Source organism: Ovis canadensis, chromosome 7, assembly GCF_042477335.2.
Source record: "Ovis canadensis isolate MfBH-ARS-UI-01 breed Bighorn chromosome 7, ARS-UI_OviCan_v2, whole genome shotgun sequence".
Taxonomy (NCBI): domain Eukaryota; kingdom Metazoa; phylum Chordata; class Mammalia; order Artiodactyla; family Bovidae; genus Ovis; species Ovis canadensis.
Window position 1 is genome coordinate 112,835,644 of NC_091251.1, and position 268,665 is coordinate 113,104,308.

The 268,665-nt window shown below is 48.2% G+C and overlaps 1 protein-coding gene and 1 long non-coding RNA gene across 10 annotated transcripts; both read right to left on the reverse strand.

Moving 5' to 3' along the window:
- Positions 1-2,303: 2,303 nt before the first annotated feature.
- On the reverse strand, positions 2,304-192,176 carry RPS6KA5 (ribosomal protein S6 kinase A5). Of its 9 annotated transcripts, none has more exons than XM_069597272.1 (18): positions 191,736-192,004; positions 166,014-166,121; positions 131,795-131,866; positions 109,838-110,056; positions 83,523-83,638; positions 80,702-80,809; positions 49,407-49,490; positions 46,677-46,780; positions 30,146-30,296; positions 24,293-24,454; positions 22,188-22,313; positions 21,668-21,801; positions 20,928-21,021; positions 17,344-17,514; positions 13,760-13,951; positions 8,490-8,649; positions 6,625-6,766; positions 2,304-4,147 (listed from the first exon to the last, which is right to left on the reverse strand). In XM_069597272.1, the coding sequence occupies exons 4-18, from the start codon at positions 109,992-109,994 to the stop codon at positions 4,069-4,071; spliced, it is 1,980 nt and encodes a 659-aa protein (XP_069453373.1). In that variant the 5' UTR covers positions 109,995-110,056; positions 131,795-131,866; positions 166,014-166,121; positions 191,736-192,004; the 3' UTR covers positions 2,304-4,068. The 9 variants fall into 9 exon arrangements, with proteins under 9 accessions (XP_069453373.1, XP_069453370.1, XP_069453371.1 ...); XM_069597269.1 differs by having other exon boundaries at positions 6,603-6,766; XM_069597270.1 differs by lacking the exon at positions 191,736-192,004 and adding an exon at positions 191,300-191,614 and having other exon boundaries at positions 6,603-6,766.
- Positions 192,177-223,623: 31,447 nt separating this feature from the next.
- Positions 223,624-229,169, reverse strand: LOC138443969 (uncharacterized). Its single transcript, XR_011258389.1, has 2 exons — positions 228,310-229,169; positions 223,624-227,456 (listed from the first exon to the last, which is right to left on the reverse strand). It is a non-coding gene; the product is annotated as an uncharacterized lncRNA (long non-coding RNA).
- Positions 229,170-268,665: the final 39,496 nt, after the last annotated feature.

The window sequence follows — 268,665 nt, forward strand, 5'->3', positions numbered from 1 at the left end:
TCTGCACCAACGTGAAGCCGAGACAGACGGGAGCCACTTTACCTCTGGTCTAATAGTAGGTGAATGTAAAATACAGATACCTGCTTAATTCACAAATTCATGAACTAAAAAGGGGACAACTGCCTTGGGGAATGAAAGCATTAATCGCCCAATTACATAACAGGGAGCTGGGCACACAAAGAGAGGGGCTCAGGAGAAACATCTTGAAAGCTCAAAGGCAAGAAATGAGACGAAGCAAATGTTCTTAAGATGAAAAATGCTGCCTCCTTGAAAATACACTTTTCCCCCATATAAAAAAAAATTTAAATAACTACCTTTTAGGAAAACATTCTAAGAAATATCACAATTTGGAGTTCCTTAACATGACAGCAAATAAAACCTTTGTGCCGCTGAAGCAGCTACTTTCTTTGGATATACCTTACTTAAAAACTTCCCTGCATCTGTTATTTTATGACCACTTTTACTTTCTTTGAGTTTGACAATAACTTGAATTTAAATTCTGAATTTTATTAAAGCCTGCCACATAACATTTTCATGCCAGATAAAGGTATTAAATAAAGGTTGACTCTTGCATGGTGTAAATAAATTAAAGGCCAGAAATTGGGATGTTCTAGTGGAAGATATTTGAGGGTCCGAAACTCAACAGTTTTAAAGATATTTCACTGTGTTACAGTAAATCACCTATAATTATACTGCTGTGGTGTAAGCAGCGTATCTGAATCTAACTTACTTACTTAGATCTTAATATTAAAAGCATGATGGCACAATCACCAAATCGTGTTCTTATTACTGATCATTAGGAGAACACACAAAGTAATCAGGTGGTCTCACACACTTGTAAGGTCGACAATGTAGAAATCTTCACCATTTTGGTACCCCGTTCTTCACATATATGACAATAACAGGTATTTGGAATGAGGGTAAGGTAAGTAAGTAGACAAACTGTATACTTGTATAAAGTATTTGAGAACATACTTTAAAAAACTGAGATACAAAAGGAATTCTCTTGTTAAAAAAAAGTCACAGCTACCCTAGTGTTTTTTTTCTTTTAATAACTTGCCTTATACAAAGCCATTCACACAGTTATTTACGTTCTCAGCATACCACAGATATTTAAGAAATCAGCAGTAGTACAAAAAAATAAACAGAAGGTGGTCTCTTATGGGTAAGTGAATCTGCAATTCCGAGAGAGACCAGAATATTGAAATTAACTCTGGAGACTTGATTTTCTGTTCCAGTGGTTCAGTGGCTTATTATTCTATAAAGGGTTGGAAGAACTAATGAATTTTAAAGCAGCTGATTTACCTCACTCAGCACCGGATCCGGCGCAACAGTTAGACCAGCTTTCCAGCGTGTCTTTCCTCTGCTGCTCCTGCTGTGTCACTCCTGCCTCTCAGCCGCGGGCAGCTACAGATCCAGGAACCAGAGGCGTCGTGACACAAACCCGACGGCGTGGCCAAGGGAGGAGGGAGGGGAGCGGCGATTCGGCCCTGTCCCCAAAACTATTACACAGAGGGCTTAACGCTCATGCTTGTCTGCCTTAAACCTACTTCTATTCTTCTCCAAAGGGGAGTCTTTTCTTTTAACATTTTCGTATGAAGTATATTTTAGGTTTTTTGATGCGACTACATCAGAGTTTCATGAATTTTACAGCGTCATTCACAGACACCGATGACCTGCAGCGTGAGGGGGGGCGCGCCCTGTGGGCCCTGCTCCGAGCGCTCCACAAGGCCGCTCAAGGTTATGAAGGAAAGCCCAGCAGCTGATAAACCGGCTTTCTCTTTCCTTCCTCGTGTGCTGCCCACCATTTTACCGTTTCATTTTGTCAAGTCCTGCAGAAGTGGCAAAGGTAATAAACGTAGGTGGAACCCACGAATTTCCAAAACTCACACTGCACCACTGATGCCGTCAATCACGAGGGTGTGCCGACTACCCTTCTGGATCATCCTTCCTTTGCAACAAAGCCTCCGCAGTTTACACTTTATTCATCTTTTCTCCTAGAATGCACAGTTTTAAAAATGTATGGCGCTAACTCACACATTTCTAGATATAGTCGATCTTACTATAGATATAAATGGACATTTTCTTGGTTATTTTAACTCTGTGCCTGATGGAATCACAGTCCGTGAATTAGCCTGAGTTTGGTGATAATGCACCTCAGATTTACCACCATTACCGAGAAGGACCAAAAGCTAGAAGCACACAATTTTCACTGACTTGAGAATTATGCAGCCATTTGGGCCACTGAAAAGTATAAAAGTTATCTCCGATAATCACTGTGAACAAAAATGCGGACAGGATAATACATTTTGAAAATAGTTTAATATTTGCCATTTTTGTTGCCTGTGCTATTAATATATACATGGTTCAGTAATAAATATGCTGCTGTTACGCAGAGTGCAATATCTTTAGTATTCATAACTGGCTGAAATTAATGCTGCTGTTATCTCAGGAAAGGAATAAATAAATACCATGCCCAATTCCAAACTAATGCTGGTAACAAAACTGGTAACATAAACATACTGGGCACTACCTTTTTAAACATGATTCCTGTAAACATAGCAAAAAATCACTTTTCTCAGTCCTGACATTTTGTGTGATGGCTTAAAAAAAATACAACACACAAATCCTGCCACCTCTTCTTTTGCATAGGGAGTGAATTAACCATATTCCAAAATGCAGCGATCATTCAGTGAAATGTCTTCAGCACACAGCGCTTGCTCTCGGTTAGGAACTCAGAACTTTCGAGCTATACAAGTGCTCTGCATAAGTTTATAAAATATGCTTTCTGGTTTTAAAATTAAACAAAAAAACTTCCAAACAAGTCATAGAAATGATTCTAAAATATTATGTACATAGTATCTGGCTACAGGAGGAAAAGCCTCACCGCAGCGCAGCACAGTGTGCCCACGAGCACCGTGTCTAATGGGGCTTCCGTCCAGGGTTCCTCACAGCAGCGCCTCAGTGGCCAGTGCTTACGCCATGCAACACAGCCCCTTCCACGCCGCATCCTAAGCAGAAGGGGGATGTGAGGGCAAATTTAAAGTGGGTGATGCGGAAAAAAGAGGGCAAGGATACCGCACATATGCTCTAAAGAGTGCACTTTATAAACAGCTTGCTTTATTCATGCTTTTAATAAAGTGCAATATTACTTAAAACAGAGACATGTACCTTAATATTCCGCAGTAACCATGAAAACAAACTGCGAGGAAAGAGCAGTGCAAAACTAAACCATACGTAGCTTGGCATGCAGCTCAGAGGCCCCTGACACGCAGCGTGGGGCCTTCGTATGCCTTTTAGTTTCATTTTTAGAAAAAGATTAGTAACAGTAGGTTATCATCATAGGTAACCATAAGACAAAAACAATAAGTTAAAATCCTCTCTCAAGAAATAAGTATACACCACACATAAAATTCTTGACAGAATCTTTTGGAAAACAGTTAGACCTTTTCTTTTTTTTTGCTGATAAATCACTGTTCAAAGGGTGCATCTCTCTTAAAAACCCACAATACCCACAAGGTGAAGCAACAGCTATCATCACAGTCCTAGGGACTCTTGCTGGCGGACCTCTGACGACCCTGTGACTTACTGTCAGCGGCTCAAACCTCACCGGCCCCCACTCAGACAGACAGACACCTGTGCCCTCAGGAACAGTCGTGCGGGCGTCATCCAGGTCACCAACCGCATCCCGCGTGCTCTGCTCACAGTCCCATTCTCTGCCCGGTGCTTCTGGATGAGGATAACCAGTTGGGTTTTCCTGGAAAAATCCCCTGCGGGGCAGATGCCAACGGGATCAGCGGGATGCAGCTTCTCAGACACAGCCTGGCCTCCAGGCAGGCCGAGGGCGCTGAAGGCACAGCGGAGCCGGCTCGGTTCCCAGGCCCCCGGGCTCTCAGTCCGAGAACTGGAAGAGGCTCTCGGGGGCGAGGCTCTCGGGGGCGCCGCCCTCGGCGGGGTTGCCGGGCTGCAGCGCCCCCGTGGGCGTGCTCTTGCCGTGGGAGTGGGAAGACGAGGAGCGCGAGCTCTCGCTGGAGCTGCTGCGCGTCTCCGTGCTGGTGCTGGTCTTCTTCATCCTCCGCCTCTTTGCCAGAGGGGCCTTATCCACGTTCTGAAGGCAGAACCCCTCTCTCTTGTATTTGTTGAAGGCCTAGGGGAGAACAGCAAGATCAAACCAGTCCGTCCTGAAGGAAATCAACCCTCAACACTCACTGGAGGGACGGATGCTGATGCTTTGGCCACCTGATGCGGAGGGCTGACTCCCTGGAAAAGACCCTGACGCTGGGAAAGACTGAAGGCGGGAGGAGAAGGGGGCGACAGAGGATGAGACGGCTGGAGGGCATCACCAACTCAGTGGACCTGCTGCTGCTGCTGCTGCTAAGTCGCATCAGTCATGTCCGACTCTGTGCGACCCCACAGACGGCAGCCCACCAGGCTCCCCCGTCCCTGGGATTCTCCGGGCAAGAACCCTGGAGTGGGTTGCCATTTCCTTCTCCACGATAGACATGAGTTTGAGCTAACTCTGGAAGGCAGTGGAGGACAGGGAGGCCTGGCAGGGTGCAGTTTACACAGTCACAGAGAGGTGGACACGACCGGGAGACTGGATAAGAAGGGAAGGAAAAATACGGGGGAACCGCCCCCAAAGCGACAGGACTGCAGTCTCCCTCGCAGCTACGGCCGGCAGACAGTGCGAGGCTGGCACCCGCAGCTCCAGCTCGTCCTGGGGGCGTGAGAGCGAAGGTCGCTCCGCTGTGTGTGGCTCTTTGCGGCCCCATGGACGACACGGCCCACGGACTTCTCCAGGCCAGAATCCTGGAGGGAGTGGCCTTTCCCTTCTCCAGGGGATCTTCCCAACCCAGAGGTGGAATCCAGGTCTCCGGGGTTGTGGGCGGACTCGTTACTGAGCACGAGGTGAGCCACAAGGGAAGCCTAGGAACATGGTCCTCCGACCACCGCCTCTGAGACGCCAGGAGGGCACAGAAGTCGCCGGGGGAGGGTCTCTGAGGCCCTCTTGAAACCCGCCAGCAAGGCTGTGCAGGAGTCCCAATTCTAGTCAATCTTTTGAAGAGGGGGCGCTCCCTCTCAATTACAGGAACCACCGACTGACTGGAAATTCCTGGAGAATGTCAGCAATCTCACCCCCTTCCCCCCATAAACCTCACTCATCCTGAGCTTTAAGCCCCAGCACAGAGCCCCTGACCTCCACACCCACGTCAGTGCAGTCTGGGTGCGTGCTGGACACAATAATACGCAGAGATGAGCTCCACAGACCTCAGCCTGGCTTCCTCCTCGCAGCAGCCCGTCTCTGCTTTTCTCAGATTCGGGCGTAGGCACTGCTGAGGTGCCAACCCTGCCTCACACGCCACTGAGAAGGCCTGGAGCATCTGCAAACGCCTGCAGTCAGCCTCCTCACGCCGCACCAGACCCCAGTCCGTTAGCTTCTTCAACCCACTTCTGCAGCCGAGAGATGCTGCCCTGTCTCCTCCCTCAGCTCACCCTCTCAGAAGCGACGGCGCTTCTCTCCGACTCCCCTGCTCCTCGCACAGCTCCCTTAATGGACTCGCGTCTGTCCGCCACGAGTGCGCCAGAATCTACACTTATTACTGTGGAGCCTCAGCCTTTCAAGTTTACAACAGTTACTCAATACTAATCAGCCTACTTCTTATCCCTTAGGTTCTAGAACAATAAAGTCATGCACGAAATGAACGCTGAAGGGGCGGACTTTTGCAGGTGCCTTAGTTTCTAATGCTGATTCATAGTTTCCACGGACAGTGACTCAGCTTATTTGAGAGAAAAAGCGCTAGTGCAGACTTACGGTAGCCAAGAGGGAAGGAGGCAGGGGTAGGGACGGACTGGAGTTTTGGTTTATCAGCCGCAAACTACTATACATACAGAATTCAATAAACAACAAGCTCCTACTGTACAGCTCAGGAAACTAGATTCAATATCCTGTGATAGACCATAATAGAAAAGGATGTGCGAACATACGTAGAGTACGTATTTATACGTAAGTATAACTGAATCAGTCTGCCGTACAGCAGAAATTAACATCGTAAAATCAACTAACCTTCAACAAAATAACATTTTTGGAAAAGCTCTAGTAATATGCATAGTACTTTCCCTAGCAACTGAAAAACTTCAACTACCCAAGTATCAGACTGCTGCCTCAACTCAAATGTCAGACAGATGTTGCGTGGATTTGTGGTGGCTCCGGTCCCTATGCCCTTTCTGTTTAGGAATGTGTTTATGTCATGAAAGTGAAAGTGAAGTCGCTCAGTCATGTCCGACGCTTTGCGACCCTGTGGACTCTAGCCCGCCAGGCTCCTCCGTCCGTGGGATTCTCCAGGCAAGAATACTGGAGTGGGTTGCCATTTCCTTCTCCAGGGGATCTTCCCAACCCAGGGATCGAACCCAGGTCTCCTGCACTGCAGGCCGACGCTTTATCCTCTGAGCCCCCAGGGAAGCCCCGTGTGTCGTGAAGGGAGCACATCTGAAATCAAAAGAGCTCGTTTAAAGCCTGTCTGCCTGAGCGTGAGCCTCTGCGGTTACAGAGCAACGACATCCAGCCCCTCAGACCGCCCAGGAGCGCAGAGCCAGAGCCTCACGTGGAAGGTGGCTTTCACACACGTGTGCACCGCAGCTCCTGAAGAGCCCAGAATGTCCGGAGTCATCAGAGGATTCGAGGACAGCTGACTGCCATCTTGAAGCCATTCACTGTATCTCAAGTCAGGCATTTTAAGCCTTTTGTTTGGATCGACTGTGAGAAGTCCTGTGGGAATAAATAAGATATTTTTATTTCATGAGCTGTCATTTCAAACATAGTTTAAAATCAACCTCAGAGATTCTCAATTATGTTCACAAGACATGATGGTTTCGATACGGCGTCAACCTCCTACAAGGATAATTACCTCCATTCCCATCTACACTGAGATTCCCTGGTGAGTGCTGGCTGCTCACAATAAAGCCCACAGCAGCCTGTTTCCAGGAGGCTGCGGGCTCGTGGGGCTTTCCAGTCTGGGGAAAACCACCACTTGAAACAAGAACTCCCACCATGGGCCAGGAAAGCCCCCTCCAAACGGAGAGCGCCGAGATCTACTGGACGCACAAACATATTCCGCTGGTCAGGGAGCGTGCAGATGAACCCCGGGAGGAGCTGTGCGCGAGGCCTTACCCCGGCTGAGGACACGTGCACAGAAGGCTCCGGGCAGGGCTCCCCCCTGGGGGGTGGGCACCCTGGGGGCTTCCAGGAGATGGGTCCTGGGGGATGAGCAGGGCTCGACGACACAGTGAGCCCCAGGATTAGGGCGAGCTCGAGTAAAGGTGAGCAGAACCTAAAAGCGCAGCACATCTGAAGAGTGCAGGCGCCCCACGGCGCCGTCCCGCCTGATGGTCAACCCTGAGCACTCACTGGAAGGGCGATGGGAAATGCAGGCACCCCACAGCGCCGTCCAGCCTGATGGAACCAACCCCGGGTGCTCACTGCGAGGACTGACGCTGAGCCTGAAGCTCCAGTACTCTGGCCACCTGGTGGGAAATGCAGGTATCCCACAGCACCCGTCCATCCTAAAGGAGATCAACCCCGAGTGTTCACTGGAAGGGCTGATGCTGAAGCTGAAGCTCCAGTACTCTGGCCACCTGATGCGAAGAGCCGACTCACTGGAAAAGACCCTGATGCTGGGAAAGATTGAAGGCAGGAGGAGAAGGGGACGACAGAGGACGAGATGGTTGGATGGCATCCCCGACTCAATGGACACGGGTTTGGACAAACTCTGGGAGATGGTGATGGACAGGGAGGCCTGGCGTGCTGCGGTCCCCGGGGTCTCGGAGAGCGGGACACGACAGAGCAGCAGCAGCAGCTACTGGAGCGAGGGCGCCAGGAAACAGAGGAAGGCAGAGCCAGGCCGTGAAGGCTCCACTTGGGGGGTCTGACCTACAGCTCACTGGCCTTCCCTCAAGAGCCACCAACAGAGAAGAGGCATGAGTGCATTTGGATATTAGGAAGGTCACTGAGCCGACGGACGACAGACACATAAAGCCAGGGCAAGTAGGTAAGTTGAAAGCATGTTGTGGATTTTAGGAGAGAGCTATGACCAGACCTCAGATGAGAGCCATGAGGATGGGGAGAGGGTGGCTGGCGGTGAGGCTGAACCCCGTGAGGCTGAACCCCAGCACCCAGGGCCTGGCTGCGGGAGGCGAGGAAGGTGGTGGGGGTCCAGGGTCTTGGCCATGGAAACAAGCGGGAGAGAGGAGCACGCACGTGCCTGGGGGAAAGGAGAGGAAAGAGAAAGCGGTTCTCTTTGAAGGTGTGATTGTGAACGTGGATGAGATTGCCGACAGAGGGTATCCAGACACGAAGCTGAAGCTGAACAGAGGAGCCGGAACCCTTAAACACACAGGGATTCTTGAATAATTCACAAACAAATATATGTGTCACAGGTATGGCTCCACTTCAATCGCTACACATCACATAAAATTTTTCATTAGATTCTTACCTTGGATCAAGTCTTTAGCCTCTTGGGATACGTTCTTCCAGGCTTCTCCTTCGAAGGAGAAGTCTCCCTTTTTAATTTTCTTCACGATCTCCACTGCACTGGTGCACGTCAGGCTTTTATCGTGAGACTGGAACGGGACTTGCCCTGACAGCATCGTGTACTATCGAGAGAAAAGAGCAAAACGGACTGTCTGCCAAAGTCGCCATCAAAGCCGCTCTGGTGATTTCATCACTAACTTCATCAGCGTGATTTCCCAAAGACTACAATTATCATCACTAAGTTTAAATGATTACATGACTTCGATCACCGAAACAACCAATCCACCTCAGACTTGTATATAAAAAGAAATGGCTTATTATGATATCAAGATTTCAAACCATTTTTATAGCTGTATTCAGGATAGGAATAAAAAAGAGATAATCTAATCATTTCAAAAGGTGACATTACCAGGGGAATGTGCATATCCCAGAGGAACTGCAGGCCCTGGCTAAAATAGCCCAGGAGGGGCCAGGGACACAGAACAGAAGGGATCCTGAAGACGCAGAACTAGGGTGGGCTGGTGGGGCATGAGGCCTGACGGGGACATTACTGCCACGGCAACACTCATCTGAAACTCAAGACTGAACATCCGGGCAAGGATGCCTGGGGCCAGTGAGAGCAGCCGGCTGAAATGCTTCCCGCTGCTCTGCGTGCGTCTCCGGGCACAGCTCCTCTGGTGCAGCAGGCATTCCTGTCGGCTGCATCCCTGAGACGGAAACTGCCGGGTCATCTGGTCTGTGTGTTCATAGATACTGCCAAACAGTTTTTGAAAATCTGCTCCCCTTCTTAATCTTACCCCACTTCCTAACACATACATTTATGACTAAATGTAAAAAAGTATCCTTTATATTAGAGTTTTCTTGCTTTGCTGTGTAATAATTCATCAAGCTGTTGGGTGGAAAGATGAATTCACCATCTTTGGAAATATTTAAAGGAGAGCGGTGATGGGGACTTTATGGAAAGATCCCTTTTCTGGAAGAGTTAGAATTAGACAACTTCAGGCTCCTCTCAACTCCAAGATCTTAGAATTTAGTTGATTTTATCCAGGAATCAACTTCTGTTAAGAATAATTCTGTGTCTGCAAACTGTTGGCAAAGGTTGTGATAAGTATCTATACACATAAAGATTGTGTGTGTGTGTGTGTGTGTGTCTGTGTGTGGAATTGGGGAGAAAGCAAAAGCAAATGGGGCGACATGCTAAATGTTCACTGTGTCATTCTCCCAAATTTTCTCTAGGTCTGAAATTTTCAAAATAAAATTTTGAGAAGAAAGTGAAAAAATAAGAAATCCTGAATAAAGTGAAAAAATATGAAACCTCGAATAAAACATTTGGGAGAAATATGTTTTAACTGTTATTATATTCCATCCCATGGGTATGCTATATATACCTGTGGAATAGCATTTAATCCTATGCTACATTTTCTAAACACTGTCTGTTAAGCTCTGAATTACTGCGTGCCTTAAAAATTCATGTACTGAGAAGTCACACCACCCCAGCATGGCTGACTTGAGGACAGGACCTTTGTGGAGGTAAAGGTGATGGGGACATGGGGGCTTCACCCATGAGGGTGTCCTCACAGAGACGCCAGGGAGCTACCTGCTCTCTCTCTGAGCTCGCGCGAGGAGAGGCCACGTGAGGTCGCCATGAACAGGCGGCTGTCTGCAACCACAGGGGAGAGCCCTCACCAGATACCAACCGGCTGGCACCCTGGCACTGGGCCTCCCGGCCTCCAGAACTGTGAGATACATTTCTGTTGTCCAAGTCGCCCAGTCTACGGGACTTCGTCACAGTGATCCTGAGCGGACTGATCACCGTGTAAGCTCTGTTTTAATTGGAGTCCCGAATGTTTCCAGTGAACTGCTCACCCATGGGGTATACTGAGTTGTAATCAAAGCCACGTGTGTGACGTGATGCATCTTTCTCAAGTGTCTGCTTACCCAGTGACGATGACGTGAATTATCTTCACATTAAAGTGTCCCTATTCGTGTTCATCACAGGCAACATGTCAAAGGGGCACAGATTTCTAAGGAAAACAACTCCAAATAAATTTTGTGCCTACTATGGGATAGCTCAAATCTAGATCCTCTGGAGAGAAGCACTCATTTATATGGAAAAGTTTACAAGGCATTCTTTTTTTTCCTGGACAGTTTAACGCAGGGGCTAACTTAGCTTTTCATAAGTAAGTACTGAGTGGCCAAAAACTTCGTTAGGGTTTTCCATGAGCTGTAACGGAAAAGCTCAAATGAAATTTCTGGCCAACCCAGTATTTCACTTTGTGTCTCTAAAAGGCAAGGGTTTTTAAAATCCCACAACCACAGCCTATGATTGCACTTAAAAACCATTAGCAGTAATGCCTTTGTATCATCCAATATCCGGTCAATAATCAAATTTCCCCAACTGTATTATGAAGTGAAAGGAAGTCGCTCAGTCGTGTCCGACTCTTTTCGACCCCATGGACTATAGCCTACCAGGCTTCTCCACGCATGGGATTTTCCAGGCAAGAATACTGGAGTGCGTTGCTATACACACTGTTTATAACCACGTTTGTATGACAGAGTTTGAATTTAACAAACAGAATTAAAATTAGGATTTGTTTGAACTGAAGTACAATGAATTCAAGAAACGCAAATATCGTTTCTTAAGCGTCTTTTAATCTCTGAGGCCCCAGCCTCGTTTTTCTTGCAGCTTTGCTGAAGTAACTTCGTTGTTTGTCCTGTAGAATTCCCGCAGTGTGGACATTCTGATTATACACTGGTGGTATCGTTTAATCTGTTGTTTCCTGCTCCTGTTTAAGAGTTGACAATTACATCTAGAGAGAAGCCTGGCTTCTCTCCATGCCATTATACAAGGTTATTTCCATAGACAAGGCATTTGGAGGCTCTAAAATACCTGTCTGCATGTCTAAGAATGCCTTTTAAAACCTTAAAAAGCATGATAATTACATTTGGCCTGTATTTAAGTAAAGGCTCTTTACAAGGGGGTAATCTTGTATTATCTCTAAAAAAGAAAGGCTCTTTTTTATTTAGATGAATTTTTTAGGAGAGTGCTACTGTAATCAGTTTAAGTTGAACAAAACTCAAATCTACAGAAGTTAGCTGTTTCTTATTCAAAAATCATACTCATAAATATGTAATTTGATTTTCAAATTATAAATGATGACTTAAAACTGCTGAAATAAAAACCTTTAGCTTAAAAATAAAAGAACCATCCTGCAAGGACAAGTGGCTGCCACTGGGGGAAAACAAACTGCCACCAAAATAAACCCCAGATGGAGCGCACGGGCATCAAAAGAGAATAGAGCCCCAGCGGAAGGTCTAAGAGAGCATGTCACGATCGTGGGCTGGGGGCGGAGTGCCAAGCTGACAACAAAGCCAGAAAGCCAGAAAGGGAAAGGCTGACATATCTCGAGTTAAGTTCCTTTAGTCGCGTCCGCCTCTGTGACCAATGGGTGGTAGGTAGCCTGCCAGGCTCCTCTGTCCGAGGGAGTCTCCAGGCAAGAACACTGGGGTGGGCTGCCCTGCCCTCTTCCAGGGGACCTTCCCACCCAGGGACTGAACCCGCGTCTCTTATGTCTCCTGTATTGGCAGGGGGGTTCTTTACCACGAGTGCCACCTGGGAAGCCCAACATACTTGAATTTTGCTTTTAGACGGGTTTAATAGATATGTTTTTTGATTTTTATGTTGTAACATAAAATTTTTTTAATTTCTCCATTAAAACATAAAAATAAAAAGTTTATTTATTTAAATCTCTCTAAAAACAAAATTAAAACCTCATCTAACTGTGAACAAAGTTTTCAAAAAAATGACAAACCAGAAAAAAACATTTCCAATGTTAATGTCTGACAAAGGATTAAAATCCTTAACAGAGCTGTGAGTTTCAATATGAAAGGTTTCCCACGGGAAAGCAGGTAAAGCTCATAAACAGCAATTCATAAAAGAGAAGATTGAAATGTTCAAATACACGAAAGGATGCACACACTGGATACTCGTCAAGGAAAATGCACTCGAATCATGAGAACCACAGGAACTAATTTAGACTGAAATCGATAGCATCCAATGTATTCACATACAGCTGATGAGAACATGATCTGGAAAGCTTCTAGAAGGAAATACAGGCATGTATGTAAAAATAAGGACGTATATACCCTTCTCCTAGGAGTCTAGTCTAAGGAAATAGTGAGATCAACGCAAGTACATATATCAAAAATATTCATTTGTGTAGCTTATAATTAGTGAGAGGCTAGGAAATGCTAACTGCTCATTAGTAAAGAAATGTTAAACTCTGGAGACTCAAACTACGTATCACATAATCTCATCTGTTTAAAAAACCTGAATATAGATACAAACACATAGGAAACCGTGTAGAAAGATACACAGTATACATAATATGCGGGCGGGGTGGGCGGAGGGGAAGAGCTTAGGCAACACCATCTCTGTATCAGGGGACCACGAGCGATTCCACCTTGTTCCCTGTATCTTTCTCTGTTGTCTGAAAACTTCCCCCTATGATTATGCATTACAAACTGTATGCAGAAAAAATACAAGCTATTTTGAGAAAAAAAAAAACATGCTGAGATTTTTCTAGCTCATGTTCTGTTTCTGATCCTGGCTGCCAAGGAGATTTTGTGAAAAGCATGCTTACCATGATTACTATAAGTTACTATAAATATCTTAAATTTTATTTATTAATTTGTTAATTTATCCTAAGTGATATTCCTCAATTGCTTTCTAGGTTGAAAATCTCAGAGAATGAATATGCTTTCAACTATTTTTTCATTAATGAGTCACTCTGCTGGTTTCATGTTATATCCAATATGCACAGCTTATGAAGAGGCTATTGCTTCTTTAAAAATACGTATATATAACTGTAATTCACATAAAACACAGTTGCCTTAAATATTACTAATAAACCAAAATAAAAATTCCTACATTTTCTCCACTATAAACTTTAAGAAAGGGAAATAGTCTTCGGTCGGGCCTTTTACCATTTGCACAGAAAAGAAACCGATTTGCCATTTTTTTCATGAATTTGAGAAAAGCCTGGAGGGCGGGATGGGGGTGTGGGAGGGAGGGTGGCGTGTGTGCTCATGTAGCTGGTCCACCTCACTGTATGGTGGGAACTAGCGTGACGCTGCAGAGCAGTTATACTCCAGCGAAAAAAGACAGCAAACAGAGAGATGCAGAGGACAGAGAGCTGCCTGGGTTGGACGGCGTGGCTGATACGAACTCACCAAAATGACACCCAAGCTCCAGAGGTCGCAGGACTCATCATAGCCGCTGTGATTCAAGAGCTCTGGGGCAGCGTAGTGAAGAGTGAAACAGGGCGTCTTCAGAGGCTGATTATCAGGGGGCTTCAAGCGTGCAAACCCGAAATCAATGACTTTAATTTCCAAATTGTCATTTTCATCAGTGAACAGTAAATTCTGCAAGATACAAAGTTTCTCATTAAAACGTCAGGGGCCTTGGAGAGGCATTTTGCAACGTTATCTACCAACATTTACACTGGACTCAGACACAGAGGTCTGACGCGGAGGCTGCAAGCGGGACCCCAGCATCCGCTGTTCTCTGCTCCAGCTTTCGGGACCACCTCGAGCTGACAAGGGCGCCAGGGACACTCCCGATGGGGCCGCCCGCCTTCTTCGTCTTTCACTGCGTCTGTCTTCTAGGTCTCCCACCAGCCCCCCTTCCAGCCCGGCTCCCAGGCCTCTAGCCCTACTTCAGAGACGCCGCCAAACTGAAGGTGGAGGCGACTGCGTTTCCTTCTAGCGTGTGCTGCTCTTTGCTGACATTTATCAGCTCTGCACCATTAGTCCAACGTCCTCACCCACATTAGACCACCATCCCACGAGGCCAACACTTGCGTCTATCTTACTCATGGCTTTCTCGTGTAGCAGGTGGTTTGGTAAATATTCGTCTGTTGAATGAAGTCGAATGAAATAGTTATATAATATCTAGCAAAACAGTTAACAGTATTTAGTAAAACCTATTAAAGAATGCATGGTGGAGCCATGCATTTCAGAAATATTTTTTCCAAAACAGTTAATACTTGAACATTTTTTGATGCTTATGGAGATTATCCCTCTATCACCCAGAAAATATTATTTTGGATCATTTTCCAAGCCTTCTCAATCGTAAGGTTTTACTGATTATTTGTTGTGTTTTTTATCTGCACCATGCAGCCTGCAACATCTTAGTTCCTCAACAGGGATCGAACCCGTGCGCCTGCACTGGGAGGCCCCCTCTTAGGCACTGGGCTGCCGGAGTAGTCCCTGATTACTCTCGTATTTATCACTTGTTTAAACAATCCAACTGTACTGGTGTGCAAATCATCATTTTCATTAATACATCAAACTAGTACCCATGGTGAATGAAGCTGATTATAGTGTCTTTAGCCATCCTAACAAAATCTAGTATGCCTTTTTGATCATTAAATTATTCCCCCAGCTCTAGAACATCATTTGCTCTTTAATATTATTCAAAGTGAAAGAAAATATATCATAGAAGGCTTCACTGATATAAAGAAGAAAAATCTTCTAGGCCCCCTCTCAAAAGTTAAAAATGAATGAATTTTTTCAGCTAAAAAAAAATTAGCTGAAAGGGTTTCTTAAATTTTCTATCATACTAAATGCTTAATCCTGAATTTCTGATGGAATTTAAATGTGAGTGTAATTCAACGGAAGGCCTCGCCACTGCTGTAGTCATGCTGGAGTTCAGGCAGGAGAACTGGGAGAGGGCCTGGAAGACAGCCCTGGGCTCCCCTGTGGCAGGAGGCGCTGGGCTGCGGCACAGCCGGCCTGTCCCCACTGAGCCTGTAAGTCTCTGGAAAGGACTTCAGTGTCTCCTATACCAGGACCGCCTAAGGACTGCCTTGTTCCCAGATCTTGAAATGGAGGAGGTGTGGCATTCCCCTCTTCACTCCTCTCCCAATTCTCAAAGTGGAGCTGGGCGCACATGGTCAGGAGTGGCAGGAAGTCACCACTCAAACCACTTACATCCTTGTCTCAAGCTGTGCCAGGAACTAATTCGATATTCTCAATCTTTCAAGAACATGGGCATCAGCTTGAAAAATACAAAGCAGCCTACTAAAGAATGTCAGCCAGCTTCTAAATTTATTTGATTCTCACCACCTAGAAATTATCTTGCCTGTGTAGAATATGAATACCACATAAATATCTATCAAAAGAGACATAAACAGATCTTAAAATGCTGTCAGGGTGAAAGGGATTAAACTTTTAGCTTGAAAATAATAGAATCAGCCACTTAAAAGTCAAAGCAAAAGCCACCCACAATGGCAGTGCCAGGGCGCATCCCTGTCTCCAGAACACGCGGGCTTAGGACTGGCACAGTAGCAGGATGTCCCACATAATGAGACAGTTCTTTTCAAATGCCTACTTGAATCAGAATCTTTTTAACAGATAAGAACAAAGCTATGTGAGTGTTTTTTTAACCAGTAAACTCGGAACGCAAATTTAAATTCTGTTGGAGAGGACAGTTGCATCGTTTGAGACCCATGAAGGGACAGATGGCCAGTTATCAAAGAATAAAACATGTGAAAATGAATTCTAGACAGTCATGGAACAGATCTTTTCAATTAAAAAAATTACATGCTTGTTCCTTGTCTATCAAAAAAAGCATTTAAGTGGTATGTGCTCACATTTAAAAATAGACAGCTACTCTCCAATGTGCGGAGCACCATACTTTCAGCGGGCGTTGTGTGGGAGAGTGAGAACTGTGATGCGGGAAGCAGAGGGGCAGCTACCAGGGCTGCCAGCTCATGAAACACAATTCGCTTTTGATTAATCACGAGTAATGGGAATAACAATGACAGAAAGTACACAGAAGTTTAACCCCTTTAGGAATTAGTCAGTTATATCCAAAGACAGAGAATCCCATTTTCAAAACATCCTCTTCCTACCAGTAACCTAAGGTACTTAACCAAAAGGCATAAATGGTGCTTTTTGAGAGATTTTTTTTTGTAGTCTAACACAAAAATAAACACTAAATTTTATTTTAAATATACTTGAAAATGCGTTACAATCACATAGCAATTAAAACTGAAATTCTATTTTAGAAAGTAAATATATGTAATTCTGCCTATGGTAAAGGATGATCCATTGTTATCCTTTTATAAAGTCCTGGGTTTTAAAATTTGCATTATTATTTTGATGATTTTCTAAAAGGGAAGAATTTTCATATTTCTGATACTAAAAAGGGATAATTCTAGAGCTAGACCATTCTTAACCTTTTGAAAGAAAAAAATATATGAAAAGCTGCTACTTCTGCACTGCTACACAGCTCTATAAATACTGCAGCACATGAGCAGAGAAAAGCACACGTGAAGATCACGTAACTAATTAAACCAAGACAATGCTTTAAATATTCCAAACAGGATTATATATGTGCCTATTCATGACCTAATCAATTTGATTATGAAAGTGAAAGATAAGCTTTCAAAATACACCATTAAAAAAAATCCCTCTAAAATGGTATACATATAGGAGGGATATTATTTTCTGCTACAAAAATTTCCATTGCTATTTTTAGTCCACAACTGTTGCATAAAGTATTTCTTCCATAAAAGGCTCTCACACTTACAAATATAACCTCGAGATGATCAGCTGGCAAAAAAAGAAAAGACAGATTTATTTTAGACTGAAATAGACAAGGAAAAAAATCCAAGAAACATGGTATTTGCAAGTATCTATTTAAAAAAAAAGCCCTGAAAATAAAAAACCAACCCCCCCTCAAAAAAAAGCCCACACGTGTCTAGAGGACATTTAATAATGATGCTAGACTGCGACAAATGATTTTATACCTCAGGTTTCAGATCTCTGTGGACCACTCCGACGTCATGCATGTGGCTTACAGCTGAAACCAGCTTCCGCATGATGTAGCTGGCTTCTGTCTCACTGAAATGTTTCTTTCTCTTAATGCGTTCAAACAGCTCTCCCCCGTTCAGAAGTTCCATCACGAGAAATGTGTGAAGCTAGAAAAGACAGAACAACGACGTGGAGGGCCTTATTGAAGAAGAGGAGAGGCTGATCAGCGCATAAAACATTTACTGACTATGGACTGTAACCGATAAATTTAAATAGTCCCTTGACAGAATAATCAGCGGTGATCCTTGCATTTTAGAGGAAAGAGCTGAAGGATAATGTGTCTTTTTTAGAGTTCTATTTCGGTAATGGAAAGTTTCAAGCACTGCAGTGAAATCCTACGTCTCCTTTCCTTGATGAATTCTTTCAGCTGAATTGCATTCCAACCCTCTATCGAGCTTACATATGTTTCTTTTTAAAGTGTGACCTCGTACTGACAATTATGTGAAACTGGCTGCTTTAAATAAGATAGACGATTACTGATGGCACATGCTGCCCAGAGGCCTGACACACACATTTAACGGCAAATTTACCTTCTGAAAAAAGGCATCATTGGATGATGTCACTCTAAATCTTCTCTTAGGGCTCAACAGATTAGTTTCAGGTTCTTGTTAATTCCCACGGTAAACACCCATAACTCACTATGGGCTTTTTAAAGACAAATTGCTTTTGATCCCAAAGGCATTATCTTAATTAAACAGTATCAAAAGTTACATACTTATTATATTTTGCACACATTTCCATCAAGAAAATAACATAGAAGCTATTGAAAAACAAAGGAATTATATCCGCTCTCCAATGAACACAAATGGTTTAAAAAAGTTATCAATAATCAGAGTCAAATACTATGCCTTATCACACCCATGTCACTCAACAAACAGAAAGTAGGCTTCCCTTTGAATTAGCAAAGTCTAGAAAAACTGCCTCATAAAACAGATGGTTATAAATATATTATCCTGCACACAATGGGCATATTCTAGAAGGTGAATAACCCTTTTTAAAAAAAGAGAATTGCTCCCAGGCTACTAGAGACATGCTAACTTGAATTTCTACATCAGCCAAATTAGGTCAAAGCTAAATGCTGCAAGTGTGTGCCAGCAAGCTTCCAACAGACGAGAGGCAGTAGCTAGAGTGATACAAGAGACAGGCTTCAGTCGAGCCTGCATCCGGACGCCACTTCTGCGACTTACTTACGACCCAGTGGATGTTACTTTACCCCCATGAACTTCAGCATCCTTACCAATAAAAATGTAGACAATGGTGAAAAACGTGTCTATGGCAGCCTGAATGACGGCCTTCGAAGATGTCTACATCCTAACCCCCAGAACCTAAAGACGCTACCTTGCATGATGAAGGGATTTCTCAGATGTGACTAAGGATCTTGAGATGGAAAGCAGACTGTGGGACGTGGCCTGAGGCGGGCAACCGTGTCACCATCACGGGGAAGCAGCAGCCCAAGAACGGCCCCGCGCCCGAGAGCACCGCGCACCTACGCCGGCGCGCAGAGCACGCCACGCGGCGGCGTGCCGGCCGAGCCGGGCGTCCGCCCGGGTGCGGAGGCCTCTCTCGCGGCAGCACGCGGGCCCAGCTGCTCTGAGCAGCGGGATCTTAGCGCCCCACCCAGAGACCGAACCACTGGAAGGTGGGGTCCCAACCACTGCACGCCAGCAGAGTTCCCCATGAGACGGTGTCTATTCTAGTAACTCTTGAATATAACAGCAGCAGACGATCAAGTTCATTTGCCGCATGAATACAATACTAGGGCTGTAATTCCCGGGATGTGACGGTGGCCTGAAGGTCAGGGACCCAGTCTTGCGGGGGGTTGGGGGGGAGTAGCAGCCCGGAGCACAGCTGCAACCACGGAGGGGCGTGTCAAGGTCATCCACCAAGCCCTCTCCGGACGTGCGAATCGTCTCCAACAGGAAGCCGTCCGGTCTCCTCCTCGGCACTCCTAGGGCACAGGGACTCACCTCCTGCATTACGGCTGAGTACCCCAACGAGGGGAGGCTGCGAAGGAGCCGGGGAGACCAGTTCCCCCACTCCTTGATTCAGAGGGCTTCCTTTTCTGACCAGAAGCACCAGGCAGCAAGCAGACACTGTCATTTTTTGGGTGCTCACTCACGCGACAGGAAAACCAGTCAGTGCGCCGCCTCCCCTGAGGCAGGGGACACAGCAATCAAACGCTCGCTCTGAAGCTGGACTGTGTCGGCGCAGCTCCCAGAAATACCACTCAGAGATGGGGAAACCCGATTACCTACCTTCTGTGAGTTTTGCTTTTCCCGCTTCAGAGTCACAGTAAGGACTGAACGAGACGATGCGTGCAGAATGAGAGCTACGATGCCTGGGCCAGGCACGGCACATGGTAACAGGCAGCAGCTATCGCGGTGACGCTGCTCCTCCGCCACCGGGCTCTCTGCCGTGGGTCCTGCGGGCCCTCGGCGCTCCGGGGAGTTCAGTGTGGCAGAGGGCTGGGCCACGGCTTCCCGCCGGCGTGCATGTCCGAGCAGCTCATTGGAGGGAGCCCGGAACCAGAGACCGGCGGGATTTTCACTGACTTGCTATGTGACTTTGGCTGGATAAATCTCATGAGTCTTTTTTTCCCCCACTGTGGGAAAACCCTCCTGATCCTTCCGAACCTCAATTTCTTCACTGGCAAAGTCGGGGCCAACCACACCCAGGGCTGGTTTTGGCTCTGCTGCCTGGCATGCCGTCCTGCGTGCAACTGGGCCACCCTGCCCAGTCCCGGAGGAGAGACGACTGTATTGAAGCGATGTTTGCAGAGGAGGAGGGGGCATGGACCTGGCACAGCAGCGTCCCTCCCGTGTCCAAAGAGACAGCCCTGAGTGAGGGTCCTGACGGAAAGCGGCACTGGCAAGGGGAGAGCGGTGGGGAGCGTGAGCCCCTCGAATGAGAAGAGGGATGGGGGCATCCTTGCTCTTCTGTTCCTGTCTGCTCTTTACCTTGCACTAACGAGGCTTCCCCGCGGGCTCAGTGTCAAGAACCGCCTGCCAATGCAGGAGACCCGGGTTTGATCCCGGTGTCAGGAAGATCCCCTGAGAAGAGCATGGCCACCCACTCCAGTATTCGTGCCTGGGAAATTCCATGGACAGAGAGGCTACAGTCCACGGGGTCACGAAAGAGTCAGACACAACTTGGCAACTAAACAAAAACAACAACAACGAGGCTTCAGGCTCAGCTCCACTCTCAGACTCACAGCATCAGGCTGAAGGCGAGTATAACTGAGCTGAGAGGCCGCAGGGACGAGCTGGGGGGCGGCAACCGGACCACAGGGAGCGCAGGGGGCGGGGCTTGCCCTTGTCCACGCCCTGCACGGCCACGACCGAGAGAAGCGGAGGCGGCGCTGACTGCGGGGTGTGAGAGTGTGCAGAGGGGTCTTCACCTCTCGAGCGGCTGCGCCGCGGCCCACATCCCTGGCTCTGCGCCAGAAGCACTGAGAAAGCGGCGAAAAGGCGGCGCTGCCTGCAAATTCCGGCGCAGAGCACACACAGAAAAAGCGGGCTACCTGGTCATGGAAAACCTCGTGCAGTCTCACGATATTGGGGTGTCCTTCGCAGAGTCGCAGCGCCGTCACCTCTTTCTGAGTGCTGGCTTCCATCCTGAAAGATGAAGCGGTCAGTGTCCACACTCCTCTTCCCCAGGCTGTTGGGAGTACAGCCCCAGCCCTAATTGTGTTTTTACTTACAGCATATTCAGAATGTGAGTGTCAAAGTGTCAGAAGGAGGCTTTCATGAAAGCAGTGAGTCATACACCCACCAGAACACGTGAAGCATTATTCTTGAGAAAAACGATTATTTCCGAGTCAGGAAAGTGCTTAATCATATGAAGAAATGGATGCCCTATGTGCCTGACAATTTGGTCATAAGAATAAACCATCATGGAGGTAACAGTCACCAAAACGACTAGTTCTCAAAGCTACTTGTGGATTGGTAAATAGTAATAATTTCAGAAAAAATATTTCAAATATAACACGTAATAGGAATGGCAACAGCTGCTGAACTCACTAAGCAAGTCTGTTTAAATAACACCGCCACAAGAAAGTCTTCTAATAACCTCAAAAGCATATCACACTATGATTTATGTCTAAAGTGGATTACTGTCTCAGAGCTAGAAGTATAATGGATCAACTGATGAGCTGAACAGCTAAAACCGTGGTTAAAAACCTTACAACATACTGTTACTTTCCTCTTCAATAAAGATCTGAGAGAATCCACCGACTGGACCAGCGTATGGGAAAGGGCGCACCTTCTGCTGATTATTTTGACTGCGAACGCCTGGTTGCTTTTCCTGTGTACACACTTCCGACAGATTGAGAAACTCCCTTCTCCCAGTGGTGTGTCCTTCAGATCTAGGTCGTAGTGTTGGTAGAATGGAGAGTCCTGAGGGGAAACCAACACCATTTGACTTAAGAAAATGTCAGGCATACACAGGGACAGACAGAACTGCTGAGTCACAGGACGTTATGCATGTGATAAGCAGGGCTGGACGACACTCATAATCTTTAAAACCATCATTAGCTCGTGTCTAGCATCTCTATCACTTATTAAACGCACCATTTTCTACTAAACTGTAAACAGGAGCTCCCTGCTCCTTCAATTGGACGTTGGTAATTTTCTGGGGCAAACATCGGCTATTTCCATTTATTCACTTTTTAAAATTAGGTTTGAGTCAAATGGAAAGTCCAGTCCAGAGTCACGGGACTTGAGAACAGCGCCGAGCGCTGGCATTTAAACCGCGAGCGCTCCCGCGACCACCGCGCCTGTACCTTCAGCATCGCGCTCCTCGCGACGTGCGTCGCCCCGGGGCGGTCCACCCCCACGTGGAACTGGAGCGGGCCCACGACGGCCGCGTTAGGCTTGAAGAGGATGGAAGGGGCGACGAAGGAATAGCCCTTAAAAAGGAAAGGAAGCAGAGGAAGCAGTCGTTTCTCTCCTTTGACTCGTCGCTTTCAGGGCCAAGGCCGTGGGTTCCACCACTGGCTGAGGAACCAAGGCCCCACACGCCATGGGGCAGGGCCAGTGGAAAAGGTTCGGATTTTTGTTAAGACAAACCTAGTTTTACTTTATTTGCAATCCAAAACACAAGGTCATTTCAAATCAAGAGAATAATGCTTTTCAGAAGGCGATAATGCCATCTTCTGGCAGAACTCAACCGATTTAAAATGAAAGGCAGAAAAACACTTCCCTATAGCTATCATTCTTTTGCACTGCTGATAAAAATTTGCTTCTAAACACAACCAACTTCTCAAAAAAGGTACAGTTAAGGAACTAAATGTGACTGAAATGCTACTGGTTTTCAAACCAGCAAAACAGCAAGTTTCACCCCAGTCAGCTTCTCAGTCAGCAGCTGGCGCCCCTACCCATGGGATTCTCCAGACAGGGATACTGGGGTGGGCTGCCATTCCTTCCCGAGGGGACCCTCCTGACCCAGGGATCGAACCCTCATCTCCTGTGTCTCCTGGACTGCAGGCGGGTTCTTTACCTGCTGAGCCACCGGTGAAATCGAAAAGCAATAAAATCAAACGGCAGAATGATGTGCCGAACCAAAAGTGGCTCAGATCCTCCATGCCTCACACTGGGGTTCTGTCCTGATAAACTCGCCACACACTGAAATCAGTACAAGTACAAGAAAACGCATCTGACCCCCTGACCCACCAAGCGCCACAGCTTAGGCTGGGCTACTTTAGCCGTGCTCAGAACACTCGAGGAGCCCAGTTGGGTAAAATCATCGAACACAGAGTCTGCTTTGCAGTAAGTGCTGCCTGATCATGTCAGCTACTGACTGCTGCGCTGAGTGTGAAACACAAGGCTGTGTGTCCAGAGCAACTGCACTGGCCGCTGCTGCTCACAGGGCCACACTTGCTGCTCACAGGGCGCCGTGTCACTGGCCACACTCGCTGCTCACAGGGCACCGTGTCACTGGACGCTGGCTGCACTGGCTGGTCTCTGCAGGACCACATGGCTGCCTGGGAACCAGGGCTCACCACAGCCCCCAGCACTGAGAACAGATCCCACTGCGCACCCACATTCCAGAAAAGAGCAAACTTCAAAGTGTGCTCTGCATCAAATGTGGGTCACTTTTGTACCACCATGAAGTCAAAAAATCCTCAGTTGAACCGCTGTAAACTGGGGACCATCTGTATAATGATGGATGATAATCTGTTCAAACGAGAACCCTCAAGAAACATTCCTTCCACCTGCTATGCGCCCAGCCAAGGGCAAGCCTGTGTCCAGAGACAGGTAAACCTTACTACTGGGGTGCTTCTGGGGGTCAGAGAAATGAAGCTACAGTGCATTTAATAGTAGGAATATTTTATCTTAAGTCTGAGTAAAGATGCTTTCCTGAGTATAAAATCCTTTCTAAATCTTTTTCAAGAGTTGGGAAACAGTTCAGATTATTCACTGAAGATAAAAAAATCAGACAACACTGTTCACACAATATTAAGAATACTTTGTTTGAACAGAGGTAAAGTACTGCATTTTCTACAAAAGAGCCTGAACAGAAATAAAACTTCAGGTGTTAAGTCTAATAGTTATTTACATAAAAAATAAACACACAGAAGATTTCCTCAGTGGTCCAATTAAGACTCCAGTGCAGGGGGTGTGGGAACTAAGATCCCACGTGCTGTGCAGCACAGCCAAAAATAATTAGACATATAAAGAGAGCTCTTAAAAGACGACACACATAGATGACGTCTACTATTTAACAAACCACAAGCTTCAGTTACCAATCTGCCATATCTCTGCATTTAATCGTTTTACAGAAATCAGAGTCCTGTTTTTCAAGGCCAAAAAGATTTCATATGAGAACATCAATCTTTTCTTTGAAAGCACCTGTGGCCAAGCAGCACGGTGCGCCCTTCGCCATTACCTGGAACAGCCTCTCGGAGCTCTGGGGCAGAGCTGCAGGAGAGTAGGTGGGGTCCATTTCTGTGAATTCTTCTGCAAAGTTACTCACATCTAATTCATCTCGGATGACTGGCTTAAAAGGTGCGGGCACTTTCTTGGCAGCTAAATCATCCCAGTTTATTTTCTAAAACAGAAAGAAAATTGGTACAAAGTAGAAATCAACAAAATTGAAATACATTTTTGAAAAATAACAAAGGTAGGTAATTTTCATGGAGCAAGAGACAGTAAAGCACATATTTCCAACCAACAATTAAAAACAATTTCTTCTTTACAAACGGGAGCATGTTTTTTAGGGGGGGGGCAGTTTCATACATGCGATCAGTTTGTGGAAATTTTTATATTATCGTCATAAAACATTTGGATGTCTCAAGGCTGACTGATTCAGTTATGGTGCTGACTGGACTGACTGTTTTTTGACTGCAGTTTACAACTCCAGCTGACGCCTGGACTGGAAGGTGAGCCGGCTTTCCATCCCACTGCCATGGGGTCTCGTCCTGGCCACTAGGGGCACCAGGACACCCCAGTTCACCCTGGGGACAGCAAGAGTTATTGTCATGTGCCTGGAGAAAGGCGCTTAAGCCAGACCAAAACAAAACCAAACCTAGCCTGCAATAAACGGCTTTAAAATAGATGTGACTATTAACTCTAAAGGAACAGCCCTATTTTCAAGAGGCAGTGTTAACTAGCTTTCCTCCTGGCCATTTAGACAGATCAGAAAAGAAACCCTAATCCACGCATTGGTTCATGTCTGTAAGTCTGATTGATGTGACCCTTCTTTTCTCATTCAACTGTATTCACAGGTTTCAACAGGGCCTCTTCTCCCCCGCAGGGCGTAATCCAGGCCTCCTTCCCACCATGTCAGTCACCAGCTGTCTGATAAACTGCTCTCTTACATGATCCAAACCCCACCCTCTGCTCTTCTTTGTTGCTGTTCTCCTGTCTCCAGTCTCTGATAAACTTGCTGAACTGAATCCCACAGTGTATATATATATAGTCTCAATGGATTTGTATTACAGATATATAATATATAATACTTACTGAACTGAATCCCACAGTATATATATATATAGTATATATATAGTATCAATGGGTTTATATTACAAATATATAATATATAATACTGAACTGAATCCCACAGTATATATATATATAGTATATATCTATATATGTATAGTATCAATGGATTTGTATTACAGATATATAATATATAATACTTACTGAACTGAATCCCACAGTGTGTATATATATATATAGTATCAATGGATTTGTATTACAGATATATAATATATAAAACTTACTAAACTGAATCCCACAGTGTATATATATATATATATATATAGTATCAATGGATTTGTATTACAGATATATAATATATAAAACTTACTAAACTGAATCCCACAGTGTATATATATATATATATATATATAGTATCAATGGATTTGTATTACAGATATATAATATATATAACTTACTAAACTGAATCCCACAGTGTATATATATATATATATATAGTATCAATGGATTTGTATTACAGATATATAATATATAATACTTATTGAGCTGAATCCCACAGTATATCTATATATATATAGTATCAATGGATTTGTATTACAAATATATAATATATAATACTTACTGAACGGAATCCCACAGTGTATATATATAGTATATATATAGTCTCAATGGATTTGTATTACAGATATATAATATATAATACTTGCTGAACTGAATCCCACAGTGTCTCAATGGATTTGTATTACAGATATATAATATATAATACTTGCTGAACTGAATCCCACAGTGTATATATATAGTAATAATATAGTATCAATGGATCTGTATTACAGATATATAATATATAATACTTACTGAACTGAATCCCACAGTGTATATATATATAGTCTCAATGGATTTGTATTACAGATATATAATATATAATACTTACTGAACTGAATCCCACAGTGTATATATATATATATATATATATATATATATATATAGTATATATATAGTATCAATGGGTTTATATTACAAATATATAATACTGAACTGAATCCCACAGTATATATATATAGTATATATCTATATATGTATAGTATCAATGGATTTGTATTACAGATATATAATATATAAAACTTACTGAACTGAATCCCACAGTGTATATATATATATAGTATCAATGGATTTGTATTACAGATATATAATATATAATACTTATTGAGCTGAATCCCACAGTATATATATATATATAGTATCAATGGATTTGTATTACAAATATATAATATATAATACTTACTGAACTGAATCCCACAGTATATATATATATAGTCTCAATGGATTTGTATTACAGATATATAATATATAATACTTGCTGAACTGAATCCCACAGTGTCTCAATGGATCTGTATTACAGATATATAATATATAATACTTACTGAACTGAATCCCACAGTGTGTATATATATATATAGTATCAATGGATTTGTATTACAGATATATAATATATAATACTTATTGAGCTGAATCCCACAGTATATATATATATAGTCTCAATGGATTTGTATTACAGATATATAATATATAATACTTATTGAGCTGAATCCCACAGTATATATATATATATAGTATCGATGGATTTGTACTACAGACATATAATATGAGTGGATTTCTCCTAGAATCTAAGACGTCATCCTTGACAGTAAGATACGCCCTTACTTTACACACCATTAAGACAGAAAAGGCATGACCAACTAGAATAGCAAAATCCTGCCCGCTGTAAGCTGCATGCTGATCTCGGGGACCGTGAAACATGGAACTTGCTCTTCGTGATGACATTCAGGAAGTAAAGCCAACGTGAAATGTTTTTAGTGTGCCCTCTTGTGGAGGCGATGGAGGCGCAGTCACTAAATTACAGATCCTCAAACTCCCCAGCTGGAAGGGGTTTTAAAGGTCATTCAGCTCATCCTCTTCATTTGATCCAGACGGAAGCTGGAGCCTGGGAAGCAGAAGGACCCTCTCACCGAGACATCCGCTGGCGGAAGGGCCGCCTCTTGGCTTGCAGCTCGTGCTCCCCCCTCCCTGCGGCTGCAGTGCTCTCCACTACGAGCACATGGTCTGCGCTTGGCTACTGCACGTGGGTTAAGAGGAGCTTCTAAGTAAAGGGGTAACTTAAAGACATCTGTTCTTAGCAGGACAACATTTACTATGTAGAAAGTTGAATGCTATTACAGTCCTCTCCACCTCCACTCCATTTGGGCCTTTGCAAGTAGAATTTTGGTCTTTCCTGAAGTGTCCCTTGGAGAAGGCAACGGCACCCCACTCCAGTGCCCTTGCCTGGAAACTCCCATGGACAGAAGAGCCTGGCAGGCTGCAGCCCATGGGGTTGCTAAGGGTCAGACACGACTGAGCGACTTCACTTCCCCTTTTCACTTTCATGCATTGGAGAAGGAAATGGCAACCCACTCCAGTGTTCTTGCCTGGAGAATCCCAGGGACGGGGGAGCCTGGTGGGCTGTCTGTGGGGTCACACAGAGTTGGACACGACTGAAGCGACTCAGCAGCAGCAGCAGCAGTGTCCCTGTCATTCACAAAGTCAAGGCAATTAAATAACCTAAAACCACTGCTCTAAGCTATAGGAAATCGCTCGGATGTGAAAGCTAAACTGCAATACTCGTGAGTGCAGGGAACTGTGGGGAGAAGGTTCCAGGAAAATACGACTCGGGCTATTTCGCTTGAGCTGCTCAGTGGCTCAGTCGTGCCTGACTCCTCACGACCCCAGGTACCGCAGCACACAAGGCTTCCCTGTCCTTCACTGTCTCCTGGAGTTTGCTCAAATTCAGGTCCATTGAGTTGGTGATGCCATCCAAATGGCAATCTTTCCCAGCACCAGGGTTTTTTCCAATGAGTCAGTTCTTGGCATCAGGTGGCCAAAGTATAGGAGCTTCAATATCAGTCCTTCCAATGAATATTCAGAGTTGATCTCCTTTAGGATGGACTGGCTGGATCCCCTTGCAGTCCAAGGGACTCCCAAAAGTCTTCTCCAACACCGCAGTTCACAAGCATCAGTTCTTTGGCGCTCAGCTTTCTTTATAGTCCAGCTCTCACATCCATACATGACCACTGGAAAAACCATAGCTTTGACTAGATAGACCTTTGCTGGCAAAGTGATGTCTCTGCTTTTTAATATGCTGTCTAGGTTGGTCATAGCTTTTCTTCCAAGGAGCAAACGTCTTTTAATTTCCTGGCTGCAGTCACCATCTGCAGTGATTCCGGAGCCCAGGAAAATACTGTTTCCATTGTTTCCCCATCTATCTGCCAGGCAGTGATGGGACCGGATGCCATGATCTTATTTTTTTTAATGGTGAATTTTAAGCCAGTTTTTTCACTCTCCTCTTTCACCTTCATCTTTAGTTCCTCTTTGCTTTCTGTCATAAGGTGGTATCATCTGCATTTCAGAGGTTATTGATATCTCTCCCGGCAATCTTGATTCCAGCTTGAGCTTTACCCAGCCAAGCATTTCACCTGATGTACTCTGCATAGAAGTTAAACAAGCAGGGTGACAATACACAGTCTTGACGTACTCCTTTCCAAAGTTTGAACAGGTCCATTGTTCTATGTCTGGTTCTATCTGTGCCTCTTGACCTGCATACAGGTTTCTCAGAAGGCAGGTCAGGTGGTCTGGTATCTCCATCTCTTTAAGAATTTTCCACAGTTTGTTGTTAATTTTTGAGCCAAATTTCTGAACAAGGTATCTGAAATAGTTTGTTCAAATGTTAACCTTTTAATCTAAGAAATGTACATACTAAGAATTTTATTCTAAATGTATTTCTCACTATGCTACTGAACCTCTAAAAGTATAGTAATACTTTCTAAAATGGCTAAAACTGAAATAAATGTGTCCTTTTTCCACATATAAGATTCTTATTTTCAATTACTATGTTTTTCTCTATTAAGCATGAAAGCTTACTCTACAGTGGTTTGTTTTGGTATATTTTCATTCATTTTCGTGATAATGTGAAAGCTCAGTTTGCAAAATAAAACTCTGATGGTCCCTCTAGATATAAATATTTAGGTCATGTTTCTTGATAGTATTAAATTATTTAAAAGTCATACACTCAGAGTTTTAGAAATCAAGGTCATTATATTTCAGATTGACTATTTAGATTGAAATAACTAGCCAACTCAGTCTATTTTTTCCCAGTCATCGAAAACTATGGTTTGCTTTTTTTGACTACGCTGAGCAAGCTAGGGTGAGCAGACATGCTGGGGCTCTGCGGAGGGGCTCATCAGGCTTTTGCAGAATAAGAAGAGCACTGTCTCAAGTCCAGTGAGAATCACTGAGTAATTCTCACACATCACAGATGGTCAGCTGAGAAGGAGGCCGATCTTGAATGGCCCCAGGTCTCTCCTGGGAGAGGAGAGAGGAGACGACTGTCTAAGAGGCATAGCACAGTGGCAGTGGCGGCTCGTGAACCAAGGCTGAAAAGTTCGGTGCAAGTCTCCTCAGTCTAGATGCCTCCATTTCCAGATCACAAGTGGACACCAATACTTAGAAACGCTAATCAATTAACACGTAGGAAACCAACTGTTATTAGGATCCTCCCCATTCTCACTCCATTTAAAGAGAAAAAAAGACTACAGCGGTCCTTACCAGTAGAATCCTAATCCTTCTTAAAGGGCTCTGTCATCTTAAACAGGGATGACACACGGAAGCAGAGAGAAAACGACCCTGAAATGCCCGCGGCCACGCGTCTCACCAAGAAGGCCCAGGGCCCTGGAAACGGCGGCACGGAAGCCACCCGCTCAGCGTGCTTCACCTGGAAGAAGGGGTGCTCTCTGATCTCATCTGCGTCGCGCGGACCCCAGCCCAGTCTCTTCTTGGGATCTTTCATCAGGAGACGCTGGATCAGGTCTTTGGCCACAGCACTCATTTCCTGGGGATATGGAGGCTCGCTCTTTAATATTCTCCTGTAGGCAGATAAAACTTGCTGTTAAAACAAACAGAGGGTGAGGTTACAGTGACCATGTTCTTTGCAGAAAGAATTATGGTGCGACGCACTCTGAAATTTAACTATATGTGAAAAATGGAGACGAGAATATTTAAATTGAGATCCCATGAAATCAAATTTCTGAAACTTAAAGAAGCAGAAACAAAAAGTACTGGATTATTTTCCAGTATGTCAATCCTAATGGGAAGTGTTAGTTGCTCAGCTGTGTCCAACTCTTTGGGACGCCATGGACTGTAGCCCACCAGGCTCCTCGGTCCATGGAATCTCCAGGCAAGAATATGTTGAGTGGGTAGCCAATCCGTTCTCCAGGGGATCTTCCTGACTCAGGGATTGAATCTGGGTCTCCTGCAATGTAGGCAGATTCTTTACCGTCTGAGCCACAAAGTAAGTCCATAATGGGAAACTACTATTCAAATATTTAATTAGGGGGAAAATAAAAAAGGCTTGGAATTGGGTTAGCTCTCCTATCTATGGACTAGAGTCTATGATGAAAGCTTTCACAATGGAAACAACTTTAATAAATTTCAGAGCAGAGAAAATTGGCACTCAGGTTTGCAAGGACGAGTGAAACCCCAACCACCCCGTCTCGCTTCCCCTGCCCCGTGTGCCAGTGAACAGAAGGTGCCAGCGGGATGCGGAGGGCAGGGGCCCCAGACAGGGAGCAGAGCCACCTGGAGGAGGCTCAGCCTCAGTGTCTGAAAAGGGGCATCAGAGCTGGGGGCTCTTCACGGACGAGAGCATCCTCCTCATGATCGGCGACGATGAAACAGACCAGGGAGCCCCGGAAGGCACGTGGTGCTGCAGGACAGAGTGGGCTCTGCTCGTCACTGACAGTACGGCCAAGTGAATAAATTAACATGATCATATTTTAAATTCTTCTAAGGTCACAGAAGAAACCAATCCAATCCTAATGTACCTCTGTCCCTCTTAAGAGCCGGAGCAACAGTTAAATGAGAAAAATATAATGGGAGGGGTTGATGGAAATTAGGAAGCTTAACACAGTACATGTGGAGATAAACACTTTCTCAATTATTTGGGCTGGAAAAAGATCCCCTGTTGTGCATCGGAATAGTAACACTGTTTTGGAACAAAAAGATAATTAAGAGACAGCTACAGTGCAATACAAGCAAGAATTCTGGAGCCCGTCTGGGTCAGGTTCAAGCACTGGCTGTGTGACCTTGGAACAGTTCATCAGTGTCCTCATACCAGAGCTTCCACAACTGTTTTCTCAACAGCAGGACCTGCCTAAAACGGGCATCACTGCCGACACAAGTGCGCACCTAGCGCGTGGTGTTTGGCGCAGCCCCGGCAGACGCCAGACAGACGCGAGCTCCTCCCTGCCCCCTCCCTCACCTAAGGAACCCCGAGAAACGGGCAGCCTGCAGCTCGGGGAGTGACGGTGAGACGGTCACTTCCAACTAAGCATTCCAACAGCGCTGTTCATTTCAAAGCTCACTCTTCATCTAACATTCCATCCTGGGACCCTAGAATATTGCTGAAAGAACAAGCGAAAAACAAGCAGAGCGCAGCAGAGGGATTCCCCGGGGGCCCAGTGGTTAAGGGTGCTCCTAACACAGGGGTGCAGGCTTGATCTCTGGTCAGGGAAGTAAGATCCCACACAGTGCGGAGCAATGACTCAGCCTGCAGGCCGCAACCGAGACCCGACACAGCCACACAAATACAATTTAAGAAGCACAGCAACACCCCCTCTTCTCATGGCCCCTGCCCGTCAGGGCTGCAGCATGAGAGAGGGTCCCCTCGAAGGACATACGGCGTGGGCAGCCTGTCCCTCAGGGAAGGCAAGCCTAGCCTGCCCGCGTCTCCACCCTCCTTCTGCAGCCACAAGCTTCTCGTGTGGAAGGACGAGGCTCCGGACTCCCTGCTGAGGAGTGAACCAGGTGCAGCAGGAAGCGCCTTGCGGACTCCTCCGGAGGGTCCTGACTCCTGAGTCACCCACGTTCACTGGAAGTCTGCTCCATGCCAGGTGCTGGGGGAAGGAATGGTCGGTCTTGCTGACCATGCTGGGTTCACAGGGAAAGAGGGCTGGCGAGAGGGGAGTGAGCCCTGACGACAGGCACGGCCCCACCGAGATGCCCAGCCTGTGAGGAGCAGCAGGAGGCGCGTGCACACTTCAGGGCAGCGGTCTGGACACACAAACAGCATGGTGTGCAACCGAGACGGGTGGGCCGGGGGCCACATGCAGGGAAGGGGCAGCTAGATGGGGTGAGAAGGGCATCAGATAGGGAGGAAACGAGTGGAGATCTGCAGGAATCCCTGCCGAAGGCAGAGCTGATGGGCAACAGGCAGAACTCACAGCCATCCTTCCCCAGTGAGGGCAGCAGGTCGGCAACCTGCCGGGTGAGGAGCGGGCCCGGGGGCCTCCCTGGAGGCGGTGGAGGACCACTCCTGCGGGAAGCGCAGTGGGACGGGCTTCTCAGCGAGGCGGGGACGCTGTGAGGGCCTGGAGACGGCCAGAAATGGGGGTGGGCAGGGAAGGAGACGGCAGGCTCAACCCTCCGCCTGTGGCAGGGTGACCTCGGACTTGCCTTCCTCTAACACAGCTTCCCTGGAGTGCTCAGGTCAAGACGGACGTGAAGCATCAGGTGTGTGGTTGCTGTGAAGTTACCCCCGAGACCCGATCTGCACCCACCTCACTGGTGAAGGCACACCGGTCCTGGGGCGTCTCAACTGGTTGACAGCCCAGGACTGTTTCCTCTTGCTCCGAAATGAACCTTAGAGCACTCTGCAAAACCAGAACCGGCTCTGAACCAACAAAGCGCGTCAGACACTCCAGGTGTAGTGTCCTATCATTTCATCCAGGCAACAATCCCATCAAAAGGTTCTTAATATCTTTGTTTCTCAAATGAGGAAAGAAAAGATATACCTATGATTAAAATTTCAACCAGATATTTTAGAGTCTGGATAATACTAATATTCATTTGCAACAATAAGTGATAACACAGCTAAGAAAAATTTGAAAACTAGTGCGAGAATTTGCCTAACTACATGTGAAAATGTATTACGGAACTGTGAAAATGAAACGGTGGTAGACTAAATCAACAGCCGTATTGAGTGAACAGAAGATGCCACTGGGAAAACAGGCATAAACAAAAAGGCACATTGTTTTTCTTTCTTATTTGTTTTTAAAAAACGACCAGCCAACACAGGAAAGGCGGGCATGACGTGGCACGCGCCCCAGGGAGCCAGCTTTCTGGGAGGGAGATGAACAAGGCCAGGGCCTTGCCTTGTAAACTCCAGTGGATCAAGAAATTACATGTAAACACCAAATGAAGTAACATAAAAATCTATTATATAGAAATGAATATAAAATTTGTTCCAATTATGGATGTTTAAGTTTCTAAAAACCCCTATGGTACAAAAGATCCATAACCAATCAGCCAAAGAATTAACGGAGTAAAGGGTGAGGACATCAAGATTAAAATTAAACCTGTGATGGAGGAGGAGGCGGGCAGATATGTAGTAAGCAAGGATGTAAAATATTCATGGTAGAATCAGGGCAGTATGTGGGTGTCCACCGTAGCAAGTATCTGAAACTTCCCGTAATAAAGCGTGACGGAAGCAGTAAAACCAGGGAGCTTGCGCATGTCGTGTCTACTAAACCGTGACAGCCGAGAGCTAGCCCAATTACAAGTTTTCAGTGGCCTGCAGGACAGTGGTTTGTGCTCACCTCCATCGTCCCCATCGCCTCAACCCCCCATCCCCCCATCCCCCCATCGCCCCCATCGCATCACCCCAATTCCCCCATCTCCCCTATCGCATCGCCCCCATCAGCCCCAAAGCCCCAATCCCCTCATCGGCCCCATCGCATTGCCCTCATCGCCCCCATCAGCCCCAATCCCCCCATCTCCCCTATCGCATCGCCCCCAAAGCCCCAATCCCCCATCTCCCCCATCACATCACCCCCATGGCCCCAATCCCCCCATCACCCCCATCGCCCCCATCAGCCCAATTCCCCCATCTCCCCATCGCCCCAATCCCCCCATCTCCATCGGCCCCATCGCCCCAATCCCATCTCCCCATTGCCCCCATCAGCCCCATCACCCCAATCCCCCCATCACCCCCATCGGCCCCATCGCACTGCCCCCATCAGCCCCATGGCCCCCATCACCCCATCGCCCACGTCCATAAGACTGCTGCTTTTCCCACACTCTAACTTTCCCTTTATCTTTCTTCATGGAATTTGCAGACCATCACGTCTATCTATCAGTTATCTCTCCCAAATAACATGTGCATTCAGCGGGAGTAGCGGTGTCTCTCTCCAAAAAGCAGTCTTCCTCACTCCTTCATTCTGTGGCGCCAAGAGCGCTGCTCTGGCCCAAAGCAAGTCCTGCACAAACGTTCACTGCAGCAACAGACGCCTAACTGTTCTCCACTTACTAAACCAGGAGCTTTCTTCCTCAGTCTCAATCAGTGCGCGTGTGCACAGTCAAGTCCAACTCTGTGCGACCCCATGGGCTGCAGCCCGCCAGCCTCCTCTGTCCACGGGATTTCCCAGGCAAGAACACTGGAGTGGGCTGCCATCTCCTCCTCCAGGGTAATCTTCCCAAACCAGGATCAAGCCTGGTTCTTTGCCACTCGAGCCAGGCTTGCAGATAACCTCCTAACTGCTTCTGCAGAAGGCAGGAGACCGCTTGATTATTTCTGTTTGCTGTCTATAAGTTCACAGTCTTCCCCATGTCATTGCTGACTTTCACTTTCTGGTTCCCCAGTGGTCCCAAAATGACAGAATCACTTACGTGCCTACCTGAGTTAGAAAGACATCGCTACACTCCACTCACTCTAAACTGCTGTTCAACATGAGCGGAACAGTAAAGCGTCTACTCAGTGGAATGACACATAGCCAGTACAAGATCGCGCTCACGAAGAGTCTGTCATTCGAGAATGCTCAGAAACCTACACAAACACTGCGAAACGGGAGGTCGTATTTCCCGCGCGAGCAGAGCATCACTCAGGTGGAGGAGGTGGACAGGAGGCGCTTCAGCCGTGCTGTCTCTGGGCGTTCTCATCACTGTTTCTCCTCAGGCATGCTGTGCGCTGCGGTGGACACTCCTTTTAGGTTAGGAGTAATAAAACGACCTTCATTTACAAGGTCACGGGCTTGCAGACAGCCGTCCACAGGCTCGTGAGGACTCCACGGGGCCTCCAGGCTCTGGCTTGTCCCCTCACCCACACTCCAGGCCACCCTGCAGTTCGATCAGGGCATCCCTGATGCTCCCAAACCCCCAGGCCCTGTGCCCCCTGGATTCCCACAGCACTCCTCTTCCACTCGGCCCCCAGTCAACACCGTCTCCCATTATCAACCGTCATCTAATTATTCCATATTTCCCAAATAACACGTAAGTTTTCTCGGGGCAAGAACTATGTCCTTCTATTTCTTTTCCTCTCAGGAGTGAAAAATCACTCACTGAACACTCCAGAGATGAATGAAATCAATCCTACTGCTGTCTACAGGCCAGCCCTTCCCAATCCTTCACCAGAAACAAGCATCTGCCTCACCAGGAAAGAGCACAGCCTCGGGGAACCAAGCGCCACCCTGGAGAGAGCATAACGCCGCTTCCGGTCTCTCACCTGCCTGTAGACAGCACGTGCTGCGACCGACCTTTCAGGGCTGCAAGGACCCAAGGACATGGCGCAGGTGACGGGGCACGGGGCTGGCCTCGGGGGCCCTCAGCCCACGACTCCAAAGGAGCACGCCTTCTCAGGGCCACGGAGCCGGCTGCCCCGGGGGGACCGTCCCACACCACCACTTGCTTCTGCCTGTTACGGAGTTCTTTCTTGACCCTCCTACCCTGTATCTCCAGAGGCCACGTCTGCTGGATAATTAAGAATAACGCATGCAGGACTTCCCTGGGGCTCTCAATGCAGGGGCCCAGGTTCCGCCCCTGGTTAGGGAACTAGACTGCACATGCCGCACCTAAGGGTTCACATGTCACAACTGAAAAGAAAAAAAAGACCCCACCCGCTGCAATCACAGGCCCCGTATTCCACGATGAAGACTGAAGGCCCCGTGGGCAGCAGCCAAGACTCGGTGCAGCCAAATAAACAAATGCTAAAAAAAAAGAAAAGAAAAAAGAAAAAGAAGAACAAGATGAGATTCTTTGGCTGGTGCCCTTGCCCGGGCTCCAACACTCATTGGAAGGACAAATTTTTACCTAAACCAGGGATCTTCAAACTTTTTTGTGAAAGGCACATGGCGGAGAGACGCCCAAGATCCCAACAATCGCTCTTCTTCATGTATCCACAGCCTCGTGGCAGGCTGGACCTGGCAGCTTTGTTACAACCACAAATGTATAGCAAAGATGGGAGATGGTGCACTCAGCATCAGGCAACAGAACACCCCGCCTTCCCAGCAGACTCTCCGCTGCCTGCTTTGATGAAGAAGCTGCCGGGCTGCAGGGGCCCCCACCACAAGGACTGAGGCTCACAGTCCTACAACCCAGAGGAACCGAATCTGGGAACCACCACCTGTGCCTGGAAGCAGACCCTTCCCCAGGTGAGCCCTGAGACACTGAGAGCCCAGCCAACACTCCGACTGCAGCCTGCGAGTGACCCTGACGTGCAGGACTCAGCTAAGCTGTGCCCAGATTCCTGATCCACAGAAACCCTGAGGTTATAAATGTTTGCTGTCTTAAGCCACTGGTTTTGAGGTCATTTGCATGAACGTGAAAAGTGAAAGTGAAGTCACTCAGTCATGTCTGACCCTCAGCAACCCCATGGACTGCAGCCTACAGGCTCCTCTGTCCACGGGATTTTCCAGGCAAGCGTACTGGAGTGGGGTGCCGAGTAATAACAAGGCCAGACAGCGCATCCTTCCAGCTCTGGAAGCTGCAGGGCTTCCGGGGCAGCTCCTCAGTGCTGCTCCAGCACAGAGGCAGCCAGACAGGACACGCAAGTGGACACCCGAGCCGCGCTCCAATAAAGCTTTCCTGATGGACACCAAACTCAGACTTCACACCATTTTCACATGGCACAAAGTATTGTTCACCTTTTCATTTTTTCTTAGCTCACAGGCCACACAAAAGCAGGGAGCTGAATGGATTTGACTTGCAGGCTGTAGTTTGCCAACCCCTGACTTAAACAACACAACTAGAGTCTGTTTAAACCATGATTTTGATAACCCTTAGACCTGAATTTATATGAAAATATGCTTGTAACAGCACAATGAAACATGAATAAAATACACTTTACTGGCGGATAATAAAAAACACATGAACATCTCCCGGCGTATAGTTTGTAAATGTCCAAGTCAGAGAGAGTGAGACAGAAACAACGCTGCCGGAGACGACAGAAGAGCTGCCGAGAGAACTCCACGGCCTGGTGCCCAGGTGAGAGGAGGCCTAACTATCCTGACCTACGCAGCTCCAGGCAAGGGAGCTTGCAGGGCAGGCAGAAAAACTGCCAGGAGACGGTGGCTGAGGGCACCCGTGGGGCAGCAATGCACGCCCGGGTGAGGCGGCGCCACACAGAGGCAGTGAAAGCGGCGGGAAACACACGTGTCAGAAAAGCATGTGCTACATGCGTGAAGCAGAAAGAAGAGCAGATGCACAGGAAAGCCAGAGCAGGCACCCAGATCTGGGCGCTGGAAGCTTAACTTTTACTCAAACGGTACCGAGGGGTGAAGCAGCTAGAAATGATTCACATGAACAGTTAAGAGAACAAGACCCACCCTACATAAAACTAGCGTCCGAGGCCTCACGCAAGGTCTGGAAGAAACTATAGAATTACTTTGTTCTTTAGTGCACGTGGCCCAGGACTAGGATTTACGTGCAGAGGTTGCTGCTGCTGCTGAGTCGCTTCAGTCGTGTCCGACTCTGTGCGACCCCATAGACAGCAGCCCACCAGGCTCCCCTGTCCCTGGGATTCTCCAGGCAAGAACACTGGAGTGGGTTGCCATTTCCTTCTCCAATGCATGAAAGTGAAAAGTGAAAGTGAAGTCGCTCAGTCGTGTCCGACTCTTAGCAACCCCATGGACTGCAGCCCACCAGGCTCCTCCATCCACGGGATTTTCCAGGTAAGAGTATTGGAGTGGGGTGCCACTGCCTTCTCCAACGTGCAGAGGTTAGAGGAAGCTAATTTCAACTTCTCTTTAAGGAGGGAAAAATTCTACCTGCTAAAGTTAAAAAATGGAAGGGGATTCCTTGAAAATACCTTATACAACAGTGTTATCTGTTCACTGATGGCTCAGACAGAAAAGAGATGACCATCTGGGTAAGTGGTGAAGGGATTCCTATACCAGGGAGAAAGCGCTCACCTCATTCTAAATCCTTATCATAGTTTGCAATCTGATAACGAGAAAAACACATCTGTCTTGACTTTAGGCTACCTGTAGATAACAACAGGCAAACAGATAATTTGGATAATACATTATTTTGAAGCATCTCAAATAAAAACTGAAGGAAGCATGCAGAGATGGGGGAGGAGTGCAGTGAGTAAGGGACGGAGGGGCTCAACGGCCAGAAAAAGCGCTGGCAGCCGAGACATCTGGAGGCGAGGCAGCGACGCGCTCACCTGCATGGCGCACATTTTGTGAAGAACGGGCCACTCATGAAAGAGTTTACTCCAGGAGAGACGGTCAGGATGGCTCTCTTGGGAGGAAAAAGTAATGTACGGTGATTCAGCTATTACACTCTTTGTAAAGGTGTAGTAATGAAACAAAACCAAAACCCCATGGATCACAGGTTAGCACCAAGCTTTGAATAAAATTGTTAATAACAAGACAAAGTGAATAATTAATGGATTAAAGGGAAGGAATCCTATTTAAATTCTTGAGAAATCTACTCTAGTTTTAATATTTTAGATAATCTGATTCAGACTCTTTCTCTTGCTACAATCAGAATGCCAACTAACTGATCTAACGGCAATAAAAACAATTTAAATTTGAGCATCATCTGGTTCGGAACACTCCTGCCATAGAGACCAGCAACACGCTGTCTCTTTAGAGGCAGAGCTGTGGTGGGAACGAACCCCGTGAGGGAAGACTGACTGTGCGCGCGGAAGCAAAGAGGGAAGACTGACTGTGCGCGCGGAAGCAAAGAGGGAAGACTGACTGTGCGCGCGGAAGCAAAGAGGGAAGACTGACTGTGCGCGCGGAAGCAAAGTGGGCGCCAGTCGGAGGGGCCGCTAGCAGACGCTGTCAGGTTAGCTGCACCCTTTTGTGCACCACCACGACGGGTGTGGCCTTGCACGGGACCTAAATTATCAAGACTGTGGTCAAGGTTTCCTATACTTCGGAGGCATTCTCAAACTGTCCAAAAACACATTTAAAATAAGCAAAGTCATGTTGAGAATTTTAATAATAGGCACGATTTAAATTTGATTTTAACAAATATTTCTCATCACTTAGTTCTGATATTAAATAAGCCAGAATAGTGAAAAATTATTTCTTAATCTATCCTGTAAAAGGCACATTCTAAAAAATTTAGCGGTTTTGCTGAAGTAAAATTGAGGTATAACAAACTCAGCATGTAAAGTGCACAATCTGATAACTGCAGTCACACACACACACGCACACTCACACACACGTGCGCACACACATGCACGCGCACACACGCACGCACGCATGCACACACGCGTGCACACACACGCGCGCACACACACACACGCGCGCGCGCGCACACACACACACAGCTGTGAGCCCACCCGCACTGTCCAGGGCACGGCCGCCCCCATCACCTCCGAGGCTCCTGTGTCCCTGATGCCACTCCCACCCTCCCCCATCCAGCCCCTCCGTCAATTCCCGCACTGGAGCCAGTTTACACGCCCACAGCCTCTTGAGTAGAGGGGAGCGTGGGTCCCCGTGGAGGGACCCTGAGAGCTGACTGTGCGTCTTCCTCCCAGCCCTCCCGCAGAGTAACCGCTCCCGGGGAAAGGGGAACGTCGGACCTTCCCGGGCCTCTGGCCTCTGGCCCTGAACCGACATGAATTCCCGGAGACCCATTGGCCAGAGAGGGGCTTTCAGTTCAGTTCAGTTCAGTCACTCAGTCGTGTCCGACTCTTTGCGACCCCGTGAATCACAGCACGCCAGGCCTCCCTGTCCATCACCAACTCCCGGAGTTCACTCAGACTCATGTCCATCGAGTCCGTGATGCCATCCAGCCATCTCATCCTCTGTCGTCCCCTTCTCCTCCTGCCCCCAATCCCTCCCAGCATCAGAGTCTTTCCCAGTGAGTCAACTCTTCGCATGAGGTGCCCAAAGGACTGGAGCTTCAGCTTTAGCATCATTCCTTCCAGAGAAATCCCAGGGCTGATCTCCTTCAGAATGGGCCAGTTCTAGCGCAGGTCCATCTCCACAGTGGATGCAGCCATCCCTGACCTCATCCTGGGATTCCCGCCCCAAGGTCGGACGCGTAGCTGGGACAGACACTGGGCAGCTGGCGGGAGCCCGCACTGGCGCCCCGATCCGAGTGAGGGCGGCTCCTGCAGGAAGGGCCAAGCGGAGGCCATCAGAACCGCCTCCACCCGGGGAAACGGCGAATCAGAAAGCGGCGAGTCAGAAAGCGGCGCGGGACCTCTGGGGCTGCTGAGGCTCGCGCTGCCAGCGAGGACTAGACGCCCGCCTGGCCCGAGCAGAAGACAGCGGATCGTTATAGATTTAGCCAGCTGGGAGCTCTGGGTGCAGCTGCTGGACCAGATGTGGTTTCATTGCTTGAGTAAATAAATACAAGCTCTGGTTTTTCTCCACCCTGTCCATCAGTCCCTCCAAAAGGCACTCCTCTCGGCTGGGAAAGCCAGCCATGTACCCTCACCGTCCTGCCTCCAGGCTTAGCCGTTCTCCAGCCCTATGTCGTAATTCAGTCCACAAAGCTCTCGATTGCCTTTCTTCTTCACAGACAAGCACGCTGGCCCGCTGCATCGGTGGCTTTAGGCTGACTGGGCCTGGTGAGCAAGAAGTAGCGACGTCTTGAGACTTACTGGTGAGCCCGTGAGTGACACAGGGTGGGGATGGATCTGCCTCAAATCCAGGGGCCTCCTCCGCCCTGGTGGGTTTTTAGGAGTCCAGCGGTGCAGGGCACCTCGAGACAGCTTTGCCAAGGTGAAGGGGGTGATGGTGCAGCTGGCCTCTCCCACCACCAAAACAAGGGGCATGATGCCCGGCAGGCCTCAGGATGTGGGAAGCGGCATATTCATCGCTGGGTGTGTTACTCCGGACAGTTTACCAAGCGACTTGAAGAGCTGCTGTTGAGTGGAGTCCAGAAGAAGAGCAGGTCCAGGCCACTGTGAAGCTGCTCTTTCACTTGGATCCTCTGCTTCAGCAGGTCCAGGCACGCTGGAAGTGGCAGATAGGTGCTGTTTGGAGCCTTTGCCAGCCCTGAGTGGTGAACTAGAGCACTAAGGATTTTGCAGCAAATCCCTGCCATCTTCTGAGGATAACCACTCCCCTTTTGAGAAAGAGCTCTTGGTCCACTACTTGGCCTGAACATTTAACTCTGGGCCCCCAAGCTGCACGCCACCCGAGATGCCCACTTATCTGGTCCATCAAGCTGTGGAGTTGGGAGTGCACAGCAATACTCCACCATCAAGTGGAAACAGCAAACACGAGGCTGGACTGCACAGGCGCTGAAGAAGCCACGCGCCGCGTCGAGAAGCGGCCTGAATGCTCACGGCCCCCTTCCCGGCTCTGCCGCCCTCTCTCCACCAGTCTGCATCTATGGATGGCCACACTGGGAGACCCTGCCGTGGCTGAGAGGGGCAGAAGACTCAGGCTTGGCTCACAAACAGCTCTGCACGACATGCAAGGTGAGAGCAAACCCTCCCAGTGGGCCGAACGCCGAGCAGTGCACCTAGTCACTCACTGCACCTGCAAGGACAAACGGCCAGACGTGTACTTTCTATTCATTAATGGGTTGTGGCCAGCAATTTGGCTGGTCAGGGACTTGGAAGGAGTATGAATGGGAAGTTGGTGACAAGGAAATCTACCTGACAAACGTGTGTGGGGGAAAGCTTTGTTGACAGACCTCTCTGGGCAAAAATGGGAGGTATTTGTGTACTATGTGAGTGGTCACTGCAGGGTGACCTGAGCAGTGCAGGATTTTACCAGTCAAATGCATATGCTGGCCTCTCTCCAGCAAACCCCGTCGTCAGCCAGTGGACTCATGGGCACAGGGACCACGGAGGCGAGGCTGGAGCTGAGGTCTGGACTCAGCAGCAGGATCCCCACTCCCCAAGGCTCATCGGGCTTCAGGCCGCTGCCTGGAGACCAACACTGCGCACCTTGCCTGGGCCAGCGCCCAGGGTCAGCAGCCAGCTTCCAGGGGAAGGCTGATTACACCGGATTGTTGTCATCATAAAAGGGACAGATTTTCACTCTAACTAGAGCAGGCACTACGGATGTGGACTTCTCCTACGAGCAATATTTCTGCCAAAACTGTGACCCACAGGCTCAGACAGTTCCCTGTGCACTATCATGGTGTCTGGAGAGCTCTGTTTATGATCAAGGAACTCACTTCACAGCAAAAAAAAGTACAGCAATAGGCCATGCTCATGGAGCTCACTGGTCTCAACCATGCTCCGCAGCCTTCTGAGGCAGCTGGCTTGGTGTCGTGGCGGAGTGACCATTTGAAGACTCAGTTACCGTGCAAGCTAGGGTGGCAAGCGTCTCCAGAGGCGGAAACCCCAGAATCGCCATCCAGCACGTGGTGCCGTTTCTCTCATAGCCAGGATTCATGGGTCCAGAAATCAAGCAGCAGATGTGGGAGTGGGGCCACTTACCTTAGCCACAGTGATTCACTAGCAGAATGTCTGCTTTCTGTTCCCAGGCCTTTATGGTCTGCTGGCCTAAAGGTCTTAGTTCCAGGGGAAGTAATGCTTCCTCCAAGAGATTTAGCAGTGACTCCACTGAACTGGAAATTAAGATGGCCACCGAGCCGCTTCCTCACGCCTCTGAAGCAGAGGCGGCGGGGGCTGTGCCAGCGGCTGGGATGAACGGCCCTTGCTACCACGGGCTGCTGGGCCACTACTCCACACGGGAGGCCAGGAAGGGCACGCCCGGACACAGGAGGCACATCAGGGCCGCTGTTGCTGTCGCCATGCCCTGTGACGGTCCACTGAAAACAACCGCAGCTCAGCGCAGCCAGGACTACTAACGGCCCAGACTCTCTGGGAATGAAGGCTGCGGTCATCCCACAATCTGAGGAACTTGCTGAACGCACAGGGAATGCAAAGTGGGTGGTGGGAGACGGCAGTTACAGATACCAGCTATGACCCCAGGTTACACAGACTCTACAGACCGGTGACAGAGACCCCGTCTCTATGTAACCAGCTACAGAAATGGGGGCTTTACTGACAGGAGTGTTTCTTCGCTGTTTTGTTACGACTATGTGTGTGTATAAATAGGTGTTTGTTTTTCCCCCGCCTTATTCCTTCATATATACAATAAGATCCGCTGACTTTGCACCACAGTATTTAAGTATTTTAAGTTTATACTCTAGTATTTAAGTTATGGGATTTCAAAGGGAAGAGCGAGCATCACCGTACCGCTCAAGGACTTGCGTTCTCTTCTGGGGAAGGGTAGCTGGTTGGCAGTAGAGCCATATTATGTTAGGTGGAATTACAATCTTGTTATTATCTTTATTTGGAGATCAAATATAGTTTAAGAAGATGCAAATGGCGGTCAAGGTGATGGGGACGGGCTTGTGATGCTTAACTCGAAGTGTCACGTGACTGGGCCACTGGTTGAGAGTGAACATTATTTCTGGGTGTGTCTGAGAAAGTATGTCTGGATGAGGCTGGTATTCGAATCTCCTTCCCAATATGGCGGCCCAGCCACTTACACAGGCGCCTGAACAAAAAGGAACGCGGAGAAGAGGGTCTGGGCCTTCCGGCGTGCCTGCTCGACCTGGGACACTGGTTTCCTGCGATTCGCGCCCCTGGCTCCTCTCGCTCGCAGGCCGTCGGGCTTGGACACACTGGTTTCCTGCGATTCACGCCCCTGGCTCCTCTCGCTCGAAGGCCGTCGGGCTTGGACTAGACTTGCTGCAGCTCTCACAGGCCTCCAGCTTTCAGAGGGAGGTAACGGGCCTCTCGGCTGACATAGCCGGGTGAGCTAACTCCGTATTTATGTGTGTGTGTATCCCGCTGGTACTCTTTCCCTGGAGGCCCTAATACGGTCAGTCGCTTTTTTGTTGAGTCATTCCAGGGAGCGTACAGAGCTACCTCACTGAGGCTGGAGGTGCGTTTCCCAGAAGACTGACGATGTTGGTCACTTTTAATGATGTTGGTCACTAACGATGTGCTCTTCTGCTACTCATGTATCTTCTTTGGTGAACTGTTCAAATCTTTCGCCCTTTTTAAAAAAAATGGAGGGTTTTTTCCCTTGAGTTTTGAGAGTTCTTTATGTATCTTGGATACCAGCTCTTTATCAACAGACATAATGTGTAATCCTATCACAGTCTGTGGTTTGTCTTTCCAGCCTCTTGAAAGTTTCATTGGAAGAGCAGAAGCTCTTAATTTTGATAAAATCGAATTTATCAATGTTTGCTTTTACAGATCGCACATTTTGTGCCTTTGCCTAACCCAAGGCCACAAAAATTTTTCTTTCAGAAGGTTTTATAATTTTTGGATTTTTAGGCCTGTGATGCATTTAAAATTTTCCTATAGCAAACAGTATTTAGCAGAGTTCATTTTTTCCCCATACAATAGCCAATGGTTCCAGCATCATTTGTTGAAAACCTATCTTTTCTTCACCAAACTGACACTGAACTTCATAAAAGAAAAAGTCAGTTGCCTAAATTTGTGTGGTTCTATTTCTGGACTCTCTATTCTACTTCATCAGTGACTTGTCTACCTTGATATAAACACGACAGTGTCTTAGTAGCTGTAGCTTATAAGTCTTCAAATCAAATTTGGTCTACTCTTTCAAAGGTGATTGGGCTCTGCCAGGCCTATGCATTTAGACCCAAGTTGTCAATTTCAACTAAAAACAAAAAAGCTTGTTGGGATTCTAATTGTGCTGACTCTGTTACATCAATTTGGAGAGAAATAACATCTTAGGTAAGTAGATTGAGTAGTTTCCTCATACAAGTCCTTATTAGTGCTTAACCAGCTAATACTTGAAGGATTCCCCCCACAGAGCTCCAGACTTCTCCTGCAGCCTCCTCCTCTCCAGCTCTGCTCTGCAGACCCCAGCCTCGCCGGCCTTGCTGAGTCGTCGTTTCCATCACAGCTCCACGGCATTTCCCCCCAGAAATGCAGCCTGCATCCTCTCTTGAGGCCTAAGCTCGGCAGTCAAAGGGGCTCACCTCATTTATTTCCCGTCTCTCAGCGTTCACTGGGCTTCACTGCTGGATGTTCAAACTCTTCAATACAGTTGTTTCATATATTTTTGCCCATTTAAAACACTGTTTCAGGAAGGGAAGTAAACCTGGTCCCTGTTATTCCATCTTGGTAATCGGCGGAAGTCTCAATGGTTAATGTCAAATCTGTTCTCAAAGTTACAAAATTCAAGTAAAAACTGGACAAAAACAGAACGAGTAATCAGTACACTGCTTCATCACGCTTCGCTCATTTGGTCATCAGCTCACTGCATTCCGAAAACATTCACTGGACTCTGCGTGGTGAGCCCTCCAAGCGCACCATGGTGAGGACCAAAGCCAGAGTCGCCCGGCTCTCGGAGCTCACAGCCCAGGGGGAGAGACACACTCGTCAGATAACACAAGCAAAGACGCAGCGCTGCCCTGTGCTGACTGCTCCGCAGGAAAGGAACAGAATAAGGCCACGAGAGCCTACACGACGGTGATCTCAGGGTATCTGTTTCTCTTGGGCTTATACCCATGATCTGAAAAATAACTCCTGTTTCTTTGAGGTCACAAAGAACTTACATGATGCATACACTGGGAAAAAGCACCCAGCAAGTAAACACAGGCTGTGTTCCCGGGTAGCTCAGCGGGTAAAGCATCTGCCTGCAACGTGGGAGACCCGGCTTCCATCCCCTGGAGTAGGAAATGGCAACCCACTCCAGTCCTCTTGCCTGGAGAATACCATGGACGGAGGAGCCTGGTAGGCTACAGTCCATGGGGTCCCAAAGAGTTGGACCCGACTAAGTGACTTCACTTTCTTTTTTTTCTTAAGACAATATGGTAAATGCTTTGGAGCACACAAAGTTACAACAGTATGAAAAGTAAGGTCTAACTGAGCATCTGAAGCATAAAGAGATATAAAGGCTATAAAGCTGCATCCTATGGAAATATAACTGGCAGTTTACTGTTTACCCCATTTTTGTCTACGCCATTAAAAAAATTATTTTTTGTATCAGCCAGATTGCAGAAATTTGATCAGGTCCTTTGAGAAAACAACACATTTATTTTATTTTGTCAGGTCTTACCTCGATATCTCAGCTTGGGAGTTCTTCTCGCCATCAACAGTGAACGGAGATGCTCCAGTTAGTAATTCATACATTAGAACACCTAAACTCCACCAGTCAACTGCCTATAAAATAAAAGACATTTCATTTTCTTGAATATTAACTAATTATCTTATAAAAGATGAAAAAACAAAATAAAGCTATATAGTGACTCAGTTTTATACACACACCCACGCACCCCCCCCCATGTACACACACCCCACACATGCATGTACACACACGTACACACACACCTGTACACACCCCACACACATGTACACCCCACATGTACACACACCCACACACACATGTACACACACCCCCACACATGTACACACACCCCACACACGTACACCCACACCCACACCCACACACATGTACACACACCCCAAACATGTACACACATGTACACACCCCACACACATGTACACACACCCCACACACATGTACACACACCCCACACACATGTACACACACCCCACACATGCATGTACACACACGTACACACACATGTACACACCCCACACACATGTACACCCCCCACATGTACACACACCCCCACACACATGTACACACACCACACACACATGTACACTCCCCCCACACACACACACCCACTCTCTTCAGTCTCCTTTCCCATCGCGACCTACCGCGGGTACTGAACGCAGCTCCCCGCGCTGTGCACAAGGACCTGCTTTTATCCAGTCCAGGCGTGACAGTTTGCATCTGCTAACCCCAAACTCCTAATCTGCCCTCTTTGTCTCCCTCAAAAATTTTCTTAAAAGTGAAGTTTTAAAATTTTAACTAAGCAAAACTGACTTACGACAATAAGGCAAAAAAGTATTAATCAGCATTTTTGTTGATTATTCAGTTCTGATAAATATGAAATTTTTTAAAGCCAAAGAATGAAAATGAAAAATAACCCATCAAAAGGAGTTACTTTTACATAACCACCTAAATCAGTTCCTCTTGTGGGACACATCACGTAAATCTGACAGTCTCTAGTTTGTGGGAGGAATGAAAAGGCTGAAAATACTATAAAATGCGGTCTACTTTAGAAAACAGTTTATAAAACCAGTTAACTGAGAGCATAGCAAATTATATAGTTAATTTGCATATAGCAATTTATATATATGTTTACTAAATTCAAAGAATCTTGATATACTGAAAATTAGTTCTTTGACAGTTAGGTGAATCAAGTTCAATAACTGCTGAATACATGAGCTGACGCCAGTGAGAAATTAACTGAAGCTAAAATTTTAAACCCTCTGCTCCCAAATTTCAGGGCCAAGGTTTCAGAGAGATGACATAAAGTTGGTGAGCCCAGAGTTATGTTAAAGAAAATATGTAACAATAACATCTAAACCAAATCTCAGTTGTTTATTCTTTAGACAAGCAGTTTTACTGCCATCTGAGTCAGGATCCACAGAACGCTGGCTACGAACTGCGCTCACAAACTATGCAGATCCGTCACCAGATTCCCAGTCGTGGCCTAAAGCCAACACCACACAAACCTGAAGAACCCCTAAGGGCTCTTAAATACATTAGCAAGGTGGCCCCTGATTCTCCACCCTTAAGACATTCCCACTGTATATGTGAGATTTTGAAAGGGGATGTGGGAGATGGGGAGACGAGGAGTGAAAAGGGCCGAGTTCTTTATTTTCAGAATGTTACTAATAAAGCAAAAGTGTTAAGAAGGAACTGAACAAATCTAACAAATCTGTACCCTTTAATCCAAGACTTTGTGCTTATTCGTGTCCAACTCTTTGTGACCCTCTGGACTGCAGCCTGCCAGGCTCCTCTGCCCATGAGACTTTTCAGGCAAAATGCTGGAGTGCGTTGCCATTATAGGAAGAAAAAATATCTGACCTAGATTTTAAAACTACTCAGAATGCCTCATGTACACTTTTCACTCTGCACATTCAAAGGGAAGCGAGGAAAGTAAAAAAAAACAAGCTTTTTCTTAGAGGGCTTAGGAAAACAAACTTAGACCATCCTGAATGCAGAGTTGCATGACTCCAGCGGGAACAGGATGAGCTGTTTGGGCGTCCATGACCCCTCTGTACTGCACTGTGGCTCAGCTGTGTCCTAAAAGGCCAGATCACATGAAACCAAAGTGCTTTTTGTTTTATTCAGGGTTACAACTGATGCTCAAGATATGACATGATGGAAATAACAGAAAAATTATTATTTCAAGAATCAGTTGATTTTGTGGTTTCCCTTAACAAGAGTATTACTCTCTACAACAAAAAAATAATCCTCATCAACAAAACTTGGAAAAAAAAGGGAAATCTAGAATGTCTTAAGCTTTCTGTTATCTTTTTCTTCCAAAATATTAGATATCATAATATGCTTGTGTATGCAAAGGAAAGGGGAAAAAAAAGGAAACACCAGAAGAGCCTAAATTACTAAGTAGGATTCTTTGTATGTGTGTGTGTAGCAGAGTTTTCCTGAAGTATAAAAAGGACAGAGAAAGCCTCTGACACAGAGATCCGAAGGGAGAGCGCCCCACTCACTGGCCTTATCAGGGCCTTATGTACTTGTTATTTTAAGACTACATTGTGGGCTTGGATCTGGGAAGACCTTCTTATTGCTAGTCCTAACCTTGCCAGTTGAAGACGTCTGCTGTGGGAGTAGGTCTAGTGAGAGTCTAAGCAGGGTTCTTATGCATTTTATGGAGGTGCATCAGGGAGTGTCAGAAACAGAACCCACCTTGTCATGTCCTGAGTCTCCCCCTCTGACAATATCTGGCGCCATGTATTCAATGGTTCCACAAAAGGAATATGCTCTTTCAGCCTTAAAACAATCAAACAAACAAAGAGAGATTGTATTTTAAGCTGGCATGAAAATTGACAAAAAGAGTTAACACCACATGGCAATGTCAAGATATACCACAGTAGAAAGCGGTGGCAGAATCTACCTGGAAGACTCGTCTCATCGGGACAAACCAGTGTCTACACATCTGTATGCTGGGCTGGCCAAAAAGCTCGTTCAGGTTTTTGGGTTACTCTCTTACGGAAAAATCCAAACAAATGTTTTGGCCACCCCAGAGGTACGGGGCCAACGGGTAAACCTTTTAAACCCTGAAACCCTGCAATCATTCATTAATCCATCCATCCGTGAAGCCATGCATCCCCTCTTCTTCTCTGTACATGTATATACTCCAATCACTGATTTTTTACAACTGTCCCTGTAAGAAGACAAAAACCCTAGAAGGGGCACTGTATGGACGTAGCTATACGCTCAGACGCTGTCGTGTCTGACTCTTTGTGACTGCGTGGACTACAGCCCACCAGGCTCCTCTGTCCATGGGATTCTCCAGGCAAGAGTACTGGAGAGGTTTGCCATTTCCTCCTCCAGGGGATCTTCCCGACCCAGGGATTGAACCCATGTCTCTTACGTCTCCTACATTGGAAGGCTGATTCTTCACCACTAACACCAAACTTTTAGTGTGAAGGATTTTATTTCCAGATCAGCAACACTGGAAAACCACTGGGAACCTTAAGGGAAAAGGCAGATTGAATGCTAAGAAGGGAAAACGGGACCCGATGACGGAAAAGGGTGTGAAGACGCTTTCTGGCCTCATCATCACGCTCCAGTCTGGCACTGCCACCGGTGGGCTCAGTGCTGATGAGCAGAGATGTCCTAAAAGAATGCTGTCTCTTAAAGGCAGTTATTTCTCTTTTGTACTACTTCGAAAAGGGCTAATTTAATATATCAACTTGAAAATATACTTTAAAAAATTAAGTAATTTAAAAAAATGACCAATTGCATCATATCACAGCATAATAAAGAAGAATATCTGAATTTTTATGCAGATATATTAAATAGGGGAAAATAATTCTTCTTTAATAATATACATTCATTTGGCTACATCTGAAATTTTAAAGGCAGTTCAGTTCAGTCACTCAGTTGTGTCAGATTCTTTACCACCCCATGGGCTGCAGCCCACCAGGCCCCACCGTCCATGGGATCTTCCAGGCAACAGTACTCGAGTGGATTGCCATTGCCTTCTCCGCAGGCCTCCCTGTCCATCACCAACTCCTGGAGTTTACTCAAACTCATGTCCATTGAGTCGGTGATGCCATCCAACCATCTCATCCTCTGTCGTCCCCTTCTCCTGTCCTCACTCTTTCCCAGCAGCAGGGTCTTTTCTAATGAGTCAGTTCTTTGCATCAGATGGCCAAAGTACTGGGAGCTTCAGCTTCAACATCAGTCCTTCCAATGAATATTCAGGACTGATTTCCTTTAGGATGGACTGGTTGGATCTCCTTGCAGTCCAAGGGACTCTCAAGAGTCTTCTCCAATACCTCTGTTCAGAAGCATCAATTCTTCGGTGCTCAGCTTTCTTTACAGTCCAACTTTCACATCCATACATGACTACTGGAAAAACCATAGCTTTGACTAGATGGACCTTTGTTGGCAAAGGAATGTCTCTGCTTTTTAATATGCTGTCTAGGTTGGTCATAACTTTTCTTCCAAGGAGCAAGAATCTTTTAATTTCATGGCTGCAGTCACCATTTGCAGTGATTTTGTAGCCCCCCAAAATAAAGTCAGCCACTGCTTCCAATGTTTCCCCATCTATTTGCCATGAAGTGATGGGACCGGATGCCATGATCTTCGTTTTCTGAATGTTGAGCTTTAAGCCAACTTTTTCACTCTCCTCTTTCAGTTTCATCAAGAGGCTCTTTAGTTCTTCACTTTCTGCCATAATGATATCTGAGGTGATTGATATTTCTCCCGGCAATCTTGATTCCAGCTTGTGCTTCCTCCAGCCCAGCGTTTCTCAGGATGTGCTCTGCATGTAAGTTAAATAAGCAGGGTGGCAGTATACAGCCTTGACATATTCCTTCCCCGATTTGGAGCCAGTCTGATGTTCCATGTCCAGCTCTAACTGCTGCTACCTGCGTTACACGTGGGTGTCATTAAAATACATTACACAACTATTTTAGAGAAAGTCTTCCAATTTACACTCTATTTTTCTACCACCAGCAAGGGTCCGTTAAAAATTCTTCCTACTTACCAATTTTAAATGTAAAGAACACGACCCCAGCAACGTCAGGGAAATGGCTCTGGTTGTTTAGTTGCTGAGTCGTGTCCAGCTCTTTGCGAGCCCAGGGACTGCAGCCCACCAGGTGCTCCGTCCATGGGACTTCCCAGGCAAGAGTACTGGAGTGGGCTGCCGTTTCCTTCTCCAGGGGATTTTCCTGACCCAGGGACTGAACCTGTGCCTCCTGCATCGCAGGTGGGCTGTTTACTACTGAGCCATCTGGGAAGCTCCAACACAGAAGTGACAGAAATTCCCGATTTTATTGGCTGAACAACTAAGCTCAGAGATAATGACTGTAATGAATTTATTTAGACCGTGATAACAAATATATTGAAACTACTTGGTTATGATACATATAGGTCAATAATTTTATATAAATAAAAATAATTGTGTAATTTTATATGGTTTATGACTCATTTCTTTTTATGTAATACATATACTGAAAGATTACTATTCCCCAAGAAACTAAAAGAAATAATTCAGTTATACTTAGATGTGGAGAAAATTTTCTTGTTATCTGGCAGAATAAAATCTCACTGAACAGCTAATATAAACCAGACATCAAATGTCATTATCTCTCTGCTTCATCACTTTAGTACCAAATACTAATTTCGTAACAAAATACTAGAAAGATTAAAGCTAAACAAAACTGATTTCATATAAATTTGAGTATAGAAAGTGATAAAATAATTGGAAACAGTTTGTTAGATATGCTTAGACTGAAGAAAGTGTGCATTAGGAGGCATTCATCTCTTCACTGATTAAAAAACAAATACTACAAAATTACTTTTTAAAAAAACCCCAACTTCATAAAAATAAATACATCGCGTTTCTATTGATAGTTTTCGTTGTTCAGTCGCTCAGTCACGTCTGACTCTTTGCAACTCCACGGACTGCAGCACGCCAGACCTCCCTGTCCCTCACTATCTCCTGGAGTCTGCCCAAGTTCACCTCCACTGCACTGGTGACGCCATCCATCCATCTCATCCTCTGTCACCCCCTTCTCCCCCTGCCTTCAGCCTTTCCCAGCATCAGGGTCTTTTCCGATGAGTCAGCTCTTTGCATCAGCTGGTCAGAGTATTGGAGTTTCAGCTTCAGCATCTGCTCTTCCAATGAAAATTCAGGGTGGATTTCCTTTCGGATTGACCAGCTTGATCTCCTTGCTGTCCAAGAGACTGTGAAGAGCCTTCTCCAGCACCACAGTCCAGAAGCATCAACGCTTTGGCACTCAGTCTTCTTTATGGTCCAGCTCTCATGTCTGCATGTGACTACTGGGAAACCACAGCTTTGGCTGATGGACCTTTGTCAGCAAAGTGGCATCTCTCTCCTTACTGTGCTGTCTCAGTTGGTCATAGCTTTCCTCCCAAGAAGCAAGCATCCTCTAATTTCACGACTGCAGTCACCATCTGCAGGGATTCTGGAGCCCAAGAAGGGAAAATCTATCACCACTCCCACTTTCTCCGCCTCTATTTGCCGTGAAGTAATGGGACCGGGTGCTATGATCTCAGGGTTCTGAATGCTGAGTTTTGTCAGCCTGCTCCCTCTCCTCTTTCACCCTCACCAAGAGGCTCTTCAGTTCCTTTTTGCTTCTGTCCATTAGAGTGGCGTCCTTCGTATTGCTGAGGTTGCTGATATTTATACAATATAAATATACATTTATACACCAACATAGTATTAAATAAGCAATATATTATTTATCATGCAATAGCCCTTTTGGGAATATTAAGCAAAAATCGTTACATAGCTGACAAAAATAAACAAGTAAAAATTGCTAAGTCAGAGTATTTATCATTTAATCTCATCTCGTTTTGCAAATTCCAGTAAACTGTCTTATTAATTACGTTTTAAATTGAAGTTAGTCGATCCGCAGTGTTTCAGGTGCACAGCAAAGCACGTACATTCAAATATATATGGGTTTCTCTGGTGGCTCCCTGGTAAAGCGCCCGAGTGCCAACGCAGGCAATGTGGGTTCAGTCCCTGGGTTGGGAAGATCCCCTGGAGAAGGAAACGGCAACCCACTCCAGTATTCTCGCCTGGGAAATCCCATGGACAGAAGAGCCTGTGAGGTACAGGCCATGGGGTTGCAGAAGTCGGTCACAGCTTAGGGACTAGACGATGACAGCCGTGTTACAAGCCGTTCTGGAGCTGCGTATATCTTTAGTGTGCAACAATGTTCACATCTTACAACTTAAAAGTCACAGGAACCCGCACTCTTCTGCAAATGCTAGCTATTCATCGGCTTCACGTGAAATGAGTGTCACGCATGTGGATCTTACGATCGCTGTGGGAAAGCCCTGAGAGCCAGCGCCACTTCCCTGTCTGTTTTCTTCTTTATCTGACAACGAGAACTGTGCCATAATGTAGCTCAGTTCTCCAGGGTCTTGACATACAGGAACTTCAGAACCACAAAAACCCTCAAAGGTATTTCTTCTATGTTCTTCATTAGATTTCTGAGCTCTTTCAAAATTCACTTTAGCTATTTTTGAGGGAGTGGGGGATGTAGGTAGTGTCTATACTAATAAATAATTGACATAATTATTTATTTTATAAAAATTCTAAGAGACAGAAAAATTAAGCTCAAGTAATGAGAACTTCCAGTCCCTGAGGAATAACAGTAAACAAAGATAAAACATTTCTTAAGTGTCTCTGTTACTTTGAAACATTGCCATTTATAGCCCTTGCAATTCTGCATCTGTTTTCTCTTTCTCTGTTCCAAATGGAAGTCTTACTCCCTCCAGGTTCAAGCTTCTAATGTGTCAGTCTGAATTTCCTAAGACTATCTTTCATCGTTTAAAAAAAAAAAAAGCCCCAATTTTACTTTTGAATTTGTCTTTATCTACCTAGGAAGGTGCTTATTATCCAGAGTGTATGCTGAATGCCTTTCAAATTACTATGCCCAGAAATTAAACTGATGAAATGTGACAGGGGAATGTTTCTGGTAGGGGCAAAAAGATTTCAAGGTAATACGTTGTGCACTATTTTATAAAAAGGCTAGGATAGTATAGCTAAACTGTATTAAGATTACTGTTTATTCACTTAGAAATTAACATTTTTCTCAAGGAGACAGGCAATCAGCCTGTAAGTTCACGCTACTTTATAAGCAACATCAGTATGAAAGTTACTGCAGGGTTCAGACTGTGCAGGAGAGTTCACCCGATGTGAGAATGCCAAGCAGTGTGCACCACCCTGGCACATATCACGGAGCAGTGTCTAAGCAACAGCTGATCAAGGAGGCTTCATTGTGCCTGAGAGAAGGACCAGATCACACTGGGCAAAGGCCTGGTTTCCTTCTCAGGGACTCAACTGTCAGATTCTCAGGTGCTTCTCAGTAAACACTAGACGAAATCCTGCCTAGTTTTTATTTGCCAATGTTTTATCTTGATCTTACCTGCTTATAACAGATAAATTCATGAGTTAAATATACAGTTACCAGAGAAAACCTTATTCCCCCATGCTCTTTTTTCCCATCTGAATTTCGATACATCTCCTCACAAGGAGTCTATGTAGAAATGTTATACTTTTAAGAAGAAACATGGCATTGCTAATCCTCCAAGTCTCTGCTCACAAGACAGACAGGTCAAGCCCTGGTGCCAGCCACGGAGCGGGTGCCGAGGGCCAAGGGCAGCGCAGGAGGTGGGTGCAGCAGCAAAGAGAGGGACGGGCAGCGTTCCAGACCCCCACAGTCAGAAGCCTGAACTTCAGCACTTTCGCTCGGACAAAAGAGGAGGCCGTCGGCTCAGATGAGATGGACTGCAACTGCCACTCCTGTGTAAACCTTGGAATTTAAGAAAGCTGAAACCTCAGTGAAAGCAAAGTCTAGAAAAAATAAATTCATCCAGCAGCATAGGTTTGTTTCTGTCTGAGCCCTAGGTTTAAAAACAAACAAATAAGTGTTCTTCTGCTGAAATCCCGAGGCTTGTGCTTCTTATAGATTTGGGACCTATACTTATTCTTTCCCGCTAGAACGGGAAATAGATGCAAGGGATTAGATGTGATAGACAGAGTGCCTGAAGAACTATGGACAGAGGTGGATGACATTGTACAGGAGGCAGGAATCAAGACCATCCCCAAGACAAAGAAATGCAAGAAGACAAAAGGGCTGTCTGGGGAGGCCTTACAAACACCTGTGAAGAGAAGAGAAGCAAAAAGCAAAGGAGAAAGGGAAAGATATACCCATCTGAATGCCGAGTTCCAACTAGCAAGGAGAGATAAGAAAGCCTTCCTCTGTGACCAGTGCAAAGAAACAGAGGAAAACAACAGAATGGGAAAGCCTAGAGATCTCTTCAAGACAATCAGAGATACCAAGGGAACATTTCATGCAAAGATGGGCTCGATAAAGGACAGAAATGGTCTGGACCTAACAGAAGCAGAAGATATTAAGAAGAGGTGGCAAGAACACACAGAAGAACTGTACAAAAAAGAGCTTCATGACCCAGATAACCACGACGGTGTGATCACTCACCTAGAGCCAGACATCCTGGAACGTGAAGTCAAGTGGGCCTTGGAAAGCGTCTCTATGAACAAAGCTAGTGGAGGTGATGGAATTCCAGTGGAGCTGTTTCAACTCAGCAGTGGCCACAGGACTGGAAAAGGTCAGTTTTCATTCCAATCCCAAAAAAGGCAATGCCAAAGAATGCTCAAACTCATATACAACTGCACTCATCTCACACGCTACTAAAGTAATGCTCAAAATTCTCCAAGCCAGGCTTCAACAGTACATGAACTGAGAACTTCCAGATGTTCAAGATGGATTTAGAAATGCAGAAGAGCCAGAGATCAAATTGCCAACATCCACTGGATCCCTGAAAAAGCAAGAGAGTTCCAAAAAAAGACATCTACTTCTGCTTTATTGATTATGCCAAAGCCTTTGACTGTGTGGACCACAACAAACTGTGGCAAATTCTTAAAGAGATGAGAATACCAGACCACCTGACCTGCCTCCTGAGGAATCTGTATGCAGGTCAGGAAGCAACAGTTAGAACTGGACATGGAACAACAGACTGGCTCCAAATTGGGAAAGGAGTACGTCAAGGCTGTATATTGTCACCCTGCTTATTTAACTTCTATGCAGAGTACATCCTGAGAAAAGCTGGACTGGAAGAAGCACAAGCTGGAATCAAGATTGCCGGGAGAAACAGAAAAAACCTCAGATATGCAGGTGACACCACCCTTATGGCAGAAAGCGAAGAAGAACTAAAGAGCCTCTTGATGAAAGTGAAAGAGGAGAGTGAAAAAGTTGGCTTAAAGCTCAGCATTAAGAAAACTAAGATAATGGCATCTGGTCCCATCACTCTATGGGAAATAGATGGGGAAACAACGGAAATGGTGAGAGACTTTATTTGGGCTCCAAAATCACTGCAGATGGTGACTGCAGCCATAAAATTTCCTTGGAAGGAAAGCTATGACCAACCTAGACAGCATATTAAAAAACAGACATTATTTCGCCAACAAAGGTCTGTCTAGTCAAGGCTATGGTTTTTCCAGTGGTCATGTGAGAGTTGGACCATAAAGAAAGCTGAGTGCAGAAAGATTGATGCTTTTGACCTGTGGTGTTGGAGAAGACTCTTGAGAGTCCCTTGGACTGCAAGGAGATCCAACCAGTGCATCCTAAAGGAAATCAGTGCTGAATGTTCATTGGAAGGACTGATGCTGAAGCTGAACCTCCAATACTTTGGCCACCTGATGTGAAGAGCTGACTCATTAGAAAAGACCCTGATGCTGGGAAAGATTGAAGGTGGGAGGAGAAGGGGACGACAGAGGATGAGATGACTGGATGGCATCACTGACTCAATGGACATAAGTTTGAGTAAACTCTGGGAGTTGGCGATGGACAGGGAGGCCTGGTGGGCTGCAGTCCATGGGGTCGTGAAGAGTCAGATGCGACTGAGCGACTGAACTGAACTGAGGGCAAGAAAGTGCGCAATCTGGCCCCAGGTGGCGATGCTCTAGAAAACACGACCGAGCCAGAGGAGTCCCCACAACTTGGCTGCCTCGGGATTCACACAAATAAAGCCCTGGAATGTCTCAAAGCTACAAATCAGTGAACTGCTACACTGCGTAAATAAAACAGGAGGATTACTCGAAACACTAGAATGGCCATCTAGAAAACAGCAGTGATGCTGTGAAAGGTGAGCGGCATAAGGGGAGGAAAATATCCACAAAACAGCACAGACGCGCAGGGACAGCTAGCAACGTGTGGAGAGCTGATGCAGTGGGTCGCCCAGTTGAAAAATACAGTAAAAACAGATTAAACAGAGTAGACAGAATGAAAGAGAACTGTAGGTACAGACATGTTAGAGAAAATCGTCCTGAATATTGCAAGAGCCCCAAGCAGACTGAATAAGAACAGATGCCCGGGCGGCAAGTGCGTGGGCGGCAGTGTGCGAGGGTCTGCCTTATAACAATAACCATAGTTCACCAAGCTAGGCTTTTGTTTTTTCGGTATGTATTTTATTTTACAATAAAAAGATACCCAAAACAGAAACCATCCAGCTAAATTACCACTCAATATGCAGGGCAAAATAAAACCATTTTGATTGAACCAACTTAGCAGCAGCAGCAAGACAAAGACAGAGTTCACTATTTAGTCATCCTTGTTAAAAAGACATTTAAGGGTGGGCTTCAGAACTAAACGGAACTCACAAGAAGAGTACAATGTAAAAAGCAACAGTGAGTAGAAACAATGAGTAAATAATTGAGAAAATCTACACAAGTTTTGAGTTTATAAAATGAAAATAATAATTACACAAATAATAATTATTAACACAGGGAGATAATCAGCATGGGGAAATACAACACAGGAGAGACTATAAAGTAGTAGCAACAACGCTGCTGCTGAGTCACGTCAGGCGTGTCCGACTCTGTGCGACCCCAGAGATGGCAGCCCACCAGGCTCCCCCGTCCCTGGGATTCTCCAGGCAAGAACACTGGAGTGGGTTGCCATTTCCTTCTCCAGTGCATGAAAGTGAAAAGTGAAAGTGAAGTCGCTCAGTCGTGTCTGACTCTTAGCGACCCCATGGACTGCAGCCCACGAGGCTCCTCCGTCCCTGGGATTTCCCAGGCAAGAGCACTGGAGTGGGTGCCCCTGCCTTCGCCAGTGAGTAACAGTGAGTGAAACCGTCTGGACAGCTGGGGCCACAGCGTTCCAGCACTCCGGTGATGGTCGTGACCACACAGACACAACAGCCGCTTCAGGCTCCGTGCGGCCGGCGCACAGGCACGCTTGCTTTCGCTGTGCCTGCTTTACTGTATCTCAGAGACACTGGGCTTCTTACAGGCTGAAGCCTGTGCTACCCCAGACAAGCCAGGCGGTTGGCCTCGTTTTTCTAACAGCAATTGGCTCACTTCCCGTCTCTGGGTCACAGTTTGTTAATTCTTGCAATATTTCCAACTTTTTCATTATTGTTACATTTCATATGGTAGACTGTGATCAGTGATCTTTGATGATGTTACTCTTGTAATTGTTTTGGGGTGCCAAGAATTGGGCCCATATAAAACAGCAAACTTAATCAATAAATGTTATATGCAACCTGCCACCAACTGGCTGTTCCCCCAACTCTCATCTTTATCTCAGACCCCTCGTTCCCTGAGACACAACAATATTGAAATTAGGCGAATTAGTAATTGTGCAGTGTCCTCTAAGGGTTCAAGTGAAAGGAAACGTCTTGAGGCTCTCATTTTAAATGAAAAGCTAGAAATAATTAAGCTCAGCAAAGAAGGCATGTCAAAGGCCTAGAAGGTCAAAACACAGGCCTCTTGCATGAAATAGTTAGCCAAGTTGTGAATGCAAAGGAAACTAAGAGTGCTGCTCCAGGGAACACACAAATGATAAGAAAGCGAGATCGTCTTACTGATGATATAGAGAAAGTTTCAGCGGTCCGGATAAATCAGACCAGCTTCACACAACACTCTCTAAAGCCAAAGTCTAATCCACAGCCAACCCCTAACTCTTCAATTCTATGATGCCCTGAGAGAGGCAAGGAAGCTGCAAAAGAGAAGTGGAGCTAGCAACGGCTGGCTCAGGAGGTTTAAGGAAACAAGCTGTCGCAGCAAGTGTTGATACAAAAGCTGCAGCAGGTTATCCAGAAGATCTAGCTTACATAATAATGCAGGTGTCTACAAAACCAAGAAATCTCCAGTGTGGACAGAACAGCCTTCTGTTGGGAAGAAGACGTGACTAAACTGCTGCACTTTTATATTTTAACACATGATGAGTTGTTTCTTAATAGACAAGCAAAGAAAGTGGTTTCTTGAAATCTACTCCTGGAGAAGATCTGCGAATATTGTTGTAATAACAATAAAAGATTTAGAATGTTACATCAGTTCAGTTCAGTCGCTCAGTCATGTCCGACTCTTTGCGACCCCATGAACCAAGGCACGCCAGGCCTCCCTGTCCATCACTAACTCCTGGAGTCCACCCAAACCCATGTCCATTTAGTCAGTGATGCCATCCAACCATCTTATCCTCTGTCGTCCCCTTCTCCTCCTGCCCTCAGTCTTGCCCAGCGTCAGGGTCTTTTCCAATGAGTCAGTTCTTCCTATCAGATGGCCAAAGTATTGGAGTTTCAGCTTCACCATCAGTCCTTCCAATGAACACCCAGGACTAATCTCCTTCAGGATGGACTGGTTGGGTCTCCTTGCAGGATTTGAGAGGTTTTCAGTTTTGAAAGTAGTTTTATTCTGGGTAAAATACTACTGAACAGCATTGCATGTTACAGAGAAATCATTTGTGAAATGCAAGGTCAATTGCTGCAACAAACTTCACTGCTCTCTTATTAAGACACACAGGAAGCCCAACTCCAGCAAACAGCACGCTGATCAGTGAGTAGCCGTCAACACTGAGGCAAGATCCTCTACCAGCTATGAGACTACAGTTCACTGGGGGCTTAGGCAGCGGTTGGCGTTTTTAACAATAAAGTATTTTTAAATAAAGATATGTACCTTTTTTAGGCATAATGGTATTTGTAGCACCCTTGCCAGACTGCAGTGAAATGTAGATATAACCTTTATGTGCGCTAGGAAACCGAAACGCTCATGTGGCTGACGTTGTGGTGGTCTGCAATGAACCCAAGGTATCTCCAAGGTACTCTGGCATAGTTAAAAATTTCTGGGTAATAACCCCTCAAAGAATAGATATAAAATATATATAACTCTTAGACCACTGGAAAAATGAAGAAATCTAAATCATTTAAATAGAAGACAGGGAAGAAGGGAAAAAAGTAAAGAGGAAATTATGATAGAAATACACAGCAAGAAAAGAGAAATAGAACTGTATCAGCACTTACAACTACAGATTTAAGTCACCACTTTAAAGACAGAAACTCTCCGGATCAAAAACAAAATCCAGTTACATATTATTTACAAAAGACACATACGGAACACAATGGCAAAGAGATACTGAAAGAAAAGAGATGGCAAAAGATACATCAGACCGACACTGACCAACAGAAAGCCAGAGTGTCCTTATCCATAGCAGCAGAATTAGCTTTAAGGCTAAAAAATCATTAAAATCAGGCAGAGTCACTGTAAAACGATGGGCTTCCCTGGGGGCGCTGGTGGTGAAGAGCACGCCTACCAGTGCTGGAGACAGAAGAGACGCCGGCTTGACCCCTGGGTCAGGGAGCTCCCCTGGAGGAGGGCACGGCAGCCCACTCCAGGACTCTTAACTGGAGAATCCCATGGACAGAGGAGCCTGGCGGGCTACAGTCCACGGGGTCACAGAGAGTCAGACACAACTGAAGTGACTTAGCACACACTTAGCATTCTACATAATAATAAAAGGAATATTTCTCTAGGAAATAACACTAATCCAAGACTAATATACTCTACTCAAAAAATTCTGAAGTGACTTAAATTACACAAAACGAAAATGGTGAGAGCTCCAAGAGGAAATGGACAGATTCACAATCACAGTGGGCACTGTAACATATCTCTTTTATAGCTGACCGACCAAGCAGCAAGATAACTGGTGAAGCCACGGAAGATAAGCACGACATTCATGAGAACAAATAAAACCTGACATCTAACGCTTGAGAGAATGACCACACAGTCTTTACAGGTATCTGAGGCAAATTCACAGAAATTAAGCGAATAATAGGTAACAAAGCAAATCTCAAAAACCACAGAAATAAAGCCATATATGTTTTCTTGTCCTAACAGAAAGCAATAAAACTAAAAATCATTTACAAAAAGAAAACTCAAAAATTCTATACACATGAAAACTTAAGAACCCATTTCTAAAAAATTCATGGCCCAAGGAAAAAAGCACAATGAATAGTAAAAATGCTATCTATTGTAACTTAGGAGAAACATCTAAAGCTGTTCTTCAAAATTGTTTTACTTCTCTAAAATGGGGAAGGAAATAGCCACTCAAGTCCAAGAAACCCAGAGAGTCCCAAACAGGATAAACCCAAGGCGAAACACCCCAAGACACATATCAATCAAATTAATGAAGATCAAACACAAAGTACAAATATTAAAAGCAGCAAGGGAAAACCAACAAATAACACACAAGGCGATTCCCGTAAGGATAACAGCTGATCTTTAACAGAAACTCTTCAGGCCAGAAGGGAATGGCAGGACATACTTAAAGTGATCAAAGAGAAAAACCTACAACCCAGATTACCGTACCCAGCAAGGATCTCATTCAAATATGAAGGAGAAATCAAAAGCTTTACAGACAAGCGAAAGCTGAGAGAATTCAGCACCAGCAAGCCAGCTCTGCAACAAATACTAGACGGTCTTCTCTAGACAGGAAACAAAGAAAAGGTGCAGAAGCTCAAACTCAAAGCAACAAAGTAAGTGGCAACGGGATACTTATCAATAATTACCTTAAATGTGAATGGGTTGAATGCCCCAACCAAAAGACAAAGACTGGTTGAATGGATACAACCTCAAACCAAGGGGCACATACAGACTGAATATGAAGGGCTGGAAGAAGACATTCCATGCAAATCGGGACCAAAAGAAAGCAGGAGTAGCAATACTCACATCAGATAAAATAGACTTTAAGATAAAGGCAGTGAAAAGAGAAAAAGCAGCTCACTACATAATGATCAAAGGGTGAGTCCAAGAAGAAGATATAATAATCATAAATATATATACACATGACCTGCCTCTTCAGAAACCTATATGCAGGTCAGGAAGCAACAGTTAGAACTGGACATGGAACAACAGACTGGTTCCAAATAGGAAAAGGAGTACGTCAAGACTGTATATTGTCACCCTGCTTATTTAACTTATATGCAGAGCACATCATGAGAAACGCTGGGCTGGAAGAAGCACCAAGCTGGAATCACGACTGCTGGGAGAAATATCAATAACCTCAGATATAGAGGTGATGCAGATGACACCACCCTTATGGCAGAAAGTGAAGAGGAAGTAAAAGGCCTCTTGATGAAAGTGAAAGGAGAGAGTGAAAAAGTTGGCTTAAAGCTCAACATTCAGAAAACTAAGATCATGGCATCTGGTCCTGTCACTTCATGTCAGATAGATGGGGAAACAGTGGAAACAGTGTCAGACTTTATTTTGGGGGGCTCCAAAATCACTGCAGATGGTGACTGCAGCCATGAAATTAAAAGATGCTTACTCCTTGGAAGGAAAGCTATGACCAACCTAGATAGCATATTGAAAAGCAGAGATATTACTTTGCCAACAAAGGTCCATCTAGTCAAGGCTATGGTTTTTCCAGTGGTCATGTATGGATGTGAGAGTTGGGCCATAAAGAAAGCTGAGCACCGAAGAATTGATGCTTTTGAACTGTGGTGTTGGAGAAGACTCTTGAGAGTCCCTTGGACTGCAAGGAGATCCAACCAGTCCATTCTAAAGGAGATCAGCCCTGGGATTTCTTTGGAAGGAATGATGCTAAAGCTGAAACTCCAGTACTTTGGCCACCTCATGTGAAGAGTTGACTCATTGGAAAAGACTCTGATGCTGGGAGGGATTGGGGGCTGGAGGAGAAGGGGATGCCAGAGGATGAGATGGCTGGATGGCATCACAGACTCGATGGACGTGAGTCTGAGTGAACTCCGGGAGTTGGTGATGGACAGGGAGGCCTGGCGTGCTGCAGTTCATGGGGTCGCAGAGAGTCGGACACGACTGAGCAACTGGACTGGACTGAACGTAGGAGCACTGCAGTGTGTAAGACAGATGCTAACAAGCACAAGGGGGGATTACCAGCAACACAGCAAGAGCGGGAGACGTGGACACCCCACTCCCACCTATGGACAGATCAACTGAGCAGAAAGTTAGCAAGGAAACACAGACCTTAAAGGAGACAATGGACTAGTTAGACCTAATTGATATCTATAGGACATTTCACCCCTAAAGGAAGAATTTCACCTTTTTCTCAAGTGCACATGGAACCTGCTTCAGGACAGATCACATCCCGGGCCATAAATCTAGCCTTGGTAATTAAAAAAAACTGAAATCATCCCAAGCATCTTTTCTGATCACAATGCGCTAAGATTAGATGTCAACTACAAGTGTCTGCCTCCAGGGCAGGAGACCCGGGTTCGATCCCTGGGTCGGGAAGATCCCCTGGAAAAGGAAATGGCAACCCACTCCAGTATTCTTGCCTGGAGAATCCCATGGACTGAGGAGCCTGGTGGGCTGCAGTCCACAGGGTCACAAAGAGTCGGACACGACTGAGTGACTTTACTTACAGTAAAAAAACTATTAAAAATAAAAACATATGGAGGCTAAACAACACGCTTCTGAATAACCAACATCACAGAAGAAATCAAAATACGCATAGAAATGAATGAAAATGAAACCACAACAACCCAAAACCTCTGGGATTCAGTAAAAGCAGTGCTAAGGGGAAGATTCACAGCAATACACGCTTACCTCAAGAAACAAGAGAAAAGTCAAATAAATAACCTAACTCTACACCTAAAGCAACTTGAAAAGGAAGAAATGAAGAACCCCAGGGTTAGTAGAAGGAAAGAAATCTTAAAAATTAGGGCAGAAATAAATGAAAAAGTAACAAAGGACACCATAGCAAAAATCAACAAAGCCAAAAGCTGGTTCTTTGCAAAGATAAATAAAACAGACAAACCATTAGCCAGACTCATCAAGAAAAAAATTGAGAAGAGTCAAATCAACAAAACTAGAAATGAAAATGGAGAGATCACAACAGACAACACAGAAATACAAAGGCCCATAAGAGACTACTATCAGCAGCTATATGACAATAAAATGGACAACTTGGAAGAAATGGGCAAATTCTTAGAAAAGCACAACTTTCCAAAACTGAACCAGGAAGAAACCAAAAATCTTAACAAACCAATCACAAGCATGGAAATTAAAACTATAATAATAAATCTTCCAGCAAACAAAAGCCCAGGACCAGACGACTTCACAGCTGGATTCTACCAAAAATTTAAAGGAGAGCTAACACCTATCCTATTCAAACTCTTCTGGAAAATTGCAGAGGAAGGTAAACTTCCAAACTTATTCTATGAGGCCACAATCACCCTAATACCAAAACTGGACAAAGATGCCACAAAAAAAGAAAACTACAGGCCAATATCACCGATGACCACAGAGGCAAAAATCCTTAAGAAAATTCTAGCAATCAGAATCCAACAACATATTAAAAAGATTATACATCATGACCAGGTGGGCTTTATGCCAGGGATGCAAGGATTCTTCAATATCCACAAATCAATCAATGTGATACATCCCATTAACAAATTGAAAGATAAAAATCATATGGTTATCTCAACAGATGTAGAGAAAGCCTTTGACAAAATTCAATATCCATTTATGATAAAAACCTTCCTGAAAGCAGGAATAGAAGGAACACACCTCAACAAAATAAAAGCCATATAAGATAAACCCACAGCAAACATCCTCAATGTTGAAAAGTCGAAAGCATTTCCCCTAAAGTCAGGAACAAGACAAGGGTGTCCACTCTCACCGCTACTATTCAACATAGTTTTGGAAGTTTTGGCCACAGCAATCAGAGCAGAAAAAGAAATAAAAGGAATCCAAATTGGAAAAGAAGAAGTAAAACTCTCACTGTTTGCAGATGACATGATCCTCTACACAGAAAACCCTAAAGACTCCACCAGAAAATTACTAGAGCTCATCAATGAATATAGTAAAGTTGTAGAATATAAAATCAACACACAGAAATCCCTTGCATTCCTATACACTAACAATTAGAAAACAGAAACTAAGGAAACAGTTCCATTCATCATTGCAATGAAAAGAATAAAATACTTAGGAATAAATCTACCTGAAAAAACAAAAGACCTATATATAGAAAACTAAAACACTGATGAAAGAAATCAAAGAGGACACTAATAGATGGAGAAATATACCATGTTCATGGATCGGAAGAATCAATATAGTGAAAATGAGTATACTACCCAAAGCAATTTACAAATTCAATGCAATCCCTATCAAGCTACCAGCCATATTTTTCACAGAACTAGAACAAATAATTTCAAGATTTGTATGGAAATACAAAAAACCTCGAATTGCCAAAGCAATCTTGAGAAATAAGAATGGAACTGGAGGAATCAACTTGCCTGACTTCAGGCTCTACTACAAAGCCACAGTCATCAAAACAGTATGGTACTGGCACAGAGACAGACATATAGATCAATGGAACAAAATAGAAAGCCCAGAGATAAATCCACACACGTATGGACACCTTATCTTTGACAAAGGAGGCAAGAATATACAATGAAGTAAAGACAATCTCTTTAACAAGTGATGATGGGAAAACTGGTCAACCACTTGTAAAAGAATGAAACTAGATCACTTTCTAACACCGCACACAAAAATAAACTCAAAATGGATTAAAGATCTAAATGTAAGACCAGAAACTATAAAACTCCTAGAGGAGAACATAGGCAAAACACTCTCCGACATACATCACAGCAGGATCCTCTAACACCCACCTCCCAGAATTCTGGAAATAAAAGCAAAAATAAACAAATGGGACCTAATTAAACTTAAAAGCTTTTGCACAACGAAGGAAACTCTAAGCAAGGTGAAAAGCCAGCCTTCAGAATGGGAGAAAATAATAGCAAACGAAGCAACTGATAAAGAATTAATCTCAAAAATATTCAAGCAGCTCCTACAGCTCAATTCCAGAAAAATAAACGACCGAGTCAAAAAAAATGGGCCAAAGAACTAAACAGACATTTCTCCAAAGAAAACATACAGATAGCTAAGAAACACATGAAAAGGTGCTCAACATCACTGATTATCAGAGAAATGCAAATCAAAACTGCAATGATGTACCATCTCACGCCGGTCAGAACGGCTGCTATCAAAAAGTCTACAAACAATAAATGCTAGAGAGGGTATGGAGAAAAGGGAACCCTCTTACACTGTTGGTAGGAATGCAAACTAGTACTGCCACTATGGAGAACAGTGTGGAGAATCCTTAAGAAACTGGAAATAGAACTGCCATATGACCCAGCAATCCCACTGCTGGGCATACACACCGAGGAAACCAGAATTGAAAGAGACACTTATACCCCAATGTTCATCACAGCACTGTTTATAATAGCCAGGACATGGAAACAACCTAGATATCCATCAGCAGATGAATGGATAAGAAAGCTGTGGTACATATACACAATGGAATATTACTCAGCCATTAAAAAGAATGCATTTGGATCAGTTCTAATGAGGTAGATGAAACTGGAGCCTATTATACAGAGTGAAATAAATCAGAAAGAACAACACCAATACAGTATACTAACGCATATATATAGAATTTAGAAAGATGGTAATGATGACCCTGTATGCGAGACAGCAATATAGACACAAATGTAAAGAACAGACTTTTGGACTCTGAGGGAGAGGGCGAGGGTGGGATGATTTGAGAGGGCAGTGTTGAAACATGTATGTTATCATATGTGAAACAGATCGCCAGTCCAGGTTCGATGCATGAGACAGGGTGCTTAGGGCTGGTGCACTGGGATGACCCTAGGAGGTGGGATGGGGAGGGAGGTGGGAGGGGGGTTCAGGATGGAGAACACATATATACCCATGGCTGATTCATGCAATGTATGGCAAAAACCACTACAATATTGTAAAGCAGTCAGCCTCCAAATAAACTGAATAAATTAATTTTTGAAAATAGAAAATCTACTACATGTATAAATTTATCACAAAATTAGAAAATATTATTGAAAGAAAAATAATGAAATAAATGGGAAAAGATGAATATTTATGCAAATTCATATTGGAAGATTTGATATCCAAAGATCACAGTTTTCTCCAAATTAATTTATAAGTTTAATTCACATGGAGGAACAGAAGACTAAGAATGCAGAAGACAGTGGTGAGGGAGGAGGGAAGTTAGGAATAAGAAACAGAAACACAGGATAAGCGTAAAGAGAAGAAAGATCTCACCTGCCCAGGTTAAAGATGAACCATAAAGCTATGGTCCTTCAGATTTTTTGGTTTTGACTCAGGCAGAGGCAAGCAGACAAAAACAATTTTAATTAGCCTAGAAATAGACTCACAGGCATGCCCAGGAATTTGGCATATGACAAAACCTGCATTTCCAATCAGCAGGAAAGGGATTAACTATTAAATGAATAGTTTAGTCAACTGGGTTATCTATATAAAAAGAGATAAAAATAAGGTCCCTACCTCAAAAATACATAAAAATTAATTCCTAATAAATTAAACATTTCAATTTGAAGAAAACAAAAGATAATATCTTAGTGCATTGAGACAGGAATAGGTTTCCTTTTGAAAGATTCAAAGAAATCATCAGCCTAATTTATTTTTATTTTTATTTTTTAATATTTCATTTTATTTTTTATTATTTATTTGTTTTTAATTTTTTAATTTTAAAATCTTTAATTCTTACATGCATTCCCAAACATGAACCCCCCTCCTACCTCCCTCCCCATAGCATCTCTCTGGGTCATCCCCATGCACCAGCCCCAAGCATGCTGTATCCTGCGTCAGACATAGACTGGCAATTCGATTCTTACATGATAGTATACATGTTAGAATGCCATTCTCCCAAATCATCCCACTCTCTCCCTCTCCCTCTGAGTCCAAAAGTCCGTTATACACATCTGTGTCTTTTTTGCTGTCTTGCATACAGGGTCGTCATAGCCATCTTTCTAAATTCCATATATATGTGTTAGTATACTGTACTGGTGTTTTTCTTTCTGGCTTACTTCACTCTGTATAATCGGCTCCAGTTTCATCCATCTCATCAGAACTGATTCAAATGAATTCTTTTTAATGGCTGAGTAATATTCCATTGTGTATATGTACCACAGCTTGCTTATCCATTCATCTGCTGATGGACATCTAGGTTGTTTCCATGTCCTGGCTATTATAAACAGTGCTGCGATGAACAATGGGGTACATGTGTCTCTTTCAATTCTGGTTTCCTCGGTGTGTATGCCCAGCAGTGGGATTGCTGGGTCATAAGGTAGTTCTATTTGCAATTTTTTAAGGAATCTCCACACTGTTCTCCATAGTGGCTGTACTAGTTTGCATTCCCATCAACAGTGTAGGAGGGTTCCCTTTTCTCCACACCCTCTCCAGCATTTATTGCTTGCAGATTTTTGGATTGCAGCCATTCTGACTGGCTTGAAATGGTACCTCATTGTGGTTTTGATTTGCATTTCTCTGATAATGAGTGATGTTGAGCATCTTTTCATGTGTTTGTTAGCCATCTGTATGTCTTCTTTGGAGAAATGTCTATTTAGTTCTTTGGCCCATTTTTTGATTGGGTCGTTTATTTTTCTGGAATTGAGCTGCATAAGTTGCTTGTATATTTTTGAGATTAGTTGTGTGTCAGTTGCTTCATTTGCTATTATTTTCTTCCATTCAGAAAGCTGTATTTTCACCTTGCTTATATTTTCCTTTGTTGTGCAGAAGCTTTTAATTTTAATTAGATCCCATCTGTTTATTTTTGCTTTTATTTCCAGAATTCTGGGAGGTGGGTGTTAGAGGATCCTGCTGTGATGTATGTCGGAGAGTGTTTTGCCTATGTTCTCCTCTAGGAGTTTTATAGTTTCTGGTCTTACATTTAGATCTTTAATCCATTTTGAGTTTATTTTTGTGTGCGGTGTTAGAAAGTGATCTAGTTTCATTCTTTTACAAGTGGTTGACCAGTTTTCCCATCATCACTTGTTAAAGAGATTGTCTTTACTCCATTGTATATTCTTGCCTCCTTTGTCAAAGATAAGGTGTCCATACGTGTGTGGATTTATCTCTGGGCTTTCTATTTTGTTCCATTGATCTATATGTCTGTCTCTGTGCCAGTACCATACTGTTTTGATGACTGTGGCTTTGTAGTAGAGCCTGAAGTCAGGCAAGTTGATTCCTCCAGTTCCATTCTTATTTCTCAAGATTGCTTTGGCAATTCGAGGTTTTTTGTATTTCCATACAAATCTTGAAATTATTTGTTCTAGTTCTGTGAAAAATATGGCTGGTAGCTTGATAGGGATTGCATTGAATTTGTAAATTGCTTTGGGTAGTATACTCATTTTCACTATATTGATTCTTCCGATCCATGAACATGGTATATTTCTCCATCTATTAGTGTCCTCTTTGATTTCTTTCATCAGTGTTTTATAGTTTTCTATATATAAGTCTTTAGTTTCTTTAGGTAGATATATTCCTAAGTATTTTATTCTTTTCGTTGCAATGGTGAATGGAATTGTTTCCTTAATTTCTTTTTCTACTTTCTCATTATTAGTGTATAGGAATGCAAGGGATTTCTGTGTGTTGATTTTATATCCTGCAACTTTACTATATTCATTGATGAGCTCTAGTAATTTTCTGGTGGAGTCTTTAGGGTTTTCTGTGTAGAGGATCATGTCATCTGCAAACAGTGAGAGTTTTACTTCTTCTTTTCCAATTTGGATTCCTTTTATTTCTTTTTCTGCTCTGACTGCTGTGGCCAAAACTTCCAGAACTATGTTGAATAGTAGCGGTGAGAGTGGACACCCTTGTCTTGTTCCTGACTTTAGGGGACATGCTTTCAATTTTTCACCATTGAGGATAATGTTTGCCATCAGCCTAATTTAAACCCAAAGGAACTAGGAAGCGAACAAACTGAACCGAAAGTGAGCAGGAGGAGAAGACAACGACAGAGATGGAAGCGGAAACAAGCGGAGAGCAGCAAGGAACCAACAAGGCTTTTCTAGAGCTCGTTCAGTCCAGTCCAGTTGCGCCGTCGTGTCCGCAGCAAGGAGCCAACAGGCTTTTCTAGAGCTCGCTCAGTCCAGTCGCGCCGTCGTGTCCGACTCTTTGCGACCCCATGAATCGCAGCACGCCAGGCCTCCCTGTCCATCACCATCTCCCGGAGCTCACTCAGACTCGCATCCATCGAGTCCGTGATGCCGTCCAGCCATCTCATCCTCGGTTGTCCCCTTCTCCTCCTGCCCCCAATCCCCCCCAGCATCAGAGACTTTTCCAATGAGTCAACTCTTCGCATGAGGTGGCCAAGGTACTGGAGTTTCAGCTTCAGCATCATTCCTTCCAAAGAAATCCCAGGGCTGATCTCCTTCAGAATGGACTGGTTAGAGTTAGTTTTCTGAAAATACCAATAAACTGACAAACTCTCAGATTAAGAAAAAATGAGAGAAGATTCAGCTAAAGTCAGAAATTAAAGAGAAGGCCTTATAAGAAACTAAACCATACACCCACAAATCGACTAATTTTGGAATGGATAAATTTCTAAACATACGCTCTACCAGTACTGAATTATGAAGAAACAGAAAAGTTGAACAGACCCATAATCAGTAAGGACACTGAATCAAAAATCTCCCAACAAAGAAAAGCACAGCCACCCACAAGATGGCTTAACTGGGTAATTCTTTAAAAACATCTGGAAGAGTACTGGGATCATTCCTTCTCACACTTTCCCTAAAAAAACTGAAAAGAGCACTTTCAAACTAATTTTATGAGTTAAGCATTACCCGGAAACCAAAGCCAGCGAAAGATACTACCAACAAAGAGAAAATTATAGTCCAATATTTCTGATGGAAACTAATATAAACTCAACAAAATGCTAGCAAACTGAATTCAACAGCACATAAAAAGGATTATACACCACTATCAAGAAAGATCTCAGAACACAAGAATGGTTCAAGATTCAAAAATCAATCCATGTAATGCACTACATCAGCAGAAAGACAAAACCATGTGACCATCTCAACTGATACAGAAAAAGTATTTGACAAAGTTCAATAACCTTTCATAATTAAAGAAAAAAAACCACTAACAACATGCTAGGAACAGAAGGAAACCACCTCAATATAACAAAGCCACGTAAGAAGAGCCCACAGCAAACATCACACTCAACCGTGAAAACCCGAAGGCTTTCCTCCCAGAGCAGAAACGAGGCAAGGCAGCTTCCCCTCAGCACTCCTGTCCAGCGGAGCACCGGAGGCTGACCCAGAGCAGCCAGGCGGGAAAAGGAAATACAAGACATCCGAATTGGAAAGGAAGGAGTGGGACTGTGTCCGCTTCCGGGTAACATGAGCTTGTACGGAAAAAGCCCTAAAGACTACACACACGAAGCCCCGTCAGAATAAAGCCCTACAGACTGCGCACACGAAGCCCCATCAGAATAAAGCCCTACAGACTGCACACACAAAGCCCCGTCAGGATAAAGCCCTAAAGACTGCACACACGAAGCCCCGTCAGGATAAAGCCCTAAAGACTGCACACACGAAGCCCCGTCAGGATAAAGCCCTAAAGACTGTACACACGAAGCCCCATCAGAATAAAGCCCTACAGACTGCACACACAAAGCCCCATTAGAATAAGAGAGGCCAGCAATGTTACAGCACAAAGAACCACACGCAGGGTCAGGCGTGTCTCTGCTCTAACAGTGAGGTTTTCCAAAAGGAAATGGGGGGACCTCGTTATAATGAGCATCCAAAATAATAAAATACTTAGAAATTAACGTGACCAAGGGGTCAGAAGACTTGGACCATTGAAATTACAAAATATTATGAAAGAAATGTAAAAAGACACAAATACATGGAAAGGCACTTCATGCTGGCAGAACCTGGAAGACAATAATGTCAAAATATCCACAGTACCCAGATCTACAGAGTCAACATAACCCCATCAAAATCCCGATAACATTCTTGCAGAAATAGAAAAAAAATCTTAAAATTCATATGGAATCTCAAAGGACCCTTAAAAGCCAAAACAATCTTGAAAGAGAAGGAACAAACTTGGAGGTCTCATACTTCTTGATTTCAAAACACATTACAAAACTACAGCAATCAAAGCATTTTTGACTTAAATATTTAAGACAAACATACAGACCAATGAACAGAAGAGAGAGCCCAAAAACAAATCTTTAGGCACATGGTCAAATGATCTTTGCAAGGATGCCTATGGGAAAAGGACATTCTCCTCAACAAATGATGCTGGGCAAACTGGGTGTTCATAAACACAGAAAAAGGAAGTTGGATCCTCCCTCAACCCAGATTCACAAACTAACTCAAAATGAATTTAAGATCAAAATGTAAAACCTCAAAGTATAAAGCTCCTAGAAGAAACCAGAGGCAAGGCCTCATGATGCTGGATGTGGCAGTGACTTCCTGGATGTGACATCAAAAGCATAGCAGCAAAGGCAGAAACAGACAAACGGGCTGGCATTAAAACAGAAGACCTCCCTGCATCAAAGGAACCAGGCAAAGGGAAAACGACAACCTACAGAATAGGAGAAAAAATTGAATCATGTATCTGACAGGGTGCTAATATCCAGAATATACAGAGAACTCTGACAACAACAAAAAAGTAAATAAATCTGACTAAAAACCAGGCAAAGGACTTCAACATTCATTCATTCAGTGACGATACACAAACAGCTGACACATGCAAAGACGCCACTAATTATTACAGAAGTGCAAATCACACATACAACGAGATCTCTCTTCATATTCATGAGGAAGTCCAGGATCAAAACGCAGAAATAACAAGCACAGGTGAGAACGTGGAGGAGCTGGAGCCCTTGTGCCCTGCGGGTGGGAATGCAGAGTGGGGCAGCTACAACGGAGAACAGTGTGCAGGCTCCTCAAAGGCTGGAAACAGAGCCTTCACGAGAGCCAGCGCCCACGCCCGGGTCCACGCCCGGCTCCACACCAGCACCCCACACTCGGCTCCACGCCTGACGCCACGCCCCATGCCACGCCTGGGTCCACGCCCAGCTCCACGCCCGGCACACAGGCAGAGAACTGAGAGCAGCACCGCAGAGAGACATCTGCACACGCCGCGCACCGCAGAGCTGCCCACAACAGCCCGTGAGTGGAAGCAACGCGCGGCGTCAGAGGATGGATAGACAGCAAAATACGGTTCATACAGAGAATGACGTTATTCAGTCTCAACGTGGAAGGAAATCCTGTCACACGTCACAGCATGGATGAACACTGAAGACATTACCCTAACTGAAGTTAGCTAGTCACAAAAGATACATGCATGATCCCACTTTTACTAGGCATCTAAACCAGTCAAACTCACAGAGACAGAGACACAAGTGGTGGTGGCTGTTGGGGGTTAGGAGGAGGGGAAAACGGGGAGCTGTTCAACGGGTGAGAATTCAGTTCTGTAAGCTGAAAAAGTTCTAGGGATCTGTTGCATAAAATGTGAACAGTCAACACACTGACCTGTACACTTAAAAGTGGTTAAGATGGCAACTAAAAAAATTTTTTTAATTGGAGGATAATTGCTTTACAGAATTCTGCGGTGTTCTGTCAGACCTCAGCAAGAATCAGCCACAGGCACACCCACGTCCCCTCCCTCCCGGACCCCCTCCCGTCTCCTCCGCCCCAGCCTGCAGCCTGAGCTCCCCGAGTCGCACAGCATGCTCCCATTCTATCTGTTTCACACACGGTCCTGTACGTTTCCACGTTACTCTCTCCTTTCTCCCATGTCCGCAGGTCTGTTCTCTGTGTCTGCTTCTCCCTTGCTACCCTCAAAATAAATTCATCAGTACCATTTTTTAGACTCCATATATACGTGTCAGTATACGATATTTATATTTCTCTTTCTGTAAGATGGTAATTTTTATGTTATGTGTTCAGTTCAGGTGCTCAGTCGTGTCCGACTCTTTGCGACCCCATGAATCGCAGCACGCCAGGCCTCCCTGTTCATCACCAACTCCTGGAGTTCACTCAGACTCACGTCCATCAAGTCCGTGATGCCATCCAGCCATCTCATCCTCTGTCAGCCCCTTCTCCTCCTGCCCCCAATCCCTCCCAGCATCAGAGTCTTTTCCAATGAGTCAACTCTTCTCATGAGATGGCCAAAGTACTGGAGTTTCAGCTTTAGCATCATTCCTTCCAAAGAACACCCAGGGCTGATCTCCTTGCAGTCCAAGGGACTCTCAAGAGTCTCCTCCAACACCACAGTTCAAAAGCATCAATTCTTCGGCACTCAGCCTTCTTCACAGTCCAACTCTCACATCCATACATGACCACAGGAAAAACCATAGCCTTGACTAGACGGACCTTAGTCAGCAAAGTAATGTCTCTGCTTTTGAATATGCTATCTAGGTTGGTCATAACTTTTCTTCCAAGGAGTAAGCGTCTTTTAATTTAATGGCTGCAGTCACCATCTGCAGTGATTTTGGAGCCCCCAGAAATAAAGTCTGACACTGTTTCCACTGTTTCCCCATCTATTTCCCATGAAGTGATGGGACTGGATGCCATAATGTTCGTTTTCTGAATGTTGAGCTTTAAGCCAACTTTTTCACTTTCATCAAGAGGCTTTTTAGTTCCTCTTCACTTTCTGCCATAAGGGTGGTATCATCTACATATCTGAGGCTATTGATATTTCTCCTGGCAATCTTGATTGCAGCTTGTGCTTCTTCCAGTCCAGCGTTTCTCATGATGCACTCTGCACATAAGTTAAATAAGCAGGGTAGCAATATACAGCCTTGACGTACTCCTTTCCTGTCTTCAATGTTAAAAACCATACATTCATTGCAGACTGACCCATAGTGGAATCTGGGAAAGGCTTGCTGAACTGCCTCCGTAAAATCCTGTGATGAGCATAGATTAGCGTGCAGCTATTTAGAAATGTCTTTTTTTTTCTTTTCAGAATTTCAAATTCTGTGTTGACAAAACATATCAGTAAAAGAACCAAATTTGTAAACTGTTCATTATCATATAAAATATTACTAAGGCTTCTAAAATAAACCAATTTTATCCACTATACAATTTAGTTAGCAAGCTGCAATCTAGAAATTATATGACGTAGTGATGAATACCTCTAAAATTGAGGCTCACGAGAGCAGAAATTTGTTATGTTCACTACTGTACTTCTAGTACTCTTGCCTGGAAAATCCCATGGACAGAGGAGCCTGGTGGGCTGCCGTCTATGGGGTCGCACAGAGTTGGACACGACTGAAGCGACTCAGCAGCAGCAGTATTTCTAGAGTCCAGCACAATACCTGGCACACAGTAGTACTCACCAAATATTTGTTGAATAGTAAATTAATAAACACACAAGGATTTCCCCAGCAGTCCAGCGTTTAAGACTTGGTGCTACCACTGCAGAGGGCGTGAGTTCAATCCCTGGTCGAGGAACTAAGAGGCCCCGCGCCACACGGTGCAGCCAGCAACGAACAGAAGCTTCAAACATGTGGGAGGGAGGTTCCAGAGGGAGGGACGTGAGGATTCCTACGGCTGACTCATGCTGATGTATGGCAGAAACCAACACAATTTTGTAAAGCAATTGTCTTCCAATCAAAATAAATAAAAAAATAAAAAAGACTTGTCAAACAAACAAAGTAAAATCCTGAAAATTAAACAGAAAAGTGCATTTCCTAGGTTCAGTGAAAGCAGAATCTGTAAAACACGAAGCTGATAAACCGAGAGAAGTGGGTTAGGGTGGGGGAATGGTGACTCAGGCTTAGAGAAGCTGAGCTTCTGCAACCTAGGAGAGAGTCGGGGAGACGCACCAGCGCAGGCCATGCGTACTGAGGAAGCACGGCGGGGAGCGCGAGCCGCAGCAGCCAGGCTGGGGGGCGATCTCCAGCTCCACGCTGCAAGGCAGTCAAGTCAGCGGAGGACTTGACAATACCCCGAGTGGAAGTCAGCACCGGCCGTGGCAGGAACAGGCCCAGTCAGCTGGTGGGAGGTGCGAGTCTCACTGGAGTAGGTTAGGGAGTGAGTGACAGGCAGGCATGTGTACAAATACTTACAAAGGAGGACACACGACCAGAGCTGAAAGGGAACATGGGACTCTGAGACTGCTCGCTGTTTCGCACTCCGTCCATCCACTCACTCACCTCTCCCTTCTAAAAACCTTAAGGCAAGAGAGACTAGGCTAAAATGGTGACAGGAACCGTCCAAGCGGAAGAAGAAAAAGGTAGAAAAGGAGAGGGGTCAGCCAGAGACAAAGATGCGTAACCTCTCTCTGCAAGCTGGCGACCACGGAGGAAACCCTTCAAAGCAAAGCTTACGCTGAAAACCACGGAGGCCGCAGAGCAACACACGCAGCAGCTCCTTCCAAGGAAGACGGCACTCTGACACGTCAGGCTGGCACACGAGGCCAAAGAGGAATGCTAGCTAACCGAAACAGAAGTCGCTGGGTGGGAGTCCTGTCGAGGTGCAAGAGGCCAGGCAGGGAAACCTGATGAGCAGATGCAGGCGGAATCAGGAGAACAGGCTCATCAGATCGAGTTTTAGTAGGCTCATTCGATTGAGGTTTAGGGGACTCAGAAAAAGAAGCTTCCTCCTTGAGCCCTGAGAATTAAACCCAAAGCCTAGCAGAGCGGTATCGTCCTCTTCAGCTTAGAGCAAGAGTAGGCTGGCCGTCTGAGGGGAAGGAGAGAGGGAACTGTCAGGTGTAGCCGCACACGCCACTGAGACGTGACTGCACAAGACGCGGCTAGGCTGCATTGGGTGGACAACCAGAGAATCCATGAACCGCTTCTCCACTCCAGCCTGAATCATTCCATTTTTGGACCTAAACAAAAGGTTCAAACACTGGCATCCAGTAAGAATTCCCTTCATTCCCTTGAGGAGTAGCTGCTGACATGTCCAGCAAAAAACATAGCCTCCCCTGTGAAAAGTGACACAGCTGATTCAGTCACTCAGCAGCTCTGACTCATTTGTATTAAAGCCCAGTACCTCTGATCATGCTTGATTTTTATTTATTTTTGCTTTGGTTTCTAACAAAAAGAGCCAAAGTCTGTCTCTGCCATCTGCCAAACGACTAGAAACCCAGAAGCGCACGTCCAGAAACACAGGGTTCCTCAGCGATCCTCTCATTGTCCTATCACCAGGACCTAGCCTGAAGACTGGCAGGCAGAAGGCTCTCAACAGACAGCCGGAGAGAGTGAGTGACTATGTGGACGGTTCCACGGACAGAGGAAAGAGTGATCACCAGGTCTCTCTGTGGGGGGAGAGGCAGGTCCTCCATCTTCACACGCCAGGACCCTCTGGTGCTCTACGGAAGTCACCAGAGCCCTTCTCAGAGTGTTTCTGAAAATACGGCAGGACAGAGCACACTAAGACAAACACGGAGACCAAAACAAAGGACAAAGCGCGACGCCGCCCCGAACGCGCTTCAGTGGCCGAGGCTGCGGTCGAGCCTCAGGTGTCACTCGGGAGGTCTGGCCGGACCACCTCACGGGCAGAGCCCCAGGCGCCAGCACCTGCAGACTGCTGTTCTCAGAGAGGAGTCCTGCCCACTCTTGTCTCCCAGTGCGGGGGCAGCAGAGGCCTCGGCAGTCCCACGGTGAGGGTCCGTCCTCCAGCTGCCTCCTGGCGTCGCCGGTGTCCTCGCCCTCCCCTGCGGCCCTCGCCCGGAGTCCAGTCTGCCTGCTTAGCCTTCGCAGCTCTCCACGAGCGACCGGAGAGCAAGGCTTCCTGCGCAGCAGTGCAGACATGGGGTCTGGCAGGGGAGGCATCTGTGTCTTACATAGACTTTCAAGAGATCCTCTTGTGTCCTGCACGCCTGGGATGAGGACTAATCCTTGAGCCTTTCTGGGGGTGAGAGGTGCAGACCAGCCTGCTTTGGGCCTTCTCCTTGTTGCTGGCTTAGGACTCAGATGCTTCAGGGGTGGAAGGTGACGGCGACTAGTGTTTCTGCCGTCCACTTCCCAGAATCTGCTTGCTGTTTCCCTCCCACCACCTCCCACATTTTTTTCTTCTTCTACGAAAGAGGGTTTATTGGGAATCCACAAAGAACTGCAATTTGGGACCCATACCTATTGTGAGCCACAAGAAAATCCTCAGGCAAAGTGTAGAACAGACCGTGTTCATTGAGGGAAAAGGCAGTTTTGAGGGCTACGGCGAACCCAGTGTCCATAGCTTTTCACTGGCTGGATCATGAGCCTTTCACTGGCTGAGTTCTTACTAAGAAAACAGACACATCTCCTCCTTCCTCTCAGTCTTTGAAACTCCCCCTTCTGGCCTCCTACCAGGACTTGACTGAGGTTCTTGGTTGGTTTGTTTGTTTTTTCCTGGAGATTTCCCCCTTTTGAGTTGGACCTTTCCCTGAAAGCACCGCTGGTCGTCAGGTTTTCATCTCGGGGATCCTCTCCCCCTTCTGCGTGCACGCCTATTTCACTCCTTTTCTTCTCCTTGTAGGGGAGCCTGGTGGCTGCCGTCTATGGGGTCGCACAGAGTCGGACATGACTGAAGCGACTTAGCAGCAGCAGCAGCAGCAGGTTTAGTGAGGAAACAACCATGAACGTATTTCACCTGTCACATTTTTTAAGTTGCTACTAAATTTTTAAACAAAGAAGAAAAGTTTGAAAAACCAAACTTTGAAGTAAATTCCTCAAAAGTTCATCTCATCTGCTTTATAACTATGATTTTCCTATCAAAGATAACTCATATATTGTTATATCCTCAGGCTCATGAAGGTGGAGACCATTTCCCCTAATCTGTCACTGTATTACCCAATACCTAGCACAATAGAGGAGGTCAAGAAAAATTTATTCACAAGTGACTGAATGAGATAGATATGATTAAAAAAAACTGGGAGCCTTTGTTTTCATACTTGTAGTACTTATCTAGCTCACCTAAGACTGTTTTGGAAATATTCTAATAAGTGAACAATCAGAAATGGATACACCTAATCTAGAATCCAAGATGTGTTTCACAACAACAAAGTCCTTTACTACAAAAATTTTACTGTAATTGTGTATATTATAACAAGGTTTCGCATTCCAGTTTACTTAGCTCTCTTGAAAGACTAGTAGTATAAAACATACTTTTAATTTATAATTGCTACTTAAGTATTATTTAATCACAACTAAAAATGTATAATTTTAAATGTTATTAAATAAATCTGTGATAATAAGTTTTAATCAATACTGAAAATGCAGTCCTCCATATTTAAAATCTGTATATCAGTTATTACATTTTAATTTGTACGAGCAAAAAACCACAAGTTTATTAAAAACTTAGGTCTAATAAGTAGATCCTTGCTATTTTTGTCAAATGAGCTCAAAGGGCCATAACGACATGCCCCACTTTGTACGTGTAGCGTAAACTGCGTGTGCTCTGCTCTGCAGCCCTTTGGTTTTGGCCACACTGGGGGCACGCGCGTCTCAGCTCCCCACGCAGGGACAGAGCTGCACCCCAGCACTGGAAGCAGGGGTCTTCATGCCTGGGCCACCCGGGAAGCCCCCGTTCTGTGAGTTTCATTGGCTACTGTCTAAGCTATGATTCTCCTGAAAGGCCCAAAGCGTTATTTAAAAATTCCAGTCATATTTTACGGAGAAAGTTAAGTGTATAACTTGGTCTTGTAATTCTGATGCGTCCATGGAAGGGTCACTTCTAACAGGGTGCTTTCATGGTGGTTTCAGACTAAAACCCTTACAGTCATTCATGTCAGAATGTCCCTCTGGGCAAACTTGTACAAAAGTCCACAATTTGTCTAGTACCATCCCATTAAATGCTCCTTCTACAGCTAATTTTCATCACCGCTTACACTCTGCTTTACTAACTTCAGATTAAAATACGATACTCACTTCGTCAGCCACAAACTCCTTACTCAGACCAAAATCTGTCAGCATCACATGGCCATCAGAATCAAGCAGAATATTCTCAAGCTTAATGTCACGGTATATAATCCCCAACTGTAAAAACAAACAAAGATGCATTTTAAAATAACAATTTCCAAAAAGTAAATTAGGAAAGTCTTTATTATGAACCTTGAAAACAAACCAAAAATGGCATTCCCCTGCTCAGGGTGCTGTGCCTGCTTATCTGCTGGGCTCCTGGGGCCTCTGGAACCACGCTCCCCGTAAGGAGGGGCCCTTCTCTCGGACTAGCTTCTCTGGGGTCTGCTCTGACGACTGCTCCTTCCTGGGCTACTCTTCGTGATGGAGCTCACCCTCCCTTCAGAGGATCTTCAGGGGCTTTCTTGGCCAGTTCATGTTCATCCTTTCTTAACGGCTTCACGAAGGCCTTCCTGGCTAACCAGCTCCTGCACTGGCCTTTTTTACTTTCCCATAGAGCACCTATAATCACATTGTACTTTTCTACCTATCCCTCCGTTTTGTTTTGTATGTAAGTTTTATTGTAAAACATCTTAATTATATGACATAAATAAATCTGCCCAAGTTAGACAAGCAGTGCTTGACAAATATGAACTCCCCGTTTCCTGTCCTGTCAGCCTGGACTGAATGTTTTAAAACTTTTTATACTGAGCATTAGCAAACTTAAGACTGTGTGCTTTCATCAACACCAAGTATACAAAAAAGAAGACTCTTGATGCTTTCTTAAAATTGAAAGATTATACAAGGAAACACACTAGGCATTTTCTTTCAAGATCCCTTCCCCCCATACTGGGAAGCGTGACGGCCGTGAGCGCACTGTCTGCTGAAGGGACATCTGGCTTGCAGCCCACAAGCGCCCAGCAACCGGGATGGCTTTTTTTCCAAACAGCCTCTTTGGAAAAGATTTTAGGAATAAGTCATTTAGCACCTGCTTTACCACATCAGTTCCAAGAAAACTCCCCGTTTTTGTCCCTCCTGAGAAATTCAAAATGAGCACACCAAAATTAACATTTCTGGCTTTGTGCTCTATTTCCTTGTATTTCTCTTTTTCAAGGTGAGATTAAGAGAAACTGAACGAAGATCCAATCTGTACACACTTTTCACATCAATCACGTTTACATCTGGCATCCTCGTATTCACTACCTCTCTGCTTCTGATTACCCTGTTTTAACAATAGTGAAAGTTGACGGATTTTCCCTTTAATAAACAGAATTAACAGTTTTCATACAAATTAAAAACTGAATTTACTAGCTTATCTGTTGGAGCTTTGCATTTTGTGTTTACGCTTCTATTTATGGTGATTTCCACCATCATTTTTATGTTATAAAAATTACATCTGATTCCTCTAAGCATAAAACAAAACTTTTCAGCCTATTCCTAGGCCCAATCTGATGCATGTACTATATGTATACATATATATATAATAACATGTGTGTGTGTGTACATATCCCACAAAAGTAACTAAAGGCATAAAGCTCACCTCCACACCATGGATTCTATCAGAAGGAACACGGATGCCCCTTCCCACACTTCAGCTGAGCACTTCAGCTCCCACCCGAGGCTCCCCTTGCTTTAAGGCCCTGCAGCCCTGCGCGCCCCAGAGCCACTTTCATGCTCCTTCCTGCTCATCGCCCTTCCCTTCACTCCCCTCAGGCCTCCTGTTCCGACCCTGTCCCTGCCTCCCTGCCCGGTTATGCTTCTGCCTGACCCAGACTCACCCATCTCTCCATCCTTTCCTTCCCGTATCTTCTCATCTTTCCTCACAGCCTCTCCCATCCATTGCTTCCATCCTGCAATCCCAATCTCCCTGCCCCTTTAAAAGTTTCATCTTTTCCCCTCATTTCTCTCCATTCTTTTTTGTGCTGCATAATCAGCTCTTTCATCTCTTTTTATCTGTAATCTAGTTTAGAACATGAGCATATAACAAAGAAAAACAGTGACTTTATGATGTACTCATATCATCCAAATGTAGTGATTCAGGTCATGCTCCTTGTGGTCTCACACAATTATGATAAAAAGTGTTCTAGTACTTTCTATTTCTTAGGCAACACACAAACCTAATCCACATAATGACTGTTTGCTTCTACAATAATGTGTCCTCATTAAAAAAAAGTTTTTAGTCAAAATATCTTGGATCAAGATTAACAGTATCTGAAATAATTTTTTAAAGTTTAAGCTGATTTTACAGAATTCAAACTCACATACATACACGAATACCACTTAAAGTTTTTAGTAACTGAGCTTATGTCAATGAAGGTCATGGAGTGGGAGGGATGGAGGGGAGCAAGAGAGGACCTTGGGGCAAAACAAACGGAAAATTGGGCCATAGCCGGCAGTGGGATAGCTGGGTCTGTAGGTAAGTGCTTCTTTCAACTGTCTCAAGCTAACAGGGAAACGTACCCTGAAGAAATACGGGCAGAGTCTGCAGCGCAGTAAGCCACAATTAAGGAAGCACATATTAAGACTTGTGGTCTAATCTTGAAGGTTACTTTAAGAACAATTTTTTAAAAATTCTAATGATACTGGGTAATAAGCATTAGGATTTTTCGTGAACAAAACCAAAAAAAAAGTGCTCAGGTTCTGCCTTTTTAATCTGCATCCCAGGAACTACAGAAGGAAAGACAGCCGTTTAAAGAGGGAAGGGTGAGACTGAACCCGCTTGCGGTCTGCAGAGTGCGCCTCCACCATCTCCCCGGGGACGATGCCGTGCCAGCACATCAGCGCTCCTCATCCCACCATCACCTCAGTCACCAGATTTTTCAAGGCAAATCCCGGAAGTGGAGCATCTTACCTTGTGGAGGTGTCCGAGGGCAAGCACGATCTCTCCAGCATAGATCTGCACCTCGCGCTCTGTGAAGCGCTCTCTCTGAGAAAGATGAGTAAAAAGCTCTCCACCATTTATATAATCTAAAAACGAAATATAGTTTTTCTGTCTTTGACTTGTATTCATAAACTAAAGGAAGTATTTCCTTTTAATCACTTTGGATTACCCATAAGGCACTAATTTTAACATATTATTTTGGCAGAATTCTTAGTATATAGTTTCATATAGAAAATATTACTAAATTTATATAAATACAGTTTTATAAGTTAATGACTACCCTAAAATGCAATCAAATGAATTAGCATAGAATATTGTTATTAAAACTATTATGTGAAATCTGCATATATTTAAATAATTTTCCCCAATGCAGCATATCAGAAACCTGTGCCATTACCGTGCAATCCTAACTTTCTGTAGAGTACCAAATCACCAACCACTACAGCAACTAAAGTACGATGAACGGAGTAAGACAAACAGAAATCCCAGCCATGGCTTTGTCGTAATGGCCAGTCACTTTTTTTTTAGCAGATTCCCTGTTTTTCAGAATTGTCTGGAAAGTCCTTCCAAAACTGTGTATTAAGTAGCAGGTAGCCTTATTGTGCCATGTAACTCAAGAGTAAAAGCAGGAGTACACAGCTGAATCAAAACCTGAAATGAAAAGATGCCCGTTTCCCTTTCAATTTGCCCTTTTTATCCCACGAGGAATAATGAAATAAGAGACAGAAAAGCTACAGTGAAAAGTAAACAAGGAGCGGAATAATAGCAAGCCACAGCAGAGTTCATGATCGGTCTAAGGCGCCATTTGCTGACACAGCGCTAACAGTCTGATCAAAAACTAACCACCACCCTGGACAGCATCTGTGTGCGAGAAACAACGTACACTCGGAAAATAGCTGCAGGCGTGGGCTACAAATGCCGAAAGGACAGGGCTGAGAAAAGCACACATCCCAGGGATAGTCGTCTGTCAAGTTTACCACAATCTGATCAAAGACCAAAGGAAAATCTTCACAAACTCACAAATTTTTATCTTGCCCATTTAACTTTAAATTCCAAACAGCAGATTCCACAGAATGAAAGGGCTCTAAAAGCTACTTGCGTTGCAACGTATTTTACAAAGCACAAGACAGCAAAAAGCACCGCCCTTCTAAGACTTCTGTATTTTGCCAGATACTTCCGATTGCTGCACTTAATTATATCCTAACACAAACTAATTATTAAAAAGGTGTAAAGGAACATAGCATTCCTGCAAACTAACAATGAATATTTTCTGCCTCTAAGTAGTTACTTAAATTGTCACGGCCCAGAAGTAGGTGTTCATAGGTTAGCTGACTGAATGACGAACTCCTACGCATCCGTGAATGTCCTACTCAATTCTCTCTTCAATCACCTCTCAAGCAGAGGGGATTAGTTACTTATTAAGACTTACACAACATCAATTATCTTGCTGCACTGAAAATATCTGCATACTTTCTTTCTCTGCTACGTTCTGAGCCTTTTAAAGTCATGATCAATGTATTCATCTTAAAAAATCCAACAAGTGCTTCCATGCAGTATGCACTCAACAGATGCTTAGTGCTGTATTAACTGAACACAAATCCTTTCTACTGGAATAAATACTGGAGTCTGAAAACATCACTCTGAAACTCAAAGGCAAGTGGGTTGTGGGGGAAAAAAATATCCAGTGTACTCCTGTCTTTGAGGCAACTTGATACAATCCAAAGAACTCAGGCTTTATAATCAAGAGACCTGAACCAGGTCACAGAGTCAGACACAACCGAGTGACTAACACACAGACCACGGCTCCACTGTGTCCTGACCTAAGCAGAGGAAGCCTCTCTCAGTGCCAGTTCTTAACAAAACGGGAATCAGAACTACTACAGGTTACTGTTGCTCAGAGCACAAAAAAAGTGTTTTCCTTTCATTTACTGGGGAGACTAAGAAGAACTAACTACAGACCTAAGAAGACAACCCTGAAACAACACTGAGTAGCTTTCCTACTTGTAGAGCAGGCCAGGGGCCCAGGGAGCAGGCTTGCGTCCATAACACATGAAGGCTTCATCTGCAGGCCCAGGGCTGCACACTGCAGAAAGTGAACCACCAGCTCTACCCGGCGGTCCAGACTTCAGCACCGGGAAGGCAGGTAGAGAGGCAGCCAACGGGCAACACAGCAGCAGCTACGACGTCTGGACCCTCGCTACGGAACAGACGCCCTCATCCACAGCAGGGATGCGAGGGACGCGAGGTTACCAACAACAAACAGCAGCAGCTATGCCGTCTGGACCCTCGCTATGGAACAGACGCCCTCATCTACGGCAGGGACGTAAGGTTAGCGGGAGTCTCTGTAAGGTAAGCGTCCGGTACCCTCGGTCGTTATAACCCTAGTAGGTCTGTTTGGTGGGTCGCAGTGTGTCATTGTGGTTTTAATTTGCATTTTCTTGAATGACAACATTATTTAGTATCTTTCCCTGGCTTACTGGATATTTCTATACCTTTTTTTTTTCCTATACCTTCTTTTGTGAAACATCTATTAAGGGTTTTTTTCCTTGCCCCTTTTGGTTTTTTCTATTTTGACTGAAGTATAATTCACATACTGTGAAATCCACCAGTTTGAAGTGTAAGATTCAGTGGTTTTTCACATATGAAGACTGGTGCAACCATCACTATAGATTCAAATTTAAAATATTTTTACACACTCCCTCCCAGAAACCCCAATTTATCTGTTTTTCTTTAGCTGCTTTTGCTTTCGATGTCACATTTAAGAAATCACTGCCAAAACCAATGTCAAAAAATGTACCCCTATGTTTTCCTCTAAGAGACTTACAGGCTCAGCCTCACTTTTCGCCTCTGGCCCTTTCTGAGTCACGCTTTGAGGCGCTGTGAGTTAGGGTAGGTCTGTCTGGTGTGTCGTCGCGTGTCATCATGGTCTTGCAATTTCCTGAATAAAACATGATTCAGCATCTCTCCAGGGCTTGCTGCAAACGTACTTCACATGTTTGCATGTGGTTATCCAGCTGTCCCAGTACCGTTAGTTTAAGACTATTCTTTCCTCACTGGCATCCTTGCCAAAAAACTGACTGACCACACGTGTGAGGGTCTAGACTCTCAGTCCTCTCATGTCTATGTCTCTCTTTATTCCAGTGCTGATTGACCGCACATGTGAGGGTCTATTTCTAGACTCTCAGTCCTCTCCTGTCTCTCTTTGTTCCGGTGCCACACTTTCTTGATGCTGTAGCTTTGCAGCAGGTTTTAAAAGTGTTCGTCTTGCTACTTAACTCTTCCTTTCCAAAACTGTTTTAGCTGTTCTAAGGTTCCTTGATTTTACCATATAAAATTTAGAATGACTGTCAATTTTCATAAGAAAATAAGCTGGGATTTTGAGAGAGGTTTGTTAAAACTACAGATCAATTTGGGGAGTACTGCCATCTTAAGGCAATGGTAGCCCACTCCAGTACTCTTGCCTGGAAAATCCCATGGACAGAAGAGCCTGGTAGGCTGCAGTCCATGGGGTCGCAAAGAGTTGGACACGACTGAGCAACTGAACAACAACACGCCTCTGAACCTACTGTGTATACACTACAGGCAGTACGCGGTTGAGTCTTTCCCCTCCTCTGACAATCTCTCGTCTTTGACTGCACCTACTAACCCATTCACACTGAGTGTCATCACTGGCACAGCTGGACTTGCTGTTGCTCATTCACTCAGTCGTGTCCGACTCTTTGCAGCTCCGTGGACTGCAGCATGTCAGGCTTCGCTGCCCTTCACCAACTCCGAGAGTTTACCCAAACTCACGTCCATTGAATCGGTGATGCCATCCAACCATCTCATCCTCTGTCATCCCCTTCTCCTCCTTCCTTCAATCTTGCCACCATCAGGGTCTTTTCTAATGAGTTGGCTCTTCGAATCAAGAGGCCAAAGTACTGGAGCTTCACCTTCATCAATTCTTCCAATGAATATTCAGGATTGATTAACTTTAGGACTGACTGGTTGGATCTCCTTGCAGTCCAAGGGACTCTCAAGAGTCTTCTCCAATATCACAGTTCAAACGCATCAATTCTTTGACACTCAGCCTTCTTTATGGTCCAGCTCTCACATCCATGCGTCACTACTGGAAAAGCCAGTATGAGCCACGAGGCCTTCCCTTGTGGGTCAGCTGGTCAAGAATCCCACCGTGATTTGGGAGACCTGGGTTCAATCCCTGGGTTGGGAAGATCCCCTGGAGAAGGGAATGGCTACCCACTCCAGTATTCTGGCCTGGAGAAGTCCATGGACTATATAGCAAAGAGTTGGACATGACTGAGCGACTTTCATTTCACTTTCACTGGAAGAACCATAGTTCTGCCTATACTGACCTTTGCTGGCAAAGTAATGTCTCTGCTTCTTAACACGCTCTCTAGGTTTGTCATAGCTTTTCTTCCAAGGATCAAGCTTCTTTTAATCTCATGGCCACAGTCACCACCTGCAGTGACTTTGAAGCCCAAGAGAATAAAGTCTCTCACCACTGTCACTGGTTCCCCATCCATCTGCCATGAAATGATGGGACCGGATGTCAGGACCTTAGTTTTTGGAATGCTGAGTTTTAAGGCCAGCTTTTTCACTCTCCTCTTTCACTGTCACCAAGAGGCTTAGTTCCTCTTTGCTTTCTGCCGTAAGGGTGTTGTCACCTGCATTTCTGAGGTTACTGGTATCTCTCCTGGCAATCGTGATTTCAGCTTCTACTTTATCCAGCCCAGCATTTCGCATGATGTACTCTGAATGTAATTTAAAAAAACAGGGTGACAACATACAGCCTTGACGTACTCCTTTCCTGATTTGGAACCAGTCTGTTGTTCCATATCCAGTTCTAACTGTTGCTTCTTGACCTGCATACAGGTTTCTCAGGAAGCAGGTAAGGTGGCCTGGTATTTCCCATCTCTTGAAGGATTTTTCCAATTTGTTGCAATTCACACAGTCAAAGGCATTAGAGTAGTCAATGAAGCAGAAATAAATGTTTTTCTGGAATTCTCTTGCTTTTTCAATGATCCAGTGGATGCTGGCAATTTGATCTCTGGTTCCTCTGCCTTTTCTGAATCCAGCTTGAACATCTGGAAGTTCTCGGTTCATGTACTGTTGAAGTCTAGTTTGGAGAATTTTGAGCATTACTTTGCTAGCCTATGAGATGAGCGCAATTGTGTGATAGTTTGAGCATTCTTTGGCACTGCCTTTCTTTGGGATTGGATGAAAGCTGACCTTTTCCAGCCCTGTGGCCGCTGCTGAGTTTCCCGGATTTACTGGCACATCGAATGCAGCACTTTAAGTGCATCATCTTTCAGGATTTGAAACAGCTCAGCTGCAATTCCATCACCTCCATTAAGCTGTGTTCGGAGTGATGCTTCCTAAGGCCCACCTGACTTCGCACTCCAGGATGTCTGGCTCTGGGTGAGTGATCACACCCTCATGGGCCATTCAGGTCTTTTCTGTATTGTTCTTCTCACGTCTGCTATCTCACTTTTTTATTTTCTATATATTTTATATCTTTGTTCCTTTATTCCTCGTTACTTCTTTTTCATTAAGTAAACATTTTAAAAAGTTATTTTCTCAGTGGTTACTCTATGGCTTACCATATATTATCACAAACAGTGTGAGATTCATACCGACTTAATTCCAGTGATATACACAAAGATTACTCCCAGACAGGCCTACTCTCTCTTCCTCCTGTTTGAGACATTATTGTTATATATAGCACAACTATATGTGTTACAATCTCAATAATACATTATAATTATAACCAGATATAGTTTTATGCTTTTCAAAGAGGCTGAAAGGAAAGAGAGTAAGTGCATATCCACAGTCTGCCACTTCAGCTTCCCCGTGTATCATTTTTCAGCTCTCTTTACTTTTTCTATGGCTTTCTCTTGGCACTGGACAGCACAGAGGCTCTGGTCATTTTAAGGATCTCGTCTTTCACTCTGAATGACAGAAGCAGCCTCGAAAGACTCTGAGCACAGCAGCGGTATGCCAAGGCTTCCGTTTTGACAGATCAGTGAGTGGCTCTTCGTTGAGAACAGTAAGAGTGGAAGCAGAGAGGCCCGCCTGCAGTAAACAAGGAGAGGTGGCGGGGCCTGCGAGGAGGGCGGCAGCAGTGGGGGCCAGGGCCCAGCCCGCCCAGAGCACAGGGAAGGCGGGGACGGAGCCTCAGCTGCGTGCGCAAGCCTGCGGCAAGGGCAGATGTGAATGCGGCGATTCGGAGTTCACTTCCGGCAAGGAGGACACACAGGTGTCTAACCAATGGAGAAAGCTCAGTAAATGGTGCTTATCATCATCCCCATCTTGAATCACACATTGTCAGACTGTGAAAAGGGACCAGAGAGCCCTTCTGAAATCCTTTCAGGAAGGTGGTGGCTTAGTCACCCCATCGTCAGACTCTTGTAACCCCATGGAGTGTATGTAGCCTGTCAGCCTCCTCTGTCCAATAGCATTCTCCAGGCAAGAGTACTGGAGTGGGCTGCCGAAGAGAAAGGTAAATTTCAGATCATCAAGAGGCGGCTCCTCGTAAATTCCCTGAAATTATGCGCAGTTTTTCAAGCATCTGTGAGCATCTGTGCCTCCTGCTGAGAAGGGAGGGGCCACCTGTTCTCTTAGATTCTACAGGGAGTTGCCAGCCAGAACAGTTCTCAGAACATCACTCTTAAGACAGCATTCTAAACCTGAATGGAAACACACCAATCAAGTTTATTTATAAACAAACCAAAACGTGGACTGCCGGCACAAGGGACACATCTGAGAGGAGCGTCCTCCAGCTCGCCAGCAGCAAACAAGCACCGCATCATCGCAGCGCAGACGCCCAGCACCACTGTTTCTGAGCATTCAGACCGCTTATCCCTGACTTCTAGCCTAGCTTGGCATTAGCTGTCCTGGAGCTTCTTGTATTTGGAATTGGACTGATGAGGTTCAGAGCTTACAAAAGTGAAATGGAGCACGGGTCTTCGTTGTCAACAAGATTTCTGACTTCTGAGGGTGTGCTGGACCTGCACTCTGATGTCTTTACACCTCTGCGTTTACCCAGAGAGCCAGCAACTCTGGAGAGGGGAACGCTGACGCTTGCTCTTGAGACTAAAAACAGCTTAGCCAGGCAGTGAGACAACATATAAAACAAACTTTAGAAAAGACTACAAGGATTATTATTAAATTGAATTGAATTATAAAGTTTTTATTCTCTTAGAACAATGGAATCAGGAATGCAGGCAGATTCTGGGAGAGTCAGCAGTGGTGGGAATACAGTCAGAGATATCATGAAAACCCAAATTGTTACTGACATCTGAGAGGAAGATTCTTCTCAGCTTTATAACTCAAGGAGCCCCCCATTCCTCTCCTCCACTCCCACCCCTTGCCAACTGGGCATAAATTACATTCCTCCATTAAAAAAAAAAAAAAGTACTGAAAAGCTCAGATGGAATAAAGCACCTGAGTAGAAACTGTCTACTATCAGAGTTGTTTAAGGCCGACTCTGCCTGGGGGGCCTTGGTCCATGCCAACTTATCTACCATGAATAACTTTCCTTTCAAACATTATACATGCATTAGAATTCTAGAAATTAGATTTCTCAAGTGTCCGCCAATTTCTTCCACAACGAACTGCAAGCATGACGGCTGGTTTTTGTTTAAGCCGATGCTGACAGTTTTTATCCTCTTTATGGGAACAAACAGCACGAGAATGCTCAGTTTCTACTGATACTCCTGAGGCTGTCTGCCTCTGTGGACAAACAGTGAAAATGGACCAAGCGGTGCTGGCTCCGTCTACACCGCTGGCCACTGCTGTCTGTGCGGAAGCAGCACCTGAGTAGCCCCGGCTCATCACGGTGAGCGGGGAAGGGCTCCCGGCAGATAAGAGCTAAAGTGACGTAAAACAGAGTTCTGGCTGACTCCCTTTAAGATCTGTATCTTAACACAGCTCACTGCTTTTAAGACTAGACAACGACCTAGTAACAGCTAGAGACACTGGGCACTTTCAATGTGCCTGTTTTATTTAGATACGATAACAAATCTGATACTCAAAAACAATGCTATGAAGCTGGTGCTATTAAATACTAGTATAACTCCCAGAGAAAGTAAATTAATCTCTAGAAAACAGTGAAATCAGAGAGGTTAAAAAAAATTACCCACAGCTGCATAATCTTTTAAGTGAAAGAATAAGGATTATGAACATAGTCAGTCTAACTCTAAAAACAGGAATTTTTTAAGTTTTATTTCTTTTTTAATTGAAGGATAGTTGCCTCGCAGAATTTTGCGGCTTCCTGTCACCCCGCAGCGCGACTCAGCCATCGGTTCGCCTGCGCCGCCTCCCTTCTGCGCCCCCTCCCGCCCCTCTGGGTTGGTGCAGGGCCCCTGTTTGAGTTCCCTGGGCCGTGCAGCACGCCCCGTTGACTATCTGCTTTGCACGCGGTCACGCACGTTCCCGTGTTACTCTCCACGCGTCTCGCCCTCTCCTCCCCTCTCTCCGTGTCCGTAAGTCTATTCTCTACATCTAAAAACAGGAATTTTTTTTACAATGCTACATAGAGCTGCCCTTTTCCCTCCTGGAATTCCCAACTGGTATTGCTAATCACTGTCAGAAAAACAGTCTTAAATCACCTATTCTGTCCTTCAGATATCTAAAAGCTTTGGGGTCCCATAATTCTATATATTTTGGTCATAAAATTTCTCCATTTTACATGTTTTCATGGTTAAATTCTGGAGGGCTCATGAGAATGTCACAGTACTCAAAAGGAGACATTCCTAGGAGCCTGTAGTAAGGCTGCTTTTCAATGGCCACAGTAAACAATGACTTTCAACTTTTTTTGAGAATGTGCCAAGCTAAGATTATCACTGACATACTTCTGACACAGAACTTGCTGCTGCTGCTGCTAAGTCGCTTCAGTCGTGTCCAACTCTGTGCGACCCCATAGACGGCAGCCCACTAGGCTCCCCCGTCCCTGGGATCCTCCAGGCAAGAACACTGGAGTGGGGTGCCATTTCCTTCTCCAATGCATGAAAGTGAAAAGGGAAAGTGAAGTAACTCAGTCGTGTCCGACTCTTAGCGACCCCATGGACTGCAGCCCTCCAGGCTCCTCTGTCCGTGGGATTTTCCAGGCAAGAGTACTGGAGTGGGGTGCCATTGCCTTCTCCGGACACAGAACTTAAGAAAGTCCATTTCTATCTTGTAGGACCGGACCCCGGAGAAGGAAAGGCAACCCACTCCAGTACTCCTGCCTGGAAAATCCCATGGATGGAGGAGCCTGGCAGGCTGAAGTCCATGGGGTCGCTAAGAGTTGGACACAATTGAGCGACTTTTTTCACTTTTATGCATTGGAGAAGGAAATGGCAACCCACTCCAGTGATCTTGCCTGGAGGATCCCAGGGACGGGGGAGCCTGGTGGGCTGCCGTTTCTGGGGTCGCACAGAGTCGGACACGACTGACGTGACTCAGCAGCAGCAGCGGCAGGACTGGACCCAGGCCTGTTTTCTCCAAAAAAGTCCTCGGCCTTCCTGCCTGCAGTTACCATCTCAACTCATTTGCCAGTTAAAGCAGATGGATCTGAATTTGGCAACAAAGAGCTACACTCTAGGTTCTTGCCAGAGGGTAGAACCTCCAACTGTGTGCAGCCCAAATCTCACCATCTGTTCAACTGTGAGAAATAATACGCACAGGACAGTGAAGGGAACCCACACACCCTTCCCGTTATACTGCAGTGACTTGAGACAAAGGGCAAACTTTGCAGCAAACAAAGGTATAAACTGGGATAACACTGTTTTGGAAACAGTCTCTAATCTTGCTCCGCAGGCTTACATCATAAGGGAGAGTGGCAGGAAACTTGGAATTGCATTCTTGGTCAAGGAAGGCTGGTAAAGACTGTCCATTATATCTGGGCCTCGTTTATAACGCTTTTCCTAGACCATAATGCCTTCCCTGTGGGTTTCATTTTTTTAATATTTTGATACAATTTCAAACTTACAAAAAATGCTTGCAAGAACAGCAAGAGGAACCCCTATACATCCATTTTGCAAATTCACCCATCGCTGACGTTTCGCGCATTTGCGCTAGTATTCTCTGAGTGCTTCCATGCGTGCACACAATGTCCCTGAACCAACTGAGAATAAGCTGGACATGTCAAGCTCCTAAGTCCTTCAATGTGCAAATACTTAAAAAAAAAAAAAAAAAGAACACTGCTTCATACAGCCACAGGACAATTATCAATATCAGAAACTTAATGATAAAAACACTGTTATCTAATCTATACTCTCTATTCAAAATTTGTCACTTGCCCCACTAATGCTCTTTCTAACTACTCTTCCTCAGCCCAGGATCTGGCTTCAGATCACATGTACATTAGATATCAGAGCGCTTTAGTCTCCAACCCTAAGTCAAAACATAAGCGCCTTTTAATTTTAATAATAGCTGTCAATTGTTACAGGTATTTTCCTCAGAAAGGTTATTTATATTCCCCACCAACACTGAATGGATGCCTCAGAAAACAAAGTTCTCCTCAACTCTTTTGTTAAAACTGACATTTATTTAAAAAAGAAAATTTAAACACTATTTTATTATTACTTTTGGCTGCGTGGCATGTGGGATCTTAGTTCCCTGACCGAGGCTCGAGCCCAAGTCCCCTGCGCTGGAAGCGTGGCGTCCTAACCACTGGACCATGAGGGAAGCCCCTCACCAACTCCTGATATTACCGTCATTTTTAATTTCTACCAATGTGACAGGCACACTCCAAGATACAAAAGTCCTGAAGGCGCAGAAGAAAGGAGAGGGGAAGGAAACCTGGGCGTCGGCAGCAGGCAGCCCAATCCCTGTCGGCGTCAGCAAACGGGGCTGGCGGCAGGGGCTGCAGGGCTGGGAGGGGCGAGAGGCGAGGAAACTCACAGGAGAGGCACTCGACCCCAGCGGACCCCCGACTCCAGCACGAAGTTCATGCCAGGCCCCGCTGACACATTTTGGAGACACATGAGGAAAGCTTAGAAAGCTGGTACTGGGAAAAAATCTGCAGAGTAATAAAAGCAACTTCCACGTCAGGCGAGGAGGAAGATTAACTCAGCAAGCGACGCAGGTGTGCCAGACCAGGCAGACCTCAGGCCAGTGAGGAACGCACCCACCACCCAAAGGCAGCGCCGGCAAACGGGCAGGAAAGACTCAGGGAAAGGCAGAGTCAATGAGACCCGGAGAACAGACTCAGGGAGTGTGAGAAAAGAGAGGAATGGAGGATTGCGGTCAAGGAAGACACCGGACTCTGAGGTCTCAGCAGGGGCTGGTTTGAGTGATACGGCCCAATGTATGGTTAGGCTTCTAGTGGTTAAGAATCCACCTTGCATCGCAAGGGACACTGGTTCAACCCCTGGTCCGGAAAGATCCCACATGCCGTGGGGCAACTGAGCCCGTGAGCCGCAACTCAAGAGTAGCCCCCACTTGTTGCAACTGGAGAAAGCGTGCGCAAAAGACCAGCACAGCCAAAAGCTAGCATGTTTGCTAGAAAGAGCTCTGGCATGGTGTGGAACTGGCTATCAACATGGTTACTAAAACTGGAGAGGATGGAAGGAAACTGGAGGAAAGAACAGCTAACCCTGATGGCTAATCGCTGGGAAAGGCAGGTGCACATCCAGGCACCAGTTAGCTTCTAAATGGCACCTGACCATCATCACTTTGTTGAGTATTAAGGACTAGAACGGGGCAGTGGGTGGTCTTCTGTGAAAGGGCCTGCTGGAGAAGTACCATCCTCCAAGGACAGGAGGCTTGATTTTAGATAAGTAAGGCACACTTAGTTAAGATTTAGGGAGCTTGTGCACACGGGATTATTCATAGAGCACAATGGAGGGGTCAGCAGAGGAAGATGAGGGGGAGAATGAGGCTGAAGTAGGGGAAGAATAATTCTAAAATCCTAAAGATATTAAAAAAAACCCCAAACCGCCAAAGCCCCTACAATAGTAGACTCATGCAAACTTAAGCTTTACAGAGAGCACAGTCCACACACACAGTCACACCCCTCTAACCAGGTGCCTCACTCTTCATTCCAGAAGCCAATTTCAGTGCGTCCTGACAGAATCCAACGCCGCACCTAGTACCGATGAGACAGGCCAAAGTCCCAGGCAATGTTCCCGCTGCCACGCACAGGGTCGGACACCAGCAAGCGTCAAGCACTCATTAATACTGGCTGCGTGAACTGAGTAAACGTGCGATGCTCTGCTTACCGGCTGCTGTAGCCACACAGGAGAACGAGGGTGGATTTTTCATCTTGAGTTTATTAACAGGAACAGTAGAAAGAAAGAAAGAGTTACATATTGTAATAGCTAAAAACTGCAATTTAGATGGACCAGTGGACAGGACCACTGTCCTGGAAAGGAAAATGGAACCGACAGTAACTTTACAGGGCTTCCCTGGTGGCTCAAGGACAAAGAATCCACCTGCCAACACAGCAGATACCAGAGACTCAGAGGAGGAGATGGCAACCCACTCCAGCATTCCTGCCTGGGAAATACCACGGACAGAGGAGTCTGGCGGGCTTACAGTCCATCGGGTCCCAAAAGAGATACGTGACTTAGCAACTAAACAACAACAATCATATGGTAAAAACACCTTTCCTGATGAATCTCTCTTTAAATTCTGATCTCTTCCCTCCTGGAAATGTTCAGAAAAAGTCTCAAAATACATTCTGTTCGTAACAGAAGAAAAGAAGGGGACCATCAACAGCATGTCTTCGTGACAATAATTATAAATAAACCAGTGAGTAAGTATGATATGTTCTCTGGAGCAGTGAGGCACATTTCAACAAGGTGACTTTTATAAAACATTTACCAACTTAAAATCATACTGAGATTTACTTACAGCCCATACAATGGAATACCTTATATGATGCCTGTACAGACTACTGGTTCCTTGATTAAACTACAGGGAACTTCCTATATGGAAATGATTATATTTCAATTCATTTGTAGTTGCTAAGTGATGATCTTTATATGCAGAATGGCTCATACTCTGTATCTATAAAATATGAATACAAATAATTCCATCATATATAAGACTGTCATGGGGATTAAATGAGCTATTGAAACTTGGGCCAAACATACAGTGAGCATTTTTTTAAAAATGACTATTAACTACTGTTACTATTTACAGACATAAGTTACAATTTATAGAACTAAAAAACAATGACATATTTAATTATAATAATTTCAAAATAAAATTCAAATACATGGTGTCCTGACATCTGTTCTCTCAATGTAAGGATAATTTCAAAGCTTATAAATGTTTAACGTATATTTCTAGAAAGAACCACAGGGTCTAATTAGTGTTAGTCAGTATTAAGCAAAAGAGAAGTTTTCTTAAGCAACTGATGTTTAGCGCAAGCCTCAAGCCTCAAGACTGCAGAGGCAGCCTGCTTTTATTCAGATGCGAATAAATCGCCTTTAAAGACTTTTATGTGGCAGTAGCTGGAGTGTGCTTTTAAGAAGCATAAAAACAACACAGACATCATACAAATAATGAGAAAATTCAAAGTCGCAAAATCTCACCCACTTTAAAACATGAGCATCCTCCCTGAATCCCGCACACCCCGCCTTCTCTTTCCTCTCCTCTCCCGGCACAAGCTCCTTAGAGAGTGGTCTACAGGTCTCACCCGCTCCTTGCTTACTCTCTGTTCTCCCCTCACTGCGGCTGTAACAAATCACTAGTCTTGGTGCCTAATAAGACACACTCGTTGCTTTATGCTGTAGGTTAGAAGTCTGGTGCGGGCATCACTGGGCTAGATCAGGCGCTCGCGGAGCTGCGTTTATTCTGGGGAGTTCAGGGGAGGCGGCTTCCTTGCCTTTTCCAGCACTGAAGAGGTGGCCCGTGTGCCGCCCCTCCCCTCCATCGCAAGAGCAAGCAAGGCGGCTGAATCCCACATCACTCTGACCCTCCTGCAGGCGCACTCCACCTGACTCTCTCCTCCCTTCCTCCCCACTTTTATGGGCCCTGTGCTTATACTGGGCCCACCCAGGCGATCCAGGATAATCTCCCTATTCTAAGGTCAGCTGACTAATAACTTTAATTCCATCTGCAACCTTACTTCTCTTAATTTGTTTGGCATGTAACCCAACATGCTCACAAGTTCTGAAGAAGAGACTCTCGGCGTCTTGGGATGGCTGTCATCCTGCCTAACAGAGCCTCCACTCACTTCTGAACAGAGCAGTGCAGCTTCCACCCCACAGCAGAGGAGCCTAGGGTTTAAAACAACCTTACGTCACTAAAGTAAACGGACACTTTTCAGTTTGCAAACCAAGAGAAAGGATACTGCAAGGAGAGCAAAGCGAGATGGCCCAGCAAAAACCTCAGCGGCCCAGCCCAGCATCAACGCCATTTAACGTGCGGTAGTCTGCTATGCGGAAGAGGCCAAGAGATACATCAGTAATTTGTAGATCATGCTTGTAACCAAGTGACTTGCTCAAGCTCTCACAGTTATTAAGAGATGAAGCTGAAACTTAAATCCGAGTCCTTTTGGGTCTGGTGTCTGAAGACCCTGTATGGCCTGCCCCGCGGGCATGCGTGCCTGGTTGCTGAGTTGTATCTGACTCTATGTGACCCCATGGACTGTAGCCCACCAGGCTCCTCTGTCCATGGGATTCTCCAGGCAAGAGTCCTGGAGCGGGGGGCCACGCCCTCCTCCAGGGGGTCTTCCCGACATTAAACCCGTGTCTCTTCTGTCTTCTGCACTGGCAGGCGGGTTCTTTACCATTAGCACCACCTGGGAAGCCCTATATCCATACAGCAGATTGGGTACTTTAAACTAGCATAACATGTCAGATACCTGTTCCGCTCAGTCACTCAGTCACGTCCAACTGTTTGAGACCCCATAGACTGCAGCATACCAGGCTTCCCTGTCCATCACCAACTGCCAGAGCTTGCTCAAACTCATGTCCATTGAGTAGGTGATACCACTGAACCATCTCATCCTCTGTTGTCTCCTTCTGCTTCTGCCTTCAGTCTTTACCAGCTTCAGGGTCTTCTCCAATGAGTCAGTTCTTCGAATCAAGGGCCAAAGTGTTGGAGCTTCAGCTTCAGCATCAGTCCTTCCAATGAATATTCAGCACTGATTTCCTTTAGGATGGACTGGTTTGATCTCTTTGCAGTCCAAGGGACTAAGGCAAACATATCTTATGGAATTAACATTAGGACAAACAACATCTGTTTCAATCAAAATTATTGATTTTAAAGTACATATTATTTACATTTCAAAACAAAACAATTAGGTGTTCGAAGCCACCTCTAAGTATCTGCAACAACTTTTCCTGATCACACTATTAACATCACTGTATTAGGGCATTAAGAACATGGAAACACTCACTCTGTTGAGAAGAAAGACACTGTCAGCTAGCTGGGGATGGTTCCGGCTGCGCATCTAACCCGACTTCAAGCCGAACCTCTCCACTGGCCGTGGTTCTTCTTTGTTAACGTACTTATTTTGATGTATTTATTTTTGGCTGCTCTGAGTCTTAGCTGTGGTGAATGGGGGCCCCTCCTGCTGCGGCCCGTAGGCCCCAGGCTCAAGCCTCAGTGGTTGCAGCACTCGGGGTCGGTGGATATGGCACGAGGGCCACGTGGCTGTGGCGTGGGGAATCCTCCTGAACCAGGGATGCACCCGTCCCCTGCACAGGCAGGCAGACTCTTGGCCCCCAGACCAACAGGGAAGCCCTGCCAGAGATACACACGTTCTGTTAACAGATGGAGAAACCGGGGTCCAGCGGAGACCCTGAGCCTTGGAGTGTCACTGAAAACTGCAGACACCACCCGACGGCGTCAGTCTCCACTGGGGATGCAGGGCGTCACTCTCCACTGGGGACGCAGGGCAGCCACGGAAGGACCTGGCCCGCTCTCCACCCGACGGCGTCACTCTCCACTGGGGACGCAGGGCAGCCACGGAAGGACCTGGCCCACTCTCCACCCGACGGCGTCAGTCTCCACTGGGGACGCAGGGCGTCAGTCTCCACTGGGGACGCAAGGCGTCACTCTCCACTGAGGACGCAGGGCAGCCACGGAAGGACCTGGCCCGCTCTCCACCCGACGGCGTCAGTCTCCACTGAGGACGCAGGGCGTCACTCTCCACTGGGGACGCAGGGCAGCCACGGAAGGGCCTGGCCCGCTCTCCACCCGACGGCGTCAGTCTCCACTGGGGACGCAGGGCGTCAGTCTCCACTGGGGACGCAGGGCAGCCACGGAAGGGCCTGGCCCGCTCTCCACCCGACGGCGTCAGTCTCCACTGGGGACGCAGGGCGTCAGTCTCCACTGGGGACGCAGGGCAGCCACGGAAGGGCCTGGCCCGCTCTCCACCCGACGGCGTCAGTCTCCACTGGGGACGCAGGGCAGCCACGGAAGGGCCTGGCCCGCTCTCCGAGGCTCCGCCTAGCTCACACAAACGCGTGGAAATCTGCTGGCAGGAGAGGAAGCGGCCAGTAAACCGACAGAAAGAAGGGCCAAATCCTGGGTCTCCTGCATCCAAAGAAAGTGTCTCTGCTTCACTTTCAGCCTCCAAACACCTACTTAGACCTAGGAACACTCTGACCCATCTCCAGTCATCTAGCCTTTTCATCTCAAATCCTCTTCAGAACTTCTCTGGTTTGTATTTCTTATGGTAGCAACTTCCAAAGAGCTAACTGCCATTACTCTGCATCTCACACCATTCAGGCCCTCCTCATCCCCAGCCAGGTCCTGCTCTCCATCTTATTCTCCCTTCACACAGCTTCTCCTCCTCCTCCTGGACCCCTCGCGTCCGGCCTGCACTCCCCCTGCGCTTCCTCCCCTGAACGGTGCCTGACTGCTCCTTTCACTCCTGAATCTCAGGAGCAGGCGTCATGCCACGTCTCACACACACCTGATGGCAATTTCTTTTCATGTCATGCCGGAGTCATCTCAATTTTTCTTCCGGTTTTAGCTCAATGTTCTGACGGCACCTCTTGCAAATGCACTCCGGGGCATCAGAATCACTATGAAGTTCTGAATGAGGCCCAGTGCTACGCGTCAGCTGTATCTAGTGAAGGAGCTCCTTCAGCTGCGGTCTGTCTCGCTTGCGCTGTAGCTGGATCACGGACCGTTCTCACTGTCACCATCTCAGCAAGTATCCTCACCCCTGCAATCTCTGAGATGAAATTAATACTCAAAAGTGAAACTTCAATGTCTTAAATGCCTTTGAGCTCTTGTTGAAAGGGTGACTCACAATGACAGAACTGTCTGGAAGGCAGGTGGGGCGGCGTTCGTCACTGAGACTGCTCCTCAGCATCACCTTTATAAGGACCTTCGTGATTTGCCTCTTCAGTGTCTTGTGAACTCTACTGATTAATCTGACAGTTTACATAGTCACAGATCAGCTGGTATTTTGACAAAATTATAACTGACAAAGAAAAATTGTTTTCCCAAATTATTTTCTACATAGAATTCCCTCCCACTGACAGCTAAAATGAATATGAGTTTTAAGAGAGAGAAAGAGAACAGATGAAAATATGTTCATATTTCTTGCTGTAACCAGGCAGAGAGATAAAAAGAAAAAGTTATAAAAAGAGGAATGGGCTCCATGTTGTAAGATTTGGAGAGGCTAAAAAAATATTTCAAAAACCCACCAATCTGCATGATGCCATCAGATATAGATTAAAACAAAGCCTGACGTTCATGATGTAGAGTTTAAAGAAAAACACAGATGCGACTTAGATGCGCTCACTGCAGGGGCCAACAAATTATAGTCCAGAGACCAAACAGCGCACTGCCGCGGACCCCTGACTTAGAGGGCAGCACGCGGACACAAATGGGTGGAGGCCGTCACACGCAGCAGAGCGCACTCCGGGGGCGACCGCGCGGCGCCTGCAGAGACAGACGGGGCGGCAGCTGCAAGCGCCCAAGACGGCGGTAAGCCCAGGCAGGGAGACGCCCGTGCCCACGGGCGGTAAGCTCGCTGCGGGGAGACGCCTGTGCCTGCAGGCTGTAAGCCCGGGCGTGGAGATGCCTGTGCCCGCAGGTGGTAAGCTCACCACGTGGAGACGCGCGTGCCCGCAGGCGGTAAGCTCAGCATGCGGAGACGCCTGTGCCCACAAGCACCGTTCATCCAAAGGAACAAGCCTGGTAATCCCCAGTGAGCCAGGAACCCCAGAAGAAGCGTGAGGACGACTTGGCCCTGGATTTCCATGTCTGCTCCCAAAACATCGTGAAGAGCAGAAAGGATGCCTGTGAATCTCCACGACCCACTCCCTCACCAAAACTCTGAGCCTAAGAAAGTGCACACTTGCCAACGGCACGCTGCAGGCAGGCTGAGAGACAGCATGGGCACGAAGACAGCTGACACCAAGCGGGCAGCGGGCGCACGGAAACTCACAGCCAGAGGCTCCGCGGGAAGAAGGGCCCTCCCGACAGCAGCAACAGCGGACCGACTGCCTAAGGCCGACTTAGGAGATGTGGAGAGGAGGAAACAAGGGAAGCAGGCTCCAGCCCAGGAGGAGACGCAGCATGCTCCTGGACAGGAATGACCGGCATCATGCAAATGCCAGTTCTCCCGAAATTACTTTTTTAAAATTTAAGACCAACGGCAATTAAAAACACCCGAACAAGTCCCCCTCCAAAACGAGACAATTTGATTCTGAAGTTCACATCCAAAGTAAACAAACATGTCGGAACCCCAAAAACTCTGAAAAATAATAGAAATGAAAGACAAGGGGGTCTAGACTTTCTGAGTATTAGACCATGCTGCAAAACTCGGATAAACTAAAGCGGTTTGGTAATGGCACATGACTCGACAAAACAGGTCAGTCAGTCAGGAGAGACGTGAAGACGCAGAGAATTTAAGGCACGTAAAAGGCAGCACCTCAAGTCAGTGTAAACCTGGACTTTTTAGTATATGGTGTTGGGATGTTCTCCATGCAAAAAATAAAACCATGCAAGCACTGGAGAAACGCTGGTGGATTCCTTATAGCCTCGGGAATCTTCGATCTTTCTGACTCTGACTTAAACTCCCTAAGCCATAAAGATCTTTTTAAACAAATTCTATTCCATAAAAATTTAATTAAGTTTGACATGGTAAAACATCATAAAGTCAAAAGTGGAAAACAGGGAAGGGTTTACTATGACTATTAAAATGATTAACCTAAAAGCTCCTAGAAAACTGAGATGAAAACAAATGGGCAAAGGGCACAGACAGACAATTCGCAGAAAAAGACTAATGACCTTTTAAACATAAGAAAATATATTCAACCCCACTAAAAATATTTAAATTAACCCTACACTGAGACACCACCTCTCTATGAGACAGATAAATATCCCGAAGTTTGAGACTATGTATGCTTTGTGGAGAAACAGGCACTCTAGCACAGTTCTAGTGGGGGTGTAAATGGCAAAACCCCGGTGGAAAGGTATATGTGAAATCGAAGATGCAAAAATACAGACCGAGCACCCTCTTCCCATGAATTAAGGCTACTCTTTTCCTTCGCAAGTGGGAGATGACATGTACGAGTTGTGTGCTCTGGATCAAAGGGTAAGACTGGAGACAACCCGGGGATCCACCCTAGGGGACTGACTGGGTGTGTTATGGAGCAGAATGGAAACCTCTGCAGGAACAAGAAAGAATGGGCAAGAGCTTTACGAACGGACGCAGAGTGAGCCCCAGGACACACTGTGAAGCGGAAACAAGAAAGGCCAGGCAGTGTCTAGAGCAGGCCGCCTCTGGTTATGGCTGAAGACAACTATCAGGCATCCTGAAACACAGCCCCATCTGAACGCTCTTCAACTGCTTTCTTGGAATACTGGCAATTAAAGGGACAGCATCTGGTCTTTCCATTAGAAACTATATCTCAGGATCTCAGGGTAAACAAAAAATTACAGTGGATGAGACAAAGCCATACTTTTTCAGAAGACAGATGCAGAAGGAAGGGCGGGCTTAGAAAATCACCCTTTAGTCACAAGGTTCGAGCTCCATCACAGAGCGAGTCAGTCACGGGGACGTGATGCACGGCAGGGCGGCTGCAGCCAGTAACACCGGATTGCACATCTGAAAGTTTCTGAGAGAGTAAGCCTTTAACATTCTCACCACAACAACAAACAATTTTGTAACTCACAATGAAACAGTTGATTTAAGCAATGAATTACGAAGTGTTAAATGTTAAAACCATAAAGTATCAAAACATCACAGATTATTTTCACTTCTAAGGGAAAAAAATCATAACTCTATTATAAACAGAGCGGATGATCACCTCTGTAATTTAGTCTGAGCATCACTAACAACCAGATCGTTGGTTTCTGCACTGTGATATGGTGTGTTCCAGTAAACATATCTAATGTCCATTTATCAAGACTTGAGCTCCGATTTCTCAAATGCTGGAATTCAGCAGAGGAATAAGCTAAAGTCACTATATGTTTTCAGATCAATAAACCAAGGATATAACAAAGGGAGCACTCCACGTTGAGAGTCTTCAAGCAGACAACCAAGTGAGTCCTCCTGGTTTGAACAAACCAGCTGCAAAGGATTTAATGGGACAGTGAGTGAAATGTGAATACACACTTGTGTGGGAGATGGCCACAAATTCTCCGCAGTCGCCACATTACGAAGCCAAGCCTACTGGGGATGTGGAGAGAAGGGAGCCCTGTGCACAGTTCGTGGGAATGTAAACTGGTGCAGCCACGATGCAGAACAGTGCGGAGGTTCCTCAAAAAAATTAAAAATGGAGCCACCATACGATCCTGCAACCCCGCTTCTGAATGTTCCTCTGAAGAAAACAGAAGCACTAACTTGAAAAGACACGTGCGCCCTCGTGCTCATCGCAGCGTTGCTTACAACGGGAGACAGAGACACACCCTAAATGCCCATTAACGAATGAACGACCAAACAGAGAGCACGTGGTCTGTGCGCGCGCGTCTGCGTGCATTTCTACACGCACATAAAACGGAGCATCATGTGACCATAAAGATGAAATCCTGCCACCGACGACATCACGGGTGAGGCGTGAGGGCGTCACGCCAAGTGAGATCAGGCACAGAGACAAGCGCCGCGTGATCTCCCTCACAGGCGGAGTCTCAAAGGAAGAAACGAGAAGAGGCAGGCTGACAGCTGCCAGAGGCAGGAGCCGGGGGCGCGGGCGAGGCGGGCGAAGGCAGTCAAAGGCCAAGCCTCCAGGCAAAGACAGACCGCTTACGGGAAAGCGATGCACGGCACAGTGGCGACGGTGAGCAGCACTGGGCTGCATACTTGAAAATTCCCAGAAGAGGAGACCTTCACAGTTCTCACCACAATAACAGCAAACAATTCTATAACTATGGGGGCGATGGCTGTTAGCCAGACTTACTGCGGCGACTGTTCTGCAATACGTACAGATATCAAATCATTATGTGGTGCATCTGAAGTTAACTTACAGTAATATTGTATGCCGATTGTAATATATAATGTTGTATGTCAATTATATATGTGTGTGTTCAGTTCACTCGCTCAGTCGTGTCCAACTCTTTGCGACCCCATGAATCGCAGCACGCCAGGCCTCCCTGTCCATCACCATCTCCCGGAGTTCACTCAGACTCACGTCCATCGAGTCCGTGATGCCATCCAGCCATCTCATCCTCGGTCGTCCCCTTCTCCTCCTGCCCCCAATCCCTCCCAGCATCAGAGTCTTTTCCAATGAGTCAACTCTTCACATGAGGTGGCCAAAGTACTGGAGCTTCAGCTTCAGCATCATTCCTTCCAAAGAAATCCCAGGACTGATCTCCTTTAGGATGGACTGGTTGGATCTCCTTGGAGTCCAAGGGACTCTCAAGAGTCTTCTCCAACACCACAGTTCAAAAGCATCAATTCTTCAGCGCTCAGCCTTCTTCACAGTCCAACTCACATCCATACATGACCCCTGGAAAAACCATAGCCTTGACTAGACGGACCTTAGTCGGCAAAGTAATGTCTCTGCTTTTGATTATACTATCTAGGTTGCTCATAACTTTTCTTCCAAGGAATAAGCGTCTTTTAATTTCATGGCTGCAGTCGCCATCTGCAGTGATTTTGGAGCCCCAAAAAAACAGAGTCTGACACTGTTTCTACTGTTTCCCCATCTATTTCCCATGAAGTGATGGGACTGGATGCCATGATCTTCGTTTTCTGAATGTTGAGCTTTAAGCTAACTTTTTCACTCTCCTCTTTCACTTTCATCAAGAGGCTTTTTAGTTCCTCTTCACTTTCTGCCATAGGGGTGGTGTCATCTGCATATCTGAGGTTATTGATATTTCCTCCAGCAATCTTGATTCCAGCTTGTGTTTCTTCCAGTCCAGCGTTTCTCATGATGCACTCTGCATAGAAGTTAAATAAGCAGGGTGACAATATACAGCCTTGACGTACTCCTTTTCCTATTTGGAACCAGTCTGTTGTTCCATGTCCAGTTCTAACTGTTGCTTCCTGACCTGCATACAGATGTCTCCAGAGGCAGGTTAGGTGGTCTGGTATTCCCATCTTTCAGAATTTTCCACAGTTTATTGTGATCCACACAGTCAAAGGCTTTGGCATAGTCAAGAAACCAGAAATCGATGTTTTTCTGGAACTCTCTTGCTTTTTCCATGATCCAGCGGATGTTGGCAATTTGATCTCTGGTTCCTCTGCCTTTTCTAAAACCAGCTTGAACATCAGGAATAAGAAAATATTATTTAAAGAAAAGACATGGCGAGAAGCTGAGTCTGCTTCCCCACTCATTAGCCCCAGGCTGGTTCTGTGCTGCAAGTGAGGCTGTGTGAGCTTCAGGGCCTCAGAGCGCCTTGCAACCCCTCCCCTCGCCCTCCTGGCTGTTTGCACAAGCTGCCCGGAGGCGGCCACAATGGGAAGGAGCTGACCTGCCGCGCTGCGGGGTGAGAGCCATGTGCAGAGGAAGAGAGGGTCTCAGCCAGAGCAGCAGCAACTTTCAGACACGGGAATGGCACCAGCTCAGCCCTCAAGCCCAGCCAGCCCTCCACTCTACCACATGAGCAAGTCCAGCCGACCCAGAGCATCACGAGAGAGCATGTTCTTGTTTAAGCAATGAAATTTTAAGAGCTACGCGGCAACAGACAATGAGTATCACCAGATATTAAGTGAAATGAAAATTTACTGACCAGGAAAAACATATATCATTAATCTATCAACAGAAAACAAAGCCGGTCACCGATCCTTTGTTCAGGACGACTTCATCTTGAAAGGCATGCGCACCTGTGTGCAGACACACAGACAAAAGGCTCTGGAAGAAGCACTGAGGCGGCAGCAGAGGGAGGTGCCAGGGGGAAACTCTGGGCCCTGAAAGGGTTTTCTTGTTTTTGCTTTGCCACAGTTTCTACATGCATGTATCTGCTTCTGTAGTAGAAATGAAGTTTTTTAAAGGGTCTATAATGTTTGTTTATTCATCAGAACAAAGGTCAGCCAGCTGGATCCCTGAAAAGCTTGCTTGACATGTGAACACTTGCCATTAATCTCTAACAGTACACAAAACCTAGATAAAGTTAATCAATACACCTTTAAAGACAGTTATGGGCTGAAACGGTCTCCCCCAAATTCGCATACTGAAGTCTTAGCGCCAGTACCTCAGCAGGTGACTGCATTGGGAGTCAGGGCCTTTTAAGGAGGTAGCTAGCTATTAAAATGAGGCCACCAGGGGAAGCGCTAGTCCAGTCTGATTCGAGTCCTCCCCAGAAGAGAAGGTTCGCATACAAGAAGCAACACTAGAGGTGTGGCTGCAGGGGGCCAGCCACGTGCAGGGGCGGTCAGCGGGGCCTCCGCGAGCCAGGGCGAGGCTGGGCCAGGCCCTTGCGCACGGCCCGCACAGCAAACTCCCACTGGCGCTGTGGTGCTGGACATCCAGGCACCGGAAGCGAGAAGGAAGACCCTTCTGCTCAGTGAGCCACCGGCCTTATGTTTTGTCCTGACGGCCCTGGCAGGCTGCGACTGCACTGGAGGGCCGGCCTGGCATGCGCTCCAAGCACGAGACAGGTGACAGAACCAGAAGCACAGAGCCGGTTCAGTGGAGCCCCGTTCGAGACTTCTGAAAAGCTCTGTCTTTAAAGCCAAACAGCAACTACAAACATGCACACAGAGGGTGGGAGGAAAGGCGTCTGAGGGGAGAGGAGGCGGAGGGCAGGCTTTCTGAACGCACTGCCTGCCTCGCCCACGAGGGACAAGTCCACGGTCCCGGCTGCGTTCTACCCGAGCTGCCAGAAGAAACGGGCCTTCTCGTTCGGGGTTCTCTGTTCATTTGTGGGCCGCTGACAACGAGCAAAAGTAACAAAGAAGCAACAGAAAAATCAAAACCAAACAGGCCACTCATCTACTTTGAGGTTAAAAGTACTATTTATAAAAACTGCACTATTTACAATAGACAACTTGGAGCACAGCACGGTCAGGGAACAGAGGAGAGCGGCGGGCGGGCAGCGGGCGCAGAGCCCAGGAGTCCGGCTCTCCCGTGGGGCTCGCGCTGGTTGTATGAGCTCAGGCATCTGATCTAACTGTCATGAGCCAGTTTATTGAAAAAACTTGTTCACTGAACAGGAGAATCATTTACAGCGAGTCTTCCCGTGGCTACTGAGACTGGGGGAGGACCAGAAACACACGGTAGGGCTCGGTGCCCTGAAGCTCAGACTCAAGCAGCGCTCCTCACTTCTGTCTGCCCTCCAACTGAAGGCTTGTGTTTGCACTTGAGGGAAGGGCTCCGATGCTAAAGATCTTGAAGCCATTGCATTACGATGCCCTGTCCATTACACGCTACTGGGAAAAATACAGAAGGAACTGCATTTAAAAATCAGTGAACAGCAAAGCTGAACAGTACACACAGGAGAGTACAGGCCTGAGACACCAGGCAGATGGTCGCTGGAGTCGGGACCCTGGCCAGACAGGGAGACTGTCACTAGCGGGTACAGAAGATTTGGGATGGTTAGGGCATGCCAAGCACTGCAAACTGGGCCTCAAGAAAGGAAAGCAATTACAGGCAGCATTAGTAAAAGTATAATTTTCAAAATGAGAGCATTTGAAAAGTCTGTTTGTGCCACTAATCATCAGAGCAAACAAGGGGCACTGCTGGACAGACGTCACGGTTCAGACCTGAGTTCCGATCTTTATTCTCAAGCTCATACGAGGTAAGCGGCTGCAGGAAATGCAGCTCCCAGCACCTCAGCACCTCTAGCGAGAGGCAGTGCTGCTGTGGGGGTTAGTGATACCTAGGACAGCACCGAGCAGAGGGCCCGCACACCGAAGGGACGAGAGAGCCAGCTACGCTCACAGAGCACCGCGTGTGAAATTCCACCTCACTCAGTCCCCACAGGAGACCAGCACCAGGGTACTATAGTACGTAAGTGAAAGTTCTCACAGGGTGGGACTGCAGCCGTAGCAGAAGACAGATTCTGGGATGGAGGAGAGTGATGCTAGGAGCACTGCCATTTACTCCCAGCAGGAAGAGAGGACGGCACGACTTTCCTGAAAAGAAACCTGGCCAGACTTCACACCTGCACAGAGGACATTTCGGGTCCACATGCTCACAGCAGTCCAGCTCTGTCCGACAGGGGGTTCCCTGGCGGCTCAAGTGGTGAAGAATCTGCCTGCAGTGCAGGAGACCAGGGTTTGATCCCCTGGTTGGGAAGATCTCCTGGAGAAGGGAATGGCAACCCACTCCAGTATTCTTGCCTGGAAAGTTCCACAGACAGAGGAGCCTGGCGGGCTGCAGTCCATGAAGGAAAGGATTCAGACAGCGTCTGTGGGTGGGAGCGGGCGTGAGCAGAGAGCTGACTGACTCGTAGGGATCTCACCTGTGTGTTCCTGAGAACTGTGGCCCACTTTCCCACTCAGCTCCTCACATCTGAATGGGATTTACCGCCCAGGGAAGCAGCCACACAAATGTCTCCTGTGTTCAAGCTTAAAAAGGAGCGTGAAAAAGAGGCCCACAGATTTCGTCAGGCCGGGAGGTCCCAAATCCAGAGCAATTCCGGATGTTCAAGGAAACGCCACCACGGAAAGAAGAACGGAAATCAAAAGATCTCGTCTCTCCTTTTGTTTTTTGAAGATTTTTTGTTTTGAAGTGGACCAGTTTAAAGCTTGCATTGAACGTGTCCCCATATCGCTCCTGTTGCTCACGTTCTTATCTTTTTGGCCGTGAGGCACGTGGGGTCTCAGTTCCCCGAGCAGGGGTCAAACCCTCACTCCCTGTTTGGAAGGCAAAGTCTTAACCACTGGACCACCAGGACGTCCCAAGACTCCACCCTTCTAAGCCTGCGGTGTGCTGCCCTCGGGGCAGGTCACAGCTCAAGGCCCGGGAGAGCGGGAGGGGCCGCGGGGCGGCACTCACCCAGGATGAGGTGGAGCTTGGTCTCCGTCTGGAAGGCGTAGTGCAGCGTCACCAGGAAGGGCGACTGCCGGACGTGCTCCAGCACCTGCCGCTCCGTCCGCGTGTGCTCCGCGCTCTTGGCCTTCTGCACTATGGAGGCCTTCTTCAGAACCTTCATGGCGTACAGCTTCCCAGCGTCGTGGCCGCTGACTTTACGCACGAGGAACACCTTTCCGTAAGCTGGAATGGAAAGGAAAAGTCAGACGAGTTATTAAAAGGCTACCCAGGCAGAGAGGTAATTGAGTGCAGGCTGAAGGCTAACAGTGCACAAAGGAACATACTCTGAATGAAAAAGGACCCTTAGCGCCGTTTCTGATGGTTCTTTTACACATTTCTTCGAGTTTATGCCAGACATCTCTCTAGGTCTAACCCGCAAATGCAGGTATCTCACCACTGCTGACCAGGGAAGGCTTTCGCCCTTTTCCTGTCCTCACCTCAGTATGCTTGCTGCTGCTGAGTCGCTTCAGTCGCGTCCGACTCTGTGCGACCCCATAGAGGGCAGCCCACCAGGCTCCCCCGTCCCTGGAATTCTCCAGGCAGGAACACTGGAGTGGGTTGCCATTTCCTTCTCCAATGCATGAAAGTGGAAAGTGAAAGTGAAGTTGCTCAGTCGTGTCCGACTCTCAGCGACCCCATGGACTGCAGCCCACCAGGCTCCTCTATCCATGGGATTTTCCAGTCAAGAGTACAGGAGTGGGGTGCCATTAGCTGTAGGTAACTACTGTTATCACGGCCAATTAACCACAGTCCAATTCTGAACAACCAGGACATGTTAGAGGTCACATAAAACCTCTAGATTTTGCTACTGCTATAAACAAATATAAATAGTTCTTAAAGAGAATCTAAAAAAAAAAAAGGGCGCATACATACATGAATCAAGCATCTCAAGTGCTCCTCTATGCTCACCTTAAAAAGTCTAAAGCAGCATGAGCTGACCTGCACAAACAGACGAGACCCTCAGATTCCTGAGCCAGGGGTCGAACCTGGTACAAACGAAAGAGACCCTCAGATTCCTGAGCCAGGGGTCGAACCTGGGTGTGTCTCTCCTGCATTGCAGGCAGATTCTTTACCGTCTGAGCCACCAGGGAAGCCTGTGAAAGTGAAAGTGAAGTGAAGTCGCTCAGTCGTGTCCGACTCTTCACGACCCCATGGACTGCAGCCCACCAGACTCCACCATCCATGGGATTTCCCAGGCAAGAGTACTGGAGTGGGGTGCCATTGAAAGACTCTAAATAGCAAGCAATACCAACAGAATCCCCTTGACAGCTCTGGTTGGCAGTTCACAAGTTAGTAGGTGAACCTTGCCACGTGTTCCCTAAGTTTGGGCTCAGCTGGGAAAATCCTGTGTGCAGGGCTACTCTGCTCTATGTGGAGGCATTGCGGCCAAACCGGATACTGTGCCCAGAGCAGACATCTGTGCTTATTCACCTAGAGAAGCAGGGAAAGGCCAGGAAGAGGCGGGAGGAAGGAGGAGGAGGAAGGCAGACAAAAAAACTGATAAAGGGAAGGAGTAGGTCCCCAGTTCACCCCTACAGGGTATAAAGTCTCTTCCCTTCTCAAAATTTAACACCTCCTGGGATGGTTGAGCCCAGTCCCACTTCTGAAGGGCCTTCATTAAGACCATTCTGGAGCTGGTCTGAGTTCTGATCCAGATCCATGCTTCCTCAGACTCTGTCCACACCTCAACAGTGTTTAGCATATAATCCTGTTCTAACCTACCCACAAATAAGGCAGTTTTAAGGGAAGGGCCTAAATATTCACTGGAAGGACTGATGCTGAAGCTGAGGCTCCAATGCTTTGGCCACTTGATGCTTAGAGTCAATTCATTGAAAAAGACCCTGATGCTGGGAAAGACTCCTGATGCAGGAGGAGAAGGGGACGACAGGGAATGAGACAGTTGGATGGCATCACCGACTCAATGGACATGAGTCTGAGCAAGCTCTGGGAGATGAAGGACAGGGAGGCCTGGTGTGCTGCAGCCCATGGGTCACAAAGAGCTGGACACGACTGAGCACTGAGCAGCAGCATCAAGGGATGGGCTCTTACGCCATGGACACTGCTCGGTTCAGGACGTGAGGAAGTCAGTGAGTGCTGACTCGTGATACCCAATGGACAGAGAATGGTGGTAACGTCCCTAAGAAGCGAGAGAGAATAGTCAGTGAGGACCAGGAGATGCAGGCTCTGTGATAAACACACTCCACACAGCCACTCGCTCGCTGCTCAGCAGCCAGTGAGGCTGGCACTGTCAGTAACCCCACTCTGCAGATGGGAGTGCAAGATGGAATCACCGAAAGAAGTGGCCAGAGTACTTGGGTAAAAAGTGGCAGAACTGATTCAAATGGAAGCCGTGTGACTCCAAGGACTACTCAATTAGCCGCAGTGATTTCTTTTTAGAAAGAGACATGCTTCATGAGTACTAGAAATTGGATGGTGTGGATTCTATACGTAAACATACTGAACATACTCTGGACTATAGCAGAAGTTAACAAATGGGCTGTGTCTTGTATCGAAAATGAAATGATTACAAATTAAGAGTTTAGTAAGGCAAAAGTGAACCAAAAAAAAAAGTCAAAGGATTGTTAGAACCTAGCAATCTATTCAGAAGCAGTGAAATGAAGCTGGAGAATATTCTAACAAGGAGTCCTTACTACACCTTCCATGGAATAAGCTACAGAAACTTCTGGAAGGAAGTCAAGCCCTCCACAAGGACCAGGTCTCTGTGTTCCCCACACACACAAGACGCCGCCCGAAATGTCTGTCCTGAGATTCCTGTCTCCAGACTCTCATGGTCCTGAGAAACGGCTGCCCGTCTGTCTTCTCCAACAAGGAAACTCTTTCCACAGCATCGCTGGAAGATGGCCATGGAGCCCTTCCCAGCACTCACGCACGTCCTGCAGCCCGGGTGCCACTCACACGGCAGACAGACGCAGGGTGTGAGCGCCGGCCTGCTGAGGGCCTGCACCTCAGAGACAAACCCTGAGGCTCCCACAGCACCCCGAGAGGGGGTGAGGGGTGACCCCCACTTTAGAGGGTCTGGTCTTCAGAGACAAACCCTGAGGCTCCCACAGCACCCCCACGAGGGGGTGAGGGGTGACCCCCACTTTACAGGTGAGGAAATGGAGCACGGAGAACTGGGCCCCTGGCTCAAGGTCACAGCCCCCCCTCTGGCGTGACTCCTAAGACCCCACTCCGAGCAGCGCTCCAGCACCTCCCTAAAGTGAATGAGCTCACAGACAAAGAAATGAGGAACCAGACATTAAACAGAAGTCACAATACAGGTCAGCTGTTTCCATGATGGCAAAGACACAGCAGCAACACTTCCAAGCAGAGGAGGCTTTGTAAAGTAGGCCATTTTGTGGATGGGGGACCTAAATACTCAAAAGCGTGCCTCACCTTGAGTGGAACCAGGTCCTTCTCCTTATTCATCAGTAGTCCTTACACCTTCTGGACCTACAAACCAGAGCACTATTCATCTCCTAGAAAATGACCTTTTAAATGTTTAAAAATACAGTCGCACCATCTCATCTAAGCAAAATGTCCCTGTTCGCTAAGCCATCTAAAAGTAAGTGAGGGGGAGAGTTTGTGCCACTAGGAGGCTCCCTTGAGGTGCACTGTGAATTTGCAAACAATTTTTCTTTGATTTTTTTTTTGTTCCTTTAAACAATGTCATATTTCACTTCAAATAAAAGTGAGACAGCATCGGATGCTAATGTAGGCGGGCAAATAACATATAATTGCCCTTAATGCCATGTCACACACTGCGTGGCCAAATAACAGACAGTCACCCTCCTGCCATGTGGCGGTGACCAGAAGGTCTCCACTAGGTGAGACACAGCCTGCCATCAGCATTGTTTTTAATCTCTCAGGAAACTGTCAGGGGAAAAAGTATGCTGATGCTCACAAGTCTTCAGTTTTTACTTTTATAACTGCCACGATTAACTGAAGCTATGGTACTTCTATCACATGGTACGTGCCAATAGATGCTTACAGCAATAAAATTCAAGAAGTGCCTTACAATGTTTCAAACAACAAGTATTTCAGGCAAAGAAGATCTTATTTTTGAGTAGGCTGCTTAAGAAAAATAGAGTTGCCTCCAAACCGCCCTGCTTTCTGAAGCCGCCATAAGGCTGCTGGTCGCTTCGCAAAGGAGGAAGAAAGCACCCACTGCTGGAGGGACCTGAAGAAGCCACCTGCCCAGACTGAGCGGGTCTGCAGGTCAGTGCCGAGCAAGGGAGGAAGGCGGCCTCCCGCGGAAGAGTGCCATCCAGCCCAGAACTGCCTGCGTGTCTTCCAGAGTTTTAAGAGGGGCCACTGCAACTGAACTTGGTGGTAGTCTCACTTCCTTTTAGTTTCCAGTGAGACGAATGACTGCCCTGCAGTGAAGCTAACTCCTGGCTTTCGCTCACTGTGTGCTGATGGTGGTAGAGCCTATTCTGAAAGCATCTTTTGGAAAATATAAAAAGCAACCAATGGCGAAAACTCTTCTGGCCAAAAAAGGTCAGCAAGAGTACTTGTGCTCAGATGGAGCCCTACAACAGATGCTTGGCAGCGCAGCTGGGATCTGCAGCTTGGGCCGAGACAAAGCTTTAGGCTTCAGCATAACTAGTCTCTGCACCAGCATGAAATGGCTTCAGGTGCACTGCCAGCAAGCTCCACAGAGGCCTGTGCAGCTGTCTGATCTTACCAGTTTCTCCGGAGAAAGGGCCTTTCCAAGATACTCTGTCTACAACGTCAGCGCAAGAAGACATGGAGTTCACAGGTTTTCCAGAGATCAAGTCTAGCAGCGCTTGGTGAGACGACGCTGAAGCTCTGCTCATTAGACCGAGGGAAGGGAAGTGAAGTTGCTCAGTCGTGTCCGACTCTTCACGACCCCATGGACTGTGGCCTATCAGGCTCCTCAGTCCATGGGATTTTCCAGATGAGAGTACTGGAGTGGGTTGCCATTTCCTTCTCCAGGGATCTTCCCCACCCAGGGATCGAACCCGGGTCTCCCGCATTGTAAGCAGACGCTTTACCATCTGAGCGACTGAGGGAAGGCAAACTCCAAAAGGCCTTCCCTGGTGGCTCAGTAGGTACGTGGGAGAGCTGGGTTCCATCCCTGGGCTGGGAAGATCCCCTGGAGAAGAATGGCTGCCCACTCTAGCACTCCTGCCTGGAGAATCCCAGGGACAGAGGAGCCTGGCAGGCCACCATCCACAGGGTCTGCAAGGAGTCTCATGACTGAGTGACTACACCAACTAACTGCATTCAGAACCGAACGGCAGCAAGGAGCGGGGCTCCTGGTGGGCCAGTGGTTAGGGCTTTGCAACTTCACTGCTGGGGCCCTGGGCTGAGTCTCAAGCTGCATAGTCAGAATTAACTCCTGCCTGTGCCTGACAGACGCCTGACCACATGAACGAGGCGCACCTTTCATTTTAAGGTTCGACGGACATTGCTGTGTGTTCCCACACCGACAGGGTACGGTGGCTGCCTCCAAGGAGAAGCCTGCATCCAGACAACCACATAAGCTTCTTCCAAGCTGGAGGAGGAGTTCCATAGGTTGGGGGCAAACTACAGATGTGTTATGAAGGTCATTTCTGCTCAAACTGAAATACGGATTCAGCATCCTGTTCGACCAGACACAGACAGCGCAGTGCTGCAGACCTCGCTGACAGTGGTCTCCACGGCTCGATGATGAAGGAAGTCACGTAAGCTGAGCTACGCGCAGCGTCAAGGGGAAACGTCTAGCTCCTCGGCCCAGGTTTCAGCCTGCTGTTCCACAGCTGAGACTCTGACCCCATCGGCCGCAGTGGGCATGACGAGCCAGGCTTTTGGCGTGAGTCGTGACGCAGAGAAGTTGAAGCAGGACGACGGCTTCAGGCAAGGTGCCCTGCGTGCTGTCACAGCGGAAGCTGCTGCGCAGCTTCAACAACTTTTTCAAGCTAGACAAAAGCAGCGTTCTTGCTGAGATTTATCTTGAGCACAATTAAACAGATCTCTTCACTTTATTTGTAAAATCTGAATTCAGGAAGTATTGGCATTAAAATGTGATCAATTTGTTAAAAAAAAAAATTTTTACGGTCCGTCTGTGGATGCAATCAGCTTACAATGCCGTATGATTAAATGCAAGGAGAATCTGTCTACGTTTACATGCATTGTTCTGGAGAAAACGGTTAAGAACTAGACGGCGCCTGGATTAACTCCTTCAGTCCTCTGCTCACCCAGAACACACTGGATCCCCCTGGGATCCGAATGCTGACACTCTGTGAGAGCACCGTTTTCTGCCACTCAAACTTTTATTAATGCTGCTTTAAACACTATACACTGTACACTCTGGCTTCCCAGTCATGCCACACTTGGGGTTTATTCCAATCTTGTAACTTCTGTACTGGAACTATTGCTTTAAAATATATATATACTGCAGAAGCGCTCCTGGGGACTCCCACCTGCACGCTCCCGACACTAGGGGCACTCGCCTCTCCACCCTAGAGACAGCCCTGCAGCCCGCCGCCCCGGCCGGCCCTGCGTGCGCTGCCGCCGCCCGTGCTGCTCCGCCTCCCGCGAGCCGCCGGCGCGCACTGCCTGGCTGGCGTGCGCCTGCCCTGTATGTCGTTCTTACATAATTTAATTACGTATGCAGAAGCCACGGAAATGTAAATGTGAAAGAAAAGAGAAAAACCGAGGCTACGAGCTTTCAAAGAGCTACAAAAAGCAAGACACCTGGGGGAGAAAAACAAACCCCAAGACTGTCAAAAACGTAGGCGTGGGTGAAGCAGCTATAGAAGCTGAGGGAAACCTTTACCCAGATCACTTCAGATGCATCTGGTTCCCACTTCACTTTAAAGAACTGGAAACGTGACTGTAGACGACGTGTTAGGAGTGTGGTTCTTAAACCACTGTTTAAGAACTTACTTTCAAAGACTCTTGTGCCTGCACGCAAAATGAATATGTATTTATAAGTTTTAAGTGAAAAGTAGTATGTTCAAAGTACATATTTATATATCCTTTTAAAACAATTTTCCACTTGAACAAGCTTTTTCTGATTAACCGCCAAGTACCAGTGATGTAATCGCAGAGAGATTCCCACCAACTCGGAGATCACAGTCAGTGTCCCTGGAGTTCACCCCCTCCCCATTCCAGAACACTGGAGTCTTGTTGACGGTGACTTCACCAGCAACCACGCTGACTCCTCCTCTAAGTCTGCACGCATCCTCATCTAGTAAACATGCCTATTCTGCTGTCGTCTAAATCGCTGCTAAAAAAATAATCCTTCTGGCTCAAAACACTTGGCTTCCCACGACTCCTCAGATAGTGAGAGTCCTTGCTGCAGCCTAAACTACGCGCCTCCTCCCGCCTCGCTCCACCTCTCACCGTCATCTACTCACTCCCTCAGACGTGACAGCCTCTCCTGACTCCCCAGACCAGCACAGCTCCTCCAGTCCCACACTCCGCTAGCACTGTCGCAGGAACGGTCAGAAACGAGCTCTCACTCAGCCGGGTGCAGCTTTCTGGGCTGCACACCCCACACGCCCACGGACCATGCCTGGTCTCACTCACTTCTGGTCTCACTCACTCTGTATCTTAGCGAACTCTGGAGCCGGTACGCTGGGGAAACTCAAAGTTGAATGCGTGAAAAACAAAAATAGAGAGCAAACAAAGCAAAGCCTCTGCAGCATACGGCCAAATACCCTTCTCCACTGACAAGCCTGACTTCAAGGTGGAGGAAGTCTTCAGGAAGAGAAACTAACAACGCCAATCCACGGCAGAGTGAGCGCGCCGACCCTTCCCCTTGAGCGGGAACAGTGGGCTTTCATGCAGAAATCACTTTTAGGAAAGAAAGCAGTGCTGCCCATTCAGTCAAATCTGACTCTTTGCAACCCTGCAGACCGTAGCCTGTCCGGCTACTCCATGGGATTCTCCAGGCAAGAATACTGGAGTGGGTTGCCGTGCCCTCCTCTAGGGGATCTTCCCGACTCAGGGACAGAACCTGGGTCTCCTCAATTGCAGGCAGATTCTTTACCGTCTGTGGCTCAGCTGGTAAAGAATCCGCCTGTGATGCGGGAGACCTGGGCTCAATCCCTGGGTGGGGAAGATCCCCTGGAGAAGGGAAAGGCTACCCACTCCAGTGTTCTGGCCTGGAGAATCCCACGGACTGCATAGTCCATGGGGCTGCAAACAGCTGGACACAACTGAGCGACTTTCACTTCACTTTCACTTTCTTCACCGTCTGAGCCACCAGGGAAATCCCCAACCCTTTTAATGTGGGATTATGTATGACGCCTGACAACATTCCCTAGGGACACTAGCTCAGGAAACTTAGCTGCCAACACTGTGGAAAGGAAAGTATCTTAACATGGTGTCATCTCTCTCTGGCTACTGCTTTGTAAACCTGCCTCAACTACGTAAGAACTGATTACAGTGCCTGGCCACATCCCTTCCTCATATATGATTTAGCTTGAGAAAAGATCTCTCCCTTTCCCAGACACTGACAATCAATCCACCTGCCTTCCCCATGCCAGTCTCTCTAGACCAGTTTTTTTTCAGCTGTGGGCTATGACTTGTTAGTGGGTAACGATACCAATTTACTGGGTTCAATGGGCATTTTGGAACAAAAGTACTCAAAAAAGAACTGAACATACTAAACAGTGTTTCATGAACATGTGGAGGTGTCAGTTCATTTCAGTCGCTCAGTTGTGTCTGACTCTTTGCGACCCCATGGACTGCAGCACGCCAGGCCTCCCTGTCCATCACCAACTCCTGGAGTTTACTCAAACTCAGGTCCATCCAGCCAGTGATGCCATCCAACCATCTCATCCTCTGTCGTCCCCTTCTCCTCCTGCCCTCAGTCTTTCCCAGCATCAGGGTCTTTTCCAGTAAGTCAGTTTTTCGCATGAGGTGGCCAAAGTATTAGTGCTTCAGCCTCAGCATCAGTCCCTCCAATAAATATTCAGGACTGATTTTGTTTAGGATTGACTGGTTTGATCTCCTTGCAGTCCAGGGACTCTCAAGAGTCTCCTCCAAAACCACAGTTCAAAAGCATCAATTCTTCAGTGCTCAGCTTTCTTTATAGTCCAACTCTCACATCCATACATGACTACTGGAAAAACCAAAGCTCTGAATAGATGGACCTTTGTCAGTAAAGTAATGTCTCTGCTTTTTAATATGCTGTCTAGGTTGGTCATAGCTTTTCTTTCAAGGAGCAAATGTCTTAATTTTAAGGCTGCAGTCACCATCTGCAGTGATTTTGGAGCCCCAAGAAAATAAAGTCTGACACTGTTTCCATTGTTTCCCCATCTATTTGCCATGACGTGATGGGACCAGATGCCATGATCTTTGTTTTCTGAAGGTTGAGCTTTAAGCCAACTTTTTCACTCTCCTCTCTCACTTTCATCAGGAGGCTCTTTAGTTCTTCTTCACTTTCTGCCATAAGGGTGGTGTCACCTGCGCATCTGAGGTCACCGTGTCAGGCACACATGGGTGGGTACACGTGAATGTAAACAAGTCCAAGCACACGAGAGGGAAAGGAGGGCAGCACAGAACAATGGTTAAGAACGCAAGGCTCTGATGCCTGACTGCCCAGCTTTGATTCCTAGATATGCTGTTCAGTAACTGTGTGAAAGAAAGTGAAAGTTTATTCGCTAAGTCATGTCTGACTCTTTGCAACCCCATGGTCTATAGCCCGCCAGGCTCCTCTGTCCCTGGAATATTCCAGGAAAGAATACTAGAGTGGGTAGTCATGCCCTTCTCCAGGGCATCTTCCCAACCCGGGGAGTGAGCCCAGGTCTCCTGCACTGCAGGCAGACTCTTTACTGTCTGAGCCCCCAGGGAAGCACAGACTGTGTATCCCTGGGCACAACAGGCAACACAACCGTGCCTCAATTTCGTCATTAGGGACAGCAACAGTTCTTACACCATATGGTCTGGGGACTTAAGAAATTAAAGAAATTAAAGTAAGATTCAAAGGAAGGCCTGGCAGGTAACAAGCACTACACAAATGTTAGTGGGAAAGGCCTGTGTGTCTGCACACGCTGTTGCTGTTTCCACGTACATACATGAACACACATACTGAACTGCCACACAAAATACACCTATTTTGCCCTATGCATAATAGTCCAAAAACCTTGAAAGCTACAGCTCTAGACGAACTTATATGCTTTTCCTTAAAAAAAAAAAAAGGCAAATTATGTAGGCCAAAGAATCTTCCCTTTCTATCCATCTCTCAGTAACCTCAGGGTTAAACTTAAGACGCAATTACAATGAATGTCTCAGCCCAGATTTCTACACCATCTATTTCACTTTCCTGTTATCTGACTTTTGCTCTATTTTCATCTTTCTTTTAAAGTTCCTTATTTTTTTATTGTATCTTTGAAAATGCCCTTAAATCTCTATTTGAAAATTGGTACATTTTAAGATACATTTAAAATAAAATGCACTTGATTTTACATATTTATCAAACAGAAGCACTGATTCCTAAATTCCTTTATAGAACAGATACCTTATTTGCACACTAAATTCCAAGTCTTAAAAAATACATAACTATATAAAACTTAGTATTGCAACTGTAAAACTTAGTATTTCAACATAATTTTAAAATAGAAACAGAGAATTTGAGCCATTTAATTCAGTCATTTTTAAAGTTAGTCACTATTGCCAGGATTTTTAAAATAAAAACAAAACATCTAAGATTAATGAAGATAGACAGATTAAAATAGATTCTTATAACAAAGAGCTGTGAGCCCAGAACACGCTATGAGCCCAAAACACGCCTCATACATAGACAGACGCTAAAGGCAAATAAGAGATAGATTCCTCTAACATACAAAGAGCTATGAGCCCAAAACATGCTATGAACCCAAAACACGCTATGAACCCATAACACGCCTCATACATAGACAGATGCTAAAGGCAAACAGGAGATAGATTCTTCTAGCATACAAAGAGCTATGAACCCAAACAACGCCTCATACAGACAGACGCTAAAAGCAAACGAGACACCGTAAAAGCACATGAAACCCTAGGCAGTAGTTTTTTATGCAAGAGACTGAGACAGGCTATTTGTTTTAGGTATAAACCTGTATATCCTCTCTAGAAGATATACAACACCAACGACCTGGAAGACAATAAAAGCATCAGCATTCTACATACCATCCAATTAATTTTTTAAACTAACCAGGGTCAAAGGTGACTCATTCAGTGGATTACTTTAAATGGTCAAACACAGTTGCTCAGCTGAAATCGAGACCACAAAACCAATGCATCTTCTCATGGATGGTGTCAGCTTCTTTGAAAAAGAGATTCACTGTGTGAGAGAGTTGACGATAAACACTAGTTTCCGGAATGCCTACTGTGGGTCCCGCGTGCGCGCGCCGGGCCAGCGTGACTAATTAACGGCTGAGCGCACGGCACCTGCCAGGCCAGCACTGCTCAATTCCAGAGACAGCGCTCGACGCCGCAGGCACCAGCCCCCTAACAACTGCAGCGAGCACGCGGCGCGGCCATCTCCCGACTGTCTCCCACGGATGACCCGTGTAAACCACGTGGCATTTCGTATCCCTGGTCCCAAATGGCTTGAAAACCAAAGACCCATCAGGAAAGGAGAAAAAGCTGCAAAGGAAGCCACGTTCCACGGAGAGAGTAGACTAGAACTGATCACCCATGGAAGGTGATTACCAAAGGACCCACTAAAAGGAAAATACAGGAAATCACAACAGATGAGCTGTTTGGGTTTAAAACGCTTGCCTCCTCTCTCTTGCGCCAAAACTTCCCAGGTTCAGGCTGAACCCAGACCCGAGCCTCGGCCACACGCTGCTGAGGCTCCTCCTCTGCCCTACCACCCTCACTCTTCTCTGAGCATTCCTGCAGAAGTCAAGCGCACTCCATTCCAGCAAACATGCCCTAGGGCAGCATCAGCGAGGAGTCAGACTGTGTCTACACTAGGGAGGTGATGTCAACCAACAGAATTAAGCACCGCAAATACTGAACCCCTAAGACCTCCTTCAGCACTGCAGGCTCACACTGAAACGCAAGGAACAGTGGGCACACACAGATGCGAAACTATGAACGTTTTAAGATGCCGGTTTTGGCGATTTAACGAATACAGGCTTTTAAAAGCACTATTTTGATACAATACTTTCCAAACACCTAAAGGGAATTAAATGACAAACGATGATGCTGGCGACGGAATGGAACACCAACACTGCAGAGGGGTTTGAATCTTTGTATTTTAACCCTTGCTTCTTGCAGCTGCTTTACTTTGTATCTTCTGCACAACAATCTACAGGGCAAGTTGCCAAACACCATAACTCAGCGACCCTACAGCGCGCAGGCGCGGGGCGCGATGACCTTTACCTTAACTTATTTACTGCAGCTAAGACTTTGTTTGGGGGAACTTCCTTATCAACTTAGAATCCGTTTTGTCCCTGGGTCTGTTCCTTTTGAGGAATCAGAGAAACATCCTTGTGTGCAAGAAATGCTCTTTTCCCACGGGAACAAACAGAGGATTCTTAGCTGAACATCTCGTTTGCAAGAATGTTCAGCCCTGGTTGAGAGTCTGGTTTGCAAGCACTTCCCAACCTTCCTTATACCTTGTTCCCTACACGATGACTAAGTCATCATTTTTGAAACAGTCTGTACATGACTCAATCAAGCATTTTTCCCTTGCATCGTAAGGCCAAAGAGTGGCCGTGTCTTCAAGCTGCCCGGTGCGCTTCCTAGCACCATCCAGCGGCAGATTATCCAGAAGAAAGGCCGTCTTATCAATAAATGAGAAGCGTTTCTGAAAAGTCTGCAATAAAAAAATACAAATGTCTATATATTTCACAAGGCTGTCCTGCTAGGGATGACTCCCATGGAGTCTGGGTTTTGTTTGTTGTTTTAGTTGTGAAGTCGTGTTGGACTCTTTTGCAACACCATAGACTGTAGCCCGCCAGGCTCCTCTGTCCATGGATTTCCCAGGCAAGAGCACTGGACTCGGTTGCCATTTCCTTCTCCAGGGGATCTTTCCTACCCAGGGATCGCCACGTCTGCACTGGGAAGCAGATCCTTTACCACCGAGCCACCTGGCGAGCCCAGAGTCTGACACCAAAGAGCAAAGAACCAGCAGCATGAACATCCGAGGGCGGCACTGGCGGCTGCGTGAAGGGCGCACGGCCGTCCCTCCACCGGGTGGCTCCCTCAGGACAGCCTGTAGGACCTGCCGATTACATGGCCACCCCGCCCGTCACCTCCGGAAAAGAAAGAGTAAAAGAAAAAAGCAACCTTCTTAGGAGGGCACCAGGGACTGAGGAAGACAGAAATGGGTGCTGCTCATTAGATATTACTGGAGGCAAGGCATTTTGAATCTCTATACTCAATCAGCACTCATTTGAAGATTAAAACCCAGAAACAAACATTAAATGAAGATCACATTTTTCAACTTGCAAGTCTGTGTGTAATATATCTTTTTTAAAAAGTGCTCACTGGGGAGGCTCAAGCGGGAGGGGATATATGTGCACACACAGCTGATTCAGTCTGCTGTACAGCAGAAACTGACAACATTTAAAGCAACTGCACTCCAGTTTAGAACATGCTCACCACTCTCTTCCCCGCACCCAACACAGTACCTGCCTCTCAACAAATGCATGTGAATGAATGAGCCCCCAGAGCAATGGGAATGATGTGAACGGCTGTGAACGTGACCACACTTACATTTAGGAAAGAAGACTGGCTGTAGTCAGAGAAAGACCAGGAAGGCACAGCCTGAAACTTAAGATCTTTTGGTGGTTACGTGTCCCTATTTACCGCTGGACATATTTTGGTTTCACGATAAAGTATTTGTTAGAAGATGACCATCACTTACGTATCAAGCTAATGACCTGAGACCCTGATAATGCACTATACGAGCTCTTTTAAACTCTAGGCTTCTTTCCCTTTCAGATGCATATATAGTTTATATAGCATGTATTAGGTATCAGGCAATCTAGATGTTTCATTACTCATTTTATGCATATCTGGGGGCTTCCCAGGTAGTGCAATGCAAAGAATCTGCCTGCCAATCCAGGAGATGAAAGAGACTCAGGTTCGATCCCTGGGTCAGGAAGGTCCCGTGGAGCATGAAATGCCAACCGCTCCAGTATTCCTGCCTGGAAAACTCCCTGGGCAGAGGAGCCCAACTGGCAACAGTTGACGGGGTCGCCAGGAGTCAGACACGACCGAGCAACTGAACACACGTGCACATTTCAGCGCAAGACTGTCAGCCTAACACGCAGAAGGCTGCTCAAAACCTAGGGCGCTTGAAAAGCCAAAGAGGGAAGCAAAGAAACACAGGCTTCATCTGGCATTTTATTTTTAAGGAGACACAGAAACGTGGGTTCAATCCCTGGGTTGAGAAGATTCCCTGGAGTGAGAAATGGCACTCTACTTCAGCATTTTTGCTGGAAAATTCTATGAACAGAGGAGCCAGGTGGGCTACAGTTCATGGGGCTCAAAGAGTCGGACATGACTAAGCAACTAAGCACACACACACACGGTACACAAATCAACCCTTAGAAATGCTGACAGGATGTCAGCTACCAATAACACTTACGAAATGCTTGTTGTTAGATTTTTAGTATTAGAAATATAACTTTAGTTGGAATTACTCCCAGATATGCTAACAAAGTGACTACAAGAAAGAACTGATAATCTGTCCTTACGAAGAAGTCCTAAATAATTGCATTTCTAATTTAGGGTATAGCTTTACAGTAGAACCCCCTGTTGAATAAATAATAACTGGCGGTTATCTAGCAATTGGCGATTTATATCGATTATCTCATTGATGTTGTAACAACATAGTGGGATAGGTATCATTAACTTTGGCCAATAGGGACTTACACTCACAGAGTTCAGGTAATTTACCCAAGGAACACAAGTAGGCAATGGTGAGGTCAAGATTCAAACCTGAGTCTTCCAAGTCATTGTTGATAGCCAAGTACCTCACAACTACGAATGCACCACAATTAGAAATCAACTCAAATGTACCCCTTATAGTTCCATGACAAAATTTACCCTTTTTTTTTTTTTGCCATAATGACAAAAAATCTCTGAAATACAGATCAACCATGATGAATAAGGAAAATTCAAAAAGAATACATGCTCCACGTCATTAAACACCAGAACGGCTAACAATGAATGCACAGTTCAGTTCAGTTCAGTTGCTCAGTCGTGTCCGACTCTCTGCGACCCCATGAATCACAGCACGCCAGGCCTCCCTGTCCATCACCAGCTACCAGAGTTCACTCAGACTAACGTCCATCGAGTCCGTGATGCCATCCAGCTATCTCATCCTCGGTCGTCCCCTTCTCCTCCTGCCCCCAATCCCTCCCAGCATCACAGTCTTTTCCAATGAGTCAACTCTTCGCATGAGGTGGCCAAAGTACTGGAGTTTCAGCTTCAGCATCATTCCTTCCAAAGAAATCCCAGGGCTGATCTCCTTCAGAATGGACTGGTTGGATCTCCTTGCAGTCCAAGGGACTCTCAAGAGTCTTCTCCAACACCACAGTTCAAAAGCATCAATTCTTCGGCACTCAGCCTTCTTCACAGTCCAACTCTCACATCCATACATGACCACTGGAAAAACCATAGCCTTGACTAGACAGACCTTAGTCGGCAAAGTAATGTCTCTGCTTTTGAATATATTATCTAGGTTGCTCATAACTTTTCTTCCAAGGAGTAAGCGTCTTTCAATTTCATGGCTGCAGTCACCATCTGCAGTGATTTTGCAACCCAAAAACATAAAGTCTGACACTGTTTCCACTGTTTCCCCATCTATTTCCCATGAAGTGATGGGACCGGATGCCATGGTCTTTGTTTTCTGAATGTTGAGCTTTAAGCCAACTTTTTCACTCTCCTCTTTCACTTTCATCAAGAGGCTTTTTAGTTCCTCTTCACTTTCTGCCATAAGGGTGGTGTCATCTGCATATCTGAGGTGACTGATATTTCTCCCGGCAATCTTGATTCCAGCTTGTGCTTCTTCCAGTCCAGGGTTTCTCATGATGCACTCTGCACATAAGTTAAATAAGCAGGGTGACAATATACAGCCTTGACGGACTCCTTTTCCTATTTGGAGCCAGTCTGTTGTTCCATGTCCAGTTCTAACTATTGCTTCCTGATCTGCATACAGATTTCTCAAGAGGCAGGTCAGGTGGTCTGCTATTCCCATCTCTTTCAGAATTTTCCACAGTTTATTGTGATCCACACAGTCAAAGGCTTTGGCATAGTCAATAAAGCAGAAATAGATGTTATTCTGGAACTCTCTTGCTTTTTCCATGATCCAGCGGATGTTGGCAATTTGATCTCTGGTTCCTCTGCCTTTTCTAAAACCAGCTGGAACATCAGGGAGTTCACAGTTCACGTATTGCTAAAGCCTGGCTTGGAGAATTTTAAGCATTACTTCACTAGCATGTGAGAGGAGTGCAATTGTGTGGTAGTTTGAGCATTCTTTGGCATTGCCTTTCTTTGGAATTGGAATGAAAACTGACCTTTTCCAGTCCTGTGGCCACTGCTGAGTTTTCCAAACTTGCTGGCATATTGAGTTCAGCACTTTCACAGCATCATCTACCAGGATTTGAAACAGCTCAACTGGAATTCCATCACCTCCACTAGCTTTGTTTGTAGTGACACCTTCTAAGGCCCAGTTGACTTCACATTCCAGGATGTCTGGCTCTAGTGATCACATCATCATGATTATCTGGGTTGTGAAGATCCTTTTTGTACAGTTCTTCCGTGTATTCTTGCCACTTCTTCTTAATATCTTCTGCTTCTGTTAGGTCCATATCATTTCTGTCCTTTATCGAGCCCATCTCTGCATGAAATGTTCCCTTGGTATCTCTAATTTTCTTGAAGAGATCTCTAGTCTTTCCCATTCTGTTGTTTTCCTCTATTTCTTTGCACTGATCGCTGAAGAAGGCTTTCTTATCTCTCCTTGCTTTTCTTTGGAACTCTGCATTCAGATGCTTATATCTTTCCTTTTCTCCTTTGCTTTTCACCTCTCTTCTTTTCACAGCTATTCGTAAGGCCTCCCCAGACAGCCATTTTGCTTTTTTGCATTTCTTGTCCATGGGGATGGTCTTGATCCCTGTCTCCTGTACAATGTCACGAACCTCATTCTGTAGTTCATCAGGCACTCTGTCTATCAGATCTAGGCCCTTAAATCTATTTCTCACTTCCACTGTATAATCATAAGGGATTTGATTTAGGTCATACCTCAATGGTCTAGCGGTTTTCCCTACTTTCTTCAATTTGAGTCTGAATTTGGTAATAAGGAGTTCATGATCTGAGCCACAGTCAGCTCCTGGTCTAGTTTTTGTTGACTGTATAGAGCTTCTCCATCTTCGGCTGCAAAGAATATAATCAATCTGATTTTGGTGTTGACCATCTGGTGATGTCCATGTGTAGAGTCTTCTCTTGTGTTGTTGGAAGAGGGTGTTTGCTATGACCAGTGCATTTTCTTGGCAAAACTCTATTAGCCTTTGCCCTGCTTCATTCCGCATTCCAAGGCCAAATTTGCCTGTTACTCCAGGTGTTTCTTGACTTCTTACTTTTGCATTCCAGTCCCCTATAATGAAAAGGACATCTTTTTGGGTGTTAGTTCTAAAAGATCTTGTAGGTCTTCGTAAAACCGTTCAACTTCAGTTTCTTCAGCGTTACTGGTTGGGGCAGAGACTTGGATAACTGTGATATTGAATGGTTTGCCCTGGAGACGAACGGAGATCATTCTGTTGTTTTTGAGATTGCATCCAAGTACTGCATTTCGGACTCTTTTGTTGACCATGATGGCTACTCCATTTCTTCTGGGGGATTCCTGCCCGCAGTAGTAGGTGTAATGGTCATCTGAGTCCATTTACAGATTTTTTTCTATACTTGGGTGAAGCACAATGGTCAAAAGGAAGGCAACAGAAAAGGTAAAAAGAAAAACTGGAATCACTACTCCCACAAACAGTCCAAAATTTCATCATGAAACAAAGATACTTCCTGCATCTGGAAGTGTCAATCTCCAGAGGACCCTAGAAACACACACATGAACTGCGGAATTACTAGCCTATTGCTAAGCTTCACAGTTACCGGCCGTGGGGAGGGAGCAGGGCAACAGGGTTGGAGACACAGAGGACGAAGACCTTCAGAGTCCACAATCCAGAAGAAAAATAGCCGCTGTGAACGCAAATGCCGAAAATCCCACTCAGGGCCCTGATCCCTACCTCTGTGAACAAAAGTGCAGAGAGCCGCTCAGGGCCCTGTTCCCTACCAAGGACTTCCAGGGCCGCAGTTCAGAGAAGGAAGCAACTGCGCAGAATCTGCACGGGTGGGAAAGAGAAGAAGTTTGACAGTGGGGAAGGAGATAACGTGGGGCCTCAGGGAACAGGAAAGACACATAACCATAGGGGAGTGAAAACCAACCAGACTGTGAGCAGGTGGAATATCGAGGTAACTGGAGAAAAAGACAGGGGAAAGCAGAGCTAAGCCTGAAAGCAAGCAAAGAATCTGGACGTGAAGAATTAACTAGAAAAAAGGCACTAAAAGTTCTGAAGCAGAAGAACAGCACAATAATGCTGAATTCCAATGAGGCCGCATACTATTACAACAGGATACGTACAAAATGCATGAAATGGAGAGAGAGCTTGCAGAAAGTCCAGCGTAAAAAAACAAACCTCACCAACAATCCATGTATAAGGTGATACAAGCCAGGGCACTGAGAACACGAAGGGCAAACCCAAGGGTCATGTTGGAAGAAAAATCACAGGGTTTTTGTGAGAAATAAGAAATAAAAAAGTCAAAATAGAGAAGGGTCAAGTATTATTTGCAAGTTTCTAGCTTAGGAAACTCACTAGCAGATTAGCAACAGATTAAAAGAAATAAGATAGCTGAAAACAGAAATCAATACTCTGAGTAAAAGGTCTTTTTTTTCCCCCCATAAATATCACATGTATTTAAATATGCGATCGAAAAGTAAATATTTCATTTTCCAATATTCCACAAAGTCTTCAAGATACTTTATCCTAAGTAGTTCTGGGGGAAAATTATCTTAAAAAGGTAATGAAACTGAAAGATCAGTGGTAAAATTTTTGAATAAAAATTGAGATTTTATTATAATCATAATGAAAGTTTCCACCTACTCCATTTAGTCATCAAAACTGTGATTTTAAATACAGAAATACCTACAATGACACCTAGCAGTGATTCCATCTTCTCCCAAGAGCAGGATTCGGTCAGCTGACGAAAAGGAAGAGCAGGAGCCGTGGGTGACACGGCCCGAACAGGAAGACCCGTCATTCGGAAGCACAGGCAAAGCCCTGCCCTACACTCTTTTTCACCTTTGCAGAACTATCTTAAAGACCTGTCTACGGTCAAGCTGCTCCAAAAAGCCGAGGTAAATAATGAGACAAAGCGCTAAATATGGTGATAGAAAATCCATCCAAAGTTTGTTTTAAAATCTGGCCTATAACTTCTCTTCTTCATACTCACGTGTTTTTGGAAGCAAGGTAATGCTAGCCTTATACAACGAGCTGGAAGAAATAATTCCGTTGTTTCTGTTCTCTGAGTTTGTCAAAGGTCAGCATTATCTGTGCCTTGAGTGCTTGGCAGAACTCACTCTAGAAACCACCAAGTGACTCCTTGATGGCCCAGTGGCTAAGGATCTGCCAGCCGGTGCTGGGGACAGGGGTCCACTCCTGGTCTGGGAAGAGTCCCACATGCCACAGAGCAACCTGGCCTGTGCACTCCACCACTGAGCTTCAGCACCAGAGCCTGCACTCGGCAACAGGAGGCCAACGGCCGGCAGCCAGAGAGGGGCCCACCTGCTGCCTAACCGGGGAGAGCAGTGAAGACCCAGAGCAGCCACACAGAAGTGAACAAACAAATATAAAAACTGTACCAAGCGTTTTCCCAGCAGGAAGATTTTTACTCACTGACCAGTTTCTTCAGGGATTAAAGGACTATTCAGGCTTTCTATTCTTTTTTCAATCAATTTGGTGTTTTACACATTTCAAAACTCATGTGCATGTAAACACTGGAGAAACACTACCTCAGACCACTAAATTCCTATCGCTTCCCAAATTATGTGCCATCTCTGTCCAACGTTTCCGTTTTCCGGTGGTTAACCCCACAAATCCAGGCATTCCGACCACGGTTTTACACAGTCAACACTGTTTAGATCTTGATTCACCAACAGGTTTTGCATCTCAGAATCTCTCCTGAGATCACTTTCCTTCTCCCTAAAATTGTATCTTTTAGCAAGGATGCACTGGATCAAGAGAAAACCCACTCAGCTTTCTTAAGTCTGAAAATCTCTATTTTGCCCTTCCTTCTGTGAAACAGGTTTGGGGGGAACCCAGTTCTGAATTGACAGTTATTTCTCTGGGGACTGTTTGGACATTCTTCCACACGGCTGTGGTATTCGCGTGGTCGCTGCTGGAAAGTCCTTTGCTCATCTATTCGCTGTTTCTCCAAAATGCAGTCTCCTCTCCCTGGCAGCTCTTGGGGGTCTCTCTGTCTCTGGTGCTCATCAGTTCCTCTCATGTATCCGTGTAAGAATCCCTTCACAGTAACACTTGTCTGAGATCTTCTGTTTCCTAAATTTACAAATCCACACATTTGATCAATCCTGGAGAACACTCAGCTGCCGCCTCTCTGGGTATTTACCTCTGCCCCCTCTATTTGCTCCTTCTGGGACTCTGATCAGATGAGTTTACATGCCATGCAATGAGCAGGTTCACTGCAAAATGAAAACGTGGGGCGCCTTGCTCGCAAGTTATTTAGGATTCCAGAGGGGTAGGGCATGAAATCAAACATGAGGCTCTTCTAGCGTGGGGATCTCTGCACCTGCACAAGCCACATGCCCATGAGGCCCTGACTTCAGATAAGCAAGGACAGTGACAGTAAACATCCTGAAGGCAGAAGGAAGCAGAAATCAGGAAACCAAGAAACATCTCCCACCCAGGGACAGCCACACTCTCACCATCTTGATGCACAGATCAGAAACTTTTCTACAGAGTTACATGTAGATGCTCAGTCACACGAGTTTCATGTTATGGGAGTGGCATACTGCACATTCTCTTCTACAGTCTGTTTTCAAGTTTACTATGTTAGGGAGAGCTTCCAAAACCTTTAGTGAACACAGATCACTTCAATCCTATTGTACAGGTAACAGAACATACAGTTACATGGTCATTTAAGCAAATTCATATTGTTAGGTTTCCGAAGAGTCTTGAGCTTTTCACGTTCAAAAGTGATGAGCACGGGCTATGAATAAAGCTGAGTGTGGACTGAATGAAGCAATCAGTGTAAGCCACACTCACAGAAAGCTTGGCAGGTAACAAACTCTCCATAAATGTGAGTGGTTTTATAAAACATTCTGTCTCATGTAAAAACTGAATTCATCTACACTCCCAAAAGCAGGGTAAGAGAGACTTTTTTTTTTTGATCCTTACCAATTCTTTTAAATTTTGCCTTTTGTATTTCTTCTCTTTTTCAGTTTAGTTTCTGTTGTAAAGTGAATCAGGCACGCGTGTACACACATCCCCTCTTCCCTGGAGCCCCTTCCCCTCTCGGTCACCACAGAGCACTACGCAGGTTTCCTCAGCTTCACAGCAGGCTGCTGTGTAGGAGTTACCCGTTCCACGCACAGCGCCAATGGTATACACTTGTCAACCCCAACGGATCTCGCCATGCCCTCTTTCCCCCTTCGGTGTCCATACGTTTGTTCTCTACATCTGAGAACATCTCTATTTCTGTTTTGCAAATAAGGTCATCTATACCATGTATTTCTTCTAGAAACGCTCTGTTCACATTCTCTGACAGTTCTCCTAACGGATTCCTTGTTTTAAAATTTTAATGATTTCTGTATTGGAGGTGCCAATCCTTTGTCATAGGGGTATCAAGTGCTTTTTTTTTTTTCTCTTAAAAGAAAGAATTAACTTAAAGACTTACCTCCAGTTCCTAAGACCTTCAGGAGCTCAAAATTCTCAATCCCCACCTTCTCTGCATGTCCTGTTAAATTAGCTAAAAAAAGAAACAGAAAAAATAAACAATTAAGGGGATGAGTAACAGGAGACAGTCCCTGGGGCTTCTGATGTACCGCAGTGTTCATTTCTTGGAACAGTAAATAAGGATTCACTTGATCACTATTTGTTAAACAGCACAGCTATGCTCATGTAATTTTCTATACCTCATATATTACAACTTCTTTTTAGAATTTTGTTACTATATATCATTTGTATCGAAGGTCAACCATTAAGTGCTATATGACTTTCTACTAACCAAATAAACTGAAAATGAACACAAATTCTAATATGTAGACAGATACGCAGAAAGAAAACTGGACAGATTCAGAAGATGCATTCATTTATTCAGCAAACATTTACCGTCTGTAAAAGCCCCTCCAAGGCCGCAGGCTGTGCTCCACGCCCACTTCTGCCCCAAGCGCCGGAGCAGCCTGCACCAGCGCCTGACCAGGCTGGGCCCCAGCTCCCTCGGCCCCGATGCGCAAGCGCTGATCTCAGTGAAGCCCAAGACCTCTGCCAGTCCAAAATTCTAGAGCTATGCCGAAAACCAAAACCTCTTCAAAAACACATTCTGGAGTAAACAAAATGAGGATACCTTACAATGAGTATCTTCCAGTGTACCCCACTGAATTCCGGTCCCACTCTACAAGAAGTTAAGAAGTGTGATGTTGGGGGAAGGTGGGGCAGAGTGCTCAGGCTGAAATGAATCTGGAAACAGTCAGCTTAAAGTTTCACAAGTTTCTTTAATGCCGAACCTCACAGACACTACACTGTGAAAATACACATCTGGAGCTTCAAGACTGAGACACTTACATCTGTCAAATTCACTGGACCACAAGTGACTTTTTATGGTAATACCGATCCGTACTGTGTGAGCCAGCAGATTAGAAAGACATGATTAAGAAAGGCTTAGCTCAAACCCTAGTTCTACCGCGTAAAAGCTCTGTCATCTAAACAGACTGCTTGACTTTTCTGTGTTTCCGATCCCTCTAGTGTGAAATGGGGAATAAAAAGGCTGCCCTCAAAGCACACTGGTGCCTGCAGTTCATGTTCAAACGTGTTTCAAAGAGATGGACTGACGGGAGAACACAGGTATGGACAGATACGTGATAAAGAAGGGCTTACCAGTGGCTCAGTGACAGAATCACCTGCAATGCAGGAGACCTGGGTTCAATCCCTGGGTTGGGAAGATTTCCCTGGAGAAGGGGAAGGCTCCCACTCCAGTATTCCGGCCTGGAGAATCCATGGACTACAGTCCATGGGGTCACAAAGAGCTGGGGACATGACTGAACAACTTTCACTTTCACTTTTGGGACTATAATTTTTTTAAAAAATTAGACTAAGAACTTTTAACTAGAATTTAAAGTTTCAGAGGGAAAAGCAATTTCAGCATCTTTCTGAAGTTTAACTAAATGCATTAACTTAAAGTATTTTAAATTGTGGTCACAATTAACCACAGAACAAAATTTACCATGTTAACCATTTTTAAGCATATGCTACTGCTAAGTCGCTTCAGTCGTGTCTGACTCTGTGTGACCCCATAGACGGCAGCCCACCAGGCTCCCCTGTCCCTGGGATTCTCCAGGCAAGAACACTGGAGTGGGTGGCCATTTCCTTCTCCAATGCAGGAAAGTGAAAAGTGAAAGTGAAGTTGCTCAGTCGTGTCCGGCTCTCAGCAACCCCATGGACTGCAGCCCACCAGGCTCCTCCGTCCGTGGGATTCTCCAGGCGAGAGCACTGAAGTGGGTACCGCTGCCCTCTCCGTCTCGAGCACATCACACAGCACTATTCCGTCAACTCCGGGCACGTGGTGCACAACAGAGCTCTACAACTCTTCCACTGTGCAAAACGGATTTCACTCAACAACGCCTCTTCTCCCTCTCCCAGACTTCCAGAAACCACCATCCCATTTTTGGTTCCGAAGAGTTTGACTATCAGCGCATACTTTCATAGTGAGACCAAACCAGTGTACGTGGTCCATGCCTCAAGTTCACACTGGCTTCAGTATAAACCTAAAATGAATACCCAAGGCAGTATCTTAACACCAATACAATAAAACAGCATACCCTCCTGTAGTATGTCACACAGACTACAGAAAAAGCAAGCTCACAGGAAACCATCACCTCTGCAATAATGAGCTGGCTCTAAATGAACAATAAAAGTTCTGTTATTTATTGCTGTAACTGAATGCTAAGTTCTGTTATTTTATTAAAAAAATTCTGAAAAGTTGAAGACATTAGCGAGTCACATGTTAGAAGTTACTACTCCCGATTCTATTAGGCATCATCTTTTATTTACAAGGTGTGTGACGGCCCAGCTTTCCGAAAGCACTGTCCACGTGTTAGGGGAAGCACACGGCCCGGACCGCCCGCCCGGACCCGCCCGCCCGGACAGGCGCCAAAGTAGCCGTCTGCATGAGTGGTTTTACAACAGGAGGTCCTGGTAAGGAACACAGAGCTAATGAGCCACCACCAACCGAAGAGTTCGGCAAAGGTGAAAAGGAGACACCACACGTCCGACCACCTCCCAGCATCCTTCTCCCCGGCCTCCATCTCGGCTGAACAAGGCGTGCACCACCAGGAAGGACTCTGAGTCAGAACGATTGGCTGAAGACCACCCAGAAACTAACCCCATCACCATAAAACCTGCAAGCCATGTGGCAGAGCAGTCCTCCCGGGGCCCCTCACCCTCTGCCCTCCGCCCGGGTGCCCCTCTCCCAGTAGGATTCCCTGCACGGTCAGCACATGCGTCTCCTCAGACAACTCATCTTCTAGTGTCAGACAGGAGCCCGGTTTCGGGCCCTGGAAGGGGTCCCCTTCCTGCAAAACATATGCTATTTCTCCCATCTCTGGATTTGCAGCTGGACTAAGGGAGGTGAGGAGCTCTTCCGATACAGTCACTTCAGCCTTTTTTTCGCTAACCACAGAATTTTTCTCATAGGAAATCAGCAAGAGGTCATAGATTAATTACACTTGGTTCCTATATGCAGAGTCCATCATGAGAAACACTGGGCTGGAAGAAGCACAAGGTGGAATCAAGATTGCTGGGACAAATATCAATCACCTCAGATATGCAGATGACACCACCTTTATGGCAGAAAGTGAATAGGAGCTAAAAAGCCTCTTGATGAAAGTGAAAGAGGAGAGTGAAAAAGTTGGCTTAAAGCTCAACATTCAGAAAACGAAGATCACGGCATCCGGTCCCATCACTCCATGGGAAACAGATGGGGAAACAGTGGAAACAGTGTCAGACTTTATTTTTGGGGCTCCAAAACCACTGCAGATGGTGACTGCAGCCATGAAATTAAAAGACGCTTACTCCTTGGAAGAGAAGTTATGACCAACCTAGATAGCATATTCAAAAGCAGAGACATTACTTTGCCGACTAAGGTCCGTCTAGTCAAGGCTATGGTTTTTCCTGTGGTCATGTATGGATGTGAGAGTTGGACTGTGAAGAAGGCTGAGTGCCGAAGAATTGATGCTTTTGAACTGTGGTGTTGGAGAAGACTCTTGAGAGTCCCTTGGACTGCAAGGAGATCCAATCAGTCCATTCTAAAGGAGATCAGCCCTGGGATTTCTTTGGAAGGAATGATGCTGAAGCTGAAGCTCCAGTACTTTGGGCACCTCATGCAAAGAGTTGATTCATTGGAAAAGACTGTGATGCTGGGAGAGATTGGGGGCAGGAGGAGAAGGGGACGACCGAGGATGAGATGGCTGGATGGCATCACGTACTCGATGGACGTGAGTCTGAGTGAACTCTGGGAGTTGGTGATGGACAGGGAGGCCTGCATGCTGCGATTCACGGGGTCACAAAGAGTCGGACACGGCTGAGCGACTGAACTGAACTGACTGACTACAAAGCGTGCCATCCAGGAAGCCCTCGTCTCTCACAGACGCGGCTCAGATGGCCTGTGAGGCCTGTTTTCACTCATAATCCACTGTCTCTATTCTTTGGTTCCTGACACAGATTAAACTTTGCCTGCAAAGAGGGCTCAAGGCTTCCCCAGTCTCCAGTCCTGGGGGAAAGGGAACTGGCAGAGCTCACGATGAATGGGCAGCAGGACGCCTCTGTGCCTGAGTGGTCGCTGGGGTCCAGGTTCCCCACGAGGTGAGGTCAGTCAGCTCTGCTTTCTTCTTTTCGGAATTCTCTTCAGAATCTCCTCTCCTGGCCTTAGTTGCTGACAAGTTTATTTACTCTTTGTGTGCCTGGTGAGTTAAGGTGGAACTTGGGAGAGGGTCTTCCCTCCCTCACACTTCAAACCCCAGGATCTAGAAAAACTCAACAATGCTGGGCTTGAAAAGCATTTAGCCCTAGGCTTATAACAACACACTTTATCCACCTTAAGTTTCTCTGGGAATTTATCTTTCCTGGCCTGTCGTTAACTGAGAATGCTCAGATTCCAGTGAACAAGCTTGGAGGGAGCATCTGCTTTAGAGGAGAGTCCCCGTGGCCCAGTGGAGCTCACCCAGGTCAAGGATTCACTGTAACGGCCAGAGAGCAAGCCCATCAAAACGCTTTACTCTGCCCTGTCTTAACCTCCACTGGGGCCCAAGCAGATGTGACTGCAATAGGGTTTTTACCCAACGTTCACAGCTCACACTGGGGCTCACTCTTGGTGTATCTTCGTTCCGAGGCTTTGGACAAATGCACCCGCCACTGCAGTGCGTAGCATCATTCAGAGTAGGTTCTGTCCCGAACATCCTCTGTGCAGGCTTCTGTGTAGACATCAGGCTTCAGCTCCTTCGGGTAAATACCTAAGAGCACAGCTGCTGGGTCATGCTTAAGCTTACCTTCAAGTTTTCTTTTTAATTCATCTGAATTTGTTACAACTTTAAAGCAGAATGTGACTTGAGCATCACATTTCCGTTCACAATACTCGCTCGAGTTACTTTTACAAGGGCTGTGTGACATGCCTGGACAGGCTTATCATTCTGCTGCCCTAAACACTGTTCTTTGAAAACAAGCCCTATGTATGGACAACCCCGGTGGTTCAGATGGTAAAGAATCTGCCTGCAATGCAGGAGACCTGGATTCAATCCCTGGGTCAGGAAGATCCCCTGGAGAAGAGAATGGCAACCCACTCCAATATTCTCGCCTGGAGAATCCCGTGGGCAGAGGAGCCTGGGAGACTACACCCCACGGGGTCACGAAGAGTCAGACACGACTGAGTGACTGACACTTTCACTTTGACGTATGGACAGGGACTCCCATCAAGGTGGTTCAGTGTAACACACTTCATTTCCAGAGGCCTGGCACATGCAGTCTGGAACCACAGGGGCTGAAAGGTTTCAAGAGTAGATCGCAGAAGATGAAAAGCTGCTTTAACGAGTGTTTCTTTTGAACACCAAGGTACACACTTCAGAACACTTTAGTGACAAAAGACTCGGTTTAGTGAAGAATCTGTTTTACAGCTAACGCTTCAGACCACGAAGCTGACACAGGTGAATACACCCTACCACAAGCGTAGGTGCTTCCGCCTGTTACGATGAGCCGACGCGATGCTAGAGAGGAACAGGCAGCTCCATCAGCAACGCCAGGGCCACCCGAGAAACACCGCCCTCGGCAGGAACGCCAGGGTCACCCGAGAAACACCACCGTCGGCAGGAGACGGCTCGCCCCACGGGCAAGACGCGTATTTCATATCCAAGGTAATACCCAGACAGTCTTCCCAAGTTGCTGTAGCAACTCTGCATGCACGCCAACAGCAGATGAGAGTCCCCGTTGCCCCACGTCTTCACTGACACTTGGTTTCCTCGGTGCTCTGAGGTTTGGTCATTCTACTTGTCCGATGGCCATCTCACTGTTGTTTTAACCGGCATTTCCTTGATGACACATAACTTTTCATACGCTTATTTGCCACGGGTGTATTTTCATCAGAGCGATGTCTGTCAAGGTTACTGGCCCACTGTTAAAAATCAGGTTATTTTCTTATTGAGTTGTGAGAAGCTTCTGTATATTTCAGATAAGTCACTTATCAGATAATGTATTTTCTATGTATTTTCTTCCAGTGTGTGACTTGTCTTCTCAATCTCCTGACACTGACTTTTACAGAGCAGAATTTTTGAATTTTAACAATTTCAATAACGTCCCACTTGTCAATTCTTGCTCTCACGGATCATGCCTTTGGAGTTGCACCTTAAAAGCCATCACCACACCCGAGGCCATCTAGGCTGTCTCTCTCTGCTATCTTCTAGGACTAGAAAGTTTTGTGTTTCACTCTGAGGTCTGTTGCTGGGGGCCAGCGTGAGGAATTCCGCCCATGGCAAAGGTCATGAGGAAGGAGGCTTGGCATTTGCAAAGGCGTGATCAAGCCTCAGGAAACCCCGTTCCCGAGCATCTAACCCCAAAACCAGAGTCTGTTTTATGCTCTCACCTACACCTCTGACTTTACGGGGGGCTCTCCCCCATAACCGTTTCTCTCTGAGAAGGAGTAAACGTGCAGCTCCAAGGCGATAAAAATTCTTGGGCGTGACAAGAGTGTTTCAGCTTACAGACTCCTCTGAAGGTTATCTAGCCCGCCTGTATAGGTTCGTCCTGCCACATGTGATTGTTTACAGCCTCCAAATCTGAGAGGCATGAGATGTTTTAGACTTACTAAAGGCAAATTCTTTTGGGGAGTTGGAAATTATTAGTATAGTGTGTTGGTTAGGAATTATATTGGTGAAGGGTTCTTCATTTGTTGTGTCAATAATTGCTACTAATTCCCTGCTCTGGGTGGGACAAGGATGTCTCAGGTCAAACCTCTCTGCTGACAGACTAGCTTGTGTGACAGGATTATCCATACTCCTGCCACATGTTTACTACCTCTCAACCGTAAACAACACAGAGAGTTTTGGAGTATTTTGAGAGTCTTAATTAGCATAGGACTTTTTCTTCTTGTTGAGTCAATGACTGCTGCCAGGCCTCCATATCCTTAGGCACCTGGGAATATATTAATCAATGTATTTGGAATATAGCAAAGGAAATATGGTAGTTTTTGATGTTAGCAATACTAGACTTTTTGAGTTAATGGATTTTCTCTTTTGTAATAGATCACTGTACTTTGTTATAAATCACTGTGTCCTTGCTATGTAAGAATGTAACTTTATCATATCTTAAGACTAAATAGATCTTAAGGGGAGCATTGGTGAGAGGATTTTCATTTGTTGGGCTGATGTTTGCTGCTAAATCTCCATGTTCCCTACCCTTATAATGAATATAACTAACATATAGGAGAAATAAGTATTAACCTTTAAGCATATAGGAAAAATAAGTATTAACCTTTAAGACTAATCATGTTAACCTTGAGTTAAATAAATTCCTTTCTTGATTGTAGCTCACTACACCCTCACCCTATAGGAATGCAGCTTTATTTGGAGGATGGTGCCTGGTTTAAGAAAAAACACCCTTGGAAGAAATAAGTTTTTTGGTTATCAGAAAGAAAGGATCATTAAATGTCAGCAGGTCTCACTCATGGCCAGAAGATGATGTAATATCCCTAAGACCTTTTTTTTATACATTTATGTGAAGCACCTGATTTTGACAAAGGTCAGGACTGCTGACTCCCACGTGACTCTGTATTCATCCCTGTGTGTAACAAAAGGTATATAAGCAAACCCCAAAATAAAGAAATCGGATCAGTTTCCGGAAAGACTGATTCCCCCATGTCGCATCTTTCTTGCTCCCGTTTTTCTGGCTGAATTCCCATCTGGAGCATGGATGCTATTCCACATAATCCAAGTTATTCAGCCTCCTTTTCTCCACTAATCTTCCTACTACACTATCCATTTCTAATCTCTCTATATCTGTGATTAAATATGTATTTTTCCAAAGACGTCGACTCCGTCCCCACCTTCGAATCACCCTGGATCCACCGGGGCTGGACCCCGGCAGTCTGTAACACACTGTGAGCTAACTTCTGTGGAGGATGCAAGCTAGCTCACCAGGTCCGGGTCTCACACGGGGGTGTCCGGCTGCTCCAGCATCACCCACTGCCAGGACCGAGACAGCTCCACCGTGCTGTCTTTGCCCCGCTGTCGCAGACCCCCTGACTCTATCGGTCCAGGTCCACCTCCGGGCTCTCCAGCCTGCTCCCCTGCTCTATCTGCCGACTCCATCCTCAGTGGCACGCTGTCTTGCTGCCTGTAAGCCTGACCGTGAGTCTGAGAGCAGTGTGGTGCCAGTCTCTCGACCACCCTTCTCCTTTAACACCATGCTGGCCATTCTGCGCCTCCTGCCTGACCACGGGAGCTTTAGAATCAGCTTGCTGATCTACACAAAATAATGTGCGCTTGCATTTTGATAGCAACTGCGCTGAATCTGTAGACCAAGTTGGGAAGACCTGACATCTCACCAATACTGAGTCTTACTATCCATGAGCACAGACCATCTCTCCATCTGTCTAGCTCTTCTTCAGTGCCTTCAACAGAGCCGTGCAGTTTTCCTCACACAGATCTCATACATGCTTTGTTAGATTTATACCTAAGTATTTCATTTTGGGGTGTGTGTGTGCAAATTTAAATGGTATTGTTTTAAATTTCAAATCCGACGTGTTTATTGCTGGTAGGAAGCAGATGAAGTATATTAATCCTGTGTCCTAAAACTGTAATAAGACTGTAACTGCTTGTGTATCAGGAGGGTTTTTGTTGTTGCTGTTAACATTGATTTTTTTCAAATTTTCCACACTCTCAACATGCTTTTAATTTGCATTTTCTTCATGACATGTTGAATATCTCTTCATGGATAGACTGGTCATTTACAGTTTTGTGTCTGTGAACGGTCCACATCTTTTGCCCATTTTTTGCAGCACTATTTGTCTAACTGTTGAGTTGTAAGAGTTCTCCACATATTTTAAGTAGAAGTGCTTTGACAGACACATGTTTTGCAAAGGCATTCTCCATTCTATAGTTTGGCTTTTTATTCAACTGCGTCTTTTTAAGAGTGAGTTTTAAGCTTTCTGATGAAGCTGTGACTTTTCTCTTTTGCAGCCTATGCTTCCTGGACTCTTGCTGCCCGCTCGGCGTCACACAGATGCTCTTTGAAATGTTCTTCTGGAAATTTAATAGTTCTAGCTCTTGCATCTAAGCCTATGATCCAATTTGAGTCAATTTTCTTGTTAGTGTGGGGTAAAGTTCAAGACTCATTTTTCCTCATATAGATGTCTAGTTGTTCTGGTACCATTTTTAAAAAAAACAAACAAACCTTTTTTTTCGTTACTATTGATTTATGTTGGTTCATTTGTTAAAAACCAATTTGCCATTTAAGTGTGGATTTATTTCAGGACCCTATTCTGCTGCAGCGCTCTATGTGCAGTCTTATGCTAGAGGCTCGTTGCCTCAGTTACCATGAGACTTGAATCAGGCGATACAAATCCCCCAGTCTAGACAATTTTCAAGACTGTCCTGTGTTCTCTTATAAATTTTAGAATTAGGGTTTCAATTTCTACCCCAAAAAGCCTGCTAGGATTTTAACGAGAGTGTTTAATCTATAACACTTATTTTCAGCTAAACTACTGGGTTAATAGTTTAATCTATTAGCAATCTAATATAATTATTGATATGGTTGGATTTGGGTCTATCACTCTATTACTAATTTTTAACTTGTCACTTCTGTTGTATGGCTCCATTTTTGTATTTTCCTGACTTTTGAAAAGTTATTTGAATTTTTTAGAATTCCATTTCCGTCTCCACACTCACATCTCGCCTCCCCTTCTCTGCACTGTTTGTGCAGTCGCTGCTCTGAGGAGTACAATGTGCGCCTCTCTGACTGCTCACACTTCTCTGGCAGCTGGAAACAGTGCCATTTCACATGGGATACGAAAGCCCTACAGCGCCCGCCCTGCTACAGCCGCTACACACTGTATGGGGTCCAGAATATCTTCCACGCGTGTTATGAGCTTCACAGTGTTATGCGTTTCGCTTATATGATTTATAAGCCACTACACACTGTATGGGGTCCATAATATCTTCCACGCGTGTTATGAACTTCACAGTGTTATGCGTTTCGCTTATATGATTTATAAGAAAGAAAGAATAACGAGAGACTTCTGCGCTTCTCCAGATACTTATAGTTTCTGATGACGTTTCTTTTTCAAGGATTCAAAATTCCACCTGGTACCACTTTTCTTCAGCCTTGAAGAACATCCTTTGCCTTTTCTTGTAGGGCCAGTGATGAATTTTCTGAGTTTTACTTTATCTGAAAGAGACATTCTTTTACCTTGGTTTAAATTTTTATTGTGACATAATTAACATGTCATAAATTCACCCTTTACAAGAATATAATCCAGTGGCTTTCAGTGTGCTCACAAGGTGGTGCCCTCACCATCAGAACCACCCTCATTCCTGGCGGGTATTTCCCTCTGATAGAGAACTCAGCATGGCAGGCTCTTTTCCCTTTGCTTCCAGCACTTTACACATGTCCTTCCACTCTCCTGGTTTATAAAGTAAAAGTGAGTCATCACACGGGGCATCGCTCCTCTGTCTGAAACGTGCGATTTCTCCCTCGCTGCTCTCAACAGTGCTTACCTTTGGCTTTCAACAGTGTTGCCATGCTGTGTCCTTTTCTTGCTGTTATTTTGATTTTTATTGGCGTATAGCTGATTCGCAATGCTGTGCTACTTTCTGCTGTACCCAAAAGTGAATCAGATACACAAATACATATATCTACTCTCTTCTACCTCCTGAGAAATCTGTATGCAGGTCAAGAAACAACAGTTAGAAGCGGACATGGAACAATGGACTGCTTCCAAATTGGGAAAGGAGTACGTCAAGGCTGTATATTGTCACCCAGCTTATTTAACTTATAGGCAGAGTACATCATGAGAAACACTGGACTGGAAGAAGCACAAGCTGGAATCAAGACTGCTGGAAGAAATATCAATAACCTCAGATATGCAGATGACGCCACCCTTATGGCAGAAAGTGAAGAACTAAAGAGGCTCTTCATGAAAGTGAAAGAAGAGAGTGAAAAAGTTGGCTTAAATCACAACATAAAAAAGATCATGGCATCCGGTCCCATCACTTGTTAGCAAACAGATGGGGAAACAATGGAAACAGTGAGAGACTTTATTTTTTTGTGCTCCAAAATCCCTGCAGATGGTGACTGCAGCCATGAAATTAAAAGATGCTTGCTCCTTGGAAGAAAAGCTAAGACCAACCCAGACAGCATATTAAAAAGCAGAGACATTACTTTGCCAACAAAGGTCCATCTTCTAGTCAAAGCTATGGTTTTTCCAGTAGTCATGTATGAATGTGAGAGCTGGACTGTAAAAAAAAGCTGAGAGCCGAAGAATTGATGCTTTTGAACTGGGGTGTTGGAGAAGACTCTTAAGTCCTGTGGACAGCAAGGAGATCCAACCAGTCCATCCTCCAGGAAATTAGTCCTGAATATTCATTAGAAGGACTGATGCTGAAGCTCCAATACTTTGTCCCCCTGATGCGAAGAATTGACTCATTGGAAAAGACCCTGATGCTGGCAAAGACTGACGGTGGGAGGAGAAGGGGACGACGGAGGATGAGAAGGTTGGATGGCGTCACTGACGTGATGGACGTGAGTTTGACAAAGCTCCGGGAGCTGGTGATGGACAGGGAGGCCTGGCGCGCTGCAGTCCATGGGGTCACACAGAGTCGGGCCTGACGGAGCGACTGAACCGAGCCGAGCCCTTTTCCAAGATTCTTTCCCCGTAACGGTCATTACAGAGCGCTGAGCAGAGTTCCCTGTGCTAACCGACAGGTCCTTATCAGTTATCCATTTTACATACAGTGGTCTGTGAATGTGAATCCCGAACTCCCCATTTATCCCTCCCCCTCTTGCCCCTAGTGACCGTAAGATGTTTTTCTACACCTATAACTGTTCCTGTTGTATAAGTAAGTTTATTTGTACCCTTGTCTTAGATTTCACATACAAGTGATATCATATAATATTTGTACTTCTCTGCCTGAAAACACCTCTAGGTCCATCACGTTGCTGCAAATGGCATTATTCCATTCTTTCCCGTGACTGAGCAATACCCCACTGTAAACACGGTGGGCCTTCTTTACCCACTCTCCCGCTGATGGACATTCAGGTTGCTTCCAGACAGGCTATGGCCTTCTTTGGGGTCATCTGGCCTGGCACTCACCAAGTATCTTAGATCTCTGAGTTTCTGTTTGTCATCCAGTTTGAGAAGTTTTTGCCTTAATTTTTCAAATGTTTGTTTTATCCCATTCCCTCTCTCCTCACTTTCTTAAGATTCCGACTGCACATATGTTTGATTGTTTGATACTAAGAGGTCCCTGAGACTCTATTCATTTTCTTCTAATGTTTTCTCTGCTCTTCACATTAATCCCCACTGTTCTACCTTCAAGTCCACTTACACTTCCTTCCAACATCTCTATTCAACTGTTAAACCCATCCGACAGACTCTTCCATTTCAGACACTGGACTCATCATTTCTAGAAATTCCATGTGGTTCTTTTTCATTGTTTCTATTTATCAGATAAGATTTTTTATTTTTTCACTCGCAGAGAACATGCTGCTTTATTTCACTGAGGATATTTTAAGAGACGTTTTAAAATTCTTGTCTGCTACTGCCAATATCTCGTGCATCTCAGGCTGGAATTCAGCTGTTTTTATTTCCTCCTGGGATATAATCCATTTCCTTGATCCCTCCTATGTAGGATAATTTTTTATTGTACTCTCAACATTAACCCTTAAATGCTAACTAGTGAAAACTCTAAGATTGTTATTTCTCTCCAGCAAGAGTTTCTTTTGTTTTAGCCAGCAAATATCTTGGTTTTGCCTGGACTGACTTGAATTACAAATCAGTTTCTTAGAAGGCAGCTCTAGGCCACTTCAGATTTGTTTTTTAAGTCAAGCTGTTCTGAGACTGTCGTTTTCATGCACGGTTCAGAAGTAAATGCACAAATTTTCGTACACAAAATTTGAGGACTCTCCCTCCTCTGAGGCTCCTCTCTTTCTTTTAGGGATTCCTCCACTATCTTCAGTGGCCAAGGTTCTCTGACCTTAGTTTCCCAGTTTCTCTGACCAGAGACCATTGTTTCTTCATCAGAGTCCAAAGAACATGACCTGTGCTCACCCTGAAGCTAAACTTAGTGGAACGGCGATGCGGCCTTCCCCGCCTCCTCCCACCGTGTGCTCTCCCTGAGGGCCTGCTTCTGTCCACTCTCAAGGGCCTTAAACATTGCTTTCTTCTATTAAGTCCAGTGTTCACAGCTACTTTCTGCAAAGTTAATTCTCTAGAAGGTGGTCTTATTTTGATATTACAAGAAATAATGGTCTTCCTAAGTCAACCTTCAAATAAAATAGCAGTTTCTGCTTTTCACTTCAACTACTACCCCTGGAGATTAACTTCAAAGAGCAAATAAGATCTTAAAGGTGATACAATATAGGCCCATCTCAGGGGTCATGAACTTAATATCCATATGAGTCTTTCTTTTACATCGTATCTGTTAGACACACATATGGAAGCAAATCTACAGGGGACTCTATCACGTTTAGGCGCTGGGGAACACTGTTAATTAAAAAGATTTTTTTCATTGTGTTAATGACAAAACACATAAAAGCAAACAAAAATACGATGCTGTAAGAACCCAAGCAGTGGCAAACAGATATCCAAGCACTGAGTCTAGGAGTCTAAATGGTTCTCATTTCTCCGGCATTATTTTTCACTGTAATCAGAAGTCTTTGAGCATGAAAGTCTAAAAATAAACTACGTCTCTCTTAATTAAACTGCCAACCTAAGAGCAAGAGCCCAACCTTCCCAGCAATGCTACTAATGTCATTAGAACAAGACTTAAATATTTACGCGTTTTACTTCATCCTAGAGGCACACTGCACAGCAGCCCCTTAGAGGAGCCTGTGCTTCTGAGTCCTCTACCTGCCTCAGCAAAGTCCACAGTGACATGTCAGGTGACCTGCAGCCGCCCGGATGTCTGGGACCAGACGGGGCCGGAAGCAGACCTGTGCCTGAGAGACAGAAGTGTCTGCTGCCTGTCCTCACGTGCGGAAGGAGACGGCGCTTCCTCCCCCTGCGCCAGGCCTGCTTCTGTCTAGCTCTTCCCAAAGATAGAAAGAAGTTACTCGTTACTGAAGAGTCTAAACTCTGACTGGGGACAGTCAGTAGCAAGCGGAGTCTCTGTGTTAAGAACAGTCTCCACCCAAGGCCTGTTCTTTTTCTTTTTTGGCTCAAACTTCTGGCCTGGCCTGACCTCTTGAGAAGGCCATTCTCTTGCATGCCTCCTTTCACTGTACAGAATGGTTAGTAAGTGGATGTGGAGGTTCCCTTGGGACCTAGTGTTCACTCATTGTGTGTTCTTTCTAACCTGCAGGTCACACAGCTCAACATGCTGGTCCCAAGATTACGGTTAGACAGGTTTGGGAGGGACGTAGGAGTTCTCACTTAGGTAAACTACATGCGCCGATGCCGCTTTAAGAAGAGCTCTGCACTGGCCTATCGGAAGCTTTCTCAGCTTTTACAGGCAATGCGGTGCAGAGTCCCACCAGCTGCTGTTCCTTGCAGACAGTTCCCTCATGACTCTTGAGGAATTAAGAGTGATATGGCTGCGCAGACTTTGGGCACTTCTGGATTTCCAGCTGTAACAGCTTAATTGCACCAAAATCTCATCCTCAGCGCCTGAATCCTATATAAAAGAATGAACTCCCACAGAAACAATGCCTATGGAAACTCTTCACAAATACCCAAATAACAAACAATATCAACAAACTTTAAAAATGTCGTCTAGAGCTACTTAGTTGGTACACAGTATGATCGTATCATTGCTCATTCAGCTCAGTTCAGTCGCTCAGTCGTGTCTGACTCTGTGACCCCATGAACCGCAGCACGCTAGGCCTCCCTGTCCATCACCAACTCCCGGAGCCTGCTCAAACTCATGTCCATCGAGTCGGTGATGCCATCCAAACATCTCATCCTCTGTCATCCCCTTCTCCTCCTGCCTTCAATCTTTCCCAGCATCAGGGTCTTTTCCAATGAGTCAGTTCTTCTCAGCAGGGGGCCAAAAGTATTGGAGTTTCAGCTTCAGCATCAATCCTTCCAATGAATATTCAGGACTGGTTTCCTTTAGGATTGACTGGTTTGATCTCCTTGCGGTCCATTTTGATGCCCACATCATATGAGTTATTAAATATTAGCAAAAGTCAACTAAAACAATAAACATTGCTAAACTTTTCAAGGCCTACTTTAGGCCTCTTTTATTAGTTTAGGTAGTCTCCGCTCATCAAAAGAATTTGAAGATTTTTTATACTAATTCAATATCAATCATTTAGAAAGGACAGGTGTGAATAATTTTTAATGCTTCACAAAGCAATTTTAACAAATTTTTTTTCTTATTAAAATATTAGGAACTCTCCCACTGAAGATCCGTCCCTTCCTGGGACTTCCCTGGAGGCTCAGGGGCTAAGAATCTGCCTTATGAATGCAGGGGACACAGGCTCAGTCCCGGTGGGGCACTAAGAGCCCGCCTGCCTGTGCCGCAGCCAAGGAATCTGCACCACAACGAAGGGCCCTGCAGGGCACAGCGAAGGTGAGCTGGCGAATTCATAGAGAGAGCCCTTCCCCCCTGACCAGTGCTGTTACCCTATGCTGTGCTCTTACTGGTCAGGAAGTCACTTTTAAGACTAAACTTAACTAAACCCTTTACAAGAAGTCAATGGATTTTTCAAAAATATGTTTGCTGCAACTCTGATAAATTTCACTTAATACAAAAACTCTCTTTAGAAAAGTCTGATGAACACTTCTTAAAGGAAAAATCTTGTATTATACAATGACTATAAAATACTTGATTCTTTACGCTGTAAGTGGATCCCTCCAGCTTCTCCTATAATATTAATGTAGATGTGTGCACGGTGGGAAAACATGACTGACAAAACTTTTAAAATAATAAATTTAGACTAAAAAGATCATTGTCTTTTCTCCCAAATTCAAAGAGCATTTTTGTTTTTTACTATAAAACAATCCATGTTCAAAATTTAAGACGACAAATAGTATAAACAGGCTTTCTAAAGAGACCCTGAAAATCTCCACAGCCCCACCACTCAAAGATAACTTTCGTTAATCTTTGGCATGTTTTTCTAGGATTTTAGCCACAAACAAACGATTGATAAATGCTTCTTAACTTTCTAGGCAATTCTATTATCAAATGTAATTTGTAAAGCACATAATCTATATATATATTTTTTTAGGTTGTGAGATATTTAACTTGGAACATCCCACTCTCACGGAGGAAAAGAATCAGTAACAACACATTTTATTCTGTTGCCATAGTTTCTGCTAAGCTGCACACATGTAATTGCACAGAGGATGTGCTGAAATCATTTTATTAGATCCAATGATTCACTTATGCTAACGTGAAAGGCTTAATTTAACAGCACTTTTACAATTAAAGTAGAAATAAAGAGGATAATGCTTCTGAAGCCATTTGAAGTAGGTTTCTTGGTCTATGACTAAGACACTCATATACTAGATTTTATTCAGTGAATTAGTTACTTATTAAATTCACAATAAGCTCTGAAAATGGAGTTTAATAGAAAAGACTACGGAGTCTGTGGACATTAAAGGGAATATCAGCATCATGTGAAGCTACCAGACAGCCTTATTGAGAATTACTGGTCCTCGAGGATGAGATGGCTGGATGGCATCACTGACTCGATGGAAGGGAGTCTGAGTGAACTCCGGGAGTTGGTGATGGACGGGGAGGCCTGGTGTGCTGCGATTCATGGGGTCACAAAGAGTCGGACACGACTGAGCGACTGAACTGAACTGATTCACTCATTTAAGAAACATTTACCTAGTGCCTCCTAATACCTGAACCAAGTGTTAGGTCTGTAGCCAACAAGCACAGGATTTAAACTAGCCAAGACGAGAGAATGGCTGGGAGATTCCGGACCAGAAGAAGGGATGGAACAAAAGCATAAGTAGGAATAAGTATTTTCCCACCAGAGAATATCAGCTGTAAGAAACACGCGGGAAAACCAGTAAAAGCATGACATAAAATAGATACAAGAAACGCGCTGGTTCCAAACCTAGAATGCCAGACTAGCTTCAATTGAACCAAAACTACTGAATCCGTAAGTAACAGCAGCTCCTGACGAGACCGGAGTACGGCTCCAGGAGAACTACCCCAGCAGCAGCATGCTGCCGTGTGGATACAGCAAGGGGAGCGAATGCGAAAAGCTGGGAGGCCGCTGCGACAGACTAGATGAGTGCTGAGAGGACCGAGTCCAAGCACGGACAGAACCTGAAAGGAAGGGGAACAGCGAACCCAAGACTCACCGAGACAGGGCTTCCCTGGCGGCTCAGCGGCCAAGCACCCGCCTGCCAGCGCAGGAGACGCGGGTTCAGCTCCCGGTCTGGGAGCGCCCCTGCCGCAGAGCAGCCCAGCCCGGGAACAGCTCCCGAAGCCCCCGGGCCCCTGTGCTCCTGGCGCACAACCGGACAGACCAGAGCAGCGATACGCTCACACGCCGAAACTAGAGAGAAGTCGCAGCAAGGGAGACCCGGCCCAGGCAAGCACAAGTATGCTGTGTGTGTGTGTGTGTGTGTGTGTGTCTGTGTGTGTGTGTCTGTGTGTGTGTGTGTGTGTGTGTGTAGAATCACTGAAATACTGCAGAAAAGCCCGCAGCAAGGGAGACCCAGCACAGTCAAACCCAAGTATACAGTGTGTGTGAGTGTGTGTGTGAGTCTGTGAGTGTGTGTGTGTGTAGAATCACTGAAATACTGCAGGAAGCATCTGCTGAACACCTGACTTGGGAGCTGAAACTACAGAAGCAACCAGGACAGGACCCCCACTTTCAGATGAGCTGACTGAGCCACGCCATCTCCCCCCAGCGACCCCACATCTGGGCACAGGAAACCGTGGCAAATGGCAGCTGCTGACAGCGTCTTGCTGGAAGGGGAAGCTGGAAGGGAAAGCCGGAGGGGAGGCTTGGGGCTTCAGCACTGATTCTGAAGTGGCGGCACACCATCCCAAGGGCTATCATGCGGGGAGCTCTAGGCAAGGAAGTGCAGCTCCGCACAGACCGCACGTGGATGGGGTTCAGGACATGCTGCCCCAAAGCACAGTACCTTGGTAGAGTGAGTATTTTAAGCTGAAGGGATCTGAGAAACAGCGCAAGCAAGGACTCTCTGACCTTCCCCTGAAGTCAGCCACAGCCCCTCCCGTGCCAAGGCGCCCTCCCCGCTCACCCAGAGGAAAGGAGCATCCTTCCCTTTCAAGTCAGGGACACGGAGAGGAATCAGAACAGACAGATCTGCCAAGCTTCCCCCAGTTCACAACCCACACCCTTTTCCCATGAGGTTCCATTTTTCATTAAACCTAACATTAAAAAGCTCAGGTTTAACCATTTCTCTAAGTCTTTATTTCCTCGTGAAGGCCACCAAGTAACATAAAACTTATATGAAATCAATTTGTATGCTTCTCTGTTGCTAACTGTCTTCTGTTACAGGAATACAAGTTGAGAATTCAGAAGAGTAAAGAAAAAAGCATTCTTCTTTCCTCCCCTACAACACCCAAGGTTTTTAGAAGGGGACAAAGGCTAAAGTTTTAAGAAGAAAACCCTCAGGAGATCACAAAAAGAGGGCAAGTTTTGATGACGACCAAGAGTTAGGACGCAAGGAGAGAAAGGGCTAGAAAACGAATAAAGTGTAGAATCCAAGGGAAGACAAACGCCAGCTGAAGACTGGCCGGCAGGGTAGTCACTCTGTGATACACTGATAAATGCATATATTTGGTCTTAGTCCTAATAGCTTAGGAAGCTGCTGAGAGTGCTAAGAGTCTTGTCAGTTACTGAGGGAGGGGGCGGTGCCAGACACCAGGGACTCTGGACCCACCCTCCGCCTTCCCACCCCAGGGGCGGGAAGAGGGGCTGGACAGTGAGTTAATCACCAGCGGCCATTATTCAATCCAGCACGCCTGTGAAGAAACATCCCTGAAGACCCCTAAACGACAGGGCCTGGGGGTCAGAGAGCTTCTGGGCTGAAGCACACACACAGAGGCTGGGACGGCATCTTCCCTGAGAGTTCTAGGAAGTTCCACACTTCTCGGCACCTCCCACATCCCAAATACCCAGCCCAGCGAACCTCTTCCCTGTGATCCTGAGTTGCCGCTGTATGAAGAAATGAAAGTTGTATGAGTAAATTAAATAAATCGAGCCTCCAAACTACACAGGGAGGTCAAGGTACAAAGCTGGGGGTGGAGAAACAAAATAATATTCTGAAAAGTAATGGATACAGGTAGTTTTATTCAAGAACTGGAGATTAAAGGGAAGGAACTGAGGAAATGGGAAAGAACCCCATGAAACTTTTTTCCAGCTTGGAAGGCAGATGAATGAGAAAGCCCATGGACAAAGGGAACACGAGAAAGGCTGGGGGGTGCTTCAGCGAGCAGATCCCTCAGAAAGTGATAAACAACGGGATGCTGGTCAGAAAGGGCCAGAGAGGAGGACTGAAGGGCAGAGGTGGAGACAAGGGCATGTCACGGCGCTGCGGCTGGAAAAAGGGTTCTGCGTGGCCTAACGGGCGCAAATGGCCTCTGCCAGAGAAGCAGTGCCCCGAAACGAGTCAAACGCCTCGGAAATCAGCTAAAACGCACAGCAGACAACGGAGTGAGGTCTACCGCAGAGCAGAGGATCCGAAGGCTTCTTCCACTGGCTCAGAGGCAAGAGTCCACCTGCAACGCAGGAGAGGTCAGAGAGGCAGGTTCAGTCCCCGGGTCGGCAGCCCAGCCCAGTGTGCTTGCTGGGAAGATGCCACGGGCAGCGCCTGGCAAGCTGCAGTCCCTGGGGCGGCACAACAGTGGGCACAGCTGAAGCCAGCACACGGCACTCAGAAGAGCTACAGCGTTAGAGAAGGGCAGCAAAGGCCGAGCGCACGGGGGCTGGGCAGAAGGAGGGCCGAGGCCGGGGCCAGGCCGGGCGGGGCCGCAGCACGCCCCGCGAGCAGCCTCGCCGACCGCTTGGGACCCCGGCTCCCAGGAGGGACACCCCTATCCTCAGGTGGCTGTGCTGTGCTCTCGCGCTGTTCCGTCTAGCTATCAGAACACACAACCATTCCCCTTTTCTCCTAATTCCATGCTCCCCCAAGCAAACCAATCTTCACTCGATACCTTTACCCCAAAACAAAAACGCACTAATTAAGGACACAGAGGTATGTCACGCACTGGTTGATCTGTGTTGCCCACTGTAAGCTGGTGAAATGTCACCGGGGTTTGCATCAGTCTTCTGTGATGAAAACTACAACGAGATGCACGAAATCGAAGAATGAAGAGAAAACACAGCAGCGTTAACGATCCAACATTGAACCCTATCTGCCACCAGCAAGGAACACTTAATCAACAGCCATACGTACAAGACTGAGCAGCAGACCCCTGTCAGTGGCTTTCTGACTTTTTCTCATGTCAGAAGAAAAGGAGAACTATTACAAAAAGCAATACTTAGCTGAGGTTTAGTTTTGAATGCGAAAGGAAGCAGAGAAACGTCCCGTCTATCGCAGACGAAACAAGTAATGCAGCTGTAACTCGTCATAAGCCTGTGACCTACAGAGTAACACCAACCTCTACAACTTCCACACGGTCAACATGAAGTTTTGCCAATTTTCAGATACTTAACTGATTTTTTTTCCTTGAGACATTAACTCAATTAAAAAAGATGGGGAAACAAACACTAACGAGCTGATGAAAAAGTTTCCGTTTTGGGTGAAGACAAGACTTTCAGACCTGGCCCAAATTCCCTGTTCCTCATTAATTAGTTTCAGCTTCCCCTTTCCAGCACCTTCAGTAGCAAAGACATCAACATTAACCTCCAATTTCCAAGTGCCGGTGTGAGCAAGATCACACCACGACATTGTGGGCACCTTCCTCTTTTTAAAACTTTCTTTTGTCAGGAGCCGTGACCGAGAAAGGCTCAGGGACGGGCCGGCTGAGATCCCACACCCTGGCCCTAGCCAGCCGCACTGTGTGTTCATTTCTGCTCCTTTGCTGGTAGGGCGGATCCCCGTTACTAGCAGAGGCCTGTCAGCTCCTGAGAATCTAGACTGACAGGCCGAGTCCTGCAGACCCTCAACCTGTGCCAGTCAGACACCCCCAGCCCAGGGCTCCATGAGGTCCTCAGCAGACGCCCTCAGCTCCCGCCAAGCCACTGAGGGCCATCGCGGTTCTGTACTGCAACCAGCCAAGCAAGGTTTGGGTCCTTCTCTGCACCTGATGAAAGACAAAGGTGAAAGTGAAGCGGCTCAGTCGTGTCCGACTCTTTGCGACCCCCTGGACTGTAGCCCACCAGGCTCCTCCATCCATGGGATTCTCCGGGCAAGAATACGGGAGTGGGTTGCCATTTCCTTCTCCAGACCTTCCTGACCCAGGGACTGAAGCCGGGTCTCCCGCGTGGTGGGCAGACACTTTACCATCTGAGCCACCAGGGAATGAAAGACAAAAGCAAAACCCACACACACAGAAAAAGCCTTCCTTAGCACAGGAGACTTGAGCGAAGGCGTCGGCGAAGCCAGAGGGCAGCAAGCACGGCAGCAACAGGCAGGAACTGGAACCGCGAGCACCCCCGATCCCTCCCTCCACCCCTCGGGAGGCCGTCACCTCGCCCATCCCCTGGTCTCACATCAGCTTTCTCACTTCCCTCCTTTCCTCCCTCCTTCCTCATCAGGAACAAAACCAGCAGATCTGGTCCCTTGTTTCTTACCAAGCAGCTTCCTCCACTCTGAGCCCCTCAGTGCCGGGTAACACCCGGACTCACAGCCCTGGGGGGCCCGGGCAGAAGGTGACCTCAGGGCACTCGCTGCCATGCCAGGGGCGCCGGTGCCCGCTGCGGCCGTAAGGCCTGGCTCCTCCTGCTTATTCACAGGCTGCCACGTAGGCGCCGGTCTCTGTGAGAGCATGCGGCCTATGTTGCTTCAGTCGTGTCCGGCTCTTTGTGACCCCATGCCAGGCTGTTCTGTCCCTGGGATTCTTCAGGCAAGAACACTGGAGCGGGTTGCCATGCCCTCCTCCAGGGGACCTCACCGTCTGCTAACTGAAGAAACACTCTGAAGGCTTCCTTGGAGCCGATCCTGCATGAAGCCCTGGCGAGCACACCCACTCTGAAATCAAGGGGCACGGGGTCCAGGGCGGCCACTCGGGCAGGCGGAGCAGTAAGGGGCAGGGAGAGGGGCACGACGGGGCACCGGCCCCGCTCAGTGTCCGCGGAGGCCAGGCACCGAAGGGCAGCACACAGCCTACCCGAAGGCGGAGAACACGGCCTGCCTGGGGACCTGCAGACCCCAAGCACTGCAGCACGCCAGGCCTCCCTGTCCATCACCAGCTCCCGGAGTCCACCCAAACCCATGTCCACTGAGTCGGTGATGCCATCCAGCCATCTCATCCTCGGTCATCCCCTTCTCCTCCCGCCTTCAATCTTTCCCAGCATCAGGGTCTTTCAAATGAGCCAGCTCTTCGCATCAGGCGGCCAAAGTGCTGCAGTTTCAGTTTTATTATCAGTCCTTCCAAAGAACACCCGGGGCTGATCTCCTTCAGGATGGACTGGTTGGATCTCCTTGCAGTCCAAGGGACTCTCAAGAGTCTTCTCCAACACCACAGGTCAAAAGCACCAATTCTTCAGCGCTCAGCTTTCTTTATACTCCAACTCTCACATCCATACATGACCACAGGGAAAACCATGGCCTTGACTAGATGGACCTTTGTTGACAAAGTAACATCTCTGCTTTTTAATATGCTGTCTAGGTTGGTCATAATTTTCCTTCCAAGGAGTAAGCGTCTTTTAATTTCATGGCTGCAGTCACCATCTGCAGTGATTCTGGAACCAATAAGCTGGAACCAAATATTTGGAACCAAATAAAGTCTGCTACTGTTACCCCACCTATCTGCCATGAAGTGATGGGACCGGATGCCATGATCTTCGTTTTCCGAATGTTGAGCTTTAAGCCAACTTTTTCACTCTCCTCTTTCACTTTCATCAAGAAGCTCTTTAGTTCTTCTTCACTTTCTGCCATAAGGGTGGTGTCATCTGCATATCTGAAATTATTGATATTTCTCCCAGCAATCTTGATTTCAGCTTGTGCTTCATCCAGCCCAGCATTTCTCATGATGTACTTTGCATAGAAGTTAAATAAGTAGGGTGACAATATACAGCCTTGACGGACTCCTTTTCCTATTTGGAACCAGTCTGTTCTTCCATGTCCAGTTCTAACTGTTGCTTCCCGACCTGCATACAGGTTTCTCAGAAGGCAGGTCAGGTGGTCTGGTGTTCCCATCACTTCAAGAATTTTCCTGAGTTTATTGTGATCCACACATTCAAAGGCTTTGGCATAGTCAATAAAGCAGAAATCGATGTTTTTCTGGAACTCTCTTGCTTTTCTGATGATCCAACACATGTTGGCAATTTGATCTCTGGTTCCTGTGCCTTTTCTAAAACCAGCTTGAACATCTGGAAGTTCACGGTTCACCTATTGCTGAAGCCTGGCTTGGAGAATTTTGAGCATTACTTTACTAGCGTGTGAGATGAGTGCAATTGTGCGGTAGTTTGAACATTCTTTGGCATTGCCTTTATTTGGGATTGGAATGAAAACTGACCTTTTCCAGTCCTGTGGCCACTGCTGAGTTTTCCCAATTTGCTGGCATATTGAGTGCAGCACTTTCACAGCATCATCTTTTAGGATTTGAAATAGCTCAACAGGAATTCCAGCCCCTCCACTAGCTTTGTTTGTAGTGATGCTTTCTAAGGCCCACTTGACTTCACATTCCAGGATGTCTGGCTCTAGGTGAGTGATCACACCATCATGATTATCTGGGTCATGAAGATCTTTTTTGTACAGTTCTCCTTTGTATTCTTGCCACCTCTTCTTAATATCTTCTGCTTCTGTTAGGTCCAGACCATTTCTGTCCTTTATCGAGCCCATCTTTGCATGAAATGTTCCCTTGGTATCTCTCATTTTCTTGAAGAGATCTCTAGTCTTTCCCATTCTGTTCTTTTCCTCTATTTCTTTGTACTGATCACTGAGGAAGGCTTTCTTATCTCTCCTTGCTATTCTCTGGAACTCTGCATTCAAATGGGTATATCTTTCCTTTTCTCCTTTGCTTTTAGCTTCTCTTCTTTTCTCAGCTATTTGTAAGGCCTCCCCAGACAGCCATTTTCCCTTTTTGCATTTCTTTTTCTTGGGGATGGTCTTGATCCCTGCCTCCTGTACAATGTCACGAACCTCCGTCCATAGTTATTCAGGCACTCTGTCTATCAGACCTAATCCCCTGAATCTATTTCTCACTTCCACTGTATAATCGTAAGGGATTTGATTCGGGTCATATCTAAATGATCTAGTGGTTTCCCCTACTGTCTTCAATTTAAGTCTGAATTTGGCGATAAGGAGCTCATGATCTGAGCCACAGTCGGCTCCAGGTCTTGTTTCTGCTGACGGTTAGAGCTTCTCCATCTTTGGCGAAGTGTACTGTCACCTCTGCATTTAACTCTATTGTGAGAAAGGACTTCATCAACACCTTTTCCTTTTTCTGTTTTCCAGACTACATGCTGCTAAGAGTACCAATCTCGTTTTCATCAGCACTCAAATTGCGGCAGCCGAGAGCCACACATCAGACGGCAGGAATCTGCTCGCAGCTATAGACTTTCACAGGGTTGCCGCCAACTCGTTTTTCAAGCACAATCCCACCTTCTAAAAACGTTAATTTTAATTCATGGTGAACTATATAATTTAATGCCACGAACGCTGGAGATCAAAGAAGCTAAAGTCATCCTGCCTTGGCCCAGCCTCCCTCCATTTCAGCTTTCACTGTTTTCTTCAAAGCAGCCACGCTCCGACCCCACATCTGTGATTTGGAAGAAAGGTCCCCGGCAGCTCTAGAGGGACTCACAGACACCAAATCTCGAGAGCAGGTGCGCCCCTGTACCCCCTCTTTTTGTCTCAAGGATGAGGTGTGTATCCCATTTTCCTGACGCCAAGTTGAGCAGTTATGACAAGGGTCTGAGCATAATTGTGTTGCCGTGAAAAAGGTACAGACTGTCTGGCCTCTTAATAACGTACCCTATCATTTACATTTTTCTTTTTAAAGTAGCTTCAAAATCCAAAGCTGCAGAAACAGCCAACTCCCATATTCATGATCACTCATCTTTAACATTCTGCCACATCTGTCTCCTGTCTCACCCATACGCACACGCACACGCACACACACACACCCCTTATTCTTGTATGATCTACTTCAGAGTCGTCTGCACACAGCGTGCACCCTACATTTGAGTAGTCCAGAATGAAAAGTGTAAGTGTTAGTCACTCACTCATGTCCAACTCTTTGTGACCCCATGGGCTGTGGCCCACCAGGCTCCCCTGTCCACAGGATTCTCCACGCAAGAACACTGGAGCGGGTTGCCATGCCCTCCTCCAAGGGCTCTTCCAAACCCAAGGATAAAATCCAGGTCTCCCGCACTGCAGGCAGACTCTCCACGATCTGAGCCCCCAGGGAAACCCTAGTAGTTCAGAGTGCTTTTCCTAAAAATCCTGTTAAGTGACCTCAGCACAGTTACCAAATTCAGAAAGCTTGATATTGATAAAATAAGCTACGGTCCCTTTGGGCTTCCAGATGGCTCAGGGGTGAAGAACACCTGCTAACGCCGGAGACATGGGTTCAATCCCTGGGTTGGGAAGATGCCCTGGAGCAGGAAACGGCTCCCCATCCCAGTATCCTTGCCTCGAGAATCCCGCGAACAGGGGCGCCTGTCGGGCTGCAGTCAGTCCATGGGGTCATAGAGTCAGACACGACTGGGTGACTGAGCATGGACGCGTGGTCCCTGTTCTGATGTGTTTGATGTCCTTTATGATGGCTAATTTTACGCGTCAACTTGCCTGGACCACAGAGTGCCCAGATATTAAGTCAAACACTATTCCAAGTCTTTCCGTGATGGTGCTGTGGGATAAGATTACTATTTAAATCGGTGGACTCTGGGTAAAGCAGCTTGCTCTCCATAAAGGCACGAGCGCACAGCAGCGCTCCATCATCAGAAGGAAGTGACAAGCGTGCGCCTGGGACTGAGTAGGTGCTGAAGGCACCGCTACACTCTGTGCAGAGGTGGCTCGCACGCCCGAGCCCCTCCTGCTCCACCGCCCTCTCTCAGCCTGCAGCGCTGGCCCGCAGGGAGCCCCCTAAGACCGGCAGACAGAGAAGGCGAGGCTCAGGCCTCTCTACCGACGGCTCCGGGCCATGCAGCCAGCCACGGAGTGCTGCGGTGCCTTCCTGGGACACTGCTGGCGGCAGCGGCGATGAGGCCACGCGACCACTGCACACGCGAAGGCTGTGCTCGCCAGCCTCGCTCTGCTCTGTGATTAGCAACGTGCTGTTTCTTCCCTGTTTTCTTGCCTCATTAATAATATGTTTGTGGGGAAGAGTGTGTGTATAGAACAAGCTTCTTTATTCTCTTCCCTCTCTTAACCCCTTTGTGTAACGCGGTGTATTAGATTTATTTCACAGTATTCAAGTGACAGGATGCCACGGAGCAGAGCCACCGCCACGCGGGGACTTCGAATCCTCTTCTGAGGAAAGGCTGAATGTGTTTCACACTGCACACAGGATAGTGTGAAGTAGCAGCTGCAAGTATGACCTTACTATTGTTTTTATCTGGGGTTTAAGTATGGTTTAAGGGATGCATACTGATGTCCAGATATTTGGCCATTCAGATGTTATTCTGGGTGTCTCTATGATGATGTTTTCAACATTTAAATCCATGGGTTGTGAGTAAAGCAGACTGCCCTCCATAACGTGGATGGGTCTTATTCAATCAATTGAAAGCCCAAATAGAACAAGAAAGACCAGCCTCCCGTAAGGCAGAGAGGATTCTCTGACGGGAACAGAGCCTCTTCTGGATCCCAAGCCTGCTGGCCTAGGCTGCAGACTCCAGACTGGCCCCACGTCGCGTGAGCCGGTTACTCCTGAAGAGTCTCCTTCTCTGTGTACACATATTCCATTGGTTCTGGTTTTTGGAGAACCCTAACACATCCTTTCACAGCATTTTTTCTTGCATACAAAGTCCAGTATACAATCACATGTTGTATTTATCTCTTTAATCTCATTTAATCTTGAAGATGTCCTCAACCTTTGTCTTTTATAACTGACTTTTTTTGAAGAACAGAGGTGCTTGTTTAAACAGAACTTTCTGTCTGACCGACACTTCCTCGTGATTCAAGTTCTATGTGACAGCCTGAACCCCTCTCAGATCACGTGTGCGTCTCAGGCGTCACGACCAGAAGCGCGCGAGGTCGGCCGGTTGCTCACCGGCGATGTCTGTCTGCTCAGTCAAAGAACTGTCCAGCTTCTCCATCATGCAGGCAACAGCTGGGGCCATTAAGGTGCCCTCGGTTCAGCTCAGCTCAGCTTCTCAGTCATGTCTGCTCTTTGAGACCCCATGACGGCAGCACACCAGGCCTCCCTGTCCATCACCAACTCCCGGAGTTCACTCAAACACACGTCCATCAAGTCGGTGATGCCATCCATCTCATGCTCTGTCATCCCCTTCTGCTGCCCTCAATCTTTCCCAGTATCAGGGTCTTTTCAAGTGAGTCAGCTCTTTGCATCACATGGCCAAAGTATTGGGGTTTCTGCTTCAACATCAGTCCCTCCAATGAACACACAGGACTGATCTCCTTCAGAATGGACTGGTTGGATCTCCTTGCAGTCCAAGGGACTCTCAAGAGTCTTCTCCAACACCACAGTTCAAAAGCATCAATTCTTCGGCGCTCAGCCTTCTTCAGTCCAACTCTCACATCCACACATGACCAATGGAAAAACCAAGGCCTTGACTAGACGGACCTTTGTTGGCAAAGTAATGTTTCTGCTTTTTAATATGCTGTCTAGGTTGGTCTTAGCTTTTTTTCCAAGGAGCAAGAGTCTTTTAATTTCATGGCTGCAATCACCATCTGCAGTGATTTTGGAGCCCAAAAAATTAAAGTCTGACACTGTTTCCACTGTTTCCCCATCTATTTGCCATGAAATGATGGAATCGGGTGCCATGATCTTCGTTTTCTGAATGTTGAGCTTTAAGCCAACTTTTTCACTCTCCTCTTTCACTTTCATCAAGAGGCTTCTGAGTTCCTCTTCACTTTCTGCCATAAGGGTGGTGTCACCTGCATATCTGAGGTTATTGATATTTCTCCCGGCAATCTTGATTCCAGCTTGTGCTTCTTCCAGCCCAGCGTTTCTCATGATGTCCTCTGCATAGAAGTTAAATAAGCAGGGTGACAGTATACAGCCTTGACGCACTCCTTTTCCTGTCTGGAACCAGGCTGTTGTTCCACGCCCAGTTCTCACGTTGCTCCCCGGCCTGCGCACGATCATCATTACAAAATAATAACTTTTCACCCTTCCACTCCTTCCACACTGACCAGTCAGCACCAGACTGAAAAGAATCCTCCCTTCATCCTATCTATCACCAGACTCTCCATGGATTACTGGTTTTTCAATGACTTAAAATTCATCCTTGCCCTGCTGACCCGTATTTGGTCAGTGGAAACAGCTGCAGGCTGGCTTCTCTGCCCTTCAGACTCAGCTCCTTCCTTTTCTTTCCTTCCTTTCCAAGCACTTCCTCGCTTTCTCTGAAGTCGCCTTGACTCCTTTTAGTGCAAATGGCATCAGAAACCAACACTGGGCGTCAGCTGTGCTCACTGCTACCGGCCCATCTTGCCTTCTAGGCTCTTCCATGGGCAGAACCAGGAAATAAATGCTCATGTCATTTTATATAGATAGATACACACACACATACTTAAATCTGCTACGCAAGTACTTGCACTGTATAAGAACTTATACTGTACAAAGACATGTTTTACACGTTTGTGACATGTATGTTTCAAAACATTGTCAGGGATTCTTCATTCAACTGGTGTATGATCATTTCCTTACAATCTCTGCCTGCAAGAATTATTTGTACGTGAAATTATTTGAGCTTATTTCTTATTTACTAGCTTCAGTCAGTCAGTTCAGTGGCTCAGTCGGGTCCGACTCTGTGCGACCCCATGAACCGAAGCACGCCAGGCCTCCCTGTCCATCACCAAGTCCCAAAGCTTGCTCAAACTCATGTCCACTGAGTCAGTGATGCCATCCAGCCATTTTACCCTCTGTTGTCCCCTTCTCCTCCTGCCTTCAATCTTTCCCAGCATCAGGGTCTTTCACGACTGGAAGTAAAAGCTGGGATTGGCGAACATTTCCATGGTGTGAGGGGTTCTGAGCTCCGCTTCCGTGTGCTACAGCTCACTGGTGAACGTGTCCGTGGTGCGAGGGGTTCTGAGCAATGGCACCCACTCCAGCACTCTTGCCTGGAAAATCCCATGGATGGAGGAGCCTGGTAGGCTGCAGTCCATGGGGTCGATAAAAGTCGGACACGACTGAGCGAATTCACTTTGACTTTTCACTTTCATTCATTGGAGACGGAAATGGCAACCCACTCCAGTATTCTTGCCTGGAGAATCCCAGGGACGGGTGAGCCTGGTGGGCTGCCGTCTATGGGGCTGCACAGAGTCGGACACGACTGAAGCGACTTAGCAGCAGCAGCAGCAGCAGCTACAGCTCAAAGAACTGTATTTTTACTGTGACCTCAAGTAAAGACTTCTGTGACCTCTGTTCTTCGCATTAAGTGGCCAAAGTACGGTGAGTTTCAGCTTTGGCATCAGTCCTTCCAAAGAACACCCAGGACTGATTTCCTTCAGGACGGACTGGTTGGATCTCCTTGCAGTCCAAGGGACTCTCATGAGTCTTCTCGAACACCACAGTTGAAAAGCTAGTTTAAGTCACCACAAATCAACCAAAAAGCATACAGTCAACTTACAGGAAGTACCAGAGTAACGATCTAACTCCGAATGATGAAGCCCAAATGTTACAGTGTGGAGCAGACGGAACGTGAAGCACATCAGTACTGCCCACGTCCCCAGATGACTGACATGCCGTCACTAAGCCACGTGTCCTCAAACAACCTGTGAACTCAGCTCCCTGTGTCCTCCAGTAAATATCAGGATGTCAGCAACTACAGGATACTGGTGGCGGCTGAAGCAGAAAAGAGGCTAAGGATTTAAGGAATCAGGTCCTAGACCAATTTCCTATCACCTTTTACGACCGGAAGTAACGGCTGGGATTGGCGAACACTTCCATGGTGTGAGGGGTTCTGAGCTCCGCTTCCGTGTGCTACAGCTCACTGGTGAGCGTGTCCGCGGTGCGAGGGGTTCTGAGCTCCGCTTCCGTGTGCTACAGCTCACTGGTGAGCGTGTCCGCGGTGCGAGGGGTTCTGAGTTCTGCTACAGCTCAAAGAACTGCACTTCTACTGTGACCTCAAGTAAAGCTGAAACAGAATCCAAAACTGGGAGCACGCGCGTATACACGCTTACAGCCTAAGCCTGCTTGTGCAGCAGAGATTACAAGCACTTACACAGACAATAGGGTTCAAGGCTCTCGAGCCGTCCTATCTGCGGCTCCCCTCTTTGACTCAGTCTCAGCTCTGTAACTGAACAGTGAGTGCTCATTAGTCAGAGCTTTTTCCACCTCTTTAGATGAACTCACTGTCCAGCACATTCCTCAGGAAGACTCCCTATGTAAGGTACTTTCTGAGTTCTTGAAAACTCAAAACTTTTTTACAGTTTTAATCTTAAAGCTGAATGTAATTCTTGATTCACACCTTCTTTCCTTAAGCTCCTTTAAAAGTAAAAAGAAATTGCTCCAGTGTTGCCTTCATGCCACTTTTGAGAAGTCTGACATGAGCTAATATTCCTACCAGTGTACGATTTAGCTCATCTTTTGGGCTGAAGCTCTGAGCATGCATCTTTAAAGTGTAATAGACATGTCTCAGAGCGGACTAGCTTTTCCCAGTACCCAGTGGTCATTTCCATGTGTAGACTCAAGTCTTCTTTTATTTTTGGAATCGCATTTCTTGGATGAGTTAGTTTTATCTGTAAGAACGCCAGCTGTACATGTTACAACTTTGTCTTTCACTTCAACTACTCTCTCTCAGGCCTCTTTTTCTTGCTGTGTCTAACTTGAAAACGTTGCTTCCTTGCTTTCCTTTAATACTTGTTAGATTTTCATTTTGATCTATTCTCCCTTCAGGACCTGGTTATTTAGTCTTCGTTTCTGACACGAGTCTGTCTTTTCCTCCATTCTCCCCGAGTTCAATCTCTATTCTCCTTCAGGACTTGGTTAGTCTCCGTTTCCGACGCGAGTCTGTCTTTCCCTCCATTCTCCCCGCTGAGTTCAATCTCTATTCTCCTTCGGGACCTGGTCATTCAGTCGTCGTCTCCGACGCGAGTCTGTCTTTTTCTTTCTCTCCCCCTGAGTTCAATCTCTATTCTCCTTTGGGACCTGGTTAGTCTTCGTCTCCGACGCGAGTCTGCCTTTTTCTTTCTCCTTTGAGTTCAATCAGCTCTCACTGCACTTCCTTCTGTTTTCTGGTCCGTTTCTTTCTTAATTTTTGAATATTTGATTCAAGGTATTTTTTCAACATTACCAAGGCTTTTTTTCTTTCTTTTGGCTGTGCTGTGGGGCATGTGGGATCTTAGTTCCCCCAATCGAGGGCTGAAGCTAGCCCCCTGCAGCGGAAGCAGGAATGTTAGCCGCTGGACCAGCAGGGAAGTCGCCCTGGCGCTTTGCTAAAGACACTGCCTCAGTTGGGAGTGCTCATGCCAGCTTCTCTTCTGCATAATGTGGATGCACGGGAGACTCTGCACCACCTGGAACATGTAATTTGCATTTTGCTTTATTTTCATAGAAGCTCTGTATTCCTCTTTCCTGCTCCTGTGTATTTGAGGCACGGGCTTTCTCCATCAGTTTAGGGAGGGCCACCTTGCTTCATGGACGATGGGGAGGGACTACGGGCGACTCTTGCTTCTGCGAGGTCTGTAACCTTCTCCGCTTCTTTTCTCTCTTCACCGGCCACATTCCCAAGGCGACTAACCTTTCCGCATTTACTCTCCTCTAGAAGCAAAGCTTCTTCACCACTGCCCTTCTGATCCTGCTCACTTTCACGCCCTTCTCCTAAGCCAGAGCCAGGGCCTACCAAGTCCCGGTGGGGAGCAGCATTTCTGCACGTGCTGCTGACGCCTTCTCTTTCTGAGGTTACCTTTCGCCTGCGTTTTGTCTGCTTTCTGTGCCGCTGTCTTTCTCTTTCAAGAGCCTCTCAAGACGACCTTCCCCCACTCCATCCCCCACGGGACTGCGGCAACAGGACCTCCACGGGGACTCGCTGCCTTTTCCCACCCTACTGTGCCATAACCTGAAGATGACGGCTTCTCCATCTCCCAGCAAAGTTGGAGGTGCAGTCACAGGTGGTTTTATTTGAGCTTCTTACTGATATGGGGGTTGGCGGGGGGGGGGGGGCCGCGGTATATGGAGATTTGGAATCAGGCAACTGTCACTACCAGACAGAGAACATCTATTCTTGTTCACTGTTAAAGTATCATTTCTGGAGTTTCCAAAAATAACAACAAAAAATCCTCAAGGCAAACACAGTTTCCAGCTTGGCCTGCAAGTCTCTCAGAGGATGTTACCTAAGTTTAAAACCCTTCAACCCCAGCTCCACCTGACCAGCAATGGAAAGTTAAATGCCACTGCCCTTTTCATCTTAAAAAGTGATGGATTATTTGCTGCTTCACAGTCCTAAAATTTTCAGAGGTCTCATATAAGACTTTCCCTAAAGTAAATTTCATCACTCAGTCATCTAAGTTTTATCACAGCAACGTATCACCCTAGTGGCTGAAAGCAAGAGTCTCTCTCTTATCCCGCACGGCCACTGTGGTCACCCAGGGTTCTGTCCCACGTCTTCTTCACCACGGTGCCCAGCATCACAGAGAAGCCGCTGCCTAAAGCACCAAGAGCTGAGGAAGCATTGGGGTAAAGTGTTGGAAGAGCGTCACACTGGCAGTTAAATGCACAAGTTAAATGCCTTACACAGAACCGCTGATCAATTTTGTTGGCCAAAACTAGTCAAATGATTCTACCCAAGCACAAATGGACCTACCTTGTGCCAGAGGAGAACCAGAAATCTGTATAACAGAAGCTTCATCTTAAACCTGAAATATTTCTAAATATTTCTGCTAACTGCAATAAGCAAATATACTTCTTAGCATGTGAAAACTAGACTGACTCAATATTAAAATCAAAGAAATCACATTCTAAGAAATTCAAATGACATGTAGTAAATCCAAATAAGACCTGTCAAATATATGCAATATTTTGGTTGGCTAAATGACAGCAACTGGATGTGAGAGTTGGACTGTGAAGAAAGCTGAGCACCGAAGAATTGATGCTTTTGAGCCGTGGTGTTGGAGAAGACTATTGAGAGTCCCTTGGACTGCAAGGAGAGCCAACCAGTCCATTCTGAAGGAGATCAGCCCTGGGTGTTCTTTGGAAGGAATGATGCTAAAGCTGAAACTCCAGTACTTTGGCCACCTCATGTGAAGAGTTGACTCACTGGAAAAGACTCTGATGCTGGGAGGGATTGGGGGCAGGAGGAGAAGGGGACGACAGAGGATGAGATGGCTGGATGGCATCACCGACTCGATGGACGTGAGTCTGAGTGAACTCCGGGAGTTGGTGATGGACAGGGAGGCCCGGCGTGCTGCGATTCATGGGGTCACAAAGAGTCGGACACGACTGAGCGACTGAACTGAACTGAACTGAAAATGCCTTAATTAGAGCTCTCATCAAACAAATTTAGCTGTGGCCAAAGCAAGTTATTGCCGACTTTAAATTATGGAAGATGACTGTGTCCATTAATATCCTTATGAACAGAATCAGAATCTCCCCAGATTTTAGTAAGTGAAAGTGTTAAGTCAGTCAATCATGTTTGACTCTCTGCGACCCCATGGACTGTAGCCCATCACGCTCCTCTGTCCATGGAATTCTTCAGGCAAAAATACTGGGGTGGGCAGCCATTCCCTCTTGCAGTGGGTCTTCCTGACCCAGGGATCAGATCTGGTCTCGCACACTGCAGGCAGATTACCATCTAAGCCACCAGGAAAGCCTGGATTTTAATAAAAGGAGCAACAAATACGTGCACACTTAGGCTTACATTTATAGACTCAGATGTTTCTGTAAGTCAGGTCTCCCGCACTGCAGGTGGACTTTTTACAAGGCTGAGCCATCAGGGAAGTCCAAACATATATTTAGATGTTGTTAATTTACCTTCTTACTTAGCACGAAAACATCAGCACAGCTGATGGGGTGGTAAATACAGAGCAGGATATTCATTCAATTTGCACTTGTCATAGTTCTCTAACTTGGCTCATACACCTGGAAGATAAAAAGGCAAGCTTTAAAGTAGCTACAGTATCTGAACAACAGTACACTGACAAGCATAATCCTTTTTAAAAAATTCAAGGACATCCATAGCGAAAGATTAACTGTAGAAAAGACTTACTTGTTCTTTGTTGTATGCCTGTAAGAGGACCTTTTAAAGGAATATTACAAGAATAAAAAATTGGACACCCATATGTTCCTCATGGGAAATGACATTAAAAATTCAATTTTGCCTTCCCATTATTTGCTTTATTATTGCCTTCCATTTTCTATAACCATTAAAATGTGGGTGAAAACATACTAGCTTTTAAAAAGTAGGTTTCCACTTTATGAAGCTGTCCTCCTTTATTATATTGAAATTGACTCTGAAAAAATGGGAAAATAAAAAATATTAAAATTTCACAAAGAAAAGAAGTAGTCAACAGCTAAGCAAGAAAGTATATCTTTTAAAATACATTTTAATTAAAAAAATGAAAACCCAGAGTATAGTTTAAAATGTTTATCCTACAAATATCTAACCAGTTCTAATTACACGTAGGCACTGCATAGAGCTGTCTAGAACAGCAGTGACCTAGAACTTCACTGTGTAGGTTAGGGTTTGGGCACCATCTCCAGCTGTGCATTCTCAGACAAGCTGCCTAACTTCCCTCTGTGAACCCCTGTACCGCCGTCTGTAAAGTGAGGACATTAACAGTACTGGCCCTACAGGATCTGCTCTGGGGATGAAGAGAGGTAAAAAATTCAGAATCCTTAGGAAACGCAGTGTTTGGTCCAAACGAGATATCGTACTGACTAAACAAGACAATGAGCGTGAACCACTCAGGGTGATGCCACACAGGGCTTCCCTGGGGTGGCTCGGCGGTAAAGAATCCACCCACAATGCAGGGTCACAAGCATTCCCTGGAGAAGGAAGTGGCAGCCCACGCCAGTATTCCTGCCAGGAGAATTCCATGGACGAGGAGCCTGGCAGGCTACAGTCCATGGAGGCTCGAAAGAGTCAGACACGACTCAGCAAGTAAGCAACAGCAACACAGAAAGGAAGGGCACAGTGCACTCGCTGCCGCCCTGGGCCACTGGGAAGAAACCACCTGCGGATCCCAAACGCACGGCAGGGAAAACGCGCCTACATCCTGGCCTTCCAAAATAAAAAGATGCTCCCAAACCATAAGGTAAACTAGTAACGTTGTCACACATACGAGAACACAATCAAGACGTTTGTAGATCAAAAAAATCTTTAAGGTGAAGCCACAAGATCTGGGGGAAAACAGGACTAAGCGCATCATTCTCGAGATGACAGTGAAGGAAAGTCCCACAGCGACAATCACACAGCAGCTGAGAGAAACTAGTCCACGGGGATGAGGACAGAGGGCTCAGCAGGAAGGCCTCCAGGAAGAAGGGCTGTCTCATCTACAGAAAATCACACAGAAAAGGAATTCACAGAGCTGCTGGAACAGGTGGGGCACTGAGAGACTCAAAGAAAAGTAACTGAATGGAAAGACCGGGGTAAGTTAACTCTGGGGAAAAAATTATACAAAGAAGGAAACAAATTCCTGGCTCAGCTATGACTGTTTAGACAGCAACTAAAGACTGCATATGGGTTCAGCCAGAACTGTGACTCCATTAAGTGGGAGGGAAAGTGTACGTCGCTTAGCCGGGTCCGACTCTTTGCCAACCCACGGACTAGCCCACCAGGCTCCTCTGTCCACAGGATTCTTTAGGTAAGAATACTGGAGGGGGCTGTCATTTCCTTATCCAGGGGATCTTCCTGACCCAGGGATAGGATGCGGGTCTCCTTCACTGCAGGCAAATTCTCTACCACCTGAGCCACCAGGGAAGCCTGCTAAACAGATGAACAAATAAAACAAGGAGCTCTGAGACTGCTGACTGAAGGGCCGTGCAGTGCCATTTTGGCGGACCTGCTGTAACAGAGGAAGGCAGGAAGCAGAGAGGGAGCGGCGGGCGGGGGCCAGGCCGCGGACCGCGCTGCACAGTGCTCGCTAAGCACATGTGTGGGTCACCTTTGATAAAGTTTTTTAAATAAATAGAGTGTTCATCAAGTCCTCTTTATGGCAGATGCTGCATACCGGTCGCTCACCGCCGTTCTCAATCACCACTTCCCGCGCCTTGAGAGGCTGAGAACGCACATCCAGTCTCACAGCCGCCCTGCAGAAGGGTGGCCGCGTGAAACTGCGCAGCCAAAGCCAGAAACATACAACAACGTCTCCTGAGGAGGATTTCAAATCCTACACAGGAAGCAAACACCTCGCAGACAGAACGCCCGTCCCTCTTGCCCCACATTCCTGTCTGAGTCTGCACAGTCGACGTCAGCTGTCGGCAGTGAGGCCAGAGGTCACAGGCTGCGGCCTGCCGAGCGGCCGGCAGGAGCCTGGACGCCCCGGGGCGCGGGCAGCCCTCGCTACATGCTGTCTCCTCCACCTCCTTTTCTGAAACCACTGACGCTGAGTCTTCTCCCACCAGTTATTATAAGAGGACTTGGGGACCAGTCCTCTCATGCTAATTATGACAGGCACTAGGAAACCAAGACGGAGACAACAGCTCCCCCAGAGCTTACTATCTAACAGAGTAAACTTTGCCAAAGGAGAACCAAAACACCCAGTGAAACGCACTGCCGTCAAAATGTGGGGCCGTCAGAGGAAGCAGAGATCACGTCCAGCCGAAACACGCAGGACGGCTTCCGCTGGCTGCCATGGGCCCTGCAGAACTGAGCGAGTTTTCACGAAAATGTCCCTTCCACATTAAAACACTCCCACACGAAACAGAAACAGACTCTGCAGATGCGGAAACCGAACTCGTCGCCACCGGAGGAGCGAGGGAAGGAAGGAGGGACAAGTTACGGGTATGGGACTAACTGGCACAGGCTTCCCTGGTGGCTCAGCAGCAAAACATGCGCCTGCCAGTGAGGGAGACCCAGGCTTGACCCCTGGGTCAGGAAGGCGCCCTGGGGAAGGACATGGCAACCCCTCCAGAGTCCTTGCCTGGGACACCCTGCGGTCAGAGGAGCTGTGGGCTACAGTCCAGGAGGCCTCGAAGAGTCAGACGTGCTTAGTGACGGACTAAACACCACCAACCGCGACAGACACAACTACTGTGTGTGCGGCAGACGGGCAGCAAGGCCAGGGCAGCGGCCCCGCTCAGGGCTCCTGCCTGGGGAGCCCCGGCGGCGGGGGAGCCCGCTGGGCTGCGGCCCACGGGGCCGCACAGAGTCCAGCACGGCTGAAACGCCTTAGACTCAGAGCACAGGGAACGGTGTCCTAGCATCTCGGAGTCAGTCACCCGTAAAGGAACTAAGCTGTAGAAACCACTGAAGCACTGTGCTGTCCACCCGAACCCAACGCAACAGTGTAAATCGGCTACTTCAAGCTAAAGAGAGGAGCTACAAGCAGACGTGGAGGGCAGCACAGAATGTTCAAGGAGAGCACGTGCTCCTGAGCTAAAAAGACCTATTTTCTAATCTCAGCCACATAAGCTACCGGGCTTGCGACCCTGGGGAAGATACTGTACTGAGTTGGCCAAAACGTTTCTTCAGGTTTTTCTGCAACATCTTATGAAAACCCAAACAGACTTTTTGGCCAACCCAATATCTGTGATAGAAAGACAGAGATTCTCAGATGACTGTTGTAGCATTATTCCTGATACTTTACATACACTTTTTAATTTTCTAGTCTATTCCATAGTTTAAATAATTGTTTTCACCACATGGGGTACACTCTGGATCAGATTCACCCTTTAACACAGTACAAAAAAAAGAGACAAGACAGAAAAGCAGGTAGATAATCTGAGGCAGAAAGAAAGTAACTGAAACAAATATAAAATAATCTTATTAATCTTTTTAAGTCAACTAGCTGGGCTTGTCACTAAGAAAGTAGGGACAGTGGAATCCACCCCACTGGGCATCCCCTCAAATATCTGCGTGTCTACCGTGTCCCAGACTACTCTAAGTGACCAGATACAGTTGTGAAGAACAGACAGAGTCTCTGTCCTCACAGAATTTTAATGCCAAAGCAACAGGGGGATAAAAGAATGTTTCAGATTAGCCAGTGGGAACATTAAAAAGTTAACAAGCAATGTTAACCACAGTGGAGGCCCGATCAAACACATAAACGTCTGAAAGATTTCATGTTCTAGCAACACTGAGAAACCCAAAAGAAAAAAAATTTTACTCTTGAAAACTTGTAATCTAGAATTTTAAAAGATAATTTTCATGTGGATTTACAGTAATACCTGCCAGTCTCAAACGCTCATCATTTCTGCTGGGATGGAGCCATGCTCACACTAACCCAGAAGTCACTGTTCAGCAAATGTGCTCACCCAGGGTCCAAGTCCAAGTCCACATACAACTGGGACTAACCTCAGGGGCTCCCCAGATCTGAGGAAAGCAGCTCGTCACAGCACATCCACTCCCCATGAGACACACAATTCTGGGAGCCTCACCCAGATCATTTTATCTAAAACCAGACAGCAGAGAAGCAATGAGAGGCACCGGGAGCACCGAGAGGGAGACGAGAGAAGAGAAGCAGCGAGGAGAACAGGGAAGTACTTTCGCAAGTAAACGGCAATTCTAAAAGGCACAGCAGTCCAGCCACTGAGGACCCATCACCCGCAGTCTCACACACCTTCCGCACGGCCATCTAGACAGCACAGCAATGCTGTTCACAGGCATTTTTAAAAGGGCTAAATTATATCCAAAATACTGTCTAAGAAGTTAGGGACACAGGGCGTGTAATCACAGGAATGGGCTCCTTTCAAACACAGAAAAGCAACCCAATTAAAAAAAAAAGTAAGTGAGGGGTAGATGACAGGGCAGTTTCACAAAAGAGGGAAACCAAATGGTCGACAAGTCTCCTATATTTTTGTTTTGCCTCATTTTCATCTACATTTTTCAAGAGCCCTATCAAGCCTATCAGTGTTCAGGGAAATGACTCTGCAAAAAGAGACGCCTTCTCCCCCATCAGACCAGCTTAAAGATGTAAAGCCAAGAGGCGACCCGCGAGATGAGCTCTCACGCCCCGCTGGTGGGAACGTGAGCCAGCACAGTCGGTCTGGAGAGCAGTTTGGCAACGCTGAGTGAAATGAAAGCTGTGCACACCCACAGAGCGGCGACTCTAACCCTAGGTATACACTATACAGAGACTCCTGCACACGTGGGAGTGGGTGCGTGAACATGCCACACACAGCCCCCTGCATGACGGAAAATAAAGCCCTGAGCATCCATTCACAGGACAATGCACAGGAAACCATGATACAGTCATACAAGGGAACACCAAGGAGCAACGAAGTTAAACTGACAGAAGTTACAGACGGCCAAGCAAACAGCACTCACTTTTAATGCAGCAGCGAAGGAGACACATAACAGGCCTGCATGTGTTTCCTAAGGACGTGTGTATTACATGATGTCGTGTTTATGTAAAGAGACCCCTGGAAGAGGAAACGGCAGCCCACTCCAGTATCCTTGCTGGGAAAATCCCATGGACAGAGGAGCCTGGTGGGCTATGGCCCGTGGGATCGCAAAGTGGGATCACGACAGAGAGAGAGCGCACACACACACGCAGAGAGAAAGACACGCAAAGTATCATCGCGGGCTGTGACTTACGCACATATGCTTATGTTGTGAAAGCATAAACCACAACTGGGATGACAAAGCCTGCATTCAGGATCACGGTTCCATAAGGTTCAACTGAACTAGTAACAGCTTCTAGAAAAAGACGGACATGGGGGCTTCCCAGTGGTCGAGGGGCTGAGCCCCAGGCTCCCAGGGCCGGGAGCCGGAGCGCGGTCCCGGTGGGGCAGGAGCGCCAACACGCCGCGTGCCAGAGTGTGTGCGGCTAGGCGGAAGCCCCGCACGCGGCACTGAAGACCCTTCACGCCCCGAGGAGGACAGAGCTCCCTCGCGCCTCAGCTAAGACCTGGCACAGCTGAGCAGGCAAGTAAACAGACAATACACGCAGCAGAAACAGAAAAGCAGGTACGAACCCAGCATCACAAAACAGTGAGATCAGACAGCCCCAGCGGGCAGGCTCACGGGTGTCTGCTCTGCACACACACCAGAAAGACCCGTCTTTTAAAGCTGGCCTCTCTCACAACTACAGAATCGGACAGTTCCTGAAAGCAACCCTCACCGTCCTCACCCTTGTCCCTCCACCCCCGCGATGGGAAATAAAGAAACCAGTACATCAAGGCACGTTCTTCTCAGGCCGCGTGAAAAATCAGCCACAAAGAAACAAAGGCTTAGGCAGGGCAGCTGCTGGAGGGCAAATATCTAGGTTCACACCCGGTTTTGCCACTTGCAAGCCGTGTGAAGTGGCGTGAAGCCCCTGACCCTGGTCTCCTCTCAGCCTGCGGCACACACAGGGTCGCTGGCGGTTTAGCAGAGCACACAGGAAGAGCACCCACCGAACTCATGCCACCCAGCGACCACAGCTGAGTCAGAGCACAGAAGCCTCAGGACCAGCCTCAGGATCAAAGTGGTCCGCTCACAAATCTTTAAAAAGTTTTTAATAAGATGGATATTCATTTATTTACATTTTTAAATTAAGGCATAATTGATTCAGAGTGTACAACACAGTGATTCTAAAATTTTCCAGATTATACTCCACATACACTTATTATTAAATACTGTTAATAGTTTCCTGTGCTGCACAATACGTCCCTGCAGCTTATTTATTTTACACACAGCAGTTTGTACCTCTTAAGCTGATACCCATCTCCTGCCCCTCCCCGTCCCTCTCTCCACTGGGAACCACTGGTTTGTTCTCCGTATCTGTGCTCACAATCTTTTGAATGGCTTACAGGGAACACTGCTGAGAATAGTAGGGTCAAATGTCTTCTTGTAATGTCCACCTGCAACCAAAATGTTTCCAAAGAAATTCCTCCATAGCTCTAGTGCCATGTGGCTTGTATACCGTTTCTTTTGAAAAGAGCAAACACACAGTCAAAATACAGACTAGCACAATTCAAGAGTTATCACACAATTAGAGGAACTAAAGAAAGTGATCTCGCGATTAGAAACCGCTAGAAAGGATGCTACTCCTTATGGCACACAAGTATCAGATGACCGCCCATTATGTTCCCTTCGTCGTTTTTCCTTTCTAGTTTCAGAATGTAAAAAATAACAAATCCATTTTCTGAACAAACTCATCTAGAGAGGCAAATTTCCCTTCTGACCTGTACACGAGTGAACTGATGCAGTCCCATGCTGACTAATGCCTGTTTACAACAACACCTCTCTATAGAGAATTCTGAATGAGACAGGGGTTGTTTGGAAATCCTGCAATGCAGTCCTACAGATCTCTTTTTTAATCTTCAAAATCTTACTTGGTTTTTGTATCTAATAATCATGGCCCATAATACCAAATGTAGAACAAATGGGTTAAGTGGATCTCTTGGTCTGAGAAGAAACAGCCCTCATTATAAAAATGTTTACAGTTGGGCAGGAAAAAAGAACAAATTTGTATCAATAAAATACTTAACTATTAGGTGAAGGGTCTTCATTTTCACATACCTAGTTTTCTTAAGGATGTACACCCATATTGTCAAATTCTTTATTTCAAAGCCAATTCAAAAGAAGCACAGAGAAATTATCCCTCAATTAAAAACAAACAATTTTTTTTAAGCAAAAGCAAGATCTTTATACGGTGCTAAAAACTAGCAAAAACTGAGCAGAGGATGAATTTTGGCACTCCTATTTCCAAACTCAATCAGGTAACTCAGCACTGTGCACGTAAGAATCCAATTCTGTCTTTTCCACTGGTATGTGGAAGTTCAGCCACATGGTACCTAAACACATCTTGTATAGCAAAAAGGTAGAAAGTCACTTGAACCTTAAAATGATCCATTAAAAACTGTAACTTGGGGTCAACTATATTCTTCTACTTCTCTGTATATTCATTCTACTAATTTTTCAGAGTTTGATATTGAAACTCCAACTAAAAATCTTAACTTACAAACTTAAAGAAATAATTGTAATATATAGTTGAACTATATGGAATCTTGTTCTGTATTTTCCAAGCCTCCTATAAATGTACTATCATAGTTTCATAAATTAAAAAAATTTTAAACCCAGTAATTTTGCAGAATCTTTTCACAGATTTTTTTTTTAAAAAAACCATGAATCATTTCAGATTCTAGACTTTTAACTATTCAGCAATATTAGAAAAGATATTTATTAAAGATATTTCTATTTGCAAAAGTCAATTAACATTCTAAGCTCTGTGGGAAAAAGCAGTAATCTTATTATCTTAAACTTTAGTATTATGACGACAGAGGATGAGAAGGTAGGGTGCCATCACTGACTCGATGGACATGAGTGTGAGCAACCTCTGGAAGCTGGTGATGGACAGGGAGGCCTGGCGAGCTGTAGTCCACGGGGTCACAGAGTCGGACATGACTGAGCGACTGAACTGATCATAACATAAACCTGATCATTACTCATAGTTTTTCTCTTCTTTTAAAACTGAAGGTCACTACGATCCAGAAATAGTCACATTATTCACAGAGGATAGAGCGGACTTCCATCCACTGACTGTGCTTCTATTCTAAGTAAATCAATCCAGTCGGTGGGTGCCACTACGGATCGCCAGAAAGAAACACAAAGTTTGCCCTGAAGAGACAGTCACAATTTGACGGGGGAGGGGAGGCAAGCGTCTGACTCCAGTGCAGTAAAGCACATGCAATCAGAGAGAGGCAAAAGGTCAGGAACGCAAGGAAGCAGCGAGTGCCCGGGGACCAGGAGCTTCAGAGAAGAGACGGCGGTGGAGCCTGAGCTGAGCCTAAAGAACAGAGGAACTTCCGGGTTTAGGGGACAATGAAGGCCCCAGATTTCAAATTTCCTCATTCACCCTCAAAAGTAAATAAACAAAAAAGACAAAATAGGGCCTTCCCTCGCGGTCCAGCGGCTAAGACTAGGCCTTCCAGCGCCAAGCGGTGCTGGTTCGATCCTTGGCTGTGGAGCTAGGAGCCCACAGGTCTGGCAGCCAAAACACCAAGACACAAAATGGAAGCAACACTGTAACGAAGTCAACAAAGACTTTAAAAACAGGCCCACAATAGAAAACAGACAAGATACACACCACCATAAAATCAGCAAAGACGCAGGGAAGCCATACATGACCCACACCTGGAGCAGTACCACGAGGCAGAATTCTACAGACTCCCAGCGGCCTGTGGCTGAAAACCAGACCCACCCCACAGAGACTGCAGGTTCAGAGGTGGGGGGGCACTTGAGAGCCACTGAGGAAGGGCAGAGGGTAGACAGAGCAGAATCGCGCCCAGGAAGGCCCAAGGACAAGGCTGGAGTACTGCACACAGTCAGGACTCGGTACTTGAAAGGGCCGGCTCGGAAAGAGGCTTGAGAGCCAGTGGATCCGACCGAAACCAGGCGCGCACAGCTCCTGAGGCAGACCAGCTGGGGAAGGGGCGGTGCCCAGGGAACTGGCAGCCAAGGGCAAGGGCCGAGAGGAGGGAAGGCGAGCGTCCCAGCAGAGAACAGGCCCTCCCCGCCCCAGCACCTCCCAACAAGCGCGGAGGACGGCACTGCGGAATTCTCCAAGAAGGGGTGAACGGACACGCACAAACGCAGAAAGCAGGCCACGGACACAGAAAACTACTGTTAAAAACAAAGTCCGAAACTGCTAATAAAAGCACTGCCACTGACGAACCCGTCCCCCTCCAAAAGGAGAGCCAAAAGCTGAAGAAAACAGCGACACAACACTCCAAACCTAATTAAAACCTTCACACAAGTGCTCGAGAGACGAGCGGAAAAAACAAAGTCCTGAAGCAGAAACACAAGACTAAGGCCAGAGATGAGCAAACAGACAACCAAAAAAGGACCCAAGGCACCAAGAGGCGGCCGACCTCAGAAAAACAGCAAAAAGGAGACCCTTCCCATAAAAGACCATGAGGGGAGCGCCCCCAGACTGAGGTACAGGGGAAGGAGGGCTCACTGCAGAGGGGCGGGCTCCCGGCACCCTGCAGACGGGGGTCTCTCTAAGGGCCGGGCGCGCTCCCGGCACACCGTAGACGGAGGTCTCTCAACCACCTCTGCGCGCTGGCAGGGGGGCCAGCTCCCGGAGGACGAGGCCGGACAAGCCCCCTGAGACGAGCTGACGGCATCTTCAGAGGGGAAAGGCGGTGCATCAAGGGAGAAGAGACCTGCTCTGGCTTCAGATGGACTCAGAACTCCAGCTCCACCACCGACTTGAGCTGAGCTGAGCACTTATCTTTACCATTCAGGGACTGGCTGGGCGGATGGACGGATGAACAGGTAGGTAGACGGATGGCTGGCTAGACACACACCCCCCAACACAACAGCTGCACTTGTCTGACCCTGCTGCGGCTGCTAAGTCGCTTCAGTCGTGTCCGACTCTGTGCAACCCCATAGACGGCAGCCCACCAGGCTCCCCCGTCCCTGGGATTCTCCAGGCAAGAGCACTGGAGGGGGTGTCTGACCCTAAGCACCTCCAGAAAGGAGAGCATCCACAAAGGACGTGTAAACAGGCCACGACATCGGAAGGAGAAGAAACGGACCCAAGAGGCTGAGACTGGGAAGGGGCAGGACAAGGCAAGCCGACCGTCCTGACACGCTCACCACCACGGGGACACGGACACTGACACGCTCACCACCGTAGGGACAGAAACACGCTCACCACCGTGGGGACACGGACACGCTCACCACCACGGGGACACAGACACGCTCACCACCACGGGGACACGGACACGCTCACCACCGTAGGGACAGAAACACACTCACCACCGTGGGGACACGGACACGGACACGCTCACCACCGCGGGAACACGGACACACTCACCGCTGCCAGGCGACTGAGCCCACGGCCAGCTGGAAGAAGAGGCAGCCTTCGAGCTGAGCATGAGTGGGCCCCGAGGGCTGCCCAGCTGCCTCCTGCTCGGCGGGTAGTTGAGAGTAACTGGTAAGGAACCCCAGAAAGAGATCCAAGCGGAAGAGAGAGACTCGGATGGTAGTTCCAGGCGTGATACTTATTTCCCGGAAAGACCGTGCAGAGTGAGAGGAAAGAGGGCTGACGGCAGACTACCAACATCTAAAGGGCAAGCAGAGGAGGCCAAGGGGAGAGGGCGGCGAGGCGGTCAGGGACGGGCGGCCCGGGGAGAGCAAGGCCACACCAAGCCCACACTCGTGCGCCGCCAGCCCTAATGGGGCCGAGGAGGATTAAATGGAGGCTCTTCCCAGATTAGAACAGGGGGACACGAGTAACTGCAGAGAGCACGCTTCTGGGGGGCATCAAAGACTAAACAGGAGATGAAGCCGCAGCAACAGCTGGTATAGACTGCTCTTTCAACCTCTGGTGGGAAAGGGAAAGACAGAAAAAACTAGAGGGCCACAGAGGAATTTTTTTCCCCTGATAAGATGGTTCAGCTATGCGGGAAGAGGAGCCTGAGGACCAGGGAAAGTGGAAAAAATGGGGCAGGTTCTCTGCGGAAATGGAATATCTCAAACAGAGGTGTGAGAGCGCCACATGACTCAGTCACGCTTATTTAACACGCCTGGGTCTGTTCTTGATCCACCAACTGAGAAGCACAGATTTAGCATCTATTTTACTGCAACCAGACCAACGAAGTCGTAAAAGAACTTTTCCTGTAAAGCCTTGCCTTTTCTTACTCAACGCTGCAAAAACATAAGCTTCTGGGACTAATTTAGCTTCAGTCAAAAGGTGACAATTGTATGCAGTGAGAAAAAACTCGTTCTCTGCTATTTCGGTTCTTTTTTTTTCCTTTTTGTCAAGGGGAAATAAATTATTTATACAGCAGTTTACAAGGTGAACTCTAATTCTGGGGGCGTCCAGCGCGTCCAAAACTCTGAAACCTAAACACGCTGAGCCTTCATCTGCAGAGTCGAGCAGTCTGATCCTGGGGACGACGTGAGAGCGGGCGGCTACGCGGAGCAGCCAGCACGCTCGGTTCCTTTTAAGTGCCAGGTGGTAAGCTGTTCTGAAGCTGTTTAGGTTTGCGGTTGGGCCTCCGACCATCTCTCTGGACGACATTCTGCGGGAGGCAGAACCCAGCTATATTTACTGTCTGTGTGCTTTAGAACAGCGCTGCCCACTTTCCTCTTACTGCCCGGGTCACTTGCCCTTAAGACTCACTGCGCGCTCAGTGTCTGAAACAGCAGTGTTTACTTATCCAACTGATCCTGGAATCACATGACGGGGCCCATGTGAAAACTGAGTCAATACGAAAACAAAGGCTTGTAAAGAAGTAACAAGCAGCCTTTCCCCCAATACAGGTACCAAACAAGTTTAACTCAGAAGAAGGGAACTAAATGTAACACTTCAGAAATAAGAAAAAGAGCATTATGCTTACGAAGAATTTTGGCACGACCCAGAAGCCACGTCCAGGGAACGGCCTCCGTGGAGAGCACAGGAGCGCGTCAGCGGCTGCATCCGAAGCCTCTCCGTGTGCCCTTCACAAAGCTCTCCTATAAACGCTCGTCTGAGGCGTGTGAGTTCTGTCTACTGTTTGCATGTTCCTCCATATCTAAGAATTTTTAAAGACCAGAAGAACAATTTTTAAAACAATAAAACTATTTTTCTCTTCTTGAATAAAGAACTGCCCTTCTTCACAACTCATAGAGAAGGGGGGGGGAAAAAGCACGGCCTGGAAACTCCCATATCTTCCTGCCACCAAACCTACAAAAGAATCTGATCCGCTCCCGCTTCTCATCGTAACAGAAGCGATGAGGGCGCCTCCCTGGTGGCTCAGTGGCTAAGACTCTGTGCTCCCAGAGCAGGGGGCACAGGGTCGATCCCTGGTCAGGGAACTAGAGCCCACATATGGAAACCGAAGGCCCCGTGTGCTGCGACTGAGACCCAGCATCGCCAAAAAAGAAAGAAATTGTTATCAAAAAAAAAAAGAGAAGTAACGGGCCTTCTCTTTTCATGCCTTCAGTTATCCCCTCTTTTTGAGTATTTTCAATAGCTCTCTTTCTTTCTCCCTCCCTCTCCCTATAATGGATTCACACTAAACGTATTCTAGCATCACTCCTCTTAAAATAACAAAAAAAAGCTGCCCCTGCCCCAGCGGAACCCCGCATTCCCCTCTGGCTAAGTCTCTCTCTCATCCCCTCTGGAGCCAAGCCTCTCTTCCATTTCTACTTGCAGACTTCCCTGGCGGCACAGCGGATAAGAATCCGCGTGCCAATGCAGGGGACACAGGTGTGCCCCCGGCCCGGGCAGAGCCCACGCGTGGCGGAGAAATGGAGCCTGTGCCTCACGGCTGCTGAGCCCAGCCCGCGCTGCCAAATGCAAGTTAAATCAATGAACAAAGCAGTGTTGTACATGTAGAAAAATAACTTTTCTAAGTATTCACTTCCTTCCACTCCTCAGTCCATTGCAATCTGGCCTCCCCCTCAAACCTCCACTGAAACTGCTCTCGATAAGGTCATCAGTCGGCTCTGACAGGCCCCTCGAAGCACCTTCTCTCCTTGCCTTCCCCAGCACCAGAGCTCTCCGAGGTCTCTGCCACCCCGACCCGCTCCCGGCCGTCCCTCCTCTGCATCCCTTCTTAGCTTCTCCTCTCCTACACACCGTCTAAATTCTAGAGTTGTTCAGGCTCAGCTCTGAGTCCCCTCTCTTCTCTCCACTCTACAAGCTTTCCTGAGACGATCTCATCCACAACTGGGCTTCCAAAGCCATCTACAGGCCAGTGGCGCTGGAACTGTCACCTGCAGCCCAGACACCTTCGCTGAGCTCCAGGCCCACAGCCCACAATGGAAGCACAACAGTTCAGGTGAGCCAGGGGGCCAGACCCCTCAGGCTCCAAAACTAATCTTCCCATTTACTTCCTGGGTAACTCTGAGCAAGTCGACGAGCTCTCTAAGACTCAGTTTCCCATCTGTCAAATGGGAATAATAAAAAAGGTACTGACTTCGTAAGGTTACCGCGTGGACTAAATGAGTTGATAAAAGTACCAGGTCGGCAGCACACAGCAAGCTTTCATTACCCACGACCGCTATCACCACGCGTGTCTACTAGAGTATGTCAGAGGCATCTCAAGCTTTGATCTGTACACATCTGGGTTCTATCCTTTCTGCCCACCCCACGGGCATCACCCCTGGCTCACCTTCTGTGAGCGCTAAGGAAGAATCCCAACGCGGCGTCCCTCCGTCAGGTGGCCTCTGTAGCCTCTGTGCGGCCCCTCCACTGAGCACCTGAGCACGAGGAGACGCCATTCTTGGGAGACAGGGATTTCGCTGCTCATGCACTTAAGGTCCCAAATCAGCTGATCTCACGATGGGAAGATGGTTCAGGCAGGTCTGACCTAATTACACAAAGCCTAGCGATGACAGAAGATCTGGACGTCAGCACGCCAGAGCCGGGGAAGCCCGTCGCCAGCTCCGAGGCCCGAAGGCGGGGGGCCGGGTAAGTGGGTGCAGGAGGCCTCTGCGGCCGAGAGAGGCCCCACTGGCGCCACTGAGGACGCTGCGGCCGCAGACTGCAGACGTCGGGAAAGTTTGCTGGCCACGGCAACGAGCTTCCAAGCACATTTCTTCCCAGAGCCTCCAGACAAGAACTCCGGCTGGCTACCATCTTTTTCTTTTACGATTTCTGATGTGGACCATTTCTGAAGTCTTTACTGAATTCGTTACACTATTGCTTCTGTTCTGTTTTGGTATTTTTGGCAGCAAGGCCTGTGGGATCTCAGCCCCTGAACCAGGGACTGGACCTGTGCCCCCTGCATCACCAGGAAGTCCCATCTGCCTACCATCTTGACGTTAGCCATGGGCCTACCGAACTGTAAGCTAAGGAACAAGTGCTGTTAGAAGCCACTAAGCTTGTGGTGACTTGTCATGCAGCAGCTGAAAATCAATACACCGTCTGAGCAAGCCGCACCTTCAAACATACGTTTGTTCCAGCCTGAAAATCTCGTATCACTACCACACCAAGTCCCGCTGTTATATTCTGCTAAATATATCTCAAATACTTTCACAATTCCTAATTTCTAATCATTACCCAATCCCAACTTGTATTTACACCTAACTTCCGCAAAAGCCTCCGAACCGGTCTCCCCTCAGACACTCTTTCCTACCATGTTCCTCACGTGAGGAAGCCATTTTTTTAACAGTGCAAAACTAATCTCTGAAAAACCCTTTAGCAGCTTCACCCTGCACTCAGGGTGACGCCTGAACAACCCACAGCGCCCACGCACCAGCTCGGCCGCCTTCTCAGGGCGCCCCTGCAGCCCTCCCGCTCGGGCGCAAGCTCGGCCCGCAAAGGCCTTCCGCCCGGTACCCGGGCTGCAGGCGCTCCCTGCGCCAGGACCATCTGCCGCCGCCTCTGGCAGGAGCGCCTCGCTGCCCGCCCGCCGCGCGGCGCCCCGCGGCAGCAGGGCGGGCCGCACACGCCCCCCTCCTCCGGAGGCCAGCCACCCTCACACTCTCTCACAGCGTCTGCACGACCTCACGGCTTATTACAACTGCAATCCTAGGGTCAACTGTACGGTTACAAGGGAAGGTCTTTCTCTTAGATGTGTTCGACAAGGGGAGGAGCCGTGTCTAATTTGTTCCCTGCAAAAATCCAGCACCTGTTACGGTGCCAGACACACAAGAATCAACAAGTCCTTAATGGATGAATAAAACTGTGCTGTTTTGCCCAATTTATACACAAAGAAATTACATCAGGGCTACGTGTCTGATTTGTGTGTACCTGTTAGATCTGTCCTACTCTAGCCAATTACGATGTCTCCTTACAAACAAAGGACACTGGTATAAAGGAAAAACAGGGGCACACTCACGTGGAAAGGGCAAACGCAAATCTACTGCTGAGATTCAGGGTTCACACCCTTTCACTGCAACACCGTTCATTTAGGCACGAATTACAACATTTCCTTATTACATGTTTCAAATAGTTTTTTTCTGTAGGAAAAACATGTCATTCCAATCCAGTATTGATGTGGTTAGAGGACAGACTGCTTTAGTGGCCTGAATTTTCCCATTACTGAGGGGATATTCCACTAACATAGAAAAGAGAGCCCTGTGTACAACCTCCATCATTTTGCCAATAAGATTTGTTTTTTAAAGTATGCCTCAATTTTACTGATTTCTCACTACATACTTTTTAAAAACTCTAAAATGCCATTAATTAATCAGAGACCTACTTTTTCCTTCTTAGGAGAAAGATAAAAATAGCACGAACACCGCCACAAAGATTTAAGAAACAAGATACTGGATAGAAAGTCACACGTCTTTCCACGTTGTCCGCATTACTCATGCTTTGTATATGAATGCATCCATTTAATGAAACACTTACCTAACTCCTGCTCTGGTCTAGAAAAGACTTAGGACAGTCATTGAAATTAACTAAAGTGTAAGGAAGGAAGGAAGATTGAGGGCAGAAGATGACGCCAGGAAGAGGCCGCAAGATGCACGCTAGGCCAGAGCTGTATGTGATGCGGCCCTGAGACGTGGGGCTTCCTAGCCACCAACTTGATAAGAGGCCTGCCCCGGGGGGTCCACTTCACAGCACTCCTATGCAAACCAGAACCGCTGGCCACAGCCGCTCAGCCAGGCTGGGTACTAGGATCAGAAAGGAAGGTCTTCTTGGGGATCCCCTGGAGGGGACACCATCCTATTTCTTCTAAGAAGCAGACCCTCGTTACCAGTTTCTACGGAATGGCTGGCTGTTTGAATGACTGACTGCCTCCCACTGGTACCCTACGCAGTTGCCCAAGCCTGGGGCACAGTCATCTCCTGGCTCGCTCAGTCTTAAGCAAGATGTGTTGGTTTCCTATTGCTGCTGTGAAAGATTACATAAACTTCATGGTTTATGAACAACATAAATGTGGCTTATTACAGTTCTAGAGCTCAGAAGTCTCAAGCTGGTTCCACAGAGCAGCCAAGCGACAGAGCGCTGCCCTCCTCTTGGGCAGGCCAGGGGCCTGGCGGGCCTCCGCCGTGCGCGCCGCGGCTCCGGGGCTCGGGGCCCCTCCAGCAGGGGCGTCGCCCCAGCTCCGCGGCCACTGCCGCACCTCCTTCTCGCCGCCCGTTTCCACTCTCCTAACGCCTCCTCTGGGGTCCACCTACTTCCCCTGCAAGGACCTCTGCTTACACTGCGCCGGTGCCATAACTCCCCACCCTTAAGTACGCAAGGTCTGCCGTGTGAGGAGACCTATTTACAGGTTAGGGGGAGGAGGTGTATTAACTCAGTCTACCACACAAGACCCCATCAATTTACTTGTCTGCAGATACTGGCGATTTACACATTGCAGGGATGGTGTCAGAAAAATAACATTGTAAGACCAAATTTACATAGGTACAGCAAAGCCACAAGTGGAAAACTCAAAAGTTTTTTCTTTAACTTCAAGAGTTAGTCACAGAATTATTTTAAATACTAAGTTCACCTATCTTCCAAAGAATTTGATACATAAAAATATTATTCACACAGTTTTTTGTCAGGAACACACTAATTACATAAAAAGAGACACGCCCACACCAAACCCTGAGTGTGAAATTTACAAGTCGCAGTTCCGAGCCCTGGGCTAAAATCTGGGAACTCTACCTGCCTAATTCCGGCTGCCACAGGGCAGGACGCCTACTGAGTATTAAAAAAAAAAAAGTGAGCGCGCCAGCTCACTCACAACTCTGGGCAGGATAAAGTCCAGAGAACGTCTGTGACTTCTGGGAGAACAGCTACAGCTGAACCCGGAGGGGCGCTGCGGCAGACAAACACAGCGAGGGCAGGCTTCTCCTTCAGACTCAATCACCTTCCCTGGAACAAGAGCACGGCAGGGGCGCTCCCACCCCTGAGGCGCACCGAGGCCTGGAAATCGTTCCAGGAGCTCCAAGGAGAAAGCTGCGCCAACCCCTCCCTCCCACTGCAGCTTGGGGTTGACATCTCTCAAAAGCGTGTTTAATTGTGACGCTTCAGTCAACACATGATGTTACTATGCCAGATGTCCCCCGGAGGAATTTTCACCAAGCATCAGCTTCTTTTTCAGGGGAGGAATTCAATCCTGCCCACCAGATCACTTGTGTCTCCAGGAATCTGAGGTTTCAGGATTCTTTTCTGCTTTGCAGTATAGAGATTAATGGTAGGTCTTATACAACAGCTGACTTGCCACCTAAGAAGGTTTTCCCTGACTATGGGCCGCAAATACAAAATACACTGGAATCCCCCCAGACTTAAGGGCTGAGATTCCACTTCCTTTGCCCAAATAGATCATTTTCTTAATCTCTAAAACTTGTGCTAGAAACTTAAGAACAGATTTTCTTTTAAGGTCTAAGCTCCAGGGAATCAGGTACTATCAATATCCTATTTATGCTTTTGACCTTCCCAATGAATCCCTATAAAGCTAAAGATAGAGCACAAGTTATACCTGCCCGTCTTAAGGTGAGGGAGCTAAAAAACAAAGTGGGGGAAGCACTGTAAAAAACGTATGGACACACAGACACAGTGCATGCCCACACACGCGTGATACAGAAAGGAGCGCCGCACTGTTCTCACAGGTAACCAAGACTGTCAGCCAAAGTATCTTGTTGTAGATAAGCATTATGTTCCTAAAAAGCTAAGTATAAATTAAATCATTATAAATGGGATCATATTTAAAGAGCATCAGAGAATTATTTTTCAATGGGATTCAATCATGGGTCCTCTGGCAAAACAGAATTATCTTTTAAAGTAAATCACCACTCCTGACTTTTGTCTACACCAAGGTTTCCATAGAAATTCCACAGAGCACCTTTACTCGACCTCTCTTCGCCTTTACTCAGAGGCGCTAAGTAAGAATGGCAGCAACCAAATGGCTGGAGCCTTTAACGGGCAGCAGAAATCGATCACACACATTCTGGGGGAGCCAGAGGGACACTGTCCACTCTCTCTCTCTCTCTCACACACACACAGACAAATGCCTCTTGTGAATATAGACACAAAAACTCTCTACAAAACACTAGCACACTGAATCCAGTGTGGTACATAAAAAGAATTATACACATTGCCCAAGTGGGATTTATCCCAGGAATACAAGGTTGGCTTAACACCCCAAAATTAATATAATACACCTCATCAACAAAACAAAATAGAAACACGATTATCTCCATAAATGCAAAAAAAGATGCCTTTTCATGATTAAAAATACCCAAACACACAACACTGTAAAGCAACTACACTCCAATAAAAATTCATTTAAAAAAAAATTTGTTTTAAAGCTACCTTGGGAAAGAGGAAACACACACCCAAACCAGGAAAAGAAGAAAATTTCCTCAATCTGACAAAAAGCATCTATGAAAATCCCACAGCTAACTTCACACTTAACAGTGAAAGACCAAAGCTAATATTCTAGTTTAGCAGGGCTGCAGGATACAAGACTAATAAAAGTAAGTTGTATATGTTTTCAGTGAACAATCCAAAACTTAAACTAAGGAAATAATTTTTAAAGTAGCACCAAAAAAAAATAAAGTATGTGGGAATAAATTTAACGAAAGTGTAAATATACATTCTGAAAACAAAATGTTGTTAAAAAAAACAATGAAAGAAGATGTAAATGAATGGAAAAACATTTCATGTTCATGGATCACAAGATTTAATATACTAAGGTGGCTGCTGCTGCAGCTAAGTAGTGTCAGTCGTGTCCGACTCTGTGCGACCCCATAGACGGCAGCCCACCAGGCTCCACCGTCCCTGGGATTCTCCAGGCAAGAACACTGGAGTGGGTTGCCATTTCCTTCTCCAACGCTTGAAAGTGAAAAGTGAAAGTGAAGTCACTCAGTCATGTCCGACTCTTAGCGACCCCATGGACCACAGCCCACCAGGCTCCTCCATCCATGGGATTCTCCAGGCAAGAGCACTGGAGTGGGGTGCCATTGCCTTCTCTGGCTAAAGTAGCAATACTCCCAAAATTGATCTACAGGTTCCAGGCAATCCCTACCAGAATTACTGTTGGCTTCCTTATGGAAACTCACAAGCTAGTTCTAAAATTCATATGGAAACTCAAGGGACCCAAAATAGCCGAAATAATTCTGAAAAAGAACAAGGTTGGAAAACTGACCATTTTCAATTTCAAAACTTACAAAACAGTCATAGTCGTCAAGACAGCGTGGTGATGGCTTAAGAACAGATACAAACAATCGTCTGATCTGAATAGAGAGTCCAAAAAGAAATCCATACATTGCCAGTTGATTAATTTTTGACAAGGGCGCCGAGAAAATAAAATGGGAAAGAAGAGCCTTCCAACAAATAGATCAGAACTCTAACCGTAATAGCTAAAATCATAAAGACCCTTTGTAACCTTAAATTAGTCAGAGAGTTTTTAGATACAACACCAAAAGCACAAGAAACAAAGTAAAAAAGTTGATTTCACCAAAATTAAGAGACTGTACTTCTTCTAAGGTTATCACAAAAAAAAAGATAATTTTCTCCTATAAACTGGGAGAAAATATTTCAAACTATACTAATAAGGGATCTATGTCTACAAGACATAGAGAATTCATATCTCAATAATAAATTAACCAATTTAAAAATGGGCAAAGGATCTGGACAGACATCTCTCCAAACATATACAGAGCACTCATGAGCACATGAAACAATGCCTAATGTCGTTAGTCATTAGGAAACACAAATCAAAACTACAGGGAGACACCGCTTCATACTCACGAGACTGGCTATAAGCAAAAAGAAAAGCAAGTGACGGCAAGGACGTGGAGAAACTGGAACCTGTGCACCCTGCTGGCGGGCTAAACAGCAGTGCTGCTGCTGAGCCGCTTCAGTCGTGTCCGACTCTGCGTGACCCCACAGGTGCAGCCCCCCGGCACCCCCGTCCCTGGGACTCTCCAGGCAAGAACACCTGTGCACCCTGCTGGCGGGACTAGACAGCAGTGCTGCCACGCTGAAAACTTGAAAGGTTGACACAGACTCACCACGTGATCCACTAAGTGTACTCTTAACATCTACCCAAGAGAAAAGAACACTCGGGTCCACACAAAACTCTGCACACAAATGCACACAGCAGCAGCATTCACAATGGCCAAAAGGTCGGAACAACCCAAATGTCGACTGATGAATGGACAAACATACAGGGTATATCCATACAATGGAACATTATCTGTCAATTTAAAAAACGAAGTGCTGACACACACTAGAAACTGATGGATCTGGAAAACATCACGTTTAGTGAAAGAAACCAGCCATGAAAGATCACACACCGGGCTTCCCTGGCGACCCGGTGGCGAAGACTCTGCCTGCCAGCGCAGAGGACACAGCTCGATCCCTGGTCCAGGAAGGTCCTGTAGCCACAAGGCAACAAGCCCATCTGCCACAACCCCTGAGCTTATCCTTTAGAGCCTGGGAGCCGCAGCCTCTGAGCCCTCGTTCCCAGAGCCGGAGCTCCACGACCAGAAGCCATGCTCTCTGCGACTAGAGGAGGGAGGCCAGCAGCTGCCGAGACCCGCACAGGCAGATGTGAGCAAGCACACATTCAGAATGAAAAAGATCACAGTTTACGAAGTTCCGGAATGTAACATGTCCCTAGGCAAATACACAGACAGAAAGCAGACTTAGCAGATGCCCAGGACTGAGGAGTGCCCGGTGAGAATGTGGAGTGACCGAAAAAAGGGTAAGAAGTTTCTTTCTAGAGTGATGGAAAGTTCTAAAATTAGATTGTGGTGACGGTTGTATAACTATAAATATACTTGAAATGGCTGAATTGTACACTAAAAACAAGTAGACTTCATAGTATGTAAATTGTATCTCAAAAAAAGCTGTTCAACGACAGCAGGGAAGCACGGCAGCGTCCACACCCCTTCCCTGCGATCACCTGTCCCGGGGAGCCGGCTGTCACGCCAGCAGGACACGCAGGCAGCCACGCGGAGAGGGCCACGGACTGAGGCCCTGAAGCGTCCTGCCCACAACATGCGAGTGAGCTGTCTTGAAAGGGCATCTCCTGACCCAGACAAGTCTTCAGGTGGACGCGGTCCTGGCCAAAACCTTGACTACAACCCCGAGAGAGACCCTGAGTCAACACCACCAGGCTAAGCAGCTCCCGAATTCCTGAGCCACAGGAACCACGGTGCTTTAAGCCACTAAGTTTGGGGGTCATTTATTGCACAGCAAGAGATAACTAACACCCCTTTCCTGACCCTCTCCTCAGCGTGAGGCTCTCTCTCCTAATGGCGGACTCTACGGAGATGTGTACCCACCAGTCCGTCCTCTGGTAGGAGTTTAGTCTCACCCCGTCCATGTGTTCCCCGGGGTAGCTCTCATGCTAGCAGAACAGGACGCCACTCCCTGCCTGAGCTGAACAAAGCCAGGCTACTGAAGTCCTTCCCCAAGATCTGCATGCCTGAACCTGATCCAGTACCTAGAGCTGTAAGACCTAAAGCTTAGAGTCCATCAACAGCTGAGCTCCTGCCCACGTGGAAAAAGGCGAGCAGCAGTGAAGGGGGCCGTTACAGAGACAAGCGAAGACTCAGGATGGAGACAACAGAGACGCACCAGTCCCTGCCTCCAGCGATGTCTGACGCAACCCTGTCATTTCAGGGGGAGACCACACGTGTCCTGTAACCCCAGAATACAACGTGGAACTCAGTACATAAGCGGTAACGAAATGCGGAACAAATGAGATAACCCAATATCCTTCCAATAATGAACCCTGTTTTGCTGCTGCTGCCCGACAGTTAGATTTGATTATTTGAAACCTAAACGCCCTAAGCTTCGTCTTTGCTGTCTGTATGCTCTGTGCGCCCATCTCTCACAGTGTGACAATATGCGCTAACTACTGGTTTACCTGCCTCCTCCCCGACCAGCAGAGGCCAAGATACCTTCTCATTTTTGTGTGTCATTAGTACCATTTAGCCTAGAAAACAGAGTGTCAGGAAATGTGCATTTAACTGATCTAATCAATCCCTTTCTCTTCATTTTTAGCTTCCATGGTTGCTGGCATCCATTAACCAACCACCTAACATCTACAAGATATTGGGACTACAATAAACAGATTTTGTCCTGGATTTTCATGCATTCAGTGAATTCACCCAACATTTGAGTACTTACTATATGCCAGGGGCTGAAAATGGATAAAGGACATGGTAGCACCTTACAGTCCAGCACAGACAAGTTAACTATTACAGCTCTGTGTGTTAAATGCTGTTGAAGAGACACACGGACTGCCAAGCAGTGGGGATCGCGGGGGTTTACACTCGGCTTCAGAAGGCGAGACATACACGGAAAGAGATGACAGCTGAGCAGCACAGCACAGGGCGGGCGCCGAATGAGGACCCTGAACTCGAGCAACCCGCACGCTCCAAGAAAAGACGCTGTTATTGGGTGATCTTCGGACGTACACAAACCAACAGCTCCTGAGGGCCTATTATGTGCCAAGCAAACTGCTTAGCACTTCTCCAACAGAGTCTCCTTCAGTCTTCTATTCTGCAGGTGAGATGAGTGAGTCCGAAAGAGTGAAGCGACCTCCCCAAGTCTACACGGCTAGTAACCGGCAGAGCTCGGCTTCAGAACAAAGTCCAGAATCTGCCTGCGGTGCAGGAGTCGCAAGAGACTTGAGCTTGATCCCTGGATCACAAAGACCCCCTGGAGGAGGAAATGGCAACCCGCTCTCAGTATTCTCGCCTGGACAATCCCATGGACAGAGGAGCCTGGCGGGCTGCAGTCCACAGTCCCAGAGGGCCAGCCTCACTTCCACACCCAGGCCCGCTGCGCTGCTCGGCCCACACCACTGGGACCCCTTCCGTCCCTTCCCACGTCACGTGTGTGGCCTTTCTGTTCATCCTACAGCAGACAGCGCAGTGTCGAGCGCGGCCGAGGAGTCACCGGCTGCCGACCTGAGAGGACTACATGCTTGTCCACATCTTGAGAAGCCAGGGACCACGTCAGATCGAGTTACTGCAGCGCCTCTTACAGCCCCGTGTGCTGACAGGAGCCCGGCTGCCTGAGGATGACTGAACCTCTCAAGCTGTATTTTAAGTGTTTTTGACCACTGTATCTGGTCAGTTGTTTCAATGTTCAGCAATAAATCAAAGTGATTGTTCTGTTCCTTTGACAGTTAACAGTACTAATGAATTCAGTACAATTTCACCAGCCATCAGAAAAACCTCTAAAAATGCAAGCTTGAAGCTGATGATTCAGAGTTAGTAGAGGAGGGAAAATAAAGCAGTACTCATTGTTTTCTACAAAACTAGCATTGTTTGCAAAACCCAGAAACTGAGCAGTTGGTTGACTACTAATCAAGCAGCTTGCTCCTTGGCCAGTCAGCAAAAAGCTGCTTATCGCTCCGTGGTCACACGGCCATGAGGACACAGGGCCGCAAGCAGCTTCTGCTGCACAGCATGAGGCTACATATATGAATCAGTGAATCGTTACGTAAGAAAAGAAAAAGAAATTCAAAATCTCCACACCAGAAAGCGCCTGACACTGAGCCTGGCACAAATCAGATGTTAATAGAAAAGAATAAAGTAAAAAACTTATGGAATAAAGTATTGAATAGCCCTGTGAAAACATCAGTTGTCTATTAAACCGAGACAGGAAAACCAAACAAGCCCACACAAGTTACATTAGGAACTCCAAAAAATTATGGAGTAACTGGCTCAAGATACATAACAAACTCATATTGACCAAAAAAAAAAAAAAAAGTTTTAAGCCAATGTTAATGTTGAAATAAGTAAGCATGCAATTGACATCCCTCTTAAGTCACCACACTGGCGCTCAATGGAATGCTAACCAGCAATAACAAAAACTAAAAGAACAAGCGACAGATATAACTTTGCAATCTGTTCAAAACTATACCAAGGTGTGCTAGGCACACACCTGAAACCTGCTACGTAAGCTCTGTCCCCACACAATAAAAGAATATCCCAAGATGCCAAAGAAGCTGAATCGAAATTCTTAACCCTCACAGAAATATTTAATAGTAAATAATGAGCAACTCGTTAAAATGTATTATCTGTTCAGAAATGAAAAAGGATCTCTAACAGGGGACTGGACTCCACAAATATAAACCCAATCTACACCGATTAGTCGGAAGAAGCGTTTCCCATAAGGAACAACCCAGACCCACGAGGACTAAAGTAACAAGTATAAAGCCTGAGTCGACTGGAGAGACCCCAAAATCAGCGCGTGAGCGCCGTAAGGGGGCTAATCAGCCGGGTTTACCCGGAGCTTTGAATTTACTGAGCCTCCTCAGAAGACCTTTGACAGAGATTCCAGGCCACGTCCGGTACTTCACTGTGCCGCCTCGTAAAGCCCTCAGCGCCTGCAGCGCTGCGGCTGGACTGCACGCGGCCGGGGCACAGCCGCCCCTTCCCCGGGCCCAGGAGCCCGCTCCTCAGGGGCCCCTCCAGGGAGGCGAGAGCGGGGGAGCCGCGCTCCGAGCGAAGCGTCGCTCCCCCCGCAGCGAGGAAGGCGCGCCTCCCAGACGCGCGAGGGGCAGGTGCGTCCCCGGGCGGGACGGGGCGCGAGCACCCCTGGGCCAGTCAGCGCCGCGGGCCCAGGCCGGCGCGCCGCGCGCTCCCCGGGGGCTCCGGGCGCGCCGCCGGGGCCCCCCGCGCCCCCCGCCCGCCGGGCGCCCCGCCCCGCCCCGCGCAGCCCCGCGCCGGGCCCGGCCGGCAGGGGGCGGGCCGCTCACCCGTCCGCAGCTCGTGCTTGACGACGCGGAGCTGCTCTCCGCCGGCGTCCCCGCCGCTGCCGCCCTTCTCCTCCATCTTCCCCTCGCCCGAGCGCGCGGGCTGCTCCGGGACGCCCGGCGCCTCAGCTCCCGCCGCGGCCCCCGGAGCCGGGGCGCGGCCGCTCGGCAGCCCGGACGCCGGGGCGAGCCGCTTTCCCGCTCCCGCCGCCTCCCCTCGGCGGGCGCCGCTAGTCCCGCGCAGCCACTCCGCCCCGCTCCCCGCCTCCCCCGGAGCCGCCCCGCCCACAGCCAGCAGGGTCGGCGGCCTTGCGAGTCGCCGTCGCCGATTGGGCGCGGGGCGCGCGCCGCCGCCAGCGCCGGGCCCCGTTGGGCAGCGCTGTCTGACGCGAGGCGAGCCGCCCCGCCCCGCGGCTCGAACTGTTGTTGCTCGCGGGCGGCAGGCGAGGGAGGAGCGCGTGCGATCCGATTGGTGAGGCCGGCTTTTGCTCCGCCCACCCGCGCTGCTGCGCACGCGCAGTCGGAGCCTTCCCGTCCCCGACATTCCCAGGACGGCCACGCCCCTTATCCCCCAGCTCCGATGTTAGTAAACAGTCTCGTAGTCCGGAGGCGCTCGGGGCCTGTGATTGGCTGTTGCTGAAAGAGGCGGGGAGGGCTGATTGGACAGTTTGGTCCGTCAATCACCATGGACAGAGGAGGAGCCTGGAAGAAAGCTCCTCTCACGCACGTGTTTGCAGGTGTTCGAACCTCAAGGCCTCAAGCGTTCCAAGGTTTGCGCCTGCTGGGCCTCGGTGTGTCTCTAAAAGATGTTGCTCGTCCTAGTAAGTTCTGAACAAAGTAAAGTGGAGTTCGTGCTTGAGAACAGGTAGTTCTTAGACATTTCAAAAATTCACAATCCCAGCTCTCCTTGAGGACTTTTGCAGTGGATAAACATTTTCATTTTGTACTGGTTCAAACGGTAAAGAATCTGTCTGCTATGCAGGAGACCTGGGTTCATTCCCTGGGTCAGGAGGATCCCCCGGGAGAAGAGCATGGCAACCCACTCCAGTATCCCTGCATGGGAATGCCACGGACAGAGGAGTCTGGCGGGCCACAGCCGTGGGGTTGCACAGAGTCCCCAACACGATTGAGCAACTAATACTTTTTCTTTTCAGGCACCAAAAGACTACGTAAATTAATAAGATAGAATACAAATCCTGTCCCTTAGCAGCTTTCAGTAGAACATGAGAAACAATCTTTGTGTATACACAGGAAACTTTAAAGCAGGATTTGAAATAAAACATTTATACAACCCTAGAGAATTGCACAGATGCCAATAATTGTTCTCAGTGAAGGAACTGAGGAAGGGTTTTAGGGCACTGAGGCACTTGAGATAACCGACTCAAAGGATGAAACAGAAGCACCAGCTGCAGATATCTCATACAGAGATAGTAACTGTGAGCTCGGCTTGGAAGTAGAGAAGACAAGGGTGAGTTATGATTGCTAATGCTGGGTGGAGATATGATGTTAGGAACATAGTTGAAAAGATAAGCCTTGGCACAATAAGGGAGAATCTTGACTACAATACTAGGCAGTGCACATTTTGTTTAGGACAGGATGAGGAGCCCCAAAGAGTACCTGTGGTGTCAGAGCTCTTCTCTTGGACGTTAGCTTCGGTCGTAGTGAGAAGACAGCCTGAGGGAGGAGGAAAAACGTGGCACAGCAAGAATACTGCAGCAAGGTTAGCGCTTACCAGGATTTCCGGCCGTGGGCCTGAGAATGGGAAAAGGAGGGAATTAAAGATGGACACCTAGATAGGGTTCACATAAAAGTGGACGTTTAAACCAAGCAGGATTGGATTAGGGGGAGATCAGCAAACTTTTTCTATAAAGAGCCAGATAGTAGGTAGTTACGTTAGGCTTTGCTGGCGCAGTCTCTTTCACAGCTGTTCATCTCTGCTCTTTCAGTGTGAAAGCAGCATAAACAAGCACACTAGTGGATGTGACTGTGTTCCAATAAAACTTTATGGACACTAATTAAATCTAACATAATTTTCACATGATTATATAATCTTTTAATTCTTTTCAAACATCCAAAAATATAAAAATAATTCTTGGCTCTTGGGCCATTAAAAAAAAAACATAGGAAATCAGATTTGCCTGCAGGCCATAGTTTGCAGACTCCTGGCTTAAAGTGCCACCGAAAGAAGCCAAGACGCCACAGGAGCTCGTTTGGGTTGCTCCCTCAGCTCCTGGGCTCACCTGCATGGAACACTCCTCCCACTAAACCGCGACTGTCTACTTACTCGTCTTTCTCTTCCACAAGTAGTATGCTCTTTGGAGCCAGGAAATGACTGTGTGCAACTGTTCATTTGTTCACTCAGCAACTTTTATGCCGATTACAAACCAAGTTCTGTGATGGAGGCTAGAGACACAAGCGGAGCCAGGCAGGTGCAGTCTCTGCTCTTATGGAGCAGAGAGTCTCAGAATGGAAAGGAGCACAGAATGCCCACGTAGAGGGGTGTGAACTTCCCGACTCAGTCATGCTATAAAGGGAAACTGTGACGTGCCACAATAGGGTACACTGGGGCACCTATTTAAGTCAGAGGAGCTTGGAGCTTGGAGGCCTCTATAAGGAAGTGTCTTTTAAACTGATTCTTTAAAGATGAGTAGATTTTAACCAGGATGCGGCAGAGCCTGGCCTGATGCTCACCAATCTCATTTCCTCTTCCTGGACACACAGGAAAAATGTATTTTTCCCTTTGCAGCCGGGCTGGGGTCATGTGCCTATGATCCTGCCAGTGGGGTGTGGGCAGGCGTGATGTGCCATTCCAGGCCTGGCCCCGTCTATAGTCATCCATGCTCTGTTCTCTTTACACAGCAACTGAATTGTGGGCATTCCACAGTTTAGACCAGCCCTGAACCCGAGTCTCCATGTGAAGAAGAGCCGTCCTGACCTCCATCAGACTGAGATGTGAGCAATAAGGAAATCTTTTTAGGCACCACCTATTGAGATGGTGGGGTTGTTTGCTACCAAAGCAGAAGCCAGCCTACCCTGACGATTGCAGAAGGGAATCGCTGCGGGGAGAGGATTCAAAGGAAGATGCAGATGCAAGTTCTGAGACTTGCAAGGAGCAGTTGTGTTCTAGAGCTTGAGAGAAAGCAGATGGGGCTCCCTTAACAGGGTAAGCAGGAGATGGGGTGAGGGAGGCAGAAAGAGACTTGGTGGTTAAGTCTGTGGCAAGCCTATTAATAGTTTGGGAGTTTTTCCCATGTGAAGTCAAAAGCGGGAATGATGGAGCTGAGGAAGTATTTCCACAAGGTACTGTGCGGTTAGTATTTGGAGAGTGGGCTGGAGGGAGCAGGAGGGATACAGGGAGACCAGTTAGGAAGTTATCACAGTAGTCAGGGTGAAAGGTGATAGCCGGTGCTATAGATAGGGAGAAGAAAGGGAAGGCGTCCAGATGCATATCTTAGACTTCATGGAGGGTTGATTTCATTGACAAGGGTAGAAGGGACGTTTGAAATGACATCAAAGTTTCTAGCAGGTGCAACTGCGTGGATGGGAGAGAAAGGTGGCACTGTGGAATGAGGGGTGAGCTGAAGGAAGGGCACAGCACAGAGGAAATACTGAGTTTAATTTAGAAAGCAACCATACTGCAAAGAAAAATTAGTTAAGATCAGTCCTGGATGTTCATTGGAAGGAATGATGCTAAAGCTGAAACTCCAGTACTTTGGCCACCTCATGCAAAGAGTTGACTCATTGGAAAAGACTTTGATGCTGGGAGGGATTGGGGGCAGGAGGAGAAGGGGACGACAGAGGATGAGATGGCTGGATGGTATCACCAACTCGATGGACGTGAGTTTGAGTGAACTCCGGGAGTTGGTGATGGACAGGGAGGCCTGGCGTGCTGTGATTCATGGGGTCACAAGGAGTCAGACACGGCTGAGTGACTGAACTGAACTGAACTGAATGAAAAATAAGGAAATTCTGACACACGCTACAACATGTATGAACCCTGAAGATATTATGCTAAGTGAAGTAAGCCAGCCATGAAAGAACGAATTCTGTATGACTGTGCTTGTCTGAAGTGCTGAGACAGAAAGTGGGCTGGCGGTTACAGGCAGGGGTGGGAGGAGTAGGACGTTATTGTTGGATGGGTACAGAGCTTCGGTTTCGTAAGATGAAGAGTTCTGGAGACGGATGGTAGGGATGGTCACACGACCGTGGATGGACTTGATGCAACTGAACTGTACACCTAAAGTAGTTAGAATGGTGAATTTTATGTCAGGTGTATTTTACCGCAATTTTAAAAAGAAAGAATTCTAATTTAAAAAAAGTTTAATTTTGAGACATTCAATGCCTATAGTACGTAGCTATGTGTCTGGATCTCTGCAGAGAGGTCTAGGGTAGAGGTAGGAATTTAGGAATCACTGACCTATAGATGGTATTTGAGGCCAGAGGCATCAATAAGATTAAGGGGGAGAGAATGTGAAGGGAAGAGAAGAGGAGCCCAGGACTGAAGTCTAGGAATTTCAACAATGACGTTGAAAAGGGCGAGTTGGAAGTGCAGAAGAAAAACCCGGAAAGTTTTCTATCTTGGAAGCCAAGGTGTTTCAAGAAGGAGGAAGCGGTCAGGTGGGTTCCATGCCCTGAGCGGTCACATAAGACAAAATCTGGGGAAGATTTCATAAATGTGCCGCTTGAGTGCCACTGGTGACCATTTCCTATGCAGTTTTGGTAAAGCAGGTGGGAGGCAAAGGAGAGAAACTGCGCGCGAACGTGTTTCTCCAGGAATCCGCTTCTGAAGGGAGTAAGAAAGGAAGGCCCTAGCTGGAGGCACCCAGGGGGTTCATCTGGGTTTTTTTCACTTTTTAGTTTCAGATAATTTTTACATTGCAAATCACTTGTCAGGAAGATCCACTGGAGAAGGAATAGGCTGCCCACTCCAGTTATTCTCGGGGGCCTGCAGTGCAGGACACCTGCGTTCAATCCCTGGGGTGGAAGATCCCCTGGAGAAGGGAACAGCACTCCTGTGTTCTGGCCTGGAGAATTCCATGGACTGTATAGTCCATGGGGTCACAAAGAGTCGGACGCTACTGAGCGACTTTCACTGTCACTTCTTTGCAAAAAAATAAATATATTACAAAGTTTCCACATATCCTCCGCCTAGGTTTTCCTGAGGTTAATATGTTGCATACTATAATCCAGTCATCAAAACTGAGAAATCAACATTGGTACAATATTGCTAAATACACTATAGACGCTACAGATTTCACTTTTTTCATAAAAATGGTTTCCATGTTTGTTAATGATTGAAAAGGCATTAAAGTAAGAGGGACTGCCATGATATAGGGAGATTGTGTGACATTTAAATGTCAGTGGGCCAGAAGCCAGTCCATTTTCCTACACTAACCCTGACCCTTTAGTCTCCACTCTGTTCAGTTCAGTTCAGTCGCTCAGCCGTGTCCGGCTCCCTGCGACCCCATGGACAACAGCACGCCAAGCCTCCCTGTCCACCACCAACTCCCGGAGTTTACTCAAGCTCATGTCCATCGAGTCGGTGATGCCATCCAGCCATCTCATCCTCTGTCATCCCCTTTTCCTCCCACCTTCAGTCTTTCCCAGCATCAGGGTCTTTTCCAGTGAGTCGGTTCTTCGCATCAACTGGCCAAAGTATTGGAGTTTCAGCTTCAGAATCGGTCCTTCCAATGAACATTCAGGACTGATTTCCTTTAGGATGGACTGGCTGGATCTCCTTGCCGTCCACGGGACTCTTTAGTCTTTTCTTGCCTTTCATGACCTTGACTGTTCTGAAAACTACTGATTATGTACTTTTGCAGTATGACCTTCCGTTTGGATTTATCTGATGTTTTATTTATAGTTGAATTGAGGTTGCGCATATTTGGCAAGAGTCCCACCGAGATGGAACATGCTGTGTCAATTCATCATATCGGGTACCCAGGGATTGGACTTGAGTTTCCTGCGTTGCTGACAGATTCTTTACCATCTGAGCCACCAAGGAAGCCCAGTCAGGGGTACAAGAACTTCATATTCTTATTGCTTGTGATGTCACCCTTGAACACCGGGTGAAGGGTGGTGTTTGCCAGATTCCTCTGAAGTTCTTCTTTTCCCGCTGTAATTAATAAATATTGGAAAGGCGAGTGGGATCCTTTTAGACTAAGCAAATACCCAGTTTCTCTTTAAACCTCTGCCCACTGATTTTAGCATCTTTTGGTAGACATTGCTTACAGCAGTTATGACTATGATATTTCTATTGTTAATTTTCTATTCAGTTGTATTTTAAGGTGAAAAGTACTGGAACGTGTTTGGATGGTGGTGGGATGGTCATGGAGGAGAGGATCACTTTAGTTCAGTTCAGTTCAGTCGCTCAGTCGTGTCCGACTATTTGCGATCCCATGAATCGCAGCACACCAGGCCTCCCTGTCCATCACCAACTCCCGGAGTTCACTCAGACTCACCTCCATCGAGTCGGTGATGCCATCCAGCCATCTCATCCTCGGTCGTCCCCTTCTCCTCCTGCCCCCAATCCCTCCCAGCATCAGAGTCTTTTCCAATGAGTCAACTCTTTGCATGAGGTGGCCAAAGTACTGGAGTTTCAGCTTTAGCATCATTCCTTCCAAAGAAATCCCAGGGCTGATCTCCTTTAGGATGGACAGGTTGGATCTCCTTGTAGTGCAAGGGACTCTCAAGAGTCTTCTCCAACACTACAGTTCAAAAGCATCAATTCTTCTGTGCTCAGCCTTCTTCACAGTCCAACTCTCACCTCCATACATGACCACAGGAAAAATCATAGCCTTGACTAGACGGACCTTAGTCGGCAGGGTAATGTCTCTGCTTTTGAATATACTATCTAGGTTGCTCATAACTTTTCTTCCAAGAAGTAAGCGTCTTTTAATTTCATGCCTGCAATCACCATCTGCAGTGATTTTGCAGCCCAAAAAAATAAAGTCTGACACTGTTTCCACTGTTTCCCCATCTATTTCCCATGAAGTGATAGGACAGAATGCCATGATCTTCGTTTTCTGAATGTTGAGCTTTAAGCCAACTTTTTCACTCTACTCTTTCACTTTCATCAAGAGGCTTTTTAGCTCCTCTTCACTTTCTGCCATAAAGGTGGTGTCATCTGCATATCCGAGGTGATTGATATTTCTCCTGGCAATCTTGATTCCAGCTTATGTTTCTTCCAGTCCAGTGTTTCTCATGATGTACTCTGCATAGAAGTTAAATAAGCAGGGTGACAATATACAGCCTTGACGTACTCCTTTTCCTATTTGGAGCCAGTCTGTTGTTCCATGTCCAGTTCTAACTGCTGCTTCCTGACCTGCATACAGATTTCTCAAGAGGCAGGTCAAGTGGTCTGGTATTCCCATCTCTTTCCGAATTTTCCAGTTTATTGTGATCCACACAAAGGCTTTGGCATAGTCAATAAAGCAGAAATAGATGTTATTCTGGAATTCTCTTGCTTTTTCCATGATCCAGCGGATGTTGGCAATTTGATCTTTGGTTCCTCTGCCTTTTGTAAAACCAGCTTGAACATCAGGGAGTCCACAGTTTACGTATTGCTGAAGCCTAGCTTGGAGAATTTTGAGCATTACTTTACTAGCATGTGAGATGAGTGCAATTGTGTGGTAGTTTGAGTATTCTTTGGCATTGCCTTTCTTTGGAATTGGAATGAAAACTGACCTTTTCCAGTCCTGTGGCCACTGCTGAGTTTTCCAAACTTGTTGGCATATTGAGTGCAGCACTTTCACAGCATCATCTTTCAGGATTTGAAGCAGCTCAACTGGAATTCCATCACATCCACTAGCTTTGTTCGTAGTGATGCTTTCTAAGGCCCACTTGACTTCACATTCCAGGATGTCTGGCTCTAGATTAGTGATCACACCATCGTGATTATCTGGGTCGTGAAGATCTTTTTTGTACAGTTCTTCTGTGTATTCTTGCCACCTCTTCTTAATATCTTCTGCTTCTGTTAGGTCCATACCATTTCTGTCCTTTATTGAGCCCATCTCTGCATGAAATGTTCCCTTGGTATCTCTAATTTTCTTGAAGAGATCTCGTGTCTTTCCCATTTTGTTGTTTTCCTCTATTTCTTTGTATTGACCACTGAAGAAGGCTTTCTTATCTCTTCTTGCTATTCTCTGGAACTCTGCATTCAGATGCTTATATCTTTCCTTTTCTCCTTTGCTTTTCACCGCTATTCGTAAGGCCTCCCCAGACAGCCATTTTGCTTTTTTGCATTTCTTTTCCATGGGGATGGTCTTGATCCCTGTCTCCTGTACAATGTCACGAACCTCATTCTGTAGTTCATCAGGCACTCTGTCTATCAGATCTAGGCCCTTAAATCTATTTCTCACTTCCACTGTATAATCATATGGGATTTGATTTAGGTCATACCTGAATGGTCTAGCGGTTTCTCCTACTTTTTTCAATTTAAGTCTGAATTTGGTAATAAGGAGTTCATGATCTGAGCCACAGTCAGCTCCTGGTCTTATTTTTGTTGACTGTACAGAGCTTCTCCATCTTTGGCTGCAGAGAATATAATCAATCTGATTTTTGTGTCGACCATCTGGTGATGTCCATGTGTAGAGTCTTCTCTTGTGTTGTTGGAAGAGGGTGTTTGCTATGACCAGTGCATTTTCTTGGCAAAACTCTATTAGTCTTTGCCCTGCTTCATTCCGCATTCCAAGGCCAAATTTACCTGTTACTCCAGGTGTTTCTTGACTTCCTACTTTTGCATTCCAGTCCCCTATAATGAAAAGGACATCTTTTTTGGGTGTTAGTTCTAAAAGGTCTTGTAAGTCTTCATAAAACCGTTCAACTTCAGCTTCTTCAGCGTTACTGGTTGGGGCAGAGACTTGGATAACTGTGATATTGAATGGTTTGCCTTGGAGACGAACAGAAATCATTCTGTTGTTTTTGAGATTGCATCCAAATACTGCATTTCAGACTCTTTTGTTGACCATGATGGCTACTCCATTTCTTCTGGGGGATTCCTGCCCGCAGTAGTAGATATAATGGTCATCTGAGTTAAATTCACCCATTCCAGTCCATTTTAGTTCGTTGATTTAGTTCGTGAATGTTGACGTTCACTCTTGCCATCTCTTGTTTGACCACTTCCAATTTGCCTTGATTCATGGACCTGACATTCCAGGTTCCTATGCAATATTGCTCTTTACAGCATCAGATCTTGCTTCTATCACCAGTCACACCCACAACTGGGTATTGTTTTTGCTTTGGCTCCATCCCTTCATTCTTCCTGGAGTTATTTCTCCACTGATCTCCAGTAGCGTATTGGGCACCTACTGAACTAGGGAGTTCCTCTTTCAGTATCCTATCATTTTGCCTTTTCATACTGTTCATGGGGTTCTCAAGGCAAGAATACTGAAGAGGCTTGCCATTCCCTTCTCCAGTGGACCACATTCTGTCAGACCTCTCCACCATGACCCGCCCATCTTGGGTTGCCCCGCAGGCATGGCTTGGTTTCACTGAGTTAGCCAAGGCTGTGGTCCTAGTGTGATTAGATTGACTAGTTTTCTGTGAGTATGGTTCAGTGCGTCTGCCCTCTGATGCCCTCTTGCAACACCTACCATCTTACTTGGGTTTCTCTTACCTTGGCGTGGGGTATCTCTTCACCGCTGCTCCAGCAAAGCACAGCCGCTGCTCCTTACCTTGGACGAAGGGTATCTCCTTACTGCCACCGTTTCTGACCTTCAACGTGGGATAGCTCCCCTGGGCCCTCCCGTGCCTGCTCAGCCACCGCTCCTCGGGTTGCTCCTCCCGGCCGCCGGCCCTGGCCTCAGGCTCGGGATGGCTCCTCAGGGTCACTGCCCCTGGCCTCGGGCATGAGGTGGCTTCTCCCGGCCGCCCCTGACCACGGACCTGGGGTATCTCCTCCCGGCCGCCACTGGCCTCGGACGGAGGAGAGGTTGGAGAACCAACGAAGAAAATCTCTCTGAGAGTGGACGGGGTTTGGAGCCTGAGCTCTCTGCGAGGGTCGCCTTTGATGGGAGGAGGTGACACGTCCTTCACGGTGGCAGGCAGAGGGGAGTGGGAGCTGGTCCAGGCCTGGACCAGCTTGTGGACCTGAGGGCATCTCGGGCCTCTCATCTCAGCATCCCTGGCATCTCACATGGGCTGAGCCCAACAGAGGCTTTCAGTGAACGTCTGTTAAGTGAATGGGAGGGAAAGCAGGAAGCATGCCTCTAAAGAGTAGGCGCACCGTGGCCGGCTCATGTTGGCATTTGGCAGAAGACAGCAAAATTCCATACAGCAGTCATCTTTCAATTAAAAATAGATAAGTTTTTAAAAATACAGAGTAGGTATAAAAAGGCTCGCTAATTGTGGATATAATCTCAGTAAAGCAGGAATAGGCTCCGTGAGCTGACCCCACCTGTAAATAGCTAAAAACCGTACAATCGTGCACACGCAGCAAAAATTTCCGACAGACAATTCAGACAGTCCAGCCCCGTGCTGAGGGGCAGGGGAGATGGGATGAGATGGATTCGGGATTTACGGGTAGTGGGGACAGTTTGGGACAGTCACTGTAGAAAATAGATGCCATGGGGCAGCTTGCGTGATCGCTGACTAGCCCAGGCGGCTCAGGCAGGGTTTGGAGACGGGCAGCTGGGCGACAACCTGGTTGAGAGGGCAGTGCAGCCGGCCCTGAACTGCGCACCTGGGAGCCCGGGCTGGAGACCAGCAGCCGGAGCTGACGGGGCCGAGCGAGACAGCCCTTCCCAGGCTTGGCTGCACACTGGAGTCAGCTGGCATGCTTAAAATATATATAATGCATTGCCATCCCTGGAAAGTGTGAGTTAGTTGCTCTGAAGCCTGGACTTTACTATTGTTCTTCTATAAGCTCCCGAATGATTATAAGGTAGAGCCAATCTTGCAATGTGCAGCTCTAACGTGCAGCCATTAGGGCAGAGGACGGTAAGCAAGAACAAGTCGAAGTTTGGAAACAACGGCAACTGTTCAGAGGTAGCGATGATGCCAGATAGAGTGGGGAGGAAAGTTGAAAATCAGTGGCTGGAAACGCCAAATAAAGTGGGTGGGCGGGGCTCACCTGACGAGGCAGCGACGCGAGAGGGTCCGCAGGCGGCTGACGCAGGAGACACGGGAGACTCGGGTTCAATCCCTGGGTGGGGAAGACGCCCTGGGGGAGGAAGTGGCAGCCCGCTCCAGCGCTCTTGCTGGGAAATCCCACAGACAGAGGGGCCTGGCGGGCTACAGTCCATCGGGTCACAGAGTTGCACAACCGAGCGACTGAGCGTACACACAGTGGGCGGATGGTTGGGGTCACAGGAGGAAGCATGTTGAGGAGGAGTCAGATGGTGGACAGGGCTCTGGGCGCAGCTCCCCCTCCTGCCCTGAGAGATGGACGGGTAGGGAAAGCAGGTCCGTGCATGACAGGGCTGGGAAGGACAGGGCATCCGGGAGAAAGTCAAGTCTCTGCCAAGGCTGGGAAGAGTGACAGAAGCATAAGCTTGGAAATAGGATTGTTTCCCCTAGGAATGGCCTTCCACCAGGCTTGCTGGTACTCGGTGCTGGAATGGGGCTCCCCCGCTCAGCCTGTTGTCTTGTGGGCCTGTGTCCGTGGCATCCTGCCGTGTGGGCCTCTTACCCTTAGACGGGGCTCGGGAGGACTGAGCACAGCGGCGGCAGAGAGCCTGGCTTGTGTAAGCCCTCAAGACTTAGCGAGCCCGTTTTCACACAGTGTGAGCTGCGTCATCTTTGACTTTGTAAGAACTGGGAATCTCCAGTCTCACCACCTCACACCCTTTATGACCCCATGGGCTGTACCCCGCCAGGTTCCGCTGTCCGTGGACATTTCCAGGCAAGAACACTAGAGTGGGTTGCAATTTCCTTCTCCAGGGGATCTTCCCAACCCAGGGATCAAACCCACGTCTCCTGGACCTCCTGCGTGGGCAGGTGGATTCTTAACCACTGCACCACCTGGGAAGAACCTCTTTACAAAAACAAAAAGTGACGTTGTCATCATCTCGATTCTGTTTTTGGCTCTGTCAGAACCTCCTTGTGTGACACAGACTCGGGACATTTAAGGGGCTCTCTGTGGGCGCAGAGGCCAACAGAGTCAGGCAGTCTGACATCCATACTCTCAGAAGTCGGCCAGCCACCGCTGGAATGGCTATGTTGCCGCTGTTCTCAGCGAGGAGGTTGGGGAGCCACACACACCTGGAGTTCGCAGCTAGGAAGGAGATCCTGTGATGGGGTGAGAGCGTTGAGGCAGTTTCTCATGCTGCTTCCGGGTGGCCCATATTGAACCCTCCGAATGAGGCCACTACGGAGGCCTTGACGGAGTCTGAGGGTCGAGTCTGAGATCCAACTGTGTGGACCTGTGCCAACCCGTGCACAGCTGGGAGAGGCCGTAGAGGCATGCACGTCACAAACAGATCCAGTTAAAGTTAGCCAAGACATTTCACTCCCTTCCTGCTCACACACACACACCCAAATCCGGAAGCAACGAACAGCAAAGCAAAGCAAAAACACAGAAAAAGCCCCACTTTTAATGAAGCAAAGAAACTCTCAAAACCTCAAACCACAAACCGTGAAGTGTGCCTGCCAAACGCTAAAATTCTGCACTGAAATTGCTGAAATGTGGAGAGCCAACGTACACTGCCTCCGGCCTTGAGCCGGAAACACATTTTCTTAGGTGTTGGTGTCTTACTCCCAAGGGACCAGATCATTGATCCTTGAATTGGAGTGGGATTTCCCAAAGGCCGGGGGGGATCTTCTGTTCCCGGGGGAACAGGAGGTAAGTCTAGGTGATACATGGAGAGTCATTTAATTATTTCAAATAGTGTAATGAAAGGCGGTCCATTTGGAGCTAGGTTTCATTTGTGATTACATCAAGAAGGCAGTCTTGATTTGATGCCAATGGCCTTTAACTTATTTCTCATTTTACTAATCTCTCTTTCTAACTAGAAAAACACAGACCTCAGACAAGGTTATCTAGCTAGAACTTGCTGTCTTTGCTGTGTTTCCATTGCCCTGTAATAGTTACTCCCTATTTACAGCCAGTGATACTGGCTTTTCATTCATGGTGATGACATGCTTCCATTTTAAATAAGTGAGAATTGGGAATTAGTTCAAAAAAGATTGTTTATTGTAACAGAGGTGATATGAAGATGAGGCGAAAATTGAGAAGTGGTACCCAAATGACTGCAACTTAGATTTGAGTAACAAGATCCAATGGACAGAGGAGCCTGGTAGGCTATAGTCCATGGGGTCGCAAAGAGTCGGACACGACTGAGCGACTTCCCTTTCTTTTCTTTTCTTTCAACAAGATCCAGGGGCCCCAGAATAAACAGGTAGTGTTCTTACAGAAGCGAAAACAGAATGATAGCACAGAAGGTCGACATTAAGGAGAACAGGGTGACACTTACTTATTTCTATTATATGTGACCTGGCCTCCAAGCCAAAGAAATCTCCTGGAGGCCAGAAGGTGACGCCAGTGGAGGGGGAATTGCTAGCTCGTTGCCGAGAGTCTGGATGAAGAGGGCCCTGCTGAGGGTCTCAGGAAACTCTTCAGCACCCAAACCTGAGAACCCAAGAGACACTCTTTATGGATAGGAGACCAACAGACGTGGAGTCACACCAGGTAAAGCTACCGACGTCTCTACGGCCGCCTTCTTCCTCTTCCCGTGCTCTTGAGAAGCTCTAGTCGCTCGGTCGTGTCCCGCCCTTTGTGACCCCATGGACTGCAGCCACCAGGCTGCTCTGTCCACAGAATTTCCCAGGCAAGAGTACCGGAGTGGGTAACCATTTCCTTCTCCGGGGATCTTTCCAACACAGGGATCGAACCTGCGTTTCCCGCATTGCAGGCAGATTCTTTACCGTCCCGTGCTCTTTAGCAAGTAATTCTCCATCTCACTGGAGAAATTACAGAATTTTTTAGAAGTCTCAAAGAGGAGGTTCTGAGGTACAAATAAGGAATTATATAGCAACAAAAGAGGATAAAGCCAAGTGGCAGAACTCAAGAAAGAAAAGCGTGGAGTCAACCGAAAATAAAATGAACAAGTGAAAACGCAGTAGAACCATCTGAAGAGGGACAGAGAAGGGCTTCACAGTGTTCAGAACCGTGATGGTTACAGAAAGGGGGCAGCGGAGACCCAGCCTGTGAATAGTGGGCATGCCTGGAGAAGCACTCGGATAAATGGAGCAAGAGGAGAAATTTAACTGGAAGAAAGAACTGAGTCCGCACGTAGACACCTCACACTGTGTCACCGAGGGATCAGCGGCCGCGCGCGTCAGAGGGACACCTGTGGAATGACAGCAAGTCTGCAAAAGCCAAGAGCGTAGGAAGTGGCTGGCGAATTTTCTATTCCGCCAAGTCATCCTTTAAGTATAAAGGCTGCTGGCAGTCTTTCTTGCACATTAAAAACTTGGGCTTTGCACATTCTCCAAAGTTCTTTACACTCAAACCCAGTTAACTGAAAAATCAATCAAAGCAAATCGAGAACTGAGGATACAGAAAAACTGCTGAAGATGAGTTTTGAATGGTTTCAAATGTGGAGTTGTTTCAACAGCTATGGGGTTGAAGGTTAAGAGAAAAATGTAAATTTTCCAAACTCTACAGAGTAAAAATACCTATGTACCTAACAAAAATGTGGGTGTTGGGACAAAAGGCAGTGGGAGAACCTGGAAGTATGCAAGCTTGCTCATCTGTAGTGGCAAGGAAATAGTCACTCTGAAAAATGGAATGCGTGAATTGGAGCCTTTCAAGCAAGCATGAGTCCAACTTCTTGGTGATTCTTATATTAATGTTTCTTATCATCTTTCAAGGGGATACGGCAAGAATGTTTGTGGTACAGAAACGTTTAGCTGAAGTTCAGCAACTCCTGCAATTTCATTTCAGGGTTTTTTTTAGAAAATTAATTTTCATCATTTTACTTAAAAGTAATTTGCAGAATAAAACCCCACTGCGGCCTGTTGTTCTCACCCCTCCCCTGAGCACACAGACCCGTTGAGATAATATACTCCAAATGTTGATGGCTGTTTCTAGGAAGTGAGATTTGGGGCATGTTTTTTTTTTTAAAAAAAAAACTTCCTCTTTGTACTTTTGCATTATTTTATCAGAAAACATGTGACGTATAAAAGCAACAGTCACTCCCCGAGTAGTGTGGTGAACAGTAGAGCGGCCCCGTGGCCTTCGTCCTCAGCTGTGACCCCTGTGGTTAGGGTATGTTACATGGCAAGAGAGGTTTCACAGGTGTGATCACGGTTACGAAGCAGTCAACTTTACCATTGGAAGATGAGCAGGGTGGGCCTAACCTAGTGGTGTGAGCACAGAAATGCTGGGAGTGTTCTCTAACTGGTAGCAGAAGAGACAAGATTCAAAGCATGGAAAGGCTTCAATGCCAATAGATACCCTGACGCTGGCTTTAAGATGGAGGCGGGCACCTGAAAAGGCCCTGCCTTGAGCCAGCCTCCCGGAGCTGATAGCAACCCTCGCCAACCACAACCAGGAAAAGCAGGCCCTTGGCCCTAGGGCTGCAAGGACGTGAGCTCTGCCTATGGCGTGAATGAACTCTGGAGTAGGTGTTTTGCCGGAGCGCCTGGGCAGAAGCCCAGCTTGGCCTGCAGGGCCAAGAGCACCCGAGCAGAAGCCCTGCTTGATTCCAGCCTTGTGAGGCGCTAACACGTGTGGTCTGGCAGGTGCTGCCCTGCAGAACCGTGAGAGCATAACTGCTGCAGGTCTGTGGTCCTCTGTTACCCAGTGAGAGAGAAACCAGTATGCACTGCCTCGTGCAGAACATCGCTCGGAACCCACAGGGAGCTCAGCTGGTGCTCAGCGGGGGCCTGGGTGGATGGAATCGGGGGTGCAGGTGGGGGAGAGGTCCAAGAGGAAGGGGATGTCTGTGTGTACTCACAGCTGATTCAGTTCACTGTACGGCCGAAACCAACACAGCATCGTAAAGCAGCTATGTGTGTGTCTGTGTGCACGCTCAGTCCAATTTGACTCTTTGTGACCCCGTGGACTGCAGCCCGCCAGGCTCCTCTGTCCATGGAATTTTCCGCACAAGAATACCGGAGCGGGTTACCATTTCCTCCTCCAGGGAATCTTCCCGACGCAGGGATCGAACCTGCATGCCCTGCATTGGCAGAGGGATTCCCTACCGCTGAGCCGCCCGGGGAACCCAGGGCAGCTATACTTCCTGCTAAAAAGAGAAAGCAAAACAAACGCAGGCAGTGCGCGTCCCTCTCCAGGCCAGACCTACAGAGCCAGAGTCCCCTTCCCCAGCCCCCTCCGTCCCCGGGCCGTGCTCGCTCTGATGCAGGGCCTGCCTTTGCATCTGCAGAGCCCAGAGGACCTCTGGAAGCCCCGCATGAGCTGTGAGAAATGGACCATTTTGTACGACGGCCGGAAGACTCCAGTTTTGGATTAGATGTTTGTGGAGGCATTGGATCAGATTATGCCTTTTGCCCCAGTTGACTTGAAAACAACAAACAAAAATTTAGTTTTACACGGGTAAATAGACAAGTCTGAGTCAGGAAGCTGGAGGTGAAGGGGAGGGTCAGGAACACACAGGGTAGAGTGTAGGAAAGCACCGTGGCGGGAGGCCAGGTAGACAGGAACTGGAAAACACCCCGCCCCACCCAATCTTTTTCTCCCAGTTCCATCCCTCAGAAACAATCATCTTAGCTCTTTTAGAGAATTCTTCTGGGGTTATCTCTATAGCTGTAAATAATATGCTAATGTCACTATGACTGGTTTCATATATATTTTTTTCTTATGGTAAATACAGATTTAGGTCATTTTCCTGAGAAGGCAATGGCACCCCACTCCAGTACTCTTGCTTGAAAAATCCCATGGACGGAGGAGCCTGGTAGGTTGCAGTCCATTGGGTCGCAAAGAGTCAGACACAACTGAGCAACTTCACTTTCACTTTTCACTTTCATGCATTGGAGAAGAAAATGGCAACCCACTCCAGTGTTCTTGCCTGGAGAACCCCGGGGACGGGGGAGCCTAGTGGGCTGCCGTCTATGGGGTCGCTCAGAGTCGGACACGACTGAAGCGACTTAGCAGCAGCAGCAGCAGATCATTTTCACCAGGACGCCCCTTCTCTTTATGCCATTGTGTGACTCCTTTGTTTTTCTGCAGGTTACCTGTGTTACAGTGTTAGGCCTCTATTTCCTGCTCCATTAACGAGGGCTGTGCCTCCTGACTGCTCACTTTCTAAGATGGAGGTCACAGCGTCTCTACACTTCAGTTCCACATCTACCTCCCAACTTCTGCCATTTACAGTTTTAAGGATAAGAACAGATACATTCTACTCTTAATTACAACCGACTCTCCCACAAACCAATCCTAAAAAAAATGAAAACTAAATAGCATTTACATTGCAGCTCAGTACATATTGTTCTCCGAAGAAGCAGAATGTTCGTGAAGCTTGCCCTTGCTTTTATGATGCAGTTTCTTCCCCTGAATTTCCTATTTGCCTCTCTTTCACCTTGTTACATTTTTCTTTGCCGTGGCTCATTTTTCCCCCAGCGATTGCATCTAAGCAGGTGTTCTGTTGAGCTTTTAAGCCCTCCCCTTTGAGGCCGGACATCATCCTGCAGCAGACGGCGCGGCTGGTGAGAGGGGACTTCCCTCCAAGGCTGCCTCCATGGGTTTCCAGGCTTTCCGAGACCCACGTTCTCCCATTTCTTAGACAATGCCTTTCTTTTCCTGAAGCTCATTTTCCTGTACCTTCCTAAGAAATGATGCACGAGGGGTCAATTTTCTGGGCCCTGTTTGTCCCAAAAGATCTTCATTCTGCACTCTCACTGGGATGTCAGTTTGGCCGGGACAACACTGTGGGTTGAAAATCATTTTCTTCCAGATTACTGAAGGCACCACACTCTTGCCTTTTCGTTCTTCTTGCCCTCAGCTGTGTGGCTTATGGGACCCTAGTTCCGCAGCCAGGGTTTGAACCCAGACGCTCGACCGTGGAAGCGTGGAGTCATACCATGGGCCACCAGGGAACCCCCCACACTCTTACCTTCTAACACTCAGTGCTGCTAGTGAGAAGTCTATCTTATTCTCATTATTATTTTCACTGCTCTATCAATTACTTTTTTTTAATTGCAAATTTTTAAAATTGTTCTCTTTTTCTTTGGTATTTAAAGTCAGATTATGTGATTGGGTGGGTCTTTTTTTCAAACTCTGCGTTTACCCCTCAGTGGACGCACTGTCTGGAGCTGCGTGACCCTCAGTGCTGCACAGCTCTCGTGGGATTTCTGTGACACTGTCCTCTCCACTGACACTTCTTCCTCCCTCTTTCTCTGTCTACTATTAATTGGATGTTAAAGCTTCTCTATTTTCTACATCTTATTTTCTACTTTTTAAAGATTTATTTGCTTTCCGGTTCTGCTTTCAGACAGAGTGCTGTAGTTTTTCATCTTCCAAATGTTGTGTTGATCCTTTTGTAGCTCTGTTGCGCTTTTACCTTCGAAGAGCTCATCTTGTGTGCTTTTCTTTATGGATGAAATCGCTTCTTGAGTCTTTCTGAATAAGTTAATTGGGAAGCTGATGGAGAGCTGTGGCGTTGAGCTTACACCGAGTTCTAATTCAACTGAGCCAGAAGAGCAGGGGCCTCTGAGTTTCTTTCGGTTGAGGGGTTACGGCCTCCTCCCCAGGCAGGGTCGGCCTCGTCACTGTTTCCTGATTCCTGTGTCCATTTCACACTGAATGGTTCAAAGGTTCCTGTGCAAATACGATAGAAGCAATTTTTATAAGAGCAAACCCTTTGAAAATGACGTATTTGCTTAACAATAGAATGGTTAAATAAATCACGTTTTATGTTGTAGGACTGTGCAGCAGCTATGAGTGTATTTGCAGAGTGATTCGCACTGGGGGTGGTAACGGCACAGATATGGTGGTACTAACCTGGACCGAGGGCGAACCCCCTTTTCCTGGGCAAAGCCAGATGCGAGCATGACTTTGAACCTTGCAGCACAGCTGAGCAGGGCCAGCTGTTCACAGCGGCAGACACAGCTGCCACCTTTGAGGGGAAGTGGATGCCACAGACACTGCCTAACCCTCGCACGCCCGCACTTGGGAAAATCCCAGAAGCCACTGGTGCGTGTTTTCCAAGAAGGCTACGTGTGGGGATGTTGTCCCCGTTCATGACTGTCATTTCACGTGAGAAGAACCAGGTCACCATGCAAAGAGATCGGGAGGAACTCAGCTGTATGTGTCAGTGGAAGCCGGGTTCTGTGAGCTAGAGTTTAAGATGTCCTTTAATGCAAACGAAAGTTGAGTTGAGTCATTGCTTTTATTCTTGACCCTGGGACTTGCGTGGGGCCAGGGGAGGGAGACAGTCAGCGCAAATCAGAGTTAATGGGCTGGATCGTCTCAACAGAGGACTGTTTTCAGGGCCAGCTAAAGAGCCTTCGGGAGTGCAGATCCCAGGAGAAGCAGCAGCCCAGCCAGGCACAAAGAGATTTCCCTGATAAGAATGTCAGGGTCATCCGAGAAGCTGAGCAGTTCTGACGCTGGTCTCCTGGCTAGAGCCTTGAGGCGTTTTCTGGCTCAGCCCCCAGTGATGTCCTCCCTGAACTCTACAGGGTGGAGGCGAGAGGATTCGTTTTACCAGAAACACTCTTCCGTGTGGGGCCAGACGTGGACGGCTTTGGCGCTTTGCTAACAGTGAACTGTAGACGGGACAATGCAATCTTCCTCCCAAGTCATCCAGACGACTGACCAAACCGCTCTGATCACAGCTGGGATCTGGACCCAGGACATTAGCGAGAGGCGAGATGGCAGGGGACGGGCGGGGGGTGGGGGCGGAGGGGGCAGCATGACCCCAGAAGCTGCTGAGGGAAGTTTTGATGGGAAATACTTTGGCCACCTGATGCAAAAAGCCAACTGACTGGAAAAGACCCTGATGCTGGGAAAGATTGAAGGCAGGAGGAGAAGGGGACAGTAGACGATGAGATAGCTGGATGGCATCACCGACTCAATGGACACGAGTTTGGGTAAACTCCGGGAGTTGGTGATGGAGGCCTGGCATGCTGCAGTCCATGGGGTCGCAAAGAGTCAGATACAACTTAGTGATTGAACAGCAACAACAACAAGGGCCCTGTATGAGAAGGTAGGGACGAACACTAGGGAAACTGGTGACTCCGTCTCTGCCCGTAGCGTGTTGAGACTTGAAAACCAGTTTACATCCAGCTAGGGAGATTGAGCCAGAGAGATTAAATCAGTTGCCCAAAAGCACAAAACTGTGAAGTGAAGGAATCCACATTTGAACCCAAATCTTCTTGATTCCTGCTTGTTCTACTTTTCATAAGACCTTTCAGGAGCAACCAGAGAATGTCCAAGGAATACTGGCAGTCCAGCTGGATAGAAAATAAAAGTGACTGCTGTGCCGTGCTTAGTCGCTCAGTTGTGTCCGACTCTTTGCGACCCATGGATGCAGGGAGGCACGCCAGGCCTCCCTGTCCATCAGCAGCTCCCGGAGTTTACTCAAACTCATGTCCATCGAGTCAATGATGTCACCCAACCATCTCATCCTCTGTTGTCCCCTTCTCCTCCTGCCTTCAATCTTTTCCAGCATCAGAGGCTTTTCCAATGAATCAGCTCTTCCGGTGCCAAAGTATTGGAGCTTCGGCATCAGTCCTTCCAATGAATATTCAGGGTTGATTCCCTTTAGGATGGAGTGGTTTGATCTCCTTGCTGTCCAAGGGACTCTCAAGAGTTTTCTCCAGCACACAGTTTGAAAGCATCAATTCTTCAGCAGTCAGCCTTTTCAGGTTTAGAACCTGATGCACTCCCCTGCACGGGGAGGGGTAGGGAGGGCGACACGTGGGTTAGGATTGAAAGATGAGGAGGCAAGGGATGGAGGAGGCACTCCAGGGAAAGGCAGCGTTGAGGGAAAAGCAGGGGAGCAGCAGAGTAGCCTGAAGCTTTGCAGAAGCCTGGAGCCAGCAAGGCTGCAGGCAGGGAGGAAGTCACGTGCTGGGCCACAGGGCCAGGGTGACCCCCCCCCCCCCGGACCCGGAGCTGGGAAATTACAGATGGCAGAGTAAAATAAATCTCTTTTTCATAACATCCTGCCAAACAGAGCCTGTTTCTAGTGCCTTTCTGGTTACAGTAAACATTGACGAGCCTTGAAACACTGAGCTATTTTGTTTTAATTAATTTTAAAGGTAATATCAATGTCAATAAAAGCTACTTTAAGGATATGCTAATGAGCAATTAAATTCAGTTCCCCTTGAAAACTGAATTTCATAATGCTGACCTACATGTACTGTCAAGGGACTTGGTTGTCTGCTTTTATCCTGAACATGAAAACAAGTGTTTTAGAGCCTAGCTTTTTATGGTGAGGCTGCAGTGGGGAGAATGAAATAGCTTGCCCTGTCTCCCACCAGCCCCCCGACCAGTCCCGGGGGTCTCTTCCTCCGAGTCCTTTTCTCTGACAATCCTTTTCATCCTTTCATTCCCTAAACTGGTCAGTGTGCCTTTCTGCCAAGAAACAGATGCTCTTTTTGAAAACACTAGATTGACCTCAGCAGCTAGGATCCGAGTAGCAGTTGTTAGGAAAGGAGGTCACCTGCACCCCGGAGGGTGTGACAGCCCCAAGCAAGCAAGAACTGGGCCACACTGAAGTTCTGGGCTTTTCAGCCTCTGGAGCTTTTGGTTTTGGTCTTCAAAGTAAAGCGTGTTCTCTGAAGAGCGCTGGCAGTACAGAGAGTAACAAGGAGAGGGGGAAATGAGCGCGTTTCCAGCCATCCAAGGGCAGCCTCGGCTGCCAGCGGAATCGCTTCTCCTAGCGCTTTTCTCCTGGTTTTGTCTCTGAGGGAAGTTCGGGTTCGGTATAGGCTTCTCTGTCCCCAGCACAGGCCTTCAGTGGGTTAGAGGGACGGGCTGTGCTTATTTGGGAAAATCTGCAGGCCTTGCACGTCCCGTCCCCGCTTCTGACCAAACCTCCGTGTGAGGAGCAGGACAGGGGAGAGGGCCTCCTTCGGGGGCCACCCCGAGCACGTTCACGCCGTCACCACACGCAGGCCTGTGGCCTGCCACACACGTCCGCAGGGAGCTGGAGACACGTGCTGGCCGAGCCCCGAGCCCTCAGGGCCGAGCCCGCTGCCCGCGCCCTCCCCTGTCCCCGGCTGTAGCCACCTCTGCCTCTCCGCCCCCCTCGCCGCGGCCCCAGCGTTCGGCTCCCGAGACAACTGCAGGATCCCCGCGGCGGGCTGCTGCCGAGGGCCCCTCCCGCGCCGCCCCCTGCCGCTGCCCCGTTTGTAACCCACCTTCATTCCCCTCCCTGCGAATCCCCGGGCTGATCGCCCGTGTGGTGGAAGAGAAGGGGCGCCCCTGGAGCTGCCTTGGAATTGGGGGTGAGAGTGCGAAGCTCAGACTGAAAGCAAAGCAGTGGTTTTCCCACCAGCTTCGCTCTGTTCCGTACTCAAAAACCTCCGTTTTTCCTATCAAGTACTATGGAGGGAGGGCCTGAGATTCTGTTTATCGAGGAGGTGAGGGTGCGGCCTTTGAAAGTCGAGAGAGGCGTGAGTTGATCTTTCTCCCAGACGGGCCACGGGCCGCCCTCCTCTGTGTCTCCCCGCGTGGACGCGCCGCCCCGACCTCCCAGTCCTCTCCACGGGCCAAAGGCCGCTCCTGCGACGCCTGCCCACCTTCCTCCTCTGCCGCCCGGAGCGAACCGCCCACCCCTGAAGCCCCACGGAGCGTGTCCGCAGCCCTGACGGGTCACCACCGTGCACTGGTTCAGATTCCCGTCAGGCTGGGGGGCGCGAGGGCAAGGCGCTCAGGGTCCCAGGCCACCCGGCTGTCGCAGCGGGGCGCCGCACTAGCTTGAACGATGGACGCTTGTCTTCCGGGGCTCCCCTGGCGGCCCCGGGGTGGCTCCGAGCCCGCGCTTCCTTCCAGGGCACGGCCACCGGCCCCGTCCTCAGCTGGGGACCTGAGAGCTCACTGCCACGCGGCCCGGCCCAGACACCCCGGCGTCCGTTTTCTCGCCGCTCTGAAGCTCAGCGTCCGAGGCCAGCGGGCCGGCAGGCCTGGGCCTGGGCGGGGGCTCCCCTCCTGGCTGGTGGCGGCCGCTTTCTGCGGCGTCCCTCATGCTGGAGAGAGGCGGGAAGCCCTCTTCTTGTGAGGACGCTGATCCCGTCAGACCAGGGGCCCACGCTGCTGGTCGTTTCCCCGCAGCAGCGCCTCCAGCTTATGAATCGGGGGTGAGGCAGGGCACAACGTTCAGTCTGTGAAACGCAGTGAACGTCTCGCAGCATCTACTTGGCCGCGCTGGGCGTCAGCTGCCGCGCGCGGGGTCTTCGTGCGCCATGTGGACGCCCCAGCAGCACAGTGCAGGCTCGGGGGCTGCAGCGCCTGGGCTCCGTTCTCCGTGGCCTGTGAGAGCTTAGATCCCTGAACCCATGTCCCCAGCATTGCAAAGCGGGTTTTCAACCACCGGGTCACCAGGGAAGTCCCCCTCAGGAAACATTTTTTAAACAAGTCATGAACCTAGGCCTCCTTCAGTTCCCCGTGACGAGGGGCAGGATTGGTCCCAGGGTCCAGTCCAGCGCAGGGGTGCCAAGAGGCGGCTGCAGTTCCTGGGAGCCACCTTTGAAAGTCAGAGGCGCTGAGGGGCTCCAGCAATTTGCGACAGTGTCAATCCAAGCCGGTCTTGTTACCTGAGTCCTTTTCACAGGTCCTTTTCACCCCAAAGAAGTTCAAGGGACTTGGTCGGTGTCTCATTCATCTGATCTGTGCCTGGAACGTTGCTTACAAAATCATCTTCATCCATTCAGAAAGTGTTTATTGATCTGTGCTGGCCTGCAGACGGCCTCTGCCCAGTGTGGGGGGACCTGTACCCTCAGTGAGGCCCGCGCCTCCTGCCAGCTCGGGCGGAGCCTCTGACCCAGCCTGGTGGTCCAAGGGGGCGACCTGGGTAGAGGGGACCGCCGAGTGGCTTCCAAGGACGAGGAGGAGCTGGGCAAACGAGGGGCCTGGGAGGAGACGGCGAGCAGGAGGCCAGGGAGGCCAGGCCCTGCTGGGAGCTGCTAGCAACAACCGAGAGCTGTGCGTGTGTGCTGAGTGCTGCCCCCAGGTCCAGGGCTCCAGCAAAGCAGAACACAGGGGCCCTGCCCACGAGGAATTCACAGCAAAAGATCCGCGCAAAGTGCAGAAACACAGTCTGGGCGTTGTGTTCCAACCGACTTGGGTGGGGTTTGGTTCAGGTCAGTCGCTCAGTCGTGTCCGACTCTTTGCTACCCCGTGGGGTGGACAGGCGCTCATAAAGTGGCAGTCTGATCTCCTTCTGAGCCCCAGCCCACTGCTTATAGGGACATTTTTTCCCTTCGGGGGCGTCTCCTTCCACAACAAGCCCACAACCCCAGCACCTTGCGGGTCCCTGGGAGCCGCGGTGACTCTGCAGTTCCGGAGAAAACCAGGGGAGCTGGAGCCCCAGGGGCTCGTGCCCGCTCTGTGGCCGGCAGGCAGCGCGTCGGGGCACGTGGGCATTTGGGGCAGGGCCCCTCCAAGGCAGACCGTGCCTCCAGCTTGCAGGGAAGGGCCGCCAGGGATGGGGGGCAGGCCCGCTCCACAGGGTCACCGTGGTCACAGTGGACCTCGGCCCCCAGAGCCCAGCCCCGTGAATGCAGACGGGCGCGTGTGAGCACACACCCAGGCAGGGGGCTCCTCATCCAAGGCCACGAGCACTCTGGGACCCCCACCCTCCGGACCCCTCATCTCCAGGACTGCCCTCCCCCGGTGAATGACACCCCATCGTGGGAACTGAGGGGGATGACAGGTGTAACCCGGGACTCTGTGTGAAGCTGGGAGTCCCCGTGGGGGTGCAGGGGGGCCGTGGAGATGGGGGCCCCCAGAGGCTCTTCCTCCCTCCCTGCTGCGCACCGTGCTCACTCAGCTTGGAGAGTGAAGCTCTGCGTCCTGCGCCTTCTGAAATCGCTTGTGGGGGTAGGGGACCTCACAGATCGGGCCCTAGACTGGTTCTGCCCGAGCCGTGGGTCCCAGGAAAGACCACTCACTCCCTCTGGCCCCCAGTTCCCGTGACTGCAGATGCTGAGGGGCAGGAGCCGGTAAAGACCACGCTGTCCTCCCCAAGCCTCGGCCCTCTGTTTCAGATGTTGCCATCTCCTGGGTCACCACCTGCCTCGCCTTTCTGATACCTCGCCTCCCAGTTCCTTGGACCATCAGCTCTGACTTCTCGTCCGAGCCGAGGGTGGCGAGGAGGTCCGGAAGGCCGGGCGGCAGCTCCTGCCTGGGCTCTGGGGGAGGTCCGTCCTAATTAGGAGACAGGGAGCCTCTGGCAGGCCTGTCGACTGCAGAGAGTCCGCGGGTGCTGGGGTGTGTGGCTCAGCCCCGAGACCACGTCTGCTGTCACTGGGGAATCGCCCAGGTCAGCCGTCGGGGACAGCGGGCATGAGGGAGATCCCGGGAGGCGCCCATGCCCTCCTGATGGAGCCAGGCTGTCCTCACCAGAATCCCAGGAAGTGTGTGCGCTGGGGGTGTGCACCCGTCCTCCAGAGTCACGGAGGGTGAGCTGTCAGGGCCTGGTCCAGGAGAGCCCGGCGGCTGCGTCCTCTGCGTAATTGCACCAGTGACTCTGGCTTCACTAAGCAAGCCAGCATCTTCGTCTTCTACCCTTTGCCCTCAACAAGCCTGGGAGGAAGGTGGGGCCAGTGTGGACTTTACCACACAAAGGGCTTTTGCTTTAAGCAGCATGGAGCGTGGGAAGATGTCTGTTAAACCGGCTTGGTCAATTTCCAGTCCACTTGCCCATTTCCAGAGGGCAGAGGCCTTTTCCTGAACCTGGAAGTCATGCAAAAAGCTCTGGCAACTTGGCAAAGGTCCACAGCCTGCCTGGACAATTCAGATTTGCACTTCCAGGGCAGAAGATAAAGACACCAGCTTCTGCCGTGAGAGACCACTCTCAGTTGAGACCTCTGCTCCATCCTTGGTGGGGTCCCTGTAGTGACTGCACTGTGGAATAAATGCCCTCGGGTCCCCGGGCTCCAGGCTCTCTGGCCTCAGCCAGGCTGAGTTTCCTGAGACACAGCTTTCATCCAACCCTCTTCTACTCGGAAGCCTGAGTGGCTTCGGCCCCATCAGGCACCCTTGCGACTCCGGCGCACTCTCCTCTGACCGACCTCCACGTCTCCCGAGGCTTCCCTTGTGGCTCAGCTGGTAGAGAGCCCACCTGCAATGCGGGAGGCCTGTGCCCCGGCTGCCAGGCAGGTTGGTAGCCGTCATCCTGCTCTCCTCATTCACTCCTGCCTCTGCCTGCCTGGAGTCCCCTGCCCCTGCCTGACTTGCTGTCCTTCAAGGTAGACTCTTCCTGAAGCTTTCCTGAGGACTTCTGTCCACCTGGATTTCATTTATTATCCATATGACTAACTTAACAATCAGTTTCATGTGGACACGTTCTAAAGATAATTTTGTTTAATTATTTAGCCAGTTTTGGCTGCAGTGGGGTCTTGCTGCTGCCCGAGGGCTTACCCTGGCTGCGGCTACGGGAGCTACTCCAGCCGCAGTGCGGGCTCGTCTCCCGGGGGCTCCTCTTGCTTCAGCGTCCAGGCTCAGGAGTTCTGGCACGCGGGCTTAGTGGCTCCACTGCATGTGGGATCTTCCAGGACCAGGGATCGAACCAATGTCCCCTACACTGCAAAGCAGGCTCAGCCACTGGACTGCCAGGGAAGCCTGGTGTGGACACACTCTTTACGATTACACTGCCCACAGGTCTAAGCCTCCCAGGTCCAGGAGTTTCTCAGCGACAGAAACTGCCTCTGTGTGTTCATATCCCTACTCCCCCATCGTGGTGCTTAGGATGGTACCAAGCTCACCGTACGAATTCAATAAACTCTTGCTAATGGTTCGATTTCCACACCGAGATGAAACGCTTTGGCTTCTGCTGGTCTTGCTGTTAGTGGTTCCTAATCTCCTCCACTATGAACACTGCCACGTGAAGTGAGTGATTGCTGAGTACCGTTAGGTCAAGACGCAGGATGAGAAAAGGCTTTTGCATGACCTACCTTTTGTTCCGCCTCTTGATGAAAGTGAAAGAGGAGAGTGAAAAAGTTGGCTTAAAACTCAACATCCAGAAAACTAAGATCAAGGCATCCGGTCCCATCACTTCATGGCAAATAGATGAGGAAGCAATGGAAACAGTGTCAGACTTTACTTTCTTGGGCTCCAAAATCACCGCAGATGGTGACTGCAGCCATGAAATTAAAAGACGCTTGCTCCTTGGAAGAAAAGTTATGACCAACCTAGACAGCATATTAAAAAGCAGAGACATTACTTTTCCAACAAATGTCTGTCTAGTCAAAGCTATGGTTTTTCCAGTAGTCATGTATGGATGTGAGAGTTGGACTATAAAGAAAGCTGAGCACCAAAGATTGATGCTTTTGAACTGTGGTGTTGGAGAAGACTCTTGAGAATCCGCTGGACTGGAAAGAGATCCAACCAGTCCATCCTAAAGGAGATCAGTCCTGAATATCCATTGGAACGGCTGACGCTGAGGCTGGAACTCCAATAGTTTGGCCACCTGATGCGAAGAGCTGACTCATTTGGAAAGACTCTTATGCTAGGAAAGACTGAAGATGGGAGGAAAAGGGGACAACAGAGGATGAGATGGTTGGGTGGCATCACCAACTCAATGGACATGAGTTTGAGTCAACTCTGGGATCTGGTGATGGACAGGGAGGTCTAGTATGCTGCGGTCCATGGGGTCGCAAAGAGTCAGACACGACTGAAGACTGAACTGAACTGAACTGAACCTTTTGTTCGTTCCAACAATTGCACACATTTGCGAATCAGCCACACCTACAAGTTCGGGAGAGCGAGTGGCCACTGGGTGCTGGGGGTGCTTGTGGCAGATACAGCGCAGGAGCTCCTGGCTGTGACTCTATAGCAGAGGCCCCACTGCTTCCTGGCACCCAGGCTGGGAACCTCTGGGGTATGCGTTCTACACAGTCCTTGCCAGTATCTAACCCAGGCACCTTCTCTGTGCTGCTGTGAAGCCCTGATTGCCTTTAAGGTATTTTGTAAAACAAATGGCTGGATACAACAGGCAAGAGGTTAGAGGAGTTCGTATTGTCATGATGATAATGTTAGTAACATGCGATTGAGCACTAATTGCTGGGTGCCTTTGGTCACTTCACTTTACCTACTGTGATGATTTAACCTTCACCGAATGCTGTGAACCAGCATCAGTCCCTCTAGGAGACTGTGAGTGGGGTTGTTTCGAAATGCGGAAAGAGGCCAAGCTTTGCGTTTGGGTAGATGGAATTTAAAGCAGCAACTGCCATAAACAGAATGTGCTCCCTCCGTGCGATGGACGATTACTCGGCCATAAAAAGGAGGGGCACGCTGCGACAGGAGGGGCCTCGCAGCAGCAGGCTGAATGACACGAGCCAGAACCGAAGGCCGCAGCGCGCACTCCCGCTCACACGGGGTGGCCAGGGGAGGCGCGCCTGCAGAGACAGGGCGCGGGCCAGTGTTGGCCGGGTGCTGCACGGAGGCGACGGGAGTGCTTCTTGGTTGCTGTTGGAATATAGCTGATTTACGATGCTGGGTTAGTTTCAAGTGCACAGCAGTGATTTGGTTATACACATACCTACTCTTTCTCAGATCCTTTTCCAGGAGAGGTCATTTCAAGCCGTTGGGTAGAGTTGCCTACGCTAGACACAAGGTCCTTGGTGTTTACTTGTCCTAATTTTAGCAGTGGGTTTGTGGAGTGCTTCTTAATATCCACGTTTCCATCTGGAGTGATGACGAGTTCTGGAACTGGACAGTGCTGGTGGCCGTGTGACGCTGTGCGTATGCTTAATGGCACTGAAGTTACAAACTTTCAGAAGGCAAAGTTCATGTTATGAGTATGTTGTTGTTTAGCCACTGAGTCATTTCTGACTCTCTGCAACCCTAGGGACTGTATGTAGCCAGGATCCTCTGTCCATGGAACTTCCCATGATGAACACTGGAGTGGGCGGCCATTTCCTTCTCCAGGGGATCTTCCCAGCCCAGGGATTGAACCCACGTCTCCTGCACGGGCAGGTGGATTCTTTACTGCTGAGCCACCTTCACTACAATTTAAAAAAATAGCAACAACAGCCCATGACCAGGATCCCAGACACGGGGGTGACCATTTGGAAAGAGCAGTTTGGAAGCTTGCAGACACAGTTGAGAGCGCTTTGGAATTTCTTCAGGCTGGTAGTGAGAGCTCAAGCCGTGATCTCAGGGGACTGGGCTGTCATCCGGGCGTGATATAAAGGATGTGTAACTTTGTGAAAGCACCCACCACAAGTTGCAGTGAATGAAACCCACTCACTCTGAGCCTCCATCGCTGGTCACCTCTCGTCTCACAAAACTCAAGTCACCTTCCCCCCTCCCCTCCCCCCTCCCCTCCCCTCCTCCTTCCCTTCCCCTCCCCCTCCCCTCCCCTCCCCCCTCCCCTCCCCTCCCCCCTCCCCTCCCCTCCCCTCTCCCCTCTCCCCCTCCCCCTCCCCTCCCCGATGGCCCCATGAGATTCCCTCAGGAATGACCTTGGCCCTGACAGCGCCCTGTACATGTGGTCACTCTTCTCGGCAGCCATGAGCAGATGTCACTCCTTGGTGGTCCTGCCTTCCTAAGCAATCCATGCACTGCTGCCCAGGTGGGAAATGCTGTTTCCTGCGGGGAGAGGAGGAGGTGGGCTGCTTCTCAAGGTCATGTGGGCTGAGCACGCCTAGCCTCCCCTCCCTGGGACAAGGCAAGAGTGGGCTCGCAGCCCCTCTCTCTGCATGAAGATAATGGACTGTTAGACACACTCCGCACTCTTTCTTTCTCCAGGGAGTATCTTTCTTTTCCTAATGAAATCAAGCTTCTCATCAAAAATACACAAGGTTCAATCAACTTCTTTTGTCGATTTCAAAAGAGAGACTTTATTCAGTTCAGAAATATGGCAGCAGCTGGGGAATAAAGGCAAAGAACAAAGCCTGGCAATTATTCGTAGAGTGGGAAGGGCGGGTGTGGAGATGGCAGAAACTGAGGGCTGAAGGGACCGGGGCGGGCTGGGGGGAGGAAACAAATGCGCCCGGATATTTCCTCACATGCTGGGCCCTTTCCTTTCTGGATCTCATCAGTGGGACCCCCACCCCATTTATTCACACTGCCCTCCCCAGCCTCTCATCTGGGCCCGTGTTTCCCCCAGACATATCCTCTTCTCTTTTTTTCTTAATATTTGCCTATTCATTTTTCATTTGTCTGGACTGGATCTTCAGTGTGTTATGCAGGATCCAGTTCCCTGACCAGGGGTCGAACCTGGGCCCCCTGAGGTGGGGTGCAGACTCTTAGCCAGTGGACCACCAGGCAAGCCCCACGCCCTCTTATCTTCACAACCTAGAACAGTCACTGCCTCTGCAGCCCAAACCTCGGGTCCCAGTGGCCCACGGAGGCAGGATCCGGTTCTGCCTCCCAAACTAAAGTCCTGCTGCCCTGAGACCCTGACCTGAGCCACTGTGTCCACAGGCACGGCTGTCCTGCTCCACTCAGGCCCGCCCCACAGGAGCCTCGCCTGTGCCATCCGGAGAGAATGTCGTAACTCGGAGACAGGATGGGGATTCAGATGCTCGATATGCTGGTGCGTGCTAAGTTGCCTCAGTCGTGTCCAACTCTTTGTGCCCCTATAGACTGTAGCTGCCAGGCTCCTCTGTCCAATCCAGGCAAGAACACTGGAGTGGGCTGCCTTTTCCTCCTCCGGGGGGCCTTCCTGGTCCCAGATCAAACCTGGCAGGTGGGTTCTTTACCAGCAGTGCTGCCTGGGAGGCCTGTGTTCTCTCTACGCACCTACGAATATAATCCGTTACCGCCTGGTGATAGGCGGGAGGCAGCACACTGGGAGACGGTGAGGTCTTCACCACGCCTTCCAGCTAAACTGCACGAGGGGCCCGCGGAAGCAGTGCAGCGGCGCATTGTTGGAACCTGAAGCGCGAGCCCCTCGCTCCCGTGCCCTGGGACCGCCAGTCAGCGTCCAGGCTGTGCTCCCGCAGTGGGGCTTTCTCAGAAGTGGCTGGGGACTGAGCACAGCCCCGCTGGGAATGCTCTCTGCCCTCGGAAAGCTCTGGGTCTCCACCCTGAGGGCTCTGCTGGGGTGGGCACTCCCTCTGGCTGTCTCTGAATTCTTCAGCCACAGGATCACAGCTCACAGCTTCAGCCTGGGGCCGCCTCTGATGACAGCTCTGCTTACCGGGTAGACTTTGCCTCCTTGCTCCTTCTGGGAAACCAGCTGGCCCACTGGGAAGGGAAGGGCCTGGAGAATCCCAGGGACAGAGGAGCCTGGTGGGCTTCCGTCTATGGGGGTCGCACAGAGTCAGACACGACTGATTCAACTTAGCAGCAGCAGCAGCAGCAGCAATGGTCAAGTAACTATTTTACTGAGCTCATCCTCCAGAAATTGGATACATTTCTGGACTGGCACAGAGCATGCTGCCCATGAAACAATCTGAGATTAACTCACAATTTCTGGTCTCATGTGTTAACCTAAAAAAGAAACAGCCTCACACCTGTAGATGTCTTCATCATAAAACAATTAGGAAGGGATGAAGTTTGACTATGTACCACCTTTGTCCTTGATGTAATTTGTTTAATTGTAAGCATATGTAATTTTATTTTTTGAAGATTATAGCTGTACAATATTTAGACGTATAGAACAAAATACACTTACCAGAGGACAGTTGCTCTACCGTAGTGTGCCAGCCTCTGCCGCACATCAACACAATCAGCCTCAGGCATACAGACGCCCCTCGCTCCGGAATCCCCCCTCCCAGTGTTCACTGCAGCACGCTTTACAACAGCTAGGACGCGGAAGCAACCTCGACGTCCGCCGACAGACGGATGGATACAGAAATAGTGGGACGTATATATAATTTACTTCTAATAATGGCGGCATTTAGCCACTGGCACACAAAATCCCTGAAAACCGATCAGTCAGTTCCTGTAAGCTTGAACGAGCCAGCTCCAGCCTGTCTTACCCTGACTATGCCTGTCCTCTTGCTGAAAAGACGTAATTACTTGGAAGGCAGCTTGGACATTCTCCAGGGCGGGGAGAGCACCCAGCTTGTGGTCGTCGGGCCCATGTGGCCCGGTGGCCCCGGGCACTCGGTGTGCTCAGGATGAGCTCGCTGATGGACAGCAGAGAGCCATCTCTGTGACCACAGCAGCGATTCAAGAATGTTGGCAAATAACAGGTTTCTGAAAATACTGGCTGTTTGGGATCAGAGAAAACGGAATAAGACAAAATTTCATGCAAACAGGTTTTTGGCTTATTCATCTTGTCAAGTTTAATAAAAGTAAAAGTTGTTTGTCCTATCGTGGGCCCCAAACAAGTGCCTTCTGCATGTGGGGTGTCACGAGGAGAATGAGAGAAAATGGGGAGTAGGGGGCGTCCCTGGTGGTCCAGTGGCCAAGAATCCACCTTCCAATGCAGGGGACACGGGTTCGATCCCTGGTTGGGGAACTAAGAGCCCGCATGCTGCAGAGAACCAAGTCTAGAGAGCCCGCACACAGCGGCCAAGGTGAGCACAGCCCCCAGCAGGGCATTACTGCCTCCTCACCCCGGAAGAGAAAAACAGCTGAGGAGGGAGGCGATGGGGTGGGGCTCAGTATTTCGAGATCTACTTTAACACACGTTCTTCCCTGATAAGCGTAAGACTCTCCCGGCGTTTGGGCTGTGTGGGCCGGGGTCTCACTGCTGCCTTCTGCCCTCTTCTCCCGGGGCTCAGGCCGCGGAGACAAGCCCAGGGCGCCGCGCAGCCCACCGGCCTCGGGCGCAGCGGCGACTTGCCCTCCTCTCTGAAGGGGCTCGGGTTCCTCACCTTCGCCTGGAAAGGAGACGGTCTGGAAGTCTCTTCTCAGCTCTAGCATTATATCAGCCCGAGTTCATTCCCCACTTGACCTAGATTTTAAAGATAATGTACTTAAAATATTACAGAATGTGAAAGTGATCAGTTATCTCCTCCACTTGGAAATGTCATCCCTGGGAGTCATTGGTGGGTGTTTGGGGTTATTTTGGTGCCTGGATTTTCAGAAGAGGAGGAAGAGAGGGTGGAGAGATTACCGATTCAGTTACCTTCTCCGACTCCTGAGGCCCAGTCTCTGCTTGTCTTGGGTGTCTGATGTGTTGTGGAGGTGTGTCAGAAAGCTGATAAAAAAAATAGCTGCCACTTGCCTTTCCCGAGGGCCTCCTTGGAGCCTTGGACTTGACGTGATTTCTCTCCTGTTTTCAAAACAAGCTCTCAGTGTGTGCAGCACAGTTCCCACTTTACACGCGAGCAGTGGCGTAACCTGCCCAGGCTTCCGCAGCCGGATGGGGCCAGGATTTAACGCAAAGGTTTAACACCAACGCCTGTCTTCTTCCACTAGTGTGTGCGTGCGCTCAGTCCTGTCCGACTCTGCGGCCCTAGGGACCGTAGGCTCCTGCGTCCTTGGGATGCTCCAGGCAAGAACACGACTGGGTCGCCACTTCCTTCTCCAGGGGAATCTTCCCGACCCAGGATTTGAACCCACGTCTGAGTCTCCTGCATTGCCAGGTGGCTTCTTTACCACTGAGCCACGGGGAAGCCCAGCGGGCACAAAGTGTGGCGCTGATGCCAGCAGTCTCCGCATCGGCTGGCAGCTCAGAAATGCAAGCTCCCTGGGCCTAGGGAATCAGAAGCTCTGGAGGTGGGCCCAGTAACCTGTGGGTTTTTAAAATATCGTTTAACTGTTTATTTGGCTGCCTCGGTCTTAGCTGCAGGACACAGGATCCTCAACTGCAGCACGTGGGAGCTGGTTCCCTGACCAGGGATCGAACCCGGGTCCCCTGCACAGGGAATGTGGAGTCCTGACCACTGGGCCACCAGGGAAGTCCCCAGCCGTCTAGTTCAAAGCCCTCGCAGAGGTTCCGACGCACACTCACATTTGAGAACCTCGTTAAATGTTAGGCTGCCTCTTGGCAGTAGCTTGGTCAGCTGTCACCCTGGGATCCCCCGAAAGTCAGTGCTTCTGATGTTCATATCACATGTCACAATGACACAACATTTCCACCAGGATGTTGAAAACCACCCACCCTCTGGCAAGGCAGTAACACCCTAAGACCTTAGGGAGGTTCCAAACGCCACGCGAATCGTGAAGTTGGCCCCTTGAAGCACTCTTGAATCAAGCCAGAATAGACCACTTCTCTGCGCCCGAGCTCCTGGTCTGAAGGTGCACAGACACCCCCAGCCTTCCCTGCCGTGGAGGAAGAGCCACCCCGTTCCTGCGCCCGCTGCTCCGTGCTGTCCCCCACAGACGACTTCTGCAGAAAATCCTGACACCATGCAGCCTGGCTTCATCTCAGATTCCTGGCCTCAGACTGCAGAAGGGCTCACACCGCGCCCAGCACCCTCCCCGCCTCCCTTGAGCTGCTCCCCTCATCCTCTGCCCCCCCAGATGCACACACCTTCCTACGGCTGCTTGGGCAGCAGGCCTCTGTCTGCTCCGAACGCTGGAGCATCTCTACTCCTTTCCAAGGCAAACCCTGCAGCTTGTGATCTGGATCCTATTCCTTTTATGTTTGTCCCAGAAAATCACATCTACTGTTTCTCTCTGTCTCTCTCCTTCATCCAAGAGATTTTCACCCTCCTGGATCCATGCCATCAACCTATATATATCTATATATGCATATGTATATACAGAAATATATATACACACGCATGCATACATAATGATTTTAACTTCCGTATATATGTATGTATGTGTGTGTTTGCATATGAATGTATATTTATACAAACATTAATATGGGACTTCCCAGGTGGTAAGGAATCCACCTGCCAGTGCGAGAGACTTAAGAGGTGTGAGTTCGATCCCTGGGTCGGGAAGATCCCTAGAGGAGGGCATGGCAGTGCACCCCAGGATTCCTGCCTAGAGAATTCTGTGGACAGAGGAGACTAGTGGGCTATGGTCCATAGGGTCACAGAGTCAGACATGACTGAAGTGACTTAGCGTTCACGAACACATACATTATAGATACAGCTATATCCCATATATATAGATATGAGTTTTAAAGCAGCAAGCGTCTCCCTGGCCCTGCCCACCACCTGCAGCCCCCGCCCCACTGTAGCTATCACCCGCCTCCCCTCCCAGTATCTCCTCTAATTACTTCAACGCCCTCTGCCCCCACCACTCTCAGAGCAGGAGTTCCCAGCCAGGAGCACGTTTGGAAACCTTTCTGGTCGTCACTACCCAGGGGAGGGGGCGTCTAGCAGATGGGGGCCGAGGCTGCTCCAGAACATTCTGCGGGGCCTGGGGCAGCCCCCTGCAACACAGAACTGAGTAGCCACGGCGTCCGTGTGCAGCACTTGAGAAACCTGCTTGAGGCCTCTTCTTGTCAAAGTCGCCAAGGGCTCCCGTGATGCCGCGTGTGAGAGACTGTCTTGCAGGCCGATCACACGGGGTCCTCTGGGCTCCCAGACTCCTCTCGCTCTTGCTTTGCCCCTGTGCTGTGGGCCACTAACGCCCGAGCCTCGCTTTCTGACTCAGTCCTGGCCTTTCTTCACCCAGCAGCTCAGATCATGGCCAAGCTGACTCTGGAGTCTTGTCTAACGGGAGTGCCAGCTCTCAGCCTTCCAACTAGGTCCACGGTAACAATTTCTTTTCTATTCTTTGGCAGCCTCAGTTTCTTCTTCAGTCAAATGGGGCTGATAAAAATAGCACTTTCTTGCTCAGAGTTGTAATAGCTAAATGAGGAAATCCAAATACATGCACAACAGAGAGTTTAATTCATGTTAGCTATTACTATTTTTACTTATGACTCTAAGCCATAAAAATTGCTTTTTTTTAACTTTTTATCAGAGAGCTTAAAAACAGATACTGAGGACTTACCAGATCAAATTGAGACTGGTGTTCAGTTCAGTCAAATTAAAGCAAAGCAAACAAACAAAAGACCACAATCTGAGGATGAACCGTGAGACAGGCACCATACCAAGACCGGGGATTTATTTATCCTTTCTTAAAAATTTAGATATAACTGACATATAAGATTATTTTAGTTTCAAGTGTACAGTGTAATGTTTCAATATTCAAGTTTCTATTCTGAAGTGTATTTTAAATTATAATTAAAATTTTAAAATGGTAATATCAATATGTAAAGCTTTCATTCAGGTTGATAGATTTTTTTTTGTCCAGGCTGTGATGAAGCATCTCTTTCCATTTCTTTTAACAAAGGAAAGCTCCATTTATCTAAATAAGACTTGCAAGAAGAACTATTTTGTTTCAGTTTGTTTAACAGCTTATTGAACATATAATTCACTCATTTAACGGCTGGGTGTCTTTTTAAAATAGTTACAGATATCAACTGCTTATCTTAATGAATCTAGATTCTCTTGAGTTTGTGGAATCACAGAAAATGCAAATATAAAGTGAAATAAAGATACTGCAAGGTGCCATCTGATGCCCACAAGTATCCATAATACCAGTTTTCAAATGTTTATGTTCAAGCCAAACAAATATTTCCTCTGACTGCCTTTCTCAGTAATTATATAAATTTGAATGTATATGATTGTTTCATCCTAAATAGAAAACTTCATTTACCTGCTTTATACAGTGAGGATGTACATGAGTTAGGCTGGAGTGATTCAATTGTACCAATGTGAGTCGAGAATGTGCCACACACCAGGCTCTGGAACTTGGCCACGGACAAACAGACATCAGGCCCTGCTCTTATGAAGCTTAGATTCTAGCGCAATAACTGGAGAGAAATACACTGAGTGGAACATCAGATGGCGACGGAAGTGAGAGTGTTAGCCGCTTCGTCCTCAGTGGTGTCCGACTCTTTGTGACCCCACGGACTGCAGCCTGCCAGGTTCGTCCGTCCATGGGATTCTCCAGGCAAGAATACTCGAGTGGGTTGCCATTTCCTCCTTCAGGGGATCTTCCTGACCCAGGGATCAGACCCAGGTCTCCCGCTCTGCAGGCAGAGGCTTTATCACCCGAACCACCTGCTGTGAAAGAGCCAGGCAGACGGAGAGGAGCTGGAGGCCAGCCGAGGGAGACGGGGAGCAGGCCGCGAGGCGAGCGCGGAAAGTGCAGGTTCAATTTTAAAATTTCACCTCTGTGTGAAGTTTTGGTATTTCGCTCATCGTGGATGTTTTCGCATCATTTTTTCTATTTTTGAGAGAATCAGTACTTAGTTCCTGAGTCGCCTGGTGCCCTTTTACAGCTGGCGTTGGTCCCGCCCGGGTTTCAGCCCCGGAAGCGGGGCCCGTGTAAATGGGGTCACGGTCACGGAGGGGGGCTCTGGGCGCTGGCCAGGGCCTCGGAATTTCCTCCGTGGTCTGCGGAACGGCCACTGCAGGGTCTGGGTCAAACAGGGGCTGTGTCTGAAGCACCACCTGCGGCTGTGGGCGCGGAGCCGTGTGCAGCGCGGGGGCGCGGAGCCTCAGGGCCGCGGGGCTGTGCGGCGAGGCTGGGGCGGGGCGGCGTGCGGGGCGCGGCGGGGCGGTGCGCGGGGCGGGGGCAGCGGCGGGGGCGGGGCGCGGCGGGGCGGGGCGCGGCGGGGGCAGCGGCGGGGCGGCGGGGGCAGCGGCGGGGCGGCGGGGGCGGGGCGGGCGGCGGGGGCAGCGGCGGGGCGGCGGGGGCGGGGCGGGGGCGGGGCGGGCGGCGGGGGCGGGGCGGGCGGCGGGGGCGGGGCGGGCGGCGGGGGCGGGGCGGGGGCGGGGCGGGCGGCGGGGGCGGGGCGGGCGCGGGGGCGGGGCGGGCGCGGGGGCGGGGCGGGCGCGGGGGCGGGGCGGGCGGCGGGGGCGGGGCGGGCGGCGGGGGCGGGGCGGGCGGCGGGGGCGGGGCGGGCGGCGGGGGCGGGGCGGGCGGCGGGGGCGGGGCGGGCGGCGGGGGCGGGGCGGGCGGCGGGGGCGGGGCGGGCGGCGGGGGCGGGGCGGGCCCCGGGCCCTCCCGGCCGCTGCCGGCCTGAGACCGCCGCGGGCCGGCGTTCCCCAAACAGCTGCGGGCGTCGCGGTCTCTTGCCTACGTCCAGCTTTAATGCGGGCGGTTTGTGCAACGCAGGAAGTGCTCCCGTGACGAGCGCATTACTCGTGGCTGAGAAACGTGCTCCCGACGCTCGGAAAGCCGCGGGCCCCTCGCGCCGAGGCTCAGCCGAGCTGGCGGGGGCCCGGCCGGCCCGTCCCCGCAGCGCCGTGGTTTCCGCGGCTCCGCGCGCAGCTGGGCCTCAGGAGCCGCTCTGCTTCCCGAGCCTTCCCGGCGCTTCCAGCGGCGCGGGCCGGGCACCGCGGAGGGGGCCCCCCCGGGAAGGCCGCAGGAGGGCCTCCCTGCGTAGGCTCCGGTCCTAGACGTTCAGTCTGAGGTGGCGGCTGCAGGACAGGTCACTTCCCGAGACAGAGGCGGCGGGAAGGTGCGGGGGACCCCGAGCTGGCGTGGGGCGCCCGCCGCCTCAGCAGGAAGTTCCAGCTCCTGTTCGGGGAATCGGATCTCTCATTTTGATTCACACCCTGCTGGCTCAGTCACCTGAACTTCGTTCAATCACTTTCCAAAAGTCAAATTGTCATTAAGCCTTGAAGAGAGCGGCCTTTTGGAATCAGAGCCGGATTTGGGGCCCGACTCTGCGGCTTCCTGGCTGTATCATTTCCTGCGGGTTTCTTAACCTCTCTGAGCCTCAGTTCCCCCTGGAGTTTCCATAAGGATGAAATGCAGTTTAATATATAAAGGACCCAGCAACAGTCAAATCCCTGCTCCGGCACTTGCTGTCTGTATGGCCACAGGCAAGACCCTTAGCCAACCCCTCAGAGCTTCACTTTTCTCCTTGGTGTGGGAATAACAATAGTGTCTACTTCAGGCACAGCTGTCTGCGTCAAATGAGACAGCCCCCTGAATTACAGAAGCCATGTATGGCATACAGTAGGAGCTCAGTAAATGGTCACTATAATGACCAGTATGGTCGGAAATGGTTTCTATTATTAACATAACTGTGGGATACCCTGGAATAATCACTGGAGCAAGTGTGACTCTCAGGACCTCGATGAAACATTTCAGAAGTCCCTTCGCATCGCCTCTAGTTCCCTCGATTCATTCATTCAAGAACTTCCTGAGCACCTGCTATCCGATGTGCCAGTCGCTTTGCTAGGCACAGGCCACACGGCAGCAGGCAGACGGGCATATTTGCTGCTCTCACGCAGCCTAATGTCTAGTGGCAGAGTCAGACAGTCAAATAATCTTGTGGATTTAGAATTCCCTCAAGTAACGTGTGCTTTGCAGGAAAAGCTTGGCAGCTTTGAGAATTTATAACGCGGTGCTGGCTTGGTCTGGGGGGTCAGGGTGACGTCTGGAGCAAACGAAGCTTGATCTGAGGTCTGAAGATGAGGGAGAGGATGAAGGCTGTTGCTCGGTGCCTCCGGGACCCTCGGGGGCTCTAAGGCCTGGCTGCCTTCATGCGGCTGCCGCGCTCTGGGGGCTTCACCCCCAGGGCTCAGGTCAGGTTGTACTGCTCAGTGACCTGCCTCCCTCCTTTCCTTTGGTGAGACGGGAGCAGGCTGGAGAAGGTCAGCGCTGCAAGCGCACTTTGCAGAAAAGGGGAAGGTGTGTGACCCCTGAAAAGGCGGAGGGCTGGATGGACACCCCGTCTGAACAGGAAGCCGGAGTCCAGGTCCTTCCCTGCTAGCTTTGCTCACTCAGCACGCAAACCCCTGCATGTTTCCTGCCCTGACTTAGACTTTCCTGTGCTGCTGTGAAAACAAGCACAATGACGCTAAGGATGAAAGTGAAAACTGCTCGGTCATGTAGGACTCTTTGTGACCCCATGGACTATAGACCATGGAGTTCTCCAGGGCAGAATACTGGAGTGGGTACCCAATCCCTTCTCCAGGGAATCTTCCCAACCCAGGGATTGAACCCAGGTCTCTAACATTGTGGGCAGATTCTTTACCAGCTGAGCCACCAAGGAAGCTCCCGATGCTGAGGAGGCTGGCTGCTAATTTCTCCTTCCAGGCAGCGCCTGGAGACTCCAGCTAGATGGAACTAAAACAGAAAATGGCTTTGATCTCTCTTCAGTGATTTGCTGAAATCTTGATTCCAACCAGAGGCCTAATCCCTCAGCCTTGCCTCTCTCAGAGGCAGTCATTTCTGGGAGCTTCACATCTCATTCAGGTTGAGGTGTCTCTTTAGGAAAAGCATCTTAAATTCCGATTTTGATCACCCACTGAATCCCTTCAGTTGCCTTCCCTTTACTTAACTTTTTTTTTTTTCCATTAACTTTTAAATAGCTACAATTACCTGGCATACAATAGTTACCTAGGTTAAAAAAAATTTTTTTTTTTGAGAAGGCCTCATTTTAGCTAAGCAATTGCAAACAATAGCTGATTATACTTCTAAATTCTTTTGACACAAGCAATTGCTTCTTTTCCAAAGCATGCTCTGAATACTGTAATATTTCTCTCCTTTAGCAGTTTTGCCTTGGATCTCACCCACTGAAAACCAGCTGCAAATATCTGGCATTCCTTGCCCCTCTGGTCATCCACACAGTTTAACCTTCTGGAGCTCTGTATGTCAGCCTTAAGCCTCCAGGAAAATGAAAAGGACAGGATGTGTTTCTGGCCCTGAATCTCCGCTTCTTTATGAACGTCATCCCCTTTGGGGTGTAGGTTAGGGTGTTGCCATGGATGAAGTCTCCAGTAGTTTGTGTGTGTGCCTATGATAAAAAAAAAAAACATGATCTAAAATGTACCAAGTTAGCCATTTTTCAGGGTGAAATGCATCGGCATTAAGCTTATTCGTAACGTTGTTCAACCTTCACCCCTTTGCTGTTGTTCAGCTGCTAAGTTGTGTCTGACTCTTTGTGACCCGATGGACTTCAGCATGGCAGGCCTCCCTGTCCATCACCAACTCCTGAAGCTTGCTCAAACTCATGTCCACAGAGTCAGTGATGCCATCCAACCATCTCATCCTCTGTCATCCCCTTCTTCTCCTGCCTTCAGTCTTTCCCAGCATCAGGGTCTTTTCCAATGAGTCTGTTCTTTGCATCAGGTGGCCAAAGTACTGAAGCTTCAGCTTCAGCATCAGTCCTTCCAATGAATATTCAGGACTGATTTCCTTTAGGATGGACTGGTTGGATCTCCTTGCAGTCCAAGGGACTCTCAGGAGTCTTCTCCAACACCACAGCTCAAAAGCATCAGTTCATTGGTGCTCAGCTTTCTTTATGGTCCAGCTCTCACATCCACACATGACCCCTGGGAAAACTATTATGGAACTTTGTCACTTCTTCACCACTGTCCCTTTCCAGAACATTTTTATTTTGGTTAAGTGTTTATTTTATTTGTGCAGGGTGTTAGTTGTAGTGTATGGAATTTGGTTTCCTGACCGGGAATTAAACCCAGGCGTCCTGCATTGGAAATTCAGTCTTAGCCACTGGACCACCAAGAAAGTCCCCAGAATGTTTTCTGTTTTGTTGTTGGGGACCATTTTTAAAGTCTATATTGAATTTGTTTCAATATTGCTTGCTTGCTTTTTGGATTTTTCACGATGAGGCATGTGGGATCTTGGCTCCCCAGCCAGGGATCAAACCTGCACCCTCTGTTTCGAAAGCAAAGCCTTAACTACTGGACCATCAGGGACGTCCCCTAGATGTTCTCTTCATTCTGAATAGAAGCTCCGTATCCACTGGATGGTGTCTCCCGTTCTTCTCTGCCCCAGCCTCTGGCGTCTGCTATCCTGCCATCTCTACGAATGCACCGATTCGAGGTGTCTCATGCAAGCAGAATCAGACAAGAGCTGTCCTTTTGCAATTGGCTTATTTCTCACGGCACAGTGCGCTCAAGCCTCGTCCACACTGGCCCGTGTCAGAATGTCATTTCTTTTTATGGCAGAATAGGGTTCTACTGGCGTTGGTGCCGCTTGCTCTGTGCCGTTCGTCTGTTGTTGGACACGGGTTGTTTCCAGTGACTTTTGTCTAATAACCTTTACCATTGTAGACGGGACCTCCTCTGTGACTTGTGACCCGTTGAACAACACCTTTGGTTTCCTTTATTTTGTTCTCTGGAACTAGGATATCAAACAGGGTATCCTGGACCAGGGCCGGGGTAGGTAAGCTAGGGGCTGGCGAGGGGAAAGCGTGGATAGCTCTTGGTTATGGATGGACCTTTGCAGAGCTGGTGGGAGATCGCACCCTGGATGGATGGGGCTGCACGACGCAGGGTTTCTGACGCTATAGTAAAAGAGACTTTTCCTTTAAGCTCATTCACTCATTCATACTCATCCCAACATTATTGAACGCAGCAGTGCGCTCAGCCCTCCCTGAACTTTCAGCCCCTAGAGGCGAGAGACAAGTACCTAAATCACCACTGGGACTTCTCTGAGGCCCAGTGGTTAAGCCTTCAGCTTCCAGTACAGGAGATGTGGGCTTGATTCCTGATCCAGGAACTAGGATCCCACATGCCTCATGGCCAAAAACAAAACAGAAAACAGAAACGGTATTGTAACAGATTCAATCAAGTCTTTAAAAATGGTCCACTCCAAAAAAAAAGATATTTAAAAAACTTCTTCCTCCTGACAGCACCCAAAGGTTGAGGGTTTGGTGAGGAAAAGCATGGTGGTCTGGGGGACACAGAGGGGGCCCCCACCTGTACTCGGGAAAGTCTGTGGAGGAAGTCACACCTGCGCCAAGGGGAGGGCGGCAGAGGAGCCAGGCCTGCACCCGGAAGAGGAGCGCTGCAGTGGGCTTAGCTGGGTGGCCTGTGGCTGGAGGCGGGGATGCTGAGACTCCTGAAAAGCAGGAAAAGTGAGGCCACAGGTGTGGGCCACAGGAGGGTCCTTGTATGGTGTTTGGGCTTCATCCTGGGGCAAAAGAGAAGTCCTGATGGCTTTGAAGTAGGAAACAGGCAGATCGGAAGAAAGAGGTCCTGTCCTTCCCTTGCAGAAGGCCTCTACTGGAAAACCACAGGAGCCGCCGTCTGCAGCACACTTTCTGAGTGCGGCTCTGGCTTCAGGCTTCTGCTCTCATCAGTCCGCACAGCGGCTGACCAAGGTGAGTGACAGCAAGACAGGCCTGGAGAGAAACTCACCAAGGCCTCCAAGCAGGGGTGGCAGGATGCAGACCCAACCGCCACCCAGGCTATTCCACGAACTCCAGGCCATTCCGCGAGGTCCAGGCCATTCCTCGAGGTCCAGGCCATTCCTCGAGGTCCAGGCTATTCCGTGTGGTGCAGGCCATTCCGCGTGGTCCAGGCCATTCCACGAGGTCTAGGCCATTCCACGTGGTCCAGGCTATTCCGTGTGGTCCAGGCTAATCCATGAGGTCCATGGACCAGAAGCAACCGCATCTCCTGGGAGCTTGATAGAAATGTATACTAACTATCATGTAAGAATTGAATCGCCAGTCTATGTCTGACGCAGGATGCAGCATGCTTGGGTCTGGTGCATGGGGATGACCCAGAGAGATGTTATGGGGAGGGAAGTGGGAGGGGGGTTCATGTTTGGGAACGCATGTAAGAATTAAAGATATTAAAATTTAAAAAATAAAAAACTGAAAAAAATTAAATTAAAATAAAATAAAATAAAAAAAGAAATGTCAAGCCCCAGCCCAGACTTCTGGATCAGAGCCTGCATTTTCACAGGGTCCCCGGGTGATTCTCACTGACATCTCAGAAGCACGGATGGCGATTCCCCAAGCCAGCCGCATGTTAGATTCTTCTGGGCGGTTCTGAAAATCCTTGGTGTCCATCTTGCACTCCCAGATGAATTACATCAGAATCTCTGGGGCCATCAGCAGGCGACTGGCTTAAGAAGATGGGGCACATGCATACAATGGAATGTCACTCAGCCGCGGAAGGACTGAAATATTGCCGTTTTTAGCAATGTGGGTGGGCCTGGAGATTATCAGACTGGGCGAAGTAAGTCAGACAGTGAAGTAAATACGACCACGAAGTGAGTGAGGAAGACAAATACTATGATACCACTTGCACGTGGAATCCAAAAAAGTAACACAAAAGAATCTACATACAGAACAGAAACAGACTCACAGACAGTTACCAAAGGGGAAGGAAGGAGACAGTGAGCGAGGAGCATGGGGCTAACGGACACAAGCTCCCATGCGTGGAAGAGGCGAGCAGCAAGGGTTCACGGTGTGCACAGGAAGCTGTAGTCAATATCTTGTAACAACTGTAATGGAAAATAATCTAAAAATGTATACATATGTAACTGAATCACTCCGCAGTATGCCTAAAACTAGCACAATGTGGTAATATCAATTATATTTCAAGTAAAGAAACAAGGATTTCTGGGGCATCAGAATTTGTCAAAGCTCCCTGGAGCTCCATTGTGTGTCCCTGTTTCCAAGGAGGGCAGGCTAACTCCTCCAGGGAAACTGGACCCAAGCCTGCAGCACCCACCCAGCAACTGCGGGCTCTGAGACTTTAAGACCCAGGGCTGGTTGCCGGCCTGGGGGGCCACCGGGGGCGCCCAGCCCCGAGCAGAGGCTGCTCATTGGTGGTCTGTGCTGGGGCTGGCCTGGGCTTCCGACCCCAGCCCTGCAGAGCAGCCCGTGGCACAGGCAAGCCGAAGAAAGGGGGCCTTTGTGCCTTTTCTGAGGGAAACATACAGTTTGCAAGTGAGTGGAAACAAAGAGAAGATCTGTTGGTAGCCCTCGTCCAGCCGCGCCAAGCAAACAGGAGGTCAGGAGGGCGCGGGACACTGCACAGCCCCGCTGCCCCAGGCGATGTCCCCCCGCCCACCGCCGCCACTGGGAGCCGATGGTCTGCAGGGCCTGCCCCGAGCAAAGCCGATCAGCAGGGCACAGAATTCCCTGAAAGTCCCCGGGGGGACCCCAATCTGTTCTTCTCTGGAAAGCTGGGCTCCGCCGCCCCTGGCAGGTGGCTCCTGATGCCTGATGGACCTGGGGGCCCCCGTCCCCCCAGTCAGGTCAGGGCCAGGAGGACCGCCGGTCCCGTGAGAGCATAGACTGAAGCCTGTCGCGGTCACTGCTGGCCTTCGGGCCACAGGCTGGTGATGAGGCACGAAGTTAACGGTCGTGGTCCCAGGGCGGGGCCGGGGGTGGCAGGGGGTGCGGCAGACGGGGCAGTCAGCGGCAGGCTTCCTGGGCGCCCGCGGGGCGCGGGCGGGGCCCTTTGGGAGAGCAAGCAGACAGGCGGGAGCCGGCTGCCCCTCTGCTCAGCTGGAGCCGGAGCCCATCCCGGCCGCGCCCCTTGGCGGGGTCTCCTCGGGGCCAGGAGCACGTGGTCCAGGTGACCCCGTGCTGGGCTTGGGACCGAGCACCAGGGACAGAGCCTGTGCCTGTGGAGCGCCCCCGGAGCACCACCTGTGCCCCTTCCCTGGACAGTTGAGAACCTGCTGCAGCCCACCCTAGGTGGCGGGCCAAAGCGGTCACGTGCTGGGGGCAGGTCGCAGGTTGAGATAATGTTGGCAGAAAGAAGAACGCTGGCGTTGATTGGCAGGCAGAGGAGGGAAGCTATTTTCAAGATAACCGGGTACAAGGGAAAGGAAGGGAGGGCGCGCTCCAAGAGCAGAGAGCAGAGGGGAGGCGGGCTCCCCGAGGGTGGGGCGAACTGGGGCAGAAGGAAGAGGCAGGGGACCCGGGTGGGGGGTTGGCTAAAGGGCAGACTGAGGCTTGTACAGAGTGAAACATCTCAACCTGTCAGATGCGACTTCCCGCCGCAGGGCTTGGTCCCAGGACATCAGTGGCTGGCCCGTGGCGTGTTTTATTTGTAAACCCGAGCATCTTTAGAAAATGGAAGAATGTCACACGTGACCCTGAGCGTTCTGAGATGCCAGCTCCGCTGCAGCTGGGCTGCGGAAGCCGGAGCTGCCTGTTCCCCGCAGTTCCCCGCAGCTCCCCGCTCACGCTGCCAGCATTCTGCCTTCCCCACCCCACGCCCAGCTTCCTCGCCCGCTCCCCATAGACAGTGCAGATCGCGGCTGCTCCTGCCCTCGATAATGGTGGTTCTCTTCTGTCGAGAGCCTGTGAGTGTGTGTGCGTGTCTGTGTGTGCATGTGTCTGTTCATGCACGCACATGCCAGGCACACGGGTATGCCAGCTTTCTCTTAACTTCAGTTAATCTTCCCCTCTTTCGTCTGAGGATGACAGCTGCACAAAGCCAAGCGTGCCTTTTCTCCTGAACAGAGTTTGCAGCCTTTCCAGGCGATCTGCCAAATTGCTAGACGGCATTTGCATTAAAATTTTTTTTTCAGCGCATTTTCTTACTTTGGTTTTAAGGGTTTCCCAGCCTGCCTTAAGGCGGTATTCTCTTCATCTCGCAGCTTGTGGCTTGCACAGCGTTTCTTGACCCCATGTGAATCCATTTTATTTTCCCAGCAGCTGCGTGAGGCCAGGTAGCTGGGGTCTCCTTCCTGCACTCCCTTGGAGAAATCAGCTAGCCAAGAAGCTAATGGCTTCCCTTGGTCCTGCGGTGATTTTGAAGAAATGTGGGCACAGCTCTCTGGAGCCCTAAGCTGAGCCCTCCGTGTGGACTCATGAGAAGCACGGCTGCGAGGCTCTGGTCTCCATCCAGAGCGCGTGTCTGACTGCTGTTCCAGCCACTCAGCAGCCACGAGGCTCTGGACACAGTGCTCAGCCTACCTGCGCTTTCTTTCCTGTAAGATGATAATAGCTTCCAGGGAGCATCCAGGGAGCGTTGTGTGGACTAACTGTGATAACACATGGGAAGTACTTAGACCAGTGCCTGGCGCACAGTGAGCTTGTGTGCCCGCTGCTCGGTCTTTGCGACCCCGAGGAATGCAGCCCGCCAGGCTCCTATCTCCATGGGATTCGCCAGGCAAGAATACCGAAGTGGGCTGTATTCCCTTCTCCAGGGGATCTTCCTGGCCCAGGGATCAAACCTGCGTCTCCTGAGGCTCCTATATTGCAGGCAGATTCTTTACCTGCTAAGCCATCAGGGAAGCCTCCAGTAAGTATTACTATCAGTACAGAATGATCGCCATCTGTTCCTTTGGGAAATGTTCCATATTATTTGGAGTACAGGCTAAGTTGTAACAGAAAGACCCCTTAAAGGATAGAAATGTATTTCTCCTTCACCTCATAGCTAAGAGGAGGCTAGTCAGTCCAGGACAGGTGAACAGCTCTGCTCCGCAGGGTCATTCAGGAGCCCAGGCTCCGTCCATTGCGTTGTTCCCTATCCCCTACGAAGCCCTCTTCTGCACCCCCAAAGCTGGCTCAGCTTCACGTCCCCCTCCTGCTCCCGCCTAGAGAAAGAGGAGGAAAGGTGGTGGACAGCCAACAGCCCCCTTCTTTTTTTTTTAATAATTACTTTTGTTATTTATTTAATTGATTTATTCTGGCCATGCTGCCGGCATGCGGGATCCTAGTTCCCTGACCAGGGGTTGAACCTGCACCCACAGCCGTGAAGTCGGGGAGTCCCATCCACTGGACCACCAGGAAACTCCCAACCCCCTTCTAAAGGCCATTACTCAGAGGTTCATGTCCTCCCATTGTCCAGAACTTGGCCCTGGGAGTTGCAGGTGAGTTCTGGGCCAACTAAATATGCTCAACTAAAGCTTACTCTCTTATTAAAAGGAAGAAAGGGAGAGTGGACCTTGGGAGCAGCTCACCGCCTCTGGGCCGTGTTGCCAGAGCTGCATGCCCTGAATTTGAAGTCGCTGGCGTCTTCTCTGCCCATTTCTCAGCCTGTCAGTGCCCTGTATCTTATCTACTGGATGCCTGCTTTACTCTTGAGTTTCTTCTTTAGCAAAATTCAGGGGTGACTCTTGGCTCCGTATTCCAGATAAACACCTCTGTTGACATGAGTTGCTGTCCAGCAGGCTGGTCAGGCCGACTGACCCCTGAATTGGGCAACAGCCTGTTCCTTCGCTGCCCAAATCTCCCAGCAAGAGTGGCGCTGGGCTCTGTTTTAAATGTTTTTTCCTTCTGGCTTTTTCGAACTCTTCCTCAGTATGCTAAGTAAATTCCATACTCCCTTGTCTCTAGAGGGTCACTATCCCTTGGATGTTGAGTCTCTGGTGGCTGGTAAGTAAGGGTGCCTGTATGCCTTCCATTCCCCAGGAGTCCATCTTTTCATGCGTTGATGAATGAACCATATTCCCACCACATCAGGAATCATCTGTGAGCCCACAGAGCTGAACAAAGAAGCCAGGTCACTTGTCGGGTGGATGGGTGGGCAGCCATGGTCCTGAACCTCTGTGATCCTAGAGTTCAACCATCATGATGTACACTTCCCTGACGTCAAAGTTAGGGAACAACGAGGCCTGATGAAAGGAAGTGTGGGTCAACATCCCGTTCTCGTTACTGCGAGCAACTGAGAGTGGACGGGTCAAGGAAGGGAAGGCCAGTTGTCTCAGGGGAGCTTACTCCAGGGCCGGAGGAGGTGCAATGATGAGTTTTGCCTAAGAGATGAAGAAGGAAATTTGTATTTGTTGAGGGCCTACTATGTGCCGGGCACCTACGAGAAGCAGAAGTTGGAACAGTAAACAGTAAGGCAGCTATTGGAGTTTACAGCCTAAGAATTATTCAGGGCTTCCCCGGTGGCTCAGCTGGTAAAGAATCCGCCTGCAACGTGGAAGACCAGGGTTCCATCCCTGGGTTGGGAAGATCCCCTGGAGAAGGGAAAGGCTACCCACTCCAGTATTCTGGCCTGGAGAATTCCAGGGACTGTTGTAGTCCGTGGGGTCATGAAGAGTCGGACACAGCTGAGCCACTTTCACTAATCATTGTGTTTAATCCTTCCAATCTCTGCAAAGGATTAATATAAAGGATTTCATCCTTCACAGACAAAAGTGTTGAGCTCAGAGAGAGAAATAGTAAAGACCCACATCTGTCTGAGTCTAAAAATCCTGCTTCTCCATCGATATGCTGTTTGCCCCCAGGCCCTTTCTTGTTGAAGAGCGTCTGGTTTGCGCGGAGGAGACCGTGCTCCCGCTGCTAAAGGCCTGGACGGACAACTGCTGCTGCCTCGGGTGTCGGCCCGCTTGACTTTGGTGGTCAGCGTCTGTCTCAAGTCTGCATCGCTCTCTGGCCACTCTTGTCCACTCGTCCTTCCGCCCGGCTGGACCCCACTCCCAGGATGTTTCTGCCGAGCTGCTTCCCGGGGTGCTGACTGGGGTGCCGACTGCTGCTGGTGGGACTGCTCGACCATGGCCTTCTGGGCTATTCCCTCCCTGGGCCTCAAGGAAACCCTTCCAGATATCCCTAGGTCCTTCCCTGTCCGTGGCCGCTGGCATCTCCTCCTGACTGTCCCTCTTTCATTAACCCTTCTCCTTTTCAGGATTTGCTTGCTGTTTACCTGTCTGGCTGGTGCCTGGCCGGTGCTGGCCGCGGTGCCTGGGGCTCTTGGGCTCTTTGGATGTTGCCGTGGGGTAGCTCCGTTGCAGCATGCAGGCTCCAGTTCCCCGGCCAGGGATCAAACCCAGGCCCCCTGCACTGGGAGCTTTGAGTCTTAGCCACTGGACTAGGGAAGCCCCCCATCAATGCTTCTTCTTCTTTAAAATAGTCTTCTAAACGTATTGATTTCTTCGTTGCTGTTGCTCTGGGTCTTTGTTGCTGCTCGGCTTTTCTCCAGTTTCGGCAAGGGTGACCACTTGTGGCTGAGGGCCTATCGTTCCGGCGGCTTCTCTGACTGTGGAGCACGGGCTCTGGGGCGCTCAGGCCTCAGCGGGTGTGGCTCCCGGCCGCACAGCACACTCAGTAGTCATGACCCAGGGATGGGCCCAGCGGCTCCGAGCACGTGGGCGCCTCCCGGCCTGGGGATCGATCCCGAGGCTCCGGCACTGGTAGGCAGGTTCTTCACCACTGAGGCACCAGGGCGGCCCCCCAGCCCTTCTGAGCTTCCATTTCACTCACTGCCATTGTCGGAGAACCCGTCTTGTCCGTTGATAAGACTGAGCAGAATTAAGGCCCCAGGAAACTCTCTCGAAGGCCTCCTGCTCCAGCGCATCTCCTGCTCGTCCTCTCCTCCCCCAGTGCCAAGTGAGGGCTGTGCCCCAGCCCACGGCCTCCTCCCCTTGCACCCCTGGAGCCTCCAGCCTTTTCTCTCCCACCCCCAGCCTCTTTTCCACCACGGCTTCGCACCAGTACATGTTCAGTCTCTCCAGCCTGAAAAATACCCCGTTCTTGATCCCAGACTTCTAACCTCTCTCTTCAGTTTCCCTTTCTCTCGCCCTTCGTGGCGAGCCTTCCTGAAAGAATCACCTGCGCTGCCTGGCTGGCTGGCCAGCGCTCCACCGCCCGCTGCAGCCTGCCTCCTGTTCTCAGTTTCACTGCCCAGACTGAAGTCACTAGAGAGAGCCACACTCCAGGTCCAGACGGCGCTTCTGCTCCGTGCTCTGACCCCCTCTTTCTGGGAGCAGAGGTGTGTCCGAGGCGTGGCAGCAGCACCGGGTGGCGGGCACCCGGGGAGTGAACGTGGAGAGGAACTGGCAGGGCAGACAAGAAGCAGGTAGGGAAGGGTGCCGCGATGACTGGAGAGCGTGAACTTCCTCCAGGGGTTTAGGGCGGAGGTTCCGAGCAGGCTCCCTGGGCCGTCCCGCCGGGGTGTCTGCTCAGAGCCCCCTCCCGCTCCTCAGTGCCCCCCAATCGCTCAGACAGGGAGTTGCTTCGGTGCCCCCTCCGCCCTCCCGCCTGGGGCTAACTCCCAGCTGTCAGAGCAGCTCGTGCGGCACCTCCAGACCATAACTGCCTGGCCCTGTCATCAGAGTGTCGCGAACCTCTCTCCACACTGGCAGTTGCGAGGCTTAAGCGTGTTGCCAGCACACAGAAGGTGCTCTATAAATGGCCAGAGAAACCCATCTTTTTTTTAAATTAATGAATCCGTTTATGGCTGCCTCCTGCCGTAGTTGCGGCTCTCTGGGTCTTCTGTGGGCAGGCTTCTCTCCCGGTGAGGCCCCCGGACTCAGCCTCTGTGACTTGTTACCCTGCGGCACGGGGGCTCACTTCCCCAGCCAGGGATCAAACCCACGCCCCTGCCCTGGAGGCAGCTTCCCAGCCGCTGGACTGTCAGGGAAGTCCCAACCCACCATGTTTTCAGAAACCTTTAACTCTTACTCATAAAGCCCAACACATTAAGTGGAGGTGTCTTGTAACAACTCTCCTGAGTGTGTCTGATTGATAGAGGCATCGTTTGGCTTTAATAACCAAACGTTCGGGAACGGCACAGCCAGCTGACCCAGGACAGACAGCAGCCCTGACTGACACGATCCCGGGGGCCGAGCAGAGGGGCGCGCCACGGGCCCTTCTCACAGCTGCTTCCTCTGGGCTCGGGTCCCGCACTTGTGTGGAATTGCATTGGACTCAGGGTTCACATACAGCGGGACTCAAGGCCCAAGGTTGGAACTGGGGTCCCAGTGCGGGTAGCTGTGTATTGATTTGAGGCAGATTCGAGTTTCCGCCAACAGTCTGGCTTTTGTCAGCCAGGAGCATCCTGAGGCTGGCCAAAGTGCGGCCGGAAGGCGAGGGAGGTCGGCCAGGGAACCCGCTGTGTCCCAGCAGGGCTGGTCGCAATTCACTCTGATGCTGTGGTCAAACAGAAGCCAGCTTCACGCTTTGCAGAAGATGCCTTGCTTGTCATTAACACGACGCAATGTTACCTACTGAGCTTGAAATGCGCTTGCTTCCCGATACACTCTGCAGTGCTGAGTCATGTCCAGTAAGGCAACTGGCTGTCTGTCCAGCTCGGTGGACCAGGCAGGTCCAGTGGCCCAGACCCCGAGAAGCCTCACCCCATCACCTCCGGCACCTCTGCTTCTCCCCCGAGCCTGGGCTTCGCCCTGGCTGAGAGCGTCTGCTGGGGCCCGCTACCTGACAGTGTGCGCGTCGGGACCTGGGAGGTTCGCAAGTGACCACTCGGACTCAGACTGACTTCTGCAGAAGAGATGGATGTGCTGACTCGGAGGCCTAGAGGGAGACCTGTGTTTAAACACGGTTCTTTGTGGGTCCAGAGCGGACATCCCTGGGGCCCGGCTCTCCCTTACATCCCTGAGTCTGTCTCCTTCTCTGCTGGCTCTTGCACGAGCCGGCTCTCTCCTGGGACTGTCTCAGTCTGTCCGATCCACTAAAACAAAAATAGCGCAGACGAGGTGGCTTAAGCAGTGAACATCTACTTCTCACAGTTCTGGAGACGGGGAAGTCCCCGATCGAGGCGCCAGCAGACTTGGTGTCTGATGAAAGCCCAGCTCCCAGTTTGTCAATGGCTGTCTTATCGCTACGTCCTCACATGACAGAAAGGGAAGGAGAGTTCTCTAGGGTCTTAGCAGGGTGCTGACTGATTCATGAGGGCTCCACTCTCACGCCCAAGTCACCTCCCAGAGGCCCTGCCTTCTAACAGCATCACATTAGGGTTAGGATTTCAATATATCAATTTTGGGGACACAGAAACACGCAGTCCATTGTAGCGACCATCTCAAACCAAACGCGCCTATCGTGGCGCTGGGGCATCTTGGTTGGCCGCCTGGGTCTGAGATGGTGGTTGACGGCACCACCGAGTCAGAGGCAGCCTCGCCTCGAGCCTCTGGGCTTGTGTCGGCCTCGTCCAGCTGCTGCTTCACCACAAAAGGGGCGGCTAAAACCAGCAGAAATGCACCTCTCTCAGTCCCGAAGGGCAGACGTTCTAAATCGAGGCATCGGCAGCGCCACACTTCTTCCGAAGCCTGAGGGTGTGACTCCGCCTCGCCTCTTCCAGCTCCTTTTGTCCGACTCTGTGCGACCCCATAGCAGCAGCCCACCAGGCTCCCCCGTCCCTGGGATTCTCCAGGCAAGAACACTGGAGTGGGGTGCCATTTCCTTCTCCAATGCATGAAAGTGAAAAGAGAAAGTGAAGGTGCTCAGTCGTGTCCGACTCTTCACGACCCCATGGACTGCAGCCCTCCAGGCTCCCCCACCCATGGGATTTTCCAGGCGAGAGTACTGGAGCGGGTTGCCATTTCCTTCTCCGTCTTTACTGGCTAGGTCGTGTCTGACTCTTTGTGACCCATGGACTGTACAACCCGCCGCCCCCCCCACCCCAGGCTCCTCTGTCCATGGGATTTCCCAAGAAAGAATGCTGAAGTGGGTTGCCATGCCCTCCTCCAGGGGACCTCCTGACCCAGGGGCAGACTGGCATCTCCTGCCCTGGCAGAAGGGTTCTTTCCTGCTGAGCCGCTGGGGAGCCCTCCGGCGTCTTTGGCCCCAGGCCATGCTTGGCTTCCCGCTGCATCGCTCCAATCCCTGCCTCCATCTCCGCACGACCATCCCTTCTGTGATTCTCCTGTTCTTTCGTCTCCTCTTAGAAGCATACCTGTCATTGGATTCAGGACCCAGTGGATTAATCCATAATGATCTCATCTTGAGATCCTTTGCTTAATTACATCTGTAAAGATCCTTTTTCCAAATAGGATCACATTCGCAAGTACTGGTTGTTAGGACGTGAACAAATCTTTGGAGAGGAGTCGAGGCATACTTCCCTGGAGGAGGACATGCAACCCACTCCAGCATTCTTGCCTGGAGGATTCCATGGACAGAGGAGCCTGGCGGGCTACAGTCCACGGGGCTGCACAGAGTCGGGCGTGACTGAGCGACTAGGCACACACACACACAGAGGCATAAACAGCCTTTACAGGGCAGGAGTGATAGATGTCCGCTCGGCTCTGCTCCTTGACTGGCCAGCATCCATCACACCCTCTTCCCATAAGACAGTTTCAGAAGTGCACCCCACCCGTCCCCATCATGGAGTAGGTTGCTCACATAAAAGGCAAGCCAGTGGATATACTATCTTCTGGATCAGGTCTGAGTACTGCTCTTCATGGTCTGTTGACTGACAGCTAAATGATCATTTCAAACACCCTCGGCATTTAATAGCGGAGGAAAGTAAGATACCTGGAATAAAAGCCACCTGCTTTTAGTGAAAGAGGGAGGGGGACCCGGCACCCTGCAGGCAGCCCCAGTGCCCTGCGGAAGAGCGCCAACGGGAGCCGCCGCGACCTCCCGGAGCGGCGAGCTCCTCCGTCCCCAGGGCTGCCTGGGGCTCTGTCGCTGGGAGACTCTCCCACGCCCACGGGCCTCCTTGGTGCATCAGAGAGAACGTCCTTTCTGGAAACTGTAGACTCTGGCAGGCCACTCACTGTCTGAGGACGTCAGTCCAGAAGTCTGGGTCTGGCTCCAGCGGTTGAGCAACCTCGTGCCGCGGTTGCAAGACTGAGATGTCTCTGGCAGTCTGGCTCTCTGAGCTCGTAGACAACTGCTGGGAAGTTGGTGTCCTGATGGTTTCACGAGCTGCACCCAGAGCCAGGACCCAGACGGGCCGCGCTCTGGAGTGGGGAGCCTGACCTCACCACGGCCGTCTGCTGACAGCCGCCTCTGTGCCCTGCCTCGCCCAGCTCTCCTTCCGACTTCATCCGCTTGGCCTCTGCCCTGGACACGCTGGGCTGGGCTAGGGAGGCTCCGTGCCCTCAGGCTGGGCCGCCGGGGCACAAGGTGCTTCCTGTGGGCAGGGAGTGCCCGCAGGGCAGCTGGAGGGAGAAGCCCCCAGGCTCCGCTCCCAGCCCCTCTGTTTCCCTTCTCCAGCCTGTGTTTGCACCAGCATCAGCCTAGGGCAGGAACCCGACTGTTGCAATCCTAAAAAAAGTTATTTTCTGACCCTCAGCTCAGTTGAATTTCTGGCCCCAAGCAGAAAGAGGCTTCGGTTTTCCCTTTCCCCACTTTCAGAAAGGCCCGGCTGTATCTTTTCTTATAGAACCTCACTATAGGTTGGAGAAATTGCCAACATACTCCAGTAACCTGACTTTAGGAAAGGAAAGAAAACAGGTCCTCTAAATTTCCAACCTCACCAGATTCAACTGGAGAGAGTTTACCGACTTTGCTTCACTTTACAGATGCAGCTGACATCCTGGTCAGAGGGGTGGCTAACACTGCCCCGCTCTCCACCCCAATACAGCCAATTTCCAAAACCCTGCTCCTGGTACGGAAGTCTGTGCTGCTCAGGACCTGTTAGATTGTGCTTGGATGTGCAACTCTCTACTTAATGGGAATCGGGAATGGCTAGGTGCAGACACTCAGGGAGGACTTGTCTCTCTCCCTCATCCCCTCTCTCTGTCCTCTGTGATCCTCTAGTCCTCCTTTGGGGCTTGCCTGGTATCTCAGATGGTGAAGAATCTGCCTGCAAGGCAGGAGACCTGGCTTCGATTCCTGGGACTGGAAGATCCCCTGGAGAAGGGAATGGCAACCCACTCCAGTATTCTTGTCTGGAGAATCCCACGGGCTGAGGAGCCTGGTGGGCTACAGCCCAGGGGGTTGCAAAGAGTCGGACACGACTGAGAGACTACGCACAGTCCTCCTTTCTGCTTTGCTCTCAGCGCGGCTCTATTTTCAAGCTGATTTTCACGGGGCCTGGGCGGACCGTGCGTCCATTCACATGTAGTAGAACCACTTCTTTCCTGGTTGTTCCAGCCGAAGGGCAGGAATGGCTCTGATTGGGGCTGGCTTTCGACCTCTGCTAATCCCTGTAATTAGCTGCTGAGGCCAGACAACTAGAAATACCCTAATTAGCTGGCCTGAGTCACAGTTAATTCTGTGTGCCTGAGGCCCACAGTTGACGTGACTGGTGATGCCGCAGGAAGGACAGCCCCTCTGGGATGGGGGAAAGGGAGGTTCTGAAAGGCAGAAAGTTCTGGGGAGACACAAATCAGTGTTGGGGGCAGGTCTCTGCCCAGGCTCTTGATCGGCATTTCCCTGTTAGTCAGGACCTCGCAGCCTGCCTCGCCTTTGCCTTCAGCCTCAGGGGATTCAGCCTCGTTCTCATTTTGACCCGTCCTCAGCCATCACGGAGAAGCTTTTTACCTTTTGATTTTTTAAAAATTGTGCGATATATCACACACACACACACAAACCGTATGGTCGGCTTAAGAACAGAAAGACACCTGTATCCCGCCGCAGAGGGTAAGACGTGGAACGGCGTCAGTTCCTTAGAAACCTCTGAACGCTCCTCCCCGGTCACGTGTCCGTCAATCAGCGGGAGACTGGAGTTCTGTGCTCGTCATCACGAGCTTTTCTTTAGAGTTTCTCTGCAAACACACACACACACACACACACACACACACACACACACACGCGCGCGCACGCATGCGCACAAACACGCTGAAATCCCTAAGCAGTGTAGTGTTTGATTTGGCAGAATACAGATAGCTATTTTAAATGCTATATTTACGAATGTAATATATTTTCTGTGACTTCTTTTATTCGACGTTATGCTTTTGAGATTCACCTCTGTTGATGCGAGTAGCTGCAGTTCACTCGTCGCTGCTGTGAATCATCAGCCCACGTCGCGCGCATCAATCCCACTCTTCAGAGTTCACACCTGCGTGGGACCTATGTTCAAACGTGCTCCCGCCTTCTGCTCTACCCATTGTCTTCCCAAAGTCATCATAACCATCTACATTCCCACGAGCAATCGATGATAGTGTCTGGTTGGTCTCGTTCTTGTCAGCTTTAATTTTTGTCATTCCGATAGGTATGGTCTGTGTCTCATCACAGTTACGCTTTGCATTTACTTGATAACTATTGAAGAGTCTTCTCTCGTTTACAGACCTGGTTCTTTACCTCCACTATGAAATGCCCGGTTAGGTCTTTCCCTCTATTTTCTAATGAGCTGTTGGTATTTTTCTGTTGATTCATAAGAACTACTTATATAGTCTGGATTATAACCCTGTATCAGTGTTTTTTAAATAAGAACATCTGCTTTTTCAAAAAGTTGATTTATTTTTATCCGTGCTGGGTCTTCGTTGGTGCACCCAGGCTTCCTCCAGTTGCGGTGTGCAGGCTGCTCGTTGCGGGAGCTTCTGTCACTGCGGAGGACGTGCTCTCGGCGAGCAGGCTTCAGAAGCCGCGTCTCTCGGGCTCCGGCGGTGTGGCCCACAGGCGTAGTCGCTCCTCGGCAGGTGTGATCTTCCCAAACCAGGGATCACACCCGCTTGCCCGGCACTGGCTGTGGGATTCTTACCCACTGCTCCGCCAGGGAAGTCTCGTCACGGAGCTCCATATGTTCAGAGATTTACTGCAGTTGGGGATTGTCTTTGCATTTGTGGTGACTTTTCAATAGAAGTTCTTAATTTTCATGTCAAATGTACCTTGTCAAAGAAAATTTTCTCAACTTGAGGTCATAAAGATAATTCTTTATGTGTTCTAAAAATTTTCTCATTTTATTCTTTATATGTAGTAATTAATTTTTCATGTTTAAGCATTTAGTCTACTTGGATTTGATTCCTAGGACTGTTGTAGAATGATTGACCTCCATTTTCATCTCTCCCCTCACTTACCGGCAGCGCCTCTATCAGACTGTGAGCTCTAATACGAGTGTTTCCCGCTGAGCTGAACTCGTGTTTCCTCTAATCCCTTGCAGATCAATATTCTTGTAGATATAATAAAAATTAATTCAGTTCAGTTTAGTTCATTTCAGTCCCTCAGTCGTGTCCAACTCTTTGTGACCCCATGAATCGCAGCTCACCAGGCCTCCCTGTCCCTCACCATCTCCTGGAGTTCACTCAGACTCACGTCCATCGAGTCCCTGATGCCATCCAGCCATCTCATCCTCGGTCGTCCCCTTCTCCTCCTGCCCCCAATCCCTCCCAGCATCAGAGTCTTTTCCAATGAGTCAACTCTTCGCATGAGGTGGCCAAAGTACTGGAGTTTCAGCTTTAGCATCATTCCTTCCAAAGAAATCCCAGGGCTGATCTCCTTCAGAATGGACTGGTTGGATCTCCTTGCAGTCCAAGGGACTCTCAAGAGTCTTCTCCAACACCACAGTTCAAAAGCATCAATAAAAGATAAAATTGAAAATACGCATAAAACAAAGGCCTCATTTATTATTAGATTCAATAGGCATAAACTCACTTTGTAGAATTGTTACAAACGTTTCTAAACGCTTGCCGTCCACTTCTGTGCTGATCACGGGCCCATGACGAGGAATCCAGAAATGGGAACCAGTGTACAGACCACCTGCCTCCTGAGAAACCTGTGTGTGGTCAGGAAGCAGCAGTTAGAACTGGACACGGAACAACAGACTGGTTCCGAATAGGAAAAGGAGTGCGTCAAGGCTGTATACTGTCACCCTGCTTATTTAACTTCTATGCAGAGCACATCATGAGAAACGCTGGACTGGAAGAAACACAAGCTGGAATCAAGATTGCCGGGAGAAATATCAATCACCTCAGATATGCAGAGGACACCACCTTTATGGCAGAAAGTGAATAGGAGCTAAAAAGCCTCTTGATGAAAGTGAAAGAGGAGAGTGAAAAAGTTGGCTTCAAGCTCAACATTCAGAAAACGAAGATCATGGCATCTGGTCCCATCACTTCATGGGAAATAGGGAAACAGTGGAAACAGTGTCAGACTTTATTTTTTTGGGCTCCAAAATCACTGCAGATGGTGACTGCAGCCATGAAATTAAAAGATGCTTACTCCTTGGAAGAAAAGTTATGACCAACCTAGATAGCATATTCAAAAGCAGAGACATTACTTTGCCAACAAAGGTCTGTCTAGTCAAGGCTATGGTTTTTTCAGTGGTCATGTATGGATGTGAGAGTTGGACTGTGAAGAAGGCTGAGCACCAAAGAATTGATGCTTTTGAACTGTGGTGTTGGAGAAGACTCTTGAGGGTCCCTTGGACTACAAGGAGATCCGACCAGTCCATTCTGAAGATCAGCCCTGGGATTTCCCTGGAAGGAATGATGCTAAAGCTGAAACTCCAGTCCTTTGGCCACCTCATGCGAAGAGTTGACTCATTGGAAAAGACTCTGATGCTGGGAGGGATTGGGGGCAGGAGGAGAAGGGGACGACCGAGGATGAGATGACTGGATGGCATCAGGGACTCGATGGATGTGAGTCTGAGTGAACTCCAGGAGTTAGCGATGGACAGGGAGGCCTGGCGTGCTGTGATTCATGGGGTCGCAGAGGGTCGGACACGACTGAGCGACTGAACTGAACTGAACTTTTCAGATCACATTTGAGTCCTGCTAATCTGAGGGCTTCTCCCATGGCTCGTGGGTGAAGATTCACCTGCAGTTCAGGAGACACGGGAGACATAGGTTCGTTAGGAAGACCCCCTGGAGAAGGACATGGCAGCCCCCTCCAGTGTTCTCGCCTGCGGAATCCCAGGGACAGGGGAGCCTGGCGGGCTGCAGTCCATGCGGTTACAGAGAGTCAGACATGACTGAGCGCCCGTGCGTACACACACACACGCACGCACACACACACTCACACATACAGTCACATAGCCACACACACACACGCGCACACACACTCAGACACACTCACACCCAGACACGCACACACACTCACAACACACACACGCACACGCGCACACATACATGCACACTCACACACATGCACACACTCACGCACACTCACACGCACACACACTCACACACATGCACACTCACACACATGCACACACTCACGTACACTCACACGCACGCGCGCACACACTCTCACACACATGCACACACTCACGCACACTCACACACACACACACTCACACACACATGCACACTCACACACATGCACACATCACGCACACTCACGCGCACGCGCACACGCCGTCTGTGCCGCCCTACGGATAAGCCTGCTCCTTCCTGCTGCGCTGTCACTCAGTCTGCTCTGCTGTGGCTGAAGACACAGCGCATAGAATTCAGCGTCTTCGCTGTGCTCAAGAGCTCACCTCAGTGGCAGTGAGTGCGTTCACAGCGTTGCATGACCCTCGCCACCATCCATCCCCGGAACTTTTCAGCATCCCAAATTGAAACCTTGTCCTTTTAAATAATAACACCTCATTCTTCCCTCCGTCTAGGCCCTGCTAACCACCGTCCTACTGAAGAATTTTTAAAGCATTCATCATGTATTTGGCTGCGTCGGGTCTTGGTTGCGGCATGCGGGCCTTCTAGCTGCGGCGTGTGGGTCCTCCCAGTTGCAGCATGCAGAATCTGCAGTTGTGGTGTGTGGCATCCAGTTTCCTGACCCAGGGGTTCAACCTGGGCCCTCTTCGTTGGGAGCACAGATTCGTAGTCACCTGGCCATCAGGGGAATCCCCCAGCATTCTACTTCTGCCTGCACAGACGGGACTGGTCCAGGTACTTCATTAAGTGGCATCGCGTCGTATCTGTCCTTTTGTGTCTGGCTTATTGCACTTAACCCCCCTGGTGGCTCGGGCGGTAAAGCGTCTGCCTACAATGTGGGAGATCTGGGTTAAATCCCTGGATTGGGAAGATCTCCTGGAGAAGGAGACGGCACCCCACTCCAGTACTCCTGCCTGGAAAATCCCGTGGATGGAGGAGCCTAGTAGGCTATAGTCCATGTGCTCGCAAAGAGTCGACACGACTGAGCGACGTCGCTTTCGCTTTCACTTTCCATTGCCTTAGCATAATATCTTCAAGGTTCATTTACGATGCAACACCTGTCAGAATTCCTTTTTAAAGCTCAATAATGTTACATTATATGCATGAGCAGTTGCTAAGTCGTCTCCAACTCTGTGATCTTTTGGACTGGAGTCCACCAGACTCTTCTGTCCATGGGATTGTTCAGGGAAGGATTTTGGAGTGGGTTGCCATTTTCCTCTGCCAAGGGATCTTCCCGACCCAGGGACCAAACTCATGTCTCCTGAGTCTCTTACATCGCAGGCAGATTCTTTACCTGCTGAGCCGCTGGGGAAGCACCATTGTGCACCACATATTTCTTATTCAGAAAGCGAAGAGCAACTAAACAGCCTCTTGATGAAGGTGAAAGAGGAGAGTGAAAAGGCTGGCTTAAAACTCAGTATTCAAAAAACTAAGATCATGGCATCCAGTCCCATCACCTCCTGGCACACAGATGGAGAAAAAGTGGAAACAGTGACAGATTTTATCTTCTTGGGCTCCAAAATCATTGCAGATGGTGACTGCAGTCACAAAATTAAAAGACACTTACTCCTTGGAAGAAAAGCTATGACAACCCTAGACAGCATATTAAAAAGTAGAGATATCACTTTGCCAACTAAGGTCCATATAGTCAAAGCTATAGTTTTTCAGTAGTCATGTATGGATGTGAGAGTTGGCTCATAAAGAAGGCTAGGCACGGAAGAATTGATGCTTTCAAATTGTGGTGCTGGAGAAGACTCTTGGGAGTCCCTTGCAATATCAAGTCAGTCCATCTTAAAGTAAGTCAACCCTGAATATTCTTTGGAAGGACTGGTGCTGAAGCTGAAACTCCAATACTTTGGCCACCTGATGAGAAGAGCTGACTCATAGAAAAAGACCCTGATGCTGGGAAAGATTGAAGGCAGGAGAAGGGGATGACAGAGGATGAGATGGTTGGATGGCATCTCTGACTCGATGGACATGAGTTTGAGTGAGCTGTGGGAGATGGGGAAGGACAGGGGGGCCTGGGGTGCTGCAGACCAAGGGGTTGCGCAGAGTCGACACCACTGAGGGACTGAATGACATCCATTGATAGACATTTGGTTTGCTCCCACCTTTTGTGAATAAAGCTGCTGTAGGCGTGGACCCACCAATAGCTGTTTCAGTCTCTGCTTTGCAGTCTTTTGGGGTGTATATCCAGTAGTTCAGTGTCTAGTTTTTTGAGAAACTATTATACTATTTTCACAGAAGTTACACCATTTCACGTTCCCACCAGCAAGGAACATAGGTTCCAGTTTCTCCATGTCTTTGTCAATGCTTGCTATATATCTGGTGTTTCTTTTTCCTTTTCAAAAAAATAGTAGCCGTCCTACTAGGCATGAAGTCTTGTCTCATTGTGGTTTTATTTGCACTGCTGTAATGACCAGTGATATTGAGCATCTTTTCACGTGCTTACCAACCATTTGTGTGTCTTCTTCGGGGAAGTGTCCATTCAAGTCATTTGCCCATTGTCTAATTGTGCTTGTTGGTTTTTGTTGTTGTTGGGTTTGGGGAGTTTGTCCAATCTTAGTTACTATGGTAATAGAATATGTTTTGATATCTGGGAAAGGAAATGTCCCCTGCCCCACCCCTGCAACCCCCCCCACCCCCCGCCCACAACGCGCGCGCGCGCCTGTTGTTTTTCTTTAAATGAGACTTGGCGTTTCTTGGATCTTTGCCTTTCAAATAATCAGCTTGTTGAGTTCCTTTTAAAAAATCTTGTTAGGAGTCTGATTGGAATTGCCTAGAATATATACTTCAGTTTGGAGAGAAATGATGTATTCATAGGATCAAATCTTCCTGTCATGAACATTTGTTTGTCTTTTTTTAAAAACTTGCAGTAAAGTTTTTCTCTAGAAAAGGCTTTCACATGTTTTGTTGGGTTGCTCCTGGATATCTGATATTTGTTCATGCTATTATGGGCGTCCCTGGTAGCTCAGCTGGTAAAGAATCTGCCTACAATCCAGGGGACCCCAGTTTGATTCCTGGGTCAAAAAGTTCCCCTGGAGAAGGGATGGGCTATCCATGCCAGTATTCTTGGGCTTCCCTGGTGGCTCAGATGGTAAAGAATCTGTCTGCAATGCAGGAGACCTGGGTTCAATCCCTGGGCCAGGAAGAATCTGCCTGAGATTCAGGAGACACAAATTCATCAGGAAGACCCCCTGGTGGAGGGCGTGGCAACCCATTGCAGTGTTCCTGCCTGGAGAATCCCCAGGGACAGAGAAGCCTGGTGGGCTACAGTCCAGGGGTCACACGGAGTTGGACACGACTGAGCGACTAGGCACAGCACGCAGCATGCTGTTATAGGGGTTATCTTTTAAAATTATGCTTTTAGCAGTTACTGGTGAATAGAAATACAATTTACTTTTCACAGTGGTTTTTGTATTGATACCTAGAAGATTTCTTGAATTCTCTAATTTCAATAATTTATTTCCAAATAACGTTGGGTTTTTCCATGCTGACAATCACGAGAGCTGCACGTTTTTCCCTTCCTGTCCAATCCTTACGCATTTTCATTTGCTTTCTCTTTCTTGTTTTGCTACACAGGCTGATAGAATGTGGTGTTAATGGGACCTCTTGGGTCTTGTCTCAGCTCTTAAAGGGAGTGCTTTCGACACTCCACCATTAAGTGTGATGCAAGGTTTCGTCCTTCTTGTCTTTTCTTGCTAGATGCTCTTTATCAAGCTCTCGTTTAAAGTAACTGAGTCCTTAAAATTTTTAATGGGTGATAAATACTGTTTTTTTCTAATTTTATTGAGGTGTTGCGTGTTCTGGCTTCACCTGGTAATCTGATGAATTCTATTAACCGCTCTTCTAACCCTAAGCCAACCGTGCGCTCCTGGCGTCACCCCAGCTTGGTTGTGACGTATGACATAGCGATTTGGGTGCACCGCTGGACTAAGTCTGCTCGCGTTCTGCCTGGGGTTCGGCGTCTTTGTTCACGAGTTAGATTGGCCTGGCACTTCCCTATCCTGTTTTGTCCTTGTTCTGCTTTGTCCTGAGGGTTTCTCTGACCCTGATAGACTTTGTTTCCTGACTAAGTAAGTATAGTAATTGGTGACTTTTGTCAGCTTGGGAACACATCAGCAGCATATGAGAATTTGTGTTTTGATGGACCATGATTTTGAATTATATTCAGACCATGTGCTGAGTAGCCAGCTCCTGAGCAGGCGTGATGAGAGCTCAGCAGACTTATATGTACAGGATGATAGTGAATACTGTAGGCTTTGGGCAACATGTGCGTCTCTGTATTAGTCACGATTCTCCAGAGAAACAAAACCAACAGGTCATCTACACACGCGTGCGTGTGTGGTGGTTCAGTCGCTCAGTCGTGTCCGACGCTTGCGACCCCGTGCACTGTAGCCCGCCAGGCTTCTCTGTCCATGGAATTCTCCAGGCAAGAACACTGGAGTGGGCTGCCATTTCCTTCTCCAGGGGGTATACACACACACAGACACACGAGCTGACTCGTGGGACGGTGGAGGCGGGGCAGTACCAACCTGCTGTCAGTGAGCTGGAGGCCCAGGAAAGCCCGTGGGGTGGTCCCAGCCCAAGTCTGCAGGCTTGAGAACCAGGAACGCTGATGGGCTGGTCCTTGCCAGAGGCCAGGAGAAGAGCACAGCCCCAGCTCAGGCGGCTGGGCAGAGAGCAGAGCCTGCCTGCCTCCGCCTGCCCGCCCTGTTCAGGCCATCAGTGGACTGGGCGACGCTCTTTCACACGGGGGACGGCAGCCTGCTTCACGCAGTGTGCCAGCTCACTAATCTCATCTGGAAACGCCCTCACAGGCACACCCGGAAATAACGTCTAGCCCACTGTCTCGGTGCTGTGTGACTGCGCCAAGCTGATGCATAAAATTAGCCATCACTTTGTTATTCTTTCCCCTCCTCCCTCCTTCTTTTTAACAACGTTTGAAAATGTAGACGTTGGGAGATGTTGGGAAAGATTGAAGGCAAGAGGAGAACAGGGTGACAGAGGATGAGATGGCTGGGTGGCATCACTGACTCAAAGGACATGAGTTTGAGTAAACTCTGGAGTTGGTGATGGACAGGGAGGCCTGGCATGCTGCCGTCCATGGGGTGGCAAAGAGTTGGACACGACTGAGCGACTGAACTGAACTGAAAAATGGGAAAACCATTCTTAACTCACAGGCTATACCAAAATATTTGCCAACCCTTGGTTTATACTATCTCCTAATATCTACATTGCAATTAAGTTTTGTTGTTTTCTACAATAAAGCCATGCTTGTGTGACTGCCTAAAGTAAACAGTCTATGAAAACTAGGAGTCAAGATAGACAACCACCACCCACGGGGCTAATATACACTCACTCAGCATGTGATCAATATTGCTAGACTGCATCTACCGGACTTAGTCTCTTTTGAAGTTAGTACCAGCCTGGACATGCCGGGTAAATGCCCCTGACGCAAACACCGTGATTCTAAGGGCTACGGAGTTCACCTCTGGCTCTCTTTTGCTGCCCCCTCCTGGCTGTCCCGTTGGCGAGGCTCAGAGGCGAGTCCTGGTGGCAATCGCACGGCTCGCAGTGAACACCGTCAGGTCTGGTTGCTGATCTGTAGACCTTTCAAAACTTGCACCAATAGAAAGCACAAGCAGGGACCCTAACACTGGCTGTGATGTCAGTTTATCATGTTTCACAGGGTCCTAAGACTTTTTGAAGAGTTATCACGTAGTGAGTCTTTCCTATCCTATATGCCAATTATTGCTCAATATGTTACTTCACGTCACCCTTATAACAACCACATGAGCTCCATGTCCTTTGACTGTCGCACATTCCCATTGTACAGGCGATGAAACCGAGGCCCAGCGAGGCTGACCACTCTGCCCAGGAGCACAGTCAGCAGGCGGTAGAGCTGCAGCTCAGAGCTAGTCCATGTATCTGAGACTGAAATCCAAGCTCTTAACTGCTACCTAGGGCTCACAGTAGTCACGGTGGACCGTAAGGAAGGCTGAGCTCCGAAGAACTGCTTTTGAACTGGGGTGCTGGGGAAGACTCTTGAGCATCCTTTGGGTAGCAAGGAGATTAAACCAGTCAATCTTTAAAAAAAGCAACCCTGAAAAAGAGCTGGCTGACACTAAAGCTCCAATACTTTGGCCACCTGATGCAAGGAACCAACTCACTGGAAAAGACCCTGATGTTGGGAAAGATTGAAGGCGGGAGGAGAAGGCAGCAACAGAGGATTCGATGGCTGGATGGCATCACCAACTCGATGGACATGAGTTTGAGTGAACGCCAGGAGCTGGTGATGGGCAGGGAGGCCTGGTGTGCTGCAGTCCACGCAGTCACAAAGAATCAGACACGACCTAGTGACTGAAAAAAGCAAAGGTTCTCCGTCTTTCACAGGGAGCCTGATTCAGAGGAAAACTATGGAGCCAGACATTTGCGTGCACTCCAGGGTGCTGACACTGGTGTCCCAACATCTGCACTTTGAGGGCACTGCCTCCCAGAAGCAGGAAGTGATCTGCTTCCAGGGGAGGGCCTAACTGTTCAACATGGGAAGTGGCATTCTCGGGTGAGTAGAGACGCGGGCCCACCCATATTCTTTGGGTGAAAGAGGAGATGAGAAGAGGGGATGAAATGGAAAGGAATCTCTTCCTCCCTCAGCCAAGCCCCAGAGAAGCACTGCCCCCTCAAGTTCACCTGGAGAGGTGTAAGTCACCTGTGCTGAGAAGCAGCCCTGAGCGAGTAGACACTGGCTACGTGATGACGCTCCACATCCGAGGGGAGCCTGGCTGCTCTGAAGGACGATCGCACGTCTTCATTGAAAATGTGTGCCGAGCCTCCCAGAAAATCCCCTTCCCTTTCTTTACTGAGGCAGACCTGGAACTGCTCGCGGCTCATGGCTGCTGCTGCTGCTGCTGAGTCGCTCAGTCGTGTCCGACTCCGAGCGACCCCATGGACTGCAGCCCACCAGGCTCCCCCGTCCCTGGGATTCTCCAGGCAAGAACACTGGAGTGGGGTACCATTGCCTTCTCCGTGGCTCACTAGGCAGAGACAGAAGGGAAACGCCTTCGCTGCAATCTAACCACAGTGAATTCGCAATGGAACCAAGCAGCCTGGGCTACAGCCATTCCTGGGCGTGCTCTCGCTTTCTAGCAGCAAATCTGTGTTTGGCAAAGAATGGGATGGAAACTCCCCCCCCCACACACACCCCTGGAGGCCAGCGTTCTCTTGAATTTCTTTATCGCTTTGGCTCCTGGGTGGGGTTGGCCACCGTCCTCAGAGCTGGGGTGGGGATGGGCTGGGGCAGGAGGCTGAAAGTGCTGATCAAGAAGCAACATAATAGGGAAAAAGCAAAACTGTGCCAACCATTGTGCTGGGCATTTAATGCGATTTAATCTTCCAACAACCCAGAGAGGTGTCGGGGCTATATCTTCATTTGACAAGTGACAAAACAGAAGACCAAAACTCAAAGTAACTTGCCTAACACCACTCAGATCACAAGAAGTAGAACCAGGAGTCAACACCAGAGTCCTTGGCCTTCCTGCCTCGCCTCTGCCCCTGCCAGGGACCCTGCCCTCTGTGTCTGTCCTTTGGAATAGAGACTCTATTCCAACCCTAACAGGCTCCACTCACAGGCCTTGGCCAAAGGCCACTTGCCTGTGGGTCCAAGAATAACGTAAATACAATGACCCATTAAAAAAAATGAGATTACATACGTCACGCCCTTAGCTCAGTGCCCCCTGCTTTTTTAAGTACTCAGCAGACCTCCGGGTATTGTCAGGCCCCTGAGCCAAGTGTGTTCCAGGCTGCAGGAGGCTCCCTGACCGTTTGGTAACAAACACGTTGCAAGTGACTACAAGAGAAGGAAAAATAGCCTTGGACTTAAGAAATTTATAATCCAGCTGGGGTACTGAAGAATTGACTGTTTAGAAAAAGAACCCAGAACGTACTAGTAGTTTATAGACCATACAGAGTTGATATCATTCCTGGTCCTGATCTTATTATCCACTACTGAATGTGTTGCCTCAGAGAAAATGATTTCACACCTTTCTGGACCTCAGCTTCCTCTTTGGAAAAGTGGAGACACTACCAGTCTCAAAGGATTTTATAGTTGGGGGCATATATGTGATCACCACTTCATAAACAGTGCACAGGGGCTGGAGATAAAGGATGAAACAGAATTAGGTGAACTTCCATCAAGACCTAACTTTGGAATTGGCTCTGAATGAAGTGAAGGGTCCGAAACTAGTAGAGAGGAAGTAATGTTCCAGGAATTTGTTTTTTAATCCTCATGTTATAGGAAATCCAATTGAAACTTGTTTAAACACAAATGAAATAGATTGACTCGAAAAACAAAGACACCGGGAGGCAGGGCCGACTAGGGAGGCTCCCGTCAGGGCAACAGAGCTCCTGGCTGTGCTTTCTGCAGCTTTCTCTCTGTGTAAGTTTCACCTGCAGGCTGGTTCCCACCCGACTTGTTTCAAATGTGCAATACTTGACCTGCTTTCCCTCTTCACCCTGGTTAAGGTGCGGCTGACAAATGCTTGATCTACTTTCCCGTTTCATCTTTGTTGAGGTGTAGCTGACAAATGCTTGATCTACTTTCCCGTTTCATCTTTGTTGAGGTGTAGCTGACAAATGCTTGATCTGCTTTCCCTTTTCACCCTGGTTAAGGTGCGGCTGACAAATAAAAGCTGGTCATCTGTAGGTTGTCTCTGTGGGCTTCCCTAGTGGCTCAGATGGTAAAGGGAGGCGTGGGTTCAGTCCCTGGTTGGGACGATCCCCTGGAGGAGGGCATGGCTACCCACGGCAGTCTTCTCGCGAGCCTGATGGGCTACAGTCATGAGGTCGCAGAGTCGGACCCGACTGAGCGACCAGGCGCGTAGGCTGTGCGCTCAGGCCGGCTTTGCTTCTGACAGTCGGCTGGCTGGAGGCGCAGCTTCCAGGACAGGACCTTCTCCTCCTCAGGAAGTGCCCAGGAGCCGCTGATTGGACCGAGCTGGGCCACGTGGACACAGAAGATGGGATCAGGAGGCTGGCTTAGCTTAGGTCACTGTTCCTCCACCTTTGAGGAGGGACCGGTTCCTCGGAAGCACATGACTCCCCACTGGGAGCTCTTGACACATGGAGTTAGTCGGGGAGATGCCACAAAGCTGGGAAGCTGCTTTTGGATGGAGGAAGCTGTGGCTGAGAGCGGGGCCCCAGGCCTGTCGGGGGGACAGTTGTCCCTGCGGAGCCGCGAGGACTGGAGCCTTTGGGGCGAAGCGGCCCCAGGGGGCTGCGGGGGCCTGCGGGGGGCTGTGCCAGCCTGTGGGGCCGGCCTTCCTGAGCCGGGGTCTAACTGCCGGGCACACCAGCAAGTTCAGGGAGTGGGCCCTTCCTTCTGTGATAAAGGCTAACCCTTTTCTCATTAACCAGTAGTGACTCCTCCTGAAAACGCTCAGTGTGGAGATTAGACGAGCAGGGAGCCCTGTGTGTGACTCTGGGTAGGAGGCCCTTTCTCCTTCAGTGCCCCCCGAATCCCCGGGGACAGGAGGCTGCGCCCCACTGGCAGGCGGGGCGGGAGGGAAGGAGGCCGGACCTGAGTCGCTCCGCTGGGGGTGGCAGTGGGCAGCCTGGAGGGCCCCAGCCGTACAAACAGGGCACCTCGCTGGAATTTCCCCAGCTCCGGAGAAGTCCGCTGTCCTGGGTCAGCAGTCCCCAGGGTGACGGCCTCTCTGCGTGGGGAGCCTGTTTGGGAGCGGGAGCCTGCTCTCAGCTACACCGGCCGTGCCCGCGGACACCGCGGTGCCAGGAGGCTGGGCGGCTGCGGAACGGGGCTCTGCTTGCGCCCCCAGGCCCCCACCCCGGGCGAGAGCGGGACGGGGCGCGGCTGAGCATCCCCGGCCGAGGCCGTGCGTCCCTGTCGCACCCGCCCTCCGGCAGCTGGGAGGGCTCTGCTCTGCCGTCAGCAGTTCCGCGATGGGTCAAGCCAGAGCCAGCGTGAGCGCCGAGGGCACAGCTTGCCCCCGGGGCCTTTCTGCAGACGAGGACAGCGACCTCTGGGGGGGCGCCGCGGATCTCACCCGGCTGGCACGTGACTGAGTTGGACTCTAAACCCAGGTTCTGTCTGAATCCAGAGACTGGAATAGACGCTCGGCTGAGAAGGGGCTTCTCGGGTGGCGCTAGTGCTGGAGAGCTGGCCGGCCGAGGCAGGAGGCGTAACCGACACGGGCTCCAGCCCCGGGCCGGGGAGATCGCCTGGAGGCGGGCCCGGCAGCACACGCCCGTGTTCTCGCCTGGAGAACCCCATGCGCAGAGGAGCCTGGCGGCTCCGGCCCACCGGGTGGCGAAGAGCCGGACGCGGCTGCGGCGACTTAGACGAGGGGTGACCTTCCGCGGAGCTCTGAGGCCTTGTGGGTCCCTCCCCGAAGAGAATGCCAGGAGAACGCCCGACCCTGCGGCGGGAGTGAACACAGTCCTTTCCTGGCTCCCCCGTGGGAACTGGCGGCACCTCCCCCTCCCCCAAGACCCGAACAAGCCCCAGACGACTGGTTCCTGGCTGGGCTCCCTCCTCGCCAGGGATTTCACATCTGCAGCGAGTAGAGAGCAAACTTCCTGGAGCCTCGGGACACATTACCCCCAAGACAACGCAGATGCCGCCAGCAAGCCTTCTGTCTTTTAAAGGCCACTCCAGCGTGGAACTGGGAAGCGAAAGGCCCGCTGAGCAGCTGCGGGAGAAGGGGACTGCGGGGAGGTGACTCCGGGCTCTCCAGGATGTTCTGTTTTTAGCCCGTGTTTTTCAGATCGAGTAGGTGCCATGGCGACAGGTTCCACAGAAACAGACAAGCGCACGCCACAGCGTTCCCATGGAAACACCGCCGCCCGCCTCTCTGTGTTCCGGTGGCAGGTCGGGGCAGGACCCTGAAGGACCGGTTCCGCCCGCCACCCTTGTGGCCAAGGGCAGACGCTGCGTTAGGGTGGCCCCGGGAGGCTTCCAGCATCTCCCCATGATTGACTGCACACCGCCCTCCAAGGGCGCCCAGGGGCCTCCCTCTGAGTCTGCCCGAGACTTCTAGTGGAGCCCTGGCTTTCATCTGGGCCAGCTGTGCGCGCTCAGGTGCTCAGTTGTGTCCGACTCTTTGCAAACCCATGGATTGTAGCCCACCAGGCTCCTCTGTCTATGGGATTCTCTGGGCAAGCATACTGGAGTGGGTTGCCATTTCCTACTCCAGGGGATCTTCCGGCCACAGGGATTGAACCCATGCGTCCTGCATCGGCAGGCAGATTCTTTACCAACTCTGCCACCTGGGAAGCACTCTGGGCCAATCGGTCAGTTCAGTCCAGCCCCTCAGTCGGGTGGGACTCTTTGGGACCCCGTGGACTGCAGCACACCAGGCTTCCCTGTCCATCGCCAACTCCTGGAGCCAATCGTGGCTTCTAAACTATACTCTGGGCCAATAGTGACCTCTAAAGTAACACTGCCAAGGTTCCCGTGCCCACTGATGGGGCGGGGAACAGTGCCTGGTTTTATGCAATGGTAATAAAGAGCTTTTACAACTGGGATTGAATCCCAGACATTTGGTGGCCAGGAGTACTCAAAAATGAAATCTCAGAGGATCTCAACCAGAAAGCAAAGCGGGGAGGGAGTACTGACGTCACAGGTTGTGCCTTCAGCCTGTGAACCCTCCCCCGGGCAGTTCAGACGCTGCCCAGGCTCAGCTGTCGCTGGATGTGCTGAAACGCCCTTTGAAGCATCTGGTTGAGCCATCCTGTAGCATCCTCTGACCACCTCGGCATCGCTGTCTGTGAAGTACTTACCAGGTTGCTTCAGTCGTGTCCACCCTTTGCACCCCCGTGGACTGTAGCCCACAGGTTCCTCTGTCCATGGGGTTCTCCAGGCGAGAATACTGGAGAAGGTTGCCATCCCCTCCTCCAGGGGACCTGCCCAACCCAAGGATCTGACCCCAGTCTCCTGCGGCTCCTGCGCTGCCGGCGCTTCTTCACCGCTGAGCACGGGGAAGCCCATCGCTGTCTGCAGATGCATGTAAACGATCCTTTTGGAACCCAGCTTGTTTTTGTTTGGATTTAGATCAGTTATGCATGTTTTGAAATATAACCCATATGTACACATGCCCTTTAAACCGAACTGTCTTATATTGGACCTGGCATAAGAGGATTAAGTTTAAAGGACACACGTTATATTTGTCCCGTCGTGTTTACTTTTGCCGTAGGGCTCTTTTACGCTTGTTTCCATGCATTTACACTGTCAGATGGCATACATCCTGCAGGGCAGCATGAGGATAGTTCTGGACCAAAGTGTACTTCTGAGACGAGTCATTCTAAGTAATGACCAGTTCAAATTAATTTTACTCTCAAAGAAACATACACATACTCTTAACAAAGGAATTTAGAAAACTTGATAGTCATACCACTACCAACTCACGAATTGCTGCCTAGGTAGCTACAGATTATGACGGTCGTCGCACTGGGGGACTTCCTGGCCGTCCAGCGACTGGGACTCCGTGCTCGTGGAGCAGGGAGCACAGGCTCGGTCCCTGCTCAGGGAACTAAGATCCCACGTGCCGTGCGGGGTGGCCAGACAGAACAAGGAGAGAATCACAGCAGCGGAAGGCTCTAAAGCAGTGTCTGTCCTGGCATATCTGGGGCTTGACGTGAAGAGGCTGAGCCCCAGTGAATCGAAGAGCTTGGCTGTTTAGCTCAGCATGTCTTCTATGGATGCAGGCAAAGCATCAGGTCATTATCACTCGGCCCGTCCTTCCCCCAGCACTGGGCGTGCGTGGAGCCTTCTGCTCCTCCAGCTAGCGAGTGGTGACCTTGAAGTAGGCTTGTAGGTCATGCCACTGGTGGAGCTGTGCGGTGAAAGTGTAGCCAGACATTAAAGCAACTTCCTGGTTTATCCCTAGAAGCATCTGTGGAATCATGTGAGTCCACACTTGCTGTTTGTAACATCACGCATGTAACTGCCTCTGGGGCCCCTGTGACGTGTCTCGTGGCTACAGGAATTTGGTGTGACTGCGCACCGCAGAATCTCTGAAGTAAACAGGCAAACACGCGTGCTCCAGTGTTTCAGGCCAAGCAAACTCTGAAACAGACGGGCTTGCCTTTCTCACCCACAGCACTGTCGTACCTTGGAGTTCTGCCACTGGGTTGGATTGCTTTATTTGGCTTAGTAACTACAAGCAGATTTGCTTTGAAGAACAAGGCTCTCAAATCTTCTAAAACTCTCTAAGAATGGACATTCACAGTCAGGTTTGGCAGAAAGAGTTTTCCCAAATTTTCACAGAGTCATAAACTTGATGTCTGGCCATGTGAAGCAAACACGGAAACCTTCCTTTCTGAGATCAGACTCTTTCTGTGGCGCTGGAACAGGAAGCCTGAGTTAGAGACTGACCTTTACTTCAAGACACGCGTAAATGCTGGCGTCACTTTTCCCACCAACAGTTTGAAACTAAACATTTAAAGTGAATGTAACTTAACAATTGGTTTCCTTTTTTAATTTAAAATTTTTATTGTGGTAAAATATATGTATAACACAAAACTTACCATCTTAACCAGTTTTAAGTGTGCAGTTCAGTAACAGTGAGCATACACACACATTGTACAGCCATCCCCACCATCCCCCTCCAGGTCTTTTTCTGCATCCCTGTCTTAAAATCTGTCCCCATTAAGCACTAATTCCCCATTCCCCCGTACCCCCACCTCTATGTTACCAACCAGAGTTCTTGGCCTTTCTCAGTCAGTAGAAATTGACAATGGGGAAAAAGTGGAAACAATAGCAGATTTTATATTCTAGGGCTGCAGAATCACTGCCGGTGGTGACTGAAGTCATGAAATTAAAAGACGCTAGCTTCTTGGAAGAAAAGCTATGATAAATCTAGATAACATATTAAAAAGCAGAGATATCACTTCTCCAACAAAGGTCCGTCTAGTCAAGGCTATGGTTTTTCCAGTAGTCACGTACAGATGTGAGAGTTGGACTATAAAGAAAGGTGAGCGCTGAAGAATTGATGCTTTTGAACTGCGGTGTTAGAGAAGACTCTTGAGAGTCCCTTGGACTGCAAGGAGATCCAACCAGTCCATCCTAAAGGAGATCAGTCCTGGGTGTTCATTGAAAGGACTGATGCTGAAGCTGAAACTCCAATCCTTTGGCCACCTGATGCAAAGAGCTAACTCATTTGAAAAGACCCTGATGCTGGGAGGGATTGGAGGCAGGAGAAGAAGGGGACGACAGAGGATGAGATGGCTGAATGGCATCACTGACTCAATGGGCATGAGTTTGTGTAAACTCCAGGAGTTGGTGATGGGCAGGGATGCCTGGTGTGCTGCAGTCCGTGGGGCCGCAAAGAGTCGGACACGACTGAGTGACTGAACTGAACTGGACTGAGAAGGTGGAGGTGATGGAGATGGTGGCGGCCTCCTTCAGGGGGCCCCGTTCTGGCCTGCGCGCCGCTGGCTCTGCTCATGCTGGCTGCGCCGGTCCTCGTTGCGCCGAGCGGCCTCTCCATCGCTGCGGAGAGCAGGTCTCCTAGAGAGCTCTCTGCTCCCCACTGCAGAGCTCCTCTGGTTGCGGAGCACAGGCTCTGGGCACACGGGCTTCAGTACCTGCGAGCTGCGGGCTGTAGGGTGTGTGGGCTTCAGCGGGTGTGTGGAAGCTTCCCAGACAGGGGCTCGAGCCTGTGTCCCCAGGATTGGCAGGCAGATTCTTAGCTACTGAGCCGCAAGGGGAGTCGCACATTTTAATGGAAATGGAAGGTCTGGACGGCAGGTGTGCTCATTTCTATTGAGATGCTGCTGCTCCCAGGCAAAGCTAAGGAGGATACGCCAGCCTGTGTACACACACGCAGAGACGCTCCTTACCCTCTGATGCCACATGCCAGGCGGCCGTTCCTCAGGCCTCTGAGGAGTCTGCCCCTCACCCTGGTCAGCGGGTGGCAGCACACGTCCTCCTTATCCCTGGGGCTCTGACCCCACTTTGGGCCTCCATGGCCTGCCCTCCAGCCCCACCGTGAATGCCCACCTCTCTGCTCCACCTGATGCCTTTGGCACTGAATCGTTTAGGAGGAAGAAGTAAACGGGACCGCTACTTTGGCTCAAAGTATCGATACTTGTTGTTATTAACAGTCCTTTGCATATTGGGTGTACTCGTATCTGACCTATTCAGTTCAGTTCAGTCCAGTCGCTCAGTCGTGTCCGACTCTCTGCGACCCCATGAATCGCAGCATGGCAGGCCTCCCTGTCCATCACCAACTCCCGGAGTTCACTCAGACTCACATCCATCGAGTCCGTGATGCCATCCAGCCATCTCACCCTCTGACCTATTAGACAATACTAATTTTGACTGCCAGCATTTCTCCAATCTTCTGTCTTTGCTATTGTAATGAAAAATTTTTATGAAATATTTATACAGCTAGGATGCCTTCTTCCTTATGGCAACATCTGTTTTACAAATTTGCAGTTGTATTTAAGCAACTCTCTTGGCAAACACTGAGCAACTCCCACCTCAAGAATTAATGAGTGAAGACAAGGCCTGTGGACCGATTTATCCCATGCTTTCATTATCAAGATATAAGACTCTAGGGAAGTGATCCAGGGGAGAGCTCCCGAAACCAGAAATGTAGTTTTGTAATACTGTGAACTGCCTATGTTGTGAATAACGAGATCTTCCTGACTAGCCTGAGAACATCAAGGAAACGGGCTGTGTCTTCTGCTGTGTTTGTGCCGCTCAAGGTCAGGCCCTAAATACAGCCTGTATGTACGTGATGCCCCCTGAGCCTGCTGGCTGACAGAGCTGTGACATCGTCAGGGTGGTAGCTACAAACTCGGACGGGTGCCTTTCGGATGTATCCTCCCTGTCTCCTCTTTGGCTGTGCTGGGACTCTGCTATGGCAAGCAGGCCTCTAGTTTCAGCGAGAGCCTTCTCCAGCTGGGGTGCACCGGGCCCTGAGTGCAGGCTCTGTAACTGCAGCCTGTGGGATCTTAGTTCCCTGACCAGGGATCGAACCGGCGTCCCCTGCATTGGAAGGCAGATTCTTAACGACTGGACCGCCTGGGAAGGATTTATCCTCCTTGAACTTCGTGGCGGCAAATCGCTCCTTGAAGTGCTCGCGTGTCTGGCTGCTGAGCCGCGTGGTTTGTCTCCTGCCTGACAGCGTGCCAGGCTCTGCTGCTGGCACTGGAGATCCAGCAAGGAGAGAAGCAGACCCAGGGGCCTGTCCTGGCAGAACTGAAGGGACACAGAAAACCTCTCCTGTGCGTGCGATCCCTCACCCCTCTTCACAGCAGTAACCTCCGCGGAGCACGGGCTGGCCCAGCAGGCACACGGAGGTTTAGGCAGTCTCTCCCCTGCAAGGTTCTCTTCTGGGAGGGAGACTTTCTAGGCGCTCCTCTCTCTGACCTGGCCGCCTCTCTCGTCTGCCTGCTTCCAACTTTGCCCACCCTGCAGGCCATGTGCTGCCTGCGGTCAGTGCCGTCTTCGTAAAGGGCAAGTCTTCCCGAGTTGCTGAACGCCTTCGTGGGTTCCCGTTGCTCTGGGGATGAACCCAGATCCCTTCCTGAGCCGGCCTCTGCTTGCCCTCCCTGCTCCCAGCTCACCCTCCCTTGCATCACACACTCTGACCCGGAAGCTCGTTCCCTCCGCGGGCCTGCCTGCCTTTGCTCAGCTGTGCCCTGACCTGGAGCACCCTTCTCCCCACCTGCTGCTACTGAGACCCGACTCTGCCTTTAGGCTCAGCGTCTTTCCTCTTCCACCTGCTGTCCTCTGGCCCAGGAGTGCTCAGCACGTGGGGTGATGGTTGCCTATTTTTCTGTCTCTCCCTGGGAGATAGACACAATGGTAATCATGTGCTTGCTGTCTGCCTCCAGGGATGGTAAACCCTCTGTGCGCGTGGGCTGGGGCTGTCTCATTCCCGCTGTATCTGAAGCATGCTGGGCTGGGCAGGGAGTAAGAGACACACACGATGCCTGCAGGGTGAGCCCAGCCAGGAATTGTTCTAAGAACCTCACAAGTGTCAGCTAATTTCATCCTCACCACAGCTCAGTGAGGAACAAACTGTCATTAGTCCCTGTTTACAGATGAGAAAGCAGGCACGAAGGGTTAATGATCCCCCGTTAAGAGTCGAGGCAGGCTTCACATCCAGACGGGCGGCCCCGAAACTGTGCTCTGCGCCACAGTCCTGTTGCTTGGGCCCTGGGCTCCCAGCAGGCGCTCAGTGAGTGACAGCTGATGGTATGCACCCTCCCAGGCATACGTGCCTTGCACACAGGCCTCAGATCTCCTTTACTCACCTCTGTGTATTCAGCATACCCCACTGGTTGGGACTAAATCAGTATTTCCTGAATGAATGAGAAAAATAAATTACCCAAATCCTCAGAAGTATAAGGAATAACGTATTTTATCATAATGACCTCATCTACCTTCCTAACATATGTTTAAATTTAAATTTCATTTTCTATTACATAATATGTGTTGTGCTAGTCAAGGTTGCAGAGCCCTTATTCCACCAGGACCGCCTCATGGCACAACTCCAGAGGGCGCCATTCACTAAAATTTGTGCGGCAGCCACTGATCCCGCTCAGGCCCCCATGCACCCGATTTCCCTCTCTGCAGCCACC

What these genes read in the sequence shown, in the direction of transcription:
- RPS6KA5 (XM_069597267.1), bottom strand. Translation starts at nt 191,811, where the DNA reads ATGGAGGAGAAGGGCGGCAGCGGCGGGGACGCCGGCGGAGAGCAGCTC. An exon ending in CCCTCGGACACCTCCACAAG is followed by an intron (nt 80,810 to 83,522) that starts GTAAGATGCTCC and finishes TTGTTTTTACAG; the next exon opens with TTGGGGATTATATACCGTGA. An exon ending in ACGAGGTTTTCCATGACCAG is followed by an intron (nt 17,515 to 20,927) that starts GTAGCCCGCTTT and finishes TGTCTTTTCTAG; the next exon opens with CTTCACACATTTCTCGTGAT.